This window comes from Centroberyx affinis, unplaced genomic scaffold (genome assembly GCF_046629955.1).
Source record: "Centroberyx affinis isolate AG114_WGS23_722 - 3 ecotype Tasmania unplaced genomic scaffold, CSIRO-AGI_Caff_v1 ptg001070l_1, whole genome shotgun sequence".
NCBI lineage: Eukaryota > Metazoa > Chordata > Actinopteri > Beryciformes > Berycidae > Centroberyx > Centroberyx affinis.
The window spans coordinates 468585-722769 of NW_027279619.1; the positions used below are offsets into that span (position 1 = coordinate 468585).

A 254185-nucleotide genomic window follows, 5' to 3' on the forward strand; every position below is an offset into this window, starting at 1 on the left:
AGAGAGGACATTTGTCTTCCTCTCCCAGGAGGCAGCAGGAAGGTTAGAGCGGCTCTGATAGATGACCACCAGGCCCTCCAGGGCTATTCTGCCAACTGCAGCACTCATCCTGGGAGCAACAGTGCTCTCATATACATATATACTCAGTCAGCAAGCTGAGCACACGCACAGAGACACACACACACACTCATGTACACCTACACACACACACATATATATACACACTCATGCACCAGCACATACATACACACACACACACGCATACTCAATGTAAACATAACCTTCTGAAGGGCATCCTTATTGTTCTTGCATGTGGTATGTGTGTGTGTGTGTGTGTGTGTGTGTGTGCGTGTGTGTGACTGACCCAAATTTGTGATTGTGCATATTAATGAATGTAAGGATGCTGTTGTGTGCTTGAGTCTTTGCCTCAAACAGTGCTATAGGGTGTAAAGATAGCTTACAATATAATTGTGTACACAATATACAGTTCCCAATGCAATATTGTTACAATATCAGTAATCATATTTAAATTATCTATTTAAGTGATGGAATAAACAGCAGGATTACTTCCTTCAAGAGCGATGTTCTAGTTAAGGAGTGTTTTTACTTTGGTGTGGTATAGCAATATTGATTTTTGAACCTCTTAACCAGTTGTAATTAGTTATATCGAATAACAGTATTTACAGATGTGAGGATAGGTTTTTCTTTTTCATGATGCATATACTGATGTTTTGTATCAACATGTATTGTATGATTGTTTTTTTTGTTGTTGTATATACTGTATATTATCACATGTTCAGCAATAAGAGGGTGCCTGTTTTTTCTCTTTCAAATGCAGGCAATGACCTCCGGCTTTTCAGTGACAAAAAAATTACCTCTATCACTTGTGAATGTCTAATCTTATTGGCATTCTCTTTGAGACGTGATGCTCTGTGTGGCTAGACTATACACTGCATGCTGATTATCAGTGGACAGTAATACATTCTGTCCATTACTATGATAGCCCTGTCCTGGTTTAAAGACCTTGATGCTTTGTCCACACTGATGTCTGCGGTGCTGCAGCTGTTCGTGTTGGTTTAGTTTTGGCATGGTTCTTTAGCTACACTTATTAAAGCATGTAACATTCATGCTAGACTTGGCAGGGGTGTTTGCTGGAGTGGTTGGTGGTACTGTCGAAGTGTTGACGTGAGTCTGGGTAATCCAACGGCTGCTCCGCTCTGCCTGTGCGAGGCTCTGGGCTGGCCCCATACAAAAGAGCAGACCTGAAAAGCACCATAATGAGGCACAGACTGAAAGAAAAGGCATGTCTCTTTCCATTTCTCTGCGCGAAAAGAAAAGAGCAACATAAAAGAATAGAAGACAAGAAAGAAAGATGAAAATAAGCCTCTCAAATCCAGGTTTTTGGCTGCGCTGTCTCTTTGAGTTTATCTTTTTTTTCATGCCTGTGTTTTATTATGGTAATGAAATGGTGGATAAAAATAGTCTGGGATGGAAGAGCAGCCTTTTTCAATGGAAAGAAGGAAAATGGGAGGGAGGGTCAGGGGGGGCAGCTAAATGTCATTGATAAAACACATAAAGAGATTAAAGCTGGCTTCCCTCTCCCCTATACCCTCTATTTCTGTGTTGTCTTCTCCTTCTTTCCATCTCTTCTTTTCTTCACAAAGCCTCAGTCAGAACCTCACAAGACCCATGGGATCACACTGGAGAACATGTAAACATTACCCACTCAGTGTCGTGTCGCAGTTCAACTTCAAAATGCATCCAACTGCAGTAAACCATCTGTTTTCTTACACACACACAGTACATCACTGATATTTCACTGTAGCTGACTGGAACCAAAAGCATCATTCTTCTTAGTTTTATCTCAGGTTGTTCTCTTTTTCTTTCTGATTGTCTCCATAAGTATAACTTTAGTAGAACTACTAAAGATCAACAGGAGATGACCCCAAATTGCTCTCTCACATGCAGAGCGGGGAAGGAACAGGCAGGAGAACAGGATTTGCTGTAGCAATATGAGTGTTTGCATAAAGTACAGTGGTGTCATATACCCTGAGGTGTACCTACACCCAGGCTCTTAAAAGCTCCTTTGAAAAAGCAGACTCTTCCATCTCTCCCCTTGCCGCCCCGCCAATCCCCCGAGCGATATTCCCTGAGAGAGAGAGAGACAAAAACAGAGAGATAGAAACAGTCGGAGTTCAGAAGAGGCCGCGCTCCCTCTCCACTGCAGAGAACATCAAAGCGGCCTGTCTTCTGTGTGCTGTGATGTTACTCACCCTGCTTTAAAGACCTCTGACCTCCACAGGCTCAGAGCAGCGGGGGGCAGGGGGGACCTACGTGCCTCCTAGGTATCCGTGCTAGATACTGGATAAAGCTCCCACTGAAAGAGTGAATAAAGACATAGATAAAGGGAGAGAGGACAGTAAAGTGAGGATGATAAAAAGGGGTGCAGGTGACTCTGCACATGTTCATGCGCAAGTGCGTGCCAGAGAGAGGCAGGGTGAGAGTGAGTAAGAGCCCAGGTGGAGAATTGGAGAGAGAGAATGTTGTGTCAAAGTTAACGAAAAGAGAACACAACACTTTAAACAAGCTAGGGGAGTAGGACAAGGTTGCAATCTTAGCCCAACATTATTTAATATCTATATCAATTAGCTAGAACTCTAGAGCACGTCTCCTGGAGTAATGCTGAAGGCAGAGAAATTAAATGTCTCCTGTATGCAGATGATCAGCTGATTCTCTCTCCACACCAACAAGGACTGCATCACAGCCTGACCCTTCTGGAGAACCACTGTAGGAACTGGGCTCTATCCATCAATCTGGAAAAAAACTAAAATCATGATCTTTCAGAAAAAATCACGTTCTCAGGAAAATAAATACCAATTCAAACTGGGTGGAACAACTCTCAATCATGTAACCAGCTACAATTACCTGGGCCTGACAATCACTTCATCTGGGAAGTTTGATTTAGCAATAAGAAACTTGGCAGACAAGGCATGCAGAGCATATTATACAATAAGAAAATCACTGTATAGATTTAATCCTCCTATAAAAATCTGGTTGAAAGTTTTTGATTCAGTAATTAAACCAATAGCACTATATGGTGGTGAAATCTGGGGCCCTCATTTCAAATGCAACTATGAAACCTGGGACAAAAGCCCGACTGAAATTCTGCATTTGGAATTCTGCAAAAACATATTAGGTGTGCACAGAAAGAGTCCAAACTTGGCTTGTAGAGCAGAGCTGGGGAGATTCCCTCTGCTAGTACATATAGAGAAAAGAGCAGCTAAGTTCTGGAGCCACCTGGCACACCGCGGCCCAGAGTCTCCCCACAATACCGCACTGACACACTGGAGGAGACACCCAGAGAGAGACCCTTTGGAATACCTGACCAAAAAACACCAACTAAACCTAACCACACAACCACCACTGACAAAATTCAAACAAATAGAAAAAACAACACAAGAAGAATATTATCATTATTGGCAAAAAGAAATCAAACTTATAAACAAAACTAAATGCTTCCAAAACCTTAAAACAAATTACAATTTGGCCCAGTATCTGATCAGAATCAAACAGCCCAGAGGAAGCTGCTGACGATGTACAGAATCAGTGACCACCAGCTAGCTATAGAGACGGGCAGGAGAGACCAGCTTGCTATAGAGACGGGCAGGAGAGACCAGCTAGCTATAGAGACGGGCAGGAGAGACCAGCTTGCTATAGAGACAGGCAGGAGAGACCAGCTAGCTATAGAGACGGGCAGGCACAGAAGAACCTGGCTGTCAAGAGAAGAAAGAGTGTGCACTGCGACTCAGGAGAAATAGAAAGTGAAGAACACTTCCTTCTCTCCTGTATGAACACATCAGGAACACAAAACTTTTCAAAAATCTCTGAAAGAATAGAGAACTTTCAAAATCTCAGTATCAACGAAAAAATGTGTATCCTGCTTGGAGAAAATGTTGAAACAGTAGAACTCTGTGCTCAGTATGTGATGTCATGCCATAATCTAAGAAACACATCAACTCTGTAAACTCTTCTTTAACTTTTTTTGTAATCATCACTGTTATTGTTGTTACTGTACTATTCTATGTGATTAATCTATATATTTAATATGCAGTTTATTTCATTTTGTTTTACTTTATTTCTATCTCATTTATGTTTGAATCTATGCTTTGGCAACATGTGCACATGTACGTCATGCCAATAAAGCTCCTTGAATTGAATTGAATTGAGAGTAAGGGTATTATAAAGTAAGGGTATTATAAATTATATAGGTGGAGGTGACTGCAGCATCTCTGCCTCTCATCCCACCTGGCTGATCCACCTGTGCCTCTCCAGAAACCACCTCTCCTCTGCTGATGGAACTTAGGCTGGGCAAGGAGCTGGCAGCTCTCTGCCATGCATTATTTATCAGGCTGGGCTCTGCAGAGCACTCATTCTCACCCTGCCTTCCCTTAACTCTCACTCTCTCTCTCTCTCTCTCTCTCTCTCTCTCTCTCTCTCTCTCTCTCTCTCTCTCTCTCTCTCTCTCTCTCTCTCACTTTAGTAGCCTCTCTTTCTGTATCATTTACCCCTCCTTACATCTAAAACCTCTCACCCTATTCAAATGTTTCAAGCAGTAATCTTTTATTAATTTGGGGCTTTTGGGGGGTTTACAGAATGTTTTATAATGCTTCATAGTGTATCTTATTTATTTAGTTAAATATCTGTTGAGCCTTCAGTCCTTCCATGTGAGGGAATTATGGAACTTGAATCAACATGTAGATATCAATTTTCTCTCAAGCATAAAAAGCATCAGGGCGTTATGTTGGCTGTTATTCCATTTGACATAATATCAGTCATGTGCTTGCCTTTCCTGGTAAGAATGTAGGGAGGTGCAGCTAATCCTGATATAACACCAGATGCACCAACAGTGCTGAGGATAGTCAAATCATAGGTGAGCTACATTATGCACTCAGAGCCCCACTGAGTTGGAAATCGATATCTTGTCTGGATTTAATGCACCCATTCAGTGGGACATTGTTTTTTTCATCAGCCCTACCGGACATTTGATTGTTTTATCACCTCTGATTGTGTTATTCCTCTCATCAGGAGTCTGGAGGATTGTTATTTTGATACTATATGAAAGGCAAAGACATTTTGTACCTTCTACCATTTTCAGTATTATGAGTTATTTTTTAATAAGGTTTTACACCTGTTTGAACCCCCTTCATTTGTCTTTTAGTGCATTTTTCTTATTTCCTGTTTAGCGAATAGACGTCAAAAATTATTAAACAAAATCTTCAGAACAATTCAAATGTAGTTATTTAGCCCAGTTGTATTGTCCTCTGCTGTCTACACATCAGTTTCTCTTATCACCCTAGTAATTTAGTGCAGCACCTGTGCATGCAACGCTGTCAGATGTTTAAAATTTGTATTTAACCAGTTAAGTCCTGTTGATGTAAAAACTGGTAGGTGCCTTTTGGGATTCTGAGAAGAGCTTTTTACTGTCCAATATCTCGGTGATGATGTTGTTTTGTTATAACCGCACTTATGTCCTGTGCTGTGACCGGAGGCCCAGATTTTTTTTCAAGAGTTGAATTATTTAGTAGGGGTCCATTTAGTTTAGATACTGTGTCAGCCTTTCACAAAGGGCTAGCCAGGGTTTGGCCTAGTTTGAGTCATGGCATTAGCCCTTGATTACTTGATGTTTTTCCTGCACTTGAGGATAATGGAAGGGAAGGTGGATGAAAAAGAAGAGAGAAGCTGATGCACTGCCGGACTAAAACAAACTGTGGGCTGATGAATGGATGACAACAGAAGCCTGTTTTGAGAAAGGTGCTTGGTTCTTAATGCTACAGTCATTTGTATATCAGCGCTCCTCAGTATCTTATTGTTCTCAGTGTTCTCACAGAGGGAGTGTGAGTTATTGAGGCGGTGCAGGTCCATTGAGCAGCAGAGTGGTGTTCTCTCCCCATGGAGTGCTTATTCTAATGAAAGCTTCATGCACACTGCCTCTCAGTCTAGTGAAACCCTGCAGCTCAACCAGCTATATTCAGCATATTCTAATAATCAACCCTGCCACAATTTTTAAAATATCTTTTTACTGGCATTGGCACTGTAGTTTTTTTTGCAATATTGGGACTTTGTTTAACAGCACAAGATAAGAACTGGGGGTAAAAGAGTAGTAACAGTGAAAATAATTGGATTAAAGAGATCACATAAAGGCCAGTTTAAAAAAAATAACATTTAAGAAATGATTTAAAAGATGCTGATTCTGCTAGCCTAAGCTCCTCAAACAGGTCGTTTCAGAGCTTAGGGGCCCTGGTGGCAAAAGCCCGGGCACCAGTCTTAAGCCCAGGCATTAGAGGGCTCTGCCTGAGGATCTGAGGATGTGCACGGGCTCAGAGGGAGTTAAAAGATCTGTTAGCTTGGGGCCCAACCAACTGTGATTTAGAAATGATAAGTAAAGTCTTAAAGGAATACATCATGTTTTTGGGAGATTGGCCTGTTGGTCAACTTACCCATTAAGTGATGAGAGCAGAGATCAAAATCATCCATGTGTCCCTGGCAGATTGTTTGCTCCAGTGCTCCATGCTAACTAGCATACACTATATTGAGTGATATAGAGCCTAAAATGTAAACTTGCGAAACTCCATGGAAATGTGTGTTTAAGAAGAAGAGGAGATTCCTATTGTGACAGAAAATTTTCTATTTGAGAGGTATGAGCTGAACCAATTAAATGTTATGTCCTTGATGCCAACGCAGAATTTGAGGCAGTCAGATAAAATCGTATGGTACACTGTCAAAAGCTGAACTAAGATCTAAAAGGATTAAAATCAAACTTTCACCCAAATTTGCAGCTAAAAACAGGTCTTTGGTTACTTTAATGCAATTGCTCAAAAATGTTTTCAATCAAAAAAGCTATTAGCTGGCTTGAAACAACTTGACAAAAACTTGCTGGGATTTAAGGGATGTAGGCCAGTATTTTTTTAAGGAGGGATTGAACTACTGTACTGCTTGTTTCCGTAACAGGAGGAGGGGAAAGTGCCAGTTGCCAGAAAGCTATTGATTATTGATAAAATACCAGAATAAACTATTTCAGGAATTTTGTACTGCCCCATACTGTAGCTAAAGTCCCATTTCATAATCACCGTAAATAACAAATTTACTTTGTTCGTCCCAATACCTACGCTGATTTGATATTGGAACAATAGACGGACTGATATTTTATAGTTTTCTGACAGTTTTTACATTTTTTCATGTTTAGAACAGAAATTTCCTGTGGTTATGTCCAATAGAAGCCCATTTCACTTCACTTCACTTCATCTCTACTGTCCCAATTATTGTGACAGTGATTCTCGTGTTATCTCAGACACAAGTCAATCAGTCATGTCTTTGCTCTCACTGAGGTCATTTGTGCTAACACAGCTACAAGGTTATGTCTGAAACAGAAACCAAAGAAGCCTCATTATCTGTTTTCTCAGTGCCCTTTTCTCATTCTTTTTGTTGGTTTATCCTCCTATCGTTCTTCAACCTCTCTCACACTCTTGTGTCATTAATATGAGGGTTGACTTGCAGTCCTCCTTCTCTAGACTTCTGCCCCGAGTTTTATGCCCAGTGCTGCCTCTATAACTGACAGTGTGAAGGCTAAGCTGCAAATGTGGAGAGGTGACAGCCTCCAGGGTGGCCCTGCTCCAAAGGCCATCAAGGTGGCTGAGTATTTAAAAGCCCATTAAATCCAAGGTTTAGAGAGTGATGGCGAAGAGGGCAGAGACAGAATGATGTGTAAAGCCCGAGTCCTCTCCGGTTCGTGCTGTAGATGACTCATCTTGCTTGTCTTATGCTTGTCTTGGAGTTGGATGTAAAATATGCCCAAATGCCAGGGGGCTGCTAGTTAGTTGTTCAGGGACTATGAGTGTTATCCCTTTATCCCTCTAATCTACTGCGTAACGGTTGGAGAGTTGAGAGTTCCCTCAGCGGGCTCTGCATCTCTGTTCACTGCCCTGAGGTTCCCAGAGGCTCCGGAGTAAAAGGCCTCTTACTCTTATCAGCACCTCTCCCCCCTCTGCTTCACCCCCCACCCCCTCTCCCCCTTCCACCCCTTCACCCTTCTCTCCCTGTCATCACTAGCCGTCTGCTACATAATCCAATTATTCTTTTAAGCTGACACGCTCTGTAACTCACCGAAAACCCTACGGACGACGCCCCTGTGCATCACATACACACATGCACGTATATACACACACACGTAGGCATGCAAACACACACAGAGGCATATAAACACATGTGCACACACAATCACACACACACACAGCTACACACACACACACAGACGATATTACTGAGCAATGTTACTGCACCGAATCCTCACAGATAAAGGTCATGCAAAGTACAAATTCATTCATGCTCATTCAGATAGAAAAAAACATAAGTGCAGTACATGCACACCTGTGCTTTCTGGCTCTACTTTGTACACTTCTTCTTGTTTTGTCTATTTTAGGGTGTCCTAACAGAGGCTTTGGCCTCTGCTGTCACCCTCTGATTCACTGTACCCTTGAGGTGACTGCGTCTGTTTCTGCTTGTTGTCCTCCACCTCCCTGCTATGTGCTTACCAGCTAATGCATCTGTCTTCTCAGACAGCACCATCTGACACAGAAGGTCCTGCTCCTTCTTTTTGTATGTATGTGTGTTTGTCTGTGTTTCTATACTTATGAGGACCAAATGTCCTCACAAGGATAGAAAGATGAGGAAAATCCTCCACAGTGAGGACATTTTGACTGTTCCTCACTTCTTTTGTTCTGTTTTAGGGTTAGGACTTGGGTTTAGGGTTAAAATTAGGATTAGGTGTAGGTTAGGGTTGAAGTTAAGGTCAGGTATTTAATAGGTTAAAGTTAGGAGTTATGGAATGAATGTAATCAGTGAAAGCTCACAAGTCTAGTAATTGAAAGTGAATAGCCTGCCTATAGTCTTCTTATTGAATCAACAGATCATGTGCTAATTGCTCTTTCAGTAAAAATGGTTATTTTCCAATGTCAATGTATGACAGCCTTGCACCATTGAATCTTAAACACACATAAGTGCAGTAAGATTGCTGCAGTAGAGTAAATGGTAAATGTGCGTAGTAGACATGACAAGCTAATTAATCCCTGGATTCTGCGATTTTACCCCAGTGCAAGACTTGACAGGTATTTCTGCAGCGAAGGGGCACACAGCATCACAAAGAAGCTGTGTTCGGTTATTTTTGGTGCTGACACGACAAGAGTCAAGAGTAACAGATGGGGTTTGTTGTGTGTGTGTGTGTGTGCGTGTGTGTTTCAGGGTGACCAGGACTAGAGCTTGCTATGTGTGTGATCTGAATCTGAACAGAGGGAGTTTGAGCAGACCTGGTCTGTAACTGTTCCTCTATCTGTCTGGAAGATGAGAGGGTTAGGGAGAGTCTGTGTCTGTCTGACTGAGAGGAGCACACAGACTTGGTGTCTCTCCAGGCCAAAGTGTTATCTGCATCCTGTCTGAAGTTGCCAGACGTGTGTTGCCTAATTTGTGATCAATCAGTGTTGGTTTTACCCTGCCTGCTCTATTTCACACCTTTGTTGTCACACTTAACAGTGTATCTATTCCCGACTATTTGCATATTATGAAAGAAGTTAGTGTGTTTCTTTGCTGTAATGCAGTCATATTAACATTGCTGAAGTTGGTACATTATTTCTCTGTGTCTGTCAGTCAAAGGCCAGATTTGGCCTCGCTACATGGTTTTGTCTGTGTTATAACTGTGCAGAATACCTAAAAGGACATTTTTCCTAAGTGTTTTTCACATGTATTCACCCTGACTCCTGTACATATTTGGCTGTACATTTATATATGTGAACTTGGGGTAAGTACGCTACATTTTGTGTGTAACACACTCGATATCACGTACACAAGCGAGATATGTAGGAATCCCCAATCACTGGAATACAGGCTGCAACTGTGCACTGTCACCCAGCTGACCCATCTGTGAGCCACACACCATCCCATGAACACCAGAGCCTCCTCCATCCCCATCAGTGTCCCTCTGCCCCGCGCTGGCCACTGTATGTGTGATGTCCTCGTGCCCCATAGTGCTTCCACCCTCATACCACTCATCCTAACCTGACCTGTTTCCCACAGCCCAGTGTATGTGAGAGCTGGGGGGGAGGGAGAGAGGGCTGGGGGGAGGGGGGTTTGCAGCAATTGGACCATTAGGGTGGGGTGGGCCGGTTCCGCTTCCTGCCTCTCTCTCCCTCCTCTCCCTCCCTCCTCCACCTTGTTTTCTACCTGTGTCTCAATATAATGTTCACCTGTTCCTCTTTGAAGCTTTCTCATTTCCTTGCCATTGTTTCTGTCCGCTCTGCTGCTTTCCTCTGACCCTTCTCTTCTTCTCCCCCGTCCCTCCACCCCTTTACCCCCTTCCTTCCTCCTCTCTCCTATCTATCTACTCCGTCTATCTGCCTCTCACTGTTGCGATTAACTGGGCTCTGTCTTTATGTCGTATGTCCTTTTAGGCCCACGCGGTGCATCGCTGGCTAATCGATCAGGACAGTAGTGTGAGCTCTGAGATGCCGGATGGCCAAGGAGTATGGCACTTTGATGATGAAGTAAATATCCGCAACACGTATATCTGGCTTTTCATATTTCTATATATCTTTACATATATGTATATATATATATATATTATATATTTATGACCATCTTGTATCTGTCACTTAAAGTGTGTGTCACTGTTGTTGCTCTGCTGTTGTTGTTGTTTTATCTATCTTCTCTCTTGTTTTTGTTGTGTGTTGCTTATGGTATTGTAGCTCTGGTTCCTTTGACAGTCTAGTGTTGCTGTTGTGCTGTGAGCTGATTCAGTCAGGTGTCGTGGGATCAGGCTGGAGCTTTTCCTTTGTTCCTGTCCTTGCTTGACGTATTGTACTAACTTGCTTTTATTTTAGTTTGTTTTGTTTCGTTTTGCGTTCCTTCTTTTGGTTTTCACATATTTATATAACATGAGTGTGTATCTGTATCTATATTGATATTTATATCGGTGTCTGTGATATCTCTGAAATTAATGTTCTCAAGCAGCATATTACATGCCAAGAGTCCACGGGCAAAATATAGCTTTAATATTTCTCCATAGACTTAATACAAGTTACAGTGCGTCTGTGCATACTAGTATAGAAAGTACTACACACAGATTCACAGTAGTGATACTGCATAGTCAACAGTCCCAAGTATTTTTCCTGTGGGTTCTTCTGATTTATAAAATATGCTTGTGTATCCATTTGTACCACTGTATTTGTGTTTAGGATTAAATCAAGGTGTGTGTGTTTGTGTGTGTATGATGCTTGTGTGTATGTGTGCTTGTGAGAGAGAGAACGTGTGTGAGAGAGAGATGTGTGTGTGTGTGTGTGTGTGCGTGTGTTCGGGGGGGGGTCAACCTCTTTATTCTTATGTGTGTGTCTGGTGAAGTACTGTGTGCATGCTTTTGTCTCTGTCCTTGCATGACTTCAAGCTGTGTATTAGTATTATATGATTTGAATGTACGTCTATGCCTCCGTCTGTGTTGTGTCTGTGTATCTGTCTGTGTATTTCCCATTGTGCTGTGGTGTTTCTTGTGAGTGCTGTAGACGTTGTGAGTTGTGTCTGTCTTGTGCCAGTGCTGTGCAGCCTTTGATGTGTCAGTGTTGTGTTTGTGTATTGTGGCTATTGTGTATTTCCCATGTCACTGTTTGTCATGTGCTGTGCCTGTGTTTTGTCTGGTTTTATCTGCTCAAACAGTCTGGGATACGTTTGCTGAAGGTTTTATTGCACCTATCTAATAGATGATCTCAAATCCATTTCCACTCAGCGGAGGAGAGATGATCTAAGTGCAATAAGGCTTTTGGGAAACTTGTTCCAGACAAATCTTGCCCCTGATGATTTCCCCTCAAATCCCAGCTCCCCCCTTTGCTCTCATGTCAAACTCCTAAACCAACTCTTCCGATCTCCATATTGCTCCCATACATTTTGGAGCTTCACTGGGGTTGCCTTGAATGAACCTCAGCTAAACCATCTCCAGGTGATGAAACAAATCATTTGGAAGTGCAGGAACACAAAGAACAAATAGCTAAAAAATGATATGGTCAATACACTCTATCACAGCATGAATAGATGCCTAGTAGATCTCCCTCAAGCTATGCAAACCACCACCAGTCACCATTTGCTCTGGCCAACGGCCCCACACACAACAATATGGAGTATTTCCTTTCCCTTTGGTGGTGCTCATGAATGCGTGTACAGCAATTGTGTTTTTCCCAAATTTCCTTTTGTATTTTATTGTTCCTTTAGTGTGGATGAGTGAAAGAGGATATATATATTTTTAGGTTTGCCTCCTTGTTTATCTGTCAGGACCATAGACCCAATCCAGTTAGGACTACAAACCCAGTTTATTTTCCTACAGGTGTTCAGACAACACAGCCTCGGTTAGGAAGTAGAAGTTACTGATGGTTTATGAATAACATAGAAATGGAAAGGAGTGGGTGGGGGAGTAGAACAGAGAATAGGATGGTCCTATGTCGTTTTGGAGAGGGAATATGCGGCTCCTGTGACAGTCCGGTGGGAGCTGAGGCAGAGGGACCTGCTGTGTGCCCAGAGCACAGAGACAGCAAGACAGTGGCGCAGTGATAGACCGCCCTGTAGAGCCCAATCCCCCTCACTGGCCCATCGCCAAGGCAGCAGTGGAAAACAACAGCAGCAAAAACCAAATCCCTGCAACAGGGTGTCTGCTTCCCCAACTAGCATTTACTGGTATCCGTCTCTGCCCGCAACCCTCAATCTCTTCCTTTATCGCCCCTGTCCCGGGATCTCAAGTTCGCACCCGCTTCATTTTATTATTCTCAGCTGTCAGAATAGGGGAAGTGCAACAGCGGTCATGCAGATTGGCCAGCTGAGCCAACGGTTTAAAACTCTCAGCAAGCTTCAAACTGGTCTTACAAAGCATGACTCGTTACCGGAGGGCTGATTTAATTTACACCCAAATGAAACGCTTCGTCAAATGCCCCCTCCCACCCCGCTGCCTCCTGTAAGACAGAAATGTGAGATGTCAGAGATTTTGTGTGAAGCCCTCGTCGCCGTTGCCACCATTAATAGTTGCTGTTAGTGGGCCTGCAGAATATCCCTTATCATCCCACAGCTCTAATTACCCCTCATTGAGTCCTTGGAGACAGATGCTCAGGGAGCCAAGCCCCATTCGTCACAGTACGGCTGCATGGCAGACTCAATATGAAAAAAAACAAACTGTCACTCCCTGCACTGTCACATAAATTCTCCCCCCTCTCAGTTTCTCTGTTCCAGCTGCTCCCCGGCCCACTGTAGATGCAGACTACATTAGGAAGCCCATTCATGTCCAGCCACCAGCAGTTGGCTGTAATTTGTTTCGGCAAGGGGGGCAGAGTTTAATTTACATGTGAAAGGCCGCGGCGTATACGAATATTGTAACTCTCATTTTCATTCTGGGGTTACTGATACTGGCTTTACAGGATTCAGATTAAAAGTAAAGGGGGTTTATTACCATTATGCAAAATTGCAGAAGTTGTGTAATAATGTCTTTGGCCAGATACCAACCTTAGGAAGGAGACAGGAGAGCAGGATTCGCTCCCTCTCTTGCTGACCCATTAGGAGCTGATCTTTTCTGGCTTCTTGCAACAGTGCGATGCCTCTTGGGAGCAATCTGCCCTACAAAGAATACTTGCGATGGAGCCGTCCCAAGTAACTATGGCCTAAATGGCTTTATTAAAAATAAATACATCCCACACCGAGACCTTCACTGTTATGGGTTCAAAGTCTCCAAAATTGAGTAAAGATATATTAAGAAAGTGGAGAAGAAGTTTTGAGTGAGATTTCATGCAGGACTGCGGGTCGCCTAAGTTTCCTTCTGAACAGAAAGTAAACACAATTATGCCAAATACTTAGTTTTTATACTTAGTTCTTTTTAATCTTAGTCTATTAGTCTATTTATTTTTCCTCCTCCAGCACAAATATGCAAACAAGATATTTTTAGACAAGCAAAAAGATAAATGTAGAAACTCACAAGAAGAATATTCAAAAACGCCATGGTATTGTTTGAAACATCTCTCTGTATCATGAAATATCCAAATCACCAATGCTCTAAAGCAGTGTCCAAACCAAGACATGATGGAAATAGTTCAGATTCTCAGTGGATGTAACAGTGTATGAAGCTTGGCCATATTGAACTGCTATGTCATTTAAGTCTATTTCAGGCTTATAATTGCCATACAGTACAGTGTAAGAAAGCAATATTAAGATATGTTGAACTTCCCAGTCAGTGTCCAGCTGATATCAAATGAGAAATCAAGGAAATGAATCAATCGTGAAATCAATCAATCGTGAAATCAATCAATCGTGAAATCAATCGTGTCCAAACTTTCTCACTTCCCACAATCAATTTAAAAACATTTTACTCAAGAATTTAATCTCTTCTCTCTTTGAAACCTTTTCTGAATTTCTGCTTACTCACCATCCTGTTTCAGGTCCAATCTATTTGATTTATTTTCCTTCACATTTTATCATTACATTGTTTGCCATCAAATCTCTGACTTATGTTCCTTTAGCCACTACTTTTTTTTTAACTTTTTCATTATTTTTTTTTTCATTTTACTTTTTACAGTCCTTAGTTTGTTCTACTTATGTCTACTGCACCAGCTGTTTTGCATCTTCCATTTAGATCTTGCGCATGTCCGGTATCATCAGTTTTAGTTTTGTGTGTGTGTGTCAAAAAGAGAGAGAGAAAGAGAGAGAGTGCGTGACGATCAATGTGCATGCATGCGTGCATGTGCATGTGTATTAGGTGAATGCGCTGAGTGCATGGTGTGTGTGTGTCTGAATACGGATGATTGTTATGAGCTGCACATATGTGTGAGTGTTTGAGTGTGTGTGTGTGTGTGTGTGTTTGTGTGTGTGTGTGCGAGTGTGTCAGTGCGTACATGTGTGTGTATTTGTGAGTCCGTCTGGCTGTCTGTCTGTGAATATGTACAGTATGTGTGTAAGGAAGCATTAAAGCTGGCAGACAGGGCCAGAGGAGTGTTTGACGTCAGGTTTATCATCTAACCTTCTGGCTGCCCTTGTCCTGATTGATGAGAGCATCTCCCTTAATTGCTTATCTTTAATATTTATTAACACCATGGTCTCAGATGCACCAGGCAGCTCAGCATCTGCCCCCAGAGGCAGCAGATATTGACTGTTCAGGAAGAAAGCAGGTGGTAGATACATCAAATATGTATTCATTCAGAGCTGTCTTTACATTGAAGTATAGTCTTTTTTTGTATTACTTTACTACAGAAGGGGCAGTGTATGAATGAGTCCCTCTTTGCTGCAGACAGTCACTCTGTTTTTTTCTGCTCCTGCATGGGCTAGATGATGATGGAAGGCAGGGAGGGAAGTGCGAGAAAGAAGTCAGGGGCTGACTCAGCATAACATTGTAGATGAAGATGCCATCATACTGTCAACAAGACTCTGGAAGATACACACATCCGCTGAGGCACACACTCACTGCGGCTCCACGGGCGCATTTATTTATTATCACTGTAGCCACAGTTGTGGCTAAGACATCCTCCCTGCTTTCCGCTGTGCCTTGTACCTCATGCTCTTTCCATCCATCTCTTCTTTCATCTTTTCGCTCGCTGGCCCGTCTCCTCACCTCCTCCCCTCTGTGTGAGTGGGGCTGAGAAATGAGGCTGGTGCTGCACTGAGGCAAGTTGAAGCAAATCATTGGAGCTGTTTACTCTCTCATGGCCCATACGTCTGGACATGCCAGCTGACAGGTGACATATACACTAGACGGACAGACAGAAAACCTCTAGACATGGAGAAGATGAAACTGCAGGAAGGCAAAGGGCCCGTAATGAATGTAAACTTTTCTATAGGGACACCCTAAAAGATTTTAACACTGTTAAAAAACAGCTATTGGTGATGTATCTTGCATTTCTGGGCCCATTTTGTAGTTTGGTGGTGTATTTTTCTCATTCCCACAGATAACTGCGCAAACGTGGACGATGTGACGTCACATTGAGATATTTTCAGTGCATCTACTATGGAGTTTAATAGCAGAAAAAAAAAATGGCTATCTAAAACATTAACAGTAAACATCAGATTTGGTGTCAGTTCCTCAGAATCAAAGAGAAAGGGCTTCTTTCTAGACTCGCCATTTTGCACCAACGACCATAAAGGGGAAATCCATCGTAGAAGAGGCAGAGAGACCAATTTCTCCACTGACAGAAGCCTCAATAGACCAGAATTCAACACAGCAACAAGACATGATGCATTTGGAGTAAGAAGTGCGACTCTCACTTGTTTCTGGACTGGAAAACCTCTCACTCCACTATCACTATTGCTCTCACCACCTACACATACTGAATCCAACAAGTCCAGGCAAGTTCTCCGGGTGTTGTCAAAAGTCAGTCTGGCAAATGTAGGAAATCACCGACTGAAGTAGACAAAGCAGGTTGAGGGAAAGTGGGTGCATGCACCAAAAAAAAAAATGACAACATGTCATCACAAAATAACTCCTGGAATGCACTGAACATCACAGATGGATGATACATAACAGTGTAAGAGTAGGGTGTGCTGTAGAGGTCTGTTGGACTCTATGGCACTGTACTTCTTCCTCAAAGGAGACAGTAGAGTTTATCATATTATCAGGGGGCTTTTAATAGAATTGCATTATGCCGGCCTTTAGCGTCATTTAGTCATGTTGACAGTGGCAGGTCAACTCCGAGTCCTGGATGGTGGAGCCTGTATCGGATCGTTTCAGAGCAGTACATTAGGTCTGAATGGAGTCTGAAGTCTTGGGCCACTCCAGCTCTGCACCTATTAACCAGACTGATTGAATTATGGTCTGGCCACTTGGGTCCCCCACCCCCCCACCACCACCACCACCTCTCTCTCTCTCTCTCTCTCTCTCTCTCTCTCTCTCTCTCTCTCTCTCTCTCTCTCTCTCTCTCTCTCACTCTCTCTCTCTCTCTCACTCCCTCCCTGGTCAAAGTTCCCGAGCCTGTGGATTCAAATGTGAATGTGTCTGGGATGCAGCAAGGCTCCATACACGTCCAGACTGTTGAGCCAAGGAGCACATCCACAGCTAGTAGAGCAGAAGAAAAAGGCTCTGTGTGTGTGTGTGCGTGTGTGTGTTGTGGGCTCTCCAAGTGCAGTGTAGTTGGTGCAGTGCAGTGGGAGCCTGTCTGACTGCCTGTTCCACCTGCCTGTTACTAAAGCGGCATAACAGACTGGAGCAGGATGAAGGCACATAAAAATAAATTAATACTACAGCCCAGGAGGAGGCCAACCCAGAGGCTCTGCCATAACACGAATGCCAGCCTCGGCATCCAGCGTAATACATTTTTTCACCCCACACATGTTGTTTTCACATGAATACACATACGCACACGCCAGCAAACACACACACACGAAGATACATGCTATTCCACACGCATCAGTCGAGTTCACCTCTCTCTCTCTGCCCCCTCTGATGCTGAGTCAAGCCAAGTTGTGATTGATGGTTAGATCCTTTCTTTTAAATTATGGAGTCTGTGTTCTCAGCCAGTGCTTGGATAACCCTCACGTATGAGAGAGGGAGGCACAGAGAGTTGGGAAGACAGATTGTCCACTCAGTGATGCTCTCTCTCTCTCTCTCTCTCTCTCTCTCTCTCTCTCTCTCTCTCTCTCTCTCTCTCTCTCTCTCTCTCTCTCTCTCTCTCTCTCTCTCTTTCCTCTCTCCTCTCTCTCCTTGCACATCTTCCCTCTATATTTCCCCATCTCTACCTCTCCACTTATGAAGATTAATGGGACCCTGGCATTGGTCAGGACATATTGCTGCTGTCATTCTTCTCTATTGCCTTCATATTTTCGCCTCTCTTCTTTTCTTTTCCTTTGTCTCTGTATTTCTAACTCCCTGTTTTTGTCTTTCGCAGGTCAGTCTGGCTTTGTTGTCATGTGGGGCCGCATGTGCATCTGTTTTGGTGTCTTTATGTATGTATGTCTCTAAGTGAGTCTATGTGTGTCTGAGTGTGGTGAGCTTAATGTAGCTTTGTGAGGAGCTACAGCTAAGGAGTTGGCCCCGTGTGGGTGTGTGTGTGTGTGTGTGTGTGTGTGTGTGTGTGTGTAAGTGATAGGGCAGTGCCAGGGCTGCAGTAATCAGCCCGGCCCAACCCACAGTCTCTTTGGAGCAGTGCTGTAACTGCAGGCCAATACTGCAGAGCTTCACGCTGCCACTAGAGGGCCATTATCCCAAATGGAAATAGTACAACCTCACACAACATCATTGACACATTTGATATCAAAACTATCAAAAGTTTACATATTTTATTTTCAATTCAAAATCCTGTGCATGTTTTTGGCTTGGATTACTTTGACAATCAGGCCCTTTCAGAAAAAAACATAAATCTAATACACAGTTGTTTTCATATTAGGAGTTTCATTTTTGATTCTTAAAACAAGAATGTGTATTTGTCCCCCTGGATCTGTGTAGTATGAGGCAGTGTGTGTGTGGGAGACAGTGAGGACAGAGGCCAGATGGGAGGAAAGAGTGTGACAGGTTGAAGAAAGAGAACTGACAGAGTGTCTGTGTTTATGTTGATTCCTCCCCCACCTTTTCAACTCTGCCCTCCGTTCTCGAAGCATCAGGAAACGGGCAATAAACCCCCACAAGGCAGCACACGTGGACGGCTGTGGGCCTTTATCCTGCCAACAAGGGGGGCAGGAGACGGGGTCTAGAGGGCACGTCTGTCCCAAACCTAAATCAACCCTGTTACAAAACATGAGAGAACATTATATCAGGACCTGCGACCTGCCTGGGCCACACACTTAGACAATGAGACAGTTTTCCCTCCATGCACCTCGGGGACACTTTTCTTTGGAGCAGAAGGCTTAGTCGCAGACCAGGTACTCATGACACTGGGAGTTTGAGTCCAGCCCACAATTTGCGTCTCATGTAATGCCTTTTTTTGGTTTTCCTTGTGTCTCTATTTTTGTCTCAGGTAAAGCAAAAATGCTTTAAAAGCTAATTTCAAAAAAAGAATGAGAATGCTTTAGTTGATCTTGCCGAATCAGAAGCTATTTCAGTTGTTTTTCAGGCAGTTTCGGAACTTAATTCTCAGCCATTAGCACTCAATGGACACCAGAAAACCTCTGTCATCACCCACTTGATTCAGCTAGTCTTAAAGGAAGTCCTATCCTTAAGGACCTGATAAGTTATCGTCCCGCTCTTCAGTTTAGTTTCCCTCTACAGGCTGAGCCAGAGGAGGTGGGACAGAGCTGAGGTTTTCGTCCGAGGGGAGATTTTCTATCCTCTTTATTGGAAGACCACAGGCTAATTTGTCATGTCTTCATGGACATTAGCGGCTGCAGTCCCCTGCCCCACATTCTTTGGCTGTGGGACTCTCATCAGTGTCTAAACCTAAGGCTGCGGACAGGAGAGGCGACCCACGTGATGTTTTTGCCCAGGTCACGGTCCAGTGCCACTGAGTAGTGTGTAGCCCCCTCTCTACATCGCCCCCTCCTTCCCCGCTCCTACAAGCATTTATCTCTCTGCATGGTTTTGGCAGCAATGTGCTTTTCCCAGCATTTAGCCAGGAGAGGGAGAGAGGAGGGGAGAGGGAGAGAAAAGGAGGCCTTTTCAAGCGGGGAATGACGGACGCTTTATTAAAAGAGGCAGGGCCCTTTGAGAGGCTGGCCCCTCGGTGCTCCCCCCACCCCGTGTGTCTGGCCCATTGTCACGGGGCGGTGGCAGCGCCCCCCCGCTGGGCGCTTTGTCACTGTAAGTCACCTCACAGACTGAAACAGACCCGCTCCGAAAACACACCCATTCTCCACAGTAACACTACGCTATTCTGGTATTGCCCGGTCCCAGAAAAAAAAGATTGTCTGGCTGTCACAAAACATACAGGATACACAGAGATGGGCGTGACGTGTAGGGAAGAAGGGACAGCAGAAAGGAGGGATCAAGTTGAGGTGAAACGGAGAGTTGGGGTTGCAACAAAAAAAACAAAACCTGAAAAGTGGAGAGAGGATATATGGGGTGGAGACGGAAAATGGGATATAGAGTGTGTCATGGAGGATAGAAGATGGGAAGAAGATGGAGAAAAATTAAAAGGATAGAGAGGGTGAATTAGAGAGTGAGGCAGAGTTTAGAGAAACTGAGGAAAGAATAGACAAAAAATGATGACAGGAATGTTAGCCTAGATATAAGCAAGAAACCCATGGTGAGAGTGTGGGGCGCCCATTTGTTTTTGGCTGTGTGTGAAATGTGTGTCTTTAGATACAGGCAGCATTCCTCTAGAGATAAACCCCTGGGCCCCCGTCCCCTCGCCCCCACCCTCCCCCGTCTCTCCTCCCACCACGCCGGGCCCTGCTTACTCCAGTGTGTGTGTGTCTGGGCGTGTGTGTGTGTGTGTGCGCGCGTGTTTACGTTGGACAGGGTCTGCGTGCCCTGTACCACAGCACTTGCAGGGGGGCAACAGAAAGACAGCTGTGTGTTTTTGAGCAAAAGAGAAAAAAGGTTACGACAGAAAGTGGAGAGAGAAAGAGAGTGGAGGGCCAACAGGCATGCCAGTCAAGACCGTCACTTTTGGAGTGAGTACTACAAACTCTGCTGTCTTTTCCATCTCCTCTGCGCCTTCCTTCCCCTACACACTCACTTCACCTCTTTTCCCATCACTCTTTCTTTTATATTATCTGTCTCTATCCGCATCCTTCTTGACCAGTCTTACTTTATTGCTGTCTTGTTTGCAGTGGTTTGTTTTGCCACCAAATCCCTGGTTGCATTTTCCTCTGATCTAATGTACCTGCCAACGCTCCCTGCCTTTATCCTTTCACCTCAGACAGTGAGACAGTGATGGGCCAATTCTTTTGTCACTGGCTTTTTTCCCAGTTTAAATCCATTGTATCATATTTACTCTGTCTCCGACACATGAATATTGATGTATTATTATTGACTTTTTGTCCATTCTGTTCTGGCTCGTTGTTTTATTCAGACTTTCTGTTTGCTCAGCTCCAGCTATGTACCATTCTGTTCTCCGTCTCTATCCCTCCACATCAACTATTTGGAGACTATACTCCCTGGCTCCACTTTCACCGCTCGGTCTTCTTTTCAGTCATGAATATGCCCATCGCCTTTCTGACTGACACTGACAGAGAAAAATGAGAGACACAAAGAGAGGGAGAGAATGAGTGTCAGATGGAGGGCATGGAGATGATGAGGAAAGAGAGGAGAGCACACAGTGTAAACACTGCGCCCGGCTCTGTAAGAAGGTGATGTGTCACTCATGTAATACAGGCTCATTTCTCAAGATTTTAGCTGAGGCCGTAACGTAGAAAAGGGACTTTAAAGACTAGTCGTCATTCTCTCATCGCTTACAAACCGAAACAGTACCTCTATTGATCAAATTCATTAGAAGTAGCCTCCCATAGCAACGCAAGGGGAGGGAGCTTGATTACTTGGGAGTATCTTTGAGAGTTGTGATGCCTGGGCGTCCGAGATTAGCAAGTTGTGTAAGTGTGTGTGCATGGGCGTGTTTCCTGTTCTGTATTCCTCCTTAATCTTGTTTTTGACTTCATTTGTTTCTCTGTTTGATGTTCAGATTGTATGATGTCAACCAGGATTAGCTGGTGGTAAGTAAACTAGAGGTCAGTAAACTGATTAGTGGGTCAATTAACAAGACTCTTTTATCGTGGCGTCACTTAAGACTCTGTACTATGGACTATATATTCTACTGAGCAAGTAAATTTGGCAACGCAGCAGATTCACAAGCCCCTGCTGCCTGAATGTGAGTGCTAATTCTGTGCTAACCAGGGTTTACATAGGGAAATAGAAGAAGCAGTTGTGAGGTTTTAGATGATGCAACTCATAGAAATGCACTGATTGTATTAGTAGTTCATATCTCTGAGGATGAACTGTAGTTAATTTTACAACAATGTCGCTGGATTTGGTTCACCTCAGGATCCTTGGAACTTAATTGTATTGAAAAGCATAGAATCAGCTCTGTTCTGTATAGCTGGTATTTCATCATCAAGTTATTTCATTCCTTCTATAGTTAAGAGAAACATACTATTAAAGAGCCTGGACAATGGTCACTTAAAATAGTCCAAAACACCCATATATAGCTGAGGCTCACAATACCGCTATACATTTCTGGGGTTTTCTGTGGCTCTTTTAGTAGGTACAGTACTCAAACCATATTAGTCAACAGTATGTCCTCATGTTATATTTAGTTCAAATCGTTTGACTATAATCCCCTTCTATTTAATAGATTTAGGATCTTTCTAATGTCTGAACACTAAGAGTCACACCCTGAAGTGTAACTGCAGCACAAAAGTAGCCAATTTAGCAATTTACACAATTGTTAATTTCGTAAAAATCAGTTACTCATATATGCTTTATTTAACCTGTTTTATTCAGAATAATTACTGCTGTGTTACCATGAAGTAAAGCACAGGATGTTTACCAGAACTTGATCCTATTCTCCATAGGCTCCAAGCCCTATCTCCACCCTATGGCTTTCACTCCCTTTTTCATTCCACAAAAGATCGCAATAACCATGACAATCTCATCTATAACTGCGGAGGCTGCGGCGGGGGGCAGATATAAAGAGACAATCAATGAGTAAGGCAGGGACAAACAGTGGGATACAGAGAGGGGGAGGCTGGGAGTGTGAGAAAGTAAATAGTAAAAATGGGACAAGATGCCTTGCCAGATATAGAGGATAGAAGCAGATAGACAGATGGTCAGACAGACAGACAGACAGACAGACAGACAGGCAGAAATACAGACAGACGGACAGTGTTGAGTGGGAGATTGTAACAGGTCCATCCCAGTACCCCACTTGCTTCCTGTAAATGTGTCCATAGCTGAATGGTCCCATGGGTCTCGGTCTGACTGACTCTACACTTACTACATCACTATAGCCGGAAACAACCTCCTGGCTGCTCAACCACTTCAAGCAGGCTGAGAGATGAAGGGAGAGATGGAGGCCAGAGAAAAAAGGACAGAGAAAGAAAATCAATTTCCAGAACAAATGCAAGTCAGCAGAAAAGGGAGATGAAATAGCTGTTTAAGCCCTCTGCAGGAATTTCCATATCCAATGTTCTGCTTCAACTAGTATGCTGTACAGGAAATGTCCAATCATACGATGTGTTTAAAGACAGTCAGATATTGATTTAGCGCAAAAATGGCAGAAATTATGAAGGGTTTCTCATGCTTGTACAGTTTGCGTTGTCTAAAGCTCAGGAAAGTGTGGATTAATGCAACTAAAGCAGGACTTTGGACATGCTGAACGTATGCACCTTATTTTCACCTTTCTGCTGTGTGTACAAATAGCTGTGGTGGCACTTAAAATATTTATGATTTGCACCTGGTGCTGTGCCTGCAACTTCATGTTGTTCCGTGTGTGTGTGTGTGTGTGTGTGTGTGTGTGTGTGTGTGTGTGTGTGACTATGCCTGAGTATGTGAATTTTATTTTCATATTAATGCTTAGTATTTTCTTAGGTAATAGTCCCATATCCCAGTAAAGTCACCCTGTATATTTTGGCAAATATATTCTCCCATTGACATTCAATGGAAGAGCTCCAGAATTTGCCTCTTGGTGACAACAATTGCTGGAGAAAAAAAGAGTCAAGACACTCTTTTCTCCAGCAATTGTTGGGAACTATTTAAGGTTAGATTGAACTGTCCAAGATGGGACGGGCATGTCAGTGTTTATTAGACTGTGGTCCAAAACGGGTCATCCATTCTGGTTGATCCATATGACAAGAGTGCTAGTATGTTTTAATTTGTCTAGATATAGCTAAAACAACCATTCAGTCAGATGACAAACATTGGATCATTATCTGTTGTTGGAATCATCCTAGAAAGCATTCTTAGTAAAATTACAAAAAAAAAGAAAAGTGAAATCTGAAATTTGACTGACAACTTGCAACTGACATTTCAACTTAAAAGAATCATACAATGAATGAATGCTCAGTTGCTCAACTCAGATAATACAGCTAATACACAGCTAGGTTACATCTAGTGAATCATCTTACCTCTAAAAGTAACATACAGCAGTCAAAGCCAGAATTGTAGGTTTAAACATCTATATATTTTTAAAACCATTGACGTAAGATTTGACAAAAATGCACAACATTTTTGCTTTGTGTGTGAGTGTGTGCGAACATGTGTGCATGCCTGTGTGTGTATACATGTGCAAATGTTCTTGGCTTGCTTACTTGAATTAATTCACTAGTGTTAATGTATCATTATGTACTGCAGGCCATATAGAGTGCAGGCTCAGCGCTGGTGGTTGTATCCGTTCCAAAGCCGGTCATTGGTTAGCTGCATGTGTCAGCCTCACACAAAGGTCTATAGGGAGCACTGGAGGAGGAGGCTCCCTCAGGATCAATAGCCCAACTCTTGTGCCTTTCCATGGGGACGGAGCCTCTGACAGGACCGCTCCATACTGTCTCTATGGCTACAGTTACAGTTGTCGTTTCAATGCGACTTTTATCATCTGATCATGCCAGGGTGCATTAAGTGAAAGGTCCGGGCAACTAAAGCTCACACTGCTATCAGATCTACAAAAGCAGATATGGAAGTGGTCAGGCTCGCTCTGTGATTGGAATTCTACATTCTGCAAGGCACATAAAAGCAATATAAAGAGAGGGAAAGGGCAAGCGGGAAAAACAGTTCACAAACATATTTAAATACAGCCATTGGTCATGGAGACATAAAATGCAGGAGATATAACAGCCATTTTCAGGCCAAATGTGGACATATAGACATATATGTGTTCTTAGATCAGATCTCAGAAATCATGTTAAAATGATAAGACATACCCGTATGTCTCTACTTTCTACTCACTGTATTGTTCTCTTCTATCAAAGCATCACAGCTTTATTTTTCTCTCACACATACAGAAAACACACACACACACACACACACATTCCATTTGGTTCCATTAAATATCAGCACACACACTCCCTCTCTCTCTCTCTCTCTCTCTCTCTCTCTCTCTCTCTCTCTCTCTCTCTCTCTCACACACACCTACACACACACACACACTATAATGATTCCTTGGCTCGGTTAGGTGTCATACATACTACTATTGTGAGAGATAGTATTCGCTTGCAGAGGAAAGGATTCTCACGACTGGGGTGCTAATCTTAGGCATACTCCCTCATGCATACACATTCTGTTCACAGCAACACACATACACACACATATACATTGAGTTTTCGCACACTGCAGTCCACCAGCGAGGGGGTGATGTCATTCTGTCTGCTGCAGCACCAGCAGAGTAAGCAAGCGAGGAAGAGAGAGAGAGAAATCAAGAGAGAGAGAGAGAGAAATGTAAGATAGAGGGGATAGAGAAGGGAAGAAAGGAAACAAACTGATCTCTGATTAAGTAGGGGGAGAAGGGAGATCAGGCCAGGAGATTTTTCCTGTAATGTGATAAAGGAATAATTTTACTTGGTAATATTGAGCTTCATTATGAGGAGGCTGGCACTAGTTTAGCCCGAGGACAGTGGAATGCCCATTGCACGACAGTGTGTGTTGGTAATGCTAATGTTAACGGCAGAGCAGACGAGCAGGTTATTGTCTGTTTCTTTCGCTCCAAACAGTATGATTAATGTGCCTGCTGATTTATCCGCGCTCTATGGGAATTATAAGAAAGGGACACATTCATCTAAATCACACTGGAGTCTGGCAAAACGTAGTAGAGGAATTACCACAGGCTGCTGTGTGTATGTATGTGTGTGTTTACACAAGTACGTATACATGTGCACTGTAAGTTTCTTTCCGAGTTAGGGGATGGGTGTGGTTCCCCTTCATCCTTATCTCACTGCACCACACACTTCTCGACACACACAAACATGTAGGGCACATTTTTATTTTTATTTAACCAGGCAAGTCATTAAGAACAAATTCTTATTTACAATGGCGACCTGGCACATAAGTTCACCTCTAGGCCAAGTTTTACCTTGGTGGAAAAATAAATTTGCTTTCACTAGCCATGTCCCGCTCGTCTCTCTCTGTGGGACTCCAGTGTGTGTCTGATGTCCTGTTAACTCCAGCAGGCTGTTGTGGGGGGGCAGTGGCCCGAGTCGGGACGCTAGTGGAGGGGCCTCAGTCGGGGTCACCATGGTGTTACCATGCCACCATTTGCTGCGCGACCACGCATATTGTGTTAGTTTGTGGGTGCATGTGTGTGTATGTGTCATCAGCTGTACTTGCTCAAACTTTGTTGAGAGGATTTTCCCTGTGTCACCATGGCAGAGTCTGCAAACAGCTCACACTACCCACTACAAAAGTCTGCTGAACTACAATCTGCACTGTGCTAGATTGTATGTAGAGCATAGTGTGTAGGAAGTATACCCATACAAAAAGATTTTAGAAAAATCATGTACGGTCTGCTTTCTATGATTGTATATATTTAGCATTTATATATATGATACCTATAAGTTTAATAGTATGAAAGTGGCCACTTTCATAGTAAGTCATATAACTTACAAGAATCAAAGTACATTTTTGTAAAGCCTCACATAAGTTACTTGCTATGAAAGTGCCTACTTGCATGTAAGGAACATAGCTTTATTCACAACATTGTGAATCTTTTCCATGTGGGTAGGCCTGTTTGATACCAAATGGGTTCTTAGACACACGCACACACACACACACACACACACACACACACACACACACACACACACACACATATGGGCAAGCACATGTGCGCACACTGACACACGCTCACAAAGATGTACATGCTGAAAGAGTGCCTATTTCTGCAGGGAGGATGGTGTATCTCAGTATAGTGATCGTAACTCTTGTGACAGGTGTGTGTAGGGTGAGGACTGGAGGTGTGTTGGAGTCAGTTTGTTGTTCTGCAGCCATCTGAAGGGAGGGGGTTTTGTGGGATATCATCTTTCCCAAAGTAAAAGTGAATGAGGGAGAGAGAGAGAGCGAGTATGGGAGTAAGACAGTGGGAGGAGGGAGACCATGGCTGACAACTTGGCAACTGTGAGTAAAGGAATGGGTTTTACTGAGACACAGAGGAGACTAAAATACCAAGTAGAGTCTTAACAATATGCACTGCACTTTTATGTTTTAAGGTGTTTATGTTTTTAAGGTGTTTATGATTTAAATTTTAAATAATTAGCAGGTGTTACAATTGTAACTTTAAATGAAACAAAATTTAATAAGCACTATCGTTCTGATTATAGTCTGTCCAGTGCTCTTATGTTGTCTCACCTTGTGGTGTCTCACCTTGCCTATGTGTGTGCGTGTGTGTGTGTGTGTGTGTGTGTGTGTGTGTGTGTGTGTGCGTGTGAGGGTGTGTTAGCTTCTCAACAGTCTGTGAGTGCACAATGACAGAATTGATCACTAAAAAGACAGCCGTCGGTAGTTTGAATTAGACAGGGATGATCAGAATAGAAAAGAATAAAGTAGAACTTTATGGTCCACACCAGGTGGAAAACTATCTTTTAGAAAAAGAAAGTGACAGGGAGGATTTAAAAAATAAAAAAAATAAGTTTGGAAAGAATGACTCAGAGACAAGTGGCTCTCCAGGAGTCGTTATACTTCCCACAAAGCACCAGGATTTATGCCTGTAGGGAGAGGACTGCGGGAGACCGTAGGAAGTTCATCTGATGAAACATTGTCACTATATATTTGACGAGCGCTGTATGTCTGCAGCTCAGCTGTCAGGCTTAAAGACCTACCAGACTGTCACAGACATGAAGTTTTGCTGCTTCAGGCAGCTGAAAGTGAAAAAGAAAAAAATCCTTTTCTTCTTTACCCCACCATTCCCTCTCCCTATAAACTCTTTTTAAAGTGACCTCCCTCTTTGCTCAGTGCTGTGCCACTGGTGTCATGCTGAGTGTGTTTTGGTGTCATTTGTTGCTATGCCTCCGCTTCGGGCATGTGGACCCTTTCTCCTTTTTAGCCAGGCTCTCTCCCTCTCAAAAGAGGACCAGCAACCCCGTCACAACAATAGACAACTGAAGGCAGTGTGTTATGAAGTTGGGCAAATCCATTTCAATGGTGTTTAATGGTAGCATGCAAGTATGCGTACATTTTTGTTTTTTGTTTTCTTTTTTGTTTGTTTTTTGATCAGAAAATGTTACCATATAAGGCTTATGATTGAACTTACACTCTATATTGCTTTGAAGCCACATGTCTAATCCCTGGTAGAGTGAAATGTGGGCTGAGCTTCCTGACCAGGATGTTGAGATAGCTGGTAAGATGGAGTGAGGAGGATGCAGGGAGGGGATGGGCATGGAGAGAGAGGAGATTATGTAAATGAAATGGAAAGGTGCAGGGTTTGCCGCAGTAGAGTTTCTCCCTGTGGTTCTCCCTCTCTCTCTCTCTCCCCCCCTGTGCCGCATGAGTGATCCTGTTTCAGCCTGGGAGAGACATGAAGCCCTCAGACGCAAACAAAACACAGACAAAAACACTAGGCATGCCATGTGCCGGACCATGAGCCAGGACACACACCAAACTCTCTCTCTCCCTCTCCCCCTCTCTCTCTCTTTCCCATTCACTTTCTGGCTCACTCTTTCTCTCGCTCTCATTCACACACACACACACACACACACACACACACACACACACACACACACACACACACACACACACACACACACACACACAAACACACACACACACACACATATATAAACACAAACAGAGTACAGACAATGAGCCAAGTGACTGCTGGGCAGAGCAGACACACCAGAGACCGACAGTATTATCGCCCTTGCCTTATCACCTGGGTACAGAGGAGCAGATAGAGCTGTGGACAGATTTCTAGAGGCTTTGAGGGAACAGGACTGGAAGACCAGTTTACAGTCAGAGGGGAGTCTGTGTGTACTCCAATCACCTGCATGCCCTCCCCTCAAACACACAAGTAGAGTAGGGGTTTCTGGCTCTATTTCCCCTACTTCCAAGGTGCATGGAGAAGGGACAAAGGTCTAAAAAGGTCAAAACTCCAGCAACACTTGTAGTATATAGAACAACTTTATTGTTAGACCAACGCGTTTCGGCTTGTGGCCTTCATCAGGGTCATCCTTTTTTCTCACCTCAAACACACACACACACACACACACACACACACACACACACACATTCACACACTCACACAGTGTCTCCCACACTTCAAGGCCCTTGTCTGCGAGGCCAATGGGATGGAGATTTTGAAACTGCACTGTCCAAAATCCCAAAGGAGGAGTGAAATGAGAGGAAAACTGATGGATGAGTTATTTTACTCTGTTGAGTCCGACAAATGTATTTTCTGCCTTTTTGAAAATAACCTAAACTCTCTATCTCCCTCTCCATTTTCCCTTACACCTCTCTCTTCCTCTCCCACTACTTTATGTGTCTCTCGCTCTCTCTTATACCCCCCCCATCCCCCTCTCTTCTCCTCTCTCTGCTTTGCTTGCAGGCAGATGCTGGCAACAGTTTTCTCCGGGCGGCCCGTTCTGGTAACCTGGACAAGGCCCTGGACCATATCAAAAATGGCATTGATATTAACACAGCCAATCAGGTGAGAGAGCTGCACAGTCCCCAGCTTTGAAGACTGTCAAGCTCCAGTAAAGACCAGCCAGTGATTTTGATTTATACTCACCATTCTTGGTTTTGTATTCACATCAGGTGATTTTTTGCTTCTCCACAAAACTGATCTTCAATTGCATTGCGTCACAGTGTGGGACAAGAAGAGTGATGTGTGTGTGTGGGACAAGAAGAGTGATGTGTGCGTAGATAGTTGAGGAGTTAGCCTCCCGCCTCTGGATAAAATCCTGCCAAAAGTTTGTGTTCTGTGTCTCCTGCTCTGCTTTCTAACTGATTAAATAAAAAATACTGAAGGCAAGTAGACGGCCCACTTTCCTTTTAAAGAAAGAATGGTAATGTGTGAATGGGAAAGGCAACACAATTTAGCTAAAGGCACTTAAAACCAATTACAGAATGAATCATTTCTTTGTCCTGATCAGATCCAAACAGAAAAATTACCTACTTGTACCACTGCCGGCTCTGAAAAGAGTGAGAGCTTAAATTATTTTAAAAATAAAGAGAGGGTACATAATCCACATCAATTAATTGCTGAACTGCTGGTTTTACTTGTCTAAAATTGTACTTTCTACACCAATTTAAATAGCCTGTCAGTGGGAGGACTGTAATATGTTTGATGTTATTTCTGGCAAAATGTATGGTTTAGTTGGGGATTTGACTTCATAAATAATGTTTTATGTTCTGTTCAAATACTGCCTATGTATACTGCTATATATTGTATATTTATTTTGATTTAAATGTGTGTTTTGAGTGTCCATTGTGCATGATGTGTCTGAGTCCATCAGTGTGTTGTTATGTGCCCGTATGTCTGCCTGTGCACTCAATCATGCACTGTATGTGCATGCTCAGGTAGACTGTTAATCAGACATTGAAGGTGGCAGGTAGAGCCAACGGGGTCTCCCGGGAAGGTATTAAATGGGGCAGGGGCTTCTCCTTTCACCCCCTCTCCTCCATTCTGCCTCCTTTACCCTGACGGTTGTTCCCAGGGTGGCCAGGAGCAGGCAGTGATACTGGGCTGAGACTGCTGCCCACAGGCTACTGAAACATGGCCAAAAACAGTGTGTGTGTGTGTGTGTGTGTGTGAGAGAGAGAGAGAGAAAGAGAGAGAGAGAGAGAGAGAGAAAGAGAGAGAGAGAGACTCCTCCAGCTCATTAATCTAACAATAGTCATGGTTTCCCTACCATTCACTTCTGCTGTCCCCAACATTTTCTAATTATTGCTGTCACACTGCTGTCAGGATTTGTAGGAGCCCTATTCACAAGAAGAGCACACATAACAACAGTCTTTACCCATGTAAAATGACACTGTATACCAGTCGCTATCTATTACTGGTAATTCCCCAAGAGTAATGAACGGAGACACCCCATGGACAAAAAATATAACTGCAGGCAAAAATACAACCTCAGTCACAAACCATAAAGCTCTGTGACTTGCAAGCTATTGCCATCCAACTAAATTCTCATGAACAACTTGAAAAAAAAATGTTAATTTTAGTTATTTGAAATTGTGTTTTTTTTTGCTGTTTTGGTGTGGAATGTGTTGGAGTTAAAGTGATAATCCGCAAGATTATTATTTTTCTTGACTTTGGTGACACCTTTGGTGATAAGCGTTCATTGCTTTGGTGTTTTGCACAATGTACACTACATACTGTAACACTAAAGACACTCAATGTAGACTTCAGTTTCTTATATTTTTCTTCTACCTTCTTATATTTATTCCAAACAAAATGCTGTTGCTGCTTCTATCAATCGATGATAGAGAGTAGCAAAACGGGCATTTTTTTTTAAGACAAAGTTGCGGATTATAACTTGGTGGTGACTGTACTGTGATATTGGTTGTGTGACTGTGTGTTAGTACTGATGCAGTGTGTAAAGTCAGTGAGGTGTCGGCCTGATGGGGGTCAGGCCAGGTGGAGGCTGGGCTGTGGCAGTTGTGTCTCTTTTTCCCTGTCTGAGTGGATCCTTCTGCCGTAGCTGGCTCTCTGGCCAACCACACTGCCTCGCTCCCTCCCTCCCCCAGTCTCACTCCGTTCCCCCCCCATCATATTTTCTTCCTCTCCTCTCCCTCTGAGCCTAACAACTGCTCCACTACCCTTTCTTCTCTTGTATGTGTACCCCCCAACTGTTTTTTTTCGCCCATCGTTCCCCTCCCTCCAGTCTCTCTCTCCCCTCCCTCTCTTCTCTGTCTGCAGTAGAGTGATGGTGTGCTGTGGTCTCCCCACTCAGAGGAATAATATCAGTGGTGTGGGAAAGGTCCAACCTCACATGTCCTGTGCGGCTGAAGGAAGGCTGTGTGAGGTCAGACCTATCCCACACGGCTCGTATTCTTCCCAGCCACGAGACCGGCGGCCTGCCATCCCCCTCCCGTCCTCCTCCTCCTCTTCCTCCTCCTCTCCGTCATCATTAATCAATTGACAGCGTTTCCATCCTGATCTTCACCCCTGTAGACGTTGTTTTTGCTAATAACCATCGTAGGCATTTTATTCTGACAGTACTGCATGCGTGGTGTTCCAGTGTAAGTATTTGCCTGTTTTGGTTTGCAAGCGCTACAGTATCTGTGAAAGTAACCTCATGTTTCAGTTGGCATGGTACACATGCGTTTGTGTGTATAAGCGTGTTTTTTTTTGACACAGTAATAATAGTGTGCCTAGTCTGTTTAGGACCCTTCAGTATGAGGTCTGCTTTGCTCTCTCACTCAGAATGGGCTCAATGGGCTGCATCTGGCCTCAAAAGAAGGCCATGTCAAAATGGTGCTGGAGCTACTCCACAATGGAATCGTACTGGAGACCACCACAAAGGTAACATCCTCAACAACAAACTCACAAATAATCCCAACTCACTGACAGAAATTCCTCTTCCAAAAACCCCCCATGTAAAAACCCTTATGTGAATTCAAAGCACATGTGCTTTTTGGACACATGTTGGTTTTCATATATGTGAAATTTCCCTTTTCCCGCGTGAAAATGACAATTGCAGCTGTGAATTGTCTCTTTGCATGTGAAGTTAAGTTTTCACATGTGACACAAATATTGTCATACTGTATGTAATGGCAGGTGGAAAAAAAACCACACCTATGAATTGAAATGTTTACATCTGAAGTAAAAACTTTCAAATGCGATGACAGGATTCGACATGATATGAAAACCAACATGTGTCCAAAAAGCACACGTGGGTTTTCACTTTTTTGGCTGCTCACTGTCTTTCTCGTGTATCTGTGTTTGAACAGAAAGGGAACACGGCCCTGCATATTGCAGCCCTGGCAGGGCAGGAGCAGGTGGTCACAGAGCTGGTTAACTACGGGGCCAATGTCAACGCTCAGTCCCAGGTGAGACCTACCGCGCTGCTCTCTCCTCACCCCTACACACATAACACAGCTGTGATCACACTGTCCCATAAGGCATTTACAGTATAGACTTTCCTGTGAAACCATTGTATTAACAAATGTAATTCTATCTGTTAACATGTGTCTGCGTTCCCATATTTCTGTGTGTCTGGGCTTCCTCTGTGTGTATCATTGTGTGTGCATCTGTGACTGTCGTGCCACTGCTTCTGCTGCTGTGTCTGTGGCTCTGCTCCCGGTGGTTGTGTGTGTTCGTGTGTATGTGTATGTGTATGTGTATGTGTATGTGTATGTGTGTGCCTGTGTCTGTGTCCATATGTGCGTCTGTCTGAAACAGAAGGGCTTCACTCCACTCTACATGGCCGCACAAGAGAATCATCTAGAGGTTGTGAAGTTTCTTCTGGAGAACGGAGCCAATCAGAGCATTCCAACTGAGGTACCAACCAATCGACAGAGAGAATTATTCACTGACTAATCTTTCAAGTTCCACCCCACCATCCTTGCTGGTCCTTAGTGCAGACTCACCCTCTTTCCACTGTCTTTTTGTCTCATTCCATTTTCTTCCTACAACCCTCTCACTTTGCTCTCACTGAGCCAACCTGTCTTCACCTCTGATTCTCCCTGTATCCTTCAGGATGGCTTTACCCCTCTGGCCGTGGCTCTTCAGCAGGGACACGAGAATGTCGTAGCCCTGCTCATCAACTACGGCACCAAGGGCAAGGTCCGCCTCCCCGCGCTGCACATCGCGGCGCGCAACGACGACACGCGCACTGCCGCCGTGCTTCTGCAGAACGACCCCAATCCTGATGTACTCAGCAAGGTACTTGTGTGTGTGTGTGTGTGTGTGCTGGTGTGTGTGTGGCTGTGGCTATGACTATGACTGTACACGTGTGCATATAGGTGTGGAAATATGTGTCTTGTGTTGTTTGTGTGTTTGTGTTTGCTCATATGACATGTTTTTATAAAGTAAAGGTAATAGAAATGACACATTCTCTCCCCGGTGTGTCCTTGCAGACGGGTTTCACACCTCTCCACATTGCTGCACACTATGAAAACCTGAATGTAGCTCAACTGCTGCTCAACAGAGGAGCCAATGTCAACTTCACCCCTAAGGTACGGAATGACTCATCCATGTAAAGTTTATGGAAGGTAACGCTCCTGTCCTGTTCTCAGTGTCTGTGCCTGTCTAATTGCCTCTGTGTCTCTGTCTAGAACGGCATCACTCCTCTGCACATTGCATCCAGACGGGGGAATGTGATCATGGTCCGACTCCTGCTGGACAGAGGGGCGCAGATCGATGCCAAGACCAAGGTGCTGTACACTTCTGTCTTACCTTCTCTCGCCAAACTCTGTGATTCCTTTGCCGTCTTTCTCTCTTCTTTGACACATCCATATACTAAATCACTGACCTCACTCTGCAGGATGAGCTGACTCCTCTGCACTGTGCAGCCAGAAACGGACATGTCAGGATCATAGAGATCCTTCTGGACCATGGAGCCCCCATTCAGGCCAAGACCAAGGTAATCCGACTAGATACGAAGTGAACCCCAAACCTCTGCTCACTCAGTGAGTTTATGCTTGTTTTATGTTTGACAGTATTGTATGTAGGGTGGGCAATTAACACCGGCCACCAGTCAAATGCTGATAAATTATGATATATAGATAGATAGTTAGTTAGTTTGTGTACTTATTAAATTCAAATTGTCATAGAAGCAACAAACTTGGAACATAATAAACATTATAACAAAACTAACAACGCTAATAAAGAAATAAGAATTGTGTAATTGTAGTGACTGGTAAGTTTGCCTAGCCTACCAGACACTTTGGCAGGAAAACAGCCAATGTATTTTCTAGTCTAAAAAGTAATTTAGCTGGTAAGATAATGAAAGTGGCACCATTGACCCTTGGACTTGAAATTTAGCTTCCTGCGCTGATTGTATTTTCTAACTAGAAGAAAATAATTTGCTTTGTGTTTTGCAAGAGAGTCAACAGATTTTTTCTTTCTTCTCCGTTCTCCCTGGTAGAATGGCCTGTCTCCCATCCACATGTCGGCGCAGGGGGACCACATGGACTGTGTCAAGCAGCTGCTGCAGTACAACGCAGAGATTGATGACATCACGCTGGACCACCTCACCCCGCTGCATGTGGCGGCTCACTGCGGCCACCACCGCATGGCCAAAGTACTGCTGGACAAAGGGGCCAAACCCAACTCTCGGGCACTGGTCAGTGACAAACAAACACACACTATGAATTTATCACTTCAGACAAGACAAAAGTTGCTATTTTTCTTTGTGCTGATGATTTGTTGTTCCTCTGTGTTTTCAGAATGGGTTTACTCCTCTGCATATTGCTTGTAAAAAGAACCACATGCGTGTGATGGATCTCCTGCTCAAACACTCTGCATCATTAGAGGCTGTGACCGAGGTGAGGGAACAGGAGGAGAGAGAGAGAATATGAAGGAAAACAGAATGAGAAACATACAGTAGATCTAGGAGAACAAACAGGGTTAGAGGCACATACACTGAATGTTCACAACATCAGGGAAACTGTCTATTTTCATGAAGTACACTGATGAGGTGAATCCAGGTAAAAGCCATGATCTCTTATTGATTTTCCTTATTAAATCTATACCAATCACAAAGGATGAGATGTAGATAGGATTAGGGTCTAATCTAGGGTCTTTTGTACATTCAGTGTATATTGTGTGTGATTAGTGTACGAGTCAATTTATAATGTTCTTCCCCCCTCTCTGAACAGTCTGGCCTGACCCCCTTACATGTGGCCTCATTTATGGGTCATCTCAACATCGTGAAGATCCTGCTGCAGAAGGGGGCTTCCCCCAGCGCCTCCAATGTGGTGAGTTCCTCCCTCTAAAGTGTCAAGACCAACACCTGCAACCAGCTCACCTCCATAATTTTGTTATAGTGATGAACCATATCTGAGTGTGTGGTTTGTCTGCTTGTGTGTGAGCAGAAAGTGGAGACTCCTCTCCATATGGCATCTCGGGCCGGGCACTGCGAGGTGGCAGAGTTCTTACTGCAGAACGCAGCACCAGTGGACGCCAAGGCCAAGGTGGGGATTTCACACTTGAAAGCACCACACAATCCATGCATCCATGTACCCATGCATAAACATAAAGATTCCTCATATTAGACATGTATAGGAAACTGGAATACTGTAAGGATCATTCTGTTATGTTAACCTCCCCCTCTGGTAATCCCACAAACAATTTGCAAATTTTTAAGCATTGTTTTGCAAGGAAAAGTAGGTTTCGTAACTGATTCCCACAGAGTTGTGCATCTCCACCCTGATTTTAACTGCTGCACACCACAGCCTAATTTGGACTGGGAATGCAACTGTTGGAGATTATCATATTTTTGACAAAGACTGTTTTCAGAAAAGCCAAGAAATTTGAACAGGATGATGAGGGCACTAGAGGAGGCCTTTAACTTCAGGGGTCTCATACTGTATATTTATCGTAATCACTGCCCCCTCCCCGGCCAGGATGACCAGACACCGCTGCATTGTGCGGCTCGGATGGGCCACAAGGAGCTTGTGAAGCTGCTGCTGGAGCACAAAGCTAACCCCAACTCCACCACCACGGCGGGGCACACGCCCCTACACATCGCGGCCCGTGAAGGCCATGCACAAACCATACGCATCCTGCTGGACATGGAGGCTCAGCAGACCAAGATGACCAAGGTACAACCTGCCTGCCCACCCTTCAGTCCTTTCTTCATATACTGTATTCTATCCGATATTCCTACACTGTTTCCCTATTTTGGACTGTGAGCTCAAAAAGTTGTATTCCCCACCCTCATGTCTTGTATCCCCGTTCCTATTGGTGCCTCTGCAGAAAGGCTTCACTCCGCTCCATGTGGCCTCCAAGTATGGCAAGGTGGACGTAGCAGAGCTGTTGTTGGAGAGAGGAGCCAACCCTAATGCTGCTGGCAAGGTAATAGTTCAACAACATAAAGGACATGGCTATGTGGGCAGAAAGCTTGTGGCCTTGTGTGTTGTCTTTGCATGATGGACCATATTCTGACGTATGTGTGTGTGTCACCTCTACTTTCCAGAATGGTCTGACTCCGCTACATGTCGCTGTACATCACAACAACTTGGATGTTGTCAACCTGCTTGTCAGCAAGGGAGGGTCTCCACACAGTGCAGCCAGGGTAAAAGAAACTCTCACATATATACACACACATCCACACAATTCATGCTGAGTGGCCCATTGTCATGCATATACCCAACATATCATGTTTTTCTAACCACGACCCATGTCTGTGCTTCAGAACGGCTACACTCCGCTCCACATAGCGTCCAAGCAGAACCAAGTGGAGGTGGCTAACAGCCTGCTGCAGTACGGAGCTTCGGCCAATGCTGAGTCACTCCAGGGGGTCACACCCCTCCACCTGGCCGCGCAGGAGGGACGGCCCGACATGGTCTCCCTGCTCATCTCCAAACAGGCCAATGTCAACCTCGGCAACAAGGCAAGAACGCGAGAGATGATGGAGGGATAACTGAAAGGGGGCAGGAAGTTTATTTGGTTCATTTTAACTATAAATGTTTAAGTGTGTATATCTGTGATTTGGTCTTGATTTGTGTTGTGTTTTTGAATGTATTTGACCTTTGCCCCTGACTCTTCTTGCCCCCAGAGTGGACTGACCCCACTCCACCTGGTGGCACAGGAAGGACACGTTGGCATCGCTGATATCTTGGTGAAGCAAGGAGCCTCGGTCTACGCTGCAACGCGGGTAAGTACTTCTCAGTGGCAAGCCTACAGTCAGCTAAACAACCAGTTAATCTATGCAGGTTATTAAGAGGGGTTTCAAGTTCAATACCTTTCACCATGAACTACCGTTGACGTTATTCTATCACTTGGAATAATCCGGAACAGATCTAAGCCCTAACCAGTGTAGAAACCACTAGTGTGATAGTGAGACTGCCATCCACCTGGAGCCATGGCAGATAGAGTGTCTAAGTGCTGACCTTTCATCCCCTTAGTAAAAATAGCCTGCCGATCTCATGGCAGAGGGTTGTGTTACCATCAATACATGGCCTCCCTTCAGGGGGCTCGGCCTCCCCCAGACCTCTGGAGGCTGCATAGTGTAACACTACAGCAACGCTTTGACATGGGGTTGTATCAGAATATCAGGTATAACAGTGTAACATGGTCAGTTAGTAAAATCTGAGATTGATATAATTACTTTGATTTAATTTAGAATTCCACAATTTGGTCTTAGGTAACATGGACAGTAACAAGTCACTGATATACATAAATAATAGTTACAGCTTCTGTTGTTCATTCATACAATGCAGCCTGAAGTCCATTTTTTCTCACTATTCTATGTTCTCACAGTCATTCTACCGCAAGATTTAGAACATTTGATTATTTAATTGAGATTATGAAACCCCAAATATGATTAAATCTACGTATTATAGCCAAATATTTTAAGAATTACAATCAAAGTGATTAAAGACACTACATTTATGGAGCTGGCCACTATGGCAACATTTCCTGGCTCTGATGAAACTTGGCTACAAATACACAGCCACTCTCTGCCCCCTGGTCTTGGTCTGTTCAACTGTTATGTCGTGTTTAAGAGTTTTGCCTTTTTTCCACACTTCTCTCTCCCAGATGGGCTACACTCCTCTTCATGTAGCATGTCACTATGGCAACATCAAGATGGTGAAGTTCCTCCTGCAGCAACAGGCCAATGTCAACAGCAAAACCAGGGTGAGTGCCTCCCTCTGGCCCCGGATAATACTGCAACACAGTTAGCTTGAGCATACAGTCAGACTGTTACACTCCACTGTCTCTGCCTCATTCACCAGTAAATACAATTACAGCACATTACAGTTAAAAGCCCAGGCCATGACTGCAGTATGGCACCCCCAGTTGACCCTACAGTCACCCTGCTGGCCTTGTTTACACAGTGTTTTATTGGATTCAAGACATTTTTGAAGTTGAACACTTCAGGGATATATTCAAATTTTTAAAAAAAAGCAAACCGAGTAGAATAAAGTAAAGTTGAAGACTCTCTCTCTCTGTCTTCCAGGTTGGTTACACTCCTCTGCACCAGGCGGCCCAGCAGGGACACACAGACATTGTGACATTATTACTGAAGCATGGAGCCCAGCCCAATGAGATCACAACCGTGAGCATGAGTATACCTTCTCATCCTCCTCTTCGTCCGTCAGGTGTCGTCTTTAGCGATCTGATCACTCTGTTCCTCTGTTTCTCTGACAGAATGGTACATCAGCCCTGGCCATTGCTAAGAGGTTGGGGTACATTTCTGTGATTGACGTCCTAAAGCTGGTCACTGAGGAGACCGTTTCCATGGTGAGAAGTTCAATTATGCTACTGTGTGCACTCTGAAAACAGCGTTGCATTATATGGCTATGATAATCATATGGAAATACTATTCAAAATGCCCCAGCAACCAGTTAAAAAAACTTCTCACTCCCTATCCTATCTATAATTGGGTCTTTGCTCTTTTTCTCTTCCATGTGTCCCTTCAGACCACCACAGAGAAACATCGCATGAGTTTCCCAGAAACAGTGGATGAGATATTGGATGTATCTGAGGATGAAGGTAGAGAACTCACACAATTTACACATTTTTATTCAAACCATCAAACAATAGGACACAATAATTGCCTAACATACTCATTTGAGGTTAAAAACAACAAAGAGCAATCCATCAATTTTGGTCCAAATTTGAGAAGTTAAATGAACACTTTAATTCCAATTGTAAATTATATAAATTTATATAAATCACTTTGTTTATGAGGCTGATTTCATGATGTGGACACAAAAATATTCCTTTTTCCAACTCCAAGTCCAATTCCTTTTTTGCCTTTTGCCCTTTTTTAGGAATTGCACAGCTAACAATAGGTATGAATGTCTCTTTATCTCTTTGTGCGGCATTCATAGGTCGTAATAAAGTGTGTGGCTCCATTTCAAGCTCACTCTCTCCATCTTTATCTCCCTGCCTCTCTCTCTCCCTCTCTCTCTCCCTCTATAGTGGTGCTCACTGTGATGGTGGCTCTGGTTTCTCATTGGCATGCACTCATAGCACCCATGTCCGTAACCTTTATCTGTCCCTTCAATAACACCCTCATTCACTAACTGTCCAGGTGTCTTTTTTCCTCCATGTTACGGAGGCTGGCAATATGATTTTTTTTTCCCCAGTCCTCCTTTTTGCAGTTACACTCACAATCTTCACAAACAGAACAAACCTGTAGTTGTGGATTTATACTTTACTTTTACTACAATGAAGTCACAAATTTTGAATCAACTTGGAGGCATACTTCTTTGGTTAAAAAATGTTGATAGTGGAGTTGTGTTGGTGATGTTTTGACGTCTACAGTAGAGTCTGTTGTTAAATCTGCCTCCATTGTGGTGTGGATCATCTACTGCATCACTTTACATCTGTGTCTTGTGTTTCTATCATGTGAACTGTGTGTTTGTCTCGGGGTCATGTGTTGGAAGTTGTTGGGGGGGTTTGAGAGGGTTGCCATGTGTTGATGTGTTCACTGAATCAAAAAAACAAATTCAAAGAGTAAAGCTTCCAAGGCCTGAATTTTACAACACAATTGACAATGATGTCAGAGGATGTCGTACCTTGATATTTTAAGGCCCCTGATAAGTTAACAGAGAGATTGTCACCGTTGCTCTAAATATAGAAAGCAGCCGAGTTGCTTGTCTTAAAGACACATCTCACATCCAGAATGGTAAAATAATGGCACATTGCTCGCACACGGATGCACACGCTCGCATATGACAACACGTCGCCTACACTAACACTACAGTGCACACATGCATGGTACACAAGACAGAGAATATCCAGGACATGAGTTGACTCATGTGGACCTGTGGGAAGTACACGCACAGAGTCAAACATAGTGTAATGTAATGACACCTACGACATCACTTTGGCTCTGGACCGCATACAGACACCCACTCAAACACTTACACAAGCTGTGGTAACACTTCTTATCCTGATACGGTCACAAGTTAATACACACAAGGGAGATTTACTTTTATTGCCGGTGTGTTCTCGACGGTTACCGCGTGTTTTGAGGGGGGTAAGTAACCGCAACCCGCCTCTACTCACGTTACTGTATTTATGTACATGTACAAGTATTTTTATTTGAACAGAAAGAAAACAAAAAAAAAATCCAGAAGAGCTAAGATGCCTTAGGAGTGGAGTAAACTCATGAGTTCAAAAAAAGAATGGAGAAGGCCTTGTGTTTTTGTTACGCTGTGTGATGCGGTGGTCTGATGCTGTTTTGGTGTATTGTTTGTAAATGTGCACTCCTCTGTTTGTCTCTGTGTCTGTATGCACCTTAATGTGTTTTTAGATCAAATCTATTCTTCATACAACACTCCCTGAGGGAGTTGATGTGGAAAACCTCCAATTCAATAACTCTGTTTATACACTAGACAAGGAATTTTGGGAATAAGATTATGTTGATGCACACTTACCCCAGGGACAGCGAGCCCCCGCTGTGCACATCCATAACACTGTTCTCTCTAACTGAGCATTTCTGGATATTCCAATACTCCAGACTGCATTTATAAGGTATCCCTCACTTGTTCCTATCCAGTAATGTCTAGTGGTTCTGAATCAAAAGTGTTGGACTCAGCAGCCTGAGACTACAGCTGATTACAGTGACCTGCTGTCTTCTGCCTGTCCTCATACCCTAATTTCCAAGTGTTTCTGGAACTCTTTGTAGTAGTGGCTGCACTGAATCTGTTGCCATTGACCAGCATTAACAAACTCAGTGTATGGAGCATTGTCACTAATCCCTCATCTCACCAGCCTAACTCCTAAATCCAGGGTTATCATGTTGTCTAACCGTTCTAACCCCTGGTTAACAGTCTTCTTGTTGTTTTTTTTCTCTCTCTCTTTCTCTTTTGCTGTTTCACCAACCTGACCTGGTCTGTTCGCTCTCTTTGGCATGTTGTTCTCTGAAGGAGAGGAGCTGTTGGGGACAGAAGGGGCCAGGTACATGAAGATGGATGACATGAAAGACCATGATGACGATTTCCTCTCCCCCAAGAAATCACTGGAGTACGAGAGAGGGCTGGGCACTGCGTAAGGGGGCTGGGACGGGAAGCAGGGGGAGAGCTAAGCTGCTAGCCACAAGCTAATATACGGATAGAAGGGACTGCACTAATAGACACTAGACACTAGGGAGGAGCACTTGGGAGGAGCGGAGATGTAGAGAAACTATTTATATCTGACTTGTTTTATTCCTTTTTATCCAACAGAAATTACTCGCCAGCCATTCCTAGAATACCCTGTGTCTCTCCGGAGACAGTTATCCTGAAAGAACATGAGATGGATCAGGTACTGTACAGAGGAGCATGGGTAAGGTGCTGCAAGATACCACAGTTCCCACCTACATGTAGGGTCAACATGGCCACATAAGAATATATTTCTTTACATTGCAGTAAACCTACTAATTTGTAAATTACATTCTATCCATAGCAAGGGCTATGTATCATTGGAAATGTTTTATTGCAATACAAATTTGATACCGGTTCTAAAATAATAGTTTTTGTTTGTCTTGTCTGTCTTTGTTGTATGATAGCATATATTATGATGCAGTTTTTTTCTATTCAACATTTGTATGTACCATCTGCTTTTCTTAATTGTATCATGCTTAGCTGATATCCACAGTAATGCCTAGAAAAAAATAAGAAAACTGTCATCACAGCCCTATATCTTTTAACAGATAATACATTAAGTAATACATTTTTTGGGTTCCTATCATGCTAAACATTGCTCCACTTTTTACAGTGACATGAACAAGGCTCTCTCTCTGTCTCCCGTAGCAACATACTCCACTTCCTCTACCGAAAGAGTATGATGAGGACTCCCTGATTCCCAGCAGCCCAGCAACTGAGACATCAGACAACGTCAGCCCAGTGGCCAGCCCCATACACACAGGGTCAGTACAGGAATGATGCAGCATAAACCTCCAGAGGAGAGAACAATCAATGTTTTCATGTAATCTCTAATTAATATCTGACCTGGCGCCTAATGATGATGGGCCTTGTCCCCCCAACAGGTTCCTGGTCAGTTTCATGGTGGATGCTCGGGGCGGCTCAATGCGAGGCAGCAGGCATAACGGCCTGCGTGTCATCATTCCCCCACGGACCTGCGCCGCACCCACACGCATCACCTGCCGCCTGGTGAAGCCCCAGAAGCTGACCACCCCACCCCCACTGGTGGAGGGAGAGGGGCTGGCCAGCAGGATCATCTCCCTGGGACCGGCCAGCATGCAGTTCCTGGGGTGAGGAAGCAGTATAAAATAGTATGAAAATAGTATAATGAAAATAGTATAATGAGTATTTTTTTTTTTTGATTTACTAAAGTGACTTTAGTTTGTTATTACATTATACTTCAAGTTATTACATTATTCTTGAAAAAAGTCACAACAATTATAATAACCAGTGTGTAATGTTATAACTTATTACAAATTATAAAAAAATTTTGTTACATTATGAGCTGCTACAGGTGCATCATTAGTAGAATATCCAGCCTGTACATTGAAAAAGGACAACAACCTTTCACCTCTATTTTTTCCATATGTATTTCCATTGGACTTTACTACATCATGACATCAAACATTAAACAACTCATTCATCCCATAGTGAACATTTAACACATAACTAAATTCATGAGAGTTTATGTGTTTTGAAACCTCACATACAACCAATTTGTCTTTGTTCGTGTGTGTGTGTGTGTGTGTGTGTCTGTGTGCATGTACGTGCGTTCGTACGTATATATTTGTGCATGTGTGTATGTCTGTGTGTGTGTGTGTGTGTGTGTGTGTGTGTGTGTGTGGCAGGCCGGTGATCGTGGAGATCCCTCACTTTGCTGCTCTGGGTCGAGGCGACCGGGAGCTAGTGGTGCTGAGGAGTGAGAATGGCTCCGTCTGGAAGGAACACCGCAATCGCTACGGCGACGACGTGCTAGAAACAATCCTCAATGGGATGGATGAGGGTAAGACAGTAAATGCATTATGACAGAGTGTCTATGCTTGTTGACACTAAAACAACTCACTGGGTGGTATCACGACTTGGGACCTTAACATTCTCTTATCTCCTCAGACTTAGAGAGTCAAGAGGAGCTTGGGAAGAAGCGTATCCGCCGCATCATCTCCACCGACTTCCCCCTTTACTTTGCTGTTGTATCACGAGTCCAGCAAGAGAGCGACCTGATTGGTCCAGAGGGGGGTTCGCTGACAAGCAAACTGGTGCCAATGGTTCAGGCCACGTTTCCCGAGACGGCGGTCACCAAACGAGTCCGCCTGGGGCTGCAGGTGAGATGGGAGGATGAGGAGGAAGAAGGAGAAGGAAGACAGAATCGTTAATGCCTGTGTTGCCTGAAAAAAAGCATGTTGGATGTATTCTGGTTGCGTTTGTTGTGCCAAAATCAACCGAACATATCAGCACTTTTAGAATGTGCCAAGAGTTTTCCTGATGTAGTGTCTTTTGTTTTCGTTTATTTTGCTTTTCACATTTTTTAGTTTTTATTTCACACAGTGCATGCACTTGGCACCTTCACATGACTATGGACTGCTCATTTAGTCAGTGCTGATATGTCGTTTGTCTTCATTGATGTCATTCTCACTAATGTATTCAAAGGCCAGTAACATATCAGAGTGGCAAAGCTCTGTTTTTACTGTTTCTAACATATTCATTTTTAGTTACTTAAATAAGTTTAGCTAAAATAACTGAAATTACTTTATGGTAAAAAGGGATTTTGTTTCAGTGAATGTTCTGCAGTTTCAGTGAATGTACAGCATTCTTGGTATGGCTAGGAGGATGGATTTTGTTTGAATTTATACTTGTCACTGAGTGGTTTGGGATCTTGTCATGAATTGTATGAGTAATGTCTATAAATACCTACTATTTAGGAGGACATATGAACTTGGAAGTATATGGTTTCATCTGCATTCAGGTTAGTCATGAGTAGTGTTGAGATACAGTATGCTGAGCCTTAAAATGTTCACTCCTCAGGTGACAAAACTGATACAGTACTGTAAATAAGTTCTACTAACTTCTATACTACGACCTAGTTATGATATCTATATACTGTATATACAGTATATATACAGTCACTAAGATCTGTTTGCAATGTGTTCTTTGTCTGTTTTCAAGACGTTATTTCTCCTGGCATGATTTGACCACACATTCAATCTTATTGTCCAGGTTAAAGAGATTCTGTAAATAGAATCTGATTGTAAATAAACCTGAGCACATTTCAGATCTGTATGAAGACTTTGTTTGTAGGGCGGCAACTTATGAATTCTAAATGTCAGATGGACACTTATAATTCCAAGGTCAGAAAAACAGTATGTGTGTTTCAGTGAACCACAGGTAGCAGACACAGGACAGATACCTTCCACCTTCTGTTTTGGTTGAATAGCTGTCCTTCAGTATACAGACAGAAGAATGAATGTATGATGATGAGCTTTATAAGTCCTGTATACTAACATGCTTCATACAGTACATGCCCTAAAGCTGAAAATATAGTGACAGTTAACTGATTGTAAGTAAAAATAGATGCATATGGTTATAATTTTCTGAATTTCCTTATACTGCCATATTTCTTTATTATTATTTTTATAATTTCATACTTTATTAGGTATGCATCATCTATTTAATTCAAATGTTTCTGTAGTCTCCTCGTGTCATGTCAAATGGCCTTGTGCAAAACCACAGTGCCTTCTTCTTTGATATCCATTTTGTATGAATGATTGAAGAAGCTTAATGTTAACACATGTTGTTACATTTTACAATAAACAAGAATGACCTAAAACAGACATCCAATTTGTGTTGCCATTGTCTTTTCAAATGTATTGTATAGTTCAATAAAAACCAGGAAGCATTTTATTCACCATGGACTTCTCTTTCTCTTTCTCTTTCTCTTCACCTTTGATTTTTCCCATTTGGTTGTCCTTTATTTTCATCCATTACCACATCATACACCATTCCATTATGTCCCATTATTACCCCACTATCCTGTTATCCCAACATTTCTCTGCATCTCCATGGTTCATCCACATATTTTCGTCCATCCAAGTTTCTCTCTTTTTTTTATCTCATTCTCTTTCCCCCTTTTTTCTACCACTTCATCACCCCCATGCCCATATTATGTCCTTCCTTTCGATCATTTACTTCCACCCTCAGGCTCAGCCAGTTCCAGACGAGCTGGTTGCCAAGCTGCTGGGTAACCAGGCAAACTTTAGCCCTGTGGTGACTGTGGAGCCTCGGCGACGCAAGTTCCACCGACCCATCGGCCTGCGCATTCCCCTGCCCCCGTCCTGGAGGGACAGCCCCCGGGACTCTGGGGAGGGGGACACCACCAGTCTGAGGCTGCTTTGCTCTGTCATAGGTACGGCATGCCGGGACAGTCTCTCAAAACCAGGGAGTTGGATATGATATAATATAATATAGTATAGTATGTTTGTGTATGTGTGTTATGGGGTGGAGACAGTTTCCTTTCTTTGCAGTAAAGACTAACTATATGAATCGAAATAGTTGCTTTACACTTGTGAAAGATGTCAGTGCCATAGATGGATAAAGAGGTTTTCGTTCTGATTTAAACACAATCCTAAATCCTCTCAGCATGAGACTGGCACTCTCCTTAAAGTATATGCTAAAATCAGAGTTATGTAGTTTTCCCCCCTCTCCTCCTGTCTGCCTCCTAGGTGGCACAGCCCCAGCCCAATGGGAGGACATCACTGGCACCACCAAGCTAGGATATGCCAATGATTGTGCCAGTTTCACAACCAACGTGTCAGCTCGGTGAGTCCAGAGAGCAACACATAGTCTCCAGCAAGCAGTTAGAATGTGATTATGAGAGTGATGGAGATTTGTTTGTAATAGTTACAGCACATGCTCTTGTTCCCTCTCAGATTCTGGCTAGCAGACTGTCCTCGGACAGCTGAGGCCGTTTCCTTTGCCAACCTGCTCTACAGAGAGCTGTCGGCCGTACCCTACATGGCCAAGTTCGTGGTGTTTGCTAAGATGAATGAGATCCGCGAGGGCCGCCTACGCTGCTACTGCATGACCGACGACAAGATGGACAAAACCCTGGAACAACATGAGAACTTCACAGAGGTGGCCCGCAGCCGGGACATAGAGGTCAGTGCATCATACTGAGGGGGTAAAATCATATACAGTTTTTGTACAAACAAAGATGAAAGTATTTGACTGCACACTCAAAGGCTTCAAACCCATTTCATTTCTTGCAGTTCCCTGAATGCAAGGATAGTGAATACCTCATCCACTATTCTCTCTCCTACCGGGGCCATTTTGTGCTTTTCTATGTCCTCTGCACTTTGATTAAAGCCAGTGTTGCCCCCTGCAGGTGATGGAGGGAATGCCGCTTCACCTGGAGTGTTCAGGGAATCTGGTGCCAGTGAGGAAGGCCACCCAGCAGCCTCGATGCTTCAGCTTCCAGGCCTTCAGAGACAACCGACTCCCTGTCTCTGTGAAGGTGTTACCATATAAACCTCTATGTGTCTCACTCTTTCTCCCCTCAGCCCCACCTCCACACCTCTACCCTGAATGCGTGCATCTTCAATGCTTTCTTTGTGTTTGTGTGCCTAAGGTGAGAGACAGCAGTAAGGATCCCACTGGGTTTCTGTCTTTCCTGCGCAAGTCCACCAAGTACGAGGACAGCCAGCACGTGCTCTGTAACCTCAACATTACCATGCCCCCATGTATCAAGGTAAAGATCTTGGAGTGAACTCACAGTGCAAAAACACATATACTGTATTTTGTTGCAATCATCTTATCTTCCCTGAGACGGCAGACTTCAGAGGTGTCTGCTTGTGTTTGGCAGATTGTGGGAAGTGAAGACCGGAGGCGAACTCTGACCCCACTGGCTTTAAGGGAAAGATACAGCGCTCTGAATGAGCCTGCGCTGGGTATGAGGCTCTCACTCTCCTACTTGTAAATGATTCTACACGCTTATTTGCTTATGATGATACAAGGCACTGAATGATGGCATCTCTTTTTTGTGAAAGTTGCAAGTTATTTTTTTTCTGATCATACTACATGGTCCACAGCAGCATTCCGGTACAGATTCCATGAGCCGCATCATGCAGTGATAATCGCAACTTTGCATTTAACAGCCTCAATTGTTAAAGTGTGAGTTGTGGTCTGGTTTCTGCAGCATCAATGAGTGCCATGGAAAGGACAGAGTTGAAGATGGCTTTGATTGCAGAGCAGTTGGGACTGAGCTGGGCTGGTGAGTGAATGAGAATATGCTGCATTTGTCTTTATGTGTCTGTACAATTCAGGTGCTTCAAACCATCCATTTTGAACTTGCTTTTGACAATCTTGCCTAGCTTTCTCTTGGTTAACAAAGTTACAACATGGCAACCAGTCAATGAAACAAATTATTTTCAGTTTCTCTGCCAAGAGTCTGTACTATTATATTTACAAAATATGCTGCCTGACAAGGCAGAGCAATACAAAGCATCTTCTGAATAAAGCTATACCACAGCAATTGCAATGACAGTGCTGCGGTGCAGTGTACCATTTCAAGCACCAGGACTGTATATGCCATAATGGCATGACTCATAGGCTAAATGATATTTCCATCTCTAACTTCATCTTACTTTTTATCTAAACAGAGTTGGCACGTGAGCTTCAGCTCAGTGTGGATGACATCAACAAGATCCGTGTGGAGAATCCTAACTCTCTACTGGAGCAGAGCTCTGCACTGCTCAACCTATGGGCCACCCGCGAAGGCAAGAGGGCCAAAAGTGAGTATATGAGATCTGACATTATCCTAAAATCCCCCTATCCCCTCATGTCTTCCCTTGCACTAGTTCCTACCTCTTTAACCAAGTCAAAGTCAGTCAGTCTGTTTTCATATATCCTTATTGTAATGGTATTGCTGTTTATCCTGGGAACCCCCGCCCCCTTCTCTTTTTCCTTTTGTCTGTCTGCTTGTGTCTCTCTGCTGCATGCCTCTTCATTGCAGTGGAGAGCTTGTACACAGCTCTGAAGAGTATTGACCGCATGGACATAGTCAACATGTTGGAGGGCCAGCCACCTCAGGCTGGGAGACAAGGCTCCCGTGACCCTGGCAGGCGCAGACACAACGAGAGAGACCACCTCTCCCCTGGCATGACCAATGGTAAGCTTCCTGCCCCATCCCACCATGCAGCCCCGTCCCCATGTATACCTTTTCCCTTGACCCAAAGCCACCTCCCCAGTAAACACACCTTTTTCCTCCCCACGAGACAAAGTGTAGTTTCTTTCTTTCTGTATTCTCTGTCTTGTCCCCATTATATATTCCCCATGAATGCTGTTGTGTATGAAAGCTGCCACAAACTTCAGACTTCTGCAGGTTTTTACCCCAGCAGCCTGGAGAGGGACTCAGGACACTCCTACTGCATCCTCTGTAGGGCTTCCATGATACACTTCTCTGTGTAGTCATTTACATGGACAGGTAGTTACACACAAATACAGTAAAGTATATAGAAAACAGAAACTTTTTTAAGGTTGAATGTTATGGGGGAGAATATTGCTGATATAATGGGCGGCAGTGTGGCTCATTGGTTCTGACTGTGTTCAAGCCCCTGTGTAGGGAAGCTGAAGAGTCCTTGAGCAAAACACTCAAGCTCCAAGCGATACCCAAAGCAAATAGAGAATTTCCCTGCCAGGGTAAATAAAGTATCCCATTATTAATAGTCATAGTTTTATTCGTATTATTATTATTGTCATTATGAATATGAGTGAGTAATCTGTTTTTACTTTGTGCCAAAATATCAGTCAGTTTTTACCTTTTTATTAGTCTTCAAAAACCTATTAATTGCGTAACAACACAGCGCCTTGTGTCTTAGTGTTATAGCTCATTTGCACCGTACAATTTTATTAAATATTTGATAACATGGAAGAATTCTTCATCCGGCATTTTAAATTTAGAGGGAATCCATTTCAGTATGATTTTTTTTGTCTATAAAACAACGCATTGCCATACATGAAATCAGTCCGCCTGGAGCATAAGTATAGCCTAGCATAACTGGCCCTCTTACCAGTTGTCAGTCCTCAGTCTTTTACTCCTTTTCCTCATGGTTTCCTTTACACATGCATAACGTACATCTTATTGACTCCATTTTCACCTCTGGACTGGCGTGAGCTCCCCCTCCACTGGACTGACCCGAACTGGAGAGCACTGGCCCCTCTGCTCTGCTCTGTGTCCAGTGCAGCCTGGGTCTTTCCAACAGGTGACAGGTCCTCTCTGTGAAAACTGGAGCAATACCCGCCGATGTAACAATGCATAGACACATGACCATGAGGGACAAAGGGTGAAAAGGGAGACATTCAGATCACAGCTGCAGTGAATCTGATAAACCGTCTATCTGTCTGTCTGTCTATCTGTCTGTCTACCTGCCTCCCAAAGGCCTTTCCTTTGACGCTCTGTGTAAAAACTTGGTCACACTTTGAACGGGACAATACCTGGGTGTTGTGTCTTCTGCTAATCACACAGTGATCACAAAGACGGGTTTCAAGAGGTTTATGATTTATGTCTCAAAGACGCTGTGACAGATGCCTATTTCTTATCGCCTGCGGAATAACGTGTGTTACCGAAAAAAGTTTCACAGAAGAAACTGTGTATCCTCTAGAGTAGGGAAAATCATTTTATCTGTCTCTACCTTTACCTGCCTCTTCCTCTTCCTCCGTTTTGTCAAAACTCCTCTCAAGGATTTTACTGATCAGTTCTCCTCCGTAGTTCTAGTGCACCGTTAGGTAAGCAAATTTCTGAGGTTTATTCAAGATCATTTCCAACTTAGAACATAAAAAACAGATCATTATAGAGTAAGACTTACACCACTTATTCCAGGCTTTTGTAAGGGGGATTTTAAATTCTCTCTGCCTGTGTGTGCATGGGGTAGTTTGAGTCTCTTCAGGGCTGATGTTGGTGCACTGTTTGTCCTTTTGGGAGCCCTGTACTCATTCCCTTTGACTATCTGTCCCTCTCTCTGTGTTTCTCTGGACATGTCATCTGCAGCCCAGCCGCCCTACTCTTCCTCCTTCTCACTCCTCCTCTCCGAACTCTGACCTCATGCCGACCTCATGTTGACCTCTGACCCACATCTTTATCTTTTTTTGCGACTACTCGTGCATTTTTAATACTTTATTTTTGTACTCTTGAAAACCCCACCTTTTTAACTGTCCGCTCTGTGACCAACACCCCTCACACAGACTGTGTACTCAGCACCCCCTGGGAGGGGGGAGGTGTCCCTCGCTCTCTCACTGTTTCTGTGTTCATCACTCTATTTTCTATTCTTCTGTCTCTCTTCTATTCTCTGTTTCCTCTGTTCTGTACCTGTCTTTCTATCTCTCCCTTTCTGTCCTATTCCTCTTTTCCCATCCCTTCTATCCCTGCCCTCCTGCCTGTCTGCATGTGCATGAGACTGAATTTCATCTCCCATCTCCCCCTGTGTTTGCATGGAGACATGGGAATGAGGGGCAGGAGCAGTAGAGGCTTGTTGGAGATGAAGTCTTTAGACACTATGGATGCACTGGCACCTGAAGCTGCTTGACCAACAGACATGTCTCTTTGCATGGCATGCCTACTTGAAAATGACCCTGCAGTCTGTCTTCTCCGTTCCTCTTCAGTAATCTGTCCTCTATGGGGGGTAAAAAAGGCCGAAAACCTTTTTTTGAGAACTGTGAATTGTGACTGCTCTGTTCATGTATGAATGTTGTGGTTGTTTTTGTACGTCTTTGATTCTATATATGTCCATTTGACAGGGGTTATTTTGTTTCTATGTTTCTAATGTGTCTTTGTGAGTGTTGTACAGGGTAGAGTTGCTGTGTCCTTAATGTACCTCCCCTTACTGTACATGTGCTAAGCATTCGATGTGAACCCATCACTCAGTCTATGTGTGTGTGTGTGTCGGTGTGAGTGTCTTTATGTCTGTTTTAAATGTATTTCTCTTATATCTCAAGGGTGTCTCGTGTTTCCATATACATGTGTGTCTTAATGTGTCAGTATTTCAATGTATGTGTGAAATGAGTGAGTGTCTTTTCGTTGACTATTTTTACATGGGCTTCGTTTGCTTTGTTTTCCTGTGTATGTGTTTGTCTTTCAATCAGGAGGGTCAGGCGTTCACATCCACCTTATTCACCTTCCTCATCTCCCCCCATTCAATCCATGACTTCATCTTCTCCAACCAATCTCTCTTTCTTTCACCATCATTTCCCAATCAACTCACATGGCGAGAAAGGACTGACAAATATATTTAATTTATTAACAGAGACATGCCAACCAAAAATTAGCATATTGTATTTTTGGCAGGTGAAGATTCTTTAGAAACCAGCTCATAATGCAAAAATCATGGTTTCAGATCATAATATAAACTACTTTTCCACATAGACTACCACCAAAAAAAAATTTAAAATCAGTAACATACATACATGTGCATTGACATGAGCTTGGACCTCATTCACTTGCAAAAGAAATGTGTGCACGTATTAAATGTAATCATGAACCTTGACGTTTTCTTTCCAAAATATATTAATTCTTATTCTATTATTTATTCTTTAGAGATTTATTCTTGCCTCAACTATAAACTCATTTTCAATTGCAACTAGTCCAAATGTGAAATCAGTTGAATTTAGAATTCATTTTATGATTTTAATGATTACTTTTAAATGGCTTTAAGAGCTGCAAACCAATCCTGGTTTTGCTCTGATTATTCTGTATTATTTTCTACTCCAATCAAATATAGTTTCTGAATTTTGTTTAGTCAGTTTTAATAAGCTATGGGCATTAATAGAGTCAGGGCTATTAGTATCTTTGTCTTTTTCTTTTTTATCGCACTTTCTTCACTTTGTAAAGGAAAGCACTATACAACTATAGTCTTTATTAGTTGTTATAGATGCCCAAACAGCGGTTGAGGCAGAGAAAGACAGCAGAAATAGAAAGTGGGACAAGAGGTCTTTTTGGCCGTTTGGTGTCACAAATATCTACTGCACTCTCAGCAGTACTCATTGCCAACCATGAATCAAGTTACACCCAGGGCTTTGCACAGTTTTGTCACCACCACTATGCAGTATGCTCTCTCTCGCTCTCTCTCTCTCTCTCTCTCTCTCTCTCTCTCTCTCTATCTCTCTTTCTCTCACACATGTGCTCACACAGTGAGGGAATCGCTTCCTCATCTCCCTCTTATCCCTGGTCCACATCTCCAATTTCATCCTCTTGTCCATGTACCTCTTGGTAAAGCTTCTTGCCTACATTTTCCACTCTCGGTTTTTAATAAAGTTGGGACATTTTGCTTTGCTTACATTGCCATTCATCACAATTTTTACATAAAATCTGAAACTTATGGTACTAACACTGTCCAGATGATTAGTTGTCTGCTTGCCGTATCATGCATTCAGTATGATTTGGTTACAAAGGAGATACAAGGCAAATTATTTGTATTATAGCGTGAAATATAGAGTGAAAGTGCACTCTTCACAGTCCTCAACCGGAAGCAGTCATACACCAACAAACAACCTTTTTGCACAATATACAGTTATTACATCAAGAAACAATTACTTTCCACTGCTGTACCTTTGTGCTGTTCTCTATGAGGCCAAGTCTTCCCTGGGAGGAGAAAAGAAAAAAAAGGGGCATTTGAGATTTGTAGTGGAGTGACCTGAGTCCAAGGCACAATAGCAGTGTGCCGTTTCACTATTAGATAAAATTGTAATTCAAATATTGATTCAAAATTGTGTTTGAGGCAGCAACAATATGAGTTTTACAACAGAAACTGAAAGAAAATAGTGTTTTTTTGAAAAACAAGTCTGTATGTGTGTTTGTAAAAATATCAGTAGTAAGCCTTTATGTGTATATAGTTGTGTTCTGATTGTTTTTTAAATGGATTGTATGCCATTATTTGTTGTGTGAGTCAATGAGAGAGAAGGATTGGACCTGTGTGTATGAACTTGTGTGAGAGAACAAGAGAGAATGTGATTGCTTGCGAGAGAGAATGAGATTGCCTGCATGCATGCTATCCAGCCTGACTACAATATTTAACCTGCCTGTTTTTGTATAAGAGTATGAGTGGGGGCGACTGCATGCGTGTGTGAATGTGTGCGTATGTGTGTGAAAGAGAGAGAGAGTGTGAGAAAGTGTGTTTATGGCATGTGTATGTGTGAATAAGTGTGTGTCCCTGCTGGACAGGTGTGTGTCCCGGCCCCAGGATGGTGGCGGAGGCAGTAACTCCTGTCCCTCTCCCTGCAGGTGGCAGCCAGCAGAGCAGCATCAGTCACTGCTGGGCCCTAATCTCTCTTTCAGCCTCTCGGTCTGCCTGGCCGTGTCTGCTGCTGCTGCCGCTGCTGCACTCACTGTCAGTGCTGGCTGATCAGGCTTGACAACCCCTCCTTCTAAAAGCTGCCCTTGCTCCCTTGCCCTAAGCTCCTTGCACCTGTATTCCAGCTACTATTGTCTTGGCCCTTCCCTCTCTCCCCCCTTACCCCTCTCCCATTTGTCCCCTGTGCCCCCCTCTGCCTCTCCCCTAGCCGCCCTGCTTCAGGGCAGGGGCACTCCCCCCCTCCCGGGGTCCCGGTGCTATGGGGGTGAGGTGGGGAGCGAGGCGGGGGGCCCGTGTCAGTGTGCCTCTCTCTGTCTCGCTCCAGGTTATGGGCTGGTGCAGGAAGAGCTACTCTCACCGGCCTCCATGCAGTACAGCCTGCCCTCCCCGCTGGGCGCTGAGCCCTACTGGCAGGAAGTCTCCAGTCTGGACTGTGCGCCCATTGCCACCACAGAAGAGGACACGCTCATGGAGATGTCTGATGTGCAGGTGTGGCCCTCGGGCAACAGCCCCTCCCTGGTGGCTGTGGAGGACTCCTCGCTGGAGTGCAGCAATGCTGACGATTCAGAAGGTCTGCTGGGGCTGCCGTACGGAAGTCTGGGTCGGCCGGCCAGTCAGGCCAGCGCAGCCAGCGGAGGGGGCGTGGGGCTGAGTGGCTCCATGGAGCTGGCTGAAGACGATTCAGAGATGGGCGTTGACTCGCTCAGCACTGCCACGCCAGCCTCGCTCGGGGGAACCATCGCTGGGATCAATCTTAACGGGCTGAACAATGGTCAGGGGTCAGAGGCAAGTTCGGAGGCATCAGGAGTCACTAATACGACTGGTGGAGATGGAGCTGGAGGAGGAGGAGGAGGAGGAGGAGGGACGGGCTCAGAGGAAGGGCTTTCTCTTGTTGCAGGACAGCAAAGGGTGTATGCCCGGCTGAGCGAGTCACCTGGTCTGAGCTGCGTTGCAGATCGTAATGGAGACAGGTGAGTCAGACCTCTGTCTGCCGCTCAGGTGGACAGTGCAATGTCAACAATCCCACAGGCATGGTGTGGTATACACTCACACCTAAGAAAAATCACTGAGTCTGTTTTATTGTACAGTCTGTCATTGTTTGAAGATAACAATGGGCCATGTTCATAAAGCATGTCAGCCCCATAGATAGCCTATCCCACAATGCAGCATTTCCAGTTTGGGTAAAACAATAAATCCTATCTGACAGTTGGCTAAGGGGCAGACCAACGTCCTGAGATGAAGCTGGCATGAATCTTTGTCATCCTCCTCTCCCTCGCATCATTCCTGTCTCTCACTGTACACTAAAACAATAAGACTTAAAAATAGAGCTTTCTGATATTATAGTTACATTAAAATTAAGTTACTCTCAGTCACATATTTATGCTAATAGGCCCTCTAGAGAGCATGGAAATTAAAAGGCAGTGATAAATTGGAATTTCATTCCACTGTGAGGAAGTGGCAGCTAGCTTGTTAGTAAGGATTATGCTGAGTCTCTAGTTTGGTGCCAGAGTCTGTGGTACAGAAATGTTCTGTTTTTTGGAGCACGAACATACAAATGCATCCTATGTTTGGATGCTTTGCACCAAAGGATGAAAAGCATGAAAAATGAAGTTGTCATCTATGTGCACATGGTCCTTTGTTTTGGTTGGTTCATACGTGCTTTCCGTTCAAAAGGGAATGGGAATTCCTTCCTCACTGATCCGTTCTCTCCTTCCAGGTCAGGTAATGGTGGCAGTGGCAGTGGTGGCGGCTCTTTCCTCTCCTACCTGCAGGAGCAGACAGGTCCCGGCTGGATCCCTGTCACTGACCCTACTCAGGCCTGGGTGGGTACACAGCCTAAACCCAGGCAGGCCATGGACACCATGATGTCATCAGTACGCAACACCGTGGACGGAGACCAGTCCCGTGTGTCCCAGGAGGCCTTGCTTCAGCCAGTGCGGGACATGGGCCACTCAGAGATTTTACGGGGGCACTTCAGAGGCACCCAGCCGTTTGAGAAAGGCTTGGGCTTTCCGCACAGGGTACCAGAGCTGAGGGCCTGGGACGACGTGCGCCTGAGGGGCCAGGTGAGTGCATCCCCCCTCCCATGCAGACTAAAATGATAAAATCATACAGTTGCATTTTGAACAAGGCGCAGTGATTTTGTCTATGAAGGGATGATAAGTTCTGCATAGGATTTATCTGAAGTTATGCAAAGCAAGCAAAAATAATTCAAGCAAATAATAAAACATCTATGTGATTAAAGCCACTGTGTTATTACTATACATGGGCTTGAACTAAGACTGACCACAGGCTCAACCTGCTTTCATCAGGGAAATTCTGCCAAGTACAGTAGAAATGTTTAACAGATGTTTATAGGTTTGGCACATGTAGGAGACTTCACTACCATGCTGATTAAACAACAAACTTTGTCAGTTTTTTTCTCTCTGGTAGAAGACACATCTTCAAGTCAGACTAGAGGAAAAATCTAATTAATATTAAATTATTTATGGTAAACCCCAGAAACATACAGTACAGTGTACACACACGCACACACACACACACACAGACACACACACACACAGTCCAGGGCCCAAGATGGGCACGAACAGCATGTCTTGCCAAATATAGAAAGCATTCTCACTGTCACACTCTTGTTACATGATCCCTATCCCGGCCCATCACACGTGTCAACTTTCTGGCACAACACCACCAAATAGCACTGTAAAGGACATCTCAGTTGTGAAACTGTGAGGGAGCAGAAATGGACTGTTGATGTTGGACTTTTGTTCTGTCAGAGCACTTTAATTTCGCTCAACACGGTCTTGCTGTAGCCTGAGTTATCCGTGCCGTTGAAATAGTCCCACTGTCCCTAGTGTACCACTGAGAAGCAGGCAGCTGAAGTGTATCTGCATACCGATGTGATCGTATATGAACAAATACTAGCCTGTGCGGACCACAGGGAATGATATAGTCTGTAGTTAGAGTAAAGAGTACCTGAACGAGGTCAGGGTGCAGGCCTTTCAGTGTTCTCACCACAGCACACAGAACCTCACTGGAGTAGCCAGAGGTATTTAAAGCCCACAGATCACATGTGCAGAGAGAGAGAGGGAGAGAGAGGGAGAGGAAATAGAAGCCTCCCAAGGTTGCTGCTGCCTGGATTTTATGTCATGGGCCGGCCATTCCTGAACAAGTGACTGTGGGAGAGAGAAGGAATAGAGACCCAGGGAGAGGCCCCACTGCCCCAGCCAATGGAAGAGGGATAAGAACCGAAAGAAACAAAACCAAAGTGCGACAAGAACCGCTGAAAGAAGGCCCAGGGTTGCAGCTGCTCCCTTCCCTCTTAGCGGAGAGAAGTGTTGTGTGGGAAGCGAGAAGCCACTGAGGGCAGAGGGAGTGAAGCCAGAGCTCACCCAGTCGTGCATCATCGTGTGTGTGTGTGTGTGTGTGCACACCAGTGTGTGTGTGAGGCTGTGTTGGTTCGCTGGGGATCGAGGTAGAGGGACAGTGGGGCGATGTGGGCCCTGGTGACTGAGCTCCTCTTCAGCTTCGTGCTGCTGGCTTTCTTGGTCATCAGCTGTCAGAATGTGATCCACATAGCCAGCGGCTCTGTGCGCTCCGTCCTCACCTACATACACGCTCAGCTGGACCGGGAGCTAGGTGAGGTGGAGGGAGTGGCTGATGAGGAGGAGAATGTCACCACCAGAGTGGTCCGCCGCAGAGTCATCCTCAAGGTACCACATACAGAGAAATAGAGAGGGGGGAGTCGAGAAGAAAAATGGAGAAAGGATGTGTGAAAATGCAGGCAGGAAACAGAAAACAGTAATAATGGGGGAGAGCAGGAGAAAAGATTATGTTTGGAGAAAGGCTGAGGGGGGCAGAGCATTTGATAAAACATAGGGGTGATATGAGGTTTGTTGTGACAAGGGTGAATGACTGTATACTGCAGTTGAGTGGAAGGGGCGTGTCGTAAGCAGCAGCGAGGCTTAACCAGAGAAACTGTGTACAAGAGGAAATGTTCTACATTTGTTGGACAATGACATAAAATCCATCCAGTAAGTAAAGACAACGATTTAAAGATTAAAGATCTTTTAAAGAAAGATCAAGTAAAGCTGATAATTTGTTTTTTTTGTATTCTGGTACATGGGTAGAATAGAACTACAGTAGGAGGACATATTTAGACTGTAGCTAAGTTTATCCTGCGCTGTTGTGGATGTGAATAGATCTCCTTGGGCTCAACCAGTTTGAACTCCACTTCTATAAAAGCCCTATGGCATTCTTCTTCCTTTCTCAACCCCCTCCTGGTCTCAACACAAACACTGACCCGTGCCTCTGTGGATTTTGGAGGCTGTTGGAGTTTTACCAACCCGTCCTTGCTCTCAGCTCGCTTGTCTGGCTACAGGAATTTCTTTGATCTTATAAATAGCTGTGCTGAAACCCCTGCAAATTATTAGGAGTAACAACTGTGTTATCATAAACCTCATGAACTGTAATTATAAGTGCTAAGACCACAGAGTAGGAACATTAGTGAAGTCCGTGGATCTTAGCTGTTGGTTTTACATGCTTCCATAAACAGCCCTCTCACCCTTCACCCATCTGTCCCCCGCCCCCACTCTCTCTTTCCAGTTAGTGGAAGGGTTCATGGCATGTCAGTGATGATATTCTGTGTGGCTATTTTAAAGTGCTCCATTGTGCTTTCATTATGTTTTCTGACTGCACATTTCCTTTGTACTATCATCAGTCTACATAGTAAATATTTTATAGTACTTTGGGAATTCGTAGCTTGTATACAGTAGCCTGTGTATTGAAAGGGTTGCATCACATAAGTCCAGTACGTTCAAGAAGACACATTGTCTTTACTTTATCATAAATGTAGTTAGAAATTAATCGTTCTTTGAGCGGCTTATATTCTGGTTGAGGCAGTGATCCCTTTATGGTTTCATGCAATACATCATTTGAGGTTACAAATACTTTTCTGTCCGCAGGGTGATGAGGTAGAAGATCTTCCTGGGGAGCAAGTAAGCGAGGAACAGTTCACGGATGAACATGGAAACATCGTCACAAAGAAGGTCAGCCATTTCAGCATGCTTTTATACTGTGTTCTGAAACTGTGCTCCAGTCAGTGTTTCCCTAATGTCAATGTCACAATACTCACACAGCATCTCTCCACAGAAATGATTATTAGGCTAATAATCATTACAAAGTTCATCAGCCATCATCTTCACACGCATGGGAATATGTCCCCTTGATGCAGTGTGTACTGCATAGCATGGGGAATTCATTTTAATTTGTGGAAGTTTGGTCAAATAAACATATTTGATGTTGATTTTAGGAAGCCTGTGACTAGATACTGTTTTATTTTGAGCATAACTCATTGATTACGCCTGAATGGAGCGCAGAGAATCAATGATTATCGATAAACCCCATTCAGTATTGCCTACACTCCCTTTTTTCTCTTTCATCATTTCTTTTTCTTCCACCAACTCTCTTTTCCCTGCCTCCTCCCCACTACCTGGTTTCATCCATCACTCTCTCCCACCCTCCTGTGTATGTGTGTGTGTGTGTGTGTGTGTGTGTGTGTGTGTGTGTGTTTATGTGTGGATGTGATAGATTGTGCGGAAGGTTGTGCGCAGAGGGAAGGGTTCAGGTGAGGAGGGGGTTCAGGAGGTGAGCGTGGAGGGTTCGCTGCAGGATGCCAACGAGCTGGAGATTGATGCTGAACAGTTCATGAACTACGCCATCCTGGGTCGGGACAGCAGCAAGGTGGGCTTCTGATCTGAGGCCTTGCAACACCTGAGGCTCCCATTAGCTAGGAAGTGCAGGGAGCACTTACAGCCTAAATGGACTCGATCAAATCGGATCATATGGCAGAGCACCATCTGATGAGGGCCCATTTGAGTTGAATCCATGTAGTAGAGGTACTGGACTATACGTAGAATACAGCCACTGCTGTAAAAACCTAGTATGTGCTGAACGAGGGACTCTGTGCTGCAGTGAGCTTGAAAGACTCACCTGGCCCTGCTTTCCCAGGCTTCTCCCAACACTCTTTAGGTGGCTTAACCTGCATGAGCTACAGTACAGTGTACTGCCAGGCCTAGCACAGTGTTTGTGTGTGTGTGTGTGTTCTCATGATTATAAAAGGAATAGCCCTGTTTCATTATATCTAGGTCCTAAATCTTTGCAGATTGAGTGACACGTGTGGTTGATTGATTGTTTGCTTGCTGACCTTCTGTTGCAGTGACATACACTCAATAAGCTTCTCTCATTCCTGCTTCACCTTCACCTTCTGCATGCAAGACAACTAATGAGTCCACTTTTGCGCCTTGCTCTGGTATCGTAGCTTTCCCTGTTATTTCATTGGGTTGGCTGAAGTGTTCACAGCTCACTGGTCCATCCAGTGTTCAATGATTTTAGCAATATCTGTTTCTTGCCCGTTGATCAAGAGTGAATGAATAGACTGTGGCTCCTTGCAGTGGTAATGTAGTCCATTTTCTCCCCATCAGTAATCCCAATGACTGACTCCTCTGTCCATTCTGCCTTCATTAAAGTCTGTGGTCCTTCAACTGTGACTGTGACTGTGTGCTGTATCACTCAAACCTGCAGGACTCTCTGAATCAGAAGCTGGGTCAAATAGTATTCACAAATAATTTTTAGGTTGTTTTTCTCCATCTGCATGGAGTAGCAGATGGGCGGGGTTTAACACATCAGGACAATAGTGTCAACTAAGCTGTCAATCAGAGAATCCCATTGACCTTCCTGCGATTGTCTAAACAGTGTATCATCTCATGTGGTCAACCCCATCCATCTGGAACCTAAGAAGGCTAAAACAAAACAAAAATGTATTTGCAAATACGATTTGACCCAGGTCTGCTCTGAATCCCATATAGATGTTTCTGATGCCTTTTCCCTCTTATCTTTTACTGTCTTTTCAATCCCCCACCCATCACTTTTGTCACTGCTTGACTGTCTGTACATAATTTCTTCCTTTTTTTCCTCTTTCCACTCCCTTCACCTATTTTCTCTTTTCTCCTCCTCACATTTCTTTGTCTTACCACTCCTGTTTCTCCTGTTTTCTGTCTATCCTCTCATCCCACATGTCACTATTGCCTTCCTCTGCTGTTTCATCCTTGTTTTCCCTCCTCACGTTTCTATCTCTCTCACTTCTTGATCCTTCATGTCACTCTCTCCCCATTTCTTTTAATTACTAACATTCCCTCAACCTGTCGTTCTGCTCCTGTCTTTCCACCTCTCCTCCATCCTTCCTCCTGGCTCTCCTTGCACCTCTCCTGCTGCCACCCATTCCCCCTGATGTAGCCCAATATTGTGGATGTGAAGAAGGGTGCTCAGATAGTGAAATGTGCCAGTCTGCGGAGAGTAAAGCAGTGAGGCAGACAGAGTGCCGCGTCCCCGCAGGTACGGGACTGACCCACAGCGCCTCGTCTGACCTGTGGGCTAGACCATTTAATCCTGTCTCTCTGGATTAAATGCAGCTGAATGTACCATTAATTCAATACTAATGATGTTTAGTGTGACGCTGGTACAGCAAAAGGACATTTGATGATGTAAATTACCATTTTAACTAATGGTTATAATGTTAAACCATTGGTTAATAATAATAGTACAAAAGCACTGTTTGCCAGTGTTTGAACTTGTAGATTGGCACTTGTCATTGTCATTCTTAATTATTTTATGCCCACAGAAGTACACATAGATATATTTTAGTACACGAAATGGAGAAATTCAGATGCTGGAAAATGAACCCGCTAACTTAACTAACGTTTTCTCAGGCCTGGCTAATGCGAAATAATTTTTACTATCCAGAATTTCAGTAGGGATTAATGCAGATGGACTGGAGACAGTAGACAAATCATAAGGAGATCCTTAATGCCTTAATCATTTTCTTTTTATCTGAATGAATTCTGGCGTATTGAAAATTGTTACTTGAAAAACAAAAAGCAAATTAGTCTTTTACAATCTGAAAATACAATAGAACTTCAGTCCCCTAAACCATAAAGGACATTTTGTTTACTTCAAATGGACAACAGAAGTTCGATATGTTGCCGTGATTTAGATACAAATACATTAGTCATTTTGTGTCATGTTTTGCAGTAAATTATATCAGGCCAACAGATTGATGCCTTCATGTTGTGACAAACTGGCAAATGACACAACATGTATGCAGCAAAAAAATCAAAGAATTTCCTCTTGAGGACAATAAACTAAACTGAAAGGAGGCCTGTAAGAGACGGTTCTCAAGGTCAAAGCTACAAGGCCAGTTGTCCTTGAGGCCTGTAAGAGACGGTTCTCAAGGTCAAAGCTGCAAGGCCAGTTGTCCTTTGAAATGCAAACTATCTGGAGCAACTGTGGTTGTTAGTGCGTGTGTGTGTGTGTGTGTGTGTGTAATCTACCATGGCATGCTGTATGAGACACATGAGAGTGTGACTTGCCCTTTCTAACGTAACGGCCATGACATTCCTCAGATTACTGATTTCAACCCGCTCACTACTGACTGTAAAACCACTTGTGAGGCCATTTTTGCCTAAATAATGGTGCAAAATATATGTATATATTACAGCCTAGCTACTTACAAGTACGTTTAGAAAATGTGGATAGAAATTGCAATGACTGATCAAAATGAGAGACAAATTTGAGAGATATTTGAGTGTCAGAACGCCTTTCAGTTTGAGGGGAACTTCACAGACTGACATTTTAGCCAAGACAGCCTACAGCAGTATACCAATTATACCAATACCAATTATAGATAGATATACCTAATCGTTGACTCAAAAATACTCACATACATTTATATTGACTTAGAGACTTAGTGTTGTGCAACTTGCATGCAAGATCCTCAATAGATTCCTTATGTGTCTTTGCTCAGTCAGGTGCAGCAGGATAAACTCATGGCATGTCCTATATCAATGTGTTGTCCTCTCTCCACAGGGTTCTCCGCAGGATTCAACCCCCTCACCAAACGCATCCTACTTGGACACATGACCGGCAGCAGCTGACAGGAGGAAGAACACCCATGAAAAGGCAGACAGAGAGAAATGAACAGCAACAGACAACCAAGTCAATGATAACAACCACGACGGCTATGCCGACTATCAGCACGCACCAGAAGAGAAGGATATGGATTTACTTGTAGTTTTTATTACCTTTTTTTTTAAAGAAACCGTGAAAAAAAACATCTACTACTAGGCTAGAAGCATGATTTCGTATAAAACAAAAAACAAACACAAACAAAAAAAAAAAACTAGCAACCAAAACGTGCTTCCTGTTATCTGTATCAGCATGAGTGACTGCTGCCGCATGGCCTGTCTTTAACTACAATACTGAGGGAATTATAGGGGCGGGTAAAGGGTGGGGCGGGATGGGGAGAGGACACCGCTGTATGGGACGGGCATGCAATGTAGGGTATGGTCAATCGCTGGCCCATTTTCTAAATAAACAGGGAAAGGTGTGTCAGTCAAACTTTAGAAAAAGGGAGACTGTAAAATATTGAGAATTGCATAATCTCTAGGCAACAGGTTACTCCCCCTCCTCCCTGCCACACTCTTCCAGCTAGGAACATCAGAAACTAGTTTCAAACCACACTGTCCCAGTGCTCTCAAAGTCCAGTAAGCTACACTATCACCCAAGGATATTGGTGTTGTACATAATATCGTATGCACTGAAAATGCTATACATGACTGTGTGTTACGTGTGTGTTGTTTATGTTATAAGATCCCTATGCGATGCCACTGATGCTGCTGTTTCAGGTACATAAGGTATTCCTCCCTGTTTTTCTTGTTTGGTTCGTTCAGTCTAAACCTATATATTATTCTATATATCTTGAGATCTTTGTGGGTACAAGAACAAACAAATCAAATTGTCGTGTCGCTCTGCCTGTTTTTATCCGTCGGGTTTCTGTGTGTCAGGTTGTTTGTTGATTTGTGATTTCCATGTGCTTCCACCCTTTGCTTTTCCACATGTCACAGTTTAAGAGGGAAGAACTAGGTTTGGCTGTTTGGGTTTTTTGAGCTTTGGGGATGGAGAGCAGGTTTCTGTATTGCGCCTGTCTCCCCCAGCCTTCCCTCAGAGTGGTTTCCTTGTGTGGAGGGTGAAAATAACAGATATCTTGAGTGACAGATTTCATGAAAAATCCCCTCCCCCCAGTGTGTACTGTGTCCTTGTGGAGCTTGTGATGATCAGATTTCCTCTATGAGCCAAAATCCTGATACCTGTGTTCTCCCGGTCTCACCCTGAATCCTGCCCTGCTCACCCCACCCCCCACCTCCCACCCGCCTCCAGTTGGCTTCTCAGACTAGATGTAGCAGTCCTGCCCCCCTCCAGCAGGGGGCAGGATCCCACCTTCATTTAGTAGCAGTGTCTATTGGACCATCTTGACCTCATGGGGTAGGGAGTCTGATACCTCTACCCGTGAGGGGAATTTATAGACCATTTCTCCACCAACACTAGATGTCACTTGATGAGGGTAAAGCAGATGAAACACTGGTATTGACGTAGCACTGGTTTCGGCTGGGTAAGGTGATGAGTCAGCTGGAGCAAGGGAAGTGTTGTGTGTCGGACGTGTTGAGATTTGATGTTTGTCTTCTTGGCAATTCTTTGGAGTGTAGCAAAGACAGTCAGTCACCAATCACTGTGATGAGAAACTGTAATATTGACCCCACAACTGTGAGCCTGACCCTTCCCGAACCCTGTCTCTTGTTTCGCTCCTTTCTTTATTGTTTATTGTCCTTTTTTTCATGATTTACTGTCTTAACTTTACTTCAGAAGAAGCAATAACGCTTACAAAAGGAAAGGATTGTGCGTGTGTGTGTGTGAGTGTGTGTGTGTGTGATTATATCAGGATCATAGCTCATGTTTTTCCTAAGCTTGGGCTTATCAATCTGTTAATCATAGCTTTACTCTTCACTCAGAAATGATGTCAAAACATTAGTATTTCACTAATAATAGTATCACTTTGCCTGTTTGGAAAAGAAAAAGATTTAGTTTTAATACAGACATAAATCAAAGTAGTAGGAAACTGTGTAACTTTTCCTCACAGTATTTGCAGTTTGACTTCTATGTGTGTTTCTTCAGGCTTGGGCAATTAAAGGTATAGAACTTCATACCAGCTATCCCATCTGTTTCATGCAAAGTGCCCAATGTCTCTATTTTGTTAATCATCAAGAGAATGTAGAAGTGTCTAGTCATAGTTTTTTTAAGCCTTAATGACATTCATATGCACCTTGAGAGAAATCCTAATGTGTGTGTGTGTGTGTGTGTGTGTGTGTGTGTGTGTGTGTGTGTGTGTGTGTGTGTGTGTGTGTGTGTGTGTGTGTGTGTGTGTGTGTGTGTGTGTGTGTGTGTGTGTGTGTGCGTGCGTGTGTGTGCGTGTGTGTGTGTGTGTGTGTGTGAGCTTTTAATATCACTTATTCAGTCCTAGGTATTGGGACATGTCAAAGTTGTGATAATATCACAGGAAGTAATATTGCAAATGGACATAGAGCAGAGGCTCTCAGAATATATATGTAATCCAAATTCACACATTTTTTAAAAGTTGATTTACCTCAATAAGCGTGCCATCCCTCATTACATGAATTACTACATACACTGCTTTCTAACCATATGTTAGAACTGATCATTACATTGAGTGCTTTAGTCACAAAAACTCAAAGTTGCAATAAATACCCATCCACAAGTCTGTGTTTAGTGAGGCTTTGCAGCCAGATGATGAATGTAAAGTCTTGGTATAAGTCTTGATATAAACTAGGCATAATGTGTTGGCTCTGTAGTTTAGTAGATGATAAACTATTCACTCGGTTATTTCAACTCAATATCTGCCATTGCTCATCAAACATATGACTTAATTCCCAATTTATTTGAAACATACATACAAATCATCCATGAGAGATTCAAAGAGAGAAGCCTCAAATGTTTTTTTTCTTCTTTTTTTGACATTTTAACAAATATCCCTTCATCAAAGATTATTTTCATTTTTGATAATTCTTCATTTTTAATACCTCTTCAAAAAAGTCAGATGTCAATAAAGATTAAACAGATTACACAGTAGTGTAAAGGTGGATTACCCCTTATGTGACAGCATACGGTTTGCTCAGTAAGGGCTCATATGCTAAACTTCTATGTTTGGCTTCTGAACCAGGGGCCATTTATGGATCAAATGCTGATGTGAGGTGCGGAGAGAGGGGGAGGTCTAATGATCTGACAATAGGGAGGACAGTTTGATCTTCAACAGCAAGGTTAGGTGGAACTGTGGGGCGACTTGGTGGCTTCGATGGCTAGGCTTTCAAGATGACAAGCATTTATCCTCAACACAGCCCACCCCTGATCTATCGCTGCCCCTTACCAAATATAAGATTGAGCCGGTTCTAAGGCTTCCACATGGTGACAGTTTGAATGGAGGAGTCCATTTTAGTGCAAGCAGAGGGAGGAGTGGCTACATCGGACAAATCAAATGGAATAATGGAAAACCCCTGCACTAAGGGACGACTGAGATGACGCCATGCACCAAGTTCATGCAAAAATATTAACTGTTGCAAAAACTAGAGAACACATGTATATTCCTTTAGAATGGATTGAAGACATTATTAACGCAATAGCATATTACTCAATACTAAGGAATGCAACTGCGCACATGCACAGAAAATGTTTTTAACATAAAAGGCTATATATATATAAATATATATAAATATATATATGAAATATATGAAAATATATATATTTACTTAGAATGCTATGCACCCTTACTTGTCAACTGGGATTCTAGTTATGTTATGGATGTACTTTTAGCATCATACAGCTGTAGCTACCAAGAGACTGTTGAGTTCTGGGTAATGCCTGCAACCTGGGGATAAATAGGGGTCTTGTGGGTATTTTAACTTGTTTTGTTTGCTTTTTTATTGTTATGGAGAGTCAAACATGAATTTAAAAAATACATGTAAAAGCCTTTTAATCCAATCAAATCCGAGGACATCTATTGACAATTTACCCTGTACACCAGCTCAACATTTACAAAATTAATAAAGAAATGAAATGTGTTTAGTGTGTGTATGCTTTTGTGTGAGATGCTTATGTGTAACTGACCACTGATTATAGTTTCAAATAAATGACTTACAAACCAAATGTTATAAACATGCTGAATTGGCCCTGGCCCCCCTCTGCGGGGCCTATTTGGCACTTCAGTGCAAAAACAAGAAGATGAAGACGATTACACCCTCTCAGCCTTTTACCAGCAGAACACTTGGGAGGAAGGAACAGCTAGGTTAAGGTCTCCAGTAAAGCAACTCTTTGTGAACACATAAACAACTTTATGGACTGGTGCACTAGTGGAAGTGATAGCGCCTGACTAGACCCCCTTTGTCTGCAAAGACACTCATTTTTGTACCCATTTTTAGTATCTGTTAATTAAATCCCTGACAATGCAATACAATGCAATCCACAAGAGAACAACCCTCTTATGAAGATGACCTCCTTCAGATGAACATATACTTCTATGGTAGCTGGCCTATCATTGCGTTTATGCCTGAGGCTTAATTACTGATTGAGTTTCATTAGTAAGGCCACAGGAGCTTACAATGACCATGTAAACTGGTGCCAGACAAACAGATCAGCCAATGACTATATGTGCAATTTGATTCACAAATAACACCCCCACACAACCTCCCCACAAATTCTGTAAAAGGTTTATGTTTTAGACATGAAAACAAAATCTAGCAATGGATGTTCTCTTTTCAAAGTGTTTGCGTCCTATCCCTGAGTATTTTGATATGGATCTGATACTGAAATATCCCGAGCTCTTTGCAGCCATTGCACAAGCATCCAGTGCCAGTAGGAGGCGGAGTAACTCCAGTTTGTCAACCTTGAAAGCATTTTCCTGCCTGCCTTGTCTGTTGTTTTGTGTGCATGTAGGGTGAGAGTGGAGGAACGTGTGCTCAGGTCCTTTTAACAAAGAACCTGGCCACTTTTGAGATTGCATGTTGTAATGTGACAAATTTAGATACTACCTAACATTATTTGCACTTATGAAAAAGAGGTATTTATTTTTATTTATCCGAAAATAGCCATTTTATTGAGCCAAAGCAATATCTGAAGCAACAGTGTGGCTTTGTTGTTTGTAAAACCAAGACTTCTTTGCCTGTTTCATGTTATTTAGTTAGCTAGCTCTAGTTTCTTAAAGTAATCGAAGATGTCTACGGGCTGTCAGAAGACCACTGCCAAGGCCATCCCGGCGACCAGGAGGGTGACCATCAACGACGCGGCGCACATGCCGCATGACTACTGCACTACTCCCGGAGGAACCCTGTTCAGCACCACCCCGGGCGGTATGCACTGCTAATGTCCTGTATTTACATCTGTGTGTCGAAGACTTGAAACGGCCTGTGTTGTTACGCACTGTCACAAGTGTTTTTTACCCACAAACAGTTGCGTTGCTTGTATGCCAAGAATGCTTAGGCTAACTCCATGAGGTCTGCCTGCCTGCTGTCAAACCGCACTTTGCACCACCAGCTGCTAGCTGCTAGCTCTGCCAAGCTAACGCTAACGCTAGCTGCGTGGTGACACAAAGGCCAAGCACAGACCGACTGGTGTTGGGGGTTAACAAGTTAACTATGAGTCATGGCCAAGGTTACAGGGCCGCGTGGATGTAATATCCATCATGTCAATGCACTCCCATTAGTTAGTAAAAATGTTTTTTGTGTGTTTTTCTGTGCACCAGCTGATCCCAGTCTTGTGACGCTAGCGGCACCTACTGTACGCTGTTGCTAATGATGCGCGTGGTGGCTGCGAAGCTTCCCAGCAAACAACGTCGGTATTGGTCAACAATAACTAAAGCTGTGATTCGTCTATTCCAGTGTCGGCAAAAAATCTTCTTAACGAGATATATCTAGTTGTTTTGGGGTCTGTTTGCCGGAGGCATGAATTAAACATCTACATGTGCCAAACAAGGCAGCAGAGGCTCTTTGGCTGGATTCATTTTTATTGGTCATGTGATGTTTATCATTTGCCCCCTCTCTTGCAGAATGTCATGTGTGTTCATTATATAGTGCTGAAGTCAATCAACAACACAAATTGGCCCATAAAGCATTTGGGTCACTCCCGCAGAGTAATGATTTTACACATGTAAAATATCTTTATTATCTTCAATTTTCAGTTAAACATCAACCAATGCCAACAAGGTTGAGAGGGTGGGCACTTAAGGATATTTAATCGAACATTGAACCATAAATGCATTTAATATTAACATTCCTTTGGTGTACCTTATTGTGAAACACCTTTTCACTGTGTTTGAGGTGTAGATGTCAAAACTATGTTGCTTTCCGTTTGAGCTAAGATAACAGTTTCTATATTAGTCCACCTTGTGTTTAATTATATTTTATGTTATTGGTAGTCTTCAACTCCTATAAGAGTTCAATGTACTGCATTCAAAGTTGTGAGAATTATGTAATGAGGCGAGAGATTCTGAAGCTCCCCCTCCGATAGTGTTTTCCCGTTTTAAACTATTATCTGTAAAATGTGGGAATATCTGACACGGGACACATCTGACCATGCAAAGCTGATTTGCCCTCCATTCCTTGCTGAGTAGATATTTCCATGTGGTGCCTTTGTCCTCTGCCCACTTGTTCTCTAATTTAATCCTGGGCCATATCTGACATCAAATATCTTGTTGTAGCTTTATTATTATGGGTGTGAGAGATTTTATGTTTAAGAGATTGAGATTTTACAAAATTGGCTCCTGTTTAGACTCATTTACTCCTGCTAGCACAGTATTTACACAGTGTTCATTTAGCTGCGGTGGTCCCACACTACTGGAAAGCTACAGAAAAAATACAACTGGAAAACTGAAACACAATGAAAATGCACCATCTGGCCTTATTACTCAGCCTGCCCATGCAAATACGGACACTTACATCACAATTGTCCATATATGAAGATATAAATACCCAAATAAGAGACAAAATTGCTCCCACATCTCACAACTACATTTGTTTTTTCAACAAGAAACATTTGTTGAACACTTTTCAGGTGTACTATCAATTCTCACTGACATCCACCCGTAGTTTGACATTTTATTGTCACCATGTATGAATTGTGATGAATATCACAAGGTCCCTAGCAATACCCAAACCCTGTTGTAGTTATCTTCCCCTTTTCCTGGCTCTCCCCACAAAAGGTACCAGGATCATCTACGACCGAAAGTTCCTGCTGGAGTGCCGCAGCTCCCCGGTGGCCAAGACTCCTCCTCGAGGTCTGCCTGCCATTCCAGGGGTGACCAGTCCCCCCGCCAAAGACATCATCAACGAAAAGGCCTGTAATGGAGAACCACTGAACAACAACATCATCACCACACCTGAGAACAAGAGCACTGGTACCTACACACTTCAGGGATAAAACACGCATCTAGAGGCTAGACCCAGACTGGCATTTAGAGTTAAAGATTCAGTGCCTGAGTCAAATTTTCGGAGGTAGCCACTGAAAAATGAAAACATGGATCAGAAGCTTCCAACGAATCCATGAAAAACATGAGAACTCTATTTTTTTGGAGTAGCAGGAGGCAGTTCTTAAAACTTTCAATCTGCAAGTTCGACATTCATAAATCTGTGCTTGTATATCAATAAATGATGTACACAAGTCCTAGACTGAGGTTTCTAGAAGTTTAAGCACTTCCAAACTGTATTAATCCTTGTGTAGTGAAATATTTAGTGTTCTGTTTGTGAAATGTGTGTGTCTCTACTGCTTTTTTAAGGTGATGACGCACAGTTCGAAATGGACATCTAGCTGGTGCTGGAATGAGGACTGAGGTGTGACACTGCCCTTATTGCCACCATGATGCTGTAGAAGAGAGGCTCAGGAGTACCTTCTCTATTCCCATCACCCATTCCATGAAGACGGACCTTCCCCTCCAATATCTCCAGTGTCTTAGTCCTTTAATGTCTACGTCTGTCGATCTCATTTGCTTTTTTTTGTCAAGAACAAATCGGTAATATTACTTTTCTGTCTGCCTAAAGGCTTAAAACTGATTCTAATGTGTGATAAAGCGTGCCTTCCTGTAGTGGTTACAAGTTAAAAATCAACACTGAAAAGTACTTCAGGAACACCAACAAAGCCTCTTGCCTTCAGTTCCCAAATAGTTTCATGGAAATTAAGCTCCATTGAAAATAATAATTTAATTTGATGATTTTCCAACCATTCCAGAAGGGTTTGTCACTTGGGTTTCTGCCTATTCCTACCTATGTCCTGACACCTTTCTTCAGATATTGCCTTGAAATCTCTAAAATACTGTATAATTTGTTTATCGTGCTCTTCAAAAATATTGTTCACCTCAAGTGTCATACAGAGAATGTAAAACATGCTTTTGTTGATGAAATTTTGAAACAAAAAGATTTTCACATGGTTTGTAGGGTGACAAAGCATTAAAGCAAATAAAACCTAGTTTTTCTCATGTATTTGTCAATGCACCCAAATGGTGTGCTCTTAGTCAGGCTTGTGCTGTGAAATAAGTGGGGGGTTTTTTTTTTTACATTAATCTGGGCAGTGTCATGTCAGCTGGTGAATACACATTCCCTTGGACAGTGCTATCTAAGAGAAAGCAAAGCCATAGAAGTGTTTACTGTGATGATAATGGGATCAACAGTAAAGGACTCATAAACTGATAAGCTTGACAAACACCCAACACAAAATAAATGATTTGCAGTTCAAATCAACAGAATTTCAAGTTTGTAAGCAAGTGAAAAGCTGATGTACAGTTCATTAAATGATTAATTTCTTGAACTTGATTCGGTGCCTGATGGCCTACAGCACTCCTAATCCTCCTCCTGGTGCAGCATGAGCCACATCAGTGGAATTCCTCAAGAAGCCCACTGGTGACTGATAACCTCAGCCAGTGGCCTGGAAAACAGAGGTCAATATACAATTGTACATAGTTGGGAGAAGCTCCTTACTTCCTGGGAGCCTGATGGGAAGCGTCATCATGCAGTGTTGCTATTTCCACTCCTAGTGCTGGCAAATACTTTCATCACTGTGCCAAACTTTTACTAGGCCCCCACTGAGTGGTTTACAAGGCTTTCCCTCTGAAGAGTTCATTATTTAAAAGCTTATTAAGAACTGGAAGAACTGAGTATCCAAGGACATCCCAGGTTATACAGTATATAGCCTTCTCAGTTGCACTGCTCAACTGATTAAACTATGGCTAACTTAATTAACATTCATAATATTATTCCTGGGTTATGGTGGCTCAGTGGTTGGCACTGTCACAGCAAACCACCGCTGTGTGGAGTTTGCATGTGTGTTTGTGTGGTCATTCCTCCATCATTCCAAAGACCTGCAAGTCAGGTGGATTGGAGACTCTAAATGTTGCAATAAGCAGGTGAAGATAATGAAAGTGATAGTCAAGTTGTACTGGAGACTAGCAATGGCATAGACATAGATGGAACCTATTCAGTAGAATATAGGGTATCTAACAATCAAGAAAGTCCAATCACAATGTAATAGAAACCAGATATTTCCCAAATTGTAAAATACCATATGTTTACTTACAGTTTAGCACTTGTTAAGAACTGTAGGAATGTCAACTGGTTAGCTAATCACTTGCAGAACAGGAACTTCTGCAGCAAAAAGGAAAACACAGTAAATGGAGCCCAAGTGCTGACAATGGTTTTAAAATTATCATAATGGCATTTTATATAATATTAATTCAAACATTTGGGACAGGCCCTATTGCACCAGTATCAGCGTGAATAATGGAAACTAATTAGCACTAATCCTTGTAAGAGCCAATGCAACTGACTGCCTGACCACCAGGGTATTTTGGACAGAAGGGTTTGTCCAGTCTGATTGTATGTGTGAGAACTGGCACGTGATTTAGAGGTTATGACACCTTGCAGGGACAACATTGTCAAGATCCCACCACAGCTTCATATTTGCAAATGGATTCTCACTTACTATGATCAGCTTATCACAGATCAGCATAAATAAGTTTGTAATAGCTTATTTATGTTTATTTAAGTATAAATAAGCAAGTAAATACAGTTTTTGACAGTATGAGCCTCGTAGTGTTGGTTAAGATCATTCAGGCATCATCATTAGCATAGGCCATTTTAAGAAAAATCTAAACTCAGCTTTGACTTCTCAACATCATCATTGGGTATAGGTTGTGGCTGCCTAATGAGAGAACTCAGCCAGTCCTGATCAGTACACATGTCTGTGCAAGCCTGTGAGGCTGTATTTCAGGGTGGGGGGGGTGGGGGGGTGGATTGAACAGTTTTAAGATGTACCCCACCCTGTCTTACTCCACAGTAGCTTCAGCATCCAGACGTTTACTCTGGCATTCGCTCATTGCACTCTGACTCTGGGGTCTAAATCTCCCCTTGTCACCTCTGCTTCCTGACACCCCCCTAACATAAACAAGTGCTACTGCTTTTCTCTCCACCATTCATCCAACCTTGTCTCCTTCAATATGCTTTTTTGTGTTTGTTCCACTGTGCCTGTTTGATCACAATCAACAAAAGACGGTGTCTGGCTGAGCCTCACTGAGAGGACGCTAATGACTTCTGATGATGTGAGCTCGGTAATAGGCCCAGTATAAACAAAGATGTGGATTTGAGGTGAGGAGGGCAAATACACTAAAATGTTAGCTAAGCAAAAGTCAAAGAAAACATGAATATCTTTAACACTAAGTGGAATTAAGATCAGAGTATCTTTACTTGCAGAGTGCTTTACTTTTTGTTAAGACCAAACAGAGTGTATTGATTCTATACAATGGTTATTGCTGCAACATTCAATGGATGGATCTTATGATCATAAGGATGTGTTCTGGACAACACAAAAAGACAGAAAATAAAAGTAAGAATATCAGAAATATCTAATAGAAATGAACAGGAGTTGTGTGTCCAAAAAATCTTAGCTGCTAAAAAAGTGAAGGACCACATTTCTCATATCAGAATAAAATGTTTTAATATATTTTTCAAATTGTATGTACAAATATATACATTTTAATGTAGTATAAATAGATAAAACATATAAGCTTTGCATGATGGATCATACTGTACATCTCACTGAAGATAGCAAAAAACACCATTGTGTACCACCCAGTATGGATGAAATATTTTCTTCGATTCGATCAATCTTCACCATCATGTCCTGTCCTGTCATTCTTTCATGCAACTGTAAAGAGACTGAACTGACACCATGATCGAATTCAGTTCAATAAAAGTTCACATTTATGCTCCTTTGACAGTTGCTGTTGCGGTTGAAGTGGAACCGGTGATGGGTGGGATATCAGTGACAGCCACACTCTTCAACAATCATGTCTTCATGATGCCGTAGGACCATGTCATCGTTCTCATAGTAGAGCATGGAGAGCGGGCTGAGGCGCGTGGGCACACAGGAGGGACAAGACACTCTTTCTGGATGGTGAAGTCGCAAGAGGCTCTGAAAAACATAAATGCAGAAATGAGCAACTATACAAAACATTGAGATGCAATAAATTTTAAAGAGTAAATGGGCTTATAAAATATCAACACTTCATCTTACCTGCATGTATGCATGGTTGGTGGGATGGAAGGACTCGTCCACCGGTGTAGGACACTCTCCCTCACAGCGATATGCATTGTAGCGCTTGGGGTGCACAATCCACTCATCCCAGCCGATTTGGTCAAAGTCGACCCACATGTCCACCTTCCGACACAACGGCCGCTGGACGGCCTCTGGTGGTGCCTCCGTAGCCGCAGCTCCACCAGCCACCCGCATCCTCTCCATCCGGTTCCTTTTGTGGCGTCGACTTTGAATGTCACTGCTGACTCTGTCCATGGTGACATATTTGGAGTGCTCCACAGTCTGGATGAGACTGTACGCTTCTTGGCCTTCCTGAGGCAGGTTATGTTTGGAGAAGATGACCATCATGACCCGGTCCGTGGTTGGATAGTTTATCTTTCTTTGCCTCCCTACCAGATGCTTGAAATGGGACCTATCAGCTGCCTCTCCGTCACCCCCAGCACCGCTCCCATGGTCCGTCTCCAGTACCTGCTCTGCTGAGGCCTCTTGGCTGGTCACTCCATCTCCCTGATACAGCCAGTATTTTAACAGAGCAGTCACATTAAAAACTTTCCAAGAAGACTTTGTGCTGCTCGGAGATGTGCCAAAGCTCCCCAGGAAAAGGTGCTCCTCCTGGCACAACGTGCTGTCCGGCTCACAGTTCTGCTTTTGGGAGTGATATAAATCCACAGTGGCGCGCCTGGAGGCGGAGAATGCTGGTAGTCGGATCCGAAGTTCTGCCAGCTGGACAAGGTCACTAGCAGCGATGGATGACATGTCAAAAATAACTGCCCATCTTTCACCTACTTGATGACAACCTGAAAATGAGACAAGACATCTTAATGAGAACCCAAATTTACACAGAGCAGCCACCACTCCTGATGATTCTGGGCAAACCAGATCCTTGGACAAATGTCAAAACACTGGAGTGGGAGGGTGAGCAGGACAGGATGTGTATTGAACCCCCCTGTGCAAGGACGTCTGAGGGGCTAATACACACACCCTCTCACATAAAACAGAGCAAGCCTTTAAAGTCGAATAAGCATTTTGACACTTTCTGGGTTGTAAAAAAGGGAGGGTCTGATAACACAGATAATACACCAACCAAAGAGCTGTTGGAGGATGGAGTAGGCTAGGAAGAAACTAACAATGCGTATGTTTAATATAATGAATCTAACCCATTCCATACAGATGGGCCGGTAGTCAGCCACTGGTTTATATGTAGTGATGCATAAAAGAAGTGTAAATTATTCAAATTTGGAAAAGTGCATAAGAATAATAAAACATGTATGCATGCTGTTGCTGTTTCAAAAATTTCAAAACTAAGTTTACTCACCTTTTGCCATCAGATTTAAGACAGAGTCAGCATTGTGCAGTGACGGCTTGTCACTGCGTGTGCTGATGGTGCTGACAGGTTTGGACGGTGAGGTATCTAAGGTCCTGAAGGAGCGGTACAGCTGCATCATGTACAGAGGGTATCTGCTATGATGAGATGACATATTCCCAAATGCTAAACCGGTCCCAAGGCCTGCAGGATATCTGTGCTCCCGTGTTGACAAGGCAACCCCAAAACAGCAGAGGAGGAGTGTGCCAAATACTGTCACCACTCTAGCTTCCATTTCTCAACAGTGTACTTCAGCTTACAAAAACTACTCTAACAAAGATGAGACAAGCTTGCTGTGATGTCCTTCCTCCAGCTGGTCTCAGTCTGAAATGATGCTGTGAGCAGACAGAGCTCCAGACAGGCCCCTTTATAGTGGACAGCTGCCCTTTGATGACCCCTGACCGTCCCAGGCATCTGAACAGCCCCTCTGATCATCAGAGCACATCAGAGAGGGGCGGAAAAAAGAAACATTTCTCCAAGGTCATTGTCCTGTAAAAACTCTCTGGGCTTTCATATTCATTCAGGAGCCTAATCCCTTTGAAATGTACAAATCCATTAACAAATTACACCACTTTAAATGTTATACAGCCGTTAGCACCTTACACTTCTTGTGATAAATGTAATTCAAAGTGTACAAATAGGGAATGAAGAAAAAAATACAAAATCTAAGAAAATCAGTGATAATACAGAGGACAATACATTCCGCAAAAGTTTAAAAACAAATGTGATTTTATTCATGAATGTATAAAACCGTAACATAACACAGTACTTGTCTGTTTGCTTGTCCCAGTTGGTCTGGAATGTAGAAAGCAGTACCACATTCAACTGACTGACCTCCAGGAAACCGCACTTCTAAATGGTCATGGTGGTAATATAAACCATTTGTTTTATTTAGAAACTTACATAGTCCATAAAATAAATTAAGTGTTACCTATCTGTGTTTCAATTATTCAGCTGTATTAATTAGAGAGTGATGCCAAAAAATAACAAAAAAAATAAAGTAAAAATATAGTTCCAATTGGAATCCTGTCAAAGTCCTGTCAGACGATCTTAACAAACTGTAGAAGAAACCTTAACTACTCTCAGTAACTCAAAACAAATAAACAAACAACAAAAACAAAATTGTAACAATCTAGTGGTAGAACATATATCAGAATTTTGATACTTAAATATTGAGGCAATGTGTGTGTCATGGAGTGTGGTCCCATACAGGGATAAATCTGGATATATCCAGATATAAATCCTTTTTAAATAACTTTATATTCCCTTCAAGTCCAGAGAAATTCACATGTAGTTGGATGTCAGTTAGCGCAGTTGACTGACTGAGGTCTGGCCGGTCTCATCTTCATCCCATGGGAGTTGGTAGTTATTTAACGACTGATTTCTCATAGCTCATTGAAGAAGTTCTTCACCTGTGTGTGGAGTGCAAGATACTTCAGGATCTCAATGGATCAAAAACATGAAACACATCAAACATCAAACCAGACAACAGAAATGTACATGGGCAATTCAAATTCTCCCAAGATCAAAGATGTTAGTCCAGTGGTGGGCAATCATGTGCCATACAGGGCCGAGAGTGTGTTCCAACCAAAGGCCACACCAGGTGATTTGATGATTATTTCCTCCTCTCTGGTTGAAAACTTGCTAATCAGTGAAATCACCTGCTGTAGTCTTTGGTTGGAACAAAATCCTGCATACTCTCTGCCCTCTATGGCACAGCTGCCCACCACTGCATTAGTCTGAGGATGAGAAATGAGCCTGCAAGTGCCCTCATGTGGTTAACTCTGGTATGGCAGCTTCTATCACAAAGTAAAATAGACAACATACCTTTGTTATAAATTGATCCCGCACCTCTGGATTACTCTCGAACTCCACACTGGCATCCAGTTCTAACACAGGTATCTGCTTCAACTTCTCAAAATGTAGCCTGAAAAGAGAGAACCAACACACTCTGCATTATATCAACAGCCTATAGTCTCCTCAGACCACACACTACTGAACAGCATCTGTTCACAGCCAAGCAACAAACAGCTGCAAGGAATGGCAATTAAAATGGTTATACTCAGATTCCCAATCAGGAAATCTGCCAATCTTAAATGTATATTTCATGCTAGAAATGATTTCTTTATATTGATTGTATTGTTTGTAAACACTGGGTACAACAGATCTGCATTTTGAGTAGCCAACTGATTTAAAGTTTGCTAAGAAATTATTCTCCATCAGCAAGTCGTACCCTCCATGATTGATGGACTCAAAAAAATAAAAAAAATAAAAAAATCCCAGATTGGGGCTTGAAGTGCCATATTTCATAGGTCATGTTGAGATTACAAGGTCTTTGAATTTTTGCATTTCAGTAGAGGTCACCTGAAGTAGAGGTCACCTGAAATAGATGTCACCTGAAATAGTCTTTGAGCATTACTCAAGCCATTAAGACCTGAATACCTCAAACAAGAAACAAGTCTAGTCTCATTAACACTCACTTAGTGCTCTTCTCAATGAGCCACCTCTCATGTTGAGTGTGCAGCTTGTCCAGGTAGTCCAGTTTCACTCCTTTCTCTTCCGCCCGCCCCCGACGGCCCAGGCGCTCCATACATTTCTGAGAGAGACACAAAATGACTGTGTGTTTGTGTAATGTACGAGACTAAAGTACCTGTCAGTGATGTAAAGCTCCAGTAAGAACTACAAGTATCATTTTAAATTATTTTGTACATTTTCTGAAATACTTTTAAATTGGTTTTTTTGTTCCAGTTCCTTGCAAGTCATTATTAATAAGTATATCTCTTGAATGAATAACATGAAATCTCTGTTTTGTGCGTACCAAAGGTGGGGCTCTGAGGTAGATGATGCCCTCCAGCTCCACCTGGTGTCCAAACTGCTCCACTAGGAAGGAGTGCCAGTCCTGGTAGACCGCCCACTCTGTGGAGTTGATGCAACCCAGCTCGAACATGTTCAGGGCAAAGATGTATCTGGTGGGAAAGTGTGTCAAAGTGCAAGTTTACACAAAGAGAAATACAAGAGGATGCTTTTGCACAGATATTGAAACATGCTGTGTTAACATATATCCATGTAATTCAAGTTGTATCACAGGTATAACTTGATTTATTAACCATTATAATAACACAGTAATAATGTGTTTTTACTGATACCAGGGTTAGTATACAGAACAGCTCCCTACCTGGAGCTGGAAGGGAATAAGTGTCTTGTTCAAGGACACCTATAGGACCTATATAGGAGCTTGATTATGTGTCCTCCAGTTCAAGGACCCAGAGTCTCTCTACCCACACTGCCACCTGCATTTGTCCCGATTTAGATTCACTTTCCTGTCTTATCCTGACTTGCTCACCTGTCACTGTAGACGGAGCGCTCAAACACCTGGACGGGTGTCCCCTCTGAGCGGAGCAGGCGAGCTGGAGGGGGCTGCAGCTGTGTTCTCAGCCGGCTCATACAGGAATATGTCTGAAATGTGTAAGACCAGCGCTCAGGGTCCTGGTACATCATCTGCAGCAGGTTGCTGACTGTCTGCTGGGGGTTAGTCTCCATCTGAAGATGCAAGAGGGTGAACAAGCAGAGATAAGGGAGACGGTCAGCTTGTCTCCTTTCATTTGTTAGTGAAATGAATATTTAGTGGCCTGGACATGTGCACACCTTAGAGGTCCCACTGTCAATGCTCTGCCACTTGCTGACAGGTTCAGGTACCACCTCCCAGTCCTGACCAGCTAACTGCAGGAGTCTTGCAAAGGTTGACTTCCCAACAGCTGATGTTTGAAAGGACAAAACACAAATGTTTTACACATCAGAACTGGTCATTAACAACAAATATGCACGCCTGGTTATAAAAGTGCATTACAGTGAGTCTGATATAAATACTGCAGATCTTACCAATGTTCCCCTCGATAGAGACCCTTTTTACTCGAGTTATTCCATCTTCAGTTGAAAGTGTGCTTGACAGACAATTTGGTGAGCTAGAAAAACTGCGCTTGGCTGCCTTATTGGCCATACTACTTAATTTAGTTGTGACAAAAGCTGGGTTTCCGACACGAAGGCAGCTTAACTCTGATCTCTTCCACTGTAGAGTAGGCGCATTACATGCAAATCTGATACACCGTGTGGGAACTGTCTGGGGTTTTATTCTGGAAACCCGATTTAATACCACGAATCGATACAAGGAAGACATTACGATAGACACAGGTCTATTGTTATAGCGAATATCATATTTATTTTAATGTCACTCCTTGGTAAATTTAGCGACCGGTTTAGAAATGTTACATTACCGGTAAGTTAAGCTAAGTTAGCTAGCTCCACCTCTCCATGCTGTAGTGTACGCTATGAATAATCAATATATAAATATATATGCGGAATACACAAACGTCGCAGATTAAACAAGTACCGCTAGATTAATAGGTTTGTTCCTGTGGCATACATATATTTTGGTTTCGCATGTTTTTCAAGCTAAATTACTTGTAAATGTTAGGTAATAAGAGGACATATCTTCTGCTGTAGCGGCAACAAAAAAAGAACTTCCGGTATGAATTGTCTGTATTTTTCACAATAAAAGCCCTCTTGACAAACGCCAGCTAATAAAGCAGTTGAGAAACGACAGCTGGGGACTGAGTGTGTCAATCAGGTGTCAATATTACCGTCCAACAAATTCGTTTTTTAGTTGTCCAATCACTGGCCAAAAGGCATCATAACATGCCTATAACGAATAAAAGTATTAGTGTGACGACGTTCACATTTCCAGATTGTTGTTTAATGACACCAGAAATGTCCGGCATCTTCGGAAGTCCGAATAAACTTCCAAAGGTCTTTTAGCGACACGTGTGAACGAAAATGAGTTTAAAACGAATAACCGAAAAGGTCTGTCTACGTCTGTGTGTCTTGGTCTTTATGATTAATGATGCATCCTATTATAATCATTTGAATTGTTAAATTGCTGGAAAGCTGAAGTCGGAACCATTTTGACTGTAGGCAAACAATTAATTAGGCCTACTTGAACCACCAGTATGTAGGCTATGGTCCTTCGGAAACTTTGTTAGTTCACAGAATTAGCATTTTTCATATGGTAGCCTTCGAATTTAGTAATAGTAAATAAACTTCATATTAAATTGTATAGAATTTGTAGCTTGGACTGTATAGAACCTTTCAAAAACAAAATTATGTCTCATTTCACTTGCTTAGCCAGTTCATTTCTATGCTAGGTCCATCACGCTGACCTTTAGCGGATATAATTTTATCATTTGATAAGAGGCAACCTGGTGTTCTCAATGGCTCTGCACACTTTAGCCAAACTTGTTTTTGAGAGATTAAATTAAAAACCGCAATCCATAACAAATGTGGATTTATGATGGTGATGATGATGCATGCATTATAAAAAAAAAAAAAAAAAAAAAAAAAAAAAAAAATCGATGATCGTGATTAGCTCTACTGCTCTGTGAAGGGAAGTTACAAACAGGTTACAAACTTCAAGCTGCATTTTTGGAGTCCATCCAACACCAAATTTTGAAAGTGTTCTGTGAAGATGGGCTTAATACAAAACTATTTCATTTATCAATTCATAAAAAATAAAAAATAAAAACTTCAAAGCTTTAAAGAAGAAGAATATAATTCTCACCAGATTTTTCAGAAACACAAAGCTTACTTAAAATTCCTTATTTAAAAAGCCATCACAACATTTATTTTCATGTGTTAAAAAAACCCCCACAATCACACACAATATAAAATTTCACAAGACATTTGACATTCATTTAATTAAAAATCCATTTGGACAAAACACTAAAATTGCTGTGGTATACATTTGTGATGTATATACTAAAGTTAGAATATCCACAGCATACTCTGCAAAATACTAAATTAGTGCTTAACTCTACTTGCAAAAATTCTCAGAAACAATTGAAGACACTAACTTTCAGATGATGTTGACAGGATTAAAACATTATTCATGGGTAAAAATGACAAAGGACAGAAAAGCATTTTTTTGAGTTGAACTGCTTTTGATCCATAACCCCGACATCAATCACTGTTACACAAACAGTGATGTCGCTCTCAGTAGCTTGTGTTTTTGATGGTGATCTTCTGAGCCGCCTCAATCTTAAAATCGTTGATACCTGAAGGAGCAAACAATCATCCTTTTACCATTGTGCAATTGAACCAGGAGATCAAAGTTGTACAGATAAAGCTGTATTGATAAGTCACAATGTAATCTATATGTGTGTGTGTGTGTCCTCACCCTGACTGAGAGCGGTCCCATCTGAAGAGAGGTGCCAGTATCTGCGGTCGCTCTGTCTGGCCTGCTCTTCATTCACCACACTGAGAAAAGGCCCCCACAGGCTGGACTCCTTCTCAAACCTGCAGCACAGGACGAGAGATTTCTCCCTGCGGTTAATCATGCTGGACTTGGAAAAAACTGAAATACAAAGATCATATCAGATTAACTCACGTGAAGCCGTTATTCTTCCCCTGGAGAAGTACCAGAGCTTCCAACAGGGAGCTGCCCTTTGGCACATCCACAGAATATTCAGCAGCCGCCCCGCTGGATTTCACCACTTCCACCATCAGAGCCACTTTGGTCTGGCTTGGTAACACCAGCACAGGCTCCCTGGGCTCCAGGACCAGGCTGTCTGTAGGAGGGCACACAGCAAGACAAAAACAGTGAGGATACAGAATACAGAGGCTAAAAACACCACAGAGATTAGAGATAATGCTGCATGTACCATCCTCATTGAGGCACTCCTTGCTTTTGACATGCAGGTAGGTCTTCTGCTGCAGAGCTGGCAGTGTTTGAGATATAGCCATGGGGTTGTGATATGTGTTGCTTCTGGCGTCTGTCCTCATGGCCTCCATGGATGCAGCACACTCCGCAACCTGGCTGCCCATTGCCAATAAGGCCTTGGACACAACACATGAGTACATGTAAGCAGCACATTCAGTTTTACTAAGTTTCATACAGTAAGTTTAATGAGAGAGAGAGAGAGGAACAAAAAAATGATCATTACCTGAACGGCCAGTCCTGTGCTGAACTCGTTGCCTATATGACCGTCGGCCCGTTGCGAGGCCAGGAGCTTCAGCTTGATCTTAGTAAGAGCTGTGTCCAGATCAGCAGCGTTCTGCACATGGGAGCCAGTGTCCTTCACACACTGCAGCGCCATTCCAGCCATGGCATAGGTGTCTGTGGAGGGGGATAGGATTAAATAAACATATTGGACATTAAGCAATAGAGAGAATTTAACTTGATGCAAAAAACCACAAAGGACTGAGCTATTAGTAAATTAAATCATTGGATGTCTCTCACATGTCAACATATCAACGGCATTAACAGATCTGAGGCTTAGGACTATGTACAGGTTCCCTCCCTGGGCCTGCATTCTGGTAAATTACTGTAAAATGATCCACTGGTAAAACTGTGATTAGAGAACTTCAGAGAATTTGTCTGGAATATGACTCTTAACTTGCATGATATTCCAGAAACTCAATGACCAGTGGGAAACCTGAATTTAGTTTGAATAGTTTGGACAAAATCAATAAGAGAAAAAGTGAAAATCTAAGAATTAGTAGTTACAAATAAACATACAGTAGAGCAGGGAGACAGTAACTTGCAAAATACATATTATGTACTCATATACACTCTTTGATCAACATAATATGGGGAGTTGCCTGTGTGGCTATTTGTATAAGCCCACACATTAAAAATAAAGCAATAACACTGTTCAATTATTAAGCCTATGACCTATGACCTGAAACTATTGAACAACACAATACAGATTATTATTTGACTTGGTAATACTCCACAATCTGCTTTCATGGCAAAAACAATTTTCAGAGTGTGTGCCACATTTTTCAAACAGAGGACATCTGAACTTTGGAAAGAAATTCCAATCTTAATGCGGCTCCAGAGGAGGTCTGGCAGATTTGGATATAATCCAAGTAACCATTTAATGCATTAAGCTGGAGCAACTGGATGATCAACTTCACATCCAAGTGAGTAACTAGAGAGCTAAAACCATCTTTTCAAAAGCAGAGCACCAATAACTGCTTCACATTGGACTCAATGTGCATGAGTATCGCCCAGTGGGATTCACAAGTAACTTCCCTGTTGATTTCAGGACCAGCAACAATGTCCTCAGTGCTAAAACCCAGAGGGCCAAAAAATCCAAGTACTTCTTGGTTTGAAAAGGTCTAACTTTCAAAAAGGTGGCACATTCATGTGCATCAATTAGTCATGCCAGTAATGTCTGTTTTGTATGTGCATGTGAATGTTCGGTGTGTGTATGGGAAGAAACACCTGAAAGAAACTGGGAATCTCATGTTTTAGATAAGGTTATCCTAAGTTAATTGTGAACAGTCATAAGTACTACAAATCTATGAAATGACTTACTAAGGATTTACATCATATATAAGCAAACCTACGACATACTGCCTACAAATCTTTGACTTAGTATAGATAAGAGAAAAAGTTCAGATGAGGTTTTACTCACCGATAATCTCAGAGTTGATGTGGCCATGATCCACAGCCTTGATGAGCTTGTTGCTGACGTGTGAGTTGACCCTGATGCCGCTCACACAAAGAGCCAGCACACCCTGAGAGTACTGGTAGTAATTGGTCAAAGGACGGTGGCTGTCTGCATAAAGGAGAGAAGAAATAAATAAAACCAGCCAATGTTGAAATGGTAGTTATTGCATTATTGCACTATTAAAGGATAGAGTAAATGGTATTGTTATTGCAATTTATTTTCCTTAGTTTTACTACAGAAGTCAATGAACAAATCTGAATAAGAAGTCATCCATATTCCACCCAAACTGGACTAACATTTTATCAATGACTGACAACGGTAATCTAGACAGTGCAGCAGCATTCTGAAGCAAACTACATCCTACACCCTAAAATTAAATTAAGATGTACTAAAGGATAAGATCTCCTAGCAACAGAGGTAAAAGTAGATCCATTATGAAAAGAAAAGCAGTGTAATGATAACAAAAATATGAAATATGGATAATATCAGTTATGAAATGTTGAACACATTTTCAGTGAGGCAGTGAGTACACTTTCACATAAAAAAGTATCCCAAATCAATTTTGAACAAGTTTTGTAGCACAAGAATTATGTGCAGAAAGTGTGATGATTCCTGTCGGTCTTTAAAAGCTCTAAGGAGAACTTACAGGCGATGTGCTCCTTTTCTTGCTCCATCTGCCTCTTCAGGTGGGTCAGCAGGGTCTCGCTCTTCCCACCGACAGTGAAGCTGACGGTGTTGAGGTCGTAGCAGGAGGCCTTCAGAGCCAGAGTGTACAGCGCCAGGAGGCCCACCACAGACTGGCCCCGAGAGAGAGAGCTGAGGAGGAGACAGGAGACTGGGGGTCAGGTGAGGACATCAAGGAAGAATATAAATTCACTTTACATATAGATTTACAACAACATTACTTTTGTTGTGCCACAGTGATAAAGAGAGGAAAAGAATAAGGGTATTTTTAAACAGTGCATTACCTTGCGATGTCATTGTGCAAATTAGTTTTCAGTTTAGTCAGGTGATCACTCTCCTTGCTGAGGTTGTGGTAATCAGAAAGCCGTAATGCCAAGTGCACGCTGGGATTGGGGAGTCCTTCCTGCCCCTCCAGAGAGCGTAGGAGATCCTTGTTGAGTGACAGGAGCAGTTCAGCGTTGTTAGATCCCTCAGTATCTGGATTAATACATTACCAAAGAAACAGGTAAAGCAGAAAGTTAGATGACAGAAATATGGAGGACACATAAAAACAATTCAGTGACACTCAGTGAGATCAACCTAGTGCACTGAAAAGCCAAAAGGCATTGCAACACCAGACCTGCTGCATCAGCAGTCACATGCAACCGGAGGACACAAATAAGTTGAAGAATTTTCACTGATGTATTTTAAGTACCAATTTCCTTAATCTGTCTCGCTGATATGCTATCCTTGACACCAAAGATCAAAAATGTACCACAATTCTCTGTCATTCCTGGAAGTTTGCTTAAAGTATTATGTAAATAACTTGATGACGATAGCACTTCTCTAGGTGAGCAAGCAACATCAAGTGTACTCAGACTCATGAAATGGGTAATTGCAAAATCAGTGAATGTCCAGAACAGTGAGTCAGTGTATTTGCAAACTGGGTTATTTCCCAGAGTTCAGGTTGATTTGGTAAGGGTTTGTGAAAACCAAACTTTAACAGTCTGACTAAAATAACTACTGTAAACTTTTACTGATTGAGTGACAGTTGGATTAATGGAAATAGTTACCACATGGTTTGCTGGAAACAAAAGCCAGTAGTCCTGCAAGAATGATCAAAGAGTGCATTCTGGATAACCTGGATAGAGCAAAAAAGTGCAAACAAATCCACGGATTCAGCGGAAACGTTATTAAGTAACAACACAGAGGGCATATTGTAAAACAATGTTATCAAAAACTGCACCTAACCTAACTGCGAGTTAGGCAGTCATCAAATAAGATAAGATTTCAATCAATAAATTACTAAATTAAAAATATTCCTATATGAATTGGATACATTTAAGTCTATTTAGTGAGGGTAGGTAACTATTATAACGCCATTATTATAACTTTTTACTGTAGCTTTTTCTCTAAGTCTTGTTATAAACAGCAATATGTGTTACCTTGTCAGAGAGACACTCCAGTGTGAAGACTCAGAGCTGAGTAAGGAAACAAGCAGAGACAACAGGTTCTAGTATTTCACTGTCACATGACTCGTCGTTTGAGATGACAAAGCGATGAAAAGGCACGACGGCCCCTTTAAAAACAGCTGTTCATAGGCGTTATTTGACCCGAGAAGAGGAAGAAGCAAACAGTGGTTTATCTTGTCAAACATACACTCCTTAGTACTACCGAGAAGAGAAGAGAGGGATTTATCTTAACATAAGATCTTTGACTAGTAGTGCCGCTTGTACTTCCTGTTATTGGTGGCGATGCAAAAATCGGAAAATTTCGTACTAAGGAGTTAGTACAAGTGCTATGCAATTACCTGTTAAATTCGTTTAGTTAACCGTGCTGCTGTTCCGTCTTGACCAGTGTTTAATATTAGCTACATGGGTTGACTTGCTTGCTCATATTGACTACAAGTCCCATAATCCACTTAACGTAACGAATACGTATTTCCCTTCTAGAACCGAGACGAGTTTCTGCTGCGACTCACTTTGCTACCTTACCGTTAGCCAGGTTACTTTTGAAGTAATTCATACCAAAGTTACTGTTATTTGGGTGTTTTGTCGACTCGATGGCTGCATTTAAATATACAGTAGTGGCATTTTCACCGGGCAAACACAGTGTAATGCCAGCTAATGGGAATACGCAAAAGGCAAAGCGTGTGAACTGAGTGGAGACTAGCAAAACGTCAACATCAACAACACATCAAGGGGCGGGTCAGTAGCACAGGTCGGCTTGCAGACATTTCTGGCGAATTCAATAAGCCTCTCTTACGAAGTTGTTATTCAACGCAAGGATGAAGACCTCCTGGTGTATTATCCGTGTATTTGCATAGAAGGTAACCTAATATGTTACAATGGCGTTGTAGCTAACTGACGTTAACCAGCTTTCTTTGTAAAACTGACCCCATGCTACCGCAGATTTCTAACTTAGCTATTTGCGTCACTTGTCATCATAACAAGAACTGCTTCATGTGCAGAAAATATTTCTCCCAGACCACTTGATGTATTGTTGATATATTTACTGATCTAGCTAACAGAACAAATCCCTCTGTAGTTATCTACTCGTCCACCACCATCCAGTGTCATCTCTTCGACTGGACCATCATGCATCACTCCAGCCCCACCAGTGGAGAGCTGGGGTTTCTGCCAGCCATGTACCCATTCTCCCTCACAAGCCTTCCTGAAATGGGGATTGACCTTGGACCTCCAAGTACCTCTGGCCACCTTCAGAGAGGAGCGCTCACTAACACGTGAGTGTCACATGGGTCCTACAGGGCTCAGAAGTTCACTTCATAAATTAAGAATTCATCATTGTGATCATAATTACCCCTGCATTCTTTATTTTGTGATTGTGATGAAAAGTGTATTAAATACATCTGCTGAAGGCTTCAGACTGTTTGTACAGTGTGACCCATCGTAAGTTTTGACACAACTCTGTCTCCTCATTGTCCCACAGCAGCTGGGAGAGGCGGTGCCTGAGGAAGCATAGGAGGAGAGCTGATGATGAGTGAGTGAGAGAGGCAAAAAGGGCAAATTTATTGACCATTTGACTTTACTTGCTATGTTCACCTACAAGACTTAGAATATGTATCTTTCTGTATCCTCAGAGGATGCAGTGCCAAAAGGAGGCGGCTGATGGTGGAGGCAGAATCTGACATTTTGGAGAACTCCAGCTCCAGCGTTGGTCATGACTGGCCTCCAGCGAGCGGCTGCCCTCCTCTGCCTGCACCACAAGCCAGTCCTGCACTTCCACCACCCTGCTCGGGGCCTCAGGAGTCCCTGTCGCCTCAGTCCTCCACCACCCTGTCCCGACCGGAGACAGAGGGCTCCTGCATGGAGGTAGAGGCAGCTCAGAGGAGACTTCAGGAGATCGAGGATAGGTGAGCAATACCGAGCTTTCAGGCTGTAGTGTGACTATGTAATAGAGACTCTCCATACTAGAATCTGTTTGCATTATACAGGGTGTCTCAACAGTTAGTTCTGGTGGAGTAATTTGATTGGACAGGAGGCATTCCATGAGTGCTGATATACAGTTTTACAGCACCGGGACGTTTTACTATGTATCACTCTGCTTTACAGGTTTTCTAATATAAACAGTTATGTGTTGCTTGGCAACACTTGGTAGTGGAACTGTTTTTGTTGGTGGAGATGAAAAAAAGACAAAAATCATAATCTGTTGTCTCAAATTACCATTACTTGTTAAATAGCTTTGTTTATAGAATGCAATGTCCAAGGAACTCTAAATCCAGTAAGGAGGGAAGAGACTAAAAGCTTGAAATTTAAAAAAGCCTTTTGTGTTTCGACCATAAGGTCTTCATCAGCACAAGATATGTGGTGTTACTACTACTCTGTTACTACCTTTGAGTGACTGTTGCGATTTTGATGTATCACAGGATAACGCTGGAGGATGACGATGAGGATGAAGATCTAGATGTAGAGCCAGCCCCGAGGCGGCCAGTGCTGGTATTGTCTGACAGTTTGAGGGAGGGTCTGCAACGCGGCATCAGTGACATCCTCCCCCACACAGTAGCCCAGTCTGTGTAAGTGCTCCTCTCTTTGTTGTTAGAATCACATTCAAAGAAATGCTGCAACACGTGTCATGTTCCACTGGATGAGTTTGTTCCTTTAAGAGCTGCAGAGACAGTTACCTTTCTCTCAGTCCTCCTTTTCGTCTCATCTGCTTCTCCCTCGTCCCGTTAGGAGCCATTCCTGTATGGAGCTGGTGGTGTGGCGGCCACCGGAGGACGCTTTGTCCCGGAGGCTGAAGGATTCCCTACAGAGGCAGCGTAAACAGCAGACAGCGTGTCCACAACCCCCGACCCCGTGTCCATCCCCCACCCCTCAGCGTCCGCTCAGCCCCACCAGCCCACCTGGAGACACATACTCCCCTCTATACAGCTTCCCTGAGGCCCACAGCTCTGGGGAGGAGGACATGGAACTGTAGTTGTGGTTGATGCCTTGAAAAGCCATGACAAAGCAGAAAAGACTGCAGGTATAGTCAGACATTAGACTATACAGGACTAAGTACCAGTTATGTTGGTCAGCCTGGCAAGGCATGTTGGCTCTACATGAATATTGTGCTATTTTGGCCAATTTGTGCAACACATTATTTGCTGTACAATCACTTATTTTTGGTCTTCTGACTATAAGCCCTAACAATTACACATAAGGTGCAACAATAGCAGGGACAACAAAGCTTCAGTTTTTTTGTTAATTGATCATTTTAATTCATTTCATTCATTTCTGTGAATTCTTGAAGGCCATTGTCAGGATGTCAAGATGTTTGAAAGGTTTACCTTCTGTAGAAACCCTTATGTAACCAGTTATATGTTACATATAATTAACAGAAAATAGCCTTTGCACTTACAGAAATAACTAGGTATGATTTGTATTTTACCAAAGCTTGGTCTAGAGAACACACTGATATAAATGTGAGCTTATTCTTTGTTCAACATCAGAGTGCAGCACCTGATTTTGTAGTTTTTTTCAGCTTTTGGGAATAGCTACCAGGAAATTGACAACTGTCCTTGTTTTCACATTTGCTGACAGCATGGCTTCTTGCGTGGAGTTGTTGGAGTTTGTAACATACAGTACACAGTGGTACTTGTTTGCCTTGGAGGAAGAAGTATCCTCCCATGGTGATAAGCAAGTCAATCATCTGTGAGCTGTAATGGAATTATAATGAAGTCATGGAAATGCACCTTTTGTGATTTGATTGTATTTTCATATGTACCTTACCAGAATCATGACCAGCCATTGAGTGTAACTACTTTATATTTGTTTCCAAATAAAATCTTCTGTTGCCATGTCCATGTATTTATTCCATTATAAATTGTGCATGCTGTATGCATAGTTAACAGTATGAACACCAATAATATAATAATAACACAATTTTCGCTATGTTGATTAAGACATTTATTTGGAAGTCAATGCAAAGGTATACATCATGAATGGTTGAACATGCTTGGTTATACTGTAACATACAAGGGATTCCCACACAAGAAAAGTGTGAACCTTATGAAGCTGTAGTCTGACAGGCAAAGCTCACATGATCCTTCATCTGCAGTGAGGCAATCAGGTAGTTCATCACTCATTCACTTACACAGATCAGTCTAACCTTAAGCCATAAAACTTGAACGCCTCAACACAGAGGAATGTGAACTTAATGACCAAATTTATTGTTGCGTCATTTGTCACTGTGACCTGCTGGTCAGTCCCCTGTCACATGGAGAAGGACATGGGCCACAGTGAATGATTCATCTCCAAGGTCAACAGAAATTACTTGAAATGCTTAAGACTCAGATTTATAGTACATCATATCAGTAGTACATGTACACACACACACACACACACACACACACACACACTCTTTAGGTAAGGTGCAATGTCTTTAACTCGGGACTGTCCTGACTGATGAGTGGCTCTGAATCCGGGCGTTGTCTTGAGATTGAGCGATCTGGATTGGAGACACCCATATTAGATGATTTTATACAGACAAGCACAGAAATTATTACGCTACATCTACAATAGCTGCATTTTTCTTGTCATGTTTTGGAACTGATGGATTTATTTAGGAAAGTACTTAACATTGAAAGAGACACACTTCAAATTACATCCCAAAGTGCTGTGCCTTTGAAGAGGAGAATGTTTACTGTGCTGCTCCTAGTTTAGTGTGCCACTTGTCATTTATAAATGTATGCTGTGAACGCACCTTCCATCCATTAATTACATATGCCTTTGAAATTTGAGCGCATGTGAACAGGCTTCGGCTTCCTGCACTGTAAACTTCCTTGACAAATTGTTATTGATTGGTGCTTTTCCTATTTTGCAATGCAGTATGCTGCCTGCGAGATTTATTCCACTCTATCAATACTTGCACAGCTTGAACCTCTTTCAAAGGTAAATTTTGCAGTGAGCAAATTTTTTTGCGGCTGGGAGCTTTTTCTTGTCACGTTCAGGGTCTATAAATAATGATGATGTGGATTTCAGTCCAAATACATTTCTAAGATCATCAATCTGAAAATAAAACTTTTAAAGAAATGAGTCCTCTGGTCTTAAAACAAATTAAAAGTACAAATTGTTTCATAGCTGTTCCAGTAAAATCATTGTTTACGACCCTGTGAAAATGCAGCCAATGTCACACAGGATAACAACTATCAACAATTATCCGCAATTAAGAACATGTACTCACTGTTTCAAGATAGGACCCTGACAAATCCAAAGGGATCTTCTTTAGAGGAGAGGGGCTGCAGGCGTAGGCCTGGTTTTCGGCACGGAGCTGCTTCACCCTGCTCTGGAGGTGACGCAGCAGCTTGAAGGAGGCCATATCTGAAGGCCCAGGGGAGGCAGCACACTCCCCAGCATGGGAGGAGGGACAGGAGACTGAATACTGAGCTCCATAGTCATTGCATTCCTGATGGGAGACACAGGTAAAGAGAGACAGAGTATTTAACAAAAATGAACAATTGAATGGTATGGACACAAGGAACAAGCTGAAATTGTCTGTTTATATGAGCTTGGTGTTCATGCTCCCACAGTCTTACATGGTACAAAATGTTTACCCTTGCAATGAGCCTCATCTCTCCTTCAAGCTTCTCAGACTTCCCCTGCCTCTCCTCTCGTGCCTTTGATGTCTTCCTGAAAACCAACAAGGCCAGATTTGAAAGGTTGTAAATAATTAACACAATTGCATGCAGGAGTTATGGATTTACATGTATGGTTAATGATGTTACATCTACAGTATGGTCTAATTGCAGAGAGTTGAGGTGAGTTTATGGTTTTGTGAGGACAACGAGAGCTGGTTAGTATGTCATCTACTCTTCACACACAGAAACCAGTTACCTGCCCTTTAACAACTTTGCCTTGCACCTGTGGGATGGCAAAAATGAGAACACACCTTGAATACAAAAAAAATAAAATAGCTTTTGATACTGATTTCTATTCTGTGGATTGCCAAGATCTACAGGGCTTCTAGACCATTATGAAGGGCAAGTGTGATTTTCATTTCCAAACAGCATGAGAGGTCACTGCTTCATACTTATAATCCAGAGAAGATGTGGAACTTTTACTCCAAGTACAAAAATATTTAGCACAAATCTTGTGGCTGCACTTTGACTCAGGTTGGGGAATGCACTATCCACATGAGGCGTGTTACCTCTCCAGCTCAGCTGTCAACTCTTCTTCAAACTTGCGTGCCAGACGGGCGGCTGTCTGTTCCTTCCACTGACCCATGCTCCTCTGGACCTGCCATAGCTCCAGATCTTTGGCCTTCAGCTGCCTGCGAAGAGACGCTGCCACTCCTCCCCCCTCATCCCCTCCCTCGCACATATGAGCCCAGTTCAGACTGCTTAACTCCTCAATGTGCGCCTGTAGAAAAGAGATGGAATAGATGTTTTTGTTTGTACCTATGTGTGAGTTTTACAAGTGTGTGAACATTGTCAGGTAAAGTTCATACCTGAATGAGCCGCTCCTTAAGAGAATCCAAAGCCTGGTCTCTCTCCATCCCCATCTGTTCCCTCTGAATGTGCAGTTCTCGCTCCTGAAAAAACAAATATGAACTTGTAAACATCTATGTGTACATTTAGTGCGTTTAGATACACTGGGTGTTATATGTATACCAAACATACCTTGTCTTGACTCAGTTGCTCAGTGGTTTGTTTCTGGGAATCGAGCTGCTGGTGCAGATGGCTAATCAAGTGCTGTAACTGCTCTCTCAGTGTTTGCAGATTTTTGAGTGCCTCGGCCACTGTAGGACTGCACAATAAAAGAGCATCAAAATAATTAAAAGCAAGTGAAAATCAAGTGGAAATACCCCAGGCTGTCAAAGTCTGCTTGAGACTCCTTCCTGCACCAAAGATACATGCATGTCAGTACAGGAATGTATACCTGTGAGGCGGTTGCATAGCACTTCCTCTGGCTCCACTCCGTTCCAGTAAGAGGTGCAGATGCTGGCACTCTGCCCCCAGCTCCTGGGCCCAGTGCTTGAGCTGCTGCTCCAGCCTCAGCACCTTCTTCTGGCTCTCCTGTGACCACAGACCAACATATTAACTTTTCTACAACACCTCACATCACTGCGTGTTCTGTAAACTGTCTGCGGATGCATGTTGAGAGTGTCTGTAGTTTTCTTGCACCTGTTCCATGTGTCTGTGCAACCTCTGCACCGCCAGCACAGACTCCTGCTCTCTCTGCTGCACAAAGCCTTCACTCTCCAACTCCTGCACTCGCTTACAGGTGGAAAGAAGAAAATAAGGACAGATGAGGTAAATTTATTCTTTGTTTTATCTACAGTAGTAATGTTACATGCCATGATTAATAGACATCTTACTGTTTGCAGTTCCACCACTTTATTTTGAAGAGCCAGCGCATTCCTCTTCTCTCGCTCCATCTCACTCCTCACTTTCTCCAGGCTCTTTCTGTTTTGCTCCTCCAGTATCCCACAATGCACCTGCACAGCTTCCACTTTTTCTGCCTCCCACTTCCTCCTCTCCTCTTCTATTGCTTTGCACACCTGAGTGGGAGAGCAGTCATGATGAAGAAGTTTGTGTAGGTCTTTGTCAGGCAAAGGCTTATGTATATGTATATGTATATTATACGCACCTTCTCTAAGGCTTCTGCATGCAGCTCCTCTTCACGGTTCTTCGCCACCTTCCTCTGCTGCTCAAGAGATTCCCTTAGCTTCCTTGCCGTTTCCTCTTTTAGCTGCCAGGACGGGAAAAATATGCTAAAAAATATAAGTTCTCATGGTATTGCAAGGTGCAAGGACAAAAGAGCAAACAAATGGTTTATGTTGTGGTAGCAGTGGTTAACTTTTTCTCAGACTATGTTCAGGAAAACACACCGACCTGAATGGAACTCTGTAAGGACTCAATGTGCCGTGTGAGAGACACTGCCTGTTCTGTCAAAGCACTTGCTTTCTCCTCCTCAGCCTGCTTACAAACCTGAATACACACAGCAGGCCAGGGGGATCATGTCATCATTCAAACTTTGAGGAAAAATGTGTATTTCATTATTGCAGAAACCTTTGTCACCTTCTGGATCTGTTGCTCATGAGTCAAAACCAACTCCTTGTTCCGCTGCTCTAATTCTGCCTTCTAAATCAGAAAAGAGTATTACTTTAAACTACATTACAGATATCATGACTTATAGACACTCACAGACAGGCTCCATCTGTCTCCACACTTACCATTACTCTATGGGCCTGCTCCTGGGCTTCTCTCAGTGCAGCGCAGTGCTGGTTTTTCAGGTTTTGGAGCTCCCCCTGCAGTCCATCTCTGTCTGTTTGCAAGGCACTACGGTCTTCCTGTAAACCCAGCAGCTGCAGTTCCTTCTGGGCCAAAATCCTCTCCAGGGAGCCCACCTTAACCTTGCATCCTCCCAGTTCACCCTGCAGCTCACTCGCCTGAAACTCTAAAGTCTGAGAGAGAAAGTGAGAGAGGGAGGGAGGAAGACAGAGAGAGAGGAAGAGATGGGAGAAAGAGAGCACAAAGAGTACAGAGACTGAGAATAAGAAGTGCACAAAATGAGGGTATTGACATTGTAGCAGTAGCTTAATACACAAATGTGTGTTTTTTATTCTAAATGATCAAAGTAATGAATGATGACAGAAGACGCCACCTCCATCTGCTCCTGTTTCCGCCTCTGTTTCTCCTCCAGACAGGCGCACCTGTTCCTCAGTGAGCTCTCCTCCTCTCTGACCCGGTGGAGCTCCTCACGAGCCTCCTCCAACCTCTGCTCCAACAACATACATTAACACATATCCAGAGATACATTCAAACTCAGAAACTAAAAAAAACACAAAAACAAAATTGCCTTCTCTCTGTATAGATTTTCACTACTGTACTTCTTGCATGGAGTCTAGCTTGTCTCTTGTGCGCCGCTGTTCAGCAAACAGTTCTGTTTTGGCGCTGTCCAGCTGTCTTTCCATCTCCTCCCTCTCCAGCACCGACACGACGACACTGCTCTGTTTCTGAAGCGGTGGGGCGAAAAGATGACGATGAAGTATTGTATTAAACAACAAACTGAGATATTGAAATGTGTGAATGACCGAGTGCAACCAGGAATTGAAAGACATATTGAGTGAGTCAGGGAACATTACCCTCTCCATGCAGGCTCCATCCTTTAGAGCCATTCTGCGTTGACACAGAGTTGCCAGTTCCTCCTCCATGTCCCTGACCTCCTGCAGACAGGAGTCTCTCTGCCTCTGCAGTTTACGCAACTGGCAACTACAACACATTCACCACTGCATTACTCTTGTACAGTACTATCCCTCACAGAGGACTATGTCATGTTACCACCTTGATCCCTATGACTCTGTACAATGTAAGATCAGTAGTGGTTTGGTTTCATACCTCATGGAGTCTGTCTCAGCCCTGCTGTCTCTCAGACTGGATTCCAAACTCTGCCTCTCCCGCTCCATCTGTGCTGTCTCTGCACTCAGCCGCTCCAGCCCCTGCAAGGCATGCTGGGACACAAATCATAATTGTCAGCATTATTTCGACTTCTATACACAGTAGTCTAATAAACATTGAAGATGCTGCACTGTACCTTCCTTCTCTGTTGAAGTTCAGAGAGCGAGAGCTCGACTTCACTTAACTGAGTTCTCTTCAACTTTAGCGTCTCCTCCTCTTTTTCACATTTCTAAAGCAAACGCAGACCAAGCTAGACAATGACTGATGCACATGTACACAGGAGAATTTATACAACACACATACACTGTGTATAAACTCTGCACATATACGTATATGTATATTTATACGATATGTATACACACTGCTAGCACATAAGAAAGAAAAACATTTCTCAAACTTAAAAAGAAGCACATAGGGAAGCTCATGCTCACTTGTCGGAGGGTAGAAAGTTGCTCCTCCATCTTTAGCCAGTCTGACTTCATCTTGTCCTGCCGACCCGCTGATGTTTTCTCAGGCCGGCACCTCCTGCTCCAACAGTTATATCCGTCATCTGTGTCCTCGTCATCCTCACCCAAAGAACGCACACACCTGGGAAACACAAACACCCACAGTGTGTAAGTCAGAAACATAAGCAGCATAAGCATTTAGTGGTGAGACTGCATATAAGACTAAAATACTTGGTACGTTTTTCAAGCCTTTTCTATTAGGTTTACCTGGGAGTGTCTCTTCTATTACGCTGTGCTTTACGGAGAGGCGGACTTCCACCACTCACATTTCCATGACTGGATCTCAGGCCTTGGTGAACAAACAAAGGCAAATTTAACTATATTAAATTATAAACTTTTATATTACTGTGGAGTCTTGGAAGAGAGAGAGAAACTAGGATCAGAGAGAGAAAGCAAAAAAGGAAGTAGCAATTTTCATAATTGCCATATGAGTTACAGTATTATTGATTTGTAATTAGATACACGGTCTGTCTTGCTTTACCTGATGTGTATTGAGGTTCACTTGGTTCCTGTGTGGGTGTATCATAATCACTCTGGTCAGTGCAGAGGACATCCATATCCCTGACAGACTGAATGAGAGAGCGCCATCCTAGAGGGCCACACCACTGACATTAATTATAATTTGTATCATATCTTATGCTCTACAATTTTTCTACATTTCCAAAGCAGTCTATATCAATTCTAGAAAAAAAGGTCATTATCATTTTTCAGATGTTGGATATTTCAGATCAACATATTTTCTCATTTTGGAATGAAACAACTCCTCATTTGTATGTAATCACTTTCCTCCACCCTTGCTCCAGCCTCTCACCTGGCCTGCTGTGGATGTGCTGCCTGACTTGCTGTGTGCAGACAGAGTCAAGATCACTGTCGATGGACACTGTGTCAAAACTCAACACAGGTACTCCTACGCAAGAAACAAGCGGCCTGCAATTACTGTTTGCAGTGAATGGATTTCCAAGATGATTAGCTGGACTGTGCTGGCAGGTGCAATGTAATCTGTGTGTGGTACCTGCCAAACTCCTGGCCTTGGGAGAATGGCTCTTGTTCTGCCTCGTTCTTTCACGTTCTGTCAGAGCCTCTGTTTCATTGCTGATGTCAGAGACTGAAAGAGGAATGAGAGAAAACACAGGAGTAAAGAACTTGTCCGCTCAACTCAAAACTGTTCTTGATGCCGTCAGGGTGCAGACTCTTGTGCACACAGGTTCAAAAGAAGAGGTAGGTCCACACTACTGAATAAATTACAAATGTGTATTATAATGCACAGCAGCAGACAAAGAACAAACGTGTTTCAGCACTAGGCCTTCATCAGCATTTAAAAAAACAAAAAAAACAAATGCTGGGCAACGTTGGGAAATACTGATGAAGACCTATTGCTGAAACGCATTTTTGTCTGCTACTGTCTATTTTTTTGAACCAGAAAACACAGGCGTACCAGAGCCATAACAGGAAAAACCAGTAAGGTAACTACTTCATTATCAATCATTCCGCAAGATGACACCACTGAGTGATGTAGAGATTTCCTTTTCTCAGAAACCCATAAGAAAATTCCTCTTTTTGTTCCTTATCCTCACCTGCTGGATCTAACAGCAATAATAAAGATCTGAGCACGTCTGCCTTGACATCTCTTCTGTCTCCCAAAGGTTTGTAAAGAGAGGGAAGGCCGTACTCACTGCTGCTATAATCACCGAGCCTCTGTGGCACTTTGTGTCTCTCTCCCGCTCCTGCTTTCTCCCTAACACTTGATGTCTTTACTCCATAGCTGTCACAAAGACGTTTCTCCGGCTCGTCTCTCTGGTCCAGTTTGTCTGACAGGTGATGGTGAGGATTCTCTGTATCAGTACTGCTGCTCCCACGCTTCTCTGTTTCTCTTCTCCTGACATTAAGAACACTTTCTCCCTCCTGCTCGCTCTGACAAGTGGCGCTGTCTGACATCTCTGTCCTCTGAGCCTCTTCCTCTGTGTCTTGTTGCTGCATGCTCCCGCCCGGCAGTGGCAATCCCACCATCTCCTCTGTGAAGCGTCTGACAAAGTCCTCGGTGCAGATACTGTCTGAAGGAGGGTGCGTTTCTCCTGCCACCCTCCCTCCACTGCAGGCATCTCCAAGCAGCCTCTCTAGCCTCCAGATGCACTGCTCCCTCCGTGACTCCACACCTTCTTCGTCTCTCGTCCTTCTGTCCATCTTATTTTCTGACTCCTTCTGACCAGCGGGACCTTCCTGGGAGCTTCCTGAGCTCCTCTCTGGGGGCAGAGCAGAGGGGAGACGGGGGTGGAGAGGTGAGAGACATCCAGGCTATAACCATCTTCCAGGTCACAGATGGGAGGAGGGACCAAACAGGACAGGAGATGTAAGCAGAGTGAAAGAGGAAAAGTATGGTCCTGCAGTCTCTGAGGAGGCTGTTCTTGGTAGATGATTACCAAGAACTAGGCTTGATTACCAAGATAGGCTACCAGTTCAGTTACCCTGCAATTTCATATAAATAAATGTCCATTTTGCTTCTTTCTATAGCTGATTGATAGAATAGTGATTCAATGTGTAGTCAGTTCATGAAAGCTTTTTTATTTGCTGTTCTAAGGTGTCAGGTAGGTCTTTCCCAGGAAAAATCATCTGGCACACAGAAAATAATGTGTTTTATGTTACCGGCAGCAGCAACAACAATTTGTTTGGAATAAACAGAAGAAGAAATGGGTTGTTAGTGCGAACAACAACAACTGCCATGGCTGAACAGATAAAGAAAAGGTCGGCAAACTCAAACTTCATCAACAGAAATCCAGAGAAAAAGACAAGACAACACTGACCACACTGGCAATTCTGTTCTTAATCCAGTTAGTCAAGTAACCCAGTTTTGGGTCGACGCATGTAAGCGTCATAACTAGGTTAGAATAACCCAGTTAAGCTCATACTCTGATTATGACAAACCTGTTTAAAATGCCTGGCTTACTCCAATATTAAACAGGTTACTGTGGCCTGTCTTACTCTTTTCTCTTTTGTTTTTTGCCATCTGTTCAAACTCAGACTCACACAGCATTATGGGTGCATTTGATACTGACAAAAAACATGGCAGCAAGCGGGGTGCGAACTACAGGGGAGCCAGGGGGAGCTTGGCTCCCCTTAATAAGACGTGAGCTCCCCTGAAAACAGAATTTGTGAAGTTTTGGGGAGTCTCTAAAATATTGACGATATGCTATTTTTGGCATGCATTCCTATTTTTCTGTATAGCCTGGTTACTGTGAAGTGATCTCTGGGTAGTGCAGCACAAAAACACCACAGCAATGACTTAACACCAAAGATGATGCCAAAATAAAATTAAAAAAACAAGGATCTCAAGGATTACCTGTCAAAAGACAACCTCTTGTAGGGATTGGGGGTAAAATAAAAAATAACACCAATGTAGACATGAATTGGAAGACAAGAGAGCTGAACAAATATTACCTGATGTTTGGTCCTTCGTCTTAGTGTGCACCAAATCAAGACAAGAGATGGGGCTGTCATTTGTTTGTGTTGTACTTCCAAGCCCTGTGTCCTTGCTCATAGACTGGCTCCAGCTAAGAGGTGCTAGAAAGATTCCAAAAATACTGTAAATTTCATCTGAAAAAAACATACACTTTCCAAATTTGGCATGAGGTGCATGTGTGTTATAACATACAGTACCTGCATCACTGCAGTCGTGTTTTCTGGAAATTGCCTCACGTTTGTGGTTCGGGACCTGCACACATGCATTCCATTATGCTTACTGGGTCAAAGAATAATTCCTCGTTTTAGTTTTTTTCATGATAGATAGATGATTGCTTGACTTCAGCCGGTGCCTGTGCAAATGCCCCTTGGATTATATCTTGGATGTATGAGGTTGATAACCTCACCAATTTCATTAGTTCCATACTCACATAAATGAGATTTATTATAAGATTATAACCTTATGAATAGTGCTCCAGGCAGTGGGTGACTCCTTCTGCCTGTGTGGATAGGGAGAGACTAGCTACCTGTATCCAATGGCAAACTGTTGCTATTATCATGGCAACTTTAACTGTCAAAGTGTCAAATAGCAAACGACTTAACAATATCTGGTTAAGCTGTAACTGCATTAGGTCAACTAATGTAGATATAATGACTAATGTAGGTAACTTTCTCACTTTAAGTTGAAGTGCCCTGTTTTTTGTTACAGTCAAGGAAAATACACTGACCTGCAGCTGACTAAGCTGAGCATCAATGGCATCTAGGAGGAGATCACAGTGGTCCAGTTTGAGAGGCGGAGGATTCAGTCCAAACACATTGCTGTTGTCCAGGTCTGTGAGGGAAGAGAGGGAAGGGAGGGGTTTCACAGTAAGAGTGGGATGAGCTGAGATATAATTCACAGGAGAGTTAGATATGCACTGTACTGTATAGGCAAAATCTCAGACCAGTGTAGAGAAGCTCATCTGTGTCCTCTGCATCTCCTTCTGCTCCTTCATGCCTGCTTTCCATGTCCTAGGACTGAAAGCAAAGCATACAGACCTTCAGCGGTGGCAGAGCCTACTCACACAACATTCCCAATATCAGCAGTTGAGCTGGCTGGCCAGTAGTGAGGAGTGGGGGCTGATGTTGGTCAGTTGCCCTGGAAACCCTGACCATTTAGCCTGAGAGCAAACCAAACTGACTTCTTTTCACAAAGGAGACTATAAATTCCTGTGCCATTCCCGTGTTTCAGGCCCCCTAACGTTACACAAAATGAACATTCAGCACAGCTGTAAATGTTAGTCCACTATAATGCAGGATGTTTTTTTCTCAAATGAATGCCAGCCATGGTTGACAGACTTAATGTCACTTAACAGTATTTCAAAAAGCCTATTTTTTTTTTTATCCCTTTTTTCCCTTTTTTTTTTTTTAAATCTAAAAGCATTTTCACAATAGGTACTTGACTAGCGTACAGTTGCATGCACATACCATTATTGATTGGAGTTTATATTTTTAGACTACTGCCAAGTTACTGAGAAGTGGCATGAAGCTAGCCTAACAGACTAAACACAACCTGTTAAATCACATGCGAGTCTTTCTGCCTCTCGTGTAATGAGTTACGTGCATGTCATTTCACATTTAAAAGTCCTAAATCAACAAAACAACTTTGTCAACCTTTGCCCCAAGCATGCATGACTTACTTTCAGAGGACAGCAAGTTTACATCGATGAACTTGACACTTGTAGCTAGTCCTGTACAGTGGTACACAGCTGCTGCTGGGAGCCTTGATTGACAGAAGCTTCAGTCGGTTGCCCATGACAACGGTCCAACAGCGCGCGGCCCAGACAGAACGGTGCGTCAAGGAGGCGGCGCACTGCCGCTCTCATAGCGGGACTATTAGCGCCAAAGTATGTACTAACTAGACAGTATATAATACTCTAGATAGGGCTTGTTCATATTCATTACAAGAGATGGAGATCAACTAAATGGCTTGTTGTACTCGAGTAACCTGTTGAGGTGGCCTACTATTACTAGTATTATTAGTAGTAGTTTTAGTAGTAGTGGGCCTAGTAGCCTAATACTAGTAGTAATAGTAGTACTTACAGTAGTTAACATTAACTGCTAACATCACTACCAAAAAAAAAAATGTTTTATTTTTATGTAGGCCTAGCTGAACTACTGATCTACATCTGCATTTTGTCCCCTTTATTCTCACAAAAATCTTGATAAACTGTCACAATTAGTTTAAAAAATGAGGGTACCTAATTTGAAGTGAGGGACCCACTTTTTATTTATTTATTTACTAAAGATAGCCTACTTATTTCAGATAAAGCCAGTCCATCCTTAATGAGGTTCAAGAGAGAAAATTAAAAACAAAACAGCAGACAGAAATCCAGTGTCAACAGTAACAACTTTATTATCTTCTTTTTTGTCATTGTGTCTTTCTTGTTTAAAGACAATGTTATATGAGTATAAATTAAGGGAGAAAATACACAATTTAAAAAAGAAGCAAAACCTCAGTTGAAGAATCTGCAGTTAAACCTGAATACACCTGTGTGTATCTGGGGAGTAAGAGTAGTCAAGGCAGGTCATTACTTTTCACCTTTGACCTCCTGTACCAGACCCCTGTTGTGATGTGTCTCATGAAGTTCATCACTATTAACCATTACCAACATCATTACCATCTTGCAACAAGGCCATGAGTCACAGTCAAGGACACAGACAAGGAGTAGCAGGGTTCAGTTTAGACAAGGCATGAAAAATCTCCCCATCTTCATTACTATACTTCTGCCTCAAAAGAACTGAGCAGCATAAAATGAGAAGCAAATGTGTGTCGTACATACACACAAACCTCAACTCATTATGCATACATATGAATACATCAACATAAGAATAATGGCACCCATGAGAAAGTAGAAATCAGAACAGAAAATAAAAGCATAAAAATTAAAGCTAAATCAAACCATAGTGAATTAAGTCAGATGAAATGAGAAAAATGAGAGGGGGTTTACATTAGAAACCTCTTAGATAGGGAAGGCAGTTGAAGAGTTTTAGTCTACAGTACACTCTCCACATACACTTTGGTTGGTTTATTCCCTTTCTGCATGAGGCAGACAACTGTTCTATTTGAAGCAACAGGAGCCATGTGTTAATAAATCCTCTACACCTCACTGTGTTATTGCTACAGCTGTCCGATACTGTACAGGCCCTCACTGGGGCCGCTTCAGTAGGCAAGTCACCGTCAAGTACTGAGGTCACGTTATTTGGAAATATATTGATTAAACGTATGATGAGCTCTCCATTATCATTCAAAATATAACATGTATATTCAAATATAAAATCATCTATCTCAAACACAATATATTAAAGTAAATCTCTAGTGAATCTCAAGTTGATCGCTGAGAAAGGAATCATAGATTAACTTGCCATTTGTACAATTTCTTCACCACACTTCAATAGTGATCTGTGTTCTTTCAAATGTCGATACTGTGCGCAATGGTTTAGTATTTAACTGTACAATGACAATTTTCAACATAGCAAAAATAAAACACCTTGCCGCGTTAATGTTCGTCCCAGGTGTGACCATCCTGATATGATTCAAACGTCAACAGCCTGTATTTATGTATGTGCCTATGGGAGTGTTTGTGTTGATGCACACAATGTGAGAAGAAACATATTTATGACTGCTGAAAAGTAAATGGTGTGAAGTGGATAGACAGGAAGAGAACCCAAAATAGTACAGCAAAATAAAGCCTTTTGCTCTGTGACGAAAGAGATTTAGTGATTTATCAAACTCGTGATAGCCACAAATCAAAAATGCACTAAAACCATTTATGTAAATAGGAGTAATGAGTACTCTTCTGTGCAAAAACATAACAATCATTAAGTGACTGATGAAGAATCTCACAGATAAACTTTTTACATTTTACCAGCTCACATTCCTTTTTAGCTGTTATCACCCTTGAGATCTTCACTCTATCAGCCGAACACTCTGTGCAGGGTGGTATTCTACGTGAATGACACTCTTATCCAGTGCATATCTCAGACCCTTATGGCCTGCGCATCAGAGGCACTGCCAGACGTATTGATCTGTGAACTGATAACTGAACCAAGGTTAATAATGTGCTAGTATCAAGGACTCTACAAAAATGATTTTTCAGTGTGTCAAGTCAGTCTTTGTAAATATAAAACATTAAATCTGCAGCCAAACTGTGTGTGTGTCAGAATTGACTTCCATCTTTTTGCGGTATCAATTTGGATTAAAAGTTAAAATTACTTAGGCTCATTCAGTCAAGTTTCCAATTTGAACTATACTGTACAGATAACTTAATATTCAGATTAGTATAATTACTCTTCATTTTACAATATCATTCTCTTATCACAAAATATTCACAGAAACGACTAGACGGCAGATACAATACCTCCAGCCTTGATTCTACATTCCTAACAATAATTACAAAAAATACTAACTGGTTTTCAAAACTCTTGTCACTTTAGACATGTAGTGCACAGATCAGGGGACTCGTTTCCCGTGTTCAGTCAATTCAAAGGCAAAAGACTGACAGTACCTTCATGAGCTGATCCCAGATCAGCTTGTCCACATCTGCTGAACATTGTATGGGAGGACTACAGAGCTGTGGTGGGTCTGGACCAGTGGTTGGGACAGTCCTGTGTGGCTGGAGCTGACTGCACAGTGGTGCACTACAGGAACCAGCCTGTCTGTTTCCACAACCCAAAAGCTTCTGTCAGCTGAAGCCACGCTGGACACTTCAGACCCACAACTCCAGTCAGAGGCTCAAGTAGTCCTGTTGGAAAAATCTGAACTACTAACTAGTGACTGATGGAGACTGCAGAACCAGCCCATTGTACACTATGAAATCACCATGTGCCTGGATATTGATGTATTGGGTGATAATTACTGAATAGCTCAGTGATTTGGTGCAGACTCTATACTTTGTACAATCACTGAGACATGTCACTGAAAATGGTCACCAAGGATGCAGTATGTGTTGCTATGGGAGAGCACCAAAGGACAAGGTAAATAAACATACAAAGTGAAGTCTTCTCAACATCGACACAGAGATATGTATTAACCTATGGTTACCCACAGTGAAAAGTGCTTATTCAGTTTCTCTGATAAAGATTCCTATACCAGCGATATGGATGTTGTGAAGTTTAATGTTGTACTCTTGTGTTATTGTACTAATGTTGTGTTACAACCAGAGGACTGACTAAAGTAGAATGTTGCTAATCTGAAACCCTTGAAAATGGAGGCTGTTTGAACCAGATAAATGTTCAGATGACTGAAATGCATTGAAACACAGAGGCAATTCATATTCAAAATATGAAATGGTTACGCAGCCATATTATCTCTACATGGACTATCGTCTAATTGGCTACTGAACAGACTCTAATTGCATGTACCTACAAGGAAATCCCAACATTAACACACAATTAACAGAACATATTTCTGCACTGCTGCATATTGTGTTCATTATGTCCATCAGTTCAGATAATCTAGGTTCTACTGTATAAGAAAAGTTGAACATTAGCTGTTGATAATGAAAACTAACAGACATGACTTTCCAGACACCATATTCAGGCCCTAGCCTCCTTCATTATGCAACCAAAGGGGACAAAAAAACTGAGCACTTCAAATCACAAGGAGGAAATTTATTCAAGCTTTATAATCTATGCCTAGCATAATCTCACTTGTGCTGAATAAAATAGAGGATGTGAAGACACTTTTCTTAATAACCTTTGAAAAACTGCAAGAGTTAAATCAACACTGTCCTATTTCTATGTGCGCCTCAATATGATTTTGTTCCTGTTAGTTGTCGGTCTATCCATCTTTACACAGAGGCGAGCTGCTTTGATATGGGTTTCTGTTCAATCGATAAAACTCTTTAAAACAAATGGGGTGAACACAGAAAAGTGCATTGTGGAGCACCTGATTTCAGAAGCTTGCAGGTGCCTAAGTGAGGTGTTAAAACTCCACCATCTCACCGCACATCCACACTAACTCACTGCTGTTAGTATAGTGTCAAAAGGGGGGGGGGGGATTATTTAAGGAATGCCCCTTCTTAATCCCCATTGTAAAAACAGAGTGAGAGTGTACATTTGGAGGTACAGTGTATTTTGAGAGTGTGTGAGACATACACATTCTCTTGCTCACAAAGGTCCACACGGTGCTCTGAAGCCGGCTAAGCCCCGTTGCTGAAGGGCCAGAGGCAGAGCAGTTCTCTGTCTGGGGCGAGTCCACTGAGGTTAGGTGTGGTCCAGGCCAAGCTCCTGGGTTAGAAGATCTCAGGACACATGCTCCAGTCCTGTCTGTCCTTGGTCTCCCAGTATCCTCCCTTGTACACAAAGTTTGTCTCTCCAGTGACTGAGTTCCTCCTCTGGTGAAACCACAATGGCTGGTAGCCCTCATATTCTCTACCTGGGGGAAGAAGCACAAGTGTCACTCAAGAAGAAATGCTTTCATCTATTGGTGCTCTTAACACTTGTAGATACTTGTAGATCTTGTAATTGTATGTTTTATTACATGTAACATATCATTGAGGCCAATTCTAAATGAAAATGTCACATGTATGCAGGAAAAAAAAAACATTTTTCCTGGATCATTATCTGGAGAAGCGGATATGGAGGGGCATCATGCAGTTCCCACACATAGGCAGACCACACAAAGGACACAGAGAGGATGGGGTGTGTGTGTGTGTGGGGGGGTGATGCACAGCAGAGGGGCACGAGGCAACCCCCACTCACCAGAGTCATAATCACACTCTGACCACCAATAGAGGGAGGAAAAGAAAGACAAGTCATGGGTACATCAAATACAATCTAGCCTACGCACAACACACACAGGAATGCCACCAGGATGATACGTTTCTGCTGCGTACTCTGCCTCGCCTATTCTGGCTTCCACTACGCCTCTCATTCAATCTCACTCCTTTTTTGCTAAGCTCTTCTTCTTGACATACAATAACCCTTGTATTACTGAGTACTACTGTATTATTGAGTACTACTTCTCCAGCACAAAGGTCAAGAGACCTTCCGAAATTATTCATAATAATGTAACTGAATAGAGGCCCTTTTAGCAAATCCTTCTAAATCCCTGCGTCTCTCTTTCACCCACTGTAGCTAACCCTCGTTATTATTCGTTCATACATCTGCAGTTGCTTTGCAACTCAGTAACAATATGAACAACCCACGCTGTCCCTGCAATGTTCTATGTACTGTATATATATAAGCTTCAAGGTATGTCTGTACTGCACTTGGCTGTTTGTCTTTGTCCCAGCTGTAACCTGCATCTAATGTTAAATACTGTATATGTGTACTTGTTATTGCTATGCTCTTTCCCTCCCTTCTTTCTTCTTTATCACCCGCACACGTCTCTGTGTTTTGCTCTGTCCGTCTTTGTCTATCACTCCCCACACTTCCATCTTATACCTTCATCCAGAGCGTCTGAGGCCTCTGCTTCCCTCCTCCTCCTCACGGCTCTTTGTTTCTCCTCTAGCCTCTGTTTCTCAGAGTTCGCCTCGTCCCATCGCCCCGCCTCCATCAGCCTCTGGTCTGGTCTCAGGCGGCTGTCGGTCATTCCCACTCCATCCTCCGGTTCGTTCAGGGTCAGTGCCAGTGCTGAGAAGTGGTACATGTTCTCAGCGTTCTCCCTGAGAGAGCCAGAAGAAGAGCAGACAGTTGAACAGAGTGAGAAATGTTGAAAGGTGTTATACATGATTTACTATAGTACTATGCTACAATGTACTCTGCCTCATGAGGCTGTGGAGACAAGCGCTTACGGCAGAGGATATTTCTTCCACAGTAGTTTGGGGGACAAGGTCTGGTAGACGGTCTTCTGTTTGCCCTCTGACCCGCTGCCCCCTCGGCTGCTCTGAACGATCTTGGCACTCTCTATCTTGTCGTCCCATGTGCCAGACAGTATGTAGTGGGCCTGGCCCCCACTATCTGCCACCACACCTGTCACCTGGAGGGGAGGAAGAGGAAATAGACCTATAAAATAGATACTATATGGAATGAAGGTACCGAAAGTAAGCCAGGCTTCTTTGAGCCTAGATGTATCATAGGTGAGAGCTTATCTCCCTTTTCTGTGGTGTGAAGCTGCTTAAATGTACAAACACAGCCCCCTGCATGGGACATCAGTACATTGCAGCATCTTACCCCAAATCCATCTCTTTTAACATTAAGTGCCAAGCAAAGCAGCACTGTGTCCCACTTTTTAGGTCGTTGGTATGAGTTATCATTATCCAGTGGCAACGTCGCTGCCATGTAACCTCGTACTGCGAATTTCTTCAATCTTACACTGAGAGTGTGATACATTTGCAGGTATTATCCAGCAGGAGGCAGCATCACACAAGCTCACTACCCAGCAGTGTATGAGCTCATGACAAGGTCTGGTGTCAGCAAAGCATGTGCTGACTGAGTGAGAGGAAGCATTTACCTTGCGTGGAACTTCCCTGGAGAAATAACTGTAAGGAGAGAACTTGAGCTGGCAGGTCTCCTTGGTCCTGTGGTTCACAATCTCAATGTCCCCTGACTGCACACACACACACACAGAGAGAGAGAGAGAGGGGGAGAGAGAGAGAAAGAGACAGAGAGAGAGAGAGAGGAGGTGAATAAGAAATGGAGAGGTGTCAAAGACAGGAAGAGAGCGGGGGGAAAAAGAGGTGACACAAGAAAGATCAATACCAAAATGTAAGAGTTCAGAGTGGTTGAGTGAATTCAATGGATAGGGAGAGGTTGAAGAAATTTAAGCGTAGGCATGAGGGAGAAAGTTCCCTTTTCAGAAAAGCGATAAATGAATATACATGGGAAACTTTCTCCTTAGCATAATAAAGTTATTAATTCTTACTATTTTACTGTGTTGACAACAGAGCAAAAAATATACAAATGTAAACATGGCTAACATCATGACCAACAAAATTACAAAATTGATGGTTAGGCTTGGTTGATCAACAATGAATGTAATGTATGTGATTTGGAGGAATGGGTTAGGAATGTGTGTGTGTGTGTGTGTGTGTGTGTGTTTTGCTTCTGCTTAGTTCTATCACAATCACACACATATCTGAACAGTCACAATGAACAACAAGTCATCAACAAACATTGTTTAATTACAGACAATTCAATATTAATAGGTTGTTATACTCTGGTTTATGAAGCGTCTTCTGGTGATCTAATGGGACTCTATAGCCAGGATCTCCACTTAATCAACACACCAGTGTGCTTCTGAGACCAATAATGCAGAGAAGTGTGTGAGTGTGCCATAGTCTACTACATGGCTCTGTTTATCTGCTCATAAATTAAATATTTCCACTCTCTCTTTCAAGCTTGTACAAACACACACACACATAGCGGCAGACAGATAAGACAGACTGCAGGGGTGTGAGCAGGAACAAGAAAAAAAACAGGAAAACAGCAAATGTAGAAATGTAGAAATTGATTGGAATTGCATGGGGGTATACTATATATCACTAAGCTTTCTCCTCTAAGCAGTAACTCATCCTTTGAATACCATGCAATCATGGTTACTGCTCCTGCCAAACTATTTGTGGTTGTCATATATCTCCCACCAGGGCTACTGGGGCACTTTGTAGTTGAACTGGACATGCTCTCAGCCAGTCCTGAAGATGGCACCCCACTGATTGTCATGGGGGACATGAATATCCATCTTGACAAACCCCAAGCGACTGACTTTCACTTCTGTCCTCATTTGACCTCAAACAGGTCTCCACCGCTCCCACACACAAAGCGGGCAATACACTCAATCTGATTGTGACTCGAAACTGCTCCACAGCAAATCTGTCACCTCCTTACATCTGTCTGACCACGTCTTTATTCAATTCACGGTTTCCTTAACGGAACATTCTCAAGTTCCGCCGGAAATGGTCTCCTTCAGACGAAACCTCCGGTCCCTCACACCAGCTCAGCTCTCCAATGAGCTCTCCAAACTTCTGCTTGACTCTCGTCCCACTACCTGTCCGTTGGACGCCATACCCTCCAACCTCCTGCAGGCCATTTCGCCCACACTTATCCCTGCAGTCACGCACATCATCAACTCCTCACTTACAACGGGTGTGTTCCCCACTGCTTTTAAGCAAGCCCAGCAACACTCAACCCATCTCAGGTTGAAAATTACAGGCCAGTTTCACTCCTCACCTTCCTTTCCAAGACACTTGAGCGTACAGTCTTTAATCAAGTCTCTGAATTCCTTTCTGAGAACAACCTGTATGATCCTAACCAGTCTGGCTTCAAACGTGGACACTCTACCGAGACTGCGCTCTTGCCTGTAGCAGAAACACTGCGATCAGCTAGAGCTGCCGGTCAGTCCTCTGTTCTCGGCTGCCTTAGACACGGTTAAGCACCAAATCCTCCTCTCCACACTCGCTGATCTTGGCTTCTCAGGATCTGCTCTCCGCTGGTTTGAGTCCTACCTCTCAGGGAGATCCTTTAGAGTGTCTTGGAGAGGGGAAGTGTCTAAATCCCACTGCTTGTCCACAGGGGTACCTCAAGGGTCAGTGCTTGGACCCCTTTTCTTTTCAATATACACTACCTCATTTGGTGGAGTCATCCGCTCACATGGCTTCTCATATCATTCATATGCTGACGATACCCAGCTCCTCCTATCATTCCCGCCAGACGACCCCACAGTCTCGGCACGGATATCAGCATGCCTCGCCAATATCTCGGCATGGATGAAGGAACGCCACCTTCAGCTTAACCTGTCAAAGACTGAGCTCCTTGTCATCCCAGCCAGTCCCTCTGTACAACAACAGATCAGTATCCAGCTCGAATCAGCTCAGCTCATTCCCACAAAGTCTGCCAGAAACTTGGGTGTCATGATTGATGACCAACTAACCTTTAAGGAGCATGTGGCTTCTGTTGCTCGGTCATGCCGATTTGCCCTGTACAACATCAGGAAGATCAGACCCTACCTGTCTGAACATGCAGCACAACTCCTAGTACAGGCGCTTATAATATCACGCCTTGACTACTGCAACTCCTTACTGGCAGGGCTCCTGGCATGTACGTTCAAACCTCTGCAGATGATCCAGAACGCGACGGCGCATCTGGTCTTCAACCAGCCCAAAAGAGCACATGTCACTACGCTGTTCATATCCCTCCACTGGCTCCCAGTCTGCCCGCATCAAGTTCAAGTCCTTGATGCTCGCCTACAAAGCAGCAACCAAAACGGCTCCGACCTACCTGAACTCCCTCATTCAGGTCTACGCTCCCTCCCGCCCACTTCGCTCTGCCAAGGAACGGCGCCTGATGCTGCCACCACAACAAGGCCCTAAGTCTCTAGCCAGACTCTTCTCTTCTGTGGTTCCTCAGTGGTGGAACGAGCTACCAAACTCCATTCGATTCGCAGAGTCCCTCTCAATCTTTAAGAAAAGGCTAAAGACCCAGCTCTTTAGTGAACACCTTCTCACCTGATGGATTGTGTAACCAAAAAAAAAAAAAAAAAAACCTCTTTATCTGCCTCTATGCACTCTATGCACTGCCTCGTAGCACTGCCTCGTAACACCTATGTCCTGTTGGACTAGAACTTATCTTTATGGCACTTAGCCTACTCTCGTTGTTCTCTCCTGACTAGAACCTTGTTTGTGTTGTATTAAAATCTCATGTGTACGTCGCTTTGGATAAAAGCATCTTCCAAATGGGAAATTGTAATTGTAATAAAAAAGCTAAGTAGCTGAAAAGAAAAAATCCCATTCCTGGAGACAGACAGACATGCAGTCAGATAGATGGGCTGCTTGCCGCCCCTCCCCCCACTCGTTATAATTGGGCCATCTCACAGAAAGGAGAAGCTGTTATTTTCGGGTGTTATTAGAGATCAAAGCTAAAGATAAATCCCCAGAGATTGTGATGCTGCGTATTCATGTGCTGTAAGGCTCTGTTCTGATTCCCTTCTTCACAGCCTTCTACTCTGCTGGCCTGGATTATGCACAACTGTAACGCAAGAAACACGCAGATCATCTAGGACTGGAATGTGACATCACAACTGACAGAATTATGGAGCCATGGATGAATGGTTACCAAAGAGCAGTTTCAGCAACAGACCTGGTCAATCCACAGCTTGCCCACGATGATGTTGTGCACTGTGGAGGTGACCTTCCTCCACACATAGTGGTTCCCACTGGAGTGGAACTGCAGGTGAATGGCACCTGGGAATGGATAGGGACAGGAGACAAAGAGAAGAGAAAATTGGAAGTTGAATGAGCACTGTTATAGGGAGGGAACACTAACCAACAACCATTTACAGAGTATATTCACAGCTGCTTTTGCTAGTGACCTGCTATTGCATGGAGCTGAAACAAAGTGATGTTTTGCGTTGTGGGTTTGCTTTTTTGATTCCTCTCCAGGTCTGGTTGTAAACATGGTCAGTCCTATCTGTGCCGCGCTGGAAAACATAAGTGCCATCTAACACACTTATTCCCTGCGAACAGGCAATACATTTTAACCCTGCTCCAGATCGACTTAACCTGAGATGATACACAACATGTATTTCACCATAAACGCCTTCCACTTTTTTCCATTCCACAGCACCTCACAGGAGGCATATAATAGGAAGTGTGAGAAGTCAGATAAATACCACTGCACCCTGTTCCTGGACTATCTATCTATCAAATCTCTCATTTATCTAGAGCCAACAGACCCCAGCTCTCTAGTGCAATAGAGAGCTCCCTTTATACCCATACTTTATGTGTGTGTCACAAGGGGTCATAAAATCCCCCTGATTCATTCTCACACTGTTTTCTGTGGCTTTAGATTGTGTGGGAGGGAGGGAGCTCTGTAGTTTACTACTCTCAAGTGGGATGTGGAGGATATCCAAACTAAACTCGCCCGGTGTATCTGTTCAATTAGCATGGTGGAACCTTTATTTAGACAAATAGTTTGTTTGCTGTCCAGGTGAATATTGAATGTCTCACCCAGAGGCATTATGGAGAGGTATTTGCCACGGAACTTGCTGGCTATGGTGATTTCCTGCCACAGGGTCCAGCCTCGTTGGGAAATCACATGATGTGCCGCTGCAGGGGGGTGATGGCTCACCTGAGAGGAAGGATGGGCGAAAGGTAAAGGTCACACAACATCGAGGATTGTTTCACAGAATCATAAACCATGTTCAAAACCTTGTGTGGAGAACAGTGTCCAGTAGGCTGTTACCTGCTCACACAGCGAGCGGTAGCCAAACTCCTCCAGGCGATCCAGCTCGTAGGTCTCACCCAGCAGGGGGTTGAAGGGCTTGGCGGTCCGGTGGACTGTGGTGGAGTAGGAGGAGATGGAGAAGGCAGCTACCAGGCACATCTGCTCCAGAGAGGAGTCGCAGCGTGCCGCCTTGTCCAGAAGCTCGTGATACTCCAGGTCTTCTGTGAGACGCTGCAGCATCGACAGAGGCTCGTTGAAGTTTACCTGAATGGGACACAGAGAAGGTGCATGTCTCAAGTGCCATCATGTAGGTTTTGTCCATCGCACCATCAAATCTCATTTACGGAGATTTATCTTAACCCAGATGACAGAACGAGGACCATGCCACACACACTTACAGGCATGGGAATTTTGGAGAGCTCCTTGCCAATACAGTTCTTCATGATGCTCCACAAATTGAGGGAGTAGTTGGGCTTCTCTGGGATATGGGTCCGCCGCTGTCTGCGGGGCTGCAGCTCCTTCCCTGACAGATCATTACAGCTCGGAGACACCTGAGATTGGGGGTGGGGTGGGGTGGGGTGGGGAGGGGGGGGTGTAGGAGTGAGCATGAGTGTCCCAAATGTTTTAATAAATCATACAATACTGTGACTCAGAAAAACTTTCAACTTCATAGACAGCTTGGCGATATTTCAGCATATCACCAAGTAGAGACAGAGTGACAGAGCAAGAGGATGAATGAAGGAGGAAGTGAGAGACAGGAGAAGGAACAGAAGAAACAGATGAGTGTGAGAGAGACGAGAAAGAGAGAGAAAGCAAGAGAGACAGAGTGAGAGCAAAAGAGAGAGGAGAGGAGAGAGGAGAGCAGATGTTTGACTAGTAATTAGGATCTAGAGGAATGATGCAGGGAGCAGCTGTGCATCTTTGGCACCACAGGGGTGACAAAGGCTGTGTGTGTGTGTGTGTGTGTGTGGGTGTGTGTGGGGGCATGGGAGAAAAGGACTGGAGGAAGGGGTGTTTGTGAGATTGGCAAGAGGCTTGAAAACAGCAACTGAAGGCGAGTATATAAATAAATGAATGAGCTGTGAGCTCTCCAGCAGCATGGATGAATCTATAGTGAGACCATGAAAGGCAGCCGTGTTCAAAGATGTTAGTCGCACCAGTCAAAGCTGTTAAAAGGAACAGACACTTACATGGTCATCCTGGTTCCAGTCATTGGGATGGCCTCCGCTCGCGCCACTCAAGTTACTTTGAGAACGCCTGAAACAGAATGAAAATGGTTTCTACAATAAGCACTGGACATACATACTGATTTGTTGCCTCAGATTTTTGGGGTTTGAGATATTGTATTGTTTGGGTTTGTTGCTATTGGGTTTGAGAGATATGTTGAAAGAGCTGAGCTAGAATGATGATGAGAGAGAAAACACTAATCTAAGACGTGGAGACACGCTGCTCAAGACTTGAAAAAGAAAAGCAAGACAGCAGGTGCTCTGCAAAAATAGGGTGGAACTGACAGCAAAAGGCTGATTGTAATGCAGCAAACAAATATGCCATAATAAAGGTACTGAAAGAATGAGAACAAAAACAGAAATGATTTTACTCTCCTGCAGGAAACCAGACCAGGGACAAGCACCTTGAGCTATTATTATACTATAATAATAATATGCTATAATAATATACAACACAGGGTGAGCACATCTGACAAACACTGACAAGAGGGACGTGTATGTACTGTATGTATGTGTGTGTGTGTGTGTGTGTGTGTGTGTGTGTGTGTGGGTGTGTGGGTGTGTGTGTGTGTGTGTGTGGTCATATTCACTATATGAAAAAGACTAGAGCGCAAAAATGGTTTATAGTGGTCACACATGTGCCTTTGCTGACCCAGGATCAGATCTCACCTGTGTCTCCCTTTCAGCTTTCCTACTGTCTCAGTAAAAAACAAAATACTAAAGAGAGTGGACTGCCCATTTTCTCACTAAGATCAGTAAAGTCTGTATTATTGGACCCACAGTATGTACCAGCAAGAGTGTATTGCCCATTCTTTTTAAAAAAAAACAGATAATAGATAATTGATGAGACTGAGACTGATTGATGAGATGTCCCCCTGGTTATATGGGTTCTGTTGAATACTCACTTTGGCCTCAACATGTTGATTTCAGAGTTATATGAATAGGATCAGTGTGCCAGACTGACCTGTGCTGTGTGTTCTCGGTGGCGGTCACTGTGATAAAAGCAGGGGAGTCCTCCATGGCATCAAAATACTCAGTATCCTCATCTTCATCACTCGCCTCCTCTTTGAGTGGCCTCTCACTCCCTTCTGTCAGGAGACACGCAGTATATTATTCACAGCACGCAACACTAGCACTACTATCACATGGTTTTTGTTTGTACTATACAGGGTTAAATGGAGAACAGTGGATAATCACATACCCATGGTGATTAATCAAGAAATAATCAGCTTAGTTAAATAGGCAATGTTCCTGTTGGCTAACTAACCCAAATGATATGAGTTCCTCTGGGTAACATTCTCATGTCAAATACCCAATATTCAATATTCAATGATCCAGTATGTCTATAACTCTTCCAACAGAGGAGTACAACTGTGAAAATCCCCATAGCACATCATTATAGTACTATCCCATGACAACTGATTTAGTGTTAAATGAAAATGTGGGTGAACTATTACCTTCAGTCAGTGATCATTATAAGGCAAACAACCACCAATATAAACAAAAATCATTCATATTTTCAGAAAATAATACCTATATGCTTTTTCCCCTTAAGATGCCTTTTTTGCCTATTATATAGCCTACATCAGTTTGATACTACTTACTATGATGTGTGCTATTAATTTATGTCATGGAGATTAATCTCAGCTGTGTAATCTCTATGCCAATAAATAATAAAAAGGTGAGTAAAATGAGTTAATGTGGATTTATCCTCTACTACATCCATGCTATAAACCTAAAATAAGGCTGGGAAATGTTTTTTCCATCAAGCCACTTTTTTACAACGATAATCTAATTGTAAACCTTCTGACATGGCTTGTATCTCCTATTTCCTCCCTGTTTCCTAAGATCAGGAATGTCTGTAATGTTGGACGTCAGGCTGGTCACACATGACTGTGAACATTTAGAGTACGGTCCAGACAGAGGCAGGAGACTACAGGAGTTAGGTGCACATGACAGCAAGTCTCACCCTTGTTGGCGGTGGGGGCACTGGGAGTGCTGGCAGCGAGCGCGGGGGCTTCTCTCCACGCTCTCTCCAGGCTGTTATGCTGCTTGGCTAGCTGCTCAATGGTCTCCTCCAGGTGGGTGCGCTGCTCTCGCTCATACTGCAGCGCCCGCTGCCATCTCCGACTGTGAGTCTCCGCTAGGTCCAGGAAGTCTCGACACGCCTGGGGGAACGCATGCAGACACACAGACACATTGAAAATTTAATTTCTACAATACACACTTGCACTTTGGAATAAAATGGACTTACATCATGCAAAAGAAATCTGTTGTTCGTAATTCCTCAGAGTGTGCAGGTTTCCTAGCACTTACTATAACTGTATCAACTGAGACTTAGGAACCTAGAAATATTAAGCTTGGAGATCAAATACAGTGCAGAGAGTTTTACTCTATTCAGTGCTTTATAATAAAAGTCAACTCTGCAATATTGCCTGTGGATTTCGATAGAAGAGTGACTCCTCTTGGTCCCTGTTGTGTAAATCTTTCAATGCTAAGACTGTTTCTTTCTTCAAATAAGACAAAAAATTCTTTCATCGTCACTAGGTTCATATTTTTATTAATGCCCAAGTCTCCAGATAATAGGCCTACTCTACTGAAAAAAAAATCAGCAGGTGATAAATGTCCCTGAATAAGCTCCAACTGAAACCAAGATGAGAGAGAGAATATTGGGATGGGACCAGAGGTGGAGAGAGATTAAATTACATAAGTATCAATCATTGTAATCAAGGCAATTCATCGCTACTGTTTCAAGCAATCATCATTATGTCAATTAGTCATCTCCGTGGCTTTTACTAGGTCTCCATACTGTGTTGAATGTGAATATTGCATGTTGCCTTGGAGCACACTGTAAGTTAACAAAGACAGCATCAGTGGAACGATGAGCTACAGATTAGCCCTTGATTGCAGAAGACTAGGTTCCTGTCAAGAGGGGGCATCATTGTAAAACGCACTATGAGTTCCCATTACTGCTGAAACAAAGAGGTTACTTTAGATCTAATATACATGTCAGCATTTGTTGCCATTGCATCATATGTCTGACAGCCTCAAAGGTCAATGAACCTAAATCACACACTTGACAGCTGACACCATGCATGATGAAATATGCTTGTGACAGTCAGTGAGCTGTCAGCAAGTGAGCTTCCAGAATAAGGTTTTTTTAATAATTATTTTTAAACTGCTGTTATGCAATCCAGTATTTTTGTTGCATTTTGAGGGGGCTTGTTAATTATTCCCCAGATGGGTGGAATGGATGGGTGTGTCGCGAGATCACACATGATCCAGTCAGTGCATGCTTTCAACATTTGCAAGTTAAAAGCCTCTTTGGTCCAAGCGCCATAGGGGCTGTTGATATTTGGTTGAAACCACTTGGACACGGTTCTGGCTGAAGTCAGCAAGCTGGGGGGCTCGTGTGTCACAGAGCTCAAATAATCTCTATCTCTTACAGACAGGATGTATCGCCTTCAGGCAGCAGGAAGAGAAACAAGGACGTGGTAACACTGACCTGTTCCCTGATTTGCTACCAGAGAAGAGGATATCAATCTCTTGAAAAAGTGTTTTTTACCCCTCACCCCAACCCAACACACACAATATTACATTAATTCACTGGCAGAGAGCATTTAACTGTTTTCATTAAAATTTCAAGGCTATTTCCAAAAGATCACATTATGATGATCTATCAAATTAAAAAGGCTGTTAAGTCTTGAATTGAAGTAATTAAATTCATGGCTTTTTGCTCAAAAATATGCATTTTACCATAATGCGTGTCATTTGAGCCTTTCAATTAAATAAAATAAAAAATAAAAAATAAATTGCAATATATCACTGTATTAAATTGAAATACTTAGTGCATTGCAATCCCATACCTGGCCAAAACGAACACAGGGGAAACTGAAAAAATAAGGAAAGCTACAATATAAGATTCCTATTGCATGATTGTTACTGTAGAATAACATCAAGCTTTCAGGCAGTACATTCAGTTGCTATTATCATTCACTGATCATTGCACATCTAGGTGTAGAGGTGTGATTTCAGAGAACAGAGAGTGATTGCTAGGTGTCTGATGATATCAATTCGATCACCATAGCTGTGCTTTTTGAGAGGATTTTTACAGCATTTGCAGCTTCATTGGGAATGGCAGAATGCCTAGTCATGATTTAATATCATAAGTGTCGAAAAAAAAAAAAAAAAAAAAAACAGCTGTCTGACATCCCAAATGAAAATGAAAGAGTTCAGCTCCTTCTGAGAACAATGCAGTAGGTTTGACAGTATACTATACTTTAACTTTTTACACTATACCAGAGCAAGAATCATGATACAACACCAAACATTCAAAGTTTAGAGCAAACTTATGTACTGAAGCTGGCCAATCAATCAATCAACGAAACGAAACGTAAATTTGTCAAGTCATTATACTCTTTAACATTTGGCTAAAGAGATGCATGTATGGTCATTTTACTGCTACTTAACACAAGCTGCTGATCTGTATGGACCAAGACTTCTGATTATATTTACAGTATGATACTACAATATCTCAGAATCTATGGCGTTACAGGTATGGTAAGGGTGTAGTACTGAAATATCAACCCTACAGTACACTTGTGGATACGGCTGTTTACACAGCAGCTAATGGGGATCCTATCAAATAAACCAATTAACTAATTTTAACTAACTCTATCCCTTAGCACCAAGAATAGCAGATAATTAAAAATACAGTTTTCACATCATGTGGAAATCTCACAAAATACATGACAGTGAAATAACTAGAAGTAAATAAATCCACAATCTCTTACCTCCAGCAGTCATATAGGAAGTATCCTAAATGACAGGGTCTGAGCCTCAATTTAAAAGTTAAAGTGCACGTGACGTTGCGGACCACTTCCTCAGACATAAGCATGATATGAAACTGAACATGGACTTAAAAAAAGCAGGACGGTTCCACTTTTTTTCTGCTGAGTCTCCTGTACAAACGCAGACTGCTTGTGACTTCCTGTGGGGGAATATCACGTCTGAACCAGGCTAAGCGATCCTGGCCATGTGGAGTCAATATGTAAATCAAGACTGGTGTAACAGCTGCCAGTGTCAAATTAAATGTCATGCTGCACTTTGCACGATGTGCAGGGTTGGCAAAGTGTGAAATTAAAAAGCAAGGTTTCATATGATCAAACCATACAAACGTACCATATAAAACACACAAACGCACAAACTCAGGCAACTGATGGCACACGTGAGGAGTTATATCAGCACTAAATGAGCACATGCAGTTGTGCCTTGACGTTACTGACTCCCTCCTGTCTCCATTTTCCCTCAACCCCTCCTTTCTCCTTCACTTCCTCCTAACATTTATTCCCATGCTTCTTTGGGACCAGCACATACAGACAACAGTTACACTATTAGTACAAAGTAAATTACTTTACAGCGGCTGAATCCACAGATGCAGAAAGCCAAGTGCCCATATCCTCTGTTACTCTCACAGAACCATTTACAAGACCAAAAACTACTACAGGGGGTCTGTGGCAGCGCTTCCCCTCAGTCTCTCTCATTAGAGGCCCATTCTGGCCAAATCTAATGGCATTTTAATGATAGGTGATCCAAGAATGGCTGTTTTATTGCTTGTCCAATAAGTTTCAATTTCCCCAGCCAATTAATCAAAAAAAGAATAAGAAATGAGAAACAAAAAGCTCATCATTTTGAGGTACGGCCAATCCCATAATTTAAATGCAATCTACAGTACTGTGCATACAGACTGCATTTTGTTTTCTTATCATAATCCTATGGCTCAGTGCTCTTAACAAGCAAGTATTAACACATTCTTAACAATATATTAGGGGCACTGCCTAATTTCAAGCCAAATCAAAAGGTCAAAGTTCTTGCAACCCAACGGCCGACGCTGAGTCAGTCCAAGTCAGTCTACTCCCAATAACCAAACATGTAGCAGGAACAGCCTCAAGTATCAGACATGCATTACAGCCAGAATAAACATTCTCTGACCCCAGGAAAAAAAAAACAAAGCTGTCAACACATCAAAGCCAACCAGAGCAGTAGGTAGATAGACAAACCTTTGTATGCTTGTCTGGGTAATATCTGGCTTCAGTCAGAGCAGGTCTGTCTGTCTAATAGTCATCCAGCAGGGTCTGACATTCCTCACCAGGCTGGGAGGGTCTAGGGTTTGAGGTATGAGGGGGGGTAGGGGCTATTCCTGTCTCCCCCCACCACCAATCATATCTAATATCACTCCTTCGCACCTCAACTCTCCCTGAACCCTTGTCCACTACTACCATACTGTAAAGCCAATGGAATTTGCCATTGAGGAGAATGGAACAGAGCCAAATACAGTAGAGTACTTCCTCTTCTGATCCTAGTAACCAGATCCAACAGCGTGTGACGTGGCGGTGGTTGAAAACCTGGTCATGTTTCTGTGTTTGTTGTTGTGTTTTGATAAATGTAGCTGGTAAGGAGCCGTGAATGACTGTGCATGTCTGTATTCGTCACAATAATGATAATCACGCTGACATCAGTCTAGCCCTGTAGTGGTTTAACTTGCCACGCTGTGAAGTGATCGCATCTCTCATCACTCACTAACCAGGGCATTACTGATGACTCGCATTCCTGTCACATCGATCATGCCGAAGCACACAGGATGCAAGACACTCTCTGGTCACTGTTCAGCGGGGTCGGGCCTTGTAGCCTCGTCTGTCCCCGGCTGACTACTTACATTGATCATAGCATTGGAAGTGATGCGGAAGAGGGTGGCTCGCTCGTTGACTGCCTTGATCTTCTCCCCTCCCTCCACCGGGACTCTCAGACCCTCGAGTTCACTCAGCGAACGCTGCAGGGCCGCCCCGTGCTTGGCGATCAGGTCGTTGCACGTGCTGAGGTCATCGAGCTTGCTGACCAGCGTCTTCAGGGTGCCCTGAATCTCGCTGCGGTCCGACTGGGACGCCGGCTCCTCGTCCCCCGAGTCATCTGGAAGGGAGAGGTCAGAGGTCATACAGACTGATACTTGCCGTGGGGGAGGAGGGAAAAAAGACTAAATATTTACTACATTTATAATAGTGAATATTTCATTAGTAAGATATTAATATACTTTATAAAGATATTTGTAATTGTCCTTTTGCAATTCCACATAGCATGTTTAATTGCAAAGCTGTTGGATGGCATGTCCAAAGACCAACGGGCGACATATGCACACACACCCATTTTCATTGTATCGATTTTTTTCCTCAAGACATGGGTTGGCTTCCCAGGATACCATGGCAATCAATAATCCAACCCCTCCATGGCCCAGTGACCCCTGCTGTCACCCTCCATCACGAATGACTCATTACAGACACATCAAATGGAGGACAGTGAGCCGGGAGTCACAACAAGTGTAGCGTTAAATCGATACAGATGGGCAGCCAGCAGCTTGCTCTAATCTGTTGCTGACTAGCTGCTATGTTTTAGTAAAGTGTCATCCATTAAAAAGAGCACAAACTGTCAGTAAATGATAAACACACAAATTACTTGGTCACAGAGACAAACAAACTGTGATTAGTTCCACTGATGAAATAAGTGCTATTTGGGCAGCTGTTAGTTTGATTTTACAGATGGTTTCATTTGACACACACAAAAACACCCATGAGACAGCAACACACTAAATACTGTAGTATGATTGCTCTGACTGGAGAAGCCCTTGGGAAGCAAAGCAAGTGTAAATGTAAGCTGTGTCAGGGCATTTGAATAAGGACAGCTCTTGCTCTTCCACAGCCATAGGCCTTTGCTGTAGCAGCTGCCCTTCCCTATGATGTCACCAAAGAGAGGTTACTCAGGGTCATACAGAACATACGAGAACAGCGCGGCAGTGTCTGTCCTAGGTTACACACACACACACACACACACACACACACACACACACACACACACACACACACACACAGAAAGACAGAAATACACCACTGGGCAGGTCCAGGTCCAGAAACAGATAGGTGCTATGGCAAATCCTTTAAGTTTGGAGGGATTTAACAGTTCAATGACCTTTATCACAGGCATCTTGAAAGTTCAAACAATCATGCATATAAAATGTCACCTAAGGGCAACATATAGCTATGACATGTTCAGAGAGATTTTTGTTAAATATTACAATTATTACAATAACTGATTATTAATACTATGTCCTCTGTCCTTTAAGATGGCAAAATTCATGAAGGAAACAAATTATAAAAAATGGCAGGAACTTCTGATTTTCAGGATGAAAGTGGATCAAACTGATTCTGCATGACTTTCTCATCTCATTCCAACAATGACAAAATGGCTATGTGTTTGCTGGCCCAGTGGATGTGGTTTGAGGATTATGCACACTATGCTGACTGAGTACAACACACAACACATGATGCTTACTAGAAGAATAAATCAATTTTATGAAGGTTTTATTGTAGCGAACTATAAAAAGGGCGTGTGTGTGTGTGTGTGTGTGTGTGTGTGTGTCTGTGTGTGTGTGTGTGTGTGTGTGTGTTTTTAATCAACCATGTCAAGAGTTAAGAAACAAGCCCATGTGACTTCCATACTGGGATAAGTTAAAACCTGAGGTGGGAACATGGAACCAGCTTCAACACTAGAGCCCTTGTTCCTGGGACTTTTGGCATGTTGAAAAGCAAGTAAGCCCCCAACAACCCAGCCATAGGGTTGACAAACCCTTAATAAAGCAATACTACAACATCTGCTTCTAATAATAATAATGATACTTTATTGATTCCTGTCGGAAAATTCTCTTTTCGCCACGGGGAGGTCAGTGTGCAGAGAGGATGTCTAAACTGTCCTGCTGACCCAATAATGTTTTAATGTGTAGAAAGCGTGTGAATTATTCTGTCTTCCGCAACCCAGCATGCCGACTTTGCTAAGTATGCCATGTTAGGTCACATTGAAAAGGTCTGATTGTAGCTGGTAGGGCAGGCTGTCAAATTCCTTGTGAGAGGCAACACACAGTCCCAAGAACATGGCAGCCTGCTCTGACCTCACAGTGGAAGTGACTATCACCTCTGTCCAGACTATTTATACCATGTGAGTTTAACATGGATCTCAGTTGCACAGGCAAAACAACAAGACAAAGAGGCACTAGTTCTGTTCTACCTCAGTTTCCACTAAGTAGCATAGGTGCAGAGACAGCATCTGCATGTCTTAATGTGTCAATCATTTGAAAATTTGACCAAGAAAAAGCCTCAGTCCCAGAAAAGGACTGGTCATCTGGAGCCTTTTACCACAACCTGATATCGAAGACTGACACTCACTCAGCTAATCCTTAACTAGTATTGGGTATATTTATAGACTTCAAATTTGATACCAGTTCACAAATGATACTTTTTGCTTTTTGACATTGATTCAGACCAATTTATTTAATCAGTAAATATACATGATAACTAGAAGAAAGCTTTAGTCGTAAGAATCTAACATTTTGAAGCTTTTCAAAAGTTTTTGATTTCCTTTAATATCAATGTTAATTGGTATGGTACTGATATGTTAAAATATTCTGACACCTGGCCCAATCCTCAACTAAAAACAAGTCAAAGCAACCATGACAGCATCAACAGACCCAAGACCAAAAACAAAGATATGACAGAAAAATACTAGATGGAAATAGGAATAGCCACTCTTTTCCAGAAGGTGTGTAACAAAATGACAAACACACAAACAAGCTTTCAACACATGTAACACATGGCACTGCACTATCAAGTAGCTTAAGATAAAAGAAACAAGATAAGAAACTTGTCAAGTAGCCTCACATTTATTGGTCCTGTATAGCAGGGGCAAGTCCTGCCATGTAAAAAGAGAGAGGGCCAAGGAGAGGGAGGGGAGAAAGAGGGGAGGGGAGGGGGGACACAGGGAGAAAGATAAGGAAAGAAAAGACATCTCTCACCATGTCTGTATTCCTGGGCATCCATTTTCACCCAAAGGTGACCACAGACCAGCCGGGAAGAAGCAGCACACACAGAGCCGCTGAGCTCTAGCCCGTGAGGTAATGCGTGAACATGTTGAATAGGCTTTCAGAGAGACACAACTGTCTGGCCAGTGGAGGAGAAAGACAAAAACAAAACAGTCCAGCCAAAGGTCAACCCAGCAGCCGTGCCGCACCAATTGAAACTAGAGAGTGCCAGGATCAGAGAATGACCCACCCCATCCACCCATCACCAGCCAGCAATAGACTAGGAATTGAATTACACTGAAATTCAGTAAAGTCACTGCAGAGAAAGGAAGGTAGAAAAACTGAAAAAGCTGACAGCGGTATAGTCAGAGAGTTGACCAGAGTGTAGAGAGAATAGCAGCCACAGTGCAAGGCAAGAGACAGCGAAACAGGAAGGGCGAGAAAGCCAGAGAGCACGTAAAGAGAGAGACAGAGAGAGAGGATAATAAAATAATGAGCCTTAAATTGATGAAGCATGACTGTGGGAAACTCTGCAGCCTAAAACAGAATAGTTAGCTGGTGAGTGGCGTAACTGAAATTCCTCCAGATAAAACAAGGCAGCAGTAAACATGTCAGCCCCCCGAAGAATGATGCTGTTCTCCTTTGAGCCAATCAGTAACAAGTTATATGAATGTGAAAAAGTGCCAAGTCTGTGATGTAACTAATCTAGCCTAATACATTTTGTAGGTCTATTTGCTTTGTCTGATAGTGTTTTCTTTGTGACCCATATTGGTTGATTGAACAAATCATGCAGTCACCAATCGCTGTAAATATATGAAAAAGCCTCAGGGGGAAAACAACTGAAAGCAACTGAAAATAGTGGAAAATCCAACATGCCATACACTGATTGTCCTGGAGAGACATTTGTACAGCAAGGATATCTGGACGTACATCAAATTTCATGTCATTTGAACCTGTGGTGCTGGATATGACCCTTGGGCCAATCAGTGTAATTCTGAAAATGCAAGAACACAGTGGTGAGATGCACCATTCCTCCAAGTTTCCTCAAAATCCATTCAGTGTTTTCTGAGATATCGTACATGACACGATGCATTATGCCCCCAAGTTTCTTTAAAATCTGGTCAGTGTTGTCTGAGATATTGCATGTGATAGATGGATGAACAAATAAATAAACATAGGAGACTGACCTGTAGTAACCCCCACTGTGAAACTGAGCAAAAACATGAGACTTATTATCTATCCTGGTGGAAAAACAAGGTTATGAAATGTCAAGGTCACCACTGAGCTATTTTCTACCCCGAAGCTTAGCCTCAGCATCCGCATTACAGGGGGTGAAATTACAGAGATTTGGGGTAATGTTAGGATGTGCAGGGTGCTGTTAGAAGGAAGAAACAATCGGCCCTTGGCAGCATAAGGCTGTTGTATTTCACTCTTCTCCTTTTGACTGCATTAAACAGATTTAAATATCACTGGATGTGCTCAAGTAGATCTTTTCTTTTCTTGTGTTACGTGAGAGGTAAGGGGGTTTAAAGGTAAACTAAAGTAAATGGCTAAGCAAAGACATAATTGCTCTGGAACACTGCAGAGAAGCCTTGCTCTTATTATTCACCCTCATTCTGCCAATGAGTTCAGCAGCTCCAAGCAATGCCACTTAAAAATAAACCGTCACATGCACCAAGGCATATTTGTTTAGAAGAGACTCCGCTTACAGCAGGATGTCTGCAGAACTAATTGCCTTTCCGAAACCTCCAGAACAGTCTCCGCATTCTGGCAACTCATAACTTGTTTCAGCAAACACTTCAGCTGATGGCTATCCTCTGTAGACAGCCTACAGCTACAGGGAGAAGCCAGGACACAAAGCTGTAGGACTGAATCTTCTAAAATGAAGCTTTCAGAAATGTATGACCCTGTTTCAAATGTTCTTTCTGCACTGTCCTGTTGGTTTCGTTGTACTCAGCCAGATCCATATAGCATCAATAAAATGTCTAGCACTGGTGGTTGAACCCATTACAATGCCAAAACACATGCAATGTCTCCCAGCCCCTGGATTAACCGGGTAGATTGGATTTTACACTGAGCCTCTGCTGGTAAATAGCCTATCTATGCTGTCTGTGCATCAGTGTCAGCGATTAGCTCGCCCCCCTCACATCCCCAACTCTTTCCTTCACGACAACGGAAGGATGGGGATGGATGGCTCTCCATAGCAAGGTCGACACCACGAAGCAAGGCCGGGAGCCCATTACCACGCCAGTCACGCCTCAAGGGCGGACTGCCACCCCCCCCCCAACCCCCCTCCCCCACCTCAGAGAACACCCTGCACTGACAGAAATGCAAGACTGATTCCATTTCCCACCATGTCTTCCTTGCACCCCCCTCCTCAGATGATATAATTCAAGCAAATATCTGTGACTCAGGCGGGCCGAAATGAAACAAAGCCACAACAGCTCATCCCTCTCCCTCACCAACTAACCTACCAACACCTAAACAAACATCCATCTTCTTCCTTAGCATAGCTTCTTTTCCCTTTCCTCCTTCCACATTGTCCATCTTAGTGTTCAGTGAAAGAGAGGCAGAGTGAGAGAGCAGGCAGGAGAAGAGACAGTGGGAGAATGTAATTGGGAGAGCAGTGCTGTGTTATGCAGTACTATGCTATCCCACCGTCAGCGCCTGTCTCTCCAGTCCTCCCTGAGGAAATGCTGTCAGATCAGTGGAGCCAGGCCTGGGGCTCACAAGACGTCATCCAGTAGCAGGGAGACATGCCCTTTGAGCAGCCAAGCATAGACAGGAGAAAAGCACTGTCCCTCTGTATTAAATATGACACTTAAACATACTGAAAGGCCTACTCAGAATGAACACTACATGGGGATTTCAAGTTAAGGTGACCAGAAAAAGAGCTGGAGCCAGGGATGTGATTTTTTTTTCAAGGGTTTTTTTTACCCCCAAGATTTCATGCTATTTTGACATAAAACATACTTTCATTTCTAATGGGATACTACAGTTTTCACACTTTCCCAGCTTTTTACCATGTCACAGTCACCATGGTGCTGTGGACTTCAAGAGGCAAATTAACATCACACAATCATGTCTGTCAGTGACACTTCACTGCTCTATCAAACCTTGGGTCCTATCTTACACCCAGCGCAAAGCATCATTGTTAGTTTCCGACTGACGCAGTTGTCATTTTCACGCCCAGCACCCACGTTGTTTAAATAGCAAATGTACTTGGGCGTTCGTTTCTCCAACTTGCCAAATCCGCCATTTAAATAGCAATGCGCCAAGGTGCAAGCGCACCTGACTTTTAAAGGGAATGGGAGATGACACTTTGATTGGTTTAATTCATGTTACGCCCAAAACACACCTATGATTAATTAAGAGACTAAGTACAACCCTTTGCGCCGTGCGCCTTCCTTGCGCCCAGATTATGCACCGTTTAACTAGCAAAAGTGGATTTGGCCACACCCTAAATGCACTTGCACCATACGCTTTAGACCATGCGCTATGGATCGTTTAAATAGGGCCCCTTGTCACAGTTTAAAAAAATCATTTTCTACTAATCATGTCTGTGCTTTGTTGAGAAAAATCTACTTTAAAGAGTAGTAAAATGTGTATTATCATTACATAAGGCCAGGACCAGTAGCGATTAGAGCTGGGGCATTTAGCCTAATGCTGCGCGCTAAACAGCAGAATAATGTGAACAGGTCATTTCTGAGATTATGGAACCAACTATTACTGGAAAGAAAAGGAGTTTATCTTTAATTTGAGCTCAGCCATTCCCAAATTAACACAGCTGTCACACAGTGGTGACTGGAGCTATTTTTTCTGCATTTATTGAGACTTGTAAAATTTAGCAGTTAATGTTAAGTCAAGTTTATTTATATAGCCCTTGATCACAAGCATGTCTCAAAGGACTTTACAAACGAGCCTGCCTAGATCTAACTATTCAACAATCAATCGCAAAACAAAATAATGCAATACAATATGCAACAAAATAAAACACAAGAAAGCAAACAAAGCACAAGACACAAAATGTTGGAAATACATAACAGGCCTACCTAACCTGCTCAGCCGACCCTGGCCTACTCAGCACCACCAACCATAGACAAAGACAGAAGACGAGGAAAAACTCCCAAGAAAAAACCTGTTCACACACAATTGAAATGAAAGAAGTCCCTATAGATATAGAAGGCACAATGAGATCAGTAATATTAGTAATAAAATATCAAACAAAACTGCATGAATACTGTCAAGGGTTAAAGCCGTTTCAAAAAATCCCAAATTTTTTCTTGCAGTTTTTTCCACTATAACAGAATAATTTATTATTCTGTATTTCTTTACTTTTATCAGTCATGAATTTACATGCAGTATTAAGCATTAACACACTGTTCATTGTTACCGTTGGTAAATTCAAGTCAATTGGTAAATTCAATATTTAGTTTTGTAGTGTAATCTGTGTGTGCACTTACACTTGTGGAACAAAAGATTAGCAATTCCAGCTAAAAGATCAGCTTGCAAAGAGAAGAAATTTAAAATACACATCAACAGCTCAGTGGCTAGTGCACTGGGGTTGTGTGGGGTTTGCATGTCCTCCACCTGTTCGGGTGCGTTTCCTGCGGGTGCTCCGGTTTCCTCTAGCATTCCAAACACATGCAAGAGTCAGATGGACTGGAGACTCTAAACCTCTTATAGGTGTGAACATGAGTGATTGTCTATCTGTATTAGCGTTGCGATTGAACGATGAACTCTACTGGGTGTTTCCCTGCCTTGGGCCCAATATATGCTGGGATAGGAACCTTAGAAAACAATAAGCGGGTAAAGAAAATTAATGAATGACCATCCCAATTTGAAAGCTGATTATGATCAACTGTTCAGACAAATCCCAAGTAAGAATCACCACCTCACCATGATCTTTGTATTCCATGCCAAACTCTATGTTAGGGGACATAGTGTGAGAATGGAAATGTGCCTTGTAAATGCATACCCATGCAATCCGGAGACCAGGTTATTTTCAGCACAGAGACAGTTTATACCTGTGGTTGGCAAAGTGTACCAGACTCGTCACTGCACTGACAGAAAACAGAAGAGACAGGGAGATGAGAATGAGTGAGTGGGTTGATGGAGTGAGTGAGAGAAAGGGAATAGATGTGGAGTGTAGCGAGAAGAGCAGAAAGAATAGGCTAGATGAAGAGTGAGTGTGTGTCCTGCGCCCCAGGGGAAGGGACTGTAATCCTGGCCAGTAATTACTAACTGGCTCCACGCCTCCCTAGAGATACATCACCAGGAGACAAATGGAGGAGACGGCAGGTTAAACCCAGTAACACAGTGCTCAGCTCTCCACAAGCAAATGAGGAACTGTGCAGTGCAACCCATCACTGTCCCCAAAGCTCTGCAGTAAAGCTCTGGCAGTGTATCGAACACTCTCAGGAAGCATACAGACAAAAGAAAACATTAGCAGCATACTGTAGCAACCAACCAATGCGTTTTAATTCAGTAATAGTGCATTGTTTAACTTGCTATGCAAGGCAAAAAAAATAATCAGTCTGCTGACTGCTAAACTGTAGCTTTACATTCTGGTATGCTGTGCAAATTTTATAGATAAATTCCCAACTGATGCATAGAGGCTGTCTGGTGGTTTGTGAGAGGAAAACGGCTCTTGCCTGCTGCATACCTCCCAGAGTCTGAAGGTTCAGGTCGTTAATTAGCCTACAACCTCACAATACTAACTGAGCACCCTGAAGGAGCCTGGTCACTGTGACAGGATTTCCAGGAAATTATTGGAGGAATAAAAACCAGTGTGCTGCTGTACAGAGACAATGAATCACAAGACCAAATGGGAAGCAAGCACACCGCCTACCATCTGAAACAGTCTGCAGTGGTTTCTGCATTGGCTGGCTAATGTAGCCTATATGTAAAAATGAAAGTGGTGAACATTTTCCGTCTTGGAAAGGCAGAGTGCTCAGGAGGTTTTTTTAATTCAGAGGCAGGTATACAAGACTGATAAGCATACCTGAACGCACTCTCACACTTGCATGCTCACACACATACAAGCCAGTCTCATTGACATGCACACAGAGAACTGTTCAGGCTGTGAGAGGAGGAGGGTCTGTTGACAGGTGCCTTGGTTCCTGTAAATCAAAGCAACAATGCTGACAGCCATTACAGAAAAAGTGGCAGGGAGAAAAACATTAATTCTTTTCCAACATGTCTGTCTCATGACTGAAGTACAGTATGAGAATAAAAACAAGTGCAAATCTACAAAGTACTGCACGGCTTTGATGCACAATAATCAAAGTTGAGAGAATTTGGTTGTGTGTAGCAATTTTGAGGTAGAAGCTGTTTAGCTAACACACACACAGACACGCATGAACACACCAACGTGATACGGTAAAACAATTGTGTAATTTATGATATTCATGCACCGACTAGTAGCTAAATACTAGCTTCAGACAGCATAATCCTAATCAAACATATTCACCTGACAGCAGCAGTAACAACCCAAATTCATAAAACCTCAGCAAGCTAGCATTAGCTAGCAACCAAGCATTTTCATCTCCAATTAGATAGGCCATACTATCCATAAGAACTCACTATTGGTGGTGCTATAACAAGCAACTTTACATTTTGGCCAATAAAATATCACTTAAATGTTCTATGTTTGAGCTGTATAACTTTTCCAAAATGATCAAGCTTATATTGTCAGTGTCAAATCATTTACCCCATAGGCTTGGACCCACTAACAGCCGCTTGCAGCTATATTTCTTTATATTATATATGCTCACACATCATCACAGTTGGTGAAAAGATGCAAAAGGAATCAATTCAAATTTGTTTTGGGATTGTGTGACATGATGAGGAAACAACAGCTTGCCCAATTCACCACAATATACCTATATATAATAACTTTTTTTAACCACAATCTATATTCAGGAGAGTGTGTATATAAACTATGATGAGTCCTAATACAACCTGGCCTATACTAGCTATGCCAAAGCCATTTCAGTGAACAGGCAGGCGAAGTGAGCAGACAGAAAGCCCAGGGCAGGAGAACCCAGCTGTTCTTCCACTCAGCATTCTCTAACCCTGCCATGGGAAAGAAAAGGATGGATGAAGTTAGAGGGGTGGAAAGATGGAGAAAGGGATGGTCAGAGACAGAGAGGGGGAAATGTGATGGCTAACACGTCTTTCAATTGTTCCTCCAGTAGTAGCAACATAATCATATGCAGACCATGTACACTACATTGTATATAATGCTATTAGGCTGCCTGAAGCAGTAACAAAATATTGATTTGCTCTGTATTAACACAACAAATCATTCAACATTTGGTAAACATGTTATATAGCCTAGTATTGCTTACAAATGGATAGTGCAAAAATCCTTTAAATTTGTGGTCCTTAGTTACTGGCTCCTCATTACCCTACTTCATTCTAAAAATGATTAAGTAAAGCTTGTCCTGTCCTCACACAGCAGCACTCAAAGACAGGTCTAGGACTCTGGAATACACAGGACGTTGCATTTTAACGTTTCCAATGATGCAGTGAACTCTGCACACACACAGCGTGCATACACAGGTACACATATGGCAAATACACAGGTTCGCTAACAGAACACTTAGGCCTGGCAGGCTCCGACTCATCCATATGCAAATGCAAGTTGGAGCAGGCGCAAAGCAAAGAGAGGAAATGAGTCTGAGGGAAAGAGCAGCACGGGACAAAGAGGAGAGGGAGGGAAAGGGATTGCATGCAGCAAGGAGAGTGACAGGGAGGACAGACTGCTCCTTCTACAGTATGAGCGCTGTGATGTAGAAGGAGGCTGCAGAGACCGGAGCAGCCATGGCGACAGATGACAGATGACAGACAGAGGAAGACGGATGGAGACGTGATGAAAACCTCTCAGACATACGATGCGGAGGAGATGGCAGGATGAGGAGGGTTTGCTCCTGGGACAGAAGAAGAGGAGTGTGAAAACTCCCTGCTCCTGTGCTGTAGCCGAAGCCGAAGCCAAGGCTATACTGACCCTGGTTGAGTTTACTCAGGCAGCCCGAGTTGCAGAAGGAGCGGACCGTCCCTGGCTCCCAGCAGCCCCGGCCCTTCATCCCACTCTCTGCAGGCCTGATCCCACTCCACGCTCCCTGAGACGCAACACTGCCCTGGGCCGCTACATAATCCCCCCGCTACATAATCCCACGGAGAGGGGGGTGGAGGCAGCGACTTTCCTTATTCAGCATTGCAGCGTGCACACACAAACACACACACACACACACACAGATACACACACACTGCTCACACACACAATGATAAGGGGAGCAAGGCAGGCACTCCCTCTTGCAACTGTTTTCTCCTCTCCTCCTTCGCTTCCCCTTCCTTCCGGAAACACACACACACACTGCACGCACACACATTCACAAAGCTCGGCACATTTACAATTCTCCTCCACATGCTTCTCTCAATGCGGTGCAGATTGGAGAGGAGGGAGGGCGGAAGGGAGGGAGGGAGGGAGAGAGTGAGTGAAGCAGAGAGGAGATAGGACTCGGCAGCCAGCAGTCATCCACACAACCAAGACCAGAATGCATTGCTTCTTCCTTGTAACCCCCTGCTTTCCTTGCTAGTAAACTATCTCAGGAAAGTAACAATATTTCAGGAAAGCAGATATAATATTAAGGCTTTATTGCTTCAAAAAGCACACCATGAGGAGCTTACGTGTGAGTCATGAGGGAGAAAGCGATTTCAGATAAGCTTATGAAATATTAACTAAATGTGGTGCAACTAGACCAAGGACAAAGGGTCAAATAACACATCCTTAAATAAAAATGTGTGTTTTCCTCTCCTACTGATTCATCCATCTGTTATTCGCTATCAGAATTTTTCTCTGGTCCTGGCATCACTAACTGTTGTCAGACCACTTTCAAAATTCTGACCCCCTACAGAGAGACCAAGGTCACTACAGCTAGCAATAGGACACAGTTCACAGTGTAGTTAGCCCTGGGCTGCTGTAACATGCTCTGCTCCCTCCTTTTCAAAGCAGGGGGAGGTTATCACTTCGATATGCCTGCCAGTGTACATACAGTGTGCTGTAACTCAAGGTCACCTTAGCCACCTCAACCCTTTCTCCTCCCCTACAGCACGCTGCAGGCTTCTGTGGACATGTGAATGATCTCCATGACTGTCGTACTGTATATCTGACTGCACACCAAGTTATGAGCCAGTCTTCTGACCATAGCTCTTATCCCAGTGATCAAGGACTTTGGCTCTAATTAGCTAATAATGTTTAGCTTTGTAAACGTGGTCTTCAAGGATGACAGTAACAGTATATTTATGATAATGGTATGACACAATGTGAATTATGTGCAGGTTGCTGCCATTATCCTAGATGGTATTCAGGGCTTGAAAAGGACTAGGAGAACTAGAAAAGCAATGGCTATAACTAGACGTGGGACAATATGTTTATCTCATGATACGATACGATGCGCAATATGTGATTCAATACAACCACGATACGATGTAATAAATAAAAGTTCAGTGACAACAAAGTAAGAATTATGCTTATTTCTGAGCCACAAATATTTCTAGCAATGGTTTAATTGCTTGTGAAATCTCATTTGTGACTACTACAGCAGAATATAATGGCGCTAATATCGTGATTCATTCTTCTGCCACACGATACGTATTGTCACATTTTTGTATTGCAATATATTGAATTTCGATATATCATCGCATCCCTAGGTATGACACAATTTAAATTATGTGCCGGCCGCTGCCATCGTCCAGAGTTCATGGTATTCAAGGTGTCTTCCATCACAGCAATCAATTAAGCAGTTTGTGCTAAGGGACAGGAAGACAGCCAGGGTGTAGGCTAGTTTTTAAAAACACAGTTTATATGCATGAATATTGCTATGGATCTCTCTAGAGCATGGCTACTAGTAGTAGCTCTGCTCGGACAAGCTCCAGTCTCTTTGCCTGTCTGTGGCATAGCCTTCAGTATTGATAGGCTATTACTTGTGACGTGTAACCAATCAGATAGTGCTGTGGCCGGGACATTAAGCGAGACTACAGAGTGGTGACTACAGACAGAGAGAGGCAGCTGCATAAGAGCCAAAGTAGCACATTTTAAAATTAATTCAATTCAATACTTTATTGCCATGTCAAAACAGTTGATAGGAATTTGCCTCAGTGCAGCTCTTAAGAACAGACACAAAAACACACACATAAGTAAATAAAATATATAAAATAAGAACAGCAAAAACAGTTATCACATTTATTAATTTATTTATTAAGTGCATTTAACCCTAACCCTTTGTTTTAGTTTTTTTGCTGATCCAAAAAATGATCTGATCCGTGACTCAAAACCGTGATACGATCCGAACCGTGAGTTTTGTGATCCGTTGCACCCCTAGCTACTAGGAAAGCAATGGCTATAACTGTTTCATGCAACAAGGGTTAAACAATTCCTCCCTCCACAGGTAACAGCATGGATGATGTTGTGCACAAAAGATGCTGGTGCAGATTAGGCTAACAGTACACTGTGTTATTCACATCAAGATAGGGCATCATCATTGCAGTGATCCTGTAGAACTATTTGACAACAGCAAAAATAGGTAACGGAGGGCTGTTATGGACTGTAAGTGAGGTGAGGGGAGAGCTGACAGGGAAAGACTGTTGGACTGTGAATAACTCACATAACCTAAATGTCCTGTGGCGTGTACAAGAGGCCAATGAACCATGAAGCCTCAATTAATATCATACTTGACCTTAATCAATGCTTTCCTTTAACACAGCAAGTTTAACAGTGCAAAGATATCTGAAGCTGACTGGTGAATGTGGCCTCTGTATTCACAAATTCACTTGGGTATCTTCTATTGGAACTGAGATGAATTAAGTAGGAGGGAGCCGTTCTGGTTACATACACTAGGATCTTTACATCCTTTAGGCTTGAATGAGGATTTTGATATGAGAGCTGTATAATGTAACAGAGATTTTTAGGTACTGGGTACATATACTTGATAGTGGCTTTTGCTCGATGTTTGTACATGTAACTGTTCCTATGTGTAAATATGTAAACATGTATGTAGTGCTTCCTGTATGTCTTTTGTGCACTATATGCTGTTTGTTGCTATGTTTAAAAAAAAACATGTTGCCACATACAAGCGATTAGACAGTTTGAAGTGGTTCTTATTTAAAGTATATCAGTCCATACATTTGCGCTGATTGTATATCCTGATGAAGGTCATGTAGGACCAAAAGCTTGAATTGAATGAATAAGTCTGAGTCTTTCTGTGTGTGCGGGCGGTTTTCCTAATAGTGAACTAATTTTCAGTAAAAGAAAATGTGCAAAAAGTCAAGGGGGTAAATCATTTGTATACCCACTGTAAGCAACACAAATAAACTGTATTCTGTGTTTAGAAATTCTTTAAACTAGTAACTGGTCAGAAAACTTTCAACATGTCTAATAAATGGTCAACTGTATCGTGAATCAGACTGTTGTCACAATTATTGTCACCCTTTATGTAAAGCTTATTAGATCGTTCCAAGTTTGCTATTTGGTAACATTCCACTTATATTCAATATAACTGCTTTAAGTAGACCCACCTAGATCATGTGACTTGTCGTACACACCTTTGAGATGAAGACGGGCCTTTGCTATAGCCATTTGCTTCTGAAGGCGCTTTTGAAATGTTTTCAGTGCGTTATTTTACCAAAGCAATAACACCCCACAGGAAGTTAATTGTTGTAACTATGGAAACGAGAGAGATGCAATAGGTACAAGATGCACCCAGTACTGTCGGCAGCATTTAACCAACTATAATCACAGTGAAGTAGATACTCAAGGGTAATGTGGCTTTTATATATCGGTTACCAATGTGCACTGTCTGAAAAGTTTTCTTCAAAGGAGTATAGATCACAAAAATAAAAAACAGGAGAAAAGAAGATCACTAATTAGCTCTCTGTACAACAACAGTTGGCTTAGCAACTAATAAAGCTTGGCGAGCCAGGCTTCATGGGAATTATCAACACGGCTGGAACACTGCCTTTGATCGATAAGATTGCTTAGCTGGATCACTTGTATAATCAATTATAGAGCATAGTTACAATAACTAATCACCTTGCCTGTCACTAAAGGTGTACCTTAAGGCTCCATCCTTGGCCCTACTCTGTTCTCCTTATATATAAATAACATTGTCAGTGTAATAGGAAATTCAAAGATTCATTTGTATGCAGATGATACAGTTTTATATTCAGTTGGACCTTCCCCCGATGCTGTTCTGCGCTCTCTTCAAGACAGCTTCAATAGTATACAGGTGGTTTTCTCTAGTCTTAACCTTGTTTTAAACACATCTAAAACAAAAGTTATGTGGTTTGGTAGGAAGTCTGTTATCCCGCCTGGAAGCATCACAACAACTAATGGCTCAGTTCTGGACACAGTCACCTCTTATAAATACCTCGGTATATGGTTAGATAATACACTTTCTTTTTCTTATCTTCTTATCTTCAGTCAAAAGTAAAAGCAAGACTCGGCTTCTTGTACCGGAATCGCTCTTCCTTTACTCACTCTGCGAAACGCTCCCTAGTCCAAATGACCATTCTCCCCTTGTTTGACTATGGCGATGTCATTTACAGGCATGCAAGCCTTAATGTTTTGTACCACTCAGGTTTGCCACAAATGCCCCCTATACAACACATCATTGTGACTTATACACTTCTGTTAATTGGCCATCGTTACACATTCAACTAGAGATTCATTGGCTTACACTCGTTTACAAAACCCTCCTTGGTCTGACTACTTATTTGATACACTTGTAAAAATCTCTATAACACCAGAGCTGCCCGCCATATTTCCCTATAAGTTCCCAGTGTTAATACTTCTTTTGGCCAGTCCCCCTTCCAATTTGCTGCTCCCAGCAGTTGGAATGAGCTGCAAAAGACTTTGAAACTGGACAAATTGATCTCCCTCACTACTTTTGAGGACTCTATTGCAGAGTTATTCACACACACCTGCAACTGTCACCCAACCTTTTAACTGACAAAGAAATTTGTCTCTTCTGCTTCATGACTTGCATGACTTGTAATTTTATTTGGTTGTTTGTTTGGAGTGTGTTTTGATTATTTCCTGTTCCGATACTGTGTTGGGTTTCTCTGCCCCTGCAATGTATGTAAAATTTGTGTCTGATAGTCTTATGTGGATTGTTCTTTGTTTAGTTTCTTTTGCGTTTTTTTTGTCCCCTTTTCCTCTTACCCTTCGAGAGGTCCTTTTGTCCTCTTGCTAGGCCATCATTGTAAATATGAATTTGTTCTTAATTGACCTGCCTGGTTAAATAAAGGTTAAATAAAGGTTAAATAAAAATAAATAAATCAAAATAATGTATTAGTATTGAGGTATTGAAGCTCTGAGGAAGCAAAATCCCCATAAACTCTCACCATACTCCTATTATATATAAAGATTAAAAAAAATATATATATATATATATACACTTTAAAATGAGATTCTCATTCAGAATTTTCCCTGAGAAAATAATTAGGAAAACTGAAGGAGCTTTGTCATAAAAGAAACATCTATATCTTCAAGCATGACATCGTCCATTTATGGATTTAAGTATATTTATTCTCTCTGAGTCAAAATGCCTTTCATTATTAAGCCAACTATGTAGTCCATATTATATCAGAGTAAATAATAACCAAATCTGATTCATGTCATATGTGAGTGTCATCATAGGCGATTCATTACTAAAATATTCATTGATTGAATTTAAGTGGAATAAATTGCAAAATTAGGAGGACTTTAAATAGCTTTGCAATATAGGGTTTTCTGAGCAAATACATCTCAACAGGCGAGCTCATTTGGCTACAAGTAGTGTTTATCTTTCAGAGTCTGAACTTATCTTTCCAATATTATCTTTACAGTAACTCTGGAGGGCATATAAGTTGTTCTATATTGTTTCCAAATGTTAAAGTAAAGCAGAATTTTCCCTCCCTGCGTGTGACTTCAGGAGAGATACTAGACACTTTATTCAAAATGTCCAAAAGACAAACTAAGAGAAAGAGGGCATTTAAATGGCAACAGTAACAATCTCATTAAGCCAATTACTGCATTAGGAAGCAGCAACCCTGACACTCCCCGCCGCCTCAATGCAACAGCGCTGTGCTCATTAGCTCTAAAAACCGTCAAGTGAGTTCAAGGGAGAAAGCCATTTCATCAGGGTAAGGAAACAAATTTGAACAAGAAAGGTGACATTTTAGATCTCACATTCTGAATACAACAGACAGATTATTTCAATTCCAGCAGCAGTAACCATATAAATGTTATTGATTTGTGCCAAACAAACAGTGTCTGACATTATGCTTCACACAGTGTCTCTCTGAGAAGCAACAGAGCACAACTTCTCATGTAAGAACTAGAGAGAAAGTTAAAAAAAAAAAAAAGTAATTGATTGCCAGTGAAATATGAGCTGAATCTCCAAATGGACTGACATTCATCCTGTGGCGATAATTACTCACTTATCCAAAGGAGGTGGAAGATCTTTAATTAACCGCAAAGTTAGAGTTAAGAGTAATTGCTTCCTGCCTGCCTGCACCGGCTTACAGTAGGGGGCCATGTATCGACTTGATGATTTGGCAATTACAAACAGACACGCTTCATATTAATGCCCCACGCAGCAGAGTTCAATTACAGCTGACTCTCAATTCACTGGAGCAATGAATCATCCCAGCTATGCATGCACTTAGTCAATGACAAACAGAAGTCCTGGGACCATTTTTGCATGGTAGCTGTTTTGTTGCTGTTGAAGTTGATACTGTACAGCAGCTTTGTGTGTTGTGCCTTTAAAATGTTTCTTAAGTGATCTTCAAAACAATGCAAATACTTGTTCTCATCATTTATGAACAGTATATGTCTGCATGTAAAGTGTATTGTTGTGAAATGCATTTAATCTAAATGTATACTCCAATATCTAATCAGATCATCTACTCTATAGGGGGAATTTGTGGTGTAAGTGTGAGGTTTCTAGCATGTATTGTTCTTGAGTTGTGTTCACAAGAACGTGTCAACACACACACACACACACACACACAGACACACAGATGCCACCATGACAACATAATGTCCCACATACCGCAAACAGTTGTGAGAATAAGTTTGTGAACCCTTGAGAATTACCTGGATCACTGCAGAAATTGCTCCCCAAATGTGGTCTGATTGTCATCCAAGTCATATTAATAAACACAATCTGAATAATCAAATAACACAGAAACTTTTCATGTACTTTTTCATGTCTTTACTGAAGACATTGTTTAAACATTGACAGCCTTGGATGGAAGAAGTAGGCCTATGTGAACCTTTATATTTAGGAAGTGGTAGAACCTTCTTAAAAGCAATAACCTCAACCAAACATTTCCTGTAGCTGCTGACCTGCGCATTGGTTAAGAGGTATTTTGGACCATTCCTTTTTACAGAACAGTCTCAGTTTGTTTTGGGATGTCTTGTATAAATATTTCAACAGACTTATTTTTGGTCAGGACTCTAACTTGGCCATTCCAAAATGCAAATTCTTATCAGTTTAACTCTCTCTGTTGTAGATTCACTTCTGTTTCTTCTTCTGCTCATTGTCATTGTCACCCTGTGTGACTCAACCTTTATTAACTTTCAGATTGCAAACAGTTACAGCTATCCTGTAGAATTTCCCAGTACCATCGGAAATTCATTGTTCCCTCAATGATAGTAAGCTGTCCAGACCCTGAGGCTGCACCATGCTTCACAGTTGGGATGAGGTCCTACTGCTGATATAAAGTGGGGGTTTTTTTCTTCCAAACATAACACTGTGTCTCTTTTGCCAAGAAGTTCAACTTTTCTCTCATTTGTCCACAGAACATTGTTCCAGTGGTGTGGCGCATTCGAGTGGTCTTAAGCAAACTTGTAGAGACTGGCAGCCATGTTTATTTTTTTATTTTTTTCAGCCAGTGGTTTCCTCCGTGATATCCTTCCATGTACACCACTCTGTTCAATGTTTTCTAATTGCGGACTCATGAAAACAGAGCAAAAGATGATCCTTAATTGCTACACTAGAGATCTTTGTCACCTTTTTGAGATTTGTACGGTGCACCCGCTCCTTGGGAGAGAATGAATTTCTTCCATTTGTTCAATTTATCTGCCTGACTGTCGACTGATGCATGCCCAAGTCTGTAGAGATTCTTTCGGAGCCCTTTTCCAGCCCTTCTTCTGAGGTCCTGTGAAATCTCTTTTGTTCGGGGCAGGTTTCATTTTTTAAATGGGGCAGGGCACCTCTACCCCATATCTGAATGTCATCACATTGATTGGATTACCTGAATCAAATTACCCCCTTTCAAAGAAGTTATCCCAGGGGTTCACGTACTTTTTCCAGCTTAGACTGTGAATGCTTAAACAATGTCTTCAATAAAAACATGAAAATGTACAATTGTTTGTGTTGTTTATTCAAATTGTGTTTATCTATTCTTATGACTGAGATGATGATGATGATCAGACCACATTTTAGAACCAATTAATGCAGAAATACAGGTAATCCCACAGGGAACTTTTTCTCACAACTGTACCATGGTGGCAGGACTTAAAATGGGATTCTTTCAGTCATAACTGCCTTCATTCAAATTTTGCTCAAAATATTGTGATAATATTGAACCATGAACCCAGTATCGTGCATGCAACCTAATCGTGAGCTGAATGTATTGTTACATCCCAATCTACAGAGCTGCTCCACAACCCTGCTCCTCACCCACCTTTGTGGCATCCTCTCTGTTCTCACCTATGTCTTGTAGGAAAGAGGTAACTTGTCACCAATCCCAGTGGCATTCCTGAGCCAACTGGTCTACGAAACCTCCACAAATATCAATGGATCTTATGAATTAACTGAGTATCGGCTACGCAAGGTGACATATGAAAGATAAACTGTTAGGGGTTCAGTGACAGACAGAGGGGTTGAAAGCCATGGAGACAAAAAACAAGGGTCTTTTCCAATCCCATGCACGGTGCTGCCCAAAGTTAAGGGCCAGCTGATGCCAGGATGTGTGCCAGGTGGGTCAGAGTAAAGCTGCTGTCTGCTCCAAGCCCTGCTTCTGCTCTGCCAACAGAAGAGGCACATGCAAGCACTGAAGGTCAGAGAGGAAGGAAAGGCTGATGTAAAAACTGACTGATGAAAAAAAAACTTGTCAAGTAACACCTTCTAACGTGGGACTCAAAGCACTGACAATGACAAAAATACACACAACACGTGCTTCCCCATACAGCACAAGTTCTTTGATAGCATTCCTCTATCTTCTTCACCATCTATTAGAGTATGTCGGTGAGCTGACGTGTTTCAGCCTGGCAGAGGGACAGTGTAAAGTTCAGCTGGACCCAGGCCGCTGTGTCAAAGTGGATACTAAAAACTGACCACTTTGGGGAAAAGAGGGGAAGTGGACACAATCAGCAGCATCTGACAACTGAACAAGATGAGTCACAGAACAGCAATCAAATAAGAGGACGAAACTGGAGGAAACCGGAAAACCAAACCTCCCCACAATTGTCCTAGCTGATGGACTTTCAAGACGTTTGAGTGATTTATTTCTTTGATGACCTGCCTGCATCGGCGTTCTCAATTTCCAGTAACCTCTACATCCTCTTTACTGCTGAGAAAGCAGAATAGGTACAGTGTGTGTGTGTGTGTGTGTGTGTGTGACAGAGAGAGAGAGAGAGAGAGAGAGAGAGAGAGAGAGAGAGAGAGAGAGAGAGAGAGAGAGAGAGAGAGAGAGAGAGAGAGAGAGAGAATGTGTGTGTCGGCTGGGACACAATGCTAGCTTAATAATGGATTCGTGTTTCATGCAGCATACAGCAGCTCAGTGGACACACTCAAGCCATACAGAGCCCACTAATCCCAGTACAACAAAGCACAACACAATACCAGTAGTGTAGTGTGGGTTCTGTAATACTGCAGTGCTTTGACAAAGCACTACCATTGTCCACTGCCTGTATGGAGCCACGATTAACATAGTTTACGGATTCATAAAACTGAGAATGCCTTTTATGGAGTTAACAATGGTCGAATAGCAAAATGCCCACATAATATACAATAAGCAAGACAAGCACAATATGCAAACATAATCATCTAGCTTACACTACAAGACAGAATCACAGTTCGGACACACACACAGTACACAGACAGACAGAAAGACAGACAGCAGACAGACAGACACACGCAAGCAGGACAGAAAACAGATTGATTATAATACTCTGTGCTTTTTAAAGGATAATTTCAATTATTTTCAACCCGGGCCTTATTTTCCTATATGCCATCATCGCTTCTGATCAAAATTTAATTAATTACTTCACTGTAGAGCTCAACATACCCCTCAGTTTCCAGGGAGCACTGCTCTCCAATACAATCCAATGACGCCAAAGGAAACTCAAAAAGTTGAGCCCAAAAAGTGTCTCAGTGGTTAGCAAGACGTTTCAAATCTCTGCCCTGGTTCTTTGCATGTTGCATGTCTTTGCATGAGTTTACATGTTCACGTGGGTTTCCTTCCACAGTCCAAAGACATGCCACTCAGATGGATTGGAGACTCTGAATTGCCAATAGGTGTGAATGTGAGCATGTGTGTCTGTGTTCGCCCTGTAATGGACTAGTGAACTGTCCAGGGTGTTTCCCTAACCCCCATGACCACAAGTAGGAATAAGCAGGGATGTAAAATTAAAGATTGAACAATTATCACGTGACATTTCAGTTAATAGTCCATCTGATACTTTTTGGCATTGCTCACACTTCCACGTTTACTCTGCTGGCAACCATAAATTAACTGCAGTAGATATTGCTCACTTTTCAGGTTCATTGCATTAGTGCAAACATAACTGATAATTTTCATTTTCATTACCTTGGACTGCTGACATCAGTGGGTTCCCTGCTATGTTTACCACTTGTGTTGACTCACGTACATAATTTGTGATGCCAAGTGGGAGCCCGCACAAAATTCCCACATATCCTACTTATAATTACCACTGGGAGGTTGACATGGACGTTTTTTCCAAATTGGCAGTTTGTATTTACGGTAATCTGATATGACGTGAACCCAGCATCAGAGTACTTAAACTTTTGACTTGCCAACTAGTTTATGCTAGCTAAAATAACATTAAATATTGCATATGTTGAAAAGGACATGTTTTGGGTGCATTGGGGTTTGAATGTTTGAGTTTCCTTTTACCCTGTTCAAACTGAGAGGTACGTAGCTCTACAGTGACGTAATTGACAAAATTAGTGATCAGAATCTATCGGCATGATGGCAACAACTCTGAAAATAAGGCCCCGGTTGAAAATAACGGAATTATCATTTAACACACTTCAGTGTCAAATGTAACATGAGCAGAAGGAGCAGCTGGTAAAGAAATCCATTGACTGCATGATAGGAGAGGAGGGAAATTCCATTACTGTCCAGTCCAGACAGCTCTCTCCCCCGATGGGGCATTTTAGAGACCATTCAACATGCTTGAGCTAAATGTTGTTACATGTGTTGTGTGTTGTTTCACAATATGAAAAGATGAGAGAAGAAGAGAGGGAGACATTGAGAGGGAGACAGGACAGAGAGGGAGTGTTGGTATTTCGGACCAAGAAAAAAACAGGCCTAAAGTGAATAAGAGGTGAAAACGCAGGTGACAGAATGCAAGCAGGAAAATGCAGTTTAAAGATGGAAATAGGCAGCTAGATGGGTAAGACCAGCAAACAGGGTTTGATGAAATTCAAGTCTTGTGAGTATAAGAAGAAATGAAGAACGTAGAATGTAGCTTCAAAGAGAAAGAGTGAGAGAGAGACAGAGAGAGAGAGAGAGCAAGCGGGAGGCATGGAATTCCAAGATTGATGTGTTGGCATGGCCAACAGTGGGCAGCATGTATCTGGGAGCTCTGTGCAGCTCGAAAAAGGGAATGTGTGAGTTCAGAAAGGTCAGATCCAGTATGTGACAGCAGAGCTTCAGTTTCACAGGGACACTTGCCTGTTACATTCACAACAGAAACCAGAGATAAACAAGGGAGAACGAGAGAAAGATGAGAGAACAAGAAAGACGGAGATTGCAAATCATCCAGATAATCTTTCCGGCTTGCTGAGTACTTGGACGGCCACCATACTTTGCGATCTCTGTGAAGGGCTTGGCTAAATCTGGCTATGGTGTTTGTTATGGTACAAGATCGAATCTGACTCTGATCTCTTTGTCTCCGTCTCTCTCATCATCAGGGATTGAGCTGAACTACCAAATCAACCTGTGTCGGCGTAAGCTTTTACAAGGACACGCAATTCAATATACAGCCATTGCAGAACTAATTGAGGAGAGTGATAAGTGTCCCATCTGTCATTTTCTAACACCATTTCATAAGCTTGGAAAACAGTATTTCACATATGATAGGACCTACTGGAAAGGGAACGTTTAAAGACTGGATGTGATAAGTACAGCAGAAGCAAAAATGAGACGACTTGAAAATGCATTGGTAGTTGATAGCTAGTGATTATAAAACACTTAATTTAAAGATGCAGTATCTGACTCCACTTCATTAGAAGATGAATAGATAGATAGATGAATGGACCTGAATATTTCCCACATCAGTCCAGAGAGAGTTTAACAGAATTCATTTTATAAAATCCCTCAACTGCCACCAGAACACATTGATCATTTTATTGGTGAATCATTAAAATGTATTTTGCGAGACATAACTTTTGTGGAAGAAGAAGAAATTATACACATTTTCTGTCTGAATGTATAGACTGGTGTAGTAAAACTCACAAACATGGCATGCACTCGGTCCTCCACTCTGAGTCTGCTGCCCTGCCCAGAAAATTTCACTCTCAGTTCACACAGTGGAAAATGTATACAACAACAAAACAACGCAAATCCAATTAAGTCAGTCACCAATCAAAGTTTCCAATTTATTGCTGATGGTAAAAGCATTTTATACATGTTTAGTTCCTTCCTGCCTTAATAATTGTGCAATGTTTTCCAGCTTCAAACTAGGCATTATCCAGTAAATACTGCAACTTACAGCTAAGTATGTCTTCTAAATGAGCTTTAAGGATCTTTGGGCTAACAATGGAAATGATAGGAACCCTTAACTTCTCCACTATAAATTAGCCAATAAAGAATATATGTTACAATATAGAATACAACATGAAAACACAGCAGCACCTATCCATGTAAGCGCATATACGCATGCACGCATGCACGCATGCACACATTTACGCACACACACACACACACACACATTCCTGAGCACAACATGAATGGAAGAAAACCCATGTACTTACACAAGAGGGAGAATGTACCTAATCCTGGCTCTATTTTTTGCCAATGCCAGACCTTGCAGGAAGAGAGCAATTCTTTAGCAATAGAAAAGGGTGAAGAGCATGAGTTGGAGAAAGCAGAAGGTCATTCCATTCAGAACTGAACCCCGCTGGATGAAAAGCACAGTAAAAGGCTTACTGAGAGAGAGGGAGAGAGGGAGAGAGAGGGAGGGAGGGAGCGGGAGAGCGGAGGGGAGCAAACCAGACAGGGAGTGAGAGAGCGACTGAGAGAGAGGAAGAGAGAGTACAAGAGCGAATGTGGGGAAAGAAAGCAGGGAGACAGTCGGGAACAGGAGAGAGGGAGGGGTGAAAGAAAGGGAAGTACTGAAGCATGTTTGAACAGGCATTCCTAATCAATTCTCCCATCGCCCCCTTTTCATATGCTGTCTGCTTCAGGACCATGGACAGAGAATTACCTTTTCTACTGGGGAAAGTAAAAAAGATGGAGATGCATGGAAAGAAAGAGGGAAAAACAGAGCAGAGGAGATGGGAAACTAAAGCAATGTAGCTGTAATAATGGTAGCAAGACAAGTAAACAACTTGACCACCAGCTCACTCACACGCACAACCAGTCAGTTTAAATAAAAAGTCAACTATGGACTCTCAGATTGACTTATTGAGCAAAGTGTGTGTGGTGTTGCGGATCAATGCTTGGCCTTGAGTGTGCAGAGTATTCAAGATGCACAGCAGCTCACAGACTGGGCAGGTCAGGTTCGGGTGCAGTAAGAGAGATTTCTTTGTGGATGTGTTGCTGCTGCTGCTGCTCTCCTGCCTACCTCAGTTGTGTCTGTCTGAACTCAGCTGGACCCAGAAGGAACACTGATTGGTCGCCTGGCTCCAGCTTCTATGAATCGCTCATTTTTGTTTCCACTAGCATTCGCCTATTAAGTACATTTTCAACAGGAATGTGTGCCTAAACCCAGTGTGCAAACACTTCACTATAATTGGCACTAGCGAAAACAAAGAGGGTGAAACCATGTAAGAGGGGTCATGTTGAAGTGAGGGGAGACACTGCCACCTGCTGACTGTACACCACACCGTCCACACTCAACAGGAGTAGTAAACTATTGAAAAAATCCAATCCAGTATCCAGCCATGGAATCACAGGTTCTATACAAGAGGAGACATGTTAATCAAAGGATTGCAGGTGTGGCACCATTACTAATTAGAAATTGATCAAGTTGAGGGGTGAATTAATTGACTTCAGAGCTCAGGCTAGTTTTATAGCAAAAATAATCTCATGAGTCAATGTCTCACGGACCAACAGAGAGACATGTATTACTGGATTTAAGACTACAGAAAATACACTGGACTGCTGATAATAGGACTAAGGTAAAAATAACTGCACAAACAGAGATGGTGCTGAAACAACAAGCCACAGAGTCATGGAGATGAAAGGTATGCTCTGATCTCCGTATCGACACACAGAAAGACGTGCTCAGTGTTTGCCCTGTGCTTCCCTCAGGAGATCAATAGGAGGTGAAGATGAGGTGGCAACCAGCCCTTTGTTCCACTGGGAGACGGGGGAGGGGAGGCGAGAGAGGAGAGATAGCGTGTCAGTCAGCCATGTTTGTCTAAACACCCATGAGATAAGAAGTAAATGCTGTGAAAGTACTTAATGGCACAATTATTTATGGATTTGATGTTGGTGAACATTAACTGCAGTATTAAAGCACTACTCTCCATCAGTGGCATTAATAGACACTTGATTTGCTGTGGCCAGACTCTCATGTGTGCCTTATCTCACGTTCTGTTAAATCCTCCTCCCACTGACAGTCAGATCAGGCGTGAAAAAAAACCATTACTTGCACACTCTCTCTCTCAGCTTTAAAGCAGGTGCTGATCCAAAGCTCTAATGAAGAGTAAAATAAGTACAAACCCATGTCTGCTTTACATAACAGAAATTTGAGGCACTGCAGACAATTACAGCACTAATGCAATAACTGCTGGAGATTTATAAATTTCTATTTTGTCTATTTTGTCCATCATGGAATAAAATGAGTGCTTAACAAAGTAACATCCATCATGTGCGACCCGATCCTTATCAACCACATTTCTATTTTCAAATAAAGCATAAGTATAAAGCATACAGACAGGGTCGAGAGGTTCACTGATCCACAGTGTTACAATGGGCAAGACGAGTAATTTAAGCAACTCTGAACCTAGTATGATTGTTTGTGCCAGACGCACTGGTTCCAGTATCTCAGAGACTCAGAGACGGGTGTCCTCCTGGGATTTCTTTATCACACCGTTCTCAGTAAACTGAGAACAGTGTGATAAACAAGCAAACATGTAATTTGCTATAAGCTGCGATCTATTTGGGTCTGTAAAAACAAATATGAAAGCCACATTTGCCAACCCTAGGATGAGAACCCAGGACCCCCCCATGAAAGTCTGTTTTATTTATATTGTATCTCTGTCTTCTGCCAGTAATCCAGTGTGCCTGGGTTACTACCAAAATTGCGATATCCTCTAACATGTAAACGCATGGACATGTACAAGATAAATCTAGTGCAGCATAGGTGTAGCGCAGGTTTCATTTACGCTCTAAGCAAACACTAGGTGAATGTTACATGTACACTACACCTAAATAAAAGACATTACACTAATGCTATACCCATGGTACATGTGTCTAACATCTGTGTCTGCATTGTACGTGTATGTACATTCTCGCTGTGGGTCTTGGTCTGACACTAGGTAGGCATTGCAGGTACTGATGCTCTACGATTATGGCAGAAAGTCAACTGCATAGATGGGCTACGGCGGCAGAAGACAATGCCGGGTCAGACAACCGGTCAGACAACAAAATGAGGCTACAGCAGGTGCGTGATTGCTAAAACTGGAGAAGATGATTCCCAGTTTCTGTTGTGAAATGCTGATGGCAGGGTCAGAATTTGATATGAATGGCTAAATAATCCATGGATCCATCATGACTGGTGTCAACAATACAGTCTGGTGCTGTTAGTGTAATGGTGTGAGGAATGTTTTCTTGGCACACATCAGGCCCCTTAGTACCAACTGAGCATGATCTGAATGCCACAGCAAACCTAAACATTGTTGCTGACCAGGTGCATCCCTTCATGGCCACAGTCTAACCTTTTTCAAATGGATGCTTCCAGCAGAACAATGTGCCATGTCACGAAGCAAACGTCATTTCAAGATGGTTCCAGGAGCATGACAGTGACTTCACTTTACTTCAGTGTCCTGCGCAGTCCCAGGATCTTCCACCCATTAGAGCGCCTTTGGGATGAGGCAGAACAGGAGGTTCACATGTGCTGCCGAAAAAAACTGGGTCAGCACCGATCTCTGTGGAATGCTTCCAGCACCTTGTTGATTCCATGCATTGAAAAATTCCAGGTGTGCTGTAGTAAAAAAAAGATGGTCCTACCTGGTACTAGCTAGGTGCACCAATAAAGTGGATATCGAGTGTACAAAGGCCATATACTGTATAATGGTACTGAGATACAGCAACAACAGTGATTGTCAACAATGTATTGTAATTCTGTCAACCTTCAGCACCAGCATAGAGCTTAAAGAGAGTACCAGGTACCTCTCTTTCCTGTGAGGAAAATGTAATGGGCTCACCTCCAGGGGAGCGCAGTGCCCACTCACCACCCACACAGAGAGGCCTCAGGGAGACCAGCAAGACAGCTCAAAGCATTTTAGTCAGACCACAACTGCTGACTGACCAAAAGGGGTTAGGAAGAGGGGCAAGTGCTCACTGTGCTCACAAATGTTAGAACTTAAATAAATAATAAATAAACCGTGTCAAGACTCTAACAGCCCACTATCAGTATCATTATTTAAAATTAAGTTAATTCTTAATTCTTAAAAACTAAATTAATTCAGCTGTGGTAGCCCCCCTCAGCTGTGGAGTATTTTTTCACAGCTGGAAGTTTTCCCCCACAGCTGGAAAAATGATGAATCATCTGGCCTTATTTCTCAGTCTGCTAAAAAAAAAAAAAACTATTAGAATTGAAATTACAGCACAGTTTCCATGTATCATGATATGAATATTCAAATAACAGCCATTCTTAAACTGTAACACTTACTAGAACTTGGGTGAACCTGGGTGTTCAACCAAAATTACCCCATCTACCACATCCACAATTCCATGAGAAGCACTGAGAAAGTACCTGTTTTACATTACTACATATACAGTATATATATATATATATATATATATATATATATATATATATATATATATATCACTGTTCCCCCATGGTTCAGGCAAATGCCCCTCTTGTAACTCACAAGGCTTGTCCAAAGCACGGGATAAGGCTCAAGTAAACAAGGTAGACAAAAGGACCTGACATAACAAATGTTAACACAATGCAGTGGCACAAGAGTTGTAGCTGAACATCAGCATCATAGAAGTGGATGCCCTAATATGCTGCATGCACACACAAACACACAGACACACAAACACACACCAAATACTGTTGCTAGATCAATGGCCAAACCTTTTCAAAACACAAAGATAATGTAGTTCTGATAAAAATACCACCATTCCACTCTTGCTTACTGGAAGCAGTAAGCTAAAATGCATTCACATTCTCTCCCAATCTAAATTTAGTGATCCGACTTTCAAATGGAGGCCAGAAGAATATATAGCCCGTCTGGGTCTCTGTAGACCCTGTGTGCGAAAGACTGGGGCAGAGTGGCTTTGGAGTGGTGCCAGGGTGGAACGTGAAGAAGAACGACCCTCCCAGGCTTTTCCCACAGCCTTTGACCAGCAACACCAAACCCAACCATACAAGAATAAGTCCCTTTGGAAAGGAGAGAGTTCCGTTGTCAGGACAAGTCTGAATGGAGGCCCGGTTCTCACGGTACCCTTAGCATACTCCAGTCCGTCTTCCAACTGTACTGAGCAGACCGCGCTGCCCTCTCCTGGCTTTGACTGGAATCTGAATCAGATTAGAAAAAGACTCCAGGGGAGGGTGTTAACTGAAACACCAGCTTTGCTGAATATCAAATGCCAGAGGACACTGGAGACTGGTAGCTGGAGGTAATTCAAATATAACCAGATATCCAGGCTGTGCCGAGTAACGTGCCGTACGTGCTGAACCAGAACCCAGCCCACCTTTCACCCTGCAGGCATTTGTTAAACTGAACTAACAAAGTAAATCACAAGATCAACAACACACAAATGTACACACTGAGAACAGTTACTCCCACTGTTCCTCCAATCTCCTGTTCCCATGTATCTGCAATCACCCAACCTTTGTTTATCAAGGTTAGATTTTGTCCACTAATGTCTTGCACCAATGCTTCATGAGTGCATGACACTTTTAAAACACTCTTCCTACAGTTATTTGTTTGGCCACAACATAATACATTTTTTCAGAGCATAAAAAAGCATGTTTTTCAGCTTCAAATTTTCCATATAAGTAGCTACTTGTTCCAGCTGCCCTTACCAGACTGATCGTTCATCATGCGGATGGCTTTAGCTTTGGCCAGCTCCAGTGCTGTGACCCATCTCTGGCGCTCCACTTCTGTGCTGGCCTTCAGGTGGTAAGTGCGCCCACCACTGCTCAGGACAATATTGCAGGCATCCTCTGTGTCAATGTGTGCCGTGGCCAAGTTGATTGTTCCACGACACGTATGGGCCATCTCTGCTTGTGTCCTGCAACAGAGCATCAGACAGACAGAGAGAAAGAGAGACAGAGAGAAAAAACAGTTGACATTGACCTTGGAGTTACTTGTCCACACCTATTTGTCTTGCACAGGGACGATTATACATCTCATTATTACAAACAGTCCATTCCTAAATGGATTCGGCAAGGCTGCAGGTAGGGTAGTACAATTAAAATTCCTATGGACAACAAGCACAGGCAGTGAGGCACGGAGGGACAGAGGACTGCCACAGATGATCATATAAGGAATCACTCTGAGAGCCATGCAGCAGGGGAAACACCTGGTCATTTCAAAGAGGGTAAAATCCCATTAAACATACACATTCTCTGTAGCACATCCGACCATTCATGGAAACTAAGCCTGAGCATGAGCTAATGTAAAACAAAGAGGAGAGTCTGAACATAATAAATGAACTCAAATAAATAATAATGATTATAAATAAATGAAATGAAGAAATTAACTTATAACTTATAATTCACTCAGCTTGAACTGACTGATCTGCTATGAGTGAGCAGAATTGTGGGTATTCTGTGTAGGCTCCACCAAGACCAACTGTTGCACATTCAGTGGGCCACAGTAGTCAAGATAACAAGGCCATTGTCTGGCTCCAAGCCTCCGTACTGAACAAAACCAAACAATGAATAACAGCGGGGACAAAGAAAGAACAGAGTGAGACAAGTTGTAAAAGAGAGAGAGCAATAGCAGGGTAGAGAGACAAAGCAGGAGAGGGAGAGATTAAAAAACAGAGGGAGGGTGACAAAGTTCTCTTGCCATTATGTGTTTGTGCTTTCATGCACTGTGTAAGTCTTAGACAGACATACATGTCAGTGTTACCCAAATATTCCCCATATAATACAATGGCCACACTGCTTGAAACTTTACCCAACTTCAGCAAAAATGTAAAGACATTAAAAAACCCTTTGTCTGCTGTTACAGCTCCCCCAAAACAAATATACTAGAGGCATAACAGGAAAGTTAGTCTACATCATAAGTTTTAAAATATGGGTCGCTGTTAGTTGCTACGACTAATTTTAGCTAAGCAAACTTAGGTCACAAAAAAAATGCAAAAAAGAAAAAGAAATCCAAGAGAAACATTGCATTTACAGCTCCATGGTGGAAAGCTGGCTCCCTGACGTTCTGTCACAGTTAGACAAGCTAAGCTCTAGGACAGGGATGGGCAATCAAGTGCCATGGAGGGCCGAGAGTCTGCAGGTTTTCACTCCATCCAAAGACTACAGCAGGTGATATCACTGATTAACACAGCTTCAACCAGAGAGGAGGAACTAGTGAAATCCCCTGGTGTAGTGTTTGGTTAGACTGAAAACCTGCAGACTCTCGGCCCTCAATGGCACTGCTCTAGGAGGAAACCACTGTGCAGTATGCAGCTATGCATTCATGAGTGCATACATGTGCATGTGTGTTTATGGGTCCTAACATCCATCCATCCATCCTCACTGAGCCCTCACTGCCACCAGCAGCTGCCTCTCAGCAGCACTAAGCCTATACCAGCCTCAGTCGCAGTTGACACTGAAGGGTGGCTGCTGGCTTATTAAGACAGAGGTTGAAGTTTATCTCCAACTAAACTCTGCCTGGCGGTGACTTCTCTCACACTGCTTACACTAGCTGAAGCCAAGACTTGTTAAAAAGCTGAACTGGAACAAGCACTTCGGTGTACCACTCCTTTACTGGCACTTGATGCTCATCAGTTATGCAGACAAGACCGCAACGGAGCCATGCAAAGCTGTGAGGAGGGTGGGCAGGGTTCCTGAACAGCCCAGTTTCCAGCCTCACCCAGCTTAGCTCAGCTGCGGAGTCCTGGCTCTAAGTGGGTCATCCAACTGAGTGTGCTGCTGATGAGTAAGATGAGATCCATGCTGATCCCCTCTGCCCTGTGGGGAGGCAAGGCCATGCAAAGGCCATGAAATTATAGAGCCAAGGAAACTGCAAAAGCTGGGTGAGAGAGATAAGGACCAACGGGCATTAAGGCACTGGCAGGGGGAGGGAGAGGTGTGAAGGGTGAGTGGGGGTGACTGAGGGCATGAGAGGGGGGGTTCGGTATGTTGTGCTGAGCCAGTAGAGCATTACAGGGCTTTACCTGTCGTTCCCCTGCGCACACATCCTCATAAAACACAAATCCACCGATCTGGAGCATGTAATGACAGAACAGTAACCTATGAACAGAACACAAAACAGACTGCCACAGGCACGAGCGGACACACAGGGCAAAACACACAGGCAGGCATAGGAAATAATACACAGACAGTACAAAGAATGCAGATAGGGTGAGACACAGGTTGTGGCTGGGGGCTGTAATATCACAAGACATGGAGGGAGAGAGCTAGAGAAGCACTGGGGAGTCGTGCTGAGGAGAAAAACGAAAACATGAGACAAGCAAACCAAAGCAATAACGCTGCAACATGGACAGTATGACCTGCTGAAAGACTGAAACACTGAAATACTAAAAGTGGCCAAAGAGTCCCTACTCTCTTTAATGTCACCCTCCGGTTCTCACCTTCACAGCTTCACACTTTCACACACAGACCAACCCCAACAGGCACACACACACACATACACACACACACACACACACACCGTGGCCTGGTGCTAAGACCAAGGAAAAGGCCATTAACAAGATTAGATCACAGCTTGCCCTCTCCTCTCTGCACATCTCTAGCTCCAGTCATTCTGCTGATGTGCCAGGCTAGTATACGAGGCTCTGAGCAGGCTGTACCCTCCAGCTGGGCCCACGGTTGCTAGCTCACCACTCTCACTGCCCCGCCTCCCTTCACCCCAGAGCTCAGTGTGCCAGCAGAAGCACCACAACCTGACTCTCCGTAGAGACACAAATGGTGCCGAACCCCCACTGAGCACTCAAATTGATACTATCCAGTTACTGTCCTATGGCTGAGAGGGAAACAAGGCATGCCTAATCTACTATGAAAGAGAAGCCTAGATTCACTGATGTGGCAGCTCTCATAGCACTCAAGGCTTTAATGCCCTGTAATCTTCCTTAAAGCCCCAAGTCGGATTTACTCTAAGAGGTGAGTAAGTGGTGCTGAGAGTATTAAAACTTGGGGGAAAAGTCAATTAAGAAATTAAAAATGAAAGTTCAGTAAGAGGAGAGGGACAAAGATCTTGTCACACGTTCCAGTAAGAACTGCACGATGAGGCTCTCTGGGTGATTTATAATACAAAAAAAACACAGGACATAAGGCTGACGTGGAGTAAAAGACAGGCAGTCTTGCAGTGTCAGAGCAAAGAGGAATCAATGGAGCAAGTGCAAAGTTGCATCTCTATAAAACCCATTACATTTTAACAGGCTCAAGTGCTGAGTGTGTCAGCTCGTCGCCAGAGTCAGACCACAGATTACAGTCCACCATTGCCCTTTGACTTCTCAGCTACAGGCTAGAGAACTGCACCTCGACTTTTCCCTGTCGCAACAGCTGGCCTTGGGGACAGAGGTGATCCTTCAGGTCATTGGTTAGGCCTATAACTGGAAAGCGATGGTTGCTATTGGCATATGTCTTGTGGGAAAAATAAACTGCTCTGCTTTTTAAATATTTCTTACAAAGCTAAAATGCACAAAGACAGGACATCAGTGTAAGGGTGGCAGTTGTAAACTTAAGTATTATAAAAAATAGTGCAGGGTAATAACCCAAGGTTATTCATCATTTTATTGGTATATTTTCTCAGATTACTTCTTGTACAAAATTAGTACAATAAATGCTGCACAAAGGGACATCTAACATATCACACAATGTTTTATTATCACTTGGCATACAATGAAGACACTTCAACTAGCATCGGAACATAATCCTATACAGCCAGACTGCGTGCTTCGTTTTTACTTCACTTACAATGGAAGTGCAGATAGGCGGCCGGAGCAGACACACACAAAGCCTGAAGCCAGACACACACAGTGTGGTCTGCCAGGCAGACATCAGTGGAGGGGACATTATTCAGGATCCCCTTTGTGGGAACTTGTGCGCTCCACTGCCTCTGTGTGCTCAGATGTCGACAGGCTACCTTTACTTCAGGAACAGCAGTCACCTTACAACATAATGGACTATTAATAGAGGGTAGAGGCAACAGGCTTCTTTCCTTTCACCATCAGCACAGTAGGGCTCTTGCTTCTATCTCTCTGTTTCAACTAACCCTTTGCTGGCAAAAAAAAGACAATCAGACTCTTTGTTTGTGAAGGTGTGGCAGTAGTGTGTAGCGGCAATTCATATAGCATAGGGTGAAACAGGCTTGGTATGAGAGAGCAGTTCAATCATCTCCAAAACCAATTTAGATGAACATATTTGTATTTTTTCTGTGAACAGCATCAGTAGGAAAAGTTTTCTATCCAAAGCTTAAATTGTGTCTTTTTCAGAGACATCAATTAGAAATGCAGGGGCAGCAGGGTGGCATAGTGAGCAGGGAGATTGCCTTTCAACCAGAGGACCCAGGTTCAAACCCCCATGTCAACAAGTATCCGCCTTGCTGAAGAGTCCTTGACCAAGACATGGGATCCCTTCCAGCTCAGAGTTTGTTGTTCTGTAGCTGACCTTGCACTCTGACCTCCCTGTTAAACAGGGCAACTGCAAAGAGACTTTACCTACAAGGATCAATTAAGTGTCACATTTATTATTTTTTATTATTGCGAACAATTACAGCCTGAATTAACACATTAGCTAGAAGTTAGAGGGCTTTTTAAGCATATCGTAATCTGATTTGTGAAGGCATTTACACTACTTCAGCCAAATGTCACAGCTTTGACTAATGGCAGCACTATTTGCAGGGGAAGGTGAACTCCAAGGAGTACGCCTACATTCTGTCGTGAACCATTTAATTAGGAAAACTGGGTTGGACAGGGTGAACATCTGTTGCGACAAGTAACCCTCTCACTCTCCTTTTCAATGGACCATGTGCATATAGTTGAGAGCATCCTGGTTTGACATAATTAATTTTTTTTCATGCCCATCCCATTATGCAGACACTCTGATCACCAGAAAAACACCCTGGCAGGTCTAACATTTACTTCATTATAATGTGTTATAATGAAGTGTTGTGTGGTAGGGGCTGTGGGATGGACTGAATAATGTCACCCGAAGAGCTGACATGCTTTATGAATATGATCCACTCATTGTTTCTATGTTAGGGAGCCTCTACCCACGGCTGTGGAAACATGACTCCCAGGTGTTAGGCTATGGCTTAGCTGGCTCACAACTGTGTGTGTGGCAACAGTGTGGTCGGAATGAAGACAAAATTAAAATGATGGCAACCATCACCTGGAAGTGGATTTCGTTACTGTACTCAAATTGAGAAACTCGGCATCGGGGACACAAAATGCAATTAATTATTGTTTTAAAGTAACGCATAATATTTATAAGGAATGACAAAAAAAATAATTGAGAGGAAAAGGGCATTTACCCAAGATGAGATAATTGTAACATGTTCATCGAGTCGTGTATTTTGTGCGTTAATATTACTGACTGATGGATAGTTGGAAGATCCTGAAGGTTCAGCCGTCATGAGCCGACTGACAGAAAGCAAGCTAGCTGGCTACCATAGCTAGCTAACGTTGGTAGCTAACTGGCTACTACTATTGTAGCCCAAATAAAATTGACAGCCTCTTAAGTTTAGAAGCCTTGTTGTTGTGTGTGTGTCTGTGTTGGTACTTCTCAACAACTCGCATGTCTTGGCCAAAGCAAAACTATATGCGGTGTGACTGTCAGCTAAAAGTAAACAGACAGCTGACTCCCATAACCGTTTGACAGCTAACGTTAGCCTGTTAGCCAGCCAGCTGAGCCAGCCAGCTGTAATGATGCGCTGACAGAGAAATACGACTCGCTGTGCCCGCTTGGCGTTTATTTTGAGAAACCCGCACATTGCTTCTGCGTATTTACCTGTAATATGACAGCAGGCCATTGCTGAGGACAAACCATCGCCGCTGATACCCTTTCAAGTAGTTGGTCCATTTAAAAAGCCAGCCTTTGTAAGTATCCGACCCGGGTGCTGGGGCCGCGGCAGAGGTGGATGCCGAGCCCTTCCCCTGTTCGCTCATCCTCCGCTCCGCCGCACGCCGAAGGGTGCAGGATAAACCGGGGACAGCGGTGGGGACACTCTCCTACCGGGACTGCTGGGTCTACGACTCGCCACTGACGAATGGGCTTGCCGGAGGAGGGTCCGGTCTAGGGCGAGAGAAACCACTGTGAACCCCTTTCACATGACGCTGGAATGGACACCGGAGGAAGGACGAGAAGTGATGCCAAGACACTTTGCTGATGCAGACTGCAGAGGATTCAGACCTGCACCACGTGACGTTGTTATCTAAACATTCCTAAACATGTGGCGTGTGACTTGGCTGCTGATTTCAACCCTGGCATCAGTCAACCAAACAGGCAGTAGTGGGTTATGTGCATTTGTGTATCACGCGCGCGCGCACACACACACACACACACACACACACTGATATCGGCGCACACTGAGAAGCTTCCAGCATGCTTTGAAATGTGAGTAGTCGACATTATAATTCAGTGTGACGACACCGAAATTCAATATCCTGCTCCAGTGATCTTTGGGGGTCACAAGAAAACATGAAAATATAAAATTCTAGCCTGTATAACTTTATTAGCATGATTTAAATCATCGAGATGGAGGCCCTTTATTTGAGAAATAGGTTATTTTCAGACGTCGAGGTAATCAGCCTGAAAAGCGAAGTTAAAAAAGCATTATGTGGGGTAAAAGTTCACCCTTCTGTAGCTTTACAGGTGTAACATGGGGTTGGGAAGAGGAATCGATTTGATTTCGAGCTAGGGATGGATGAGGTTGAGAGTGTTCAGCAACTGTTGCCCTAGTTGAAGTTACAGTCCTGGAATAATCAGGATGTCCACCAGTGTCTCGAGAAGAACAGATCCACTCTTCTATATCGCAACACTGCTGTAAGGTTAGCAGCATTGCCCGAACTTAATAAATTCCGCACCTGCTATGCAAAACTGCAAGCTAAAATATTCGCCGGCCAAAAATGTTTTTCATCACATATAAATCAGCCACTGCAGCTGCAAAGGTACGCACATTTATGAGACAGTAGCACCGGGCGCGCGAGCAGCACTCAATATGGGAGAGAGAGAGAGAGAGAGAGAGAGAGCGAGAGAGCGAGAGAGCGAGCGAGCCCGAGAGCCCGAGAGCCCTTTGATGTTACAATGCAAGTCAGCAACTGTCCGGCACTGATAGCAGTGAGGAGGAGGAGGCTGTAACCTACAACATGCATAATTTCAATCACACTGTTAGTCTCTCATCAGCATCACACTGCCAAATAAACTGTAGGAGAGGGCACTGGGGATTATGCAGTGGGGGGCGACACCAATCAGATGATCTAGTCTTGTTGAATACTAGGAAGGATTGTGGGAGTTTAACAAAAAAATCACAATAATTGAAATGTCACTTACTTTTATCTTAATTAGATACTGACCCGAGAATTTGATCGTGCACTATAGGGGTTAAGTGTCTGATGACTGATCAGCTGACTGCCCTATTTGCCTCCTGACTGCTCACGTCTTGCGCTGTGGGAAAAATCATACAGGATCTTTATTATCTAGTGACAACATTTTACCACAAGGTGGCGACCTTGTCAAAATGATGCGGCGTTAAGTGTGGTACAGGATTGAAAATTAATGACCAGGGTAAGGTTGCTGTTCTCAAATGCATTTAATAATTCATCAAGTGTCAAAAAACAAAATACTCACACAGTACTAACACAGTAAAAATAAATACAAGTAATGTTTCTGATAAAAAACTGTAGCCCTTTTTATTTGGAAACGCGCACACAGACAAATTGATGAGAACTCATGCTACACGCAGTTGCTTTCTAGTGTATCTCTGCTACATATTTCTTTTTTATTAGAAAAAAAACCTAACACTGCCATCTGCCCTGATAGAAGGTTTCAACACTATGTCTTTGAGAGAAACATGAGCTTGTGCTCTCGCATGCCAGTGTAAAACTATCACATTCACACCACTCAGCTGCTCATAACAGTGTCTGAAAACCATGTATTACAAAATGAAACACAATATCACATTTTCACATCAGTGCAATTAAACCCTGACCTGTTGGCTCTACCCAACAAAAGCATGCAAGTCAATTATTCCATGAATCACTCTTATATACAGTAGGCCTACTTAACTTCCAGTGCAGCCATATTCACAAAGTATCTATTTAGGCCTAATCAAATTAAAAAGCAACGGTTAATCTCACAACATTACCAATTAGATACAATTCAGATACTGCTATGAAAGCTTTATTAAGGTCCCCTGTGTTTCTGTGATTCACTCATGGGATGTCTTTGTGGGAGTCAGCGTTTGTCTGCAGGGTGTCTGAGCATGAAAGCGTTACTGTATATCCATGTGAGGCATCGTCAGTATAATATAGTGGTGTAGCCAGTCAGGACGTCACATCCCTGTGGGTTTTTATTGCTCCTTCCAACTTCCAAAGACTGAACATCTGTCCTTTATCTTGTTCCGTACTCTCCATCTGTCTGTCCTTTGCTTGCCTTGAATGTCAACTATCAAACCTGTCTCTGTCTCTCTCTCTCCCTCCCTCTCTCTCTCTCTCTCACACACACACACACACACACAGACACACACGGAGACACACGCGCACACACACACACACTCACATCTCCTGTATACTGTCTCCTTTCAGCCTCTGCAGCCTCCTGCAGGTCCCCAGCTCCCTGGATTTAATGTATTCATCAGAAACAGACAGTGAGCGAGGGGAGGGAGCAGATTAAAGTCCTACAGTACATCATGATAAGGGACTGCAGTGTTTTCTGCTGCTAGACAACCTTAAACCACCCTGCTTCTGAACGACAGCTTTTACTGTATACAACAGGGACAGGAAAGCAAAAAGGCCCACAAAATTCAGTAAACCAGGACAATGCAGGCTACTATTCAGAATCTAAAAAGGTACACGGTCTAATTGTATCTATTTGTACATCTCTTTCAAGATAATCTTACCAAAAAATTAAGGATTAGTTATTCTTTGCTATTAATATTTACTATACTTTCCTATTGATCTTTCCCTCCATACCTCACTAATGAATCCAGACATGTCAAGTGTGAGTGTCCCCTGTTGACGTTGCTGAATATGACAAACGTATTCAAAAAGGAAGACTCGATGATATTGCTGCCTCTCCAATGTGACACTCTCAAACAGCTTCCATACTGTCAAAGCCCGGCTATAGCCAACAGACACCCATCAATAAGACCTGTTGCTGTGGAGTTTGGGAAGCTTCAAATGCCTGTCTGGTTGATATGAGAAAAACTTTGTGTTATACTAATAGTATTTGCTTCCTCCTCTACCTCCCTCCTTTCATTCCGTCTAAACATTTGGCAGAATTTGAATAGGAAGTGGTTGGATGATCATGTGTGGGATTTAGTGTCTTTTACAGCGCAAGAGTCTAATAAACCTCATTATGAAAAATCAGCTCAGTTAAAGCAGGAGGCCACAGGGTATTTTTCCAGCCATTTAGATAGAAGTCCTTTTCTCCATCGCCGCTCCACTCCCGAGGCGAGAGGGGTGTAGTGGGAGGAGGGAGCTCTCTGGGTCACATGATGGTGCAGCGGTTCCTCTGTAGCGCCCCCTGTAGACGGATGGAGGTGTGGTTCTGGCGCATGCCTCGTGCCACGGCGATGCCCAGCAGCTCCTTGAAGAGCAGGACCACGTGCCAGTTGAACTTGGCGGAGCATTCCACGTAGCCGCATTTCCAGGTCTTCTTCACCAGGACGGACACGGCCCTGCGAGGCGTGAAGCGCTGCCGCTGCAGATCTCTCTTGCTGCCCACCACCAGGATTGGCACCTCGCTGCTGCTGCCTTCCCTACAGCAGCGAAAAGAAGAAGACACAGCAGCATTTGAAGTCACACTGACATCAAAGAAGACTTTTTTGGCTTTTAAGCTAATTCTAACTATCATATGTACACCTATTTGACAATTTATGCCCAAATAAATGACAAACATTACATTTTATTGTATTTTTATATGTATTATTGTTTATCTCATTACTTTTACTTGCTGGAAAATGGAAAATCTTTAGGGTTGACTTAATTGTGTACCAGGAGGCGTATATTCCAACCTATGATTCCAGCCAATAAAACAATCCCGCCCCTCTGCCCCTCCCATAAAAAAAAAAAAACTGCCTTTCTCTCCCTAACCCATCCCATATCCCATTAGTTTACAGTACTTCTGAATTATCCCTCCATGTGTTATGTCCTGCCCCAGTATCCCTTTTAAACAGGAAATAGATCAAATTAAAGAAGTAAGATGCTCTAAAAATGCCAATTCATTGCGAGTTTAATCTGGCAAGTAAAATAAGACAATTATTTGACTCTGAAATCACAGTCAAACAAATGCGTTGAGGTGTCTGAGGATGTGATGGGGACTGAATGAAGGTGAGAAATTTTCCATGCTGTGACAAACTGACTCCCGTCACAACCCCCATCAACAACAATAACAACCTGAAGGTCGGAAGTATACTGTCTAGCACGCTATCAGTGAGTGTCGGTGAGCTTAATGAGAGTTGATTTCTGCAGCAGGAGTGCTTGTGAGTCATGGTAAATCCATATATGAATGGATACCTTTATTGTGTGCGTGCATGCGCGTGTTTGTATATGTGTGTGGATGTGTGTTAAAGTCGGTGTAGAGTGTAATCAGAATCACTTTAATCAGCAAGCACAGTTAATATAGGAGATTTTTTGGTGGTGACATGGGTGCTGAGAGCCTCGCAGCTTGTCACGGCAGTTGGAGAGGAGGGTGCAGTACGTCTGTGTGCAGTTTCCCCAGGTTTGCGAGGCGTGCGGGGGCGGACTGGAGGATCACAGCTCACAGGCTCTAGGGGCCTCCCACCACACTCTGCACCGGCTGCTTTACAGCACTTTCAATTGTGAAGATGTATGGCAAGCTAGAGGCATACATTTGTGACTCAAGACTTCAGTCGCTGACATGTAACACTGTTGTCTTGTTTAAAGCCTGATTTGTGCTTCAATGCATCGTCCTACAGTGTTAAACAAATAAAGAACATCAGCACCCAGGATGATGTCATTTAGTCCAAGCATTTCCAATCAAGCCCTGTTGGTTGTGGTTTGGAAATCCAATCTGAGACCAATCAGAGTCGTTCATGAATTAAGTCATGAATTGGATCAGATGGCAGATACTATGAAGGGAAGAAAAAAAAGGGTGACATTTTTCACAGTCACACATTTAGGCTCATGAATCTTCTGATTTGCATGGAATTTAAAGAGTAACTTAATACCAAACTCAAATCTGTGTAAAGCCTGACATCCAAAGGTAAAAAGCATGTTACAAAAATTGCATCTGCTTGATAAATTTCTTTAAGTGCCATCTGTTATTGGCTGATCTTTGGTGCCAGGTGATGTCACCTTCTATAGAGTACAACAGGTGGTGACACAAACTGTTGTAGGGTTCAAATGTTAATGATAATGTTAAAATGTTCTGTTATTAGTTATTTTGGTGATGTCTAGTAGTCACACCTTGCTTGTTTAGTGAACTCAGCTAGTAAAGGACCAAAACAGTATTCTGAACACTCAAAAGGGGTGATGGTCTGACAATATGAATGTGATTTCTAACAATGAGCTGAATTGTCATGTGGTGCTGTTTGGTAGGATACCAGAGTTCCTGGAGCTCGCAGCTAGCTTTTTTAATTAAAAACAATAATTTAGCATGTAAATCATCAACTATAATAGGTCATGGTGAACTCACATCGGACCAGCAAATTAGCACTGATGAATGGCCATTATGAATGTGAAGTATTGTGGCAGTGTTGTGATGTTTACAAGCTGCTTTACTTGGTCATGGCCAAGACATTTAGTGAATCACTGAGACAACTTTGTGCTAAAATAAGTCTACTACTGCTTTAACAATTTATCTGTTACTCATATAATGAATAAAGGCTACTTTTGTTACATCATGCCTCTTCTGTCTAATGAGCCAAGTATGGCTCTCAAGCTATAAATCTAAGTGCTTGAAGACATTCTGACTTTCAAAAGCACATTGCAATAATTATCTCACCTTTTTTTCTTTACACTGGTGCTTGAGGGTTTCAATAGAGATGCAGCCGTGTGTGTGTGTGTGTGTGTGTGTGTGTGTGTGTGTGTGTGTGTAGGTGAGAACTATATAGGGTGATGCAGCGAACCAATACTGTCACAGTCTTCATAAAAATGTATGCAGTCATGGGCTTCAGGGTAGAGAGCTAAAAAAAACTGATGAAATAAGGTTATGCTGTTTGTGAAAGGATCTTGTCTGCAGATTGTCGAGGAACGTTTCAGGTTATTGCAGATTGTGGCGTGTGTGTGTGTGTGTGTGTGTCACACAGAGGGACAATTCCTTTATAGTTTACATGCTCAGTCAGGCAAACCTTAATAAATCCCAGCAACCCTTAGGTGCTACCTCCTCCGTTATTCACAATATCAATTCATATATCTTCCCCTCTCCTTCCCTCTCTCCTTCTTTCCCTCCTTCCTTCTCTTACCTATCAGTCTGGTTTCAGATCTTTCTCCTATGATTACACATATTTCTCCTATTTTCCATTCCCCTTGTGCTCACCCTTCTTTCCCTTGCTGCTGTTGATAATGGTTTTCTGTCATGGGCCATAAACACACATGGCAGAAGAAACGCATGTGGAGCTACAGGAATGCGGGGATGAACTGAGCAATGGGGGCTCGGTCATGTCACCGTGCAACAAATGAGGGCCACTCATTTTCCCTATCAATATGCAAATATATGCAGGTGCAGATGCCAGCAGCCAGAGAGCCACAGAGCAGGTGATGCCTTTGCAGCATCCTGGTGCCTCAGTTGGCTAAGGTGTGTACCATGTAATCGCAACGGCTTAGGTTGAAATCTGGCCTGGGACCTTTATCATAATATTATTCCCCCTCCTCTCTCCCCCGCTTCCTGCCTGTAATCTGTCCAATAAAGCAGAAATGTCATAAAAAATAATCTTTAAATCACCGATGGCTGATGCGGCTCTCGCTCACCGATGCCAGAATCAAATGTCACCTCATTACTAAACTGTCAGGATGCAGGGAGGGATGCGCTGAATTAAAAGATATCACCATGAGTGGACTATCCGTCACTGTCACACTGTCACAAACATGTAATTGTATAGCGGCGTAGCATGGCTGTGAAATTGCACGCTGTCTTCAGAAGGGTCACACAGCGATGCCACTAGAAACCAGCAGTGATAGTTAACAAATGGTGCGTTTATGGTTGTATGTAACTGGTGGTTAAACAGAGTTTGTCTGACAGTGTTGCTGCTGACCGTACCTGTGCTCCACGATCTGCTGTCTGATCATCTTGACGTACTCGAAGCTCTCCACACAGCAGATGTCGTAGACCAGGATGTAGGCGTTGGCATTGCGAACCCCTCTGCAGCGCAAATCCAGCCACTCCTACAAGAGAGAGAGAGAGAGACACATAAATATCTGACCCAAGATAAACTATCTGAGACGATTATGCAATGCACTCATGTATTAAAAATTCACCCATTCACAAAGATAATCTTGCTGAATGTCATGTGTTTCCTCATATTATCCTAAAACACCTTGGCTCAATTCACCCAAAGTGACACCATCCCATCCTCTGTGGTCGTAATTTTCCTGCCTCTATTGCCTTTTTCTCTCCTCTCTGAAAGTGTTAATGAAGTCTTAGAGCTGGCATCACTGTGGGAGTCAGGCAGCCTAGTGTAAAGCCATAAAACATGGTGACTGCCTGGCGGTCAGCGTAATGCATAAGAGCTGCACAACGTCTTAGCTACATGCGGTCAAGGACACAGACAGAGGGAGCAGCTTATGAGAGAGAAGCAAACATGGGGCCTTGTGTCAGAAAAAGAAATAGGAGCATAATACAGTATGATTTGTGCTGCTACTCTGTTCAGCTTTGTGATGCAGTACACATTCAGCGAGGCAAATAGCAACACTAGTTTTATGGTAATGAGTTTCTAGCAGTAATTAAAGCACATGGCACAACTGGATGCATTTTCAGCTTGCTAGGGGACAGCGGCTTCAACAATGACATAGTGACCCGTTCTATTCACGCTGTGTTTCCCATGAACCTCGCCACCCCGCCACCACCCTCACCACCTCCAACAGCGTGCTATGAATCTATAAGTGGTCCTGCTGGTTAAGGAGGGAGAGGAAAATAGAGGAACATCGGGGGGTGGGGGGAAAAAAAAAAAGAGCTGCTCAGGGAGAGAAAGAGCGAAAATAAAACACGGCCCTGAGAGAATGGGGAGAAGATGAAAGAGCAGTGGCGGATCGAGGGATGAGCAGACAGGGTGTCAACATAACCTCTGGTCTGCCCGCACCATGCTAATGGAGGGTGTCGGGATGTGAGGCTGTCAAGAACTCGGCTGAGTTCAAATCAGTTCACTTCAGTTCAGTTCAATTCGACTCAACTCAGTGCAGGAAAGATTACAATAAAAACAGTAAGGTAAACACACTGACAAGCAGCAATTAAGGCAAACAATGGATAACATATTCTGTGCAGCAACAGTAACTTATTCAGTCCTAGTTCTGGCAGAGGCATTCTCCTAACAGCTCATCAACAAATTCCTTTCCAGGTTGAGAAAGAGAAAATAATATGCTTTTAAAACCAACACACTGTACAGGTGATCTGTGAAAATAAGATTGAGAATTTGAGTGGCAGGGAATGCTAAGGGAGCAGACGATGATCACGTAACTTATAATGATGACAATGCTAACACTGTCTGTCGGCAAGGAATAATTGCCTTCATTCAATTTGGAAGAGGGATTTTTAGGTGTGTGTCTAGGTGAGTGTGTGGCAGAGAGTCTCACACATCAGCGAGGAGATAATGAGGCTGATCAGGCATGGAGACAAACATGTGGCTCTAAGATCACTGCTATCAAAAGTGAGAGAGAAGGCAGAGGGGAGGGGGAGGGAGAGAGAGGCAGCGTGAAGAAGTAGTGAAAAATGGCAGAAAGTGTGATTATTTTCTCTCTCTCTCTCTCTCTCTCTCTCTCTCTCTCTCTCTCTCCATATCGATTCAATCTTCTTTAGAGGGACTGGGGGAAATATGTCACAGATCCACTGTATTTCCACTATAATTTCCTGTCATCTCTTCTTTTGTGGGAACTTCAGAAATTTTAACCTATTTTTGCCAATCTACAAGATACATGCACACTGACTATACACCATATCATCACATTCTTGACAACTGGGGGAAAATTGACAGTGTGAGATATACACACTGGCATCCTTCCTAGGTGCTTCAGATGCAGCCCACAGCCCTGTGGGCTAAAAATAGAAGCTTGTGCTCTCATCTCATATGTCTTTGTCATCCAAGTCTTGTTTTTAATGTGGAGGAGGAGCTAGAAACAGCAACACCACTTATTCAAACCCAAACAAAGAACACAGGGAAAACAAAGAAATTAAGAAGTAGAACTGGGAGGATGGTTCAGCAATACAAGACTGATACATTGAAGTCAAATAAATCAAAAATGTATGAGTGGGCATGTTTATTTGTGTGTGCCTTTGGGCTGTAATTTGAGGGTGCGTGTATGTGTGAGTGTACATGTGGGGGCGTGAATGTATGTGTGGTGCCACTGTCTGCGTCCTCCAGTCGGTCTTTTTAACACTCCGCAGAAAAAGAGCATCTCATCCCTCGCTCCTCAAGAGCCAAACAGAACATGTTTCCCTGACAACCGCGGGCCTCGGTCAGTTTTTAGCAGGCTATGACAAAGCTGTCGAGTCTCCCGACATCAGGGAATGCAGCTCAATAGTAATGGGTGGTTGTGATGGATCAATATGTGACCAGGTGGGGGAAGGGTGCATGGCAATTAACGATATGCCACACATAGGCCACGCTGCCCACTGTGCATCTAAAATCTATTACATCCCTTGGGGAGAAAACTCTCATTACTCAATGATGACCTTCAGCACAGAAAAGCATTACATCTGTTGGGTTTATTGCTGTTTGAGTTATGCAGGTTGTTTGAGATGATCCTGAGCTGCTGGTCGACTGCCTGCTATAACTTAAAGAATTTTCTTGCACTCACACGCTTAGACTAACTCACACACACATTCACACACACAGAAAACCAAAATGTTACAAAACGAAAGGATCAAATAGACCTACTTTGGGAAAAAAGACATTACTTGTTGAGTTTAAAATATTAATCAGGAGATCACAGACATATTTTACACAAGCTGAAATTGCATTTAATCACGCTTGATAAAATAATAATAATGACACTATTCACTTTCTAAGCCATAAATTGTATAAAACTATAGCTTTAAATTCTATTCTCTAGATTTTAGAGGGAAAGTAAAAGTAACTGAAAGGAATAATCCACTGTCTTATGTTTTTCATTACACTTTTATGTAGGTAAGTAACCAGTAATTGATTGTATTTTGAAAGTAACCCCCACTGCCACTCCAATGTTGGATTTATGTAAATAGGAAAGCATGCAGACACATAAACACTACACATGTACACACCATGCATTCACACAAGCACATAAACATTCCTCTATTTACAGATGTGCGCATTGAATTTCTACCAGCTCTGTGAGAGTTGAGATTACAGTGTGTAACATGAAAAGCAATCGTCTCTATACTGTTATCACAGGCAGTGAAGGAGATTGAAGGAGATATCTAAGAAAAATGGCCAGAGAGAGCAGGGGAGGGAGAGGGAGCATCTTCTGTGGGAGGGAGTCATGGTGATACATTATCACAAGAACAAAAAAAGAACAAGAAAAAAAATCAGTGCTAGATCCGCTGTCAGGCCTAAATCCATCTGTCACCACATCCTATCGACAAACTGTGACAGATGCTCTGTGAACGCAATCAGCAACAGACAGACACACCGCAAAGCAAACAAATGATTACACCGTCAGAGCCTCACTGTGAAAAGATAGAATGTTGCCCGTCTTCAATGTTGGAAAGGAGAGGAGAAAAAAAAGGTTCTCCAAATGGTGAAACAGGGCCACAAGTAGCCTTCGAGAAAGTCAGTGTTCTTCTTTAAAATCAGATGTGATGAGAAACTGCCACGCTACATAAGCATGGAGGCGGACTGACTCACTCTATTCTGCAGCTTGTTCATCAGAAATTTCAGGGGAAACGATGGAACCCAATTTGGTAAACTTTACTTCTACAGTGTCCATTAAACTCTGTGTAACCTTTCTAATAGACTGCAGCAAATTCCTGCTTTCCTCTCTGTTGGTCTTTTATTCCCTGCAGTATTCTAGGAGGGAGCTGTGCTTTAATTCAATCTGCGCTGTGCTGGAAGTACAGATTTCTTTGTGCCGGCGCTGCTTCAGCAGGCAGCGGCCCACTGTGTCCTGTGACCCTGACCCAGGTTACATTTCTCTGCCCACAGGATCAATAGAGAGCCGGGAGGTGAGTCAAAAACGCCTGCTGTCTCACCACTCCTGTCACAATGAATAGAGGAGATCATGAGATACAGGAGGAGAGCAGGCGTCAGAACAAGCAGATCAGGACATGGGCGGAAAGAAAAAAACACTTCAGCTGGCCTCTCAGGGCCGTTGCTGCGTAAATGAGTAACCGTAAATCATAAATCTGTCTGATAGAAATGTAGCAGCCCTCAGCTAATGGTTTGCCCATACCTTTCACAAAGGACCCCTGCTCACTGTAATACCACTCTCAAATGAAGAGGAAACGCTGAAACAATATGATGCAACATGCTACAATGGCAGAGAATGAAAGCTGTGTTCTTAAAAGCTTTTTCATGTGACTCAAAGCTTAGGACACACACACACACACACACACACACACACACACACGCGTCATGAGATGGTTCATCCCGTCTTATTCCTGCTTTCTGCTCACACCTACCAGGCTGCTCCCTAATGGGGGTTAAGCACCGTTTAGCTGAAGAAAGAGGAAACTCAATCAGGATTCCTGTACTGGGGGTCTCTGTGGGCAGGAAACAATGAAGCGCACTGCAGCCCTCTTAACACCTCCAGACAAGATGTTGTAAAATCTGCGCGGCTCCACTCGTAGAATAGCTAATTCTGCGCGGCTCAGGAGGACGATCGCTCCGGGTTCTGCCTTCCTGCCGGTGGATTTTACTGAGCGCAGAGCAGACCGACACTTGGAGAGGCCTCCCATCCAGCCACTCGCTCTTCTCCCTGGCCTGATCTCATTTTCTCACTGTCACCTCCCCTGTGTAGTAAGACATAGTTGTTCTTTGCAGGCGATGTGTCACACTGAAGAAGCAGAGAAAAATGATCAGCGGCGGGCATCAGAGGGCGCTCAGTGTCAGCTCAGTGTGGTGACCTTGGAGATCTCCATCTTGAAAGCTTCACAGCCTCTCCGCCGAGGCTGCACCGGACAGGAGTTTGACACTCTCGTTTAGTCAACAGAGGCTTGGAGTGGAGCATGCTGGTTCAGTACCCAATAATCCTCCACACACACATACACACACACACACCCTCCCTATCCTGCATTTTGTACTTTCTGGCTCCCTCCTAGTGAACTGGAGGCAAATTAAAAAGAGAAATTGAACAAGCCCTTACTTTGCTTTAAAGGAAAACAACTTTTAGGAGAGGAAAAGCTACAAAAGAAGGCCTAAGAAATACTACTTCAATATTCCCAACTCTTGTCAGGGATTAAGACAGAGCGACAAATCTGTTGTGCAAACAGTTTGTTCCTTAGCGCTGTCAATCTTGTGCTCCGGGACAGAACATTTGGAGCTACAGTGTTATTTTTTTTTTTTGCTCTGATCCTATCAGATTGGTGAACTAATGAGATGTGGCTAATGACCTGTGGCCATGAATAAAAGGCCAGGCTGTTGGTTCTATTTTTAAAATGGGAATTTAACCAGGTGCTGTGGCGATGCCTGCAGCGCAATCATGCTATTATTTTCTATACAGACCAGATTCAACCCAATCATCAGTGTATTGTCTTTCACCACCTACTGAAGCACAGATCTCATTGTGTTCGACCCTGGAAGACAGTCTTAATCCCCAGGGAATACTGCACCTGCTTAGGTAGAAGTCTCAGCAAGAATAAATGTATAGAAAATGATTATTGTTTCTATTATAAAACACATGCCATGATTAAATACAATTTATACAGTATAAGCAAAATTGTGCAAGCTGGCATATGAGGGAGGACAGTGGCAGAGAGAGAGAGAGAGAGAGAGAGAGCGAGAGAGAGAGTTTTATAACGTCAAAGTAAAGCTCTCCAAGGCTTAAGTCAGCCGGGTCTCCATAGCAACTAGTAGGCTAGGGACATCTGATAGTGATAGGAGAATAAATAAAATGGGTGTTTTGTCTTTGAGGAATGCCAGCGCTCGTGAACAGACAGACAGACAGACAGACAGACAGGCCCCTCGCAAAACCATCAAACCAACCAACAAGTAGAGAATAAATGAATAAAATCTGAGAAATGAATCGCCATAGGATGAGAGGACCCAATTGTAAATCTTTTTTTTTTTCTTTTTTTTTTAATAATGTCCTCATTGCCCAAGTGGGTCCAGACTCCTCAGACGGACACATTACCTGGCTCGAGCTTGATGGAAAAGAGGAGATTGGCGGGACGTCTAAAATCTTCAGCTCGTACATGTTGCCGTTCAGTATGACGGAGGGTCTGTACACATATCTGGTCCTGGTCGGCGTGTACACCTCCGAGAAATCATTATAGATGAACTGGCGGATTATAGAAGTTTTCCCCACGCCGGGAGCACCGATGACTGCGATACTCAGCGTCTCCACCATTCCTGGAGCGCAAGTTCAGCACCATGGACAGCGACAACAACACTTCTAATCAGCAGACCGTCCAAAAAAAAAAAAAAACAAGAAAAAAAAAAAAACACACACACACACAACAAGCCGGCGCTGCTGCTTGCTGGGCTGGAGCGCTCTGGAGGAATTCAATTCACCGCTGCCCCTGTAATCAGCAGTTTCTAAATCACCTTCAATTGATTTAACCGCGCGCAATTAAAAGGAATAAACGGCCGAATTAATCATCCATCTGTTCTCTGAAACTTTTCACCAAAATGAATCTCTCCCGAAAAAAAAACCCCATAAAAGCCATGTACGTTTTTCTTGAACTGTAAGTCAAAAATAAAGATGGATCATGACCGCGCAGATGGAGAGGTTTTTTGCAGCGCCTGCAATCCAGCAGCGAGACAAACTCTTGGTTTTCTGGGGACATCCCCGGGCGACCTGGTCCCCCGAGAGGAAGCGGGAAGTCCGTCCTCGTAGTCTCCGCGCGGACATAATCTCAATCAGGCTAGACTTTGACCTTGCCTAAACACAGAAAGGGACCCCGGCCGCTCTCGGTTTCGCTGACAGATCTCCTCCTCTCCTCAGTCTCCTCATTGATTCTCTCTGCGCCTCTCACTCTTCTCCAGCTGATGCACCACCAGACTCCTCCATCACGGGCAAGACGGGCACACAGCGGCCAGCTTCATAGATGCGTTTTCCACGTGTTCTCTAATTGGACGCAATCCCATAATCTCCGCCAGAAAGCTATTAATGATATGTCGGTAATTCAAGAGAAAGAGGGCTCTCTACACAGACTGCAGACGGTGGTTTTCTGTAAAGGCATCTGTAGCCTGTAACGAGCATTGTGTCTCTTTCTGCTGTTGGAGATGCCTGCGCGGGTGTAGACTGCGCTCTCTCTCTCTCTCTCTCTCTCTCTCTCTCTCTCTCTCTCTCGCTCTCCCTCTCTCTCTCATTGTCATCAGTTGCTAAATCCCCTGCCCTCTTCATCCAATAGGATCATGTCATGTAACAAAGCATGTGAAAGCCTGAGCCGTAAATCACGCCGTAAATAAATTGCAAAAAGGCATAGGCCACACGCGCGAGGAATCCATAAATCGTTTTTTATGATGGTGAGGGTGCGTAAGACTGAACCTCAATTTCCTTCCAAGCATCTCTGAGGAACACGACTTATCGATGGGGGTCCTGATGCGAGGGAGGGTGAGGGGGGTTGAGTCCCATCCATCAGTGCTAGATGGCAGCAGGACACAACATCCACAAATTCCCTTACTGACAAGTCTGAGTAATAAACACTGTATATTTTGTAGGCTATTCCTCCAACATAACTGAAGACTATATGAGCTTGTAGCCTCGGTTTCAACGTCACGGGATCAATCAAATACATGGAACAGTCCACCGACTTTAGGCTGCACACGAAAACGCAGTTTCATGTAATTATGTTGGAATGGCAATTAATCCAAATAAAAAAGGATGAAAAGCGATTTGAAGTACATCTTTATAGCCTATGGCATGATCCTAAAATAACTGATTCATTGTGTTGTGATATACAGCCTATGACTGAATCATGTAGACCTATAGGCTTGAAGACCGGTAGCTCACAACAAACTCAAGATATTGGTTTAGGCCTACTCTAACATGTATATTGATGCTCCATAAAATAATGTGTTCAAAACACAGTAATTAGACTACATTCCCCCATGCCCTAATCAGATATTTCCACCATTTTATGTCAATCCTTGAAGATTGACATAAAATGGGGTTTATCTTTGCAACTTTTTAAAAAACTTCATATCTAAAAATACTGTTCTATTTCACAACGTTAACAGTAATACCTTACAGCGTTAAAATACACTGACTACCCTTTTTCTGAGAACAACTCTGACAGGGAATTGGAGCTTAAATATCTCCCCCTGTGTTGTTGTTTGGTGGAAGGGCTACTGTTGGTTTACGTTTCAATTGTAGGGACTGAGCCTTTAGCAAACCGCAGGGCAGCAGCTCCCCCTGTTGGAGATGGATGCTGCCAGAGGTGCTTCATTAGTAGAGCAGTCTGGAATTAAAGAGGATAAAAAAAATGTCACAGCTTTGGACTAATGACCACAACTAGTGGTGTGAGCTTCAGTATAAAACACAGAATCCCTGGGCAGTAAGTCGGCATCTTTCCCTCCAGGCTGACCCTTGCCATGTGTTTTCACAGAGGGACATGAGAGATTTGAGAGAGGTGCCAGTGTGGCCCATTAAGAGATGCAGCTGAAAGCCAGGTTAAGCCTTTCCAACCGGCTCGCATTTCAAACTCTGTCACCCCGCCAGAGGGAAGCATCCAGCAGTGGATAAAAACCTCAGACTTCACTTGTGGCTGAAGGCTGGGAAAAAAAAGTGAGTGAAACTTGACTGGCAGAGACTGCTGATTTTGTATGCAAAGCTGTGAAGGCTGCCCAGTCAGCAGTGCTGCAGAACGGCTCCCCGACCCATCAGGGCACAGAAGTGTACACTGCAAAGGTCATTAATGACTAGAAAGTGTATGAAAACATTGCACACTGGATTTCAGGGACTTTGGGAATGTGTGCTTTACAAACTAATGCAAACCAAATGGAAATAAGATTACTGTTGGCAGTCTCTGCAACACTGATGAGCCTTTTCCTTTTTGTACTTCCATTAGCAGACTGCGCCACAGGGACGCTGGATATAGATTATTTTCCTCTTTTCATTTTGTTGACCTTTAGTGTAGTAATACCATCTAAACACAAAGCTGAATGAGCTGAAAGAAGCTTGGTGTGACCTTGCCATGAATCCCATAATTATACTTCTGGCATTAACGCTTAAAGAAAAGATTGAACATCTGTGAATATATCAGATTTTTAATAGTTCTGTTTCAAATGATGTACACACATTGAACAAAATCAAATCAATCAAAAACATTTGATTTTTCCATCACCAGATTCTTTTTTTTTGTTTTGTTTTTTTTATACAGCATCTCATATGAATCAGCCATCACCACACACAAAGACACACGCAAACACACACAACTGCCTCCATTGTCATCTCTAAAATGGTGTTAGCTTAAGTGCATACATCCTGTAGAGCTGGGAAAAAAGGGATTCAGTTTAATGACAGAAAAAAAACAAAATCCAATTCCTTTTTAGAGGCCGTCGGTAAAACAGGGTATTGAATGTTGTTGTATTGAATGTTCTAACCTTCTTTTCAATCAAGATAGATTGTTATTTGTGCTACCTATATGCACTTAGTATTCAGGAGCAGAACAACAAACCATGACTTCATGGTTGAGGATTATTTCACCTCTAAGCCTTGATCTCAGGTGGCGACGGTGCTTGAAAAGCTGCGATGAGAGGAGAGAGAAAGCAGACTGGCAGAGAGCCCAAGTGGCTCGTCGCTGACGTAGAGCCCACAGCGGACACAACGTCCCGCAACACCTGAGGCTCTCACTTCCCCAGATGTACATTAATTGGACTACAAACACAAACTAAACAATGGAATGACTGAGTTGGAGAGCGGAGAATGGAACTGTGCATATACAAGACAACGGTTCCTTCTGTCTATAAATCTTCAGGTATTGACGCAAAAAACAAAAAGACAAATCCACACAGACAAACAAATGCCCAAGCACACAGCAAAGACATCCTGCTCTAACGGGACAGCAGAGGATCTGTAACGCAAAAAGACTGATCCCAATTAGAACATCAAAAGCTGTGAGGAGACTAATCACACATACTAAAGAAAACTCCATCATAAAAGGACAGAGACAACGATAATGTGGTTTCTAAGTATTTAAGCGTCTCTTCCTAGGCCCAGACAGGCACATCCTATTTGAAACGGCTGGAGGAGGGGGCAGAGGGGCGGGGGTGGCTGACAACACAGCTGTACAGGGGTTTAAGCCCAGTAGGTGGGAAAACATGAGCCTTTTACTGTCACATGTTAATTGAAAGCACCCCAAATAAATATGCTGACAGTGGTGATTCAACTGCTGATTGCAGACGCTATAAATAGACTCCAATTTGCAGAGATGAGGGGCTAGGTAATCATGGAAATAGAATCATGCAGAGAAAACAGTCACAGCATCACAAATCATACAGCCTTCTTTCCCAGAAGCAGAAAGGTCATCGCAGAATGGCTGAGGCGGGGAAGGCTGGAGGAACTGCCGAATCTGCAAATCATGCAGGACATTTAGCACTAGCTGATATGTCAGACCCAATCTGAGACCGAATTGTAGAGTGTGAACGAACATACAAAACAGCAAAAACTCACAATCAGAGTGAGGATGGGGACGGGATAAGGCTAGCCAAGGAAGTGAACCAGATACTTCTGCAGTCTTAGAAAAAAAATGGATCGGCAATGGGTCAGAATCAGACAATAAACTGTTAAATGTCCTGGTGAAAAAGCTGGATGACAGAATGAGGAGCCCAGTCTCCAGGCCGCGCACAGCAGGATGAGGCTCCTGCATTTGGTAAAGTTGTAGAATGGTCTGTGGGTCAGAAGGAGGTGGAGGGAGGTTCAGGAGTCTGGGAGGCTGAGGGCTGAGCCTGGGTCGCTTCCCCACGCCTGGTCTCCAGTCTGTGTGTGTGTGTGTGGGGTTCAGTTCTTCAGCACTGCCTCGTAGCTCTGGAACACACACTGGGACACTTCTGGGGCTCTGCACTTCAGAGAGACCTGAGGAGAGAGGAGTCAGGCAGCGTTACAATGGTGTATAACTGCATTGCAAATGTAATTTCACTTTATTTTAAACAAGCTAGTGTGTTAGATGCAGAGTTTAGTGAGGCAAAGTTTAGGAAGGCTCACATCAAGGCAGAGGAGGGTCTATCAGTGACCATTGTGTGACATGGAGCATGATAAAACGGATAAAAAGTTACTGCAGGCAATGACCAGCCACATAAACTACATTTCATCTACAAGCTATAGCTAAGCAGCTTACTTCTTACATCTTTCATGCGGAGTCACAGTAGCAGTCTTAATGTCAAGCCATAAAAATAAAGTGTGAGAACTAGAGCGGAATCAATTTAGTGTCAGTAATGATGGAGCAGTATAGGCTAGGCTGATGTAGCTACTGACTTGATATGATCAAACAAAATCTTTGATGTGCTGCATAATGGAGCATGAATGGGATAACCTGAGGCATAATCCAACAAGCATCATTATTATTTCTGCCGCTTCACCAGCTCAAGTGTAAAGGAGACCTTGGTAAACAAAAAGAAAACCTCATTGTCCTTTTACACTTTTTTCCAGGAAAAAAAATCATTATAATTCCAGAAGAGAAAAAACTTTGCATTATAAATTCTCCTTTTAATTCCATCTCATCAGCTACCGGCAAAAACAAAAAACAAGAGAAAATATTCTTGCATTGCCAGCCGCTCCACTCTTTTGATGTTATTCCAGGCTGGGAGTAGCTTCAGGATCTGATACAGCATCACAAAAGGCAGGTTCCTTTTCATCTGCGCTCATATTGCAGGAGTCAATTTTCCCAGTGCCTGGAACCGGCTCTTTACAGGAAACACACAAGACAGCCAGAGCTTTGTGATAATGGCATCCGGATAGATAATGTTGTGTCATTGACGGTGTCGGCATTATGATTATAATCAATTATTCAGCAGAGACGTGGCAAGTCTGACAGTTGAGAGGTTCATTCCGGGTCCCTCCCGGACAAAATGAATAGGAGATCAACCCAAGGCGATGGAGTGTCCTTGAGCAACGTTGCGGTAGATACCACAGAGTAGCGCTGGAATAGCAGGAACATTGCACAGCTCCTTGAATGTTGCCTCAGTGCACTCAGGCCTCTTTACTAATGCATGCTGCTGCTGGCAATATTTAGGTAGGCACTCTGCTGTCAGCATGGGGCAAAATGTGAGGAAATGCGGATGCTCTAGCTGCTGTGTAGAACCAGCTATTAAGACAGTCTGTCACCAGTTGGGTAGTGTGGTACGCATGCATTCTGCTTAAGGCTTACTGCTAAATTATCAGTATTACATTAGGGTTAGAAAGGCAAGGAAATAAAACATTATATATAAATAAAATATTTCCTCGCCTGACAAAGAATGTGAAAACAGGGAACTGCAGTAATGATGGAGGAGGGTGGCGATCACCCGGAGGTGTGTAACTACTAGTGTGGATTGAGAGAAAATCAGAGATGAAGAAATAAAAACACCACCCTGGCTATTATCCAGCTTCTTTTCATCATCCCAAGGGAATGGTATGCAGGAGATTACATAATTCTGTTTTTTAAATATAAAGTCTCAAAAATGTTCAAGATTCATGTGCAGTGGAGGTTTTTTCTTTCTACCAACTTACTCCAATGACGGACAGGCACATGGATGCACATCATTGGACACACAAGCAAATAAACAGCCTGGAAACACTGCAGGGGCCATTATAAAACGTTGCATAAATCGCAGCCAGGGGCTGGCGCAGCATTTTCATGAACCAATGCAGCACAGGCTACTTGTTTTCATTTTAAAATTATTAGAGGGTTCCCACTCACTTGGGCATCAAATTCAAGGACTTTTTCATGCCTTTCAAAGTCTTGTTTGGTGAAATTCAAGGACTGAAAATTCGCATGTTTTGGGGAACAAATGACACTGGTAAAAATTACACATCACAGAGGCCTCATTTTCTACTCATGATCTTGTCAAGTTAAGACATAATGATGAAATTTAACACTGCTACTATATCAACGCAAATATCTATCACAGAGTTTCCCTCAGGATGTGAAGCTAAAAGATAAAATATAATTTATATACTTAATACTATTATATACTTAATATGCATCTTCATCATAAGCTTTGATATTGACACAGCCTATATCGCTGGGCATAAGTTATGTTCAAATAGGTTTCTAGTCTAAAGCAGGGCTCCTTTAGGTAGGCTACTAAATTAGGTCTTGCCCTACATTATTTAGCATGTCAATTAAATGTGTTAACCAAAAATAGTCACTTCTGGGAAAAATATTAACTCTACGTTAGACACACAGAAAGGGAGTGTCGGGCAGCATGGTGGTGAAGGGTGTCCATTTCTGTGTTGAAACTATCAGTTTTACTGAAACCCTTGCAATTACCAGCTCAGGAGGCGGGGAGAGAGAATCAGCCAACACTATTGGTCACATCGTTGCCATGGGGACAGGGGATGGGAGATGAGGGCACTATGTTCCATGTCAAAAAGGTAGTAGGCTCGTTTGAGATGAGCAAGTCCTGCGCAGTTTTGACCAGCGACTTGCTTGGTCCGTTGCATGATGCTTAGAAAAGTTGTCCGACTTGCTCCGCCGACCCGACTGCGCGAGCCACAGGAATCTCGTGGGACCGAGGCCGCTGCAGTTTTTGGAAGGAGGCGCTGCAGCCGCTCTCCACCGACTGCACAGCTCCGAGGATGATGGGAAACGCATCGAGCTGAGCGCTCATTGGTTCATCACAGTTGTATCACACACCCACCGTGAAATGAAGAGACTTAAGAAATAAAAATAAGTAACGTGAAGGTCTGGGTTGTTAGAGCACAGTGAGTGTGGGTGACGGTAATGCACCTTTTAAATTGTTTATCAACCTCCGTTACAAAACTGAAGAAGAAGAAAAAGAGAAGCGAGTGTGCAGTCGGGAGTGTTCGGCTTGTTGATTCCTCGCCTGACTGCACTCGGCTACTCTCTTCTATTTTCCAGGCGTGCAGGAAGTCATCTCAAACGAGCCTAGCGATACAAGTAGTGAGGCATCATGGGAGAGGAGAAGCCAACTAAGTGGTGTGATACCAGAGAATTAAGCCAAGCCATGTTTAACCTACAAAAAGTAAAGGTCTGCAGCAGCAAATACCAAACAAGCTAGCACACTCCTCTGCTCATGGAAAAGTAGTAGCTGCTGTAAAATTGCACAGAGAATCTAGTCTTCATAAACTCAGCAGAAACCAGAAAACATGCGGTGGCAGGGCTTTACTTCTTCATTTCTAAAAATAGCTGCCGACAAAAGGCTTTGGCAGCTTGGCTTTCATGTGCTGTGCCAAGAGAGCGATGGGACCATGCAGCAGCCAGCAGCACAGAGAGACGCACGTTATACATGCAACATGGTTAGATAGAATATCTAGTCTTCACTAAACATTTTATGATGGCATCCATCTGTAGAAAGCGGGCAGGAGAGCCTTTCCAGGCGCACCAAGGAAACATCTGGCATTAAAAATTCAGTAACAACATGAAACCAGAGTGGGAGACGTGAAGAAAAAGACAGAAGGAGCAAGAACAGAAACAGCTGAAGGTGGACGAATGAAAACATTGTGATAATAGCACCAACCTCCAGATCCTGAATTAATGAGCCAACACCACAAATGGACGCAGAGGGGACATAAAAACACAACAAAACAAGGACAAGAAAATGAAAAACACACAAGTCCAACAGAAAATAATTATACACAAAAGAACACACTGTGACAAAATTGTTTAATAAAAACCATGGCATTCAATAACCTCATACTTTACCTCAGTGAACTGACACTTAACACTGAATTGATTTTCCTAATCTTCTATATCAGGTCACGTTTCCTCATTAAATTCTGGAGGGTGTCAATATTAAGTTTAAAATTCTGAACATACAGATTTACTGAGCAAGACGGGAGTGACTGATGTAAATCGACTCATCCAGGAAACAAAAAGACATTAAATGCCACCTTATGAATAAAAACATGATCTCAAGGGAGACTGAGTAATGAGCTGGGAGGAGACTCACACCAAGGTCACAGTTCTGGACTAGTCATGCAGAATTTCGAAAGGCAAACACCATCCATCAGGGGCGGAGGCCGCAGCACACTGACAAACCACAGACATGCAGCATCACAAGGGAGAACACACACACTAACGCATGTGCACACCTGCACACACACACACACACACACACGCACACAGAGATGAGTCACCGATACTAGAACCACACTCCAATCAATGTGCAATCAACTACTCTCTCCCCTTCACTCTCTCACCACTCATCACCACACCTCAATCGTGGTCATGTCTGTACTCGTTCAACTCAACTGCTGGTATGATGTCATCTGTCTCTGTCATCTACCACTGCGGGGACGTGAACCACTTACTACACAACAAGTGACCATGAGCACGCAAATGACTCAACTGACTTCGGAAGAGGAGGAAAGACATTTTAAAAAGATTTAATCTATTTCTTGGAGGATGTGACCCTTGCTCTCCAACACGAGCATCGCTGACACCACTAAAGTCTGCAGATAACCTGCTACATCTTATTCACAAGGCATCTCCCAGTTCCGGTCAAACCCTTCAGGCATACAAAAGAACCGATGCATTTCTGTATTTCACTTCTACGTGAGTGAAACTATCAAAAGTACTTAATATTCAAGCGAATAAACTTGTTCCTGATTACCGGGGAGGTAAGATAACATAACATAATTATAAAATTGTTGCTACTGTGTCACGTCTCCCTTTATCAGTGGGAAAATAATCAAATTTCACCCCCTCCATCCTGACACGATTATTACAACTGTCAGCACAACATATAACATTTTTAATCGGTGCTCTGTAAGTAAAGTGCATTATTTAATGAAATAGGGAAGGTAGGCACTTTCTTAAACTGATGAGTATTTCTTTTGGGAGTCAAATTGGGAGTCAAAATGGTGGCGTCAACAAAACAGTGACCTCATGGATACAACACTGCAAGGTTTATGCTCACCGTGTAGTTTGGGTTTCCCGCCTGCACCCGCAGCTCAGCCAGCACCCAGATGCCATTGCTGAGTTTCATAGACTGGTACAGCATGTCCTGACCCTCCACTGTGCGCTTGGCTATGGTGAAGATGTTGCTGCCCTGCAGTTTGCTGGAGGCTGCATCTATGGAGGGAACACATTCAAAGATTCACACAGTGTACATTGGTACTGATTAAATGTTTACTGCCTCTTCTTTTCTCAGTCTGAAAAAGTTACTGCTCTTTTTTTGTCCAAGTTCTCTGAATATTATTATTATTCAATATGTAGTCTGCCTCACTGACTCCTGTCACGTTCTGTGGTTGTCTAAAAACCGCCACTGAATGTACCAGACCCTGCAGGATTTCTATTTCCCTATATCATTCACTAAATTCAGTGGTAGTCACTCCATCCCAGCTGTCTGTGTAGCAAAGATATAGACACTAATTTGGAATTAACTTCCATCCTCAGCCTCCATCTCGCTGCCATGCCCCAGCAGGATCTGAAACCCTCTCTCTTTGTTCACGAAGAAGAAATTCAATCTGTTGGGGGAAATCTCCATTAAGCTGTCATTAGGAATTCTTCTCCAGTTCAGCTGCTCTCACGCTTGTGTAAAACTAAATTATCACTCGTAAATAGGGACTGCAGACTATGATGAGTTCTCATCAAATACAATTTGCTTCATTAGTGAGGATCAGGCTTTCAGATCGCCACTGCTCTGTCATCCTAGCGCCACATCTTAAGCTACTGGCTGTCACTCGCATGAAGAGGCTGCAAGCTATAGGAGGCACAGTATAGTGTTCTTTAGCTCCTGCAATTGTCTTCAACTTTCTCTCCTCCTCCTTCTCACCTGAGTTGAGATGACAGTCCTTGATCTGGAACTGGGACTCATTGTCATTAGGAATGTCTTTCCATGTAGCAAGGAACACCTGTCTCTCTGTGGATGAAGAAACAAGAAGACACAGCACACAGTGAGATGTTTATGAGGAATAAAAAATAGGATTTGTACTGGTAGAGGTACAGACTGTGGTGGAACAAAAAAACAAGAAAAAAAAAAAACACAATGAAATAGTGGTTTGTTGTTTGTACTCCGGACATAAGGCTTCCTGCTGTGGTTTAGGCTTCGGAGCATTAGCTTGCAGCCTCCGGCAGCAGTCCCGCTGATGGCCCCATCTGGAGGCTCCACAGGGAGAAATGGCAACACGTTTTCCCAGATTGAATCCACCAGAGCGAGTAAAAAAAAAATGAAAAAGACACAACTGACCAAAAACACCACTGCTGCGCGATCTAGGAGCAAGTGTGCAGCCCCCAGATGCATGAGTGCAGGCATGCGGACGCTCACACAAATCTGTGTCTGCGTTGCACACATACACACACAGCTCAACAGTCACACAAATGTGCACTCGATGAAAAGACTGACGTAATTGTCCTGTGTTGACGTCAATAGGGTTTGAGGCTTTTGAAGGAAGAGAATTAGCCAAGAGACACTCACCCATCTTCCCATCCTCTACAAACAACATGCTGATGGGGTACTGGCAGCTGAAGTAGAATACGTCAATGTTGTTCTTAACAGCCACCTGCGAGAGTGATTACATCCAAGGAGGGGGTAGAGGAAGACCACAGGAGGAGAAACAAGAAGCAATATATGAGTAATTACTTTTCAAGTGCCCTTTAAGGATCTCTATTGCTGGTGTATTTGTGGCATTTACTGAACAAGGTTACACGCCTTTGGGAATAACACACATCATCATCACATCTCTGCAACACTATATTCTACAGTTTTATCGCTGAAATTCATGTTCTGTCTATGGTCTCCCTTCATGTCTCTCAGTCTAAGGCAGGCTTGAGGCTTCTGTTTGCCAAAGAAATCTGGCATGCAATATCTAGAGTCTAAAAATATCAAAAATAAGCTTTATTTATAGAGCAATTATATAAAAGCAGTTTACAAAGTGCTTTACAAGTGGCAAGAATAACAAAATATAAAAGAAGATAAAAATAGGAGACACATTCAAAAGTAAAGAGGAGAAAAAAAAAAAGAGGCAAGTTTGAAAAGTGGGCAAAAATCAAAAACATCACATAAAAGCAAGTCTATAAAAGTGCATTTTGAGAAATTATTTAGTTCCTCAAGCAGGACGCTCTACAGTCTAGGGTGCTGATGGCAAAAACGCAAGACATTGAAACGCAATAACAACTACTGTATAATGGAGGCACCTGGAGCAGTGACGGCAGTGGGCGGTGATATTGATCAGGCTGCTCAACAAAGGAGTGTTGAGAGAAGGACAGTGAGTACAGCCAGAGGATGGCAGGAGAATGACTCCTGAATAATTTATGAGGGCGTCTTAGTCATGGGTGCAGTGCAGGACTGTTGGTAATACAAGGAGCACAAAAGAGGCTACAGAATCCTTTACAGTCAAAATTTTAGTAAATTGAAGGACTGGAGCTCTATTAGTAAGGGGAAGCAAAAGTAATAACTATTATCTGTGCGGAGCAAAGGTGACCAAAGAAGAGCAGGTCAGACACCAAATCCAACTTGGAAGACAATACTACAATTTTTGACATATTACAGGTCTTATGTTGTATGATAAGTTGATCTATCAGACTATTTTTTGTAATATGCTCACTATTGAATAGCTTGTGCTTGTTTTATCACTGACATTGTTTTTAGATGCGTTGAAAACCTAACAACCCTCCACAAAATCACCATGTTTGATGACACTTTAAACTGAGGTGTCACATTATCTTTAGAGAAGAAGGCTCTACTATGGCAAAATGGCCTAGGAAACTGCCACCCAAAGTTACTATGGCGTTTTCCTTAAATGCAGTGATTTTAAAGGGGTTTTAGTGATATAATGGCAGCCTGTGGCAGTGTTCATTCAGCACAAAACTAAAAGAAAGCATTCCAAATAATGCCCTGGAGCATTATCTCCCATCAAGACAAGAATAACAGAGAACCTCTCAAAAGACAAGAATAAGATTGGACATGTTAAAATGGGTGGTAGTACCCTTCAAAGCAGAGCGCACAGGCAGCAGAGTGGAAGGTTAGCAGGGTTACTGAGACCAGGAGAAACAAAGCAGCCATGTGTTGTGTGACCACTAATGACTGTCCCCACCTCCATCATCCCCCCCTCGACTCTCTTATCTCCTCTCTCCAGCTGCACCGGGCGCCAGCGCACTATTCTGCCCGGTTAAAAGAACCGCCCTGATCAAAAAGAAGCCAGCCTCTTCATCTCTTTTTATTTGGACCTAATCATAACTGTTCTGAAGGCTGTCTTATATTTTATTTCCTTTTCATTTGCAGCATGGGAATTCAACCTCATGGTAGCTGAATTGCTAATGAGAAAAAGCAAAGCCTCACGCAACGAGGATGGAAACTTAGTATGGCGTTGCTCGATAATCATTACAAGCATATGATAAGGACAAAACCGTCTGATGAGATAGTCAGCTCCATAAGCAATTTAACCAAGACAAATTTTTTGATGTTTCAGCTCTGTAGTCCTCATTTGGGATATAAAAAGATAAATGACTAAGAGGTTAGAATACTGACAATGTTAATTTTGGAGGAAGAACTGTAAAAAAAAAAAAAAAAAAAAAAGACAGCTCTTTTTATATGCAAGAGCCAGATTGGCAAAACAATCTGGACAAACTGAGCTCTGAGTAATCTTTTCTCATATTTCATCAAAAACTCAACATGCAGTGACTTAACAACCTAGAAACAACAGAGTCTTAAAATCTCTTTCTAAGGTAATTCTACATTACACCGCATCTCTATGAGAATTCAGGTGTTGCCGACATTCCAAACTAAATTATTCAAAGGCAATATAGAGCACATAGTTGGTTAAATCACTACAGGCGGATAACATCTGTGGTACTAAACCATCCTCAAACCATTATGCTCTTGCTAGCCCCATGGTAATTGTATCATTTGACACCCAAATTGAAAACTGTACATAGCAAAAAAAGATTACAAAATCTGTTACTGTCCAAAATGTGGACAAATTATTCTAACCTCAGTGTTAAGCTGACATGTAGACTTGCATATCCACATAAAATGAAAGCAAAAATAAATAATTAAATAAAAAACACACACGCACACTGTGGGGAAATTACCTGCAGGTTATTGAGGGGCTCCATCTTCATGACGGGTCCCACGGTGTTGAGGGGGAGGGCGACTTCAATAGTCTGGTTTGGGCTGAGGGGAGTGAGAACCTGGAGTGGACCGGCCGGGGCGAGACCAAAGCTACAGATGAACACAGAGGAGAAAAGACAAAGAAACAAAGATGAACAAACATACAACAACACAACAACAAATCTAAACAATGATGCCTATGCACGGTGCTCAAGATTTACACCATTTAATTTTAGTATTCATCAAAGTTCTCTCACCTGTTTCTGTTGAACTGGATGGCAAAGTCAGTCATGACACTCATAGCTTTATTAGTGAGGGTCATCTCCATTTGGATGACCCCAGCACGACGGGCAAAGGTCCCCGAAATCTCCAGACCCTTGGCCTTCATAGCTGGTAGCCACACCTGAACACAGAGAGCAATGCTTATTCACCATTGACACACATGCAGTGCAGTCAATCATTTTATTGTCTTTGCAGCTGATTGACATTCTGTTTATTTCCTATTCTGGCCTGCCACTGCGGCTATATTACTCTGTGTCCCATCACAGCATATGGAGACTCACTGTTTTAGAAGGGATGTAGGCTCCCATGGGCATACCAACTCCCCCTCCCAGGTCAAACAGGTCGCTCAGACCACCACCCACTGGGGTGTTGAAGGAGGCCGGCATTACAGCTGGAGCAGCACCAAAACCAGCCCCCATCTGTGGACCACAAAGCAACATGTTACCCTAAACACATTCAAAGTCACTCCGTATTGAGCAATCAAAACACAATATGTTTGAAAAATCAAACAAGATGACTTACAGCAGGACTTCCTCCGATGTCTCCGCCAAGCTGAGTGAGGGGAAAAATCAGAGAGCACAAAAATGCAGGTTATATATTGGTGCAATATAAAAAACATTCTGGGAGGTTTGAGGAGGATGGATGGAGGAGTGTGATGGGCTAAGAAGCCACTTTCATGATTAACGACAGCTATAGGTTTAGACTGTGAAAGAGTATCATCTAGCAAAAGGGGGTATCAGTACAGGGCATAGAATATTTTAAGTTTACTTCTCATTTTATATAACTGAACTTTCACTGTCCACTATAATTCCAGCAGCATGGCTATTGAGTTCCAATAGGGTTTGCATAAATGCTACTCACTGAGTGATAAGTGAAAGCAATCAAGTGTGTGTGTGTCACTGTTGTGGTGATGATAATAAGGTGATGATGCAAAACATACAGTGATGGAACAGACTGGCAAAGCTCAACTACATAGAGGATAGAATTGTGACAAAAAACATGGGCAAGATTTCCTAAAATCTCAGAGGAAAGTGGGAACTAAAACAGTTTGATATGAACTGCAAGTCTGGTGAACTACAAAAGACAGAGCAACTGCTGGGGAAGATTATTCAAAAGGTCACAGCGGTACACAGGGGACAAGAGGGGATTCTAGGCTGGCGCTGGCCTTTACTGGTCCACTGCAGGCCCCTGGACCAACCTCAGTGGGGCTGTAATCTGGGGGCGATGGGGACTGATGTGAGAGCTGAGGTGACTGAGGAGTGTCCGTCCGCAGAGACATGTGCGGCTGATTGAAAGATGAAACACACCGCAGAGCCCAGAGGTAAGAAGAGATGGGACTCAAGGGTTGAGCGGTACATTTACAGTACATATCAGGATGATAAGAGATGATGAATGATGTGTGGAAATGTCAGACAGATGCATGTGAACAAGAGAGTAAAACATGGCAGTGATCAAGTTCATCTCTTAGCGCTAAAATGGTATGACATGATGTGTGACTGCTGCGCCCTCTCCCTCCATGTAATTACCGATTCAGACTCATCCCCCATCTGCAGGTGTAGCATTGAATAAAGAGAGGAAAAGACACAAGGGTCAAAAGGCAAAAAGAAAGCAGAAGAAAGCACAAATAAAAGGTAGAAAGAAGAAAAATCATACAGTACTGTAACTAACTCCCATTAGAGAAACTAGCTGACCAGTGGAAAACCCATTGGTTTGTGAGATAGATTTTGAGATGCCTTTTAGAGCCTGACAGCTTCAGCAGAACAGTATTGGTGCCAGAGGGGAGCACCTACCAGGCTGTCCAGTCCTCCTCCAAGAAGGTCCATGGCCCCCATCTGCATGCCGGAGGTGGGGGGTGGTGGTCCAGTTGTGGTGGGAGGGGTCAGGTCCAGATTGAGCAGATCTCCCAGGAGGTCTCCCTGGGATGGGATGACAGCAGGGGGGGCCTCGGAGACTCCAGCAGCAGAACCCGTGTCTGGGCTCTCCGCACTCTCCCCGCTACAGGACAGAGAGTGGCAAGTGTGGAAAAAAAAGTTCTGTAACTTTATATTAGGGAACACATTAACTATTAACTATGGGTTTTCCCTCAATACTTGAATAATTCCCCATCCAATAAATCCAATAATATGTGATACAAGCACCTTATAAGCCCCATACTGAGCAAAGCATACTGAAAGCCCAATTCATGTGCAACAACTTCTTTACAGACTGCTGGAAGCACTAATTAGGAGGCTATTGAGGGAAAACCCATAATTAATGGGGTATACTTGTAGAATCCAACAGTGCAGAATAAGGTGCTAATAAGTGGTCTGTAATGACTAACAATGAACCAATACGTTACTAATATGCATGTTAGTAAGTAGAGCTGCAACGATTAATCGATTAATCGATTAGTTGTCAACTATTAAATTAATCGCCAACTATTTTGATAATCGATGAATCGGTTTGAGTAAGTTTTTAAGAAAAATAAGTCAAAATTCTCTGATTCCAGCTTCTTAAATGTGAATATTTTCTGGTTTCTTTACTCCTCTATGACAGTAAACTGAATATCTTTGGGTTGTGGACAAAACAAGACATTTGAGGACGTCATCTTGGGCTTTGGGAAACACTGGTTGACATTTTTCACCATTTTCTGACATTTTATAGACCAAACAACTAATCGATTAATCGAGAAAATAATCGACAGATTAATCGACAATGAATATAATCGTTAGTTGCAGCCCTGTTAATAAGAAACTTATTAATAGTTGTGTTCCCTAATCTACAGTGTTACCAAAAGTTCAATAAGATTGCTGTAGGTTATTTATTTAAGTGGTAATGTTATTTATTTTATTATTGTTTTAAATACTAGACTCTACTAGATTTCTGGTGATTTGATTAATTGTGAATTTCTTTTAATACTGTAAACTTAATTTGTAATCAAACCGATGATGTGACTCTTCTTTAGCCGAGCTAAAGATGAGGCTCGAACATCTCTGATCAAAACACCCAGAGCGAACAACATTAACTAGGTGCAATGTGTTTCATCTGAAGGCAGGAAGGAAGGAAAACAGCTGCACAACTAGACTCTACTGACGAGTGTATGACTCAGCAGACTTAAGGGAAAACATGATCGAGGAGTCAAGAAGCGAGGTCCACTTGAATAAATAAACCTCCTGACTGAATGACTGCGGCGGTTTTAAAAAACATCAGAGCGGTATGTGCGTGACTCACGATCCGGCACGAGCTGGGAGCCTCTTGTGCTGCACCCCGCGGCTGCCCTCCACAAAGGCACTGGGGGGCTTGTGGTAGACAGATGCCAGGGTGCCAATGTGGCAGATGAGCTCCTCCAGCAGGGTGGGCTCAATCAGGTCCGTCTCCTCGGAAATCAGAGGCTTCTCAGCCAGGACCACCTCCTTGGCGGCCACGGGGTCGGTGGAGAGCAGACGCCAGTAGATGTAGCCGCGGTCACGAAGGTCTGGGTTGTCTGAGTCCTGGAGACAAAGATGGAGGCATGAGGGTGAAGAGTATTATTTATGTAGCGTGTATAATGAATACCTAATGTTAGACACTTCTTTGCTTGCCCCTGATTTAGGAGACTGAGCAGAGATTCAAAGATATCAAGAACAAAGTTAAGGACTCAGCCTTGGGCTAGCGCTAGCACTTGGGTACAGGATAAGGCAACTTACCATTGTACATCTTAATTAGCATGGCAACAGTAGAAGGTTCTTTGGATTTCAACAAAATCAAATAAGCTTAAAAATAAGATCTTACATGATACAGGCCATGAATTCTAAAATCTACAGATAATGTGTGAGGCTCACAGAATTTGAGAACTGTGAAGAGAAAACCCTGTGAAATGAATGTTTTAAACTCTCAACTATTCCAAATGTCTGCAGATTCTGAAAATGTATCATAGCCAAGATACTACCTGCTAGAAGTTTTCAGGACTGATTGATTCCCTCAAAACCCCAAGGATCTTCTCTCCTTTCAGTGTTGACATGGATGGCAGCAATAAAATGCATTATCTAATTTTGTTATAAGGCTGTTTTAAGTTGTAAGGTGTGTTCTCTCGCCTTTGCTGCTTTTTTCCTGCATTACTGCTCTCAATTATGTGTGTGTCTGTCCCATCCATGCTTGGTACACACACACACACACACACACACACACACACACACACACACACACACACACACACACACACACACACACACACACACACACACACACACACACACACACACACACACACACACACACACACACACACACACACACACACACACACACACACACACACACACACACACACACACACACACACACACACACACACACACACACACACACGGCAGCCTAATTACAGAAAATGAACACTTCTGAGCACTGTTGCCAAACCTATTTGTTGGATCAATCACTGAATTAATTACCATTCATTAAATAATTTCATATGAGAAAACAATGTTTTGCATGTGTATCACAGACCATTTCTGAGCAAGGTACAAATTGAGAGACCCGATCCATTCCACGATGAGCGTATTCTGCTCTGGGCTATTTTGAGGCCAAATGTGGACAACAGGAGTCCATGACTTCCCAAAGTAGGCTCACTCACAGCAGTAGACTCTGCCCTTGTGTGCGAGTGTGTATGTGTGTGTGAGAGACAATGTGGTGTGAGCACAGAGTTCATATGACGCAAGTGCAACTACATTTTATAGTGCATCATCATGGGTAGTCTATGCTGAACATTTGATGGCTACAGACAGTTTGCACCCCTCCCAATGTACATAAAAGAATACATGCATATTTTATTCATGCATATAAACATACAGGCAACACACACACATGTGCAGAGATGCTACCATTTGTATTTGTATCGGTAATTGAATAAAACCGGGGGTGGTTTGGAAAGAAACATTAATGTCCAAACTTTTTTTTCTTGTAATCATTGCCATTGCTTAGATATTAAGGCATTAAACCCATGGCTTTATAATGACTTATCACTGAAGTATAAAAACAGAGAATTTGCTCTTCCTACTATAAAATGAGGAAAACTCTGTCCGTCTGTCTGTCTGCATCCATTTTGCTCCTCAATGGCTTGGCCAATCAATCTGAAACTGCACATGGGCATTGAGCATTGGCAAAGGCAGGGACTGACGAAGCTGATTTTTCCATTTTCCCAAATTGACACTGTTTATGTGCATTTTTGGCAAGTCTGTGCGGAGTTGTGGCCCGCGCATCCCCGGGTATGGACTAGTTAAATCTGTATTTAACAAAGAACAACCTAGATGAAACCATAACCATAGGTTTTTAAACAGAGCCATGAACAACCATAGACATAAACAACTAGAAACAGGAAAAACAATCTCAACCCTGAACTACTGTATGCTGGTATGAACTGCATACTAGTGTAACTGCTGGCTGCTATTGAGCCATTTACATGGCTTTTCAACTTCACAGTGCAGGTCTATCTCATGGATAGATGTAATATCATTTAATTGCTTTGGTTACTGCCAAGATACTCCTGACTATATTATTTGTTGTTTTGCTATCTTCTGTACTCGCAGCAGCAGATAGGTTTTGAGGAGCAGCAACTCCGTTCTTTGTCGGCCATTATTAGCCAGATATAGCTCAAGCAGTTTTGATTTTCTTTTAACAAAGGAATTTTACATTAGTGCACTGCCAGGTGAATACATAACCGCTTCACGTACAGCGGACAGAATATTAATGCAGAGCGTAATGGTTATCATGTTATTTTCACTGGCAATTTTCTGTCTTATACGCAGACGATTTCTCAGGGCCTTTTTATAAGGTTATAAGGAGAGTTGGAGCAGTGATAACTGCTGATAACCCCTTTTTGCACTAGCTTGTCATCTTTACACAGAATCTAAAGTATGTGTTTTAAACTACACACACACTTATATGTGGAGGTAATGCCCAACATTATTGTCTTCCATCTCAAACAATACCGCCCTAATGATCTTCTACAAAGAATAAGAGCTAAGGAGAGAGGTCAAAGGGAGTGTTTTGATGAGAGCAAATTACAGAAAGGACAGGAGAAAGACATGGGAGAGGGGATAAGATTCAGTGGGGTGAGAATTTTAACATGTTTGTAGATGGAGATGATAGCTGGCGCATAAATGATGTGTGCCTGTGCGTGTGTTTATTCTCACCTGTGTGGCCAGGCTTAGCACTTGCTGCACCAGCTCCTGGGTCTCAGTCGGCTTTTTCAGGAACAACTTGACTATGGCCGTCAGTAGCTGCAGCTGCACCTAGAGGACCCAGCGGACACACAGATCACAACTCATCACCAATACTAACACTTGTATGCAGCTAGTGTCAGACAGTACAGTTTTGATTTAGGCTACAAATGAAATATAGTGACGGGGTGCATCTCACTATTCCTGCTCAGGATACCTTATTTTAAACAATTAATATACTAGGGTGAAGGAGGGTTTCATTTACACCTCCCATTTACATTCAAAATAAGATTGTTCAATTGTACAGTTAAGTCTGAGGAGAATACTTCCACACCTACATCCATGTGATTTTCATATGCATTACAGATGTTTCGATCTAAACAACTTCCATACATTTATCCTCTGATGAAGGACATTTAGACTGAAAGCTCAGCAACACATATGACCGGCAGAAAAACCCCCACAAAAACAGAGAAAACAGTGATGCAACATTCAACTGACTAGACTGAAGCTACTTGCAATAACCTAACAACAGCACAAAAGGGAGCATCTGCAGTGTAATGCATTTCTACCAATGAAAATCACTTTATAGCCAACACAATATCCTCTCCAAGGCATTAATATGGGAATTAATCTATTGCTTAGGGTGAGCTCTCCAAACAAGTAAGGCTAGGCCTAATCCCAGAACAAACTGCGGCAAAATACTCTACAGACTAAAGACTTGCTTTTCTACAAAATGTGCCTCTCAGCCAGATATGGAAATCTATGAGACACAATACAGACTTAAATTACTATTGAAATGTTCCCAAACAGGTGCTGTGTATTCCCATTAGCAGGCTTAGTCTCAGAAAAACAAAACATTTCCATCCCTCTAGGATTCTTTCATTTCTCTCGCAGTTACCACAAATTTTATCAGTTAAATAAGACCAATTCTCTGTGGCCGTTGTTGCATGGCATGTCAACTCAATTTTCAATGCTTGGCAGCAGCTAACCAAAGCCTCTTGTTGTCCCCCACTGAAGTAACCAAAGTGTGACACACACTGACTACAAATGTCTTAACGGCACTAGCCTTGTAGAGGTCATTTACCTCTTCAGAGGAACAACCAATCCCACTCCACCCCAAACAGACCTGAGTGCTTTCATCATGGAAACCTTCCAGGAAACTCTCCAGCAGCTCGTCAGCGTTGTCGATGCGCTCAGCGTACTCTCCCACAATCCAGATCATGGCTGCACGCGCCTCTGGCTCATCCAAGGAGTCCAGGTTCTCACACAGAGTAGCAATCACACTCTCATACCTGGCAACAGTCACACAAAGCAACAATACATACACTCAACAAACGTCATGAGGCAAGACAAAAATCAGAATAATCATACATTGCCAATTCTTCTGAATTAAGGTGAATTAAGGAACTTAAGGTGATGTTTCTCTTTAGCAAACAATCTTTGTCTTTTGGTACTTGGAACTCAACAGAAGCACATGATCAGTTCATTCTGACAACTGAATGATCAGGTATAGGGTAATGCACCATACAGTTGTAGACAACAAAGATCTTTGGTCATCTATGAAACAATGGCTATTACAACAACAAAACAAAATAAAATGTTTGGGCTGACCTGATTGACACTAATGCTACATGCTTCTCCCATGCCGGTCTGTGATTATTGCTATGTCAACTTGCAAGCATCATCCCTGCTCAATCTCACTTAGGAAATACATAGCGGAAACTCTCACATTACTTAGCAACTCAATGGCTCAAATCAGTACTAGATATATAGTTTTGGCTTATGTTTAAAGCTAATTTGCTAGCTAGCTTGAAAAATAGATCCCTGAACACACAAAAAAATAAATGATCACCTCGTCACCAGTTTATAAATGTATTATATCATACACTCTTTCTTCCAGGATGAACACAAAGAGTCAGAAGAAAAACTGAACTGTCACTACAGATTCCCAGGGCAGTAATTTTTTTAATTTTGAAGCATGAAGCATGTTAGTCTTTTGACAGCACGATTACCAGAGTTCAACTCGCTGATCCCCCAATATTTTCTGCAGCAGCTGATGAATACCAAAAGCAGCATCTGCTCTGCATACACATAAAACACTTACCTCATACATGCAAACAATGAGGCCTAAACGTGATCAAATAGCACAACAACCAATTCCATCTAAATAATGCATTTCCTCTAAGGCAGAAACACACAGTTCATGTCTAATTAAAAGACCAGCAGTTTGACTGGGTAGTGACTCATAGCTGAGAGCTTGAGCCATGCCAAGTTGGAAGCCCTGCTAAGCTGCTCCCTTGGAGGTTTAGGTGGCACAACAGCCCAGTGCTTCAGGGTGACAGTCTGCTGTTGTGTGGGACAGTTTTTTCTGCCTGGCATATGGATCCAATCTGCTGGACCCACAGCAGGAGTCACGCTCCAGCTCTGCCTGCCCTTTGACTAGGCATGGTCAGGGGGAGTTGGTGGGTTTAGCACTGTGCACTATGGACACTGTATATAGCTGTGTGTTTATGTAAGGACAATTTGCTTGCCCTAAAGCTCTTTTGCATACATTTAGTGATGAAAGCCAAGCAGAAACCACTTTATGTCAGAGTAATGAGCTTTTTCTCTGCCTATTTCAAGACCAAGAGAATATAATCTGAGGGTCAGTGAAGTGGAAAAGTCAGGGTGCCTGCTTGCATACGTGAGTAAGTACTAGCATGTGTGAGTAAGTGCTATACCTTTATTACATTTCAACAGCAGAGTACATGACACTGCATGTCACATCCATGAGCGGCTTCAAATTGAATGGCTGGCCAATAAACTGAGTCTGTAATAAAGCTTTAATAAACATCTGTGCTTTCATATAGATAATACTTTTGATTGATGGACCAATAAACAGCAACCCACAGACAAATCATCAAATCCCCACTCTGATGCAAATATAATCAAGCATTGGCTTTACCTCCTACATTTTTCTGCACTGAAAACTCACTGCAAAACAGAATATAATTGATAGTTGATCAGAATTCTTCCTGTATATGAATTGTCAATCTCACAGAAGAATGGGTGAATGACCACACTGATGCCAAACAGCGAACCTACTTGTTGGGGTACTTGCGGAAGATATCCTTGATGACCACAATGGCCTCCTGCACCACATAGTTGACCTTGGTCTGGATGAGGTCCAGCAGGGTGCTGACACAGCGCTCTGCTGATTGCTAACAGATGGAGATTAAAAAAATAAATAAATAAAAATCTGTCAGGATAACAGAGCCACCTACTGTTCATCATAGAAACACTACAGCTGTGCTTTATTAGTGGCATTTTGTCACTTTCAGTGGTGTTATCTGGTGGAGTCCAAGAATGCGTCAACATGAATGTTATAAACTGATACTTTATCCTTGCAACACGTAGCAGATACTAGGATTTGCCAAATAGAGCATCTGATGACAGTATTACATCATCTCCACCCACCTCTACTTTGATGGCACAGCGGCCAATGGCTCGGACCGCTTTACGGACAAAGTCCACATCCACCTCAGTGGCATACTCCTTCAGCTCAGCCAGCACCTACAGCAAGGCACACAGGTACCAGAGCATCAGTGTCACTGAGAGTACTAGGACATCTAAATCTTGTGATCAAATTGTAGAGTTTCCTTGCTGTAGAGCATCTATATGGGTGGGTTACCTGGGCGATGTTGGCTTGAGAAGCTAGGCGAATCATGATGTCCAACTTCTCCAGTTTGACGTAGATTGGGTCATTGTACTTTACAAAGAAAACCTTCATCTCGTGTTTCAGGATCTCTGGGCTAAAAAGCAAATGGACATTTTTATTTATTATTGGTGGCAATTAGCTTAAGTCTGTTATACAACAGACAAATAAGCAGAAGGCATCCTACTGAAACGTAGCATACAAAAGGCTCAATTTATTAAGGCCTGGTATTAACAACAATTCAAAATGTATAAATAGTGCTGAGGGGGGCCTTCTCCCCAGGTTTACCGTTTCTGTACAATGAGGTTGATGTTTCTGAGAGCCACATATTGCAGCTCGGGCTCAGCAGACAGAAGGGTGACCAGTGGGGGGGCCAGCTTCTTCAGCAGGGTGCCATAGTAGTCCAGGTCCTTGGGCAGCATCTCCATGAACTTCATCAGCACTTTTACTGCTGACAACACTACTGCAGAGTTGGCATGGGAGAGTCGAGGGGTCACCCGCTCACAGATGCTAGCAGATGTAGATGATATAGGAGAAAAACAGAAAGAGTAGCAAATTACATTTGGTTCGCTGGGAATACTAATTGCTAATGCTAATTGGAGGAAAAGAAAGTCTGTTTGTGAGGGAAGAGCCTTCTCTAACCTTTGGGACTCGCGATCATCGCGGGGTGTATAGTTGGCCAGGCAGTCTAAAATGAAGATCTGGCCCCACTCTGTGCACTCATTTAGAGCTGTCAGCAGCTTATTGATGGACTGAGGGTTCAGGTCCAGCAGGTTACTGTTGGGGTGAGACTCTGCTATCTCAGACAGGGCTGCCACTGCGTTCGCTACCACCTAAGGAAGAAGACGGGAATGCAGATAAGTGCCGACAGAAAGAATAGTAGCCACCAGCTAGATTCAGATGTAAAAGAGACTAAGTCATTGTAGTAAAACAATGTTCCCATAATGTTCATGTACATTTGTGTGCCAGCATAGGGCTTATCAGTGAGATGCAGAACTAGAGCCTATAGCCTACTGTGTAACCCTGGGTCAGAAAGCCTGGCTGGCTCTCTAGCTGGCTGCCTGAGAGTGTCATACCATGGGATTGGAGTCAGAGATAAGGTCCTTAAGGGTATCCAGGAAGCCCTGGTCCTCCACCAGCTGGGCGTTGATATCATGGAGCTTTGCTACACACACAGCCGCAGTCTTCCTCACATATGGGTCTTCATCCTTCAGGCATTTCCTCAGTGGTTCACACAGGTACTCAGTGATCTTGTCCACACGGATACAGCCCATGGTACGCACAGCCAGGGCTCGAATAAGAGGGTTAGGGTCTTCGCAATCCTGGGTGGGTGGTTTGGAAGAGTTGGAAAATGAATAATGACAAGCAAATACTCAAATGAGGTGATGTACCAATTTTCCTGAGAAAGACTAAAGAGGGAAACAGGGAAGACTCACTATTAACCAGAATAGCATATATAAGTAGAGATGATGATTAAAAGAGGAGATGCATACATGCAGTTTTTACATACTTATGAGAAACTGTGCTATACCTTGACAAAGGTGTTAACAGCCATGATAGCCATGTCTGGCTGACTCTTGGCGTAGTTCATCAGGTAGAGGTAGACCAGCTTCTTCAGTTCCAGGTTGTCTGTCTGCATGCAGTTCACCACATCTGGGAACAAAGCGCTGGAAGGGGGAAAGGGTGTTATGTGACTAGTGTCGCAAGATCACAAGGTATTGCGTTACATTATTACAGTGTGGGAGTTTCTGACATTATTTCTCCAGGCTCACCTGACATCCTTCCCAACCGTCATAGACGCAATGACCTTCTTCACAGCCTCCTTCTTCTTCTCTTTCTTATCGCTGTTCAGCTCTGCCTTGAGCTCAAATATCTCCCCTGTACACACAAGAGAATAAAAAATCAGTTTGTCATGTAGGGAGAGGAGAGGAGTTGCCATCCAACTGTGCAGCAAACAAACTGGAGGTTGGACACATTGATGAAGAATGTACAATGGTACCTCGTCTATCAGAACCCCTTGTGAATAGAGAATGGCCACACTGACATACAGTAAAATTCTGGGCCAACCATTTTTTTAAAGTATGATGAGCACCTGCACACACAATGATGTGTAGAATCTAGTTTGCTCTTCAAGCTGGGGTAGGCAATTTTTCTTTATATCCCGATGGCTATCAATAATTCAAATGCTCTAAGAAAAAATATGGTCTCTGTACGGTGACTGTTCCAGGTCCTGTAATCAGCCACTCCAAAATCGCAGGATGCCTGAGTCTAAACAACCAATCAGATGAGCTCTCTGCGAGGAGTTGTCAGTTCCTGCCAGTCAATCACGCATGCGCATAGCTCAGTCTACTCCTGACCACCCTGCAGACTGCAGAGAGGAAACAAATATACCCACAGAAAGATGATGGGAAACAGCGATAATCCAAACTGAATACTGGAACTGGAATAAACTTGTTGTGTAAGGAAGCCAGTTATTTTCCCCACTGCACAAGACAAGAGGAAGTAACCACATTCAGGTCAGTCAAGTCAACCGGTAGCTTTGGCTTTGGCAACTGTGGCAACTAATTGACCACAGTTGCCAGTGAATATTTCAATAACAACTAGACTGAGCTAGCAGACCTGTGTTTTACATAAAAGGTTTGGAATTTATCAAGTTTGCCCGAGACGGCACTCTCTCTCCAGTGTAGAGTGAACCTGGCTTGACCAATTTGGATCACAACGTGTGTTTGTAACCACTGGAAGAGTAGCATCACCTTTAACCCTTTGAGTCACAGTTCCTTTAATCTTGTCAACATCATTTCTTCATAAAACTTTAGAGTAACACTTGTGTAAGCAAACTTATAGATGACTTACATAACCATTTAGACAGCTGTATGTTAGCGATGACTCACACACAGGTCCTGCCTGCCTCAGCCCCTTACCCTTTTTCTCATTAACTTGTTACGACTGTCCAGGTGCCCCCAAGGTCCCCAGGTGCCTCACAATTTGTCTTTGTTCTAGTTTGTACTGTTCATTATACTGCTACAAGTTATCTCTACTTCAAGGCCAAGTAGCCAGGCTCTTGTTTGCTTCACTGTATAAAGACAGCTGCACCTCACCATCCTGTGTGCGGCTTACTTTGTCAGACATGCTCTGACTCTGTGCGCTGACCCATACATGTATGCAATAAAGAAGCTATGCTCTTGGACACTCCCAGCCTGAGCTGAGTTCTTCTTTCTTCAACACTGCAATGGCTATGCTGACAAAATTTATTTTTGCTGGCTTATGTTTGAGTAACAACTAGACTGACTAGCAGAGCTGTGTTTTGTGTAAAAGATTTGGAATTTATTAAGTTTGCCCCCGCTCTCATGCACGCGTCTGAGCCTTTCAAATTCTTGCTCAATTCTTGCATGTTATCAACATACAATTTTAATAACTGCATTTTTTCTCACTACAACATTCAATAAGAATGAATCTGAATCTGGAGTCTGAGTTTTGGGTAAAGTACATCATATGTATCTCTGATAGTGGACCACAAACAGTTCCATTTGTGTGACCTATGTACAAAAGTTAAACAGACACTAGACTGGACTTTAACTAGGTTACATTTCAGATGAGTGTCACTGCCATGCCTGTCTGCGTGACAAAGAGTGTAAACACACTCAAACAATAAACCGTCAATCTTGGGCTTTAATTTGAGCACAACTATTCAATGTCTACAAGCGTTTGAAAGCCTGTAATCCCTCCAAATCTCACTGAAGATTTTAGCACTGGACTGTACACAAAAACAATGGCCAGATGCACAGAAAAAGCTGTAGGGTAATGACGCAACATGCTCTGATGTCTCATGCAATCCCAAACAAACATGAGTAGCCTGTACATTATCCCTCATAAGCATGAACGCATTATCCATTTGCATTTAGCAAGCATCTATGTGGGAACACACACCAATTTGGGGGGGGGGGGGGGTGAAAGAGGAGCAACACAAGCAAGGAGAGACAGCAGGACAGCTAATTCTCAGAGAGCTAATGCTCAGGGTGTCTAATCTGATTTAGAAGAACAACCAGAGCTGCTCAAGTCTTGGCGCCATTTATCATACACAGACAGGGTGATAACATTTTAGGTGTTTTTTTCTACTTCCAGATCCAGACTAGGCCATTCATTTGGTAATGTTGTTTGATGGATATTACTATTGTATGGATACAAGAGCACGGCAGCATGGGAAAATGGGGTGGAATTTTAAAGAAACTAAAATAAAAGAGTCAAGTTTTTCCCTTTGACCCTATTGTTTGCACTGATCACCACATCTATTCTACAAATGGCATGTAAAACAAATAAACAGAATATATGAAAACCTGCATCCATTTCTTTAGCATCTTTAACTTTAAAACGGGTAAATCAGATAGGCCTTTGTGAAGTCTCTTGGGCTTCAAAGTCTGAATAATTACATAAGCATAGCATATCATGTTGCTGTGAGTTCCTTCAATTTCATTTTTTGACATTACTTAACAGCGCTAAACTAATTGGACTAATCCAACAGCCTAATGAGTTGGGTATCTCTCTGTGCAGAGATCATAATTAAGCACCGCCCAGCTGTATGACTGTGCCACCCAATCCTATTAATGTTAGTAATAACTGAGGTACCCAATTAGGAAAACGTAATGTGTCACTAAGGTGGTTAGCCTCTTAGCGACATTAATAATTGATCTAATAAATGAACAAATGACATAAGCAATCAGACCTTTCTTGGTGGTGGTGAAGTACTTGGAGTCCGTCATCTTGGAGCCAAATTGTCGGTTCTCCTGCAAAAGTGAGAGAGAATGAAAAAGAGAAATAACAACTTGTTTTATCTCTTTTCCTGAATGGAAATTCAGGGATTCACAAGGGCAACAGGAAATTCTAGAAGTGCAAGCACAGGCAAAAAAAGAGGGAATTCCTGTCTTCTCTTGGACACTTGACAGCGATTTATCTAATAAGGAAACAATGCACTTTTGGTAAGAAAATAAATACTAATGTCCCCTCTAAAAACATAAAACCTCTTGGTCAGCATGTAGTTAATCAGCCTGGCTGACAATATCTCTTTAATGGAGTCAACTTCAAATTTTATTCTGCAGCCCTGCAGTACACAGCACCATACGTTTCCTGTTGTTGAATTCCATTCTTGATCCACCACCTTTCTAAGAAAGATCTTTTCCCATTTCAACAATAGATCCTGCTCTACAAGTTATGCCATAGTATCAAAGTTATAAAGGATAATACCACTCACTTTAACAATATATACCCCTAAGAAATGGAAAGTATCCCTCTATAGTCTCTCCTTTCTTTGTCTTGTGCATTGTAGTGTACTTTGTACTTTTAGCGCACAGTTATTACACTTAACTCTAAAGCATGTTGCCATTTTTTAAAGTATGTGAATGCACACAATCACAATAAGACTCATTCCCCATAGAAATTCAAGACATTGTTGAGGATTGTGATCAGTCACTGTCCTACTAGGGGCTAGGCTATTGTAAGATTGTGGACTATATTATCATGACACATATATGAAATGCCTGGCAGTTCCCCACACAGGCTCAATGTATCCCTTTGTAGCCAAAGTAAATTCACTGAATGAAACTGAAAGGCTAACTCCTAAATCAAAACTGCTGTGACTAAAAATTGTATTAGCCTTTCATTAGCCTTGTACTCAATGATATGGAAGGTGACCTATGTTAGATAGGTTATCCTAATTCTACTTGACAGCCAAACCTATCCATAACACTCTGGACTCACTGACTGGCTCAGCTGTAGCGATGAGCTGTTTTAGTGCCACCAAAACATCGCCAGGTATCTTGTCCTGTCTCTAATGCAGATCTTATGGTAGACTAGCGCAACTATCAATCAGCAAACCGTGTTTGATGCAAGAGAAACAAGGTGGCTATCAGATATTTAATAGATAGATATGCACGTTTCTGACAGAGGCCTGCCACTGACTGCTATCATCGCGTTCAACGAATCCAACGCTAGTTAACAGTTTCATTATTCGTTGAGCTTTAGACAGCTGTCAACATCAGATAGGCTGGTGGCCAAAGTCAACCAAACATGATGCTGTAACGTTAGCATTACTTATTATAACGGTCGATAACGCAGCTAGACAAAATAACTGGCTTTCACATCATTACGGCATATTTCCATAACAATAATTCACACTGCTATCGTGTCAGTACTGGTACTGAACTAATAGCGCGTTGTTAGCTAGCTACCAAGCTAGCAATACAAGTAATTAGCTAACTTTAAGTTAAACCACTAACGTTAGCCAAAAAGCATAGTTCAGGCTCGATAGCTGGCTAGCATCCGGCTAACGCGACGGTAACGTTAGCATAGCAGGCTCGAATGTCTATAAAATTCAGCTGGAAGCAAGCAACGTATATACTAGTAAAGTTACAAAATATATGCAGATAGTTCTCCAGTTAACGTTACGATTCGATCGATTACTCACGCATAACTGATTTGCCCATTCCTGCATGTTTGCAATAACGTTAGATGAATGAAACTGCTGCTAACTGCTATCTCTGATGCAGTGTGCCTGTCAGTGTCAGCTAGCGCTTGGCCACTTCTCTAGCTAGCACAGCTGAGACATGACCTTCTAAGTAGAGGCTTAAGGAAGCCTTTGCCGGGATAGTTAAGCTCTTAATCTATCGACCTATTTTAAACCCTACCAGAAGAATTAACGTACCTACTGAAGTTAAAATTAGACTCACCACACAATGAAACTGGAGAGAAATCGCCACAAACAGCTTACCGTGGCAGGCTTACGAAGTGTGATGGCCTTCGTCCCCTCCCACTTGATTTACTTCCGTCTTGCTTACCACTGAATAATCATAGCAAATACAGAAGTAACGAACGTCACCTTTCATTCAGAATAAATATGTTGTTGTAATGTACTTTATAGATTGACATTTGGGCCGTGAAATGGGCAAGTGGTTCAACTTCTGCGTGCTTCCATCGAAAATGTGTTTTTTTCTCCGGTATTTTCCAGAAATTCTACACCATTTCCCAAAGGTTATAGCTCTTATGTTTCTGATGACACGTCGTTGTACTAATTCAGAGACACAGGTTCAATGAGCTCTCAGATGGTTTGGGGAGTTACCCGATTACATGTAACGGGTATACAGTAATCAGATTACAAAAAATTGTAAAAGGGTAATTCTATACACAGTAATTATAGCCTACACATATATCTTCACTTCCCATTCTATGGGTTTTAGAGGTAAGGTAATTCAAATGTAACTACAAGTTATCAGATTACACTGATGAGAGTGAATAATCAAGTGGATTCCTACAGTTTATAACTTTAACCAAGTAATCATTAAACTGTAACAGATTACATTTTGAAAGAAATCTTCCCAAAACAGCGCAGATGTCAGGTGTCACAGGTGTCAGGATGTCCTACTCCAACACAGGGCAGGGTTCATAGTATGCAGTTTCAATCCATGTTTTATTTCATACTCAAAAACCCCTACAAAGAGATCATTGGGGTTTGGGCTATACCAGATTGGACAATCTAGATACCTAAAATCCTCCACACCAAATAAATACTCTATTAGAATAGGCTACAAGAAGGAAGTACATGACATTGTGCGTGAAGAATAACAGTGTATTATTCTCAATACTCACTTCCACATGCAAGCGCTGCTCTAAAAGGCCACAAGCCTACAAAGAATCCAAAGCCAGTTTCTGCTCAGTGACCCAGCTTGTCTACATCTTTCCCTGTTGTACTAAAAAATATGAGAAGAGAAAAAAAAAAGGAAATGCTCTGCTTGAAAAAAAAATGGATCAGAACAGACTCATAAACTTCAGAGGAAAATATTTATTACAACAACTTGACAGCATTTCATCTTCAAAAAATTGTGAGATATTGGTATTGCAGTATTGCTATTTAATGCATACAAATTCCACAATGTCAAGCACTTTGTACATTTAACTGAAGTTTTAGAGAAGATAACGAAGATAATATTAGCAAAAAAAAAAAAAAAAGGAAGAAAAGAAATTATTTCTGATGATGAACATTCAAATTTTGCTGACTGGGGGAGAGAGAGAGAGAGAGAGAGAGAGAGAGAAAGTGAGGTTCATGAAATTTACAAAGCTGTGCGGGACAAAGAACTAATTTAGAGAGGATAGTCACTCTCTAAGTGATTGATTACCCGATGTGATGGCATGATTACATGAAGTCACAGTTCACATAACTGGTCGATTTTTTTTTCAGACACCAGCTGATCATCATGCATAATGTTAAGTATTAAAATAAGCCATCATGGACAGACTAACTTTAATAACAACAATTCAAACTTTAGACAACTAGAAAACATGTTTGTGAAATTGATAATCAGCTGATTATTGGGTCAGTGTAGCCATGACAGTAATGATGCTAACATCAGAAATGATTCATGGCTGTGAAGAAGAGTCAGCATTACATCAAATTACTATATCTTTGAGTGTGGCAAGACAGTGCATACTTGTGGCGGTTGTTGTGTGTAGAATCAATCCAATCTTTATTAAAAACCTGTGACTTTCAAGTTAATTCGGCAACATTTCGAACTGATGTCTTCCCTTTACATTAGGTTGTAGGCAAAAACTTAAGAACCTGTGAAAGAATGGCATTTGTACATATTGGACCCCGTCTCCATTGGATTTTCCATAAACACTTACAGTTCACTTACAGTACTTGGGACACAGCTGTCACTTCAGACCGATGAGACTTCATTTCATAAATTAAATAAATAAGACCAACATGACTTCCTTCGTCACTTCTACCCTGTACATATATAGTATGTACATCGAAAGATATGCACACTCTTTATTTCTACCCCATTCACTGCAAACTCTCTTTTATAGTGTCAGTGCCCTGCAAAATGTTTTTATTTCTTTTTTTTTACTTTACGTTTTTTACTCTAACTGATGGGGATATTGTCCCCACAACATCTGTGGAAAATATTTCCTGACCATGGGATCAAGCCAAGAATGCATTGTCCAATCAATGTAAACCAAAATCATTGTAAAATATCAGAAATCCATAGTGTTTTTGGGACAATCAACCAATTGTTCTTAATTCACAAAAAAAAGTTGTTTTTATGGAGGTATGAGGCTTCTGCAGGACACTGACAATATAGTTCCCGCATTTACACCTTCAAAGATATTTTACAAAGTCCAAACCTGTTAAAAGCCAAAAACAGAAGTGGATGGACTCTTGCTCTTACATTGATAACAACTGTGCAAGAGTTTAACAATAGAACCTTAATATCCTTTACATTATCTATTATTCATGTGCTATTCCACATGCAGTCACTCAAGTCAAAACAACTCTTTCTCCATCACAGTTGACCTTACTATACCATCGTTATCGGCTCTACATCAATCAGTACAGGAAGATGTCAATCCAAGAATATGGAAGAAAGGAATTGCATTGTGCATCCAAGCTAGGTGTGCCAAGAAATCAAGGTTACTTTGTGTACAAAGCCAAACAAATTTTTCTTTAGCCACTAGATGTCACCATAGATTGTCATGTGACAGATTAATTGAAATCCATCTGTTCAGTAGGCTATATGGCTTCCCTTGGTTCAAAAGAAGAGAATAACTCTTATACTGATGTGACAGCCTAATAGGATTCAGAGGCAATAAATTATCTGTATGTGTATCATATGTACATCAAGTATTTGTTATATTCAAAATTGGCAATGCTCCCCACATTTTCCCACATTCCCACTCAAACTATCCATTTTCTATTTCCAGAAAACTGGTAATGATGGCAATGTAATGTTGCTCAATAGATCTCACTGATGTTGGGCAAAAACATTCAAAAACCTGCAAATACATTTTAAGGCAAAGGGAATTGTCAAGGCATTTCCAACACCAATATTGCATAGCTAAGGCAGCATAGAACTTAATACAGTGAATATGTACATTATATATTCAATTCCTGTTATATACACAATACCCACGTCTGTCTGTGAGTATACATATACATATGCACATGTACATGTATTTACACATTCATCCTCCTATGCATTTAATTTCTGCACATATATATTTAGTACTGAATTCCAGGGTACAGTATTGTTGGAGGAAGAACTCAACATTTCTGTTTCAGTGACAATGACAAATATAATTTTCACTGCTCCTCATAGTCTTACCCTTATTCCACATCGCAGAAGAAATAGAATTAAAATTATGTTTTACTGCATTCAAAAAGAATGTTAAAAACCTATAATACACTAAGCACTTACAAACAAACATCTTCTATCTGGACTACATTGATTGGTTGTGAGAAGGTGACATCATACAGTAACAACAGTAGACACTTTTATGGAGATTGGTAGTGTAGAATATGTAGTGTGTATTAAGTCAGAAAGATTATGGGGGTACCCATATGTCTATGTTACATATTAGACTATTGTAGATTTTCATATATTGAGCAAAAATTGCCATAAATCAAGACCCCCAATGCTGAGTGACAATGAACGATACCACAGTCATCCTACCAGTATTATGACTATCAAGGCAAGCAGTAATGCTGTGGCAAACCACAAGAGGGAGCCAATCCATCTGATTTGTTTCTAGTGTTCCACTAGGGTTACATCTTCAAGTCCCTGGCACTTCACCATGCCCTTCAGCGGGGCACATGGCAGCATATGTTCTCTCTCTATCTCTCTGCAGTTGCAGCAATCATGAGATTTTCACAAGTATATTGCAAAAGACACCTTATGACTGGCAAAAGCATCCCCATGCATTCATAAAAAGTAAAAGTAAAACTAGTATTACAGACCATTCATTTGGTAATAAATAATTTGGCTTGAGTGCAAAAAAATCATGGGAACCCCCTGCAGATATGAAGGGGCAAAACTAAGTGAAAAAAGAAGGAGTGTGTGACATGCAATGAAAACAGTCTATAGCCCGGTCTCCAGTCTTTTTTTTACATAGTAGTCAGCGTTCATATAACAACAGATCCCCCTTGTGTCATACCCATCAGCTTTGTGCTACATCCAGGCTTCAGTGTCCAGGCTCCCTGATTGTCCGGGGTAGGAGCATTCTTTGTTGCCCATGGCTGGGGAGCGTGGCTGTGGGTGGATCAGATCTGCGAAGGCCTGGTGCAGGCCCTTGCGTGAGGCTGGGTGGCCGTTAGAGTGGGGGCTCTGAGGGGAGAGTGGAGGGGTGTGGCAGGGGGAGCGGTTGTCGTGTGCCTGCAGATCTCTGTAGCTGACTGGGGTGGGGATACGTGAGGGGCTGTTGTCCGGCCTGTTGTCAGTGCGAGGCCTGATCCTGGATCTCAGCTTGAGTTTATAGATAGAGGATACTCGATCTGTCTTCTTCTGCCCTTTCGTTGACCGCAGCGCTTCTTCATCAGTGTCCCCGTTGGCCAGGGGCGAAGATGGTGGGGGAGAATCAGAATGAGATTCGCTCAGACTGAAGCACATGGAAGAGTTTTCACTAGAGGAGTCCTGGAAGGAGCAGTCCTCAGAGGGTGGCAGGGCCACAGGCGAGGGGCAGGCCTCTGGGGGAGGAAGGTCATCATTGGCATCACCATCCTCCAGGTCATAGGGTAGGTTTGGTTGATGATCCTCCAAAGGAACATCTCCCTCAGGCCCTGAGCCCCAGCCAAGCTGACCCTGCTGGCCCACCAGCACCCCTGTAGGAGGGCAACCTCCAAGGTCTCCATTCATATTCCTGGAGTTGAAAGCAGGTTGTGAGGGGACCTGATTCATCAATCTGGCTGACTCTGTGTCTCTAAGGTCAGGCAGGGTAGAGAGAGGTTCCCTCTCCTCAATGGAGCTAGAAATAGCTGGGAGTTTCTTGAGACCCCCTCCACGCTCCCCCCAGCGCTCAGGCTCTCCATGCCCACAGTTATGTGGTCCTCCTGAGCTGTGGCCATACAGTAAATTCAAGGGGTCCTCCAGTGAGAAGTGACGGGGATTAGTTCTCTTGGATTCCCTGAGGTCAGGCAGAGTTCCTATCTTTGCCCCTACGTTCAGGGAGGAGGTGGAAGAGTTGGAGGAGGAATAGGCAGAGTCAGTGACATTAGAATCAGTGGTGGCTGGCACTGTGTGTGTTCCAACCCCCTGCTTTGCGGGTGCAGATACGGCCACCTGCAGGGTAGCTCCCCCTGGGGCTCTACTAGGCCCTCCTCTGACCTGCTGTGTGTTGGCCAGGAACTCAGCCTCGAAACTGCGATAGAGGTCTTGCTCCTTTTGGGGGTCCAGTGTTGGCAGCATCTGGAAGCCAAAGCCTATTCCTTCCTCCTCTGGCTCTTGGCGCTCCAACCCAGACCAGTTCCTATGATGGCCTCGCCCAGCAGATCGAGGGCCGTGCGAGGTCCGAGGGGAGCGGGTACCATGGTGGTGAGAGTTGCGGGGAGAACGTCGGCCTCCTGAAGTGACTGGTGGCAATAGCCTGCTTTTCCCTACAGAGGGGGAGCGAGGAGCAGGAGGCCTGGGAGTGACTATTGTCTTCTTACTGGGGCTGCTGCAGTTGCTCTGGACCCCTTTAATAGGTGAGTTGGAGCATGAGGATGACTGCCTCCTGCTGAAACCACCACCTAGTCTGGGGGAGGATGGGGGCAGTTGTTTGGCCCGAAGGTCCTCGCGTCTGTCTGAGGGTGGGGGCTGGGGGTCTCTGTAGCAGGTAGTGGGCCCAGGGCTGGCATCGTTGGAGCGAGTACGGCTGGTTAACTTTCCCTGGCTGTGGGAACGGGGGGGCTGGAGCCTCCTGGGGCCTTCGTTTCCAAGGGAGCGCCCCCTCTCTGCACGGGAGGTCCGGGTCCCATCAGAGGGTGCTTGCGGGGGGTTAGGTTTGAGTATGGGAGCAAGCGTAGGACGTTCCCGAGAGTGGCTGCGCGCACGGGGCAGCGGGGGACGCAGAGCTGGGATCTGATTTCCAGCTCCAGGCCTCTCAATCACATGCTTCCCCTCCTTACGGTTGACAAGTAGGACTACCTCGTCACCAGAGCGACGTGAGGTGTTCCCCAGAGAGTACCGTCCCCCTCCTCCTCCTCCCACTCCTCCTCCTCCTCCTCCTCCCTTAGAGGAGGCTGTAGAGGAGTCACTGTCTCCAGATAGACGCCTTGTCACTGGCATCATTGTCTCCTTATTCCTGCAACAGAGGGAGGAGAAAAAGACTGTTACTTATGTATGTTTAAAATAATAACAAAAATTTTAATGTATGTAGGACATGATGCATACGTTTTTGGTGTTAGTATCGGCTGGTTGCTTGGCTATGTCTTGGAAGTGTGACAAAGGGGAAGAACCTGTTCACATGTCCCGTGAAGCAATAGGTTTTACAGCACCATATGGCCTCTGACTCAACTCTCATGGCAGTAACAGATTTACAGTAAATATCATCTGCCTTCAGTCCATGAGGTGACCTCTAATGTGTGACGTTCAGGATTTGTGAATACCTCCCAGCCTGCCACTACTGTGCATAGACAGTCTGACCAACCTAAGGCTTGGTGCTTCTTGGAACAGTGGGCAGTGACAGCCAGGGAGATTACAGGGAAGATGAGAACAAGTGGGGTCAGGATTATAGGTCCTGTAGATTTTCTAACCCCACACACAGCGCTGCCCTTCCCAAACACCACACCACTATACTGTCACGCACTAGTGGGACCCTCAGGTCCACCAGTATAATCAACTCCGCGAGTATCGGTTGTTTACTGAATTTTTTTTTACCAAATCTAGACATGCAGTAATGTAGTATGGTACAAAGAGAATTACTATGATACCCAGTAATACAAAGATACATAAAAGTAAAGTAATATCTAATTAGCAATTTACTCTAACTCTAAAGTCATCCTCAGAAATCAAATGTGTTTACACTCAGACATGGTGTTTTGTTTCCATGGAGCCCACCTGTTGACCTACTTCCCTAGTTAGGAGAGCTGTGAACAGTTGTCTAGGGATAGTTGTCAGATTAGGCTTTATCTAGTCTGGCGCACTTGACGGGGATGCCCCACCCACACAGGGTTAATTTGAAAGAGCTGTTGCCTTGACGTCTGGCCTGAGCCGTCGTTCAATGTGGAAAATGAGCCACACATTGGCTAGAAGCCAAAGTAAACCACCCCTCGCCTCGTAATTGTGTTAAACAATGGCGCCTCCAGACTGACGTATAGGGAAGGTATGTGACCAACTCAACTTTCTGCGGACCTCACGAGGAGTGCAGGCAGTTCTAATTCTCTTTATATCCCATAAAAAGAGCTATGTTGGCCTTAACATGCCAATACTCTGACTATCATTGATAAGCCACATCATAAGCATATCAGTGAAAAGAAATGTGTGTTTTCCTTTGCCATTGGCTTCACACTGACTCAGTTCATCAACTGTGTGCCATGGTAAAACAAGGGAAACAGAAGCTTGAGCAACAGAATCCCAGCCAAGTTCAGCCAGTCATTAGTGTAATTAACTGAACCAAAGCAGAGGAGGAGGAGAGAAGAGAGGGGAGAAAAGAGAGGGGAGAGAGGAAGGTGGAGCGGGCCAAGCGGTGTGTGTTGTAGCCACTAGGGGGTGCAGGAGAACGGCTGTGTGGGATGGACTTTATGAGGGCAATGTCACCTGAGATTAGAGAAATCTGCTCTGGTCTAATCTGTGGCTTCCTGCCCTGTGTATTTTGTGTGTATATGTGCATTTCTTTGTGTTTGTGTGTGTGTGTGTGTGTGTGTGTGTGTGTGTGTGTGTGTGTGTGTGTGTGTGTGTGTGTGTGTGTGTGTGTCTGTGTCTGTGTGCGTAAAAGAGCAAGCATTGAAAACCATTGAAATGCCGCCCGCCAGGCTGCTTGTGAGAGATTAATTTCTTATCATGATGACACACAGCGGCAGCACACACACTTATCCGCACACTTGCACAGACGTACACACTCACCTGAGAGGATTAAAGTGGCGGGGCTCTGAGCGGTCTCGTGGCGGCCGTGGGAGCAGAGTTCGTCCAGCGCTGGTGTCTGACTCGGTGTGGCCAGAAGGGTGCTGAGAGCGGCCAGGCCGCGTGGAGGAGGAGGGGGCACATGGGGCAGAGGGAGGCTCCAGGTTGCGCCTGTCAGGAAGTTTGTAGGGTGCAATGCCTTCATTGCGCCAGTGAGGACCTGGGCTAGTGGAGCGGGAAGAGTGTGCACTCGAGGACTTGCTCTGGCCACCCTGGCCACTGGCCTTAGCCTGGTGGTAACGGTGGGCTGGGGAGAAAAATGGTAACACGTGGTTAGGACAAACATATACCTAACATAGACAGACAGCCTGTGAAAACACCTGCAGCATCACAGAGGATAACAGTCATCAAGAGAGGTCCAGAAATAAATCACAGCTGACAACCATATCCATATCATTAAGCTTTTAGATAGTGACAGTGGATAACATACTGTATCTTAGGTTGCTACTTCCCTGAGGTAGGGAGATGGGGCCTTACTTGTGAAACTGGCCAATCAGAAACATGCTGATGATCCTGCCATTTTGGGAGAACAGTTATAGAACACAGAAGGCCCACTCCTATCAAGAGACTATCAGTATGTTGCTCATCATGGCCTCTGTTGGTTAGAAATGCAACACCAAATATGACTCCAGCTAGTGTCAGCTGTCCAATCCCAACAGTAGGCCCCTGACATCACCACTTTAGAAGAAATGTGTACCCATGGATAAGGAAGGACTATCAAACCCAGTGACCATTGGAAGTGTCACTGTGCTGCCTATTAAAGTGAGAGTAAACATTAACACTGATATGTTTATGGTTATGGTTATGGTTATGGCAGGTATCTAGTCCAGTTTATGAGGACTAACAAGTCTTTATGGTGGGTTAGGGTTAGTATTTGCACACTGGGACATGATCTTTAATCAGATAGTTGGGGGAAAGGTGGGATAGAATCTGGGTGACTACACATTCTCCATTTCAAAAGTGCATACTTTTTGCAGACCTATATTTCTTGGCTGGATATATAATAATTTTGATCAGGGTTCAATATGATATACGCTGATAGTTCATAATATGTGAAATGACAATGATTGTATAATTGCATAAATTGTATAGTCATACAAGTCATACAAGTCATACAAGTCATACGTCTAGTGGGACTGATTTTCCATGTATTTCCCAACATTGTGTGCTCCTAGCCTGAAGCATTGTACATTAGATGTGAATCAGCTCCTTGAAATCATAAATGTATTATGAATTATGAGATGCAACACCAAGACATAACAATGAAGTTGTTTTGTAAGGGGCTGGCAGGGAACAGGAAGTGACCTCACCAAATGCAGCGCAGCGACACGGGTCATGCTTGTCCAAATAATGTTCTAATGTGTCCCAGCCGCCCCCGACACGCACCATCACATGGGTGCGAAGAACCTGAAGGGGAAAGAGACAAACAAGGCTTTAATAGATAAACAGAAACTAACACACTCTTGCATGCACAAATAAAAAAATTATGCTGATGGCTAAACATTTTAATAAACTGCAATACCACACAGACTGCAGATCAAGTCAATGGATATGCAAATTCTACAAGTGGGGCAGCTTGCTGAGCGGTTGGCCTGCCCTCAGTGTTATGTAACAGTCCCATTAGCTGCACCCCTGCCTATGTCCCTGCCTCTCCCTCCCCCGCACCCCCTCTTTCTCCCACATCACCCCCAGCTGCTGCCATTATGAGCGCTGTTCATTGCCATGCCAACTCACAATTAAACGGAGAAGGGGAGAATAACAAAGAGCTGTAGCACCATGAAAGACACTCTTTTCTGGTCTCTCTCTCTGTCTCCCTGCCTCTCAGCTGGCTTCCCCATGTTTTCAGAGGGTGAATTAGCATGGTAACAACTTACCCCTCCGGTCCTCTCCTTGGCTCTGTGATTTCAGTTAACGGGGAGAGGAGCAGAGAGGAGAGGGGGCCTAGCTAACAATAACAGAAGACGTCGGTGGATACTGTATGCGACTTCCTACTCTCCGCTACTCTTTGAGGCACACACATCCACACGAAGAGCCTCTCTCCCTCCAGGCAGAAGCCGTCTTCACTGAAGCAGGACATTTTGCCTGACGTGACAGTCTCGTGGATGCGTCCCCTGCCCTGGGTTGTGTAATAGGGTCTGCCAGCCACATGTTTCAAAGGTTGTGCTGTGTCTCTGAGGGCAGGCAAGGCAAAGCCATAAGGATGCATCTGTGTGGGCTGGCACAGGGCTTATCTGCACCAAATCACATGTGGCATGGCCTCTCATCCCCAGGTCCCAGCCATGGAGAGAGAGAGGCCACAGACACAGATGATCAGAGGAACTGATATCGCACGTGCTACACTGCAGCATCAAAGTCTCACTCCACCTTCTATCCATTAAAGTCTCTGCCAATCCACTACAAGTCTCTTCATCCTCTGCCGTGCTCCCCTACTATATCAAGTCCGTCAAAACAGCTAATCTGCTTAACTCTATCAGACCTGAGAATATAAACTGCTTACTCTCCATTGCTCTGGCCTTATGTCAGTAACAGGTTTACTGTTAGTGTGACGGTACATGACCATCATGTGGCAGCTGTGAGGAGTCTGATAAGGCCGAGTAGGTTCTTAGGGACCAGTGCTACTCCAGATCTATGATCAGCTGCCTGATTTTGCAAACCACTGAAGGGGTATCACAGCCTTCCACCACTGTAGAGACCCAATCCCTGTTTCTATGGCAACAGCGAACAGAGACGTCTTGTCATCACGGCGGGGGCGGGCTGAACCAATTTCTCTCTAAATCTTGCTTGTAAGTTCTAAGATCAAGCTCATGGCTCATTTCAGCCGCTGTGCCTCGCGACTCAAGGCATCTCTTCCTCGCACCGGACCACCTCCCCGGGGACGAGGATGCCATCACCGCTCCCCTTCTGTTCATGCAGCCCTTTCCCCCACTCCCTCTCTCCACTCCATCCCCTCCTTCAGCCCAGGCTCCTTGTCAGAGCTTTGGCAGCTGAATAGGGGCTTGTTGGCTTTCAAGGTGGCCGCTAGCTTCCTCCCCTCAGATGAATAAGGGAAGCGTGTTGGCTGCTCTTGTAGCTGCTGGGGCATACACATAATCACTGTCATCCTCAGTAAGGAATAAGGAGAGGGCGGAGACCGTATGAAGGGGGCTAATCTGACAAGCCAAAGGCTCCCCAACACACACACACACACACACACACACACACGCAACTGCACCACAACCACGTTTAACATGGCTGTTCCTCACCAATTTAAACATGCAACATTACACTCTGTCTCACTGCTAATCACACTAAGGTCAGTGCACAGGACATTTACTTATTTTTTAGAAGTACATGCATAGTTTATTTCTTCTGACAGATGGACATACTGACATCCAAGAAATTAAAAAAAGCAGTTTTGTCTCAGGTTTTGCAGTCAGGGGTGTGCCAAACATTTCAACATGTAGCATGTACCACATCTTCTTGTCTGGACAGAGCGGTGCCTCCCAAAGTGTGGAAATATTGACATTATTGATGGTGAGACAGACCTATCCTGTAAATGCAGACGATTTGGAATGGCATCCTGTGAGTCCATTAATCAAGCTGAGGTACATGAAAGGTAAGTGAAACCGAATCGATCCCCGGTATCCACCGGCCTTCCTGCCCAGTCCTGGGAGGTCCAGTGGCAACTCTTAGGACTGAAACTGAGACAAAGAGTCTAGTAGAAACAGGCTGCAGCCAAGATAAGGGCCCGCACAGGAAATGACCCAAAGCTCTATTTGTGTCTCACTGGGAGACGGCAGGGAACCAAAAGCCAAAGTAGTGCGCTGGGTGTGGGCCAGATGAAGGGAGCTTGTAAACACCAACAGGAGAGAGAGAGAGAAATCACTACGCTCTTATATATACTGTTTAGTTCACGAGGCTTTGATGCAACCAAGCATCTGAATGATCTGTCTGTTGCTGCATGACCTTGTTTTCATTCTTCTTGTATCAACATGTGATGCTATCTGCCAACACTGCATGCTTCCTTTGATACCATGCAATCAATGCAGGCCTCACAGTTTTGTGTACTATGTGGCACAAATTAGTTGCACAGACACATGCAGATGAACTAGTAGTTTGAGTTTTGGCTTACGTTTTATAGTTAGTATAGTAAGTTTGGTAGTTGTTTTGAACAGTTCAGATTTTAATTCAGAATTTAAAATTTAAAGACTGGAATATACAGTGATATAAAATTTAAGCATTTTTGAGACAATAAAATCAATTTTTCAGTGTGAAGTAGTTTTTCCCAGCACTGCCTATGAACAAGTACTGTATTTGACTTTCAAAGCAGAAGAGCAGCTTGTGCAAAACATCTTGATTTTAACATTATTTGCATTTCAATACATGCATCTAGTGAGCTATACCTATTATCTATGAACACAGATCATTTGTTTTGATGTGATAGTTTGTTGTGTTTCATGGCGAGGACATACCCTTATGAAGATCAGCGCACTGGAATCTCCCACTTTGTACTTCCCCTCCGACACCTTGGTCATGGGAAACTGAGCTGGACAGGAACACTGGCCAAGAATCTCTCGCACCTGAAACAAAACAGGCTGGTTTAACAGCTAGAACAGAGGAACATGACACAGCGTCTGAGAGGAGCAAGAGGAAGCTACAGTACCCACGCTGCGACCCCTTCCTGTTCCTCACTTCAATTCCCTCATATGACGTCATGTTTACTCATATATTTGTAGCCGTGACCAAACCTCCTCTGGACCTGAGCGCTATGTGTCAGCAACACAATGACTCCATTTTATAGTGTGAGAAATGAGCAGCCTTGGCTGTCTGTGTGCTTGAGGGCGTGTGTGTGTGTGTGTGTGTGTGTGTCATCTTCCTGCCAACTTTTCTCTCCAAGCACCTACTGGGTGATAGAGTGCCCCACCTCTCTCTCTCCCTTCCCACACAAAAAGCATTGCCTCATCTCCCAAGAACACTTTGGTAACGTGTCATTAAAGCACAACCAAAAAGCGCAATCAAACTCAAAATGCATATGTTGACATGCTAATGAATGCTCTTTCTCTTTCTCTTTCTCTCTCTCTCTCTCTCTCTCTAGGCCTTTACATGACATTGTTTCTGGTGGCAATACTATAAGATGAGGGGAGAGAGTTCAAAAACCAGACTGGCGGTGATGTCAGCAGGCCTGCGGTGCCAGATGGGTTTTGAATTGAGAGAGTCAGAGCTGGTGCCCTTGCTGTGGTGTGGTTGGGGGTGCTTATTAGGCACTGGAGTCAGACAGAACTGCAGGGTGGAGCGAGAGCCGCCTGCGTTGCGTAGGCCCCGGCTCTCGCGGGATTGGACAACTTTGATGTTTTTCTTGGCGTCTCTCTCAGACAAAGGCGTGTGCACACTTGTCGACCGAGAGACCGGGAGCAGCAAAAGGAGAAAAGCCAAGCAACACAGTGGACAGAGAGGCAAGCACAGGAGGAGAAGAAGAACTGCTTCATACATGTGTGTAGGAAAACATGTGCACATGTGCGGTACTGCAAGGGCAGCCATTACAAAGGGCAGGAACGTGTTTCTGTGATAGCTACGTCATCAAATGACATGTCACAGGGAACTTTCAGGTTTTGAGCCCCAACCCTGTGGCTGTGTACAGTGCTGTACATGTACCGGGCTCAAAGGACTGGCCTGTGGTGTGTGTGTGTGTGTGTGTGTGTGTGTGGGGATTGGACAGCCTGGCCTCGAATGCCTAGATTATGGCGTATTCAGAAGATTAAGGAGGGACCTTGTTATTTTCTTGAAATAGCACCCTTCTTTATGTCCCACACTAATTAAAGAGGAGGGTGGAATCAGTGCTAAGTCTCAGCATCTCACCTGCCTCTCTGTTCTCCCTCTCACCTGCCTCCATCCACCTTTCTTTCCTGCTCTCCCTCACCTGCCTTTTCATCTATCAGCCTTCATTGTCCAGCCTGTGTATTTACAGTAACATACTATCACACCAGACCTATACTGGTCTTTGCTTTCTTTGTTTTGCTGACATTTCCACCCCCCACCCCCCTCTCTCTCTCTTTCTCTCCATCAGTCTCCACTCTGTCCCTCAGTCTTTCTTTCTGTCAGTAGGTGGACAAGCCCTCTTTGGAAAACCCCCAGCTAGTGAGTTAATGGAAAGATCACCATGGCAACAGACACACATAGCCTTACCCTTCCCTTTTTAACTGTACAGTTTGCTTTCTTTTTTCATTTTTACTTTAGCAAAGCCTTTCAGTCCTCTCTCCTTAAAGCCCCAGAACACCTCCCCCAGAGACATCCAGCTGAGGTCATGCGTTTTCTTCCAGAAGGAAGGTAAAACACCACTGTGTACGCTTTGTCTCATGACATACTGAGCAGGATACAAAGCTAAACCGTGAAGTGTCTTTATGATAAGCTAATCAATGTCATCAGTGAGCTCTGAAGTATTTACTTTGTAGAACCTTTGACATGGAAAGTGTGCATTTCCCACGTCTTCACTGAATCAACAAAGGACACACACAGACAGAAATACACACATCATCACACATACCAGCAAGAGCCAGAATTGGAACAGTACAAGGGGAGGAGAAAGGCAAGGTCACGCAGGAAACATGCGGAAGTGGAACTGGAATACAGCAAAAAAGGATGAATTATGGATGCGTGCTGGTCACATGGGAGACGTTTTCACCAAGAGCTGCAGATGTTTGAGAGGGAGACAGAGAGAGAAACTACAAAAACAACTGCAACTCGACAATCCGCAGCACGCCCCTATACTGGAATCTACTGTATCTATCTCATGATCGGAATGCAGAGACGTGTTTGCAAGAATTGCATGAAACGCAATTGCCTTGATCATTTATATTAATGAGACTACTGTGAAATTCCCTTTGACCTGACCTGCTGGGTCTGTCTCCAAGCAGATTATATTTACAGAACATATAGATATATGTTTGCTGTCTGATAGCTCAGACCACATCGTATCTGTTCAGTGTGAGTCAACAGAGCTAGAGGATAATCATAATCTCTCCATTCCTTTCCTTCCTGACCTGAACCATCTGAAGGGCCATTCATGGAAGAGATAACGCCAAATTGAGGTTTGTCCGAACTCTGGGGATGCACATACTCAGGAAATGGGAGTGGGAAAGATGTTTAGGTTCTATTCCCAATTAGCTTTAATGATTTGCAATGTGGAACGACACAGGCTGCAGTACGGCATGCCTGGGCGGTATACTGCATCTTAACAGTATGAACACACACAAAGGAATGCACATGAGTTGTCAATATTTTTCCACTCCAACAAATTTACAATTAAAAAAAACCTTTAAAATTTGGATTTCATTTTCGACCACAGCATAAAGAGTGGATAATCAGTATGAAGAAGAACCAGTCTGAATTGATTGGTCTATATAATAGAGTCATGAGCTTTACATAAAATATAATTTGTATTTAAAGGCAATTTGTATCAAACACTGTTGTGCTGGGAAAATTCAGAAAAATATTATTATATTTTGAGGACCAGTGCTCTGGTTCTTCAACTTTTTCAGCCTCGGACTCAAATGTAATAAATTTGCTCAAGGACCAAGGTCCATTTGAACATATTTCTCATCATGTGAGAACCCACCATCTAAGGCCTTAACCCATGGTTTGCTGTATTGCATTCTTCAAACATAGGTGTGCTGGCCTGCTGTAAGCTGCTCATTTTATGATTGTTATGGAGAAGATAACTATTGCCAAACTTCAACAATAAAAACTGAACATTGCAACAATTCACTCCACAGGAATTCACATATTAGGCGTTCCCAGGATTGAACTTCTGCTCCTGAGAGACAATTGTAGGGATTGTATGACATAACACATACTTTCAAGGCTGAGGAAAAATGAGATACATACATACTAGGTGAACTATATGAAATGGTAGAACAAGACTCTTCTTTTAGTTTATCTGCTCAGCCTGAGGGTCTCTAGTCATGACTGGAATCTTCACAAGACAAAACAACCGTAGCATCAGATAAGCAGAGATTCTTGGAAACCAGGCCACAGGGGGCGCCTGCTTGGCAGGGAGGGGGATTTTTGGAAGTTGAGGTTATTACTCCACCACCCACAACTAAGGATTTCTAGAGCCTGTGGACAAATACTGAAAACAGCTACATATCAGAGCCTGTTCTCCAATCAAACCACTGACCTGACAGCCTGCACAGAAGACTGGAACTACATCACGGAAAAACATGCAACAACCACTGCTCAAATTAATCCCTTAAGTGATTTGAGGTTTGCAGGAAAATGATCATCAAAATGAATGAATGAATGAATTCTAATTATGTTGAATTTATGGAGAACAGTAAGTGCTGTTGGGCTTGTATCCTGAGGGGACGAATTGAGTGATAATGCAAATACAAGCATTAAAACTCAGGCATGCTGGACCAACAGGCTAGACCAGTAGAGACTAGTAGGAAAAACAAGAGTTGAACTCTCTGCTCGAGTAAACGCCTTAGGGAGAGGTGGTGTATGTGGGTTAATGCCAGTAACCTTCCATTGGGAGAGAGGATATAGTAAATAATGGCTATACTTTTGCATTGAAATTAAATGAAGAATGTAATAATTGTTTCATAACATGCCTTTATATCCTTGGATGTGCAACCTGTACAAAAGCAATGTGCTGCAGCTTGTAGATGTTGCACAGCTCTGTATTTTTACCATGGTGAAATGGGTTTGTACTTGCTCCAGGCCAGGTTCCATCTACAGTTCAAGGAAACCGCTCCCTGAAAATCGATGCCTATCTTCTGGCCACATGACAAACAGCCCACTGGGGGACGGGGAGGATACAGAAAACCCATGGAAATCAAATACTGTAATGAGAATAAAGTCATTGATATTTGTCTCCTTCAGTCAAATAGTAATGTAATCACTCATTGCAGGAAGTTAAATCACAGGCCAGAGTCTACCTAATTTGCCAGTTTGTTTGATGAGGCTGCAACGCACTCAGCACTCCTCCCTGTATCACTGCAGTGTGACAGCTGTCACAGGGCCAAGGTCACATCAGTTGATGGCCCGCGAGGGACTCTCCTCTCATCCTGACAGTCTACACCTGAGACCAGTCTGGAGAGTCCGCAGGCAGGTATAGAAAATAACCAGACTACTCACACAGACACAATATTCAAAGCCTATTAAGATAAACACACAGTTGAATGATAATCATGCACACGATCATGCTGGTTGCACGGTAGATATCACCACACACTGAAATAAAGAAATAAAGCGGGCAATATGCAAAGTGTGGAGTCAGCTCTTTCCACATGAATGCTGCTGCATGGAAAAGGGTGAGGAGTGAGATCTGTGCTGTACTGGCACTGTACAAAGCCTACTAGGCAAAAAAATGTAACCTTTAAATGACTAAACCGTTAGAATTCAGCCTGCACTATATTTTACCTCCATATTATAAACACTTTGAGGGGTGCGTAAGACACAAGAAGCATAAACACTGAAGGATGCCATGCTCTCTCAACAAAGCGTATGAGTCTGACCCAACGCAAGCCACGATGACCTACTTTTCCCTTTCACTCTCTCTCTCCCTCTCTCTCTCACACTCACACATACTGTAGCTCACTCACAGTTCTCTCCCACCCTCTCTCAGAGTAAAATCTATTCCAGTCGGGTTTAGCAGAGTGTACAGTAAAGGCACTCTAGGCATGCTATCTGTTGTCTTCTCCCCCTTTTTTTCCTGAATACATGAATTGAACCATAAGGCTAATGGAGCAGAGGGTCCATATAGGCATATTGTGCACATGCTCTCTCTCTCTCCTCCTCTCCTCTGCTGGTGTCTGACACTGTTACGGTCTCCATCCAAAGCCATCAGTCTATCTTAGTGTGAGATGACTGCCTTTGATTACATTACTGTCAACAGTGACAGTCTATCAGTCTACCCCCCCCCCCCCCCCCCCCTTCAGTGCCACCAACAAGGCATACATACTGCTCTGCTCTTTGCTTTATCATCTCCAAGGGAAAGAGGTGGGGGATGGGAAAAGGGGGCCCACACATATATGAACTATGAACAAGGGCTGAATGTTAAAGCCTGGGGTGAGAGGAGACATGAACCAGTTTATATGAGTGAATAGGAAGAAAGAAAGATGGGCAATGAAGGAAGCCTATAATGGTGCACTCTCAGGCTATAAAGCTCCTATGGTCTGCCGTTATTGTCTTTGGGTTTGCATGTGCGAATACAAAGTGTATAGATGTCTATGCATGCAGCAAGCATGTGAACAATGTGGGTGTGCATTAAGGGAATCAGTACGTGTAATTTTAATTATTATAGGGGTATGTCAGTATGTAAGGCTATGCGTTTTGACAAAGATAACTATCCCCAGGGCCTAATTGCTCTCCATGTTCACTGATGAGAGAACAACATAAATTGCAAGACCGAGAAAATATACAAAAGGTTATTTGTGTAGGTGGCTGGCCATGTTCCATTGCCTTTGGCTACTGGCAATATATAGGAAAATATGGAATCAGTCTGATATCACTATCATAATCTGTAGGTAGAGATGAAATGTCTGAGAAAATCCCCTAATGCAAAGGATAAACACTATGTGGGGATATATGAACGCGAACCAGCTGCTGTCAGTACCGCTCCTATGAAAATGCCTCTCCAGGAGTGGGAAAATGGAACAGTCAGACTTACATTATCAATGAGTCAAACTGAGACACTAAGGACGTAGTGACACCAGTCAGTCACTTCCTCAACTTAGAGTGGAAAGGCAAAACGTCTGGGAGATGAGTAAGAACATAGTGGCGGGACATGTGGAGACGCAAGGTTGGGTATTTACCTAAGGGCTTATGGTAACCAGGAAAGCAAACAGAGGAACTGAACTGCCACTTGTCACTTGATACACTTCAGCTTTTCCTAAGATAGGACACCTACTGTACATGGGGATCCGGCACACCTGTTAGATAAGCTACCTGCAGCAGAGCAGGTGGCCTGAGCAGCTGGCCTCTCAAACTGTTATTGAATCATATCATATGTTGGTAAACTGTGGTTTGATTATGACTTCTTTTTATTCTGAAAACCTTATTAGCATAACTTGAGTCTGTGAAATTCACAAGACAAGTGTGTTGAGGACAAATAGTAAATAGTGATTTCTGGTGATACACATTTACTATGATTCTTGAACAGCCAGATGTCCTTACTAGAGAGAGTTGTGCTTAAGATGATGCTGTCTAAACAGAGAATGTTACTACAGTCATTATAGTAATGACATGTAATCCTGTTATCACCACTCTTTTATTTTCTTGTTGAACTCAACGGGAAGATTAGTTTGATGGCACCACACTACTAAAGGAACAATGTTTAGCATAAGGAACAATAGCAAGAGGATGATAGTTTTGACCTTATTTGCTTGTTCTGGGACTGAACACTCAGTCAATCACTGAGCCAAAAATCTATATCACACCATGCTGCCAAAGCTAAAAAGCTCAGCGAGATACACTGAGCTGCACATGAATCAAATGCCCAAAATAAATATTTAAATAGTCCAGAATTCAACACTTGCGTTTAACAATTAGTGATTCTGAAGGTGTTTTTCAACCTACAGAAGATGGACTGCAACATAACATACTTGGTGGTCACACATGAACTGTACAGCTCACATGTTCAACTAAAAATTTGACTGGATAATCAGAGAGGCCAGATCAACAATCGCAGTTTTATAGAGAAAATCTGATGACTGAATGGGAGCCAAAGGATCACAGCATTTCTGTTTGTTCACAAGCATCTGAATCTGCTGTGCACATCTCTCTGGGAGTGAGAGGTATGGTATTTAATTGATAATACGGCCTTCAAATAATGTCTTTAATAATGACATTTTATCAATGATGTTATGGGATATGAATAGGGAGAGAGGTCCTGAATAGGTTGATAAATTATGTATTTCAAAAACACTTCATTTAAAAGCTGACTCAAAGTAAAACTGTCTCTGTCTCCTAAACCGAACGCTGATATTTTTTTCCGGCCTCTATCATGTAGCTTAATGCTTTTTTTCTCTCAGAGAAGTCATTAAGACAGAGGAAGAGCCAAAACATCCCGTCCTGACACGCAACCCATCCTGGATGATGCAGGAAAGCAGCGCTGCCTGCATGTGCACTAGACACACAGCCTGGTCTCACAGCTGTGGACCGATGAAAATATCACTAAGCCCTTTAACTTTCTTCTTCTCCCTCCCTTTCGGACACTCGTGGCGACTAGCAATGAGGTTTCCAGTAATTACGAGACACTAATCTCTTGTAAGGCTACTACATTAGATAGAAATACAGAGGAATACGCACAAGTATATTGCAGACTATTGACTAAGGTCATGAAGGACATAAAGGCCTAATGCCTTGCAGCAAGAAACTGCTTCAGTGGCCAATTCATCAAAAATATAAAAATCTGGATTTCCTTGTCAACACACCACAGCTCAGGAAATTGGGTGGCAGTGACTACTTTAAGTGGAACTATGTCCCACACAGGATATGAGCCAAAACAAATGGGGAATTAAAAATAGCATATAAACCACAGTATGGATCAAAAAGAGCTGAGGTCATTAGACAGGATGTGTTAGTATTGAAGCATACAGCAGCACAGTAATATTGTATTGTTTTGGTATTGCAGCCTCTAGTCTTAGTACCTTACTGGTCTCTTACTCGAGGACACTCATGTTGCTGACGTGGGCTTTTTCTGTGTGGGGGTGCAGAGCAAGCAATTTATTCAGGTAGACAGGGAGAGTGGAAGAGATTTTATTCACCAAGGAGACATGGTGACTGAGAGTGCCACTTCTTAAATGGGTCAAAGCCAGTCAAATATCTCTGTCATTCACTGTCCCTAAGACAAGACAAGACTGTGTGTGTGTGTGTGTGTGTGTGTGTGTGTGTGTGCTGGAGGGGCGTGTCAGCCGGGGCGACAGAAGAGTAGAGACAGGAATACACGTCGCAGTTTTCCAGTGAGCTTTTGTCCTGAAATGTCTCTGTATGGAAGTTCATCACTCAGCCTGGATAATCCTCGGCTCACAGTCATATGAGTGAGTATTTGGAGTCAGACAGCCTGGGTACAGCGCACCTCCTCCTCCACTTGCTCTCCTATTTCTGTCTACAGAGGTCACACAATAATTGCTCTGCTCCGCTGCCTGACCAGCATGAGTGTGACTGTCGGCTGTCTCCCCTCCTCACTCTTCCCTCCCCCTTGTCTATCCCTCACATCTCTGGTGTGAAAGGCCGACATTGTTCTCACTCTTCTCATCGACACTCAAATATTAACTCTTCCGCACTCATAACCCAAGCACGTGTTCTGCTCGTCTAAATCTGCCCATTTAGTTTTGCTCTAACAATATCTCTTTCATCCTTACACGCTTATGGCTGCCAGGCCATGGCTGGGCTCAGCCGGTTTAACGGGACGGTTGACAGGGGTTGATGGTTCAAATTCCACAGCATAGGAAATGATTTAGAACCAAACTGCCAAAAGGGACTTGTTCTCATTGTTGTGTAGCATTTTAGTAGTGTTGGTACTGGAGTTACAGAGCTACTGCACAGATGAGGATCTTTTTTGGGAGCACTATATTGTATTAAATGTTCTTGATGGACTATTTGCAACAGGTGTGACAAAGATATCTTGTGAGAACTGAAAGAAACATTTGCATCTCTGTTAACCTCTTGTAGGGGCCGAACTGACATTCACTGGCTGAGTCTGCCTGTGACTTTTCAGAGCTAGAGTGTGAGAGAATGTGAGGAATTGGGTGTCAAACACACACTGACCCTACAGGTGAAGAAGAATTTAACTGAACTCACTCAGCCACACACACATATGCATGCACGCACACTCCACAGTCTGTAAGGCCCCTGTCTTCTTCATAACATTGACATGATGTTTTCAGAGAGGGTGCTTGACTTTTGGCACAGCTCTGTGTTTTACTGTGGGAGAGCATCCTCAGAGATAGGTCTTCTCTCAACTGCTTCGTATTATTTAGCATCAGATCTATTAAAGCTCTATTAAAGCAGACTGGTTTCCTAACAAGTTTAAGCATGGAAGCATGGAATTCCAACAATGTATTTCCAAACTGTGCAAAGAGGGTTAAAATTATGTAAAAATTGAGCTGCAGGAATATTACTACATGTCAATTTGCATCAAACATAGCCTACCTTGTAATGCAGTATGATGGTACAGTTTTAGGGCCTGTTTTGCATTCCAGTGGCGCCACTTAAGCTTAGTTCACTGCTCTAATATGATGATGCTAAAATACAGTGGGCTGTGTTTTTGTCTTTTCATCGTGCAACTCACCAACTCATCCAAATTTCGCATGTCACATAAAACTCTTTTCTGCTGCCAGATGAATGGGGCTGGATCAGGTTCATCCTCCACACTTTCACTGATCTCCTTCCGACTGAAACACCTGCTGGGCGGGCTCTGCTCTCCTGGCTCCCCCGGCTCCACCGCATCCCGCAGGTTCTCTTGGTCCCGGATCTCCTCTTCGATCTCCTCCTCCAGTTGGATCAACATGGGGGCCAACATGCCAAACTTGGCCCCACGACGCGCCACCTCAAGGAGGCAGAGAACAAAGTTCTTCTCGTTGCATCTTTCCACCAAGTCGTTGGTCTCAAACATCAGGACGTCCTTGATCCAGAGCTCCTGTCTACACCAGCCGATGAAATTGGACACATTATCCCGTGCCAAAAACGATCCAGGGACAACGTTGCGCGACTGAAAGACAACATCTTTGCTTGGCACCTTCATGGACTGTGCAGCCTCCGGGTATTCCAGCTGGAAGTCCAGCGCAGCGCGGTTCACATTGTTGGCGTGCCGACACAGAGCACAGCCAGTCTCCAGCCCATCCATAAAGGTGTCCGCAGTAATATCTAGGTCATACAGGGTGTTCAGCCACTCGGCCAGATCCTCCTTCATGGCATACAGGTATTCTTCACTGGATTTAAAGGGCCGGATACTCTTGGAGGCGGCAGACTGGATGTTGCTCTGATCAGCCATATTGTCGGATTATGTATCGATACAGTCTACTTAATAATTCCAGATTGTCTCATTGCACAACTGCCCTCCAAAGCCTCATCCGCAAAATACAGCGAAATAACCGTGTTGACGCACCCATGCCAATTGGATGGTGCGCTATCTCAATGCAGCTTCTTGAAGCAAGGCTTTGTATCGTCAGAGGCGCATATCGGGATGCGGGGCGGCCGTGGCGCATGGATGCGTTTTCCGGATGTCTCTGCGAAACCCGTTTCCTTTAATGAGCGCATCGCCGGCTCCCAGAGTGAGAACGGTATCGGAACGGTCCGGGACGCTGAAACACACCCATGCGTAGGCCAATTATTCCATCTGGTAGCCGGTGGATCCTCGCACCCACAAAAATCCACGTGTTACCATGTCTGTCGGTGGGAATCAATCAAATCACTTCAGCTCCTTATCGATGAAATCACGACCATTGACCAGTGGCGGCATATCGCTCCCCAGTTCATCGTTCCCTACAAATAGGCTCAGCCCATGTTGCGCCGCCTCTTGCACTGAATATGTTGACCTGCTGTAGCTTAGACTAGCAGAGCGACTCGGTGGCACATCCCATTATAAGGGATAAACGCTCGGCAGAAGGGGAAAAACTTAACCCCATGTTCCCCGTTTACCGACAGACCATATAGCCTATTATTTCCAGGCCTAATTCCCTAACATAGTAAGGTAATAATCGTAAAATCATTTTAGAAGGATATAAATAGAACAAGTATAAACTCCGGTAGGCCTAATATTATAAATCAAGGATGTATTAGAGGGCAAAGCTCAGTTTGCGCACCAATCGTTATGACATAAATTAATATAGCCTATCACAGAAAAAGCATAAATATATGTATTGATTTGTGTGGTTGTGTTGCCTTATCACTCACCAGCTGGAGGTCATAATTTACCCACCTTTTTATTTACCACCACATCAATGATTATAGTGACACCACGGCAGATACACACACCAATAAATACGACCTCCATAAACTCACTAGGCTATGAGTACCACAGACAAACTGTGTGTCCCTATAAGGAATATTAGGCTATAGTAACACAAGTAGGTTTCATCTTCACAAAAACGAATGGATTTCTAATGGACCTGTGACATATAACGTGACATATAAAGCCTGTGGCTCAACATCATAGTACAGGGAATAAGACCAACTTCCTGCTAGACCGCATATCCTACACAGGTGATTAAATGACAAGATGAATAAGACACGCTCGCATGTCAGTGAAGTTTTAACTACCTTGTCGAAAAGTCAATATTCCGATGAATGCGTGGCTACCGGTTTGTAGATGGCATTGCACAAAACAAAGATGTCACACCTGTAGGAGGACAGGGCCACTCAGGCCTGAGACAATAGGGCATTAGGGATTAAAATGAGAAGATAGACAGTGAGAGAGATATGGATGGACACTATGAAAACACCCTTATCCAGTCTACCCAAGCAGGCCTTAAAGTGTGAGACAAAGTTGCCCATTCAAGAGCGCATGATCTAGGCTACTGTATGCATGATAGAAAAATGGATCTTTGTCACGCACAAGACAACCAGGGACGTTGCTAGTGCAGGGGAGGACTACTTTTAGGGCGGCCCACACTGGATGGGGCCCCTAAGACAGGGGAGACTAGACAATTAGACTATTTTAGGGTGGTGCCTTAGTATGTAGCATTAGTATGTAGATGTATTGTTGCTTTTGCAGTGTTAACTCAGGGAAATAGTCTAAAATTTGTTGAATTCTCTCTCTTCTGTATTGTTTCCAAAGCCAAAACACGTGAAGAAATCATTGGGACAGTGTTCTTGGTGGTCTGAGGGCTTAACACAAGGTTACAACCTTTGTTTACCCTATGTTTGGATAATTTATCAACATTTGTGTAAAATAAACCTGAAGTTCAGGTTACAATGGAATGAGGAGGTTTTGAAAACCTCAGGCCAACTTGTTTAGGGCTTTAAAAGAATCTTTTCCACCAAGTCATTTCCCTTCCCTGTAACAGCCTTTTAAATCTTGTACTCTTCCACTCTATTGGAGCTGCTCATGAACTGCTCTAATGTGCAATTGTTTGAATTTCAGCAGGCCCGCTGCCAAGAGGGGAAGGCTTGTTTTCATTTAAAAAGAGGCATGTGTCTGTTTAAGAAAGAGAGTGAGGAAGGGAGGGAGGGCGGAAGACAGAGAGAGAGAGAGAGAGAGAGAGAGAGAGAGAGAGAAGGTGGGGGTCGATGAGATCATTTTCTGGGTCTGGATGAATCAGCTTTTCTGTGTCAGTATGAGAGAGAGAGAGGGAGAGGGAGAGAGAGAGAGCACGAGAGCGAGAGAGAGAAATCAGCACTCTATTAATCCAACATGAGCAACTGGCCACAGCAAATGGAGACCACTTAAAGATGTCAGCTGTGACTGTGTTTCCCGAAGGGGCTTTAACTTACAGGGGCTTCAGTGGAAAAAAAACAGAGGAGATAGGAGGTTTGGGTAGCACATCAATGCCAAGACTGTGTGAAGTTAGACTAATGTACAGTGTTAGGTGTTCCATGAACAAAAAAATGACCTACTGGCCACTTTTTGGGGCCTGAACCTGGGTCCTTTGGGTGAAAGGCAATTGCTCTACTCACTATGTCAATATGATTCAGCTTCATGTTTTTTTCCAGACTAGCACAGAAACATAAAGACATGAAGAATACTGTATTAATTTCGAGTGCCTTACAATTGCCCTCTTCCACGACAAAGCAGATGCTGAGAAGTCTGACACAAACCTTTAAAGAAGACAATGCGAAGGATGCAACCTTCAATGTCACAGATTAGTTCAACAGAAATTTAAGCAGGATTATAGTGGTAACCCTATAGGTGTATAAAAATAAGTACTTTGCAAGAGACGGATGACCATCAAAGGGCTGTAACAACGCCTTAATAGCCATATGTTTAACAGATGCTTGAATGAAACATGCCAAGTGTTGACATCTGTGATTAATAACATTCCTTCATTCAACTTGATTGCCTTAAAGGGGAATACTGCTGTATTTAAGAAATTATTCCTATGGTCTAGGACAGTCCATTCGATTTTCTATTCAATTTGTGAACATGAACTATTCTCTCCCAAAGCCAGAAACCAGAGTACTAAGGCCCGAGCCTGTAATGCTGTTATGATGGGAAAGGGAAATATGTTAAAGGTCACTGTGACTTTCTGGCAACAAGGTATCTTTTATGGTTTAGAACTGATGCCAGATCAGCAAGATCATTCTGCATTTCAGTCTCAGTTGTCTAGTATCTGGTTATAAGTTACCCATATTCACAATTATTTCACTGTTGTGGTTGGCGGCGTTATGAATTCTTTAAGGTTTCCCCTTTAAGCCAGCTTCATCCATTTTGAAAACATTTTATAAATGGCAGAGAATACTTTATCATCATTGCCGACATACTAAGGCATTTACGACAGAACACTGATATGTCTTTGGTTGCATTGGCTAATTCGAAAGTAAAGCCCTGAAGACAGCTACAGCAGTTATTCAGCCTTTTTCAGTCTTGCCTGTGAAACAGCTTGTAAACAGCGCCACCTTGAGGCCACTTACTAGACCAACTGAGCCGAGTACAGGGCTCAAATACCAGCATCCGTAATACTGAATCCAATACAAATCAGGCTTGCTTTATCCTACTAGGGGAAAGAAAAAGTTTTGTACTTTTGGGAGTGATCAGTCAACCAGAGCAGAGGAATGCACTGGCTTTTGCAAAGCGGACAGCACTACTGACTACTGTGGATCACCAACTACTCTCCTCAAGTGACCAAGTGGTCTGGATGGACCAACCTGGGAACCAACCGCTATCATCTCTGGAGATACTAAAACACTGGTGTGCTACATTGCTGTCAGGTGAAAATTATATCTCCAAAATGTCAACTTTTCAGGAACTACGAAAACAGCCTTGTTTTAGCTTGATCACTTGATCATTTTTTACTTTATCCTGTGGATTTTCTTTTAGTTTCATAAAGCCTAAGAGGTCGGAGACATTTTCTCAACCCAGAGGAGCATGTAATCCTTTAACTGAACATGAAAATCACCAAAATTGGAGTTGGAATGGTTTCCACAGGACAACAGCGATATGCATAAAGCTCCACCCCATGGCACATTACATCAGAGCACAACTTTATATTGGGAACACAAGTATAGTTCAGCAGCAGCCCAGTGCCAAGGACTCTATGGGAGCGCTGTAGGCTTACTTTGAGCTACCAGATTAGACTTTATTGGTGAGGACATTGATGGGCTCAGTTACCAGTCTGATTATAACCCTAAACCCACTTGATCATTATACATGGATTTTTTGGCATCATTGTGTTGCATTATCTTAATTTCTTCCCCTTGGTCAATTCTCATTTGTACCCTATTATTTACAGCTGCAGTGAGCCGATTTCCCCAGAGATGATTATGGTTTAATGTAATCTACCAAACATATGTACCACGTAATATGTCCACAAAATATACTAATTTCCAAAGGTTTGACCAGATGGACAATAAAGCCCCTATTACAATCACTAATTATATTTCTAATTCAGCCCTATGGAGCACATACACTATTCAAAACGATATATTACAAAACATCTTATGTATACAAAATTGTTGCTGGCAAGAAAAACTCATTTTGGAAAAACTGTTGATAGAATCAGTGTTTTTGGTCTATTGAATGATGACTGAAGTAGCATAGTTTAAAAAAGATGAATGTAGAAACCAATCATTTATTAATGAGGAAAAAGTGTGCATTAATACTTCCATGACTACTAGCCCATTTTGTAAAATTGAAGTCTTGACTTCGAAACCATCAAATCGGTAAATTTTATTTCCCAAATCTGCCATTACATATTGTCAGTCTTGGGGAAGGAGAGGCAATTACAATAAAAAATGAAAAACCTTGCATTTTACAATACACTGTCAAAACTAATCTGCATATTAAAAAAAAAAAAAAAAAAAAAAAAAAAAAAGCAGAAAAAAAAACATGCACAAGACGAGAAGATGAAGCATAACCCAGGGTAACAAACTAAAAAAATAATAACTAGAAACACTTATGAGTTGAACAAAACTGCACCAGGATATTCAAAAGCAGTTCTATAACCATTGATACATGGAATCATAAATTAAAACTTTTCTTCTTAAAAATCAAATTCCGTAAGAGGAAAACTCAAGAAGTTGTAGTTCAGTAGGGTCGGTCTCTGCGTTCCTGGCGATGGTCCCTGGGGAAGAGCAAGAGAACAGTCAACAATCATGACAGCAACTTTATTTGAGAAGAAATGGATTAATTAAATTTCATTTGCTTAAGATTACCATGCAAATATTCAGATTTCTTTGTAAGTCATATTTAACAATGCTGGCTTGAGTGCCACTGATGGATCAATAAACCACGTAGCTTTTCTAAAATAGCGATGAATATACACCATTGCATTAAAAAAAAAAAAAAAAGGCAAACGTAAAATCTCATTCTTAAAATCAATTAAAATGCTTATCTTCCACTAAGAAAAAGTGTTTCTTAACAGTAGTTAAACAACATGGTTGCTGAGCGACACAAGTACCAGGGTGAGTGGTGATTTTGGTTTTCATATTAATATTTAAATGAACAGCTATGCAGTCACAGGTATGGGTTTACTGGGTATTTTTTAATGGCTTCAAACGTGTCTCAACCAATCAGAGTGGAGGACCAAAGCCATCTACTTTATAGCATACCATTATCCAGTTAGTAATCCTGATTTCCAGTCCTGACATTACCTAAAAGTAACTGTTATGATAAAACTACTTACAGTTGGTATAGAGGTGTTAGGACCACTTGAGGAGTCTTTCCCCTACCTCATATCCATCTTGCCTGGTGGGCCCATTCCTCTTCCACCTCTGCCACCCATCCGGTCCATGGGTGGTCCTCCCCGCCCGGCCCCACGGAATCCTCCTCTATCCATTCCACCTCGCCCTCCTCTGAATCCGCCACGGTCACCTCCCCAACCTCCACGGAAACCTCCGGGGCCCCCTGGCCCTCCGGCTGGCCCGCCACGGTCCATGCCTCTGCCGCCGCGCATTCCCATACCACCTCTACCTCGGTCGCCACCTGAAAGAAGTACGACGCTCGATTTTAGTCTACACTTGCACCTGCAAAGTGTGTTTATGGCTTGTGACTAGGGAGTGCTCTTCTGTTTGAACAATATATGAAGGAGTCCATACCTGCAGGGGGAAATGGAGGGCCGCCTCCTAAACCTTCTGGTTTGGGAGCTTTGCACTGGTTACACTCCATCCTCCAGGCAAAGTTCTGGTTGCCGCAACCCCTGAAACCATTTATAAACAATTTAGTAAGTATTAAAAACAATGTTTAATACAGAAGATATATCAGATACAGACATGGCACTACAGAGCAATACATACGGGTTAGGACACTCCCAGTCTCCAGCTCTCTGCTGCATATTGCCTCCTGAAGGTCCACCTCGGCCCATTCCACGGGGACCACCTCGTGGGACAAAACCCCCACGCTCTCCTCCACGGCCCATCATACCTTATAAGACAAGGAGGTATGTCCCCAATTACATTTCAATTGACGTATCAATAATCACAGCACTGTTCAGTAGTAGGGCTGTATTCACATTATTCCTCTTTTTTCAAACTGCTGGTACTGAGGCTCTTGGGGAGAAGCCATAAGGTCGATGGAAATAAACAGCAACTTTTTAGGCAGAACAGAGCGCTTTCTAACGGTGACAAAAAATCTACTTTTTAGACAAGTGCGCCGCTTTTTGTGACCTGAACAATAATCAAAAAGGTGAGATTTCACGGCATGTAGGCAGCTGGCAGTTGCCAACAGAGATGCTTATGTGCCATGAGCCGAGAGTATGAAGATTTAAATTCCAACAAAGACTACACCAGATGATTTCACTGATTAGTACACCCAAAAACAGAGGGGGAACTTATCAGTGAGATCACCTGGTGTAGTCTTTGTTGGAATGAAAACCTGCATACTCCATGTCACATGGTTGTGTGTCAGGGGCAGCTAAAGGCTATGGAAACAAACACTTTTCATTATGAGCACAAAATGCGGTTGAGGCAGCATTTCTTTCCCTACAAAAAAAGGCAGAGTAGTGTGAACATGCCCTTAGGGATTCAGTCTTGCAAAGACACACTGTTGACATTTACCTCCACGACCCATCATGCCATCTCGCATGGGCATGCCGCCTCTCATCCCACCCATCATGGGCTTACGGCGTGCCATGGACACCTTAAGCCTTCGGCTTTGGAACTCCTTCCCTTTAATTAAAAAAAGAAAACAAAAAAAAAAACCCTTAAAACTTGCATGCACAAATTACAATTCATAGGTGAATGAATGCGCTACTAGACATATTTCAAAATTTCAATGTGGATTCTGTTCTGCTGCAAACCAAGCTGAGTCAATGCAACCTACCATCAAAATGCTCCACTGCTGCTTTGGCACAGAAGGGCTCCTCATAGGACAGGGTGGCATCTCCCTTGGGCTTACCCGAATCCTTGTCTGTGTATATGTTAATGGCAGGCTGACCCAATCTGCGGTTCATCTTCAGACACAAAAAGGAGTTTATTAGCACATACAGTCTCCACCTTTGTTTTTCTCACATTTCTCAACATTTAGAGAGAAGAGCTATTCTTACCCTGATTGGTCCAACGTGTTTAAAGAATTCAGCCATCTCCTCCAGGGTGGCGTTCTCAGTCAAACCTGTGATGTAGATTGTGCTGTTCTCAGAGTCATCCTGCTCTTCAGGGCGTCCTGAAACAAACAAAAAGAAAATAAATTAAACTGCAGCAAATATGCAACCGTCACTAAACAAATTCTGTACTTTTGCCATTTCCTAACAAGTGGTTAGCAAGCAAGTGGTCTTTTAAGAGTATTAAAAAGGTCCAACATAGCATGAATCTACTCACCCATTTCACGCTCTGATTCGCTGGGTCCTATAGTCCATCCATTGAGGGGGAGAGAAAAAGATAAAGAAAAGTCAGTGTGCTACTTGAGCCCAGCGTACAACTCCTGAGAATATTACAAAAAGATAATCCAGACATTCCCTTACAGACGCTGTCAGCCATATTGCAAAGTTGAAAATGGCACCTTATGGTAGACCACATTTCCCTCTCAAGTGAAATATTGATAGTGGAAAATAAAATACCTCAGACCCTTTTGCAAATAATTTTGTGCCATTTGAGAAGCCTCTAAGACCAGTTATAAATCCTCAAAAAACCCAGAAATTCAGTCCATGAGATTTGTTAGGGCAATAAGAACCGACACACGTTTGTTGCCAGTGGTAATTTGTCACTAACCTGTCAAAAACTCTCATTGTCAAACCATAAGCAGTGACTGATAAAACAAATTATACCAAGTACCCCACAAAAAAAAGGTCTCAGGCATCCAAAAAGATTCCCCTATATTTTCAGATGTTGTGTTCATGTAAATATTTTGCATACCGCAATGTAGCATATGTCAATACTCGAAGCGTACTTGCTCAAAAAGTTTAAGGTTTGGAATGGACTAACCAGTGTAATACTCGTTAACTTACCACCAGGCTTACTGAAGCCACCTCTGTCTCCAGCGCTGCTATGGGAGAATAAATGGAGATATGAAGGCGATTTCCCTTTTACAGCCACTTCCACGCCTCGAACCAAGTGGCTTGATTGAGGGAGTAATGAACACAGTTCTAACTAGCCTAACCGCAACTAAGAACTCCCCAAAACGATAAATATACAATCCAATTGAGGGGATATGGGTTATTAACTATGCAGCATTTCTTTGCTAGCTGACTACAACTTCAGTGACAGTTTTCAGTAGTGGATACAGTTGAGTAGAGGTATATTAATGACTAACACATTTTCATTGCCATTGAAAAATATGTGACAAAAACCCAAACATTTGTACAAAAGTAGAAAGATTTCAGATGCATTGATTGCATACATAATACTACCTGTAACAAAAACCCAAACATTTGTACAAAAGTACATGAAACAAGCCTACACACTACAACTTCACACTAACATTAGGTTTCTAACAAAACTTAAGGCTGAAGCAGATATGTACAAAAGTTAACAAATGCAATGCATCTGAAATTTCACAAGATGATCAGGTGATCATATTCACCATGTAATAATAATAAAAAAATAAATAAAAAAACAACACACAACAACAATTGTACATTTGTTTTAGTAAGATAAATCAACTCCAAAATAAAAAACAACTAATTTTATCTGACCATGTTACAGTGTTTACCAAGGTTAAAAAATTAAAAACAAAGACTTGGCCGATAGATATACCCATCATGCTTTAAAAAAACAACACAATCCTCAGTTCTTGGAATAAAGGCAGACCCCGAATCTTTGTTTAAGCTCCCTCCTGCTGCTTAAGCTGCCGGCTCTGTACTGAGTACAGATACTTTTTAGAGTATAGATGGTTTTAAATGGCTCTCACTGTTACCTGTACGGTATAAATGTGACAAAGCATGTTAAAAAGTGCTCAAAAGAATGTGATCAAACATTTGTATTCCAAACCACAAAACAAACATCTTGAACATTACAAAATGACATTATGTGACCCACCCCCAAAATATTCCTGTTCCATACTAAAATACGTAATCCCAAACTGAAAATGTGGAGATGCTACTTGTACATTTACCACTACTTTTTAAGTGATAATAATAATAATAATAAAGCAAAGTTGCTTGATTCATGCATAGTAATATTTCTTGTATAACTCTTAATGTAATATTCACTGTTGTATCACCTATTGAGACTCCATACTGAAATGTCAAGTGTGTGTGTGAGATTCCCTGCACCAGAAAAATGGAGAAAACAAATTATGCACAACCCTGTTATCTAAAAATGTTAACACTGTTGAACAAGAAATTTTGAAACGCCGTTTGATGAACTGTACCTCTTAAAAAAAGGGGAATACCTGCATTAGTGGAGCTCATAATTCTGCTGTTGTTCTGACCCAAGACTGATCAATTATTTAAAATGAAAGCTCTCCCAAAATCAAATACAGAAAAATAAGACTAATCTGTGGTGTCACCAAGATTTTACAACCAACTGGGAGGCTGAATTTCTTGATTCAACATCTGCTTAAGTTTCCATCTTCCAATCAGCTTTGTTTTACAGCAGTGGTAACCGATCTGAACCAGAAAATGTACACAAATCCTTCAAAAAATACCCCTGGGCTTTCTCATGACTACCTCTTCAATCTTTTTTAAATACCTGCTTAGGGGAGCTGGACGTCAGTGGGTCTGATTTGAGGTTGGGTCAAACCATTTCTGGCTATAGAGAACAGTAGAGAATGTACATTGACAGTAACCAATCTGTCCTAAAGAATTCCCCTTTTTATTGAATTTTGATTAATGTGATGTTGAATTTCAGCTTGAATGATATTCAAACATTAACCACAAATTATATTGAAATACCTCTTAATTTGTTTAGAGATTCAACAACTACTTTCAGTAAAATGGCCTCAGGTGAGGGAAAATATTGATCATCTCTAAGAATTAATTCTAACATTAAACTAACGATTCAAATTCTAATGCCAGTAGAAAAATCTCATTAAACTGGAGACCACCTATTACCTTGTATTGTCTCTCTACTATGGTTGATGTAACATTTAATTAACTTATCTGACTGTTATTTTTGTTACGTTATGTTTTAATTTTGACATTACTTCAGGCAGGTCAGTTAAGAACAATTCTTATTGACAATGACAGCCTGGCAAAAATCAATCACAAACCGATAACACCAATGAATGTATTTGATAGTTTACAAGTGACAAATTTACCAAGTGGAAATATATTGTTCTTTTTAAATCCAAATGAGACCCAAATATTCATCACATGGCTGCACTTAAGCAAGAATAAAGAATCCCTTTGTAATAGACAAAAAAATGTTTGAGGCCTGTGGTTTTAAAATCCCTTAAATTGTCTGCTCCATGCATCTGAAAAGATATGCAGGACACACTAAATTGTATGTTTTCCAAAAAATCCATGATGATGAAATCCTTAGGATTTAAGCAACTTCTAATTGCATTACCCTCATAGCAATCGTAAATGTCAACCTCCCTAAAACCATGAGCTACCAAAAATGTGAATGCACCACAGTAAGACGTACTTGGATTTAAAATGTGCTGCTGAAATAGTGTGACCGATACCAGTGTTAGAACTTTCTCTAAGAAAAGCCATTATAATTTAGAGAAGACAATATTGTTCCATTTTATCCAATCACTTTAACCAGAGACCAATCATGAGATCAGCAACTCCCTAAATATCAGTTACCAAGAATATTTTTGATAATGGTCCATAATCAAATCATGTGCTGAGTAATAAAAGATGTTCCATTAAAATGAATGTGCACAGGGCTTTGTTCAAAATTTACTTTGATATTGGAACACACCTTTTTCTTACCTTTGGCCAATTCAGAGGCAGGGCTGAGAGAAACTGGGTGAATGTATTTACATTTGGTGCCCATGCTGGAACTTACTATACCATTGATCATGGCTTCAAACATCATGGGAGAATAAAGTTGTACAAATTGCTGATAAATCAACTTGAATTATTCAAACTATTTTTCGTGGGGACTTGCCTCAGCCCTGCTCTACCTGGCCACAGCACCTGTAAGTGAAAATACAAGTGAGGTTAAGTGTGGAGGAGAGGGACTTACCCCATGCCACGGCCCATGCCTCCACGCCCACGGTGCATCATTCCACCTCGGTCAAAGCCATCTCTGCCAGGCCCTCTGCCGTCCCCTGCCCCTGGATACCTTGCAGGATCTGAGCCAGAGTAGCCAGAACTTCCACCCTGGCCATCCTGTCTGTAATTATCTTCAAAAGGAACAACACAATATCATTATGCTATACAATGAAGGGAGTATGTTTACAATGATTTTTAAAAATTAGACTGCATTAAGGGAGAATACACGACAGGAATACTGTATGCAAGTTGAAAAACCAAGACTTACTGTAATGGTTGGACTGGTTGTAACTGGGCGGTCCACTTTGCTGGCCGTACTGGCTGGGTGGAGGCTGCCCATAGGAACCAGAGGCTTGAGGAGGGTAAGCAGACGGGGGAGCCTGCTGCTGCTGCTGTTGGGGCTGCTGCTGGTAGCTGCTTTGCTGCTGGCCGTAGCCTCCCTGCTGGGTCTGGTAACCAGGCTGCTGCTGGCCATATGCTGCTGGCTGGGAATAGCTGTTTTGGTTGTAACTAGCTGGCTGGCTGTTAGCACTGTAACTGGTGGAAAGACAAATGACAGACAGACAAAAAAAAGACCATTATAGTATCATGTTGTTCTATACACAAATTGTTTCTTTGGTTCCTAGCCTAACCATAGTGAATGGCACATACCTCTGCGGTGTAGTGGGAGCAGCCTGCTGGCCATATCCAGGGTAGGCGGACTGGGCAGTGTAACCTGGCTGAGAGCCGTAGGACTGGGAGGCAGCTGGGGCAGCAGCAGCAGGAGTGCTGTCGTACCCACTGGCCCCATAACCCTGGGCAGACTGGGAGTATCCATGAGTGTTGGACTGGGCAGCAGGATAGCCAGCTGCGGAAAACGCAAACAATAAGATCAGAAGCAAAGTCTAAATATTTTACAAGTTACTCCCAGTAAAGAAGAGGCAGCCAATTTTAAGCCTTGATTGTGTAAAATCAAGCTTTAATTTCCTTTTTATTTTATGGACTATAGCTGGCGGAAGCATCTTGCTTTGATTTGTCTGTTGGCTTAAATGGGTTGTGATTGATAGAAGGCAGGTCTTAACATAACTACAGAGAACGTTGAAAGTTTTTATTTTTGAGAGGAAAACATGGAAATCAGAGAAGCAGAAAATGGAAGTAAGATGCACCCCCCCGTCTCGTCTCAGTGTTTCCGAATGCATGCATCAAAATGAAATGGTGACCAGAACTTCTTTCAAAACATAAAAGTTTATATCCTGATGTTAGCATTCTGATGCAGCTTTGCAAAACGTGACTGATGGCCTCTCATTACCTTTACCAATTTAATTAGACGTCCTGGGAGTTGCCGTTCTGTGCCGTTTGGAATTGAATGGGAGTGAATGAGCCTGAGAGGTTTGGCAAAGCTGATTTCAAATATCTTTAATTGTGGCACACAAATGTGAAAACTGTCATAATTAACATTAACGGGATGGAAAATGTAAAAAATAAAATAAAATAAATAAGCACTGGAATTGTCCTTTAAGACAACTGATTCTGAATATGTTAGCACTGATACAACTATTCCAGTGAATATACAAGGATTTTCTTTCACCTGTGCCAACTGAGGGTGGTGTACCAAAGAGGTCCTTTTTTTTTTTTTAAACCTATACTGTCTCATGTCCAACATGGAGTTTTTCCTCTACTCCAGTAAAAGCCTTTTGCATGTGGCTTCAGGCAGAGCAACCTGGTAATGACTCAGCTATCCCATAATCTAATAACTGACCTGATGCTGGTTGCCCATAAGAGGATCCATACTGTTGTTGCTGTTGAGTGTATCCTCCAGCTGCTGGTGTTGCCTGGGTATAACTGGCTTCAGTGGCAGCAGGTTGAGCATATGACCCATAACTCTGTTGGCTGTAACCCTGCTGAAAGATAAAGGGCATAGTTTAGCTGCTGGCAAGGAAAGGCATAACTTCAACAAGGTTTTGAGTTACTGACCATTAGAGTTGGGCTTGGGTCACAAAGGTTTTTATTGATTGAAACATGCATTTAACTTGAGCACTGACCCCCTTTTCATATAGACTACTGTACATTCTTAGAATATTAACTAATAACACACCACCATGACAAATTTCCTGCAGTAAATACCAATTTGAGATAAATGGACTAATCACTTTGAAATCATATTGTTCCAGCTCTCATTTAACCTCCTTGTGTGTTGTAAGCACAGTATGTGCTTAAAAATGGAAATGTACATTTTATTGATTTGATCAAATAAATCAATCTAACATAGCAAGGCCCAAGGAGCCACATATCTAAATCACTAACTAAAATTCTCACCTGTGCAGACTGTCCATAACCTTGAGCAGGCTGGGCAGCATAAGACCCATACCTGTAAAAACACAAAAATACTTAATACATGAGTGCCTGTTGCTGCTGAGGATATTTTTTCACTTGGTTGACTTTTTGCTGCTACAGACAGGAAATGTTATGTCTTCCTAGTTTGTAATGTTGTTTTTCAGGTCAGTAAAGCTCTGGGGGCTAAACAGTCTGGTTTTCACCACAGCTGGGCTTGCTGTGGGGAGGTGGCCACACAATGTAGAACAACTAAAAGCCACCGTCTAATGTAATACATTTATTAAAAACAAGTTATATTATATTCATGTTAAGTGACCATTTGTAAAATGCATTGAAATTCCCTGACTATATAGAAACTCCCTGACTGGAATGCACAACAAAACCACGATATCCCGGAAATCCCAACACTCAAGATTACATTTGATTCAAAGTCACAATATTTCAAGATGCTTACCCCTGTTGGGCACTGGTCTGACTGTAGGAACTGTAATCTGTAAGAAAAAAAACATGCAATAGAAAGTTACACTATTGTTAACGTGTGCGTTATATTCAAACGCAGCATACTCCTTTGCGCGCGAGCTTCGCCAGCAGCAGCTCCGCTAACGTTAGCAACACATTACACAAACACGTTGTTAGGCAACTTAACTATCCAAACTAATGCAGAAAAACGATGTTTCAAAATGGGAGCAGCTAGGTATTGCCGAGAAATGTATTTTTCAAAAAGCACCGGCTAGCTATTGTTAAGACAGTGGCTAGTTTGGCATTCATTATCGACGACGGTATGTAAGAAAAAGCTATCCGGCAGACGAGACCGAAGCGACTCGATGAGCTACACAGCTAGGCCTTGTGCCCAGCGCTTACTATGTGGCGATGTTCAGTTAAATACAAACTAAAAAAAAGAGATTATACGCCGACAGGACATCTATACAAAGAAATTGTTCACTTAATTCTTCACATTACAATAACGAAATCCCTTAAAATCGAGACAAAAGATTGAAATTCTGCACCTACCAGGAGCCGACGCCATTTTAGTGTGTCTCTGCGAAACAACTGTGAGCCGTGAGCTGCTGAAAAATGTGCTTCGTGCGTCAGAGGGGGCAGAAAATCTCGCGAGAATACGAGGCAAAGTTTTTTTTGTGGGTCCCCGAGGCAGGGGAAATAATTAATTACTACTTACACGCTAAAAGTCCAAAGTAGAGATTTAGAGTATTTCCAGTTATTCCATTATTCCTGTATTTTCAAAACACACATGCATTTTACATTATTCATTACATTACCTACATTCTTGCAGGGTTTTGAAATGTATACTAATATGTTTTGGGGGGTTTTAAAAGAAGAAGCCCATTTTGAACGTTGGAACAAAATGCTTTTGAACACCGATCAATATACGCTTGTTATAAATATTCATAATAACAAATTGTCTTGCTGTTTGATGCAAACAACGAATGGATGGAGAATATGTGCGATATGACATTATTAAAATATCTATCTATCTATCTATCTATCGGTCTATAATATTTCATTTGATGGTTTGATGGACAGAACCACAGAACGCGACCCTTCTCTGAGGTGGGCGGGGCTTGGCTCAGGTTTGGAATAAACCAATGTGGCTTCCACGGGGGTATAAATAATATTATATATTATATATATCCATAGCGTTACATTTCTTGACATTTCAATTGTATAATATTATTATTATTATTATTTATACATATTATAAATCTGATACAACATGTAAGATATTTCATAAAGGGTGCTGATAAATTAAACGGACTCCTCCAAACCCAGATGACGTAAACAGGAACTGAAATGCCTGGATGGTGAAAATGATCAACAACACAGGCTTCTGAGCGTTTCCAAACCAACTGACAGTTAGCCAGATTTGATGGGATTTTCCTTATTTAAACTAATTTGTTACCCTGGTGTAAAGGACTCCGAGTTATTTTCGAATAGTAGTTAAAGTCGGCAAGTACAAAATGTCCCACCTCGGTGTTATAGAGGATTTGACAGGGTGCTGTGTGCTAGTGCAGGGTCTCTGTACTTACAGCTAGCAACTTCAGCTGTGAATTACTACAGACTGTCATATCCTGAGAAACCAATAGGGATATATATACACTCCTTGGTATTTCTGCAGTGCATTACAGGCATGGTTCTTTTCATGTTTTGTTTACCAGACCTATACTACAAAGGGACAACCGAGCACTAGTCACGTTAACTTATCTTAATTAATAATGCTTGATCGTATATTCCCAGTATGGTTCTGGTTCGGGTCAAATCGCCCTGGTTTCTTCCTGGGAACAGCTTCACTGGTGACACTCATGCTGCTGGTGTATGCTGGGGGCATCCAAGCAAGTTTGAGCTTGGGCCCAGGTGGAGAATTCCCCAGGTTCAGAGGTAAACATGCAGTATATTAACCTCCAATTTCCTAGGTGTACATGCATATCTGTAACACCTCTTAGTAAAGTCATTTGTAACAGAAGACGTGAGTAACCAAAGGAAATGACATCTCTCTCTCTCTCTCTCTCTCTCTCTCTCTCTCTCTCTCTCTCTCTCTCTCTCAGATGTCTTCCTTTATGCCTTCAGTCATGAGGAGTTGCCCTCTCTTCTCATCAATGCTGCTCTCCTGCTGCTAGTTGGACCGTGTCAGGAGCGTCGCTGGGGCACAGTCGCCTTCCTGGCCCTCTCCATCCTGTCCGTGGTCATATTACCTCCTCTGTACACCCTCGTCCTCTGTGTCGGCGGGGGCGAGGCCAGTCGGATCTGCGGTTACTCAGCCGTGCAGCTGGCTCTGCTGACGGCGCAGTGCCGCCAGGTGACGCAGAGGAGGCTGCTGAGGTGTTTGCCCGTCTGGTTTCTGCCCTGGCTGTTTTTGCTGCTCAGTCTGCTGCTGCTGCCCGGTACACCGGCCCTGCTACACTTCTGCGCCATATGCATCGGACACAACTGTATCCTTACCTGTCAGCTTATGATTTTACACCAAACAAACCTATATGAATGATGTGTTATTATTTTTTGTGTTTAAATGATATAGCTTACATTGGACCTCAGTGACCATAGGCGTATATTTGTGGTGACACATATTAGAAGGATGAATTGCCCTGCCCACAGAAATAAAGGGAGAAATAATGGGGCCCCCCCCCCATTAGCATTATTTCTCCCTTTATTTCTGTGTGAAAGGGGCTAGAAACACATGTTGTGGTTTTACTTGCTCTGTTTTTAGAAGCACAGTTGAGTTTTACCAAAACAAATGTTGTGCTTGGCTTTGGTCACAAGAAAATGGAGCTCTTCCCCTACTTTAAATGCAATGTGTTAAAAATCAACAAATCAGGACAAATTTGATTGAACAAATAGACTGCCATGTTTCACATTTTCATTCATCTTTGCCCTTCACAATAGGGATTCAGTTAAACAATTCTCCTCACTTGCTTTCATACCTGCAAACACTTCATGCAAATGTTTATCTTTTGTTTCAAATCTTGCTGATGAAGTGAGGAAAAACAGAATTGTATTTAGGCTACTTCTATGCCCATAGTGTGTCAGTGTGATTTGTTGCCCAGGGTTTGATTCCCCCCCCCCCCCCCCCCCCCCCCCCCCCCAAAAAAAAAAAAAAAAAAAGCTGAAATGAAACATACGCCCTTGTCAATGACACTGTGATGCTTTTCCCAGTCTCTCTCTTTATGTTACTTAATATATTTCAAAGATCATCTGTCCTTCATTGGAATATTACAGGAACTGGAGCAGGCCAGAGTCTTTGACTTAATTCCTGACTGGGTGTGTGTTCTCACCTCCACCAGATTCAGGTTGCCCACCTACTCTACCTCACAGAGGTGTGAACCATCTCATTCAAATCAATGCTCTCATTGAATATTCTCACTCACCATGACAATGGCAGATTTGGTCATTTCAACTTTATCTGGTGTTACAGATCTACTTCACTTTCTCACACAATGTCTGCGGATCAGTCGGCTCCTCCCACTAGGCCCCTCATGAGGGATCCCCATCTTTTGAATCAACACCCATGGGTGGAGCCAGTGCCTGCTTGGCTAATGGAAGAATCTGCTGCACTGTCTGAGGCAGATGTCCTGGAGGAGCAGATGCTAAGGGCCGGGATATTAGCCTCCTTACATGATGCTCCCGAAGACCCTGATGCAAAAGTGGAGGTGCCAAAGTCATCAGTTTCCTCTCTTCGGTTAGTATTCATCATAATTACAGGTTTTACTTTCATGTGATTATTCTTTGAAATAACAGATATGTCGTTTTGGAATTAAAACTCCTCATTTAGTCTCCCAAATACAGTTATATTTATATTTGATGTGAAGTATTGCACAGTTTATCAAAAGACAGATGTTGTTTTCTCTCAGACTCCAGCAGCTGGAGAAGATGGGATTCCCCACGGAGAAAGCTGTAGTGGCATTAGCAGCCTCCAAACAGCTGGATGGCGCCATCTCCCTGCTCATCGATGACCGTGTTGGGGAGCAGGCTGTGGTCGTGTCGAAGGGGAAAAACCCTCTGCCTCCACACAGCACCTGAGGCCACATCAGACTCCCAGACCACGACACAGTGGTCAAGCACACTGTGCAATAATACTGAGATATGCTTGGGTTTTGCCGAGCTTAACCGATGTTAAATTTTCCCTGTGGGCTAACTGGAAAATGATTTTTCATTATCACAATTCTTGTAGAAAAAAGACAATTGTGAGCTTAATCAATCGATGCAAACTTCACTGTTCGGAAGACAGTTTGTGTAGCTGCACATAAAATGTACATTAGAGAGAGTGAATGTCACATTTATTAAAGTTATAATAGTGTTTAATGAATACTATTATGACAAAATGAGGACAGGTGACATGTTAAAAAACACTGAACATCTTTTTATTATACCAACCATCTAGACAGGATTATCTTAACACAATAACACATTTGCAAGCAAAAAAAAAAAAACGCTCAAAATATAAAATGAAGTTACACATATCAGCATACAAAAAAAACTACAGTTGATCATTTTTAAATAGTTTACAACACGTTTGATATAAGATGAAAAACCAATTATCAAGTCTTTTTATCAGGACAGTTTAACAAGTCTAAATTTACCAACACAGTAGTGGTAAAAATATGTTCAAGTTACATCAACAATTTTGCTGTTTCCTCTGTGTGCTGTCTGTCTGTCTGCATGCTTGAGAGAGAGAGAGGTGTGTGTGTGTGTGTGAGTGTTTTAAGAGCGGACACTTGTGAAAGAGATCTTGAAATGTAAAACCAAAGGATTAATAAATACATGATTTCTGAAACGGCCTTTCATCTTTAACATGGATTGTTTTTGGTTGTTTACAGAATGAACCATCATTAATGACTTTCAATGGATATGCAACCAAACTAAAATGCAATGCAGTTTGTGCTTTTTTTTTGTTGCACTGATCAATTGTGAATTTAGCAAACAGATTCATCAGTGTGTATTTTAAGGGGAAAAACACTCACACCAAAAACTTGAGATCACTGTTAGCAACAGACATTTCAGTGAGAGTAGAGATGTCTTCATTTTTTAGTGCACTACATAACATTGAGTTAAACAATATGATAGAAGTATAACAAAATTAATACTAGAAGAGGTTTGTTTGTGTAATTGTATCCTGCAAACTGTACATGCTCAATATACTTAAATAATGGAATCTCTTCAGATTGCAGACACATTGTGAAAGCAAAACAAACTCTTTTCTCACATCTGATTCCTCCTTTGATTACTCTAAATGACCCTTATTGTCCAGAATTGTTTCCAGCTTAATGAGCACCACAGAAGATTCTAAAATAGATTTTCCTTTTATCAAACATGAATCTCTTTATTTTCCTGAGGCTGCACTAAGTTCTCTAGCCACAGAAATGGGATACAGAGGGAGCTGCTGGGCCTATGTGGAAATAAGTGTTTGGTTATGGGGGTTGGGGGGGTGTCATACTGGTTCTCAGGTTCCCAATGGAGGTGGGCCTTCTGGAGTATCAGTGGAGTTTCCCTGAGGTGTCCCCCACCTTAAATCTGATGGTACAGCCCAAAGAGTGCCAGAGAGACCTAAAGGAGGGGGAGTCAACCCAGCCTGTGATCCTCAGGGTCAGCGGGGGGCTACTTCCCTCGAACCTTGGTGTCCGAGGATACAGGAGAGGCAAGTCGATATGGAAGCACACCTGCTCGCTTATCTCTGTAGAAACTAGGGGATGCTGTGCCAAATGGACCATCCCCAGACCCTAGATCAGGCTCTGTTGGAGAAAGACAGGAGTTGGAACCAGGCCTCCCTATCCATCAATGCGCGTGCACACATTTACCCCGGTCCTAACCCGACTCTACTTTGATGAAGCCAACAACTCGCAGTTAGCATTGAGTAGGTCGGTATTGTTCTGATTGGACACCAGCTGCCCAGTCTTTGCATGCACATTACCAACTAATTAGTCAGAAAGCTCAAGGGATTTAATTCTTCATCGCTAGACCTCACTGTAAAGGAAGTGTACCTGGCTAGACTAACATATATTACATGCATTGGTACACATAAACCCACAAAGCACATGATTACTATGCAAAATATTCAGGTAGAATTGGTGTTGCCATCATAAGATTGTCACATTCAATGCAATTTTACAATTTAAGAATACATTTCCACAAAACATCTTTTGAGAGGCTACATCAACGTTCAGCAGTTCAGTAACATAATCATAAATTTCACATGTTTATCACACTGTCGGCCTACTGGTCCACACAGAGAGGGCAGTGTGGGTATTTTCAGAGGGCCGGTAGAGCGGTGGGTGAGGATGTCTGTCATTACCTGGCCAGATGATAGCCTCCAGCAGCGTCACCCTGCGAGCCAGAAGCTCAAGGTCTGCCTGCAAGTCGTGGAACATCTGCAAGCTAATGTCCTATCAGAGAGCAGTGACAAGGGGACCGTGTGAGGGGGTGGAAACAGCGGCCCGAGTCCTGGGGCTGCTCGCGACTGTTCGCACTCCCCGTCCCAGGAGTGAAGTGTGACGGGGGTGCGAGCCCCCACCTTTGACCCCTGCCTAAAGCTGACCCTGCCTCAGGCCTCCTACTCACCATGAATACCGATCATAGTCTCGAGGATTAAAACCCTCTCGGCTAAGATCTTCAGCGCCTCTCTGATTTGATGTATTCCGTCCCCCTGTGAAGATAGATACAGCCGTCAAGGTAAGGAGCGCAAGCCAAAGAACTGCTCGCCAAGATGCAAGTCATTTTTTGTCTCTCTCTCAATTCATTACAGCAGTTAGAAGGTTAAAAACAGTCCATGTATCTGCCCAGCACTCTCTGATATTATCTCTTCCCTATATATCTCTCTACCTCCCTCATTCTCTGGCCATGCTGCTACATCAAGCCAGTCTCTGCCATGCTGGGCTGGGCAGTAACAGCATGCATGTTACAGACCAGCCTCATAACACTGCTGGAGGGCACTGTCCCAGCATTTACATTTCATCATGCCATCCAGCTACCCATCATTATTTCACTGGATGAAGCCAGTACTGTTTTGAAATCTCCATAGGCATTTGTTTGTTTTTTCTTTTGTTAAAAATAGGAGAATGGTCTATATCTGGTACTGGCTTTGTGAGTCATCCCTTCAAAATTAAAAAATAACAGAGTTGAACAAGACAAGTTAAACAGACAGAAGCAGCCAAAAACATCACTGTTACTAAATAAGGCATGCAAAGAATAGCTAGAGCTATTGGTGCCTGGATGAGTGATTCCCACTATGAAATGCATTGATTAATAACACAAACCCATGGTATACTTTTGGAGAAAAAAGGCAAGGTTTCGCTGAGTACTAACTGAGTAATTTATATATAAATATATTGAATACAGTTTGTTTTGACAGAGAACAAATCCCCGAATACAAAAAGCTCTTGGTTCATGGCTTCATGATCCATGATAGGCTGGCGCTTAAAGGAGAGATTGAGTTTGGTTTACTACTACTATTTCTACTACCACTAATAATAATAATATTCAGAAAAAGCGACCTTGCCTTTGTTCTGTGTTAATGGCCTCATTTCATTTTCATTCATTAGAAACATCCAATAGTTTGTTTTTACATCCAGAGTAGAAATTGTATGTGGTGCAGTACTTAAAGACGAAACCATGCAAGGATGCATTGTGGGATAAAAGAGGATAGCTGTATCCACTCCACTCACATCAGAGCACACCACCCTCTAACCCAACAATACCCACCACCAAAACATATGGAGTGATTTGGCATATACATTTCACACATTTTCTTTGGTGTCCAATGAAACTTTGTGATAACATGATACCAGTCATACAGAACATGGATTATATGTAAGACAGAGCACAGTGTTTTCTGAAATTTAGAAAACAAAATAATCAAAAATGGCTCCTAAATTGATTTCAATACATTCCACCATCTTTCACTCAGCCATCCAATATGCTGGTGAGTGGTGCTGTCAAAGGACTTACATTGTTGATTCTGTTTGTATGTATATATATATGCCAAAGTCAGATGCTGAGAAGGTGACTGTGAAAGGTAGCCATGGGGACAGTAGCTTGCAGAGGGAGTCAGACAGCTTTAGGGTCAAGAGGACAGTGTCGTGACAAGGGACAGCAGTCCAGAGCACACCCCAAGGACCAAAGCAACAACAACACCAAAACACACAACATCATACACACAAATCACCAACTGAAATCACATATGCTTAAACAAAAAAAAAAAAGTACAAGACTCCGGCATGACTAGAAGTAAGAAGGTATGGATTTAAAATACAAGTGCAAGAGATGCAGCTGAACATCAATTTGTGGCCAATCACAGCCATGTAAACACAGTGATTGTAAAAAGATCACAACCATGACCTAAGCTGTAGGTCATGGTTAGATTGAATTGAAGTCACTGAATAGATTCATTGCAGTGCAAAGTGAACTTGTGATAAATAAAAATCTCTTACATTTAGATTGCTCTTGCAAAATGAGAAAGAGGTGAAAGAAAAGTAGGGATTAGACAGACACAGAGAAAACCTTTAATGTTCAGCACAGGAATCTTACAACTTCTTTGTCTTGTAACTAAGGGCCAAAGCCTCCTGTCCAGGTCCTGTGCCACCCAATGAGAGTGTGAGCTACAGGGTGAAAAGACGCCCCACCACCACCACCACCACTTTCTTACCGGCAAGCCCTTCTCTCCTGGCTCTCCCTTGGGACCCGGTGCTCCCTGTGGAGGAATATTAACAACAGAAAAATTGGACACCCATTTCATAACATCCATGAAAACAGTGCAGCAGCGATCATAGACAGAAAGGGCCCATTCTTTCCGAGGTTGTGGTGTCGCTGGTTAGTATAGTTTGTGGTGTCGCTGGTTAGTGCAGTTTACAGTAATTTAACCAGCTGTGACATGTGTTGATGTTTCCCCCCATACACTCGTTTATTCTGGCCATATTCCTCAGGGCTGCGGGATGGAGGTGGCTTACCGGCTCGCCTCTGAAGCCCCTCTCTCCTGGATAGCCTAAAGGACCCTGAAAACCCAGAGGCAGGTTATATAGAGGTTTGTTTAAGGAAGTGGAGGAAATAAAAGAGTTAAATGGGAAATTGAGCCCTGGATGTTGTACTCACTCTCTCCCCACGCTCTCCCTTCGGCCCCAGAGGCCCCTGCGTTCCAGGGGTTCCAGGTCTCCCCTATATTGAGTCAGAAGAGACACTCAAATTGACAAGGAGAAACACTGTATGACCAAAATGTGTACTGCAACAAATGCTGATGTGTATTTTTTTAAGCCAGCGTGTCACTGCCATCTACTAGCATTGTGTGAGAGAGCTTACGTTCTGTCCTGATGGGCCAGGAGGTCCGACTGGGCCTTTGGGACCTGGGGGACCTGTGCATTACATAAAAGGATTCATATAAGCTCCAAGCTGAAAAGGTCGTCTTTTGCATATAAGCTTAGTGCCACCACAAACAACTGTCATATGACCTAGCAGTGGTTTTCACTTGTCTTTTGTCTGATGAAAAGCACTGAACTGGAAACCCACATCATTCTGAAAGAGGCAAATTGTGACTAAAAGCAGAGATTGACTAATGAGTGCATGATGGAGAAAGTTGTGTGAAATGTTTATAATTTGCATGTGTGTGTTGGACCACGCAAGTATGCATAGGCAGTATTAGTATGCTTGTGTGTAAAAACATTTGAAACATTAGTATCTTTCTCAAACACAACACATAAACCTTCTGTGCGGTTAGGAATAATAATAATAAGGAATAATTAGAATATGCAATGTTGATATGGATGTGACTGCACTGGATAGAGAGCAGCACTCACCGATAGGCCCCGCAGGACCCTGAGGTCCTGGAATAGGCAAACCTCGCGAGTCGTGGAATGTGTTGGAGAACAACGGGTCTTTTCCCTGTCCTGGAGGTAAAATGAAATGCCAACATATTTAAGAAGATGCAGATGTTAGTCTTTTAGCCTAGGACACTGAAATCATTATTTGTGAACAGGAAAAAAGCAGATAACCAAGACTATCATCTGCAATGTCATACCACTGTACAGCATGGTGCTGCTTCACTGACAGTGAATGGGTTTGACTTTGTGGACTCACAGTAGTTGTGTGAGTATTTAGTAGAGATGTTTCAAAACAAAAAAAATCATGATGATTGATACTGTGATAGGATAATGTCACTGGTTTCTAATAATGTGACACTTTATTGATCACCTTATTTGTTTTATATTTTCACTTTCCTCTTCCTGACAGGGACTTAAACCTGTTTCTAGTTATGGGTTTCAGTGCTTGTTCACCAATTCAAAGGGTCACAGTGCACAGGAATAACACATTCCAAGACAGAAATTAAGTGTTAATCCCATTATTACTGCAGGTTTGTGCTGTAAGCGTGCAGTTGAGAAGAATTAAAAAATGTTGCACATTACTGACGATGAACCTCCAGGGGGCAGTGTTTTCAAATACAAATACCCAGACTTCGGCTAATAGATTCAGCAGCATAGGAGCAAACTATCCCAGTAAAATCTTCACTATGAAACAGTAAAAACGTGGTATTTAAAATTCATTGCCATTATGGAAGAGGATGGTGCACACAGGGTCTTTGTATCATGGGGTTTTGCTGAAAGTACTGTCATTAAAGTGTTTTGCATTTATTAAAAAGTTATGCAATACATACAAAAAAAAACCTTTCCATGTCCACCATGACATAGCACTGATGGGGCAACTACAAGTTCAGCTAGTGGACAGAGGAAGGGCAACAGAAAGAGGGGCGGGTAATGCGTGCGTGATGGAGGAAGTGTGTGGTCATCGGGTCTTCTCACTTCTGACAGCGAACACCGTTTCAGTCACAGCGCTGGGCCTCAGGACAGACACAGAGCGAGGGGAGGGGAGTGGAGGAGAGGGGGGCTGTCAGCCAGAAACATCTTCCAGCTGCCAGACTGTCCCAGATCAGGACCAGTGACATTCAAACCAGGCCCTCTCTCAACACACTCTCTTCATTTCATACTTAACAAGTGGGAGTCCGGGGCCTAACGTGTCTATTTGAGGGTCCAGATATGAAAATGTTTGAGAACACTTGCATTAGAGGATATTCAAAGACCAGATTCTAAAGCTAGCAGGCCTCTGGGTTGTCCTCCTCCTCACTACCTGGGGTTAGAGAGCCAGTCCTATTTTGCAGGAGGGAATTCCAACCTCCTGATGCAGACGTAAAAGGCAAATAAGCCAGTGTTTTCCAAAGGAAGCTCAGCGCAGAACCCCTGCATCCCCTACTGTTACTTTGATGTGAAATAAATGGTTCACAGTCTCAGAATTCATCGCTGCCAACCTCAATTCACCCACAGCTTTCTCCACATGCGAACCTACAACTCACAAGTCTGTGTGCTTTATTTTTTACCGCCTCATCCACATACCATGCTTTGACCTTGAAAGAGCCGGTGCAAGCCCCCCGTCTCTCACACTCCCACTCAGCTGTCTGAGCTGCCTACATCTGGAAGCTGTTGAGTGACATCAGTGGCGGACAGGTTCTTCTTATCCCAGCATGTGACGTTCGTGTCTATCCCACACTCAGACCCTCTCTACCTCCACTGAGTGATCTTTGATTCTGTCCTACTTGGCGGTTAGACAACAGAGAGCGACAACACAAGATCTACAACTTGCCCTTTACCTTTATCCCAACTGTTTCTCTCCTCTGACATTCCCTTTTTGTCAATCTACCTGAAACGTGCATAAACAATTTGAAGAGCTCACATTTAGCACAGGAGAACGTATCTGCGAACCCACTCAACATACATGCATATCATTTACTAAACCAGTGTACATGCAGATGCTGTTTGACTAGTGTTGGACTCGTGGCAAATTGATTCTGTTTGGACTGAGGTCACTTCCTCTGGCTTGGCCCAGAAGGAGACCACCTAATGTGAGGACGAGGGGTTGGGGGTGGTTATCTGACAGGGATGGACTATCCATCTGGAGTTTCACCTCTGGGAGAGTTCCAAGTCCATAATATTGGGGTGTGAAAATTCATGAGCTGCACCAGAATGGTCGTCCGCTTTTATACAAACCCAGAGAAGGAAAAAATTAACAATATCAAAATGAAAAACTATAGCAATTAAGACAATCATAAGTACAGAGGCTATTCTGAATGACTCAGTGTGGAGTTCATGTCATGTGATGATTGTATGGAGTGTGATAGCAGCTGTCCAGGTCTTACTATGGTCTGGTTCTGGGATGCGGGCACTGGCTGGCGCTGGGGGGCCGGGAGGCCCTGGAGGTCCAGGAAGGCCTGGTAGACCCCTCTCCCCTGGGAGTCCTGGTGGGCCGCGGGGTCCTGGGAGGAGAGATGAGAGAAACATCATTACAGTGACAGGCAGCACGAGGAGGGCTGTTATGCTAAGGACAAGGGAAACAATTCAAGAGCAAGAATCACAATGCTAAAATTGTGAGACGACCCCTTTTTTTTTGGCATGGTGTAAGATCTCATTAAAATCATTCATCATTTCACTCATCATATCATCTATCACTGTAGATCGAGGGGAACCATTAAGGCCCTCACATCTGTGTTTTTTGGGGAGAGTTTAGAGAGGTGCGATGTGAGTATCTCAATCTCTTTGTGTTGGAGAGGCTGAGCAGGTTAGTGATGACAAATGTCCAAGACTGTTGGTGGTAAGGTAAAGGAGAGTAGGTGTTGCATGGTGTATCATATCATATCATATATATATATCATCTCAGTATTTGGCAGTACTGTGTGTGTGTGTGTGTGTGTGTGGGTATGACTTAAGTAATTGTGCAATTGGGAACAAAAGCCATGTCCGCAATTGATAAAAAGCTGATTTTTGTGTCAGTGGTTAAGGTTAGGTTTAGGCAAGTAGTGGTTATGGTTATGGTTAGGGTAAGTCTCCAGGAATTGAAGGTAAGTCTATGTAAATACCCCAAAAGTGACATAAGTAAGACTGTGTGTGTGTGTGTGTGTGTGTGTGTATGTAGTGTGTGCATACATCTGTGTACATGTGTGTCTATGCATGTGTGTGTCTGTGTACGTGCATATGTAGAGTACTATCAAGAGTAGGATAGAGGAGGGAGTGTGTGTGTGTGTGTGTGTGTGTGTGTGTGTGTGTGTGTGTGTGTGTGAGAACTGGCAGACTGTGTTTCCCTGTAATTAACAGGAGGAGGGCTCTTAATGGCCTGGTGCTGGGAGCTCATAGAGGGACATGGGAAAACTCAAATAAACACCATTAAACTCTGGAGAGCATTACTGGCACTGGTGCGTAGTAAATTAAACGCTGCCTGCATACACACCACTTGTTTGCTTGTGTGTGTGTGTGTGTGTGTGTGTGTGTGTGTGCTTGTATCAGTAACAGTCCATAACCGGTCCATATGAGCCTATCAGTGAAAGTGTTCCTGCCCCCCCCCCCCTTCCTCCCTCAGCCATTTTTTTCTGACGTTGGAAAAAGGCAAAGAAAGAAAAACTGAAATGCGACATGTCCCAGCGGCCCAGCTGGGTCCATCCTGAAACCCAAACACACTGCCTCACTTCCCCACTGCAACTATATCTGACCTCATTGTTTTCTTCTCCTGAGGTAATGCTCTGCTCAACTTAACCCCCCTCCCCTCCCACCCCCGCACCCCCACCTCTCGCCCTCCGACAGACCCACACTCTCCACCTTTCTCCACCCTCCTCCACCTTTTCTGTTTACGTACCGCTCAGAGGAGTGATGCAACTGACAATGACAGTCGCTGTATTACAATCACTGCTTGGCAGGCTGGGAATATCTTGGCGGAAGAGCGGGCCATTCGTAATGTTATTACAGCTCTGATTGGATTTGACACCTCTGTGGTTCACTTTCACTTAGCCTTGGTAAACATTGCAGCATGAGTGGCTGTGTTTTTGGTTCTGTTCGGTGCTTCGGCTCCACCTGGGAGAATGCAACCCACGGTCAGCGGCACAGATGGTTTGTAAAACTGGACCTTCAGAGTCTGTGTGGGCAAACAATTTTCTACTTTCCTGCAGAATAATGTGTCCCTAGAGCAGCTGGGGGTTGCAGCATCAAAATGTAAATAAAGATTGTGGTGGATATGTGTTACTCCCCTTCAACCCATCATGACTCATCATACTGAGCAACATTGTCACCTCTCCTAACTTCATAACTTCTCCTTTTCTCCCACCGCTCACATAACCCCTGGCTACAAAGCATGTTTGGCTACATTTTGCATGACATTAGACACATTCCAGTCCGGTCCACACAAAACACAGCGCTGGTTGTGGGTACTCATGAAGTAATGGAGATAGGAAAAACAATAACACCACAGGCATATGGAAATCATAAGGACCCAGGACTTGTGTATATATAGCTCATGTTCATTTCAGATTGAAGTCACATGGCGCTTCTCGGAAAGTGGGTTTGTAGTTTAACTTTTGCTCTAAATCCCATCTTTACCCAGCAGCAGGCAGAGAGCAGGGGTCATATGTCACCCTGTAAGGAGAGGCACTCCCTCCATGATCCATAGCCCCCAGCTACAGCAGATGTTGTCACAAAGTTATATTGCCATTTATTTTATTATCATTCAAGTCACGGCTGCCTGTGGATTTACTTTTACCCCAACAGGTCATTTATTATTTGTACATAACCAGTGACCTTTAAACACATAGAACAGATTTATGCTTCAGTTTCTGTTCTTAAATGTCTGGTTGGTCACCATGAGTAAC

The 254185-nt window shown here is 42.9% G+C and overlaps 13 protein-coding genes across 19 annotated transcripts in view; 4 read left to right on the top strand and 9 right to left on the bottom strand.

Annotated features, from left to right (window-relative positions):
- The window catches only part of ank1a (ankyrin 1, erythrocytic a), an 88244-nt gene extending 24689 nt beyond the window's left edge, over positions 1-63555 (top strand). Inside the window, exons 2-45 of one of the 2 annotated variants that reach the window (XM_071523147.1) lie at positions 10497-10589; positions 29436-29537; positions 32259-32357; positions 32786-32884; positions 33237-33335; positions 33534-33719; positions 33914-34012; positions 34112-34210; positions 34321-34419; positions 34924-35121; positions 35225-35323; positions 35657-35755; positions 35873-35971; positions 36404-36601; positions 36756-36854; positions 36976-37074; positions 37195-37392; positions 37558-37656; positions 38541-38639; positions 38962-39060; positions 39153-39245; positions 39425-39497; positions 39779-39799; positions 41885-42005; positions 42182-42260; positions 42749-42864; positions 42985-43209; positions 43768-43922; positions 44030-44241; positions 46115-46319; positions 46636-46732; positions 46843-47071; positions 47298-47426; positions 47541-47660; positions 47775-47859; positions 48108-48182; positions 48571-48702; positions 48924-49079; positions 54578-55223; positions 55970-56318; positions 59217-59300; positions 59842-59994; positions 61546-61644; positions 63175-63551. In XM_071523147.1, coding sequence (XP_071379248.1) covers positions 10497-10589; positions 29436-29537; positions 32259-32357; positions 32786-32884; positions 33237-33335; positions 33534-33719; positions 33914-34012; positions 34112-34210; positions 34321-34419; positions 34924-35121; positions 35225-35323; positions 35657-35755; positions 35873-35971; positions 36404-36601; positions 36756-36854; positions 36976-37074; positions 37195-37392; positions 37558-37656; positions 38541-38639; positions 38962-39060; positions 39153-39245; positions 39425-39497; positions 39779-39799; positions 41885-42005; positions 42182-42260; positions 42749-42864; positions 42985-43209; positions 43768-43922; positions 44030-44241; positions 46115-46319; positions 46636-46732; positions 46843-47071; positions 47298-47426; positions 47541-47660; positions 47775-47859; positions 48108-48182; positions 48571-48702; positions 48924-49079; positions 54578-55223; positions 55970-56318; positions 59217-59300; positions 59842-59994; positions 61546-61617 — 5988 coding nt within the window. In that variant the 3' untranslated portion in view covers positions 61618-61644; positions 63175-63551. Of the gene's footprint in view, positions 1-10496; positions 10590-29435; positions 29538-32258; positions 32358-32785; positions 32885-33236; positions 33336-33533; positions 33720-33913; positions 34013-34111; positions 34211-34320; positions 34420-34923; positions 35122-35224; positions 35324-35656; positions 35756-35872; positions 35972-36403; positions 36602-36755; positions 36855-36975; positions 37075-37194; positions 37393-37557; positions 37657-38540; positions 38640-38961; positions 39061-39152; positions 39246-39424; positions 39498-39778; positions 39800-41884; positions 42006-42181; positions 42261-42748; positions 42865-42984; positions 43210-43767; positions 43923-44029; positions 44242-46114; positions 46320-46635; positions 46733-46842; positions 47072-47297; positions 47427-47540; positions 47661-47774; positions 47860-48107; positions 48183-48570; positions 48703-48923; positions 49080-54577; positions 55224-55969; positions 56319-57487; positions 57966-59216; positions 59301-59841; positions 59995-61545; positions 61645-63174 lie in introns of those variants that run through there. The other variant, XM_071523148.1, reaches the window with a different exon arrangement.
- Positions 63556-68130: 4575 nt separating this feature from the next.
- LOC139647282 (eukaryotic translation initiation factor 4E-binding protein 1-like) lies at positions 68131-71768 on the top strand. The gene is made up of 4 exons (XM_071523153.1): positions 68131-68269; positions 68390-68558; positions 70406-70600; positions 70979-71768. Exons 2-4 carry the CDS (start codon positions 68423-68425, stop codon positions 71008-71010), a joined length of 363 nt encoding a protein of 120 aa, XP_071379254.1. The 5' UTR covers positions 68131-68269; positions 68390-68422; the 3' UTR covers positions 71011-71768.
- A 2740-nt stretch (positions 71769-74508) lies between these two features.
- On the bottom strand, positions 74509-76382 carry spaw (southpaw). Its single transcript, XM_071523182.1, has 3 exons — positions 76100-76382; positions 74764-75581; positions 74509-74661 (listed from the first exon to the last, which is right to left on the bottom strand). Exons 1-3 carry the CDS (start codon positions 76380-76382, stop codon positions 74509-74511), a joined length of 1254 nt encoding a protein of 417 aa, XP_071379283.1.
- Positions 76383-76888: 506 nt separating this feature from the next.
- On the bottom strand, positions 76889-80638 carry dguok (deoxyguanosine kinase). Of its 2 annotated transcripts, none has more exons than XM_071523166.1 (7): positions 80027-80638; positions 79793-79902; positions 79491-79687; positions 78966-79113; positions 78628-78743; positions 77975-78074; positions 76889-77559 (listed from the first exon to the last, which is right to left on the bottom strand). In XM_071523166.1, the coding sequence occupies exons 1-7, from the start codon at positions 80319-80321 to the stop codon at positions 77533-77535; spliced, it is 993 nt and encodes a 330-aa protein (XP_071379267.1). In that variant the 5' UTR covers positions 80322-80638; the 3' UTR covers positions 76889-77532. The 2 variants fall into 2 exon arrangements, with proteins under 2 accessions (XP_071379267.1, XP_071379268.1); XM_071523167.1 differs by having other exon boundaries at positions 79491-79681; positions 80015-80638.
- An 879-nt stretch (positions 80639-81517) lies between these two features.
- On the bottom strand, positions 81518-86798 carry tcn2 (transcobalamin II). The gene is made up of 10 exons (XM_071523172.1): positions 86763-86798; positions 86391-86458; positions 85623-85815; positions 85301-85470; positions 84619-84762; positions 83140-83312; positions 82858-83032; positions 82584-82764; positions 82374-82492; positions 81518-82251 (listed from the first exon to the last, which is right to left on the bottom strand). Exons 2-10 carry the CDS (start codon positions 86446-86448, stop codon positions 82190-82192), a joined length of 1275 nt encoding a protein of 424 aa, XP_071379273.1. The 5' UTR covers positions 86449-86458; positions 86763-86798; the 3' UTR covers positions 81518-82189.
- A 501-nt stretch (positions 86799-87299) lies between these two features.
- Positions 87300-90609, top strand: ccdc117 (coiled-coil domain containing 117). Its single transcript, XM_071523178.1, has 6 exons — positions 87300-87646; positions 87865-88060; positions 88267-88317; positions 88418-88690; positions 89204-89350; positions 89511-90609. The coding sequence occupies exons 2-6, from the start codon at positions 87915-87917 to the stop codon at positions 89752-89754; spliced, it is 861 nt and encodes a 286-aa protein (XP_071379279.1). The 5' UTR covers positions 87300-87646; positions 87865-87914; the 3' UTR covers positions 89755-90609.
- Positions 90610-102558: 11949 nt separating this feature from the next.
- On the bottom strand, positions 102559-157443 carry osbp2b (oxysterol binding protein 2b). Its single transcript, XM_071523165.1, is given in 15 exon segments — positions 102559-106594; positions 107605-107825; positions 107955-108139; positions 108614-108709; positions 112234-112337; positions 113103-113223; positions 113338-113583; positions 113718-113870; positions 114510-114576; positions 115510-115633; positions 116503-116713; positions 121261-121511; positions 151175-151383; positions 153490-153537; positions 157286-157443. Coding segments are annotated over 15 exon segments (2337 nt in total). The 3' UTR covers positions 102559-106451.
- A 3541-nt stretch (positions 157444-160984) lies between these two features.
- Positions 160985-171150, bottom strand: rasl10a (RAS-like, family 10, member A). Its single transcript, XM_071523183.1, has 3 exons — positions 170935-171150; positions 164712-164841; positions 160985-161250 (listed from the first exon to the last, which is right to left on the bottom strand). Exons 1-3 carry the CDS (start codon positions 171148-171150, stop codon positions 160985-160987), a joined length of 612 nt encoding a protein of 203 aa, XP_071379284.1.
- A 2865-nt stretch (positions 171151-174015) lies between these two features.
- On the bottom strand, positions 174016-201686 carry ap1b1 (adaptor related protein complex 1 subunit beta 1). Of its 2 annotated transcripts, XM_071523135.1 has the most exons (23): positions 201571-201686; positions 199834-199894; positions 196886-196991; positions 196645-196780; positions 196190-196435; positions 195756-195946; positions 195402-195623; positions 195090-195210; positions 194876-194971; positions 194504-194619; positions 192546-192711; positions 191390-191488; positions 188454-188713; positions 187034-187238; positions 186770-186790; positions 185525-185662; positions 185219-185364; positions 184943-185072; positions 182328-182412; positions 181686-181772; positions 180828-180982; positions 179427-179435; positions 174016-175821 (listed from the first exon to the last, which is right to left on the bottom strand). In XM_071523135.1, the coding sequence occupies exons 1-23, from the start codon at positions 201595-201597 to the stop codon at positions 175747-175749; spliced, it is 2898 nt and encodes a 965-aa protein (XP_071379236.1). In that variant the 5' UTR covers positions 201598-201686; the 3' UTR covers positions 174016-175746. The 2 variants fall into 2 exon arrangements, with proteins under 2 accessions (XP_071379236.1, XP_071379235.1); XM_071523134.1 differs by lacking the exons at positions 179427-179435; positions 186770-186790 and adding an exon at positions 185766-185795.
- Positions 201687-202987: 1301 nt separating this feature from the next.
- LOC139647300 (GAS2-like protein 1) lies at positions 202988-225535 on the bottom strand. Its single transcript, XM_071523181.1, has 5 exons — positions 224301-225535; positions 214483-214590; positions 211342-211438; positions 209975-210278; positions 202988-208214 (listed from the first exon to the last, which is right to left on the bottom strand). The coding sequence occupies exons 1-5, from the start codon at positions 225000-225002 to the stop codon at positions 206105-206107; spliced, it is 3321 nt and encodes a 1106-aa protein (XP_071379282.1). The 5' UTR covers positions 225003-225535; the 3' UTR covers positions 202988-206104.
- Positions 225536-229753: 4218 nt separating this feature from the next.
- Positions 229754-240069, bottom strand: LOC139647284 (RNA-binding protein EWS-like). 4 transcript variants are annotated; one of them, XM_071523158.1, is made up of 16 exons: positions 240028-240069; positions 239471-239507; positions 238999-239050; positions 238442-238580; positions 237355-237550; positions 236972-237240; positions 236675-236834; positions 233545-233582; positions 232919-232945; positions 232648-232763; positions 232425-232554; positions 232160-232270; positions 231401-231527; positions 231203-231303; positions 230837-231089; positions 229754-230229 (listed from the first exon to the last, which is right to left on the bottom strand). In XM_071523158.1, the coding sequence occupies exons 1-16, from the start codon at positions 240041-240043 to the stop codon at positions 230193-230195; spliced, it is 1809 nt and encodes a 602-aa protein (XP_071379259.1). In that variant the 5' UTR covers positions 240044-240069; the 3' UTR covers positions 229754-230192. The 4 variants fall into 4 exon arrangements, with proteins under 4 accessions (XP_071379259.1, XP_071379260.1, XP_071379258.1 ...); XM_071523159.1 differs by having other exon boundaries at positions 236972-237234; positions 238442-238583; positions 240028-240064; XM_071523157.1 differs by having other exon boundaries at positions 233545-233579; positions 238442-238583; positions 240028-240064.
- An 812-nt stretch (positions 240070-240881) lies between these two features.
- LOC139647294 (rhomboid domain-containing protein 3-like) lies at positions 240882-243571 on the top strand. Its single transcript, XM_071523173.1, has 5 exons — positions 240882-241410; positions 241578-241961; positions 242717-242843; positions 242942-243205; positions 243378-243571. Exons 1-5 carry the CDS (start codon positions 241248-241250, stop codon positions 243544-243546), a joined length of 1107 nt encoding a protein of 368 aa, XP_071379274.1. The 5' UTR covers positions 240882-241247; the 3' UTR covers positions 243547-243571.
- A 1531-nt stretch (positions 243572-245102) lies between these two features.
- Positions 245103-251809, bottom strand: LOC139647283 (EMI domain-containing protein 1-like; the record flags this gene model as incomplete). Its single annotated transcript, XM_071523154.1, has 8 exons — positions 245103-245255; positions 246082-246166; positions 248165-248209; positions 248466-248510; positions 248608-248670; positions 248812-248864; positions 249306-249395; positions 251693-251809. Coding segments are annotated over 8 exons (632 nt in total), but the record flags the coding sequence as incomplete, so codon positions are not given.
- Positions 251810-254185: the final 2376 nt, after the last annotated feature.

Excerpts from the sequence above, each read along its gene's own strand:
- LOC139647282 (XM_071523153.1), top strand. The coding sequence starts at position 68,423 with ATGTCTACGGGCTGTCAGAAGACCACTGCCAAGGCCATCCCGGCGACC. Across the intron at positions 68,559-70,405 it reads GTTCAGCACCACCCCGGGCG|GTACCAGGATCATCTACGAC; the intron begins GTATGCACTGCT and ends TCCCCACAAAAG. Across the intron at positions 70,601-70,978 it reads ACCTGAGAACAAGAGCACTG|GTGATGACGCACAGTTCGAA; the intron begins GTACCTACACAC and ends TGCTTTTTTAAG.
- spaw (XM_071523182.1), bottom strand. The coding sequence starts at position 76,382 with ATGGAAGCTAGAGTGGTGACAGTATTTGGCACACTCCTCCTCTGCTGT. Across the intron at positions 75,582-76,099 it reads CTTAAATCTGATGGCAAAAG|GTTGTCATCAAGTAGGTGAA; the intron begins GTGAGTAAACTT and ends TCTCATTTTCAG. Across the intron at positions 74,662-74,763 it reads CCAACCATGCATACATGCAG|AGCCTCTTGCGACTTCACCA; the intron begins GTAAGATGAAGT and ends TATGTTTTTCAG.
- dguok (XM_071523167.1), bottom strand. The coding sequence starts at position 80,321 with ATGTCTTCCTTGTATCGATTCGTGGTATTAAATCGGGTTTCCAGAATA. Across the intron at positions 79,903-80,014 it reads GAACATTGGTAAGATCTGCA|CTGTTGGGAAGTCAACCTTT; the intron begins GTATTTATATCA and ends TTCAAACATCAG. Across the intron at positions 78,744-78,965 it reads ACCTCAGAGCCCCACCTTTG|AAATGTATGGAGCGCCTGGG; the intron begins GTACGCACAAAA and ends TGTCTCTCTCAG.
- tcn2 (XM_071523172.1), bottom strand. The coding sequence starts at position 86,448 with ATGCACTCTTTGATCATTCTTGCAGGACTACTGGCTTTTGTTTCCAGC. Across the intron at positions 84,763-85,300 it reads AGAAAAGGAGCACATCGCCT|ACAGCCACCGTCCTTTGACC; the intron begins GTAAGTTCTCCT and ends TCCTTTATGCAG. Across the intron at positions 82,252-82,373 it reads TGGGACCGCTCTCAGTCAGG|GTATCAACGATTTTAAGATT; the intron begins GTGAGGACACAC and ends TTGCTCCTTCAG.
- ccdc117 (XM_071523178.1), top strand. The coding sequence starts at position 87,915 with ATGCATCACTCCAGCCCCACCAGTGGAGAGCTGGGGTTTCTGCCAGCC. Across the intron at positions 88,061-88,266 it reads AGAGGAGCGCTCACTAACAC|CAGCTGGGAGAGGCGGTGCC; the intron begins GTGAGTGTCACA and ends ATTGTCCCACAG. Across the intron at positions 88,691-89,203 it reads CTTCAGGAGATCGAGGATAG|GATAACGCTGGAGGATGACG; the intron begins GTGAGCAATACC and ends GATGTATCACAG.
- rasl10a (XM_071523183.1), bottom strand. The coding sequence starts at position 171,150 with ATGGTGGAGACGCTGAGTATCGCAGTCATCGGTGCTCCCGGCGTGGGG. Across the intron at positions 164,842-170,934 it reads TTCCATCAAGCTCGAGCCAG|GAGTGGCTGGATTTGCGCTG; the intron begins GTAATGTGTCCG and ends TCTCTCTTGTAG. Across the intron at positions 161,251-164,711 it reads GATCGTGGAGCACAGGTACG|GCAGCAGCAGCGAGGTGCCA; the intron begins GTCAGCAGCAAC and ends GCTGTAGGGAAG.
- ap1b1 (XM_071523134.1), bottom strand. The coding sequence starts at position 201,597 with ATGCAGGAATGGGCAAATCAGTTATGC. Across the intron at positions 195,211-195,401 it reads AACCTCATTGTACAGAAACG|CCCAGAGATCCTGAAACACG; the intron begins GTAAACCTGGGG and ends TTTGCTTTTTAG. Across the intron at positions 181,773-182,327 it reads TGTAGAGGATGGGAAGATGG|AGAGACAGGTGTTCCTTGCT; the intron begins GTGAGTGTCTCT and ends CTTCATCCACAG.
- LOC139647300 (XM_071523181.1), bottom strand. The coding sequence starts at position 225,002 with ATGGCTGATCAGAGCAACATCCAGTCTGCCGCCTCCAAGAGTATCCGG. Across the intron at positions 214,591-224,300 it reads TGCGAAATTTGGATGAGTTG|GTGCGAGAGATTCTTGGCCA; the intron begins GTGAGTTGCACG and ends GTTTTGTTTCAG. Across the intron at positions 208,215-209,974 it reads CGCCACTTTAATCCTCTCAG|GAATAAGGAGACAATGATGC; the intron begins GTGAGTGTGTAC and ends CCTCTGTTGCAG.
- LOC139647284 (XM_071523156.1), bottom strand. Across the intron at positions 233,583-236,674 it reads GGCATGGGCCGTGGCATGGG|CAGCGCTGGAGACAGAGGTG; the intron begins GTAAGTCCCTCT and ends ATTCTCCCATAG. Across the intron at positions 232,764-232,918 it reads CGAATCAGAGCGTGAAATGG|GACGCCCTGAAGAGCAGGAT; the intron begins GTGAGTAGATTC and ends TGTTTGTTTCAG.
- LOC139647294 (XM_071523173.1), top strand. The coding sequence starts at position 241,248 with ATGCTTGATCGTATATTCCCAGTATGGTTCTGGTTCGGGTCAAATCGC. Across the intron at positions 241,411-241,577 it reads AGAATTCCCCAGGTTCAGAG|ATGTCTTCCTTTATGCCTTC; the intron begins GTAAACATGCAG and ends TCTCTCTCTCAG. Across the intron at positions 241,962-242,716 it reads CATATGCATCGGACACAACT|ATCATCTGTCCTTCATTGGA; the intron begins GTATCCTTACCT and ends TATATTTCAAAG.